This window comes from Gorilla gorilla, chromosome 21, assembly GCF_029281585.2.
Source record: "Gorilla gorilla gorilla isolate KB3781 chromosome 21, NHGRI_mGorGor1-v2.1_pri, whole genome shotgun sequence".
Taxonomy (NCBI): domain Eukaryota; kingdom Metazoa; phylum Chordata; class Mammalia; order Primates; family Hominidae; genus Gorilla; species Gorilla gorilla.
In genome coordinates this window covers 16,744,520-17,032,877 of record NC_073245.2, presented here as the reverse complement: position 1 = coordinate 17,032,877, position 288,358 = coordinate 16,744,520, and positions in this window count along the sequence as shown.

The following is a 288,358-nucleotide window of genomic DNA, read 5'->3' as shown; positions in this document are numbered from 1 at the left end:
CCACAATGGAAACTCACTGTTGATATCCAAAATTGGCAGATAGACAAATGGGACTTAATTAAACTAAAAAGCTTCTGCATAGAAAAAGGAATACAAACAGGCAAACTTCGGAATGGGAAAAAATATTTGAAAACCATTTATCCAACAAGGACTAATATCCATAATTTACAAGGGACTCAACAACTCAACAACAAAAACTAATAATCCATTAAAAAGTAGGCAAAGAATATTAATAGTCATTTTTCAAAAGAAGACATCTGATGGCCAACAGGTATATTTAAAAATGCTCAATATCACTAATCATCAAAGAAATGCAAATTAAAACCACAATGAGATATGATCTAAGACCAGTCAGAATGGTTATTATTAAAAAGACAAAAAATAACAAATGTTGGTAGAACGTGGAGGAAAGAGAATTCTTATACACTGTTAGTGGGAACATAAAACAGTATGGAGATTTCTCAAAGAACTAAAAATAGAACTACTATTCAATCCAGCAATTCCACTATCTGGTAACCACTCAAAGGAAAATAAATCATTATATCAAAAAGATAACCGTACCTATATGTTTGTGGAAGAACTATTCACAATAGCAAAGATATGGAATCAACCTAAGTGTCCATCAGTGGATAACTGGATAAAGACAATGTGGCACATGTCCATAACATGACACCATTTAGCAGTAAAAAAACAAAAAAAAAAATTTTGTCTTTTGAAGCAACTTTAATGGAACTGGAAGACATTAGCTTTAGTGAAACAAGTGAGACATAGCAAGACAAATACTGTATATTCTCACTTTATAAGTGGGAGCTGAATAATGTGTATGCATGGATGTAGAATGTGGAATAACAGATAAAGGAAACTCGGACAGGTGAAAGAGTGGAAGTGAGGGAAGTGATGATAAATCACTTAATGAGTGTAATGTACATTATTCGAGTGATGTGATGCATGCCATAAATTTATATACATACTTGAAAAGAAATTTTGGAGAATTAAAAGCAAAAAAAATGGCAGATCAGGCTACACATTAGTGGTAGCCAGGTCAACCTTAGTAAGAAGTTCCTGTTGAGCCCAGAGATAGCCTACAACCCTGTTATTATGGTCACTATGTTCGTCAGTCCATTGGGCAAGCACTGGGGTGGCTGGGGAAAGAGAATTGCTAACATACACAGAGATATTACTTTGTTTACTTATTTTTCCCCAGATTTATTGAGTTATTGACAAAGGTCTATGTACTTAAGGTTTAAAATGTGATGTTTTGACATATATATACATTGTGAAGTGATTATCACAACCAAGCTAATTAACATACTCTTCTCCTTCACATAGTAGTTTTTTAAATATTGAGAACATGTAAGATCTACTCAAATTTTAAGTATACAATACATTATTATTAACTACAGTGGATGCCTTTTCCTGAGCATCCACATGGGACAAAAATATCTTCACAGTCTGTGTCCATTCTGAGAGGTCAATCCACATACTTCTTCCCCAAACACATTTGTTACAAGTCTTCTAAGTTTACTTCTTTGAAAGTCCCTAACTCTTCAGGTAAACCATTAATTAGCCAGTGCTCATAAATTACTATAGATTTACACTCCGGCCACTTCTCACTCCAGATATAATAGACAACAAATATACTTCATGAAGGTCTGCCACTGGGGAGATTTTCCTTCATCTTTGCCAAGAACCACCCCTGACTGAGGCTGTTCATTAATTTATATCAATTAATACAGCAAAATCTAGTGTTATATTGCTTCCTTTTTGGTCTAATATCCTTAAACAATATTCTCACACATTCCCGTGGTTTCTGCCAATATATATTAGCAAGGTCTTGCTATTTCACCATGGGTTATGTTGTCTGCCACCCCAGAGCCCACTGAGATTTGACACTAGCTATGGGCCTAGTGACAATGGAGGTGGGGGTTTGTGATGGATCCCAAGAAGAATAAGCGTTACTTTCCAAGGCATCCAATCCAACTTACTGTATCAAAGGGTTTTCAGGCTGAGAAAGGCAGACTCCTGGAGTACCAGATGGCCAGCCATTTCCGTTGGTAAGAGATGCTCAGAATGAGTTGAGGGTTCAAGATTATCAGTTTTATCTGGGTTCAACCAGATGTCTTCATGCCAAATTTTAGAATCTCACCACTTTTCAATCAATAGCCTTTAACATAAGAAACTTTGAGATACTATGAATTGTCATAACACATTTTTAATACAATTGTCATTGTAATTTAACAACTCTCACAATTAAAATTTGTGTCTGATTTTCAGTGATATTGGCCCTGCACCTATCATACTAGAAAAAAAAAACATTGTCATAGGGATGTCATGGAGGGCTATTATGAAAGCTGTCTGATTTTTCAGACCGTGACCTGAAATGGAAGATAATAGACCTTAGCTTGTCATTTTCTCTTTGTAAGCACTCAAGTGCACTAAACAAACAAACAAACAAACAACTATTTCACACTGCAGCCTTTGTAGTCTTTATTACTGCCATACAGTTAAGGATAGCACCCACTTGAACTCCCAAGATATGTGTTTCAATTGGCACTTAATTATAATCAGCTGCAGATGACGGCTTGATTAATTGTAATGTCATTTCATGCCATTGGTTATTAGTGTCCCATATCTCACTGGTAAAGATCATGCTCAGACCCAAGGGCATAACCAAACCAGTCCTCACACCCCATCTGAGGTAGGCTGAAAAAAATTCCCCCTAAAAGACCACACGTCTCACACGTCTCACATGTCTCACATCCTAATCTCTGAAACCTGTGACTTTTATCTCTTGTGGTAAAAAAGAAGCTGAGGAGTGCAAATGAGATTAAATTAAGGATTTTGAGATGGAGAGAATATCCTGAATTATTCGGGTGGGCCTTAAATACAATGACACTTATCCCTAGGGGAGAGGCAGGAGAGATTTGATACATACAGAGGATAAGGTCATATAAAGATACAAGCAGATTTCAGGGTTGGAGTGAAATAGCCATTAGCCAAGGAATGCCAGAAGCCCCCAGAAGGTGGAATGGACAGGAACAGACTTTCCCCTGGATCCTCCAGATGGAGTGAGGCCCTGCCCACAGCTTAACTATGGCTCAGTGATACTGATTTTTAACTTCTAGCATCAGAACTGTGAGATCCATGAATTTCTGCTGCTTTAAGCCACCCAGTTTGGGGTAACTGTCACGGAAGCCCAGGAAACTATGTCATCTTTAGGGGGTATATTTTCTGGAACTATGCCTGATAGCAATTCTGTAGCAATCTGGATAGTCAGGAGATATATACCAGAAAGTATGTTAAAAAGGGTAAGTTAAACTGTAAAATTATTAACTATAGTAAAGGACTAATTATAAAATACAAGAGAAGTCTACATAGTAACCCAGGACTGAGAGAGAGTGCCAAGAGAAGAACAAACTTGAAAAGGAGTTCAGACCTCATAGCACAGGTGGGTTAGCCACCAGAGAGCCAAGAAGTTAAATAGTTTCACCAGTCAGGAGCTATTCTTGAGATTCTGAGCAAATAGACAACCCTCTGGATTGTAGCTGCAAAAGCTGGCAATGAGTAACCAGTGGCAGCAGGAGTCCAGGTGACAATAGGTAGGGAAGACCTCAGAGTATGCAGATCTCTTCGGAGGGAGTGGCAGCTCTGCCTGAATACCTAGGGCATAGGTAGGCTGTATGCAGACCACATAGAAACTCGTAGAACAAGTAGTGTTCTGCATGTAACCCTTTGTGCTATAGGCAGCTTTATATAAGCCATGCAGGGATATTGATTTCCATGTTAAGAAGTTTGTGGAAAGGCCATTGCCAGGCAGAGGTTGGTGGCAGAGAGATTATGTTTCGGGTCTTACGCTGGGGTAGGCTCCGTGGCACCAACACTAATCTCTCCCCCTCCAGTGGCCACCCTTTGGCATGGAAATTGCAGGAGTCTCTTGCTCCTGTAAAGTCTCTCCAGTACCCTCTACTTAGAAAGCTATGCTCACTTTTTAAAGGGGAAATGTTTAAAGAAATTTCACTGTTTATCACAGAGTGTATATTGAAGGGTTTATTACAAGCTGAGAGGCAATGAATAAATGACACCATCGTATACATACTGTACAGCTCATGATCAAATTTCCCCAATTGTTCCAAATATGTTTTTGACAGCTAGGATCGTTTGTTTTCCCCTTGATTCCAGATTTAATCAAGGCTTACACATTACATTTTGTTGTCAAATTCTCTTTATTCTTATTTAACCTAGAATATTCCTTCATATTATTTCATCTTTCATAATATTGACATTTTGAAGAGTCTAGACTATCATATGATGTGATCCACATCTGAATCATCTGATTATTTCCATGTGATATGATTCATTGTAAGCATCTGTGGCAACAGTATCACATAGCAGATATTGCCTTCTTTCTTTTGCACCCTACTAGGGGGCCTGTGATGTCAATTTGCTCCATAGTTGGCAATGCTAAGTAAAACTACTGGGTTGAGATGTTGTCTGCCAGATATCTTTACTGTAAAGGTAGATTTCCCCATTTGTATGTAAAAGTAATCTTTGGAGTGACACTTAAAAACCATGAAAATACTCTTCTTCTTCCCTCCCTCTCTCCCTCCCTCTTTCCCTTCCTTTCATTCCTTTCCTTCTTTCCTTTCCCCCTTCTCCCCTTCTCCCCTTCTCCCCTTCCATTCCCTTCCCTTCCTTTCCTTTCTTCCTCCCTCCCTCCTTCCTTCCTTCCTTGCTTGCTTGCTTCCTTCCTTCCTTCCATGCTTCCTTCCCTCCCTCCCTCTCTCTACGTTTTTATGAATATCACTATGGATTCAGATTTTTTTAATTCAGTGAATTATAATCTTTTTCTATCATTCTTTTACATATCTTTTTTTATTGAGGTGAAATTCACATAACACAATTAGACATTTCAATTTAGCGATATTTAGTACATTCACAATGTTGTTCAACCCACCTATATCAAGTTCCAAATCATTTTCATGACCCAAAAAGAAAAGCCCATATGCACTAAGCAGCCACTTGTATGGTCTTCCCCCATTAATTTCCTGGCAACTACCAATCTTCTTTGTGTCTCTATTACTTTATCTATTGTGGGGATTTCATATGAGTGGAATAATAGAGCAGTGACCATTTGTGTTTGGTTTCTTTAGCTTAACGTTTCTGAGATTCACCCTTGGGTCCACATATCAGTACCTCTTTTCTTTTTATGGCTGAATAATGGCCATTCTATGTATATATATGAGTTTTTATTTATCCATTCATTTATGGATGGATATGTGTGTAATTTCTACCCTTTGGCTATTGTGAATAGTACTGCTATGAACATTCCTGTACAAGTCTTTGTTTGAATACCTATTTTCAATACTTTTGAGTATATACAAAGGAGTGGAATTACTGGGTCAAATGGTAATTTCATATTTATTTTTTTGAGAAACTGCCAAACCTTTATACAGTGGCTAAGGCATTTCACATTTCCACTAGCAATGTATGAGGGCTCTTTTTTCTCTACATCCTTGCCAACACTTGTTATTTTCTGTGTTTTTTTTTATTGTGGCTATGTTAGTGGGCATTAGTTGATATTTCATCGTGGTTTGGATTAGCACTTTCCTGATGACTGATATTAAACTTCATTTTGTGTGCTCATTAGACATATGTATATCTACCTTGAAAGAATATCTATTCAAATTATTTTTATATTTTTCAAATTGAGTTATTTTCTCTTTATTATTGAGGGTATAATACGATGTTTTCTTATAAGAATTTTATGTTTTAGCTCTTACATTTAGGTCTTTCATCTTTTTTCAGTTAATTTGTGTTTATGTTGTGAAGTAAGTGTCCACCTTAATTCTTTTGCATGTGAAGATCTAGTTGTCGCAGCACCAATTTTTGAAGGGACTATTCTTCCCCCATTCGATGGTCTTAGAACCCTTGCCAAAAATCAGTTGTTCATAAAGTAAATCCATTAACTCAGAATGATCTTCCATTTACTTACGTTTTCCATAACTTGTTCAGAAACATTTTGAATTTTCAGTGTACAGGTCTTTCACTTTCTTGCTTAAATTTATTCCTAGGTATTTTATTATTTTGAATGTTCTCATAAATGGAATTTCTTTCTTAATTTCCTTTTTGAATCGTTCATCGCTAGTCTATAGAGATTTCAGCAAATTTGTGTGCGCTCCTTTTGTGTCTTGCAACTTTGTTGAAATGTTTATTAGCTCTGCTAGAACCCTAATGGATTCTGTAAGCTTTTTCTGCATATAAGAGTATGGCATCTGTGAATTAGGATCGTTTTGATTCTTCCTGTCCAATTTGGATATCTTTTATTTTTTTCTTGTTTCATTGATCAGAACTTGAAGCACAATATTGCACAGAAGTGGTGAAATTGGGCATATTTGTCTTGTTCCTAGTATTAGGGGGAACATTTTCTGTTTTTTACCATTGTGGATGATGTTAGCCTTGAGTTTTTCATAAGTGCCCTTTAGCAGATTGAGGAAGTTTCCTGCTATTTCTACTTTGTTAAGTGTTTTTATGGTGAAATGGGCACTCCTGCAATACTTATCTAGGCCACTTATAACTTTAGACCTTACTTCCTGCTTGCACTGAGCCTAAAGATCAGCCACAGATGAAAGTTTAGGGTTTTCTCAGTTCTCTTCTGAAGCATGCAACCTGCCCTGGCATCTATATGTCTTCCTGAATTCTGCAGTGCACATAGTGCTTTTAAATGCCTCATTTTCCCAAAGAAACTCCCAGCTTTCTTCCTAGGATTTCAGTATATCGATTGTTTTCCTTGATTTTATTATTTTGCTTCAAGCAACTGCATGTTATTTATCATTGCTTTACTATCTTTTTGAATGATTCCCTCTGTGTAGCTGCTTTTTTGCTCTAAGAGAATTTCAAGTTAGGTGAAACAAAGTCAAGCATCTTGCATGAGTCTTTAGGCAGGCAACAGACAGGTCAAATACAATTCTTTGAGAGTAAGATCTGCTATTCTTCCTCCAGAACCAAGGACCAGGGTCCCAAACTGGCAACATGGGCCACTATTATCAAATTTGCCACCAAATCAAGGAGGGGTGTAGAACAAGAACAAGTAAAAGCACTGGAAAATGTTCCTACTATTTTTGAATTACCTTTTCCTCTTTTCAGTGTTTGCTTGGTTGTTGCAAACTTTTGACCATTTTCCAGAGATCTATCAAAGTTGGCTGTGACATTTTTACTTGACCTTTTGGTGTTTTTCCACCATTTTCAGTGATAATACTCCACCAATGAACAACTATTACTATTTGTGGTATTCATATTATTCTCAATTTGCCACTTTTAGTCAATGTGTGATTTTTATCAGTATTGATTTGTTTCCTCAAGCCTCAGTTTTCCCATTTGTATTACAGAACCATTTCTCTTTCAGGGACTTTGAGGATTAGAGGTTATATTTGTAAGACAGCATAATATTAGGAATGGAGAAGTTTGGTAGCTCTCCATTATGATGGTAATCTCAGATCTCCTTCTTGATGTGTACAGTTTCTCTTCTTCCTTAGTTATTAGACACACATCTATTTGCAACCTCTCAGAAGCCAGGCACCCTGCTAGGCATGGGCGATACACCAGGGAACAATACACAACCCCTAACTCAAAGTGGTCTGTAGTCTAACGACAAAAAGTCAAGTAAATATGCAAGTACCATGTTCAGGGAAGGAAGAGCAAGTATGAGGGGAGAAGTCCAACACTAAACTTAGTGTAGTCTTGAGGGAGATTAGGGAATCCTTTCCAGAGAAAATAGCATTTGAATTTGTACAGGCCATGTTTTCTACAATGGCTAGAAAGAGTAGCATGTATTATCCATGTTAAGGTAAAGAAAGAGAACACTTCAAAAATTAAAAATTTCATGAACAAAAGCTGCTGAAGCTGTCAAAGAGCAAAAAAAATCTCTGGAAGCTTCAAGAGGCAATTTAGTTCTACAATGAAATAATTGAGAATACAGAAAGTGGAGAATATTGGAGAAAACAATCATACTTTGAATATTTGTAAGATATTTAAAAAGATCAACCATTAATTGATCCACAGAGAACACTTTTACCTAGTGCAGAATATTAGAAATTATGGAGGCAATATCTTTTGTTTACAATTCTATAAAAGTAGAAATTATCTTTAGAAGAAAGAGTGTGCTCCATTATACTACAAATTGTGAAAATGATTTGCCTTGAGTTTGCAATATATATATTCCTATATTTGAAAAGAAAAAAGAAAAAACAGGAAGGAAAGAGGAAGGGAGGGAAGAAGGAAGAAAAGAAAGGAGAGAGGAAGGAAGAAGGGAAGGAGAAAGGAAGAAGGAAAAAAGAAAGAAAGAAAAGAGGGATGGAAGGAGAAGGGGAGGGAAGATGAAAAGGGATGAAGAGGGGGACCCAGGAAGTGGGAAAGGCAGGGAGAGAAGGAGATAGGGTGGGGAGGAAGAAGAAAGGGAGAAAATAGAAATAGAGAAAACGCAGGTGGGGAAGGGGAAATGGAGGAGGAAAAGAAGGAAGGAGGGAGGAACAGAAAAAAAGAAAGAGAAAGAAGGAAGGAAAAGAAGGAAAGAAAGAAAAAACACACAGAAAAGAAAGAAAGAGAAAGAAAGGAAGAAAAAGAAAGAAAAGAAAGAAAGATTCTGATCAGTTTCTATTTGTTCACTTGATGGAATGTATTTAATCATTTTTTTCAAGATATCTCCAAGATACGAAAGGTAACAGGATGTTTATACCAGAGATAAGATTGGACTGAAATCCTAGTTCACTCTGGGAGCTAATAAAAGTAAAGATTTGAATTTAAGTATCACTTTCTCCTAGAAGCACATGAACAAGGAAATGGGGGTCAAAAGGGCAGTGGCAGTGTTGTAAGCACTTTATCTGAAACATAAACATTACTGGAGTGCATTTTGGACCAAATTACCTCTCTCAGACCTAGGATGTTAGCATTCCTACCCTACTTAAGCATGGCAATTTTACTGTGGCTTTGAGGAGGGCTGAGCTGGGGGCTTGGCTGGACACTTCAGAAAAGGATCTTACCTCAAGGCTAATATAACTCAAGCAATTAAAAGGCATCCCACCAAGGGGGATCTCATAAAACCCCAAATCCATGGAACAGAGCCCTCCCCCTATAAATATCACAGGCGACTGGTGCATATATCACTCCATTCTGAAAGATAAGGCAGCCACCTTTCCCTTGTAAACAGACACAGTTAGTAGATCTAGAAATACTGCACATGAATGAACCATATCCAATTAAGTCTTGGTTTTATCTTATTGAAAATACCATGGGAGCCTCTGTTTTATTCATCACAGACTACAGAAGAATGGACAACAGAATTGTGCTCTCTAAAACCAGAAGTAACACCCACATGGAATAGTCTATTTTAAAAAATATTTTTTAAAAAGATGATGAAGAAAAAAACATAAGATAGCCACCTGGAAAACTGGGCATTCTGCTTGATTTAAAGGTTCCCAGGAATATTTTATGACCAAAACATATATATAAATATATATTCTATGATTTCAGTAAAATGTATCTGGGTCTCAGTTCTTCAAAGGAATTTGCTATCCTGAAATCCACCGTGAAATACTGTGATAAAATAGTAGCTCATTGGGTGCAGAGACCATTTTTTAAAAATGAAGTTTATATAGCATTATTCACAATAACCAAAAGGTAGAAGGAATACAAATGTGCATAGACGAGTGAATAGATAAATAAAATGTAGTTTATATACACAATGGAACATTATTCAGCTTTAAAAAGGAAGAAAACTGATGCATGCTGAACCTTGGATGAACATGGAGGAAACTTGAAGACATTGTGCTAAGTGAAATGAGCCAGATACAAAAGGACAAACACTGTGATTCCACCAATATGAGGTTCCTAAAGTAATCAAATTCACAGAGACAGAAAGTAGAATGATTTTGCCAGTGGCTGGGGGCAGGGGAGAATAAGAAGTTGTTGTTCAATGAGTACAGAGTTGCAGTTGGAAAGAAGAAAAGAATTCCGGAGATGATGGTAAGGGTGGTAAAACATTGTGAATGTAATTAATGCCACTTAGCTTGTCACTTAAAATTGTTAATTTATGTATATTTTACCCAATAAAAATAAAGTTAATAATGAAATTACTTCTCTCCATACTATTTTGGAATACCTCTATTTGCCCTCTTTCAAAAACGTTGTTATGCTATTAACTTGAGAAATAGCCTATCACAACAGTCCCTGACCCTATATACTTCTTTTTAGTATGTCCCTTGACTAATCAGGTAGTTAGTAGCTGTTACAAATTAGGGAGAAGCAAATTAAAATATCAACAGTTGCATTTTTTATGTTGTATTGTTGGAAGCTGTCAGCACATCTCTATGTGCTTCTAATCCTGACAAGGATCACCCAGTTACCAACCTCACGGCCTTGCTAATGGATAAGGAGACAGGGATTGCTCTAAAACCCAAACTTTGCAAAGCTATAAATTGGTTGTGAGCATTGCTTCCAGCATTAATAGCCAAAACATTACTCAGCCAGTTTGAATCTTGCTCATTTTTTATGTTTCTAACTCATTCTAGAAACGCTTCTTGCTGGAACTCTCCTTCTTGGATTAGTAGCTTTGGTCAACCAGGCATTTTTCTTGCTGTAAAATATGAATGTTCTAGGACAGATGTGAGCAAACAAATAAATGAGGACTTGGCTGAAGGGGGATAAAAGTTCCCAAGAATACAAACACAAATTAAAATTTAAAATATGCTGCACTTGGCATTTATGAAAACAGGAGAGTTAACAGTTTTTCATGCAGTATAGCTTCAACTGACTCTGAATTGTCTTTAAGGTATATTCCCATTTTCAGTCTACTTACATTTTAGCCACAAGCTTTCTATAGACACTTGTGAAATAAGAGTCATTTTTATACTGCCTTAATAATGAGGGAGTTGAGATAGTAATAAACATGCAGCACATTTCCATCATGATTTGATTTTGTGTAAAGATCCATCCACATGTTAAACGGTTGAAAAATGTTGGCAGAAATACTACACTTAGACTGGTACAAAAATCTGGACCTTCGTTCTCAAACTAACATCAGTTTTTTCTCCTGTTTTTCTTAGCCTAAAACCTTCTTGCCCACAATAAAACCGTATAGTATCTCTTGTGTGGTTCCATTATCAGTCTAAGGGGAATAACAGTGTGGATTCATCTGTTGCTCTTTCTACCAGACAGTTTCAGAGATAGGAGAGCTGGAGATAGGGTACATAGGAGGATGTCATACATAGAATATTAACTTCCACAATTCATCATCCTAGTTAAAAACAACAATGGACACTCTGTCTGCCAGTCATCACACCACACAGAAGCAGCCACAACTCAACAAAGTGCTGGTTCTCTCAACCGTTGGGAGAACCAAGTCCCCTGGAATAGTTTCCAGGTTAATTGAAGAATACAGACAAACGCATATGAAAAAGACACGAGAATTTTTCCAAACAAAAATAACAAGTTTAAATCAATGTAAGTAAATGAGAGGGACTGTGGAGCTACAAGAATAACATCAGGGAGGAGAGTGAGGAGGATAATTTAAAACTCATTATGCTTTGGTCATACTTCTTCCCTTTTACGTGTCTCTTCTTTGATACAGTTTACTTATTTGCATGATTCAGTATTAGACAATGCAGATGCACTTGAGAGAATGAATGGTGAATAAGAAATATGACAGCAAAGATAGTTACTGAAAAGTTCATTATATAAAACGCATAAAAAACCCTGCTATAAAAATATATAAACTTATTCGAAAATCCATACATCTTTGATCAATTAAAAGAAATGAAAAGATTACGTTTTGATTTTTTATGATTAAAACTACTTTAATAAAGTTAAATGTCTCTAACTGAAATTCAGAGAAAACAATTACTTTCTTAAAAAACTGTTATTTGTAAAAGTATATTTTACCCCTCTCTTATGACATTTAACTAGCCAAGAACATTTTTAAGGACAATATAGCTTTTCTTAAGTAGTTCACTCCTGTTTTTGCTTAACTTTCTCTTAAACAATTTCTTTATTTCCTTTCTTTTACTGGCTTGCATACAAACCCTTTTTCTAATGATGTTCTAAAACTAAGCCATTGCATACACGTATCACCAAACAGCTATGATAGGTGATGCAAACAGCCAGGAAACTAAGAGGAATAAGCTGGTAAGGCCAACATAAAGCTTCATTATTTTGCATACACATCAATTCTTTGGCATAAGTGACCAAGCTTTATGGATCAGCCCACACATCATGCCATTTCCCAAAATTCTTTTGATGACAAGTGAATATAAGAAGACAACTGAAAGTCCCCAGACAAGCACAGCAGCTTTTAAAGCACCAGAGAACCCAAAAGAGAGTACAGTAGTAGCCTTGGGGAAAAAAATTCTGGGTTTTTTAAACTCAATAAACTCAGTAACAGGATAATTACCAGTGATGGTGTGCACACATGTATATTAAAACACACTTACATAAACAATATACACATACACACAAAGGAAATAGCCCCTTAATATAAGGTAAATACTTGAAACAATATTTTTCCAAATATTGAGAAAAAATTTATCTACCAAAAATCTATCATTTTTCTTTGACAAGTCGCCTTTTTCTGGTAAATGAAAACCCAAGGTAAATTTTAATAAATTATTATATACTATGGAAATATTAGACATTATCCAGTTATAAAATAATGTTGATGATGATGAGAAGGATGATAATGATGTTATCTCCCAATCTCTGCATTCAAAGAAATCCTGTAAATCCAGTCCAAATAAAGCAATGCTGGTAAGCACACAACTGGCATTCATCTAACAAGCATTACTGGGCTAATAAGAGGATGTATTAAAATAATCATAATATTACCTGAACATATTAAAATAATGTTCAGGTAAGATTTTCAACCTAAGTTAATCAGGAAATATTTTCAAAATATGCCATTATGGCAACAACACCATTTTTACTTTATTCAAAAGTGCTGTTTTCCCAAATAGCATTTTGAATTATCAAATGGCATTATAAAATATTAAAACTTCAAAAAAGACTATAGTTCACAAAATATTACTTCCTTATTTTATAGGAATAGAAACTTAGGGACACCTGCCCTGAGTCATACCTTTGGTAATTGACCTGTACTGAAGTAGAATAGAAACAGCTATTCAAATGTAATATTGCATGGAAATCAAACTTTGGAATGACGGAACTCTGCAGTGTATGAGGTCCCTTGGAATACTGAGCTTCTAATTTTCTTTAAGTTTATGATCCCTGACTTCAGTTTAGTACTTTTCCACAAATCACGTGTTAAGCCTTTAGTTTATGTTTATTCATTTTAGCTGCATAACAGGAAGTCATTTTACACACTTGTATGTTGAATTTTACTATAAGAAAAAATCACTAGATAGCCTCAACAGCATATTTTAGCTGGAAGAAGTAAGTATCATTAAAATTAAACATAGGTTGATTGAGATAATACAGATTGGTGAACAAATAGAAAAAAGCATTTTAAATAATGAATAGAGCCTCACAGACTTATGGGACACTATCAAGCATATCAACATATATATAGTGGGAATAGCAGAAGGACAGAAAAGAGAGAAATGAGCAGAAAGAGTATTTGAAGTATTAATGGCCAAAATGCTCCTAATTTTTTTTTTAATAAAACTGCAACCAACGCATCCAAGAAGCTCAATAAATTTCAAGTAGAGTGAACTCTTCGACAATTAACAACTAGATACACAATAGTCAAATTGTCAAAAACAAAATGAAATTAATAAAAGCAATACAAAAAAAGTTACTCATCAACTTCAAGGGATCCTCAATAAGATTAGCAGCTGATTTCCCATTGGAAACCACAGAGGTCAGGAAGCAGTGGGTTGACATATTCAGATACTGAAAGGCAGCGTCTCTACTAAGAATTCTATATCCAACAAAATTGCCATCCCAGAGAGTAAGAGGAATTTTCATTAATTGATGGTGGGAATAACAACAGCACACTCACTTTGGAAGATAGGTCGGCAGTCTCTTACAAAGTCAAATATTATCTTATCTTACAATCTGGCAATCACATTTCTAGCTGTTTACCCAACTGTCTGAAAATATATGTCCACACATGGACTTGTACTAGAATATCTTTACAATTTCTATTCATATAGCCAAACCTGGAAGCAACCAAGATGCTCTTAAATAGGTGAATGGATAAACAGAACACAAACTCTAGCATAACCACACAATGAAGTACCATTTGGTGATCAAAAGAAATGAACTGTCAAGCCACAAGAAGACATAGATTAAGCTTAAATAAGTATTGTTAAGTGAAAAAAAAACACTCTGTACTATTTGGATTCTATGACACTCTGGAAAAGGCAAAACTGTAGAGACAGTAAAAAGATGAGTGGTTGCCAGGAGTTTGAGGGAAGCAAGTTGAATAGATGAAGCATAAAGGAAATTTTAGGGCAGTGAAAATATTCTATATTATAATGTACTCATACAGACAGAACATTATGCATTTGTCAAAACCCACTGAATGTTATAGCATATAGAGTGAATATTAAAGCATGCAATAAAATAATCATTTAGGTGGTTGGGGAAATTCCAGAATAGAATGCAGAATGTAACAAATCAAAACAGTTTAACTGTATTACAAGTGTATGAAACAACTTCATTAAAAGAATTGAGAAAAAGGTGTTCACCTAAGTAACTTTAGAAATACGTGGAGTCTGTGAAACTTAAGGCAAAAACAAAAGGTGCAAGACACTATACTATCATTAATAACATTGTATTCATGGGGGTTACAGATTATTGATTATGACACTGCTAGATATATACACTAGAATTGATCAACTAAGTAAATGGACGGAAAAGTTGGAGGTAGGTTTCTCACAATTGGAATAAAAGTTTACAGCAAGGGGAGAAAGTTGGACTGTTCCACGTGTAATGGGTTAGAGTGAGTGACATCAGTTGAAGACTTTAGTATAAACTGATGCTTAGTTTAACATATATTTTGGTAGTTACATATAGAAACATTTATAGATTTTGATGGTTACATGTAGATATGTATTTATAGATATAGGTATATACATGGGTATATATACATACACTCATATATATTTCCTGGCTTTGTCAGCTGAGATCACCTAGAAGCAACAAAACCCCAGTAGCGACCAGCACATTTAGCACTTAGATCTCGATTTCTAATTTTATTCTCCAATTAAAGTTATCAAGACTCTTTGGAAAACTGGCTGATTTGAGGATTGGGGCAGAAAATATAAAAGATGAGCCTGGGATATTTGTAGTGACAATAGGTAAGGAGGTGACGAAAAACAAAAACCAAAAAACTTCACAATAATTGGAATTATTTCAAAGTGAAAAAAAGCCAATTGGAAGAGCTTCAAATGGCCAAGGCTGGAACAAGTGTAAGTAACAAAATAAATAAATTAGTAATGTATTGTATTAGTCAGGGTTCCCTAAAGGGACAGAAAACTAATAGGATATATGCATATATGTAGGGGAGTTTGTTAGGAGAATTGAGTCACGTGATAACAAGGTGAAGTCCCACAATAGCCATCTGCAAGCTAAAAAACAAGTAAGCTAGTTGGAGTCCAAAAACCTCAAAAGTAGGGAAGCCAACAGTGCCGCTATTGGCTGTGGATGAATATCAGTCTGTGGACAAAGGCCTGAGAGCCTCTGGTGAACCACTGGTGTAAGTCCAAGAGTCCAAAAGCTGAAGAACTCGGAGTCTGATGATTGAGGGCAGGGAGCATCCAGCACGGGAGAAAGATGAAGGCCAAAAGACTCAGCAAGTCTGCTTTTCAAATTCTGCCTGCTTTATTCTAGCCTCAGGCAGCTGATTAAATGGTGCCTACCCAGATTGAGGGTGAGTCTCCCTCTCCCAGTCCACTGACTCAAACATTAATCCCTTTGGTAACATCTTCACAGACACACCCAGGAACAATACTTTGCATACTTCAATCCAATCAAGTTGACACTCTGTATTAACCGTCATATGTATTATAACCCAATGTATAAAATAAATATCATTGAGTCTATCCTGATATAAATAAATGGTTGTATAAATTAATAAACGGGGGAGAATAAACAAATCTCCTGTGCAAAGAATTCCAAATAATTTACATATATATACTTCCTTTAAGGATATAGAGTAAAAGTTTCCACTCCTCAAGTGTGTGTTGTGAGTAGTGATTTTTTAAAATAAATCATACAGTATGATAAAGAAGGATAAATGGATTTACACTGGAGAAGCCTGACAAACTCTAGCTCAGTAAGGTGGTCAAGGCAGTCATCAAAACTGATGTCATGTTGACAGTATGTATTCTCAATATTATATTATAAAAATGGTAGTTTACTTCTGTAGTTTTCATCATAAAATCCATAACTGCCATCTATTTATGAGAAAAATATCAAACAAATCCCAATAGATGTAAATTCTGCAAATTATACCTGACCAGTATTACTCAAAACTATTGAACTCATCAAAAACAAGAAAATCTGAGAAATTTTCACACCTATGAGTAGTCTAAGGAGACATGTTGAGTAAATGCAATGTAATATTCTGGGTGAAAAAGAATAGAGGGTGTTAGGCACAAACTATGAAAATCTGAATAAATCACGAACTTTAAATAAAAATAATGTATCAATATGGGTACATTAAATGTAAAAAAAAGGTACCATACTAATGTAAGATGTCAATAACAGAGAAAAGTGAGTGTAGAATATATGAGAACTCCCTGCACTATCTTCTCAATATTTTTCTATATATAAAGTTCTAAAACTAAACACAATGAAGAAATAAATGCATTCTTAGATAAACAAAAACTGAGAGAATGTGTGCCTAATAGACCTGTTATACAAGAAATACTAAAGTGAATACTTTAGGCTTAAATGAAGTGATGCTCTACAATAATTCAAATCCATGTACAGTTAAAAAAAATCCAGTAAAGAAAACTACACAGGTAGATAGGTAAGACAAGACATATGTGTATATATACACACACATATCTATATGGTACTCTCTCTCTCTCTCTCTCTCTCTCTCTCTCTCTCTCTCTCTATATATATATATATATATATATATATACAGTAATCCTTTCTTTATCTAAATTTAAAAGGCAAATACATAAAACAATAATTAGGAAATTGTGTTGATGAATGTATGATATATAAAGAAGTGATTTGTATTATAATGATAGTACAATGAGGGGAAGAGAATAAAGCTATAGAAGCAAAGTTTTTGTATATTATTGAAATTAGGTTGGTATTAATCTAACAAAATCATATTAAGTCAAGACATTAAATGCAACCCATAGGGCAACAAATAAGATAGTAACTCCAAAAAAATGATTAAAATTGATGAAACAAGAGAATTAATATGGCACCCAAAGTGTATCTATTTGACTCAAAGGTGAGCAGTAATGAAGATCAAGAGGAACAAAAATGTGCAGTCACACACTGAAAACAAATGGCAAAATGGCAGAAATTCTACTTTATCAGAAATTACATTAAATATAAATGGGTTAAATGCTCCAATTAAAGAGTAAGTATTCACATAATGAATTAAAACAACACAATATAAACATATGCTATCTACAAAAGGCACACCTTGGATTCAAAGACACAGATAGGTTGAAAATAAAAGAATGGAAAAAGCCATGCTAAATAAAGAGTCACCAAAACAACTGAGTGGCTATCGCTATTGAACAAGATACGTTTTTACAAAAAATTGTCCAACAGTCATAGAGAGGCATTTTTTAATGATGAAGTATCAATTCAACAGAAAAGTTTACAAACTATAAACATATAAGCACATAGCAATAGTGTCCTAAAATATCTTAAGCATAAACTGATGGAATTTAAAGGAAAAACAGACAATTCAATATTCATAGCTAGCGATTTCAATACCTAACTTTCAGGAATGAATAAACAACTAGATAGAAAATTAAGAAGGATATAGAACACTTGAGCAACATTACAAACCAAAATAAACTAATAAATGTCTATAAAAAACTTCACAGCAACATGATACACTTTTTTTTCAAGTATAGGCTATGCGTTATGACACAAAATACTTCTTAATAATTTAAAAGGATTGAAATCATACAGAGATTGACTCTGCAATAGACTTTAAATAAATTTGGGGAATTTCACAAAAGATATTAGAAAATACTTAGAGATGAATAAAAATACAGCACATTGATTTTAGATTACTTAGATGAAATGGACAAATCACTAGAAAGGTACAAACTACTAAAACTTACTCAAGAAAAAAATAATACCAAATCTGAGTTGACATGTAAAGGGTTAAAAGGATTGAATTTGTGATATATGAACTTCACACTAAGAAAAGCCCAGGACCAAATAACTTCACTGGTGAATTTTAACAAACATTTATAGAAGAAATGCCAGGTTTTCCAAAAGTTTCCAAAGAAAGTAGAAGAAAAAGAATACTTCTTGACACATTTTATGTGTCTCCAAAATGAGACAAAGATATGACAAAAAAAGAAAGACTGATAAATATTGTTTATCAATATAGATGCAAAAATAATCATTAAAAACACTAACAAACTGTATCCAGCAAATAGAGACAGAATTGTATACCACAACAAGTGGAATTCATCTCAGGAATGCAAGGTTAGTTTAACATTCAAAAATCAATCATATGTTACATTGTTTATAGAATAAGGTACAAAAACCACAGGATCATGTTAATACATCCAGAAGAAAATATTTGACCAGTATATATAAAAACACTTAACAAATTAAGAATTAAAGGAAACTTCCTGAACCTGCAAAAGGGCAGTCACAGCTAACATTACACTTCATGGTGAAAGGCCATATGTTTACATCTAATATCAGAAAAACTGAATGTTTTACACTAAGATCAGGAATAAGACAAGGATGTTTGCTCTTGTCACTTCTATTCAACATTGTTCTGGATGTTGATGCTGGGAAAATCAGGCATGAAAATAATTAGGTATTTCATTAGGCATGCAATAAAAGTCAAACAAATTAAGGGGAAAAAGGAGTAAATTTATTTCCACTGCAGATGGCATAGTATTGCCTATAGAAAACTTAAAATTTTCCTATAAAATTAAAAGAACTAAAAAAAAAACCACTTAAGCAAGGTTGGAGGATGAAAGCATACAAAATTGCAAGTGTATTTCTTTAAATAAGCAATAAATCATATAAAAACAAAATGAAGAAAACAGTTCCTTTTACAACATCATCAAAAAGAATATACCACTTAGAAATAAATTTGACAAAATAAGTTAAATATTTGTATTAAAAAACTACAAGGTATTATTGAAAGAGATAGAAGATTTAAATAAATAGAAAGACATCCATGTTCATGGAATGGAAGGCTTAAAATTGTCAGGATGGCAGTTCTCCCCAAATTAACCTAAAGATTCAATGCAATCTTATCAAAATCCCAGCTAAAATTTTTGCAGATTTAAGAAGCTCATCCTAAAATTCAGAAGGGAATGCAAAAGTCCCAGAAGAGCTAAAATAATCATGAAGAAGATTATTTCAGAAGAGGAAGAAAATTGGAAGACTCACACTTCCCAATTTAAAAACTTAACTACAAAGCTGTGATAATCAAGACAATGTGGTCGTAGCATAAGCATATATGTATAGATCAATAGAATAGAAGTGACACTCCAGAAGCATAATTTACATTTATGGTCACTGATTTTCAATAAGTTCAAGAGGACAGTTTAGTGGAGAAAATAATATTCTTTTCAATAGATAATTTTGGAACAATTGAATATCCACCTGAAAAAAATATGAATTTGAATCCCTCCCTGACATCCCATAGAAAACTAAACCCAAAATTGATCATAGATTTAAAAGTAAGAGCTCACACTTTAAAACTCTTTTTAATTTTTTTTTTTACTTTTTTAATTAGCCAGCCATGGTGACACATGACTTTAGTCCCAGCACTTCGGAGACTGAGGTGGGAGGACTGCCTGAGCCAGGGGTTTCAAGACTACAGTGAGCCATAATTGTGCCACTGCAGAGTCTTGCCATGTTGCCCTGGCTGGTCTTGAACTCCTGGCTTCAGGCAATTGTCCCACCACAGCCTCCCAAAGTGCTGGGATTACAGGCATGAGCCACTGTGCTTGGCCCCATAACACTTTAAAACTCTTAAATGAAACAATGAATACAAATGTTTCTGACTTTGGATTAGGCAATGGTTTCTTAGGTATGACACCTAAAGCACAAGAACCAAAGAAAAAAAATAGGTTAATTGGAATTCAAAATTAAAAACTCTGATGTTTTAAATAACACTATCAAAAAGCAAAAAGACTACTCACAGAAAATTTGCAAATCAAATATCTCATAAGGGTCTACTAGACAGAATACATAATGGTCCTTTACAACTCAACAACCAAAGCAAAAACCCAATTTAAAAACGGACAAAGACTTTCAGAAGACATTTTTCAAAATATGTATACAAATGGCCAATAAGAACACGAAAAGATGCTCAACATCTTTAGTCATCAAGAACAATGCAGCTGGGCATGGTAGGTCACACCTGTAATCCCAGCACTTTGGGAGGCCAAGGTGGGCAGATCACCTGACGTTGGGAGTTTGAGACCAGCCTGACCAACACGGAGAAACCCTATCTCTACTAAAAAATAAAAAATTAGCCAGGCATGGTGTCGCCTTTCTGTAATCCCAGCTACTCGGGAGGCTGAGGCAAGAGAATCGCTTGAACTTGTGAGGCAGAGGTTGCGGTGAGCTGAGATCACGCCATTGCACCCCAGCCTGGGCAACAAGAACAAAACTCCATCTCAAGAAAAACAAAACAAAACAAAACAAAAACAAAGCAGACTTAAATCACTGAGATACCATTTCATACCCATTAGGATGGCTATAACAAAAACTAAAGACAGTAATACTATTGAAGGGAATGTGGAGAAATTGTAATCTTCATACTTTGCTGCTGTGAATGTAAAATGCTGTAGTCACTTTGGAAAACAGTTTGGCACTTCCTCAGAAAACATTAATCAGATGTATCCTATGATCCAGCAATAGCATTCCTAGGTATACACAGAAGAGAAGTGGAAACATATGACTACACAAAAAATTTAACACCAATATTTATAGCAGCATTATTCGTAATAGCCACAAAGTAGAAACAATTCAAATTTCCATAAAATGATAAGTGGATCAACTGTGTTATAGCCATTGGATGGAATATTGTTTGACAATTAAAAAAGAATCAAGTACTAATAGTTATACCTTTAAATGATGCTAAATGTAAAAATGTAGTCACAGAAGGTTACACATTTTGTCATTCTATTTATATGAAATATCTAGAGTAGGCAAATCCACAAAGACAGACAGTAGACTAGTATTTGTCAGGGATTGGGAGACAGAGAATGTGTAATTGACTGCTAATTGGTACAGGGTTTCTTTTTGTGGTGATGAAAGTGTTCTAAAATTGATTGCGGTAATAGATGCATAACCAATACACTAAATACAGTTGGCCTTTCATATGTATGGATTCCACATTCACAGATAAGACCAACTGTATATCAAAAATAGTTGAAAATAAAACAAAATAACAATATAACAATGAAAATTAAAATAGGGTATAGCAACTACTTTACATAGCATTTACATTGTAGTAGGTATTACAAATAAGGGAGAGATGATTTAAATTATATGAGAGGATATGTGTAAATTATATGCAATTACTATTCCATTTCACATAAGAAACTCAAGTATCCTGGGATTTTGGTATTTGCAAGGGTTCCTGGAACCAGTCCCCACTAGGCACCAGGGGACAACTCTAAACTAAATATCCTTGAATTATATATTGTAAATGGGTGAATTTTATGAAATGTGAACTATATCTCAATGAAGTTCTTAAAATAAAATGAAACCTATTTATTTATTTATTAAGTTGGCTGAGCTACTTGTCTTAGTCCAGTTGTGCTGCTATAACCAAATACTTGAGATAGGGTAATTTATAAGGAACAGAGTTCTATTTCATCACAGTTCTGGATGGTTGGGAAGTCCAAGATCAACATGCCAACAGGATTGGTTGTCTGGTAAAGTATGCATCCTCTAGAGGGGAGGAAGACTGTGTCCTCACATGGAAGGAGATTGAAGAAGAGAGGCAAATGCTAAGAAAAATCTCTTCGATAAGGGCCTTAATCCCATTCATGTGGGAGGAGCCCTCATAGTTTAATCACCTCTTAATACCATCTCAATACCAGAATCTTGGAGGTGACACATCAAATCACAGCACTACTGCTTACTTTTTTTAAAGTATTACTGAATATCTAAACTTGCCCATAAATTGTGAAACTGAGGGCATAAGAAAGGGAAATGGAAACCACTTAAACAAATAAGCTGGAATTTAGCAAATGTTCCCATTCTTAATGCACTAAGCTCAGACTACACTTTTTGTAACTATGAGATTCCTCTTCGTATCTCCTTCTCCAGTAACACTATTATAACTTCTAACTCAAGCTATAAGAATAAGAATCCCTAGAGATAATTTTTAAAAATTACCTCAAAGTCATAGTTAAAAATGTTTTGCTTCTCTCTGTTATACCAAGACACTGAATTAGTAGTGTCAGTTCAAGGCTTGCTACTTCCCTCTGTGGTCTGGAATTAAAAATACAAGAATGGCAGCTACAGAGAGACTCCCTGAAATTACATCATATATAGCAGAGGTTTTCAAACATGGAAACATTTCATGAAAATATAATTTACCTGTCTTAATAATGTGAGCAGGAATTAAAGAGAACATTTTAACTTATAGCCAAAGTCCCCATTACTACCATTTCAGAACATGTGGATCTGCTTTGTGGACTTACACAGTTTCCAATTCACAGAAGACGGAAGATGAGAGGGAAAATGCATTCACAAAATGCTGTAGGAAGAACACATTTTGTCAAAATGTCTGCTTTTTGATAACCTAGATGAATGCATGCAATAGAATTTATTAAAGCCACATTTTAGGCCGTAAAGCACCTTGCAATGGCAAACATTATTTAATAGTGAAACTCATTATAAACTCAGACCATTTTAATCCTAGTTAATGAATTATCAGAAAAATTCTGTGTTTCATCAAAATCCTGCAGCATAGAAGACATACAACATAAATGTCAATATCAAGTCAAATTGTCTTTAATTAGATGTGCCATAAAACCTTACAAAGGAAAATAACACAGTGGATTATTGGGTTAATACTGGAGATTTTTCCAAAAAATTTTAAAATCACATGACTATATTTTGTTCCAAAAAGCTTGTAACTCTGGTTATTCAAATTCTCTCTTTCCTTTAAGCTGAGATTTCAAGCCAACTATTTGAGGTTCCTCTATCCCTCCCTTCCTAGTCTGTTTCTTTCTCCAAAGTCAATCAACAGTTGTGTAAGTTAGTGCTTCTCAAACTTTAAAGTGCATATGGATTACCTGAATATCTTATTCAAGTGCAGATTATGATGCAGTAGGTTTAGAGCGGGTGTGAGAATTTGCATTTCTTATCAGCTTGTGATGTGGCTGATGCTGGTAGTCCACAATCGACACTTTGAATAGGAAATGTTCAAGCCACATATTTGCACATGGAATTATTTCTACTCTATTCCTTGTGCCCATCCTCAACTAGACTCAGAGTCTCTTGAATACAGGGACAATTTATTTTCCATTTTTTTTATTTTCCTCCATCTTCTAGCATAGGGATCCTTAATATTCTCAATAAAAGATAGGTATCTATCAGTTGACTCTGCTGAAAACAGGGCAACAGTTAGCCACTCATCACGGCATCCTCACCTGTTTTCAAGTTAATTTGAGACCAGCAGAGGATCACTTTTACTTATTGTCTCAGTGGCGTAATCATAGTTGCTTCAAATGTGTTCACTGACCCTCGTTAATCTCTCTGAAGTGATGCTTTTAGAAGTAAATAAATTGAGTGAAAGAAAAAGGCAAACTGATGTCTAGATACAGTTGTCCTCCTACTGTTAATACTTAGAAATTATGGATAATGTAGCCAAGCTTGAAAGAAAGAAAAGACCATTTACCTGTGCCCAGAATGAAAGGATAATTAGTGAGGTAAATACAAATGATCCTGTGGCAGTGTATTTGAGTATGAGAGCAGAAGGAGGCCCTAGTGGGTGCAGCAACATTTTTCACACAAACCTAGTGACAGCACAAGTGACCTCTGCAACACACAGAGACACACTCTCAATATCTCCCTTCAAGAAAGAGTGTATTGCCTAGCTGCAAGGCATGTCATTAGCTGATAGCCTTCCAGTGTTAACTCCATCAGGTTCCCCTCAGCTTTATATCATCATAGGGGTAGCCCTAACCTATGACTGAGTCAGCCTATAGTACAAAGGTCTGACCATATCTGTACAATGTGAGTGTTTTGTGAGCCATCATTGTCCTAGGTTATTAGCTTAGCAGAGACTTTATTAGACCTGCATTGAACTCTGATGGCACCATCTCCCAATCTGTTGCCTCCCTTTTACATTTAAAAATGTTATTCCTCAATAAATCTTTTGCACTCCTAACTTCATCTTATCATCTGCTTCCTGGAAAACCAAAATGAAGTGCCCATTGGTGCCTGTGAAGTGTGAGTTAGAACCCGCTCCTTGAAAGGAGTGTCTGCTGTTAGTCTAGGGGTGGTCACTCTTGATTGAATTACTCAAGTTGTATTACACTTTCATCCTACTTGGAGGTTTTTGAAAGAAAATCAAGACAAAATAAACATACCAAGAACAAAGATAAAATCAACTACATTTTTCAGACTTCCATGCAGCCAGGGATGTGAAGCAGAATCAGTTTTCACCAATTCTTGCACTCACCTAACATTAGAAGGTGGAAAAGAGTTGAGGTGATTTTCAAACACTTACGCAAGCAAGCCTGTGGAATTGTGGGTGTTTCTGCAGCAGCAGTCCAGTGCCTGTCCTTTAGCTTCTTGGGAGTAGACAGATGCTGGTGGCAGTGACAATGGAGGCAGAAGTGAATTCTTGGTTCCACCGTAGCACTGATGCTGGTTCCAGGGTAGTATGAGTTTGTTAACCTAGGGATAATTTCTACAATCAGTTTCTTCAATTCCTCCAACCTAATTCAATATATTAAACATTTTCTTGTAGCTTATATGAACCTTGACTTATATGCCAGAGAAACAACAAGAAAACATGCAAACAACCTAGGAACATGATGTTACCCTGTGAGAAATGGAAACCCAAGGCCAGCATTGTACTCACATGTAGGAACACCAAGTCAAATCAAACACTGCAACTCACTCAGGACAAGTTAAACTACCCAGGCATTAGCAAAACAAATAAAACATTATTTTATTGAGACCCCTCCCGTCCACAACCCGTAGCAGATAAATATTTCACCCACAGTAAAAGCAAATTGTCCTAAAGGCAATAGTGTATGAGAATTCCTGAATCACATTAGGAATCATATTCCCAAGAGAAAAGGCAGGGGAATGCATCAAGCAGGAGAAATAGCACTGCACGAAAGAAAAATTAAGGCAATATGAAATATTTGGGGCAACAGAGCAAAACTCTGTCTCAAAAAAACAAAACAATAATATGCAGAAAAAAACAGGTTCAAAAACTTAACAAACAGAATTTCTTTTTTTTCTTTCTTTCTTTCTCTTTTTTTTTTTTTTTTTTTTGGACAGGGTCTTGCTCTGTCACCCAGGCTGGAATGCAATGGCATGATCTCAGCTCACTGCAACCTCCTTCTCATGGGTTCAAGTTATTCTCCTGCCTCAGCCTCCTGAGTAGCTGGGACTAGAGGCGCATGCCGCCATACCGGGCTATTTTTTTGTATTTTGGTAGAGACGGGCTTTCATCGTGTTACCCAGGCTGGTCTTGAACTCCTGAGCTCAGGCAATCCACCCGCCTCGGCCTCCCAAAGTGCTGGGATTACAAACAAAATTTCTAAGAGTGAAAACCACTAAGTTATAACGTGCTGAAGAAAGTAAAACCATGATTCTCATACAGATATGAAGATAAATATATGCCAAAGAGTTTATTTGATTCATTAGAGAAACAAGTAATTACAACCATTTCAAAAAAGAATGCAAAGAACAGATACATTTAGAGATAGAAAATTTTGTAATAACTGCAGAAGAGCTGGGGAAAGATTTTTCACTGTAGGGGGGAAGTCAACTGAACCTCTGCAGGATAGGACAGAATTTGTGTCGGTACATAGAATCATTTGCGTTGATATCATCTACAATTCATGAAGTTGTAAAGGAACTTCCATAGAATCCGGATCAAATAACTTGGAGTGGCGTCATCTAGAAACTAGACAATGTATAGCTTTCCACTGAAGTAAATATTTTTCCCCCTACAAAGGTTAAGTCATTGAAAATAAAGCTAAACTAATAGGGAAAAGGAAAAAAAAACAGCTAATGAAAGATCTAATACAAACTTGTCTCAAAAATCCCCTAAATACAGCATTGTGAGGTGAGGGGATGAAAAATATATAAATAAGTTTGAGAGATGTAAAGTAAAGGGTCAAATAAGAAGCTCTGTGGATTAGGCCAAAATGTAAGCATTTTTCAGAATTCATAAAACTGTATACTCCAATGGGTGAATTTTAAATATGCAAAGTGTATCCCACAAAATACATACATAAAAATAAGAGACCATGTAATATCTCTCAGGTAAGCCATGATAATCTCAAGAATTGGAGAGGATGTGAGGATCAGTGAATCTCATCATCAGCTGGTGGCCACTCCGGAAAACAATACGGAAAGATCAAGTTTAATTGAAATACATGATTACCTGTGACTTGAAAACTTCCCTGCAAGGGTTTATGCTAAAGAAATTTATACATGTTAACAACGAATGTTTATTACAATCTTGTTGCGGTTTTTTGGGGGGACGAGGGGAGTTCTGGGGGAGGGATTACTTCCAGCCTGGTACCCTCCAGTATCTTATTCAGTATTGATTCATGGATATCACAAGAAAAGAATGTAGAATCTAAGAGAACAGTCTTTAGTGTCTTGCAGACATGGCTCCAAAGATTCCTAGCCGTGAGACTTTAGCAAGTCACTGAATTTCTCAGAGCCTTGGTTTATTCCTCCTTAATTTTATTTTATTTTTAAAATTAATTCATTTTTAATTTTTCCACAGGTTTTTGGGGTACAGGTGGTATTTGATTACATGAGTAAGTTCTTTAGTGGTGATTAGTGAGATTTTGGTGCACCCATCACCCGAGCAGTATACACTGCATCCTATTTGTAGTCTTTTATCCCTCTCCCTCCTCCCATTCTTCCCCCCAAGTCCCCAAAGTCCATGGTATCATTCTTACGCTTTTGAATCCTCATAGCTTAGCTCCCACATATCAGCGAGAACATATGACATTTGGTTTTCCATTCCTGAGTTACTTCACTTAGAATAATAGTCTCCAATCTCATCCAGGTCACTGCAAATGCCGTTAGTTCATTCCTTTTTATGGCTGAGTGGTACTCCATCATATATATATATCACAGTTTCTTTATCCACTCTTTGGTTGATGGGCATTTCGGTTGGTACCATGATTTTGCAATTCTGAATTGTGCTGCTATAAACATGTGTGTGCAAGTACCTTTTTTGAATAATGACTTCTTTTCCTCTGGGTAGATACCCAGTAGTGGGACTGCTGGATCAAATGGTAGTTCTACTTTTAGCTCTTTAAGGAATCTCCACATGGTTTTCCATAGTGGCTGTACTAGTTTACATTCCCACCAGCAGTGTGGAAGTGTTCCCTGATCACTGCATCCATGCCAACATCTACTGGTTTTTCATTTTTTGATTATGGCCATTCTTGCAGGAATAAGGTGGTATCACATTGTGGTTTTTATTTGCATTTCCCTGAACAACACAAATGCCCATCAAAATGGAAAAAAAAAAAAGATAAATTAAGGCACAGCTAATGGAACACTATATATATCCACATCAAATGAATTATGTGGATTCATTATCCACATCAAATGAATGGATCCACATCAAACCACCTACATCAAGCTGGTTAAATTTTGAAACATAGTTGAGTTAAAAACAATTACTGGTTAAATTTTGAAACGTTGTTGAGTTAAAAACAATCAAGTTGAAGATGATGATGTACAGGTCCATCCTTACCTCATGTACATTTAAAACTTTCCAGGATCTCACATTGATTTTAAAACCTGATTGGGAGGAACATATACATCTTGAAGACAGTGGTCAACTCATGGAAAGAGGAAAGCAAGTGGAGTTGGGGAGGGTCTCATTTTGCAGCTTCCTCTCTGTAGAACATTTTATTGATATTTAAAATATATCTAAAGCAAATTCAACTAAACATTATCATTTGTGGCATCTGTATCACAGCTACAGGTACTGGAAGTTATATATTATTTTATGCATTTTTCTTTATCTTTGGAATATTTCATGGAAGAAGGGAAGAAGAAAAAATGAAAGAAAAAAATTTAAAAAGAAGGGAATGTCATGTTTTAGAAAATAAGTCTGAAATCAGAGGTCCTAACTAATGTTCTGGTTGGTAAGTATTTCAATCCCTTTCTCAGCAAAACACATCTCAAGAAACATAATCGGTAAGTTAAAAAATGTAGAATGAAGTGGAAACTAAATTACAGAGAAATTAACAGAAATGCAATGATCAAGGAGGAAAATGTCATAGTATGTAAATCTCAGCCCTTTGGATTTCAAAGGTCTTTAGAAACTATTAGGCAATTAGTCACTTCAAGGACGCTGGAGGCAACAAAGTTGAATCTCATTTCAGAAACTAAAGAAATAAAATTAAAAGACTGCAGCATTTGTTCAGGTTTGCAAAGGAAGTCTGTCTAGTAGGCACTAGCATTAAATTTCCCTTCTTATGTTTTTGAGACTTCAGTTCAAATACCTTCGAAATGGTTTCATTTCTGCCTGTTTGGCTGTTCTTCCACATAAGAGGCTAACTCATTTGACATTATTTAAGCTGCTCCTTTATTTTATCTTTTCCCAAATTCTTTTTGGGAGTCTTCCAGCACCTTCATAAGAATACCTATTACAGCCTTCTAATCATGTAATATTTTCATGTGATGCACCATATCCCAGGGTAAATATTGTCACTTCCCAAAAAACTGGGTTACAGTTAAATATGTACTCTTCCTATCATAAAAATAACAATCCCCTATTAAGTATAATAAAATCTCAGTTTCTACTCTTATTATAGTTTTATAAAGTAAACCCATATTTGTAATTTGCAGCCCTACATTTGGGCAATAATAGTGAAATATGCTTGCTCTTAAAAGAGAAATAGGTAAAGGGAATAATTAAGGATGCTGTATGTAATTTAAAAATAAAAGACAAATCAAGAAAATACATGTAATGCACATCATATATCTGAACTACCACCTATGTGCATTTCGTTATTTGCAAGCTGGTTTCTCTATGGCATTTTATCTACCATGAAATTATAGTTGTAAGTCTTTTAGCCACAGGGAAACAGGAGGATGTGGTGAAAAAAAAATTCCTGCCAGAGAAGAGAATATGGATTGTGAAAAACATTAGAACATTTATATAAATAAATAAATTGTAAAACATTTTCTTGTACATGTGAGAGGTACTGTTCAAATATGAAACCTCATCATAGCTTCAAAAAAAGATAAATAGTATGGAATATAGAAAAAAAAAAAAAACAGGGTGCAGTGGCTCTCACCCATAATCTCAGCACTTTGGAAGACCTAGCTAGGAGGATTGCTTGGGTCAAGGAGTTCAAGGCCAGCCTGGGCAACAGAGCAAGACCCCCATAGCATTAAAAAAAGAAAGAAAAACAGACCAATTTCCAATAAATAACACTACTATTTAAAATATCAAATATAAATACATATATATTCAAAATATAGATATATTTTATAATACATAGTACATATTTATGAATATATAAATATATTTATGTATATACAAAATATATATAACATAAAATATATTTTATATATTTTAAATATAAGAAAATATAAATATATAATATAAAATATATACATATTTTTAAATATAAAAATATTATTTTAATATTGTCATGGTCATTATTTTTAATAAAAATTGTACATGATCAATTCAAGCAAAAAAGAAAAGTAATAAAAGGCAATAAGCACACCCACACAGACATACATTTACACAGGCAATTCCATCACCCAGAATTAATCATCAAGAATGTTAAAGTTGCATTATTTCAAACATTTCTTCTTATGGATCAATAGATTAAAATATTATAAAGTGGGATACTATAAATATCATTTTAATCAAATCCTTTAAATAAAGCTTTGCAGAAATTGAAGAGAATTTCCTCTCTTCCCTCTTTTTCTCTCTCTTTCCACCTCCCTTTTTTTTCTGTTGGTCTGTTTGTCTGTCTTTCAGCATTTCTGTATTTTTCATTTCTCCCTTTCTGAGCTTCCTCTTTTCAAAGTTCATAGCATTAGGTTTTATTCCATTTCCTTTATAATTTTTGATAGTTTTTATTTTGCTGGCTTTTATTATTTTTTGGTTTATTTTATCAAGTAAAGAGACTTTTTGTAATTTGTCTTATTTCTCAATGTCAACATAAAAATAGTTTCAACCTGCTTCCCTTTTATGTATTTGGTATGGTACATACTTTCTATTTTTTAAAATCAGTTTTTAAAATTCTTCAAAGACTTTTTGTTAAGAATAAACAAAGGAAGAATTGTAAAGTTTTTAAGAAAAAGGAAGGAATAGGGCAGACCTCATAAACATTATAGAAAAAAAAGAAAACTATTTTCTTTATAGATATATTTTTTAAATGCCATTTTAAAAGTACCTGGGACTTAAATTTTATTTGAAATTTTATATTTTATAGCATAAAAAGGAGGGACTGTGCAAGTCAGAGAAATGCAATTATAGTCAACTCTTCATATCTGTGGGTTCCACATCTGTCGACTCAACCAACCACAGATCAAAAATATATATTTTTTAAATGGACAGTTGGGTCCGTCTTGAACATTTACAGGATGTTTTTCTTGTCAAATTATTTCCTAAACAATAAGATACAGCTATTACTTACATTACATTTATATTGTGTTAGGTATTATGTCATCTAGAGATTATTTATTTAAAGTGTACAGAAGGATGTGCATAGGTTATATGTACGTTCTGCACCATTTAATGTAAAGGACTTGAGCATCCATGGATTTTAATATCCACAAGGCGTCTTGGCACCAGCACCCAGGAATACCAGTGATGACTATATAGATTTTTGTCTTAAGTCTCCTGGTACTGTTTGCTGAAAATCAGGTGTTCTAGGGCAGCTTCTTAGGAATCCCAGTGCCAAAGCTTCACAGTGCCCTCATGGATGGAACCCCAGAACTGTCCATCTTAGCCATTGTAAGCTAGTGTATAATCCTTATAGTGGAGAACTGATAACAAGATATAACTTGCTTTATTCTTCATTTAAGGACTATAAGCCACAGACCTTGCCAAAAGCATTTTAGTTAAAGTTTTTCAAATAAAAAAAATAATAAAATTGAGCCTACAGATATTTCACCAGAAAGTGTTAAATAATCCTCTAACAATAACAATTTTGCTCTTCATCAATTTAAGCAATGATTAAAGGTAGAGTTGGGCATTGGAAGAAACTAAACCCCCAACATGTTTAACCATAGAAAGAACCCAGTTTCATAGAGTTTATATATACATACATACGAGATTTAATAAATACATACTTTAGGTAAAAATAGATTAATATATTTTGTTATATCATTGACTCACTGCTTATATTCTATTCTATAAAATGTTTGTAGGATAGGAAAGCCATCTTTTTTAAATTAAACTTGACCCAGCAGGATGTTAGAAAGCTACATGTAAGGACAAACAGTTTAAGCAATTAAAGATCTAGGCCTTGATGGTTTGGTCTGGAAATTCAACTGCCTGTTAAATAATCATCTAATTGAGAGTGTGGAGAGGACGCTGAGAAGTCACACAGGAACAACTCTCATGCATCTGAAATTGAGATGAATTATGTGCCTGTAAAATAGGAGGTACAGATCAAGTTACCCATTATGTTACATAAAGAATCAAGGAAACAGAGTAAGCAGGGCAGTTAGTTAAGAAAATCCATAAAATTAAAGCTCATCTGTTTGAAAATCAACTTGAACTAGACAGAGAATACCTATCATTATATGTACAGTAGGTAAATCGTGATTTGAGTGGAATGTATTTGTATATAAAGTCTTAGCCAATATAACGTCTTTTCATAAATTTTCACAAATTAGACTCTCTAAACAAGGCTGATTAAGTTTATTCTCTATCATTATCTCAGTGGTACAACAACATAAGATAAATTTTTTAAATTGTGGTACAGTGGGGTGGAGTAGAGAAGGCCACTGTTGAAGAGCCATATGGCCAGACAGGGTCAATGACTCATATGCTTCTCTATTCAAGGCTCAGTTTGGAAATGTGGGATACATCGGTTATAAAGAGTCAGAAGAATAAATTTACGTCTTGCCTTTCTGTTCCAATCTAGACCCTGATGCCCTCATGACCTTATCTATTTGGAAACTCCCAGAATAAAAGAGGAAACATTCCATTAACTCCCTTTTAATACAAGCTGTGTGCTTCCTCCTCTGTTCTGATGGGCTTCTGATTCTAAGAACGAATTGGGTCTGACTTGTGCAATATCAATTGTTCTAGATATTTTACAGAAATGAATGTCAGCATTTCTCACAGGACTGGAATTTCCCACTAGCTTCTGAAGACTGGCAGAGGAAACTTAAATTTGAGAAAACATTCTCATTCAAGGGTAAACTTTCAATAGAATCTCATGCAAGCTACATTTTTACCCAGCCTTACTAAACCAACAAAAAGGCAATCTAGGAAAATATAAGAAAATGTACACTATATTTATACATTTGAAAACACAGATAACATTTTGGTTAAGAGTCATTAGAAACATATTATTTCAATAATAAAGAATTGTTTTGTTTTAAAATAATAATGAAGATGATAATGCTGATAGTAACAAAAAAAATAATTCAGTGTTCCCCTGAGATACATATAAATTTTTGAAAAAGAATCATCACCACCAACACCCCAGGTGTTGTTATCACCTAGAGCTCAGAGATGCCCGTTTGTGGAAAAACCTGGAACTATCCCTTAGAGTCCCACAGCTCCTCCCCTAAAGCTAGGCTGGAACTTCATGGGCAACTGCTCTCCCCACGAATGTAAACTCATAACATTGAAGAAGCAATCCCCCAAAGCAATGCTACTGGACAAGAAAAGCCTATTCCACAGGGGTAAAGGGAACAATAGTAGACCTAGTCCAAATGTCTAATAGAATAAGAGCTTATTTCCTTTGTAACAAATAAAGAAGGGAGTCATTTTCCGGGTTTTTCCTGATGGGGAAATGATGCAGATTAAGTGGAGAGGAATACTACTCTATATCAGTTCCTGGGAGCCAGGACATCTGCATGGCTGCAGGCATGGCTGACATCTCAATAGTCACATATACCATAAAGTCCAGTAGCCATAATTTATCTGCTTCATCCATGTAATGTCCCATTTCCATGGTAAAGCCCAAAACACTGCTAGCACTTGAATACTTATCTCTGAATATACTTCTAGGAGAACCAAAATTAAGATGCTTTTACTATTTTTCTAACCTCCTTGTCCTTGAACGTTGCTACATTATTGAGGATGTATCTAAACACCAACAGTGGTTAGAAATTCCTGTTATAAACCTCACAAAACTCTGTAATTTTCTTCGTATTTATTACAAGTTAATAGTGTAATTGTCTGTGTAATTATTTGTTTAATATATTAAGATCCATTGCCATATCTTAACAAATGGCTTAGCATAAGCTGGGCATTTGATAGGGCATAATATATCAACTGAATGAATAAATAAATAAACAAACCAGGGAGTTTCCATCTTCAACTGCTGTCAGTTCTACCTCCAAAATTTGTCTTTTCCATTTGTCTCCATTCCAACATGTTCCAAACTATCATATTTTCTGAAAAATAGATGCGTTCATCAGAGTGATCTGTCTGCTTCAGCCTTGTCGTTGACCAACCCAGACGTCTCCTACAAGTGGCCTCCATTGCATTTCAAATTAAATAAAAACTCCTTATTCTGACTAACCAGGCTCTGCATGATTTTATGCTTGACAGTTCCTTTAAGCACATCTCATGCTACTTTCTCATTTGCTCCTACTGCTCAAGATCCCTGGGTTTATACTCCTTCCTAGAACATGCCAAGCCCTTTCAAGCCTCAACACCTTGTCCTCATCTACTTTTTGTCTGGAATCCTTTTGCACAACCTTCACCTGGTATTTTAAAGAGTCCTCAATTAAAAGTGATATTGTATGGATTTGTGTCCCCTCCAAATCTCATGTTGAAATGTGATTTCCAGTGTTAGAGGTGGGACCTTCTGAGAGGTATTGGATCATGCAGGAAGATCCTCATGAGTGGTTTAGCACCATTCCCTTACTAATAAGTGATTCTGTGCTCAGTTAGATCATGCAAGATCTGGTGTTTAAAAAAGAGTCTGGGACCTCTCCCTTCTCTGTCTTGCACCTGCTCCCATCATCTAATGAGCCTAATCCCACTTTGCCTTCTGTCATGATTGCAAGCTACCTGAGGCCCTCAGCAAAGGCAATTACCCGTAGAGCCCACAGAACCATGAACCAATTAAACCTCCTTTCTTTATAAATTACCCAGCCTCAGGCATTCCCTTAGAGTAATGCAAATGGCCTAACATAGAAAACTGGTACTGAAGAGTGGGGTGTTTCTATAAAGATGCCTGAAAATGTGGAAGTGGCTTTGGAACTGGGAAATGGGCAGAAGTTAGAAGAGTTTAGAGGGCTCAGAAGAATACAGGAAGATAAGGGAAAGTCTGGAATTTATTAGAGATTGGTTAACTGGTTGTAATCAAAACACTGATAGAAATATGGACAGTGCAGGCTAGGCTGATGAGGTCTCAAACAGAAATGGGAATTACTGGGAACTGGAGTAAAGGTCACCATGTTATGTCATAGAAAAGAATCTGGCTGCATTGTGTTCATGCCCTAGAAATCTCTGGGAGTTTGAATTTAAGAGTGAGGACTCAGGGTATCTGGTGAAAGAAATTTCTAAGCAGTAAAGTTTTCAAGAAGGAAAATGTTAGACGTGGTGCTTCTAACAGCCTGCAATCAGATATGGGATCAAAGACATGACTTATAATAAAGTTATAACTTACATTTAAAAGGGAAGCAGAGCATAAATGTTTGGAAAATTTATAAGCTGTCCCTGTGGTACAGAAAGAATCCAAGCAGACTGTGAGGTAACCACTTGCTAGAGAGTTTATCACGTCTAAAAGGGAACCAAGTGCTAATATCCAAGACAATGGATAAAAAGCCACTATTCCAGAGGGCTCAAGCCATAAGCCTTGGGACCCTGCTCCATGCATCTTGGCTGCTCCAGACACAGACACAACTCAAAGGGCCCCAGGAACAGCTCAAGCCACCACTCCAGATGCCTCAAGCCATAAGCCTTGGCAGTTTTCACATGGTGTTAAGTCTGCGGGCATACAGAATGCAAGCATGAAGGTGGCTTGGCAGCTTCTCTCTAGATGTCAGAGGATGTATTAGAAAACCTATGTGCCCAAGTAGAAGCCTGCAGCAGAGGCAGAGTCCCTGCAGAGATACTCTGCTAGGGCAATGCCAAGAGAAAATGTGGGGTTGGGGCTCCCACACAGTCCCTGCTGGGGTACTGCCTAATGGAGCTGTGTAAAGGGGGAAGTCACCTTTCAGACCTGAGAATGCTAGATCCACAGGCAGCTGGCACCTTGTGTGTGGAAAAGCCATAGGCATTTAACTTCAATTTGTGACAGCAGCCACAGGATCTGCACCCTGCAAAGCCACAGGGGCAGAGGTGTTAAGTCTTGGAAGCCCACCCCTTCCTTACAACAGTGTGCCCTGGATGTGGGACACCCAGGGGTTATTTGGAAATTTAAGATTTAATTATCTCCCCGCTGGTTTTCAGACTTGTGTGGGGCTGATTTTTTCCATCCTTTTGGTGAATTCCTCCCTTTTGGAGTGGGAATACATTCCACTCCAAAGAGACGGTGTCCCAGGGCTTACGGTTTGAGCCCTCTGGAGTGTAGCCTTTTCCCCATTTTTTTTTTTTTTTTTTTTTTTTTTTTTGGATATTAACACTTGGCTCCCTTTTGATTATGCTAATCTCTCTAGGCAGCTTGTGCTACCATTGGCAGCTTCTCCCCGTATTTCAGAGGATGTGAAGCAGTGTCCCAAGGCTTATGGCTTGAGCCCTCTGAAGTTTTTTTTCCCATTGTCTTAGATATCAGCACTTGGCTCCCGTTTAGTCATGCTAATCTCTCTGGGCAGCTTATACCACCATTGTATCTTATGAGTAAACAACTTGGTTTTGATTTTATAGGTTCATAGGTGGAAGGAACTTGTCTTCAATTTCAAATGAGACCTTGTACTTGGGACTTTGGAGTTAATGCTGAAACTTGGGGGACTACTGCAATGGGATTATTGTATTTTGAAATGTGAGAAGAAGACAAGATTTAGGGGGTCTGGAGCAGAATGATATGGTTTAGATGTTTGCCCACTGTAAATGTCATGTTGAAATGTGATTCCCATGTTGGAGTCAGGGCCTAGTGGGAGGTGATTAGATCATGGGGGGTAGATCCCTCATGAATGGTTTAGCACCATCCCCTTCATGACAATTGAGTTCTCTCTCAGTTCGTTAATGCAAGATCTGGTTGTTTAAAAAGAATCTGGAAACTTTCCCTTTTGTTCTTGGCTTCCGCTCTTGCCATGTGGCATTGTCTGGTCTCCCTCTGCCTTCCATGATTGTAAGATTTTGAAGCCCTCAACAGAGTCAGATGCCAACACTATGCTTTCTGTACAGCCTACAGAAAGAACCATGAGCCAATTAAACCTTTTATCTTTATAAATCACCCAGCCTCGGGTATTTCTTTATGATAACACAAACAGCTTACCACAAAAGAAACATTAATTAGGATATGGCCAACAATCAGCAAATAAACAAAAAGATATCTGGATACCCAAGGAAATGTTACTATCCCTAGATATGAAGGGACAAAGGGAGGAATTGCTAATACCAGAGCCCACAAATATTTGAAGCTTTCTTTAAGGAAAGACACATTATCACCACAACCTCTGAGCTGAGATAGAGAATACGCAAGGGAAGGAATACCTTGACATCCTTCTATTCCTACCCTTCTATTTCCTACCAGCATCTCATTGGTTGAACAGATAGGAAGCCAGGAAACCAGAAACCCCAAGTGATGATTGCAAAAGTCAGTTTCACAGGCTACAAAGAAGGAAAAAGTAGGGTGGGGAAGAGTTGTAGGAGAGCAAACAGAAAGTAGTTAGCAACAAAAAACCACCAGACAGCGCTCAAATCTTATACTCAGGAACCTGTCTTACTTTCCAGGTGTGGAGTTTGGCAATCTTTGCTGAGGTAAAAATTCTGCATAATTTTTCTAAATTACTAAAACTTTAGTTTTAACCTAGAACAGGAATTTAAGTATAGTGTCAATGTCATTTTGTTCAATCCTAGGAAATTAAAGTCTTCAAAAAAGGCATTGAAATCAAAATGTTAAAAGTTGGATTGCATGTTCATATGGAAGCAGCGTTATCATCTAGTACAGCTTTGAAGATCAAGAGTTTGTCTGCGAGTGTGGAAGAAAAATGGTTACAGATGTGATATACTAAATGGTTTAATCAAATATAGTATACCAACAACACATGTTATGGCTTTCTAAAATATGCCCAAATCAAATGCTTACAAATAACTTGGCAGGATGCTTTACTGAGATACATAATAGGGTTTATGTTAGGGCTCTACTTATCTTTTTACAAAATTCTAAACACAATGAAGAGATATTTCAGAGGATGAACAGAGGAGGGATAATTTTGAGGATCATAAATGGTAAATACAGGAGTGAAACATTTTCTGGAGATTAGGAGGAGACAATGTCATCTATAACTCATGATTACATTATCATCTATGACACAGTCTTTGATCCTAGACACTAAACACCCAAGCAGGGAGAGAATCCAGGGACAGAGAAGCCGGAAAATAGTGGCAAAGTGACTGAGAAGCAAATCTTCCAGAGCTGTATAGAAGAATGTAGAATTCAGGACCTGCCAAGGAGAAAGAGAGTTGATGGTTCTCAGACTTTCAGGTGAGATCCCTGAAGGCTTAAAACTTAGTTATTAATCCTGGTCGAAAATTAACAAACTATTGTAAGGATTAAACCCAGGTTGACTCCACCCAGTCTTGGGCTAGATTAACTTTAACCACATCTATCCAAACTATCTGCCAAAGTCACGCATAAATCCTGTCTGGAGAATTTTCATTCACAAATTCTTGACTGCAATCAAGACTTATTTTTCGGAGCCAGGTGTGGTGGCTCATGCCTGTAATCCCAGCACTTTGGGAGGCCAAGGTGGGCGGATCACGAGGTCAGGGATCGAGACCATCCTGGCTAACACAGTGAAACCCCTTCTCTACTAAAAATACAAACAATTAGCCAGGCGTGGTGGTGGGCGCCTGTAGTCCCAGCTACTCGGAAGGCTGAGGCAGGAGAATGGCATTGACCCGGGAGGCGGAGCTTGCAGTGAGCTGAGATCCTGCCACTGCACTCCAGCCTGGGCGACAGAGCGCGACTCCGTCTCAGAAAAAAAAAAAAAAAAAGACTTATTTTTCATATCATAAGACAAGACAAAGTGATCAAAAATCAAAAGAAAAAATAGTTATTAGGAAATATCCTCAATAGTCCTAAATACTAGTTAATATTTTCAAAAAATAAAATACAAAACAGAGAATTTGCCAAAACATTTAGGATCTTTGAAACAAACTAAGTGGAAATCTTAGAACTGAATAACACATTTACTGAAGTAAGGAATTCAATTCAATAAATGCATTTAACAACAGATAAACATAGGTGAAGATAAACAGAAAATTGTGCAAGAAAAGATAAGCAGTAAAAAATACTCAAACTAAAGCATTTAAAAAATAGAATGAAATATATAAAAGAGTATAATACATATATAGAAACTTAAAAAATTATGCAACTGAAGTCCTAGAAAAAAGAGAGGGAAAAATAGTGAAGAAGTATTATGTGAACATGTATTGACTAAGAGTTTTCCCCCCAAAAATGAAAAACATCAAGCCAAAAATTCAAAAAAGTACTGTGAACACCAAGCAGGATAAGTATACAAAGAGAAACACTCCTAGGCATACAATAGTAAAATTAGTCTAAAACCAAGAACCAAGACAATGTTAAAATTAGTCAGATAAAATAATTCATTAAACATACTAGAAAACTTCAAAGTGATAATGGAAAATAATTGCTAACTTAGAATTCCAAACTATGAATCTCTCTCTGTCACCCTGGCTAGAATACAGTGGCAAAATCACAGCTCACTCCAGCTTCAACCTCCCAGGCTCAAGTGATCCTCCCACCTCAGCCTCCTAAGTAGCTAGAACTACAGGCCCATGCTACTAAGTCTGGCTAATGTTTATTTTTTTGTAGAGACATGATCTTGCTTTGTTGCCCAGGCTGGTATCCAATTCCTGGGCTCAAGTAATCCTCCTATCCCAGGCTCCCAAAGTGTTGGGATTACAGGTGTGAGCTACTGCACACAGACAAGTAATCTTAATTTTTAAAAATCAGACAATGCTAGAAATTATTTTTCATCAGCGTATCTACACAAAATGTTACATGTCAATGTTAACAGGAGTTTTTTTTAGGAAGAAAATTATCCTAGATGGAGGCATGGAGATTAACAAAGGACTGAAAAGCAATGGAAAGAGTGAATATATACATAAGCACAAATGAATATTGATAGTACAAATAAAAATAACACTGTCTTGTGGGTTTGAATTACACATATAGTTAAAATATTTGAAAAAAATTGCAAAAATCACAGAAAGAAGTAATGGAAGTTCAAGTGTTCTAAAGTCCTCAAATATCTGAGAAGTAGCAAAGGAATAAATTTTAACAGACTCTAGTAAGTCAAGAATGGATATTGTTATCTCAACAATACATAATTAACATGGTAAAATGGTGAAAATAAAAAACCTTGCTTGATTAATCCAAAAAAGGCAAAAAAGTAGTAAAAACTTACAGACTATAAGACAGGTAATACAGGGCAACAGAGCGAGACTCTGTCTCAAAAAAAAAGAAAGGTAATACAGAATAAAAAATAAGATGATAGATATAAAGCATATATATAAATAACTCCATTCAATATAATTTGAATAAATAATTAACCGAAATTATCAGAATGATTTTAAAAACAACTAGAGCATGACTTCGCTATATGTTGCTCAAAATGTTCACTTTGTAAGAATAAGAAGGTTTACAAGAAAATATAAGAAAAAATGTATATTCTAAAAACCAAAATTAAAAAAAAAGTGTCATGGCTATATACTAAGAGACAAAATAAGGTTTAAGGAGAAAGAAATGTTGAAGATAAAAAGGGATGTTTTATAATGTAAAAAGAGTTTGATCCTTCAAGAAAATAAAACAATTTTATTTTGTATCTAAGTATATAGCTTGAAAATACATAAAGCAGAAAAATGACAGAACATAAGAGAAAAAACAAGCAAACCAGAATTTATTTTGAGAGATTCTGACACAATTCTCTTAGTAGCTGGTAGAAAAGCACACAAAAATTACAAAGAATATAAAAATAGTTAAAAAATATCATTAACAAACTTAACCTAATTGTCATGTAGAGAACATTGCTATCAATGGTTGCAGAACATACTTTTTTTCTTTTTTAAAAAATGCACATAGGAATCTTGGCCCATATATAAATTCTCAACAAATGTCATGGATTAAAGTAAGACAAATATTATTCTGTGATCAAAGTGGTATTAAGTTTGAAATCAATGAAAATAAAAGCTAGAAAATACACATATCTTTGGAAATAAATTAATATACTTCTAAATACCTTCACAAATCATATCTGGAATTAAAAAGGAAACTAGAAAGTATCATAAAATACATTATACTGTAAACAGGACATTAAAATGTTACAGTTAATGCTGTTTTGAAGTAAATTTATAGACTTTTACATATATTTTAAAAAGGAAAATGGTTTAGAATCAATTATCTCAGTTTAGAGCCTAAAAACCTTAAAATGATACCAAATTAAACAAAAGAGAAAATAGAATGTAAGGTATAATAAATATAAAAGTGAAAATTAATGAAATAGAAAATGATTATACAACAAAAAATTTCTTTGAAAAGACATAAATTCAACAAGAATTATGAGAAAATACATAAATCACCAATGTCAGAAACAAAAAGGAGATATCACTATAGATTCCACATTACTGAAAGTTTTATTTTAATACATTTAAAGTTTTATGTTACTAAAACCTAGAAAAATGTAATATACAAAATTGCCTAAAGAGAAATTTAAAAATCTAAATATTTCTATATCTATTACAAATTTGAAACTGTATTTTAAAACCCTACCACAAAGAAATTTCAGGGTGAGATGTTTATACCAGGAAATTTTATAAGTATTTAAGGAAGTAAGAGGTTGAATTTTACTCAAACTCTTTAAGAGAATAAATAAAGAGAGATACTATCTTCTGAGGCCATCATAACCTTGATAACAAAACCTGCTAAGGTAAATTACAGAAAGAAAAATTTCAAAGCAATCTCTCTCATAAGTATTCAAAAATTCAAATAAAACATTAAAAATCCATATTCGGTGATATCCAAATTCAAAACATGTATAATGATCAAGTTGACTTTATTCTGGGAATGTGGGTTTTACCAGTCAAAAATCAGTCAATGAACTATGTCTTAACAAAATAAGTGTAAAACATGATCATTTCAAAAGGTACAGGATTGTTAAAAATAAAAGCCAAAATTTATCCATGATAAAACTCTTAACAAATTAGGAATACAAGGAACATGCCTAACATAATACAAAATCTCAAAGCAAACATCCACTTACACACACCTAATGATGAAATAGTGATAAGTTTCCACTAAGGTCAAAAACAACAAAAAAAGGTTGTATATTCACATTTCCATTCAACATTGAGCTAGAGGTCTTAAAGTACAGTAAACCAAACAGACAAGAATTAGGGGAAAAAAGGATAACATTGTATTTATTCAGAAACTATATGATTATTATTAAGTAAATTTATCATGACATCCAGATACAAGGTCAATGTACAAAAAATTTATTGCTTTCAATTTATCAGCAAAAAATGTTAAAATGAAGTTTATAAAATATACCTTTTATAATAGCCTTAAAAATCAAACAAATTAGAATAATACTAATGAAAACTGTTCAACAACTCTACACAGAAAAAGAAATAAGAAGATAAGAGTAAATGGAGAAATATGCCATACTTATAATATATTAGGATACTCGAATTATTCTGCAGGTTTAATTCAATTCTAATCAAAATTTCCTCATATTATTTGATTGTATGTATTTGTGTGTATATTCAGAGACTAATTCTAAAATGTATATTCAAATGTAAAAGTTCAAGGATATATAAAAAAAGGAAATTTGTAGAAGAGCAAATTTGAAACCCTTACACTACTAGATTTAAGGATATTATTAAGCTACAATACATAAAATGGTGCGGTAGCGGCACAACCATATACAAATAGGATAATATAACAGAGCACCCAGAAACAGACACACATCTACATGGACACTTGATTAAGGCAAAGGCAGTACTGCATAGTAGTGGGGAGAGGATAGTCTTTTCAATTAGTTGTGTTGGATTAACTGGATATTTACATGAAAGAAAATGAATTTTGACCTTCATACCACACTAATTAACAAATAACTGAGTGATTTTACATCCAAATGTGAACTATAAAACAGTAACACTTTTAAAAGAAAACATGAGACTATACTTGTGATCTTAAAGTACACAAACTATCCTAAACAAGATGCATTAACCATAAACGGAAAAACATAAATACATTTTAGACTACATTAAAATTTAGAAGTCCCCATAATTAAAACACACCATTAGGAGCATGAATAAGAAAGCTGTAGAGTAGGAAAAGACACATACCATATGTGTAATTGACAAAGGACTTGTATACAGAATGTATACAAGTTCCCACCAATCTATAAGAAAAAGAGACTAGCTAATACAAAATTTATGAGAGAGGTATTTCACAAAAGAGGATATCCAAATAATCAAAATGGATATATAACAATACGTTCAACTTCATTAGTTATAAGGGAAATGCAAATTAAACCATAATATATACCCATCAGAATAGTTAAAATTAAAAGCACTGACCATCTTTTGTGTGGGGAGCAAGTAGAACATACGTACATCATTGGTGGAAGTATAAACTGGTATAACCACTGCAGAAAATTAGTTGAATGTGTACATAATATAGATATAACTTATGATCCAGCGATTCCACTTGTAGGCATGTACCATAGAGAAATGCTTACCAAAATACAGGTACAAAATTGTGCAAAGTACTATTCCTAAGACACTCAAACTGGACACAACACACATGCCCACCAATAACAGAGTAGCCATAAATTGTGACATACACAGCAGAAGATATGGCAATGAGAGATAATGAAATGACTACTATGTGAAACAACTTGAAAGAATTATTAGAAATATAATGTTATATGAAGGGAGCCAGTGCAAAGGGATCCATACTGTATGGTTCTACTTGTATAAAATATACAATCAAGTGCAACTGAATTATGTTGTCAAGAAAGTAGTCATTAATAAGGAATAGTGTGGATAATTACTGGGAAAGGTCAGATAGCATTCTGATATTCTTGTGCTATGATATTTCCTAATCTGGTAGATTTACGAGGGTGTATTTACCATGTAAAAATTGTATGGACATTAATTTTATATGTGAATATTATATATGATATATAAAATACACACATATATGTGTATATATATAATTTATCACTATGTAACAAATGGCTCCAAAACTTAGCTGCTTACAACATCAAGTACTTAATATCTGGAGGGTTAAAACTCTGGTAGCAGCTTAGTTGAGCGACCATGGCAGCTCAAGATCTCTCATGAAATTTCAGGCAAGATGACAGCTGATACTGCAGTCACCTAAAGGTTTGACAGACAACGGAAAGTCTGCTTTCAAAATGGCTCACTTATATGGCAGTTGGTTAGAGGCTTCAACTCCTTGCCTATTGGTAGGAAGCCTCAGTTCCTTACTACATGGGGCTCTGCCACAGGAATGCTTGGTGTCTTAACAAAATGGCAGCTAAGTTTCACCAGAATGAATAATGCAAGAAAGTGCAGAAAGGAAACCACAGTGCATTTTGTGACCTCATCTTGAAAGTCACGCATTGTCAATTCTGCCTTACAAATTATTTAAAAGAGAATAAATTCAGCCCATACTTAAAGGGAGAGGAATTAAGTTCCACCTTTCGAAGGGACTGTGGAAAAAATGTATGGGTGTATTCAAAACCATAACTACACAAACACACACACACATACACACACAAATACATTTTATTCCAACTAAAAATTATTTTAAAAGCATTCAGCAAAAATTACACTAAAATAAACTAAAGAATGACAAGCTCATTTTATCCCACTACATTAACTATAAACTAAGAAATGCTAGAATGAAAAATACAAAGACTATATGCAAATTACATATCTGATTTTAAAAAATTGTTTCCAGAATATATAAAGAACAATTAAAACCCAATACAATTAACAACCTAATATAAAATAAGCAAAGATTTGAAGAAACACTTCATAACATAAGGTAGGTGTATGGCAAATACATATATTAGGAAGTACATCATTAGTAATTAGGTAAAATTGAAACCACAATCAGAAACCATTACTTTATCAGAATGGCTAAAATAAAATCTTCAAAAATGACAATACCAAATGCCATCAAAGACACAAAGCAACTGGAAAACACACAGTGCTGACTGGAATGCAAAATAATACAACCACTATGTAAAACAATTTAGATATATTTTATCAGAATAAATATACATTTACCATCTGCTCAGTAACTCCAGTCCTAGGTATTTGAAAAAGTAAAATTCAATCTTTTGATCACATAAAATGCTTCTACATGAATGTTTATGGCTTCATCTGGAATCACTCAAATTGTAAACAACCAAATATCCACCAGCTGGAGAGCAAATCAACAAAGTGTATATCTATACAATGAAATAATAGTAATATAAAGGATGAATGATTGATTAAAAAGAACATGACTAAATGCAGATGCATTATGCTAAGTAAAAGAAGTCAGGCTCAAAAGACTGGAAATCTATTGATTGCACACTCTGAAAAGCAGAAAACTGTAAGGATGAAATAAAGATTACTGGTTGACAGAGTTTGGGGGTAGAGGGAAGGGATGGTACCACAAAAGGTATGAATAATTTTTAGCATGATTGAGCAGTAATAAGTCTTGATTGTGCAGTTGGTTACGTGGCTATGTATATTTGCCAAAATCCAAAGAACTATACATTAATAAGAGTAAGATTTACTGTATGTAAATTATACCTTAATAAAAATTGTTGAGAATAGGAAGCTAGACAAGATTTATTAATATAATTCTATGGTTTGAATACTTGTCCCTTCCTGCATTCTATTGAAATTTAATAGCCATTGTAGCAGTATTAAAAGGTGGGGCATTTAAGAGGTGATTATATGCACGAATGATTTATGCTACTGTTACATGGGTGCATTTGTTATCACAAAGGTGGTTTCCTTATAAAAGGACAAGTTTGATCCCCTGCTGTTTCTCTCTTGCCCTTTGTCTTTCCGTCATCTGTTCCTTTGCCCTTCTACCATGCCTCTGCCCTGCTATGATACAGCAAGAAGGTCCTTGTCAGATGCCATCACCAGGATCTTGGACTTTCCAGACTCCATAGCTGTTCCACAGGAATAAATTTATGTTCATTACAAATGATCCAATCTTTGATATTCAGTTACAGCAACAGAAAAGAAACTAAAACATATTGTTCTTTATTTTTGGTAAAAAAAAATTTCCATTAATAAAACTGATGACAAAAAGTTAAAAATACATTTTATTCATTAAGTAATATAATTTTGTTCTTAATCCATATAGTAAATCTGTAAAGACTTACTTAGTTGATTTATTGCCTCTTCATTTTCATTTTGACTGAGAAAACTAAGATGTTGAGAGGTTAAGGGATATATTAGCTTTTGCCAAATAATAATCCATCCCAAAACTTAGTGGCTTAAAACAACACCCATTTCTTTAGTTTATAATTTCTGTGGGTCAACAATTTGGGCTGGGCTTAGCTGGGTGGTTCTTCTCATCTTATCTGGGCTCACGCATGTGTCTGTGATCTACAGCCAGGTTGACTGTGGGTTGGATGGTCTAGGATGGCCTGAGTTTGGATAGTTATTTTCTATTCCATATAGTCTCATTCTCCAACAGGATAGCCTATTGGAGGCAAAAATAGAAGTTTACTGGAAAGGAGAGAAACACGCAAGAACTCCTAAGGTCTAGGCTGAGAAATGGCACCGTGTCACTTCTCAGACATCCCTCTGATCAGAACAAATCACAAGGTTATCCCAGTGAATGGCTGAGAAAATAGTTCTGTGTCTTGATATAAAAGACCAGTAGCATACAACGGTGAGAAGATGTAGGAGCTGTCCACCCTGGAGCAGGCAGAGATAAATTATATTCAAAGCACTTAAAAAGCAATAATAAAACCAAATAAGAATCTTCCTGCTTTTAGGCTGGGCACGGTGGCTCACGCCTGTAATCCCAGCACTTCGGGAGGCCGAGGCGGGCGGATCACGAGGTCAGGAGATCGAGACCATCCTGGCTAACACGGTGAAACCCCGTCTCTACTAAAAATACAAAAAATTAGCCAGGCATGGTGGCAGGCGTCTGTCGTCCCAGCTACTCGGGAGGCTGAGGCAAGAGAATGGCGTGAACCCGGGAGGCGGAGCTTGCAGTGGGCGGAGATCCCGCCACTGCACTCCAGCCTGGGGGACAGAGTGAGACTCTGTCTCAAAAAAACAAAAAACAAACAAACAACAACAAAAAAGAATCTTCCTGCTTTTTATTATCACCATATACCAAGAATTCTAGAGTCAGTCATATAACACTTCTCCCTGCAGGAATGGACTTCTCTCCCAGCCTCTCTCTGTTTGGTACAGAGGTGCTGTAACAAAAGTAACATGATCAGGATTAAATGCAAGTCCTGACTTCAAACCCAGATGCGCTTGCTGGAAGTTCTTTTCCTGCTTACTTGCCCAATCTATCTCAGAAGGATCTACTAGAATGAACCTATTAATGCAATTTAAAAGACCACTTTGCTTTCCCCTAGATATCTTTATTTAGCTTGTCTTATCTAACTTTGAACAATCAATCCTCTAACTTAAAACATTCATTAAAGTCTCTAGTTACTATAAAAGTTAAACTTTATTTGACACATGTTGGAACCCCCTTAGGCCACTTTAAATTACAAATACTTTGATACAAAATAACTTACTAGACTTACTATCACACAGTGCAAGACTGAAATAATAAGATTTGATCAAGACCAATAAATCAAACTAACATAAAGGAGAAACTACAGAGAAACCAAAGTCCAGGTGCTCTTGCTAGAAAGCAACCAAGATGTGACAACAAAGTGAGAGGCTAAGTTTAACTTATATTTTGTGTAAATTACAAGTCAATCTTTCTGACTATGGGTAGATGCAGGATGATAAAACAGGTGCATTGCTCCAAGGTTTTACCTATAACAAACTAAAATATACTGTACACCTATTTCCCATCAGCATGTACCATGGGAAATTGAAAGAACACTAATCAGGAAATTTAGACTGTGCTAAAGGAGCTAATGACATGAGTCTGTGTGGACTGTTCAGAAAATACAAGTAAAATGCCTACCTTTTATAATTTCTATATCTCCATAGTAAGCTCTGTGGTCAGTGACTTCAAACTACTGTTTGCAATTATGATATTGTCTTTTACTCATCTCTATTTTAGCATATGTTATTCCTTCTGCCATGCACCCCCCGCCTCTTTCCGATTTTCACCACGTAAAATTCTGTATCTGCTTGAAGAATCAGTTGAACTGATATCTCCTAAGATTACATTTCTCTTCCCCAAGCTGAGTTTTCCTCCTTTATGTTCCCATTGTGATTTTTTCTATGTCTCTGTTATAGACTGTATAATGACTTATAGATTTCTGCCAACAGGCTTATCTCTTTGACCCAGCAGCTTCGAATTTTGAAATTCTCAAGGGCTCAAAGGCCGTAACTTTCCCATTTAATAAAAATTTTCAATATGAAATATACCATGATAAATAACTGAAGAATGAAAAGTACAGACAACAATTTGAAGAGTATCAACATCACATGAATGCAGTTCATAGTTGTTTTGTTTATATTGACCTGTTGCAGTAATATAGCAAAAGTGGAAACTGAAGTCAAAGTCACATGATTTCAGTTGCATAACAAAAGGCCAGATGAACAAGGACCAGAAAGAAGAGAATAATAAATTATCTTTTTTTTTTAACTTTCACTGTGATTAGAGACTTACAGAAATCTTTGGAACAATGTTTGCAAGTTAAAACTGATGATTAAATATATTTTCTTAAGGTAAAAGGTAAATTTAAACTCTCTTCATTTTTAACATCTGCTTAATACTTCAACAGGTCACTGAAAATAATATCTCTTACAAATTATATCTCTTACAAATTTCAAAAGTACAGTTGTGGTCTACTTTAAATAAACCCAATAATGATAGCCCAGATTTATCCACAGAGAAAATAATATACACACAAAGCACATTATAAACGGATGATTAACAAACAATTCACCATAAGATTTTTTCATACAGCAAACTCCAGTCATCACCCTAAAATGTGGTTTTATTTATGAAAATACAATTTAACCACAACTTCTCCAGAATATAGTAATTATGCAAATTTACAGATATCTTCCCAACCAACCAATCTCACCTAGAAATGAAAATATTCACTTGTGTCTAGGGTACCATTAAGCACTTAAACCTGTTCCAGCCTATTCATGTTTACCACAAGCTTGAGGAATGAAGCCACGTTATGGGGGGAAATATGCTATTTTTTTAAGAAGACTGATTGCTACATTAAAGCCTTTTGAGAAAAGTATGTGAATGTTATGTGTGGCTTGGAAAAGTTGCTCTATGGAGATATTTTATGTGATACTCAAGTAAAAACCATTTTAGGTGATTCCACTAAAGGAGTAGCAAAAACAAATTGGAAAAAAGCAGAAAGGTTAGGTGGCCAGCTTTCAAAAGTTCAAAGATTGGCCAGTGTTAATTCAAATTCACTGACATTCCACTACTGCGTTACTATCTTCTTGGTTTGCACACAAAGAGTTTACATTACTTATTATGCCCCACAAGTAGAATATCTTATGTGGATAAAGAGAGAGGGAGAGAGAGAAGCAAAACGTAGCATTAGGTTGATGCAAAATTAATTGCAGTCTTTGTAATACTAACGGAATAGATGCTAATGGAAAGAGACTGCATACTAATAGGGACTGAAACAAAAAAAGAGGTAAAGAGATGCAGAGAATGAGAGACAAAGTAAAAGAATGAGACTGAGAAAATACATAATAGTGTGTAGAAATACACACTCATATACTCATATACACACTCATGAGCCACCACTCAATAGGCCAGGCGCGGTGGCTCATGCCTGTAATCCCAGCACTTTGGGAGGCTGAGGCAGGCAGATCACCTGAGATCGGGAGTTCAAGACCAGCCTGACCAACATGGAGAAACCCGGTCTCTACTAAAAGTACAAAATTACCGGGTGTGGTGGCGCATACCTGTAATCCCAGCTATGCGGGAGGCTGAGGCATGAGAATCACTTGAACCTGGGAGACAGAGGTTGCAGTGACCCAAGATGGTGCCATTGCACTATAGTCTGGGCAACAAGAGTGAAACTCCATCTCAAAAAAAAAAAAGAAATAAATACCATAGCTCATACACATACACAGTCTTATGTATCAGTTTTCTATTGCTGTTATAAGAATTATCACAAATTTATTGGCTTAAAATAAATGTGTTATTTTTCAGTTCTGTAGGTGAGAAGTCTGGTGTGGTATCACAGGGTTGTAATCAAGGTGTTGGCAAAGCTGTGATCCTTTCTGGAGGCTCTAGGGAAGAATCTGTCTCCTTTCTCATTCAACTTGATGACAGAAGCCTGTTCCTTTTGGTTGTAGGTCTGAGGTCCCCATTTCCTGGTTGACCATCAACTGAGGGCTATCCCTAGCTTCTTAGAGGCCACCTGCTTATTTGGCTTGTGTCTGCCTTCATCTTCAAAGCCAGTAATGATGGCAAGTTGATTCATCCTCCTACCTTATCTCCCTCTGACTCTTTGGCCTCTTCCTCTTCCGCTTTTAAGGGCTGAAGTAATTGCATTTTCTCTCCTGAATAATCCAGAATAATCTCTCTTTTCTGAGATGAGCTGATTAGCAAATTTAATTCCATCTGCAAAGTCTCTATTGCCATGTAATGTTAACATGTTCCTAGGCTTAGGATATTAAGGCATAGATATCTTTGGGGTAGGGACATTATTCTACATAACAACAAGATCTATTTAAATAGAATACTAGAATATCTATATTTAACCTATTTTTCTATATATATATATCATGTATTGATCTGTTTGTCATTCAGTGAAATAACATAGCTACCCAGCATCTAATGATGACATTTTAATGCAAGTATCTGATGTCACAATGATTTCAACGATAAAATCCTCAAAGGATCTAGGAAAATTTGACCATCAAAAGAAATAATGATAGTAAAAGTCATAATCCATAGCATAAAATAAAAATCTATGAGTTCATACAAAAATAAACAAATAAACAAATAAACGGTAGGGAAGAAAGAACCCTTCCTTAGAGTAAAATTCCAAGTAAGAAATGCAGAAGATACGATAGATATAGAGGCTCAAAATGTGTCAAACAATTTAGTAAAAATTGCTTCAGAAAAATATCAACAGTGAGTGCTAAGTCTACTGGGTGTTGAATAGATATAGACCATAGATATTCCTATGATCTCAAGTCCCTCCTTTCAAGACATTTAGTAACTAAAAAGGGAAAATAGTAACTTTAGTGCAAAGAAATCTGACAGTCACTACCTTAAACAAATGATGAAAGTGATCATCACCAATAGTTGAAAAAATAATAATCCTGAGCCTGTAGTATGATATACTGAGAATAACACAGCATTCTAGCTATGGAACTACTTCCACAATTATCACACAAATTTAATTAAGAGGGCACATTAGGCAAAACCAAATTGAGAGACATTCTATCAAGCAACTGGTCCATATTCCCCAAAGATTCCAAGGTGATAGAAGAAAAATAGAAGTGTTCTATATTAAAGAAAAAGAGACAGAACCAATCACTATAATGATCTCTCCTGGATTGGATCCTGGATAAGAAAAACTCATTTACTTTGCAATAAAGGATATTGTTAAAACAGATGAAAAGATTTGAATAAGCTATGTATACTAGAGACTACTATTAAATTAATAATGATTTCTGTATTTTGATTATTATACTGTAATTGTGTTAAGGAATATCCTAGTTTTAGGAAATATATGCAAATATTTAGTGGTAAAGAGATACTATGTATTCATCTCAAATTGAGAATATCTCTCATATAAATATATTTTTTTAAATTCCTTTAGCAGTATCCTTCTTTGTTCATGGATACTACTGTCTTGAATGGAATGAGCACTGGAGACTTGTTAAATCACTATGTATGCCCATCAAAAACAAATTGACAATGCCATGTGTTGGCAAAAGTATGAAGCAGGTCACATTCTTCTAAATTATGGATTTGAGAATATAAAATAATACAATCACTTCAGAAAACTGTTTGGAAGTTTCTACTAATGTTAAGCATACACTTACCCTATGACCTGTCATTGCACCTCCAGGGATTTACCCTGGAGAAATGAGTGCATATATTTCACAAATTGACTTGTACATGAATAATTACAGCAGCACTATTTGTAAGAGCCCCCAAACCAAAAAAAAAAAAAAAAAAAAAAAACCCTCAAATGACCAATGGTAGACAAAGAGATAAACTAATTGTGGCATACTAGTTATGAATATACCATTGTGTGAAATTCATTTATACAAAAATTGTACAAACTTCCCCACAATGGGAAAATAGTAATTTTAATGCAAAGAAACGTGACAATTACCACCTTAAACAAATGATGAAAGTGATCATCACCAATATTTGAAAAAACAAGCATCCAGAGCCTCTAATATGATGTACTGAGAAGGACACAGCATTTTATCTGTGGAACTGCTTCTACTGGTCATAACATAAATTTAATTAACAGGAAATTTCATTTATACAAAAATTATATACATGAATTTTACACAATGGTATAGTCATACAGCAAAATTGTGTGAATGAAATCAGCAATAAACAAGGACAATCAAAACACATAGTGGTGTAGATAAATCTCACAAATATTATGCTGAACCAAACAACCCAGACCAAAAAAAGAAAAAAAGGTATGTAATATTTAATTCCATATGTATAAAATTCAAGAAAAATAAATAAACTAATTTATGTTAATAAAAATTCAGAGTCTCAGTTGACTTTGGAGGGAAAGGGGGCATGGATCAGAAAGGGTACAAAAGAAGTTTCTGGGGTTGTGAAATGTTTCTGGTGATCTGAGTGACAAAGATGTACATTTTTCAGCATCCATCAAGCTGTATATGTAAAATGTATGCATTTTACTCAATGTAAGTCAAATTTCAATAAAGTACTGTTAACATGAATAAAAACCTATGGCTGCCTAGCCACATGCTCTTTGCTTGTGAGATTCACTCGCCCTTTTGACAATTAGCAAGCAAGAGCCTTCACCACCTCAACCACTTGCCTAGTAAATTAAGGAAATGCTACATTTACAAAAAGTTTCTGTCCGTTGGAAAACAGTTACTATTACTTCTTAAATAATAAAAAGTCCTGGCATATGGACTAACTGAAGACTCACTGTAATGTAACCAAATCATCTCAATTATTTATTGGAAGAAAGAGTTTGAAGAGCTATGACTCTTTTCACAACTAGGAACCTATATTCCCCGAGCTGCTTTTAAGCTTCATCTGGCCTGTGTGGCAGCAGGCCGTATAGGTCACCTGAACAAGTGTCCAACAAGGTGAGTTTCTGAAGAAAGTAAAAAACACAGGAACTCCTCTCACAGAAATATTTGCCTAGAGATAGTTCTGTGCCTGAGAATGAAACGCAAATTTGTTTCCAGTAGCCTGAGGTGGGATAGTGGTTTTTATGGTTTTGCTTCAGAACCTGATGAAAATTGGGAGTGAGTTCATCTCTTTTTATAAGGTTATTTAGTGAGGTTTTCCAACATGATCTAATCTTGCCTTGGAAAATGAACTAAAAGGAGTTGACTGGTTATTAGGAATGAGTTCACTAGCCCCACTTAACAGCTATCCAAGTGGATGTCTTCATGCAAGTCTCGAGGTTGCTCCTGTCCCGGCTGGGTTCAGGGACCTCCCTTTGACTTCAGAGGGACTTCCCAGGGCAGAACAGGGAAGAATCGCATCCAAGGTCTTTCATATTTTAAGTGTGCTTTTCTTTCCATTACCTACTCCTACTTCCAGAGCTGTATAATTTAACTTCCCAAATTAAGACCAGGTTCCAAACCTATAACCTCTGCTCACTCTCAGACACAATCTGTTGTACTTGACTTCAAAACAACATCAACACATCTTTTTTTTTTATTGAAATGATATAGGTGGGCTGTACTAATATTAAACCTTTCCAAAGCATACTCGATGTGAGTGAAAAGCAACCATACTGGTCTAATAAAATTAACCAACTTCCATAGTTAAAGGGGTAAAAATGGAAAGAATCTGGTTTGACAATATTTTGCATGCTGGTTTATAAGTTCTCCCTCAGTGAGCTGAGCAAAGATCTTTTGTGGATATTTTTACACTTAACATTTGATACTTAAATAAAGATTTGCTTCACTGCCTACCTTCTTTATAAAATTAGATAAAATGAATATTTAATAGTTCCTGACCTCCAAAAAGTTAGGAGGTCAATAGGATAAATAATATTAAATAATAATATCCAGCAACAACAATAGCCTGATAAATATTTACATAAACGTAAAAAGAAGGTTAAAGATGCTAAATAGGGTATGAAAGAATAGTGAGTTTAGAGTTAGTCATAAAAGTCTTGGAGGAGAAAGTCAAGTTTTAAGCTGGCCTCTGACAGAGAAAATAAACTTTTCATCTCAGACTAGTTTCTCTAAGAAGAATATCCTTTAGGACCATGACTTTTAATGGAGGGCATTTGGCCACCCCCCATGCTAGGAATATTGACATAGTCTGAAGATATTTTTGGTTGTCAGAACTAGGAGAGGTGCTACTGGTATCTAATGGGTAGAAATCAGAAATGAGGATCAACAGCATACATTGTCCAGGAAGGGCACCCCCGCAGTCCCCGCCCCCCCCCCAACAAAAAATGCTGTCAATAGCTGAAAAACAAAAACAACTTGAGGATTATTCAGAACTGCTGTCTATCCATAATCAAAGCTGTATTGGCTTTTACATCTAAGTCACCCATGGGCCTCAAGAGGGAAGGAAAATAAAAACAGTACTTAGGACTTTTCAAGAGCAGATTGAAACACATTTTTAAAAGGAAATAAAAACCTCAAAAACTGCACTTAAATCACCATTTCTTAAATTGCATGCTGAGATATTCAAAAGAGAGCCAAACTGAGAAAAGGACTTTGTCAACACAAAAGTCATATTTTCCAAAGATTGTTGGTAGCAGTATAAAATATACTTTTTTATTCATAGAGTAAGTCAAATTAATTATTTATAATTGGTATTTAAACAATGCTAGGGTATAGACTAAAAGACACAGAGAGAAGTTTTCTTTTTTCTCCACTACCAAAACTGGAATAATTTATACACACACACACACACACACACACAAAATACCTGTACATATGAATGGGGTATATATGAGGTTTTGTTACATGCATAGAGAATGTGTAATAATCAAGCTGGAGTATTTCTGATACTCAGCACCTTGAGCATTTATCATTTCTATGTGTTGAGGATATTTCAAGACTTCTGTTTTGAAATATACAATACATTGTTGTTAACTATGGTCACCTTACTCTGCTATGGAACATTAGAACTTATTTCTTTTTTTAATCTAACTTTATGCTTGTGCCCACTGACCAATCTTTCTTCATCCTCCCAACACACACGTACCCACACCACTCCTAGCCTCTGATATTTTAAAAGAGAATTCTATATGCTTACTTAAGGGTGTGTAGTAGGAAACAAACAAATTAACGCCAAAACTTCTTAGATGACACGGATGAAGTTAGTATGAAGTTAGGATGACTTAGATGAAGTTAGTATCTTCTAAACTAACATTCCACAATTAGTATTGGTTGCATAAAGTTTTCTATACAGGTTTATTTGTAGGCTAAATAATTATTTTCTATTAAAAATGCACCATCTCCCAATAATCTTTATTTTTTCTTCTAATGATCCAAACAGAAGAGAGTGCTTTTATTTTATTTCCTCTTATTTTAAAGCTAACATTAATAGAGCATTGACTATATGCCTGATTCTGTGCTTTACATTTAGGTTCTCATTTATATACACATACAAAAAACCAAAAACAAAAGACAAAAAAAAAACCCTCTATGTATGCCATAGATACCGCTATCATTAACACCACATTACCTCTATTTACACAGAAAAGAAACATGACATTTAGAAAGATTAATTAATTATTCCATTCTTAGGAAGTGGCAGAACCTGGGCACAAATTCACAGTATTCACAGTAGTTGGGTTGCATAGTCGACAATTTTAATAACAATCATGTCAAATATCTCACGATAAGCAAAGTTGATGCAATCAAACTTATTCTTAACACTAGGGTCTTTGTCTGTGGTGAGAGCATTGCTCCCTTTAGTGAGTTACTCATCTATGAAAGTAAGCTCTGAAATGACTGGAAGGGGGCTTGTGAGAAGAAATACTGGTGTTGAGGCTGCAAATATAAACGGAAAGTAGAGTAATTTAGAACTGGGCTAAGGTGTTTGGTCTTTACTTATTACTATTTTGCTTATACTGGTGGAATTTTTCACATGCTTGAAGTGTAATGAGTTATTTTCAGTCACTCACATTGTTTTGAGCTTGGCCAAAAATTATCAGGCAATTTTTTCTTTCATGAAAAAAGCCATCGGATGCATCCAGTATTCAATGTGAAAGTCTGCTGTGTCATTTTCTGGATGTTTTGTGGTTCTCTGATTGGCTGTGTCTCACACTGACAAAACGCATTCCTGAGATCCACTGATTAACATAGTAAGACATTGATGCAGTCTCTTATTCATCACTGATTCGTTAGTTCATAAGGCAAAATACACATTCATTCAATGGTTTGTTCAAAAACTTATGCTGAGAATTTGCTGTCTGTCAGGCACTGCATCAAATTCTAGGAATAAAACAGTGAGAAGATAGGTTCCTTACCTCGAAGTAGGATACATAGGAAGGAAGGGAGAAACTGAACAAGGCTATAAATATATTCATAAAATATTACAGATTGATAGAATTTGGAATTATTTGGCAGAGAAAAGAGAAGGAATTGTTCAGCAGTCAAAGGAGGTATCTTGGGGTCACAGTTAAGTGAAATGAAAAGGATGAGCAGGATCTAGCCAAGAAAAGAATGAGAGAAGATCCTAGTCAGAAGTAACATACATGAGAGACCACAGGTGGGATTGGAGGCAGTGATCAAGGAGAAGAATGGCTCGAGATAAGGTGGGAGATGTAGGTAGGGACCAGGCTCATGGTTTGGGTTTTCTGTTGAATGTGGTTGAAAAAATATTTCACCAAGGGAAAGTTATAATCCGATTTGCCTTTTTAGAAGAACACTTTGAGTTCTGGGGGGAAAATTTTATTGGAGTAGGCAAAAGTGAAATCAGGCAGATGATAGGAAATGACCAGAATAGTCCAGAAAAGGAAGATGATGACTTGAACCAGGATAAAGAAAATGGAAATAAAGAAAAGTGGTGGAATGTTAGACATCTACTGATACGATTTGCTCACACGTTGTATGAGAAAAAGGAAGGAGTCAAGGATAATGCACAGCTCATTAACATACTAATAAAATAGAAAAACAAGGGAGGTCAAAAGGAGGACCAGATTGTTTTAGAGAGAGTGGTGAGGGAAAGGATAAGAACTTCTTGAGCTATCCAAGTGAGAATGTTTGAGGACACACTTAAGTAAAGAAAACTGTAAATTAATGGATAGTTCTGTACAGTATAAAGTTCTGAAAAGCTGGAAGTGAATATCTTTTTTTTTTTTTCAAGATGGAGTCTTTCTCTGTCGCACAGGCTGGAGTGCAGTGGCGCAATCTCGGCTCACTGCAACATCCGCCTCCAGGGTTCAAGCGATTCTCCTGCCTCAGCCTCCTGAATAGCTGGGATTACAGGCACCCACCACCATGCCCAGCTAATTTTTTGTATTTTTAGTAGAGGTGGGATTTCACCATGTTGGCCAGGCTGGTCTAGAACTTCTGACCTCGTGATCTGCCCGCCTCGGCCTCCCAAAGTGTTGGGATTACAGGCGTGAGCCACAGAGCCTGGCCCAGAAGTGAATGTCTTGATCAGCTCTGTGCAATAGAAACTTGCGTGATAATGGAAATGCCTGTATCCGTGCTCTCTAGTGTCCACTAACCACACGTGGCTATTGAGCACATGAAATGTGGCTACTGCAACTAAGAAACTGATTTTCAAATTTCAATTTAACTTTAATTAATTTAAATAACCAGTATTTTACTCAAAACCCTTTATGGGGAACTGTTTTTGGACTCTTTGTGTCCCCCCCAGAGTTTATACTTTGAAGCCCTAGTCTCCAGTGTGATGGCATTTGGAGATCAGGCCTTTGGGAGGCGTTTAGGGTTAGATGAGGCCATGGAGTCGAGACATTGACCTGACAGAATTAGTGCCCTCATATAAAGAGATACCAGACAAATTGTTCTCTTTCTCTTTGTGCCTGAATAGAGAAGTTTTATAAGCACACAGTGAAATGGTGGCTGCCCGCAAGCTAGGAAAAGAGGCATCAGAATGGAAGCTATCTTCCTGGCACCTTGATATTAGACTTCACAGTCTCCAAAACTGTAAGAAATAAATTCGTTTTTAAGCCACGAAGTCTACGGCATTTGGTTACAGCAGTCTGAGAAGAATAATCCAAGAATTCACTATTTTCCAGGCATTGCATTAGACAGTGGGACATTAATAACATTAAAGGACACAAGTCTTAGCTCTTATGGCATCTACCTATAATGTCTTTTGAAACCATGAATGTGGATGATGTTATCCACAAATAAATTTTGAGAATTTGAGAATATAGGAGAAGAGAAGAGATCAGAGGACAAAAAACAAAAAAGAGAGGAGAGAAGAATAGTAAAGGAGAAGAGAAGAGAAAAAAATAGGAAAGGAGAGAAGAGGAGAAGAGAAAAAAAGGAGAAATGTCTCAAAAAAATCTTCAAAGTTTAAAGTTCAAGCAAATAAGAAGAGCCAGCAAAGGATTTATCCATGATAGGTGTATAATGTCAGGGGATATTAAAGAGAAGAAAGATAGAAATGAACAACTAGATGAATTGCTGATGTGAGATTAAGTAATTGGAAGGCAGAAAAGGGTTATTTGATTTGGCCATTGGGGATCATCAGTAACCTTGACAAGAGCAGATCTAGTGGAGCCAGAGAATGGGCCCCAGATCAAAGTGGACGTAAGTATAAAAGGTGGTGAAGAAGTGGAGACATAGTGGCCACATTATCCTTTAGAGAACTATTGATGGAAAGGGTAGCAAGAAATGGTGGATGGGGGGATAAAGTGAGATGGAAGAGATATAGCAGAAGGGATTTAAAAAAATATTTAATTTCTTATCTATTCGTAGGATGGAATTACATTTGCACACAAATGGAAAAAAAATAGCCATTGAAGAGAGAGAATTTAATTGATCTTGATTGTGCAGAAAACAGAGGAAATAATTGAAGGACTAAGTCTTTGTATTAGTCTGTTCTCACGCTGCTAATAAAGACATATATGAGACTGGGTAATTTGTAAAGAAAAAGAGGTTTAATGGACCTTTAAGTGGGGAAACCTCACAATCATGGCAGAAAGCGAAGGAGGAGCCAAAGGCATGTCTTACATGGTGGCAGGCAAGAGAGCATGTTTAGGGAAACTCCCCTTTATAAAACCATCAGATCTCATGAGACTTATTCACTATCACGAGAACTGCATGGGAAAGACCAGCACCCATGATTCAATTACCTCTCACTGGGTCCCTTCCATGACACATAGGAATTATGAGAGCTACAATTCAAGATGATATTTGGGTGGGGACACAGCCAAAGCATATCAGTCTTCGAGTAAACAAAAGCAGAAAGATAAAACCTACCTTTGGCAGGAAGTAGGCAGCCTTCCGAATATATTTATAGAGAGGAAGCTGGTAGAGGCAGATGTAGACAAGCATATAAGTTTGATGGAGGGTTAATAAGAGTCAGTTTCTAACTAACGGCTTTTGTTTCCTTAATAAAATATAGCAATTTATTATCTATTTTCATTCTTTTTACTCCTGACTCCTTTCCATATAAACCTCTTAGTCATCCATTAGCAACCATAGTATCATAAATGTAGGATTGTCACAGCTGCAAAGAGGGTAAGTGAATACTTAATTTTTTTAATATCCAAAAATGATTCTTAAAGCCTTCATGAGAAAAAAAGCAATATATTTGAAACCCACTGATTTTGCTTTTAAAGGTACAAAACTTATTGAGATAAGAAGAGAAAAAAGGGCCGGGCATGGTGGCTCCGGTCTGTAATTCCAGCACTTTGGGAGGCCGAGGTGGGCAGATCATCTGATGTTGGGAGTTCGAGACCAGCCTGACCAACATGGTGAAATCCCATCTCTACTAAAAATATAAAATTAGCTGGGCATGGTGGTGCATGCCTGTAATCCCAGCTTCTTGGGAGGCTGAGGTAGGAGAATCACTTGAACCCGGTAGGCAGAGGTCACAGTGAGTCAAAATCGTGCCATTGCACTCCAGCCTAGGCGATAGAACAAAACTCCGTCTCAAAAAAAAAAAAAAAAAAGAAGTAGAGAAAAAAGGAACAGGAGGAGGGAAAGAAAGAAAATCAAAAAAGAAATTTCTGAAGAAAGCGGAATGAAAACTTTATAGCATTAATAATGATAGACTGAAAAGAGAGCAAAAGAAAGCATCAGTTCTCTCCCCCAGATGAGACTAAATGAGAATGCCCTGGACAATGAGAGAACAGTGAGGGGTGGAGATGTGTCCTTAGAGTGATCAGTAGAGACTGTGATCAGAGAAATAGCCCTGGCAGGTGAGAGGGGATGAGAGAGGCATGTGTAAGTAAGCACTCTCTTTGCTAGTCCTAAGGACTCTAGGAGTTCTGTGGAACACACATGCTATAGGTTCCCTTAACCAGACACTGAGTTAGATATGAGCACAGGGATATAAAAGTCTAGATCAAATGGACTTCCCAGGAAAGCTAAGAATTCCTATATTTACCGAGGAAAAGCACAAGACAGGCCGGATTTGAATCATGCTTCACAATTGTCTTAAAGGAAGGTGGGTAAAAGATTCTAACAAAGTAGTCACAGAAATGTTAAGAAACTTTTGGGGTGGCTAGTCCCTTAGCCTATTGAAGGAGTGGGCGAATAATAAGGCTGAATAACTAACCGTCTAATTGAAGCCAAAAGGAAAAGTCATAACAGCCTGGGATTGCAACTGCATACAACCTCTAAAAGTTGTATGTTGACTGAGCGAATGTCTTGATGTGAGTCCCATACTTATTCCAGTGGCTGGGCATTCTTTAGATAAGATCCTTAACAATTTAGTAGGGTACAACACACCTCCATTCCAACCCCTTATCTGGAAGGTATATGCACTTCTAGATGTGGAGTCCAGCTAAAATGTTGTTAGGAAGGAAATAGATGGCAAAGTCCTTTAAATAGTTAGAATTGCGCACTTGAATTTCTTCATTTGCACATCCTTGTAGCTACGTTTCCTTATTCAATGAAAAGAAGATAATTTTCCTTCTATTCCTGTTTACCTTTGGCGTACTTGGCATCTGACTAGACATGTCTGAATATTTAATCATAGCTTTTCAGGGATTTGATATTAACCACTAAAAGGCTAAGAAATGGTAGACTAATTACAGTTATGCTCGTTAATACTGGTATTAATGCTGTAAGTAAAGAGGAGAAAAGAAAAATATGACCTAACTCTTTAATGAATTCTTTTTGAAGACATGACACAATGTATGTATTCTGTATACACAAACCACTTGAGTAATTTTTCAAACCTCAATTATTTTCAAACTTTATTTCAATCAGAATGATGCTTGTTGAGTTGGATAAAATATTGTCTAAACAAATGCCTTCATCATTCTCTTAATTTAAACTTCGGAATAATTTGTTAATAATAACTATTGTTCTTTATGGTTGGGCAGGGTGGCTCACACCTGTAATCCCAACACTTTGGGAGGCCGAGGCAGGCAGATCACCTGAGGTCAGAAGTTTAAGACCAGCCTGGTCAAAACGGTGAAACCCCATCTCTACTAAAAATACAAAAATTAGCCAGGCATGGTGGTGCACACCTGTAGTCCGAGCTACTCTGGAGGCTGAGGCAGGAGAATGACCTGAACTTGGGAAGCAGAGGTTGCAGTGAGCCGAGATCACACTACTGCACTCCAGCCTAGGTGACAGAGTGAGACTCTGTCTAGAGAAAAAAAAAAGAAAGAAAGAAAATTAATATCTTTAATTACTGATAATGAGCTGTAAGTTAAAAAATATAGGGGAAAGAAATGAGAAGTAATAGACATAAAATTATTTTGGAAAGGAAATTAATATTAAACACAGATAACTAAAGTTTCCTGGAGATAAAAGAATTAGAGAGTATTTAAAAAAAGCATTACTTTTTTTTTTTTTTTTTTTTTTTTTTTACAATTTCCTCTTACTTGCTAACTCTTAAAAAAAATAATTAGGCTCTGTCACTTAAGGTGTTTAGAGAACCTTATGTAAGCTCCTTAGGGCAAGACCTTCAAAATCTGAGTCAAAAGCCATATATTCTCTCTCTGGATCAAGTTGATAAGAAGACCTAGAATATATTATTTTGTTTATTTACAGAGCAAAATCATCAAGTTAGAACAGTTTGTGATGAAAATCCACGGGTCCAGATATAGGCAGAGGCATAGCCAAATATCACTAACGAAAAGCAAATATTAAAAACAGAATAACAAAAACAAAAACACGGATCATTCAATGAAATATAGTGAGCTCTACAAAGCCACCTTTCCATTTGGGAGTCAGTCATCTAGTCTGGATGAAGGGTGACTGCAAGCTGTTTGTTTTAAAAAAACAAGATAGATTACACGGATGCTTCACCTTATAAAATAAGGCTATCAGTGCTTTTTGTTGTTGTGTTATTTTGCTTTGCTTTGTTTTGAGATAGAGTCTTTCTCCGTCGCTCAGGCTGGAGTGCAGTGGCTTGAGCTCAGCTCACTGCAACTTCCACCTCCTGGGTTCAAGTGATTATCATGCCTCAGCTTCCCCAGTAGCTGGTGTGCCACCACTCCCAGCTAATTTTTGTAGAGATGGGGTTTCACCACGTTGGCCATGCTAGTCTCCAACTCCTGACCTCAAGTGATCCACCCACCTCAGCCTCCCAAAGTGCTGGGATTACAGGCATGAGCCACCACACCTGGCTGGCTTTCAGTGTTTGACAGTATTCTTTTCCACTTGCTTGTCCGGATTATAAAAAGCTATTCCCTTAATATTAAGCATATTTACATTGATCTGAGCATGAATCTCTTGAGTTCCACCTGTCTGTGTTTCCTCTAATAATTCCAAAAACATTTATTGGACACCTACTGGGTGAGAAACATCATGCCAGGTTGGTGTTGTAAGGTATATCAGAGTATTTCATGAAGTATATATCACCAGGCTCTAATAAGTAAATTGAATGAAATGCAACCACTTTAAGGCTAAGGTATGTGCAAAAGTGAGAATTTCATTTTGGCTTTGCCTTCAGGAGGAGTGACCCCTGTGGGCAGACACAGGAACTAAGACTTTCAAGCAAAGGAAATGGCAAGAGCCACAGGGTGGAAAAGGTCAATGAGAATTTTACTGGGTGGCTGGAGCGGAGGGTTCACGAGGAGGATTATGGACTTTGAGGTTGAAAAACTAAAGAGGAAACAGTGAAGAGCTTTGAATGACCCAATGATGAATTTAATAATTTGTTTTATTTTTTTTAAATTTTAACTGCAGTACTTTTCAGAGCCTCTATCTAACATGCTAACATGCTTTATTGACTATCCAAGAAATAATGTAGCATGCCATAATCTCATTTTTTTTTCTCATGGAATTTTGAGTGTGAAGTACAAAGAGACCCTGCCCAACTGTGACATCTACTTTGGGAAATCCTTTTGTAGGCAATTTGAAACTACTTCATAAAGTAATAGCATTAACATATATTGACAGAATCAGACCACCCTAAAACGTATTTTGGGTTTCTATCTGTTATGAATGATCTAAAAATCGCCAAATCCTAAATTGGAAGATAATTTAGCATCTTCCTGGTATTGATAGTTGAATAGCTTCTTAAAAAAATTATGCCATTTAATTATTAGGCTCTGGTGACACGGAACTTACTGGAAGGCACCAATTCCATTTTCAAACAGCTGAATATTTTGAGGTCAAATTTGCTTTCTGGAGCTCATTAGGCTTTTCTTTTGGGACAGTCACTAAAACCCAAACTTTATTTTACCCAGCAGTCTTTTATGTAGTTTGGAACAATTATCTCATTTCTCCTGGTCTCTGTTTTCCTAGCACTTCCAATAGTTGGTCATGTGGCAGTTCCCAGCTTAGACATTCCCCTCTGGATACTCCAGTTTGTCAGTGTTTTTCCTGACATAAGACAGTAGACATTGAGAAGGTTATATAAACAAAAGTCATGTGGGTTAATCTGGACTCAATATGAAGCTGCAGTCCACTAAATTACTGAAACAATTTTCATGTAAGCTTCTACTTACACCCAACTCCTCCAACCTCTTCCTGTGTTACTAGTTTTAGGAACTTACATTAAAGTTCATGTCATTATTATTGGCATACTCTTCTTATTTTGTTATCATCTTTTTTATCTTGATTCTGCAACCCTCCCAGTTTCAAGTCATCTTCAATTTGATCCGTAATCTTTACCGTAACAAATATTAGATCAGAAAAGAATTAATACAAAACCCTACAACTGGAAACAGACATTACTGTTCAAGTTGTAATTAATCCATTGACCACTCAAATGTTACTTATATACAAAGAGTGATCCCCCCTACCCCAGCCTACTGATTTATAAGAAACCAAGTCTCACTCAAATCCACTTACACTACCTCTGCTCCACTGGGCAAAGAAAAGAAAGATAAAGATCATAACGTAAGTGCATCATGTTAGCTACTTGTTACCACTCAGCTTCCAATAGGTCTCAGAATTTTCCTTTTCCTTTTTGAAAACTGGCACATCTATCTGTAGAATTCTAACCTTTTTTCTATTATCCGAGATTTGGCAAAATTTAATGATAATATTTCTGGTCTCTTGTTTCCTTATTCTCTTAATATCCTGGATTTTTTCTCACATAGAGCAACCATGCCATTATTCCTAATAATAACTTTTTCTTTATGTTGGAGCATGAGATTTTAGTTGAGCACATCATTTAAACTAATGTAACTCATTCCAAAAAAAAGTAAAGCTTCACTCCGTCATTTTTTTTCTGCTCTGAGATAGGATTTCTTAATCTCAGCACTATTGACATTGTGGATCCATAATCCAATAATTCTTTGTTGTGAGGGGGCTGTCCTGTTCTACATAAGATGTTTAGAATATTACTGTCTATTCTACCTACTAGATACCAGTGGCAACATGTCCCCCTTCACACACACTCAGTCATGGCAATTAAAAGTGTCTCTAGACATTGTCAAATGTCCATGGTGGAGTGGATGTAGGCTGAGAATATTGCCCTGGTTGAGAACTACTGCTTTGAACAGAAATAAGAACATGAAAAAAGAATAAGCATTTTGAGTATGTTTTTTCTTCTCTTTTTATTTAATTCTATTGAAAATACTTAGTTCCATTCAGTCAATGAACAGGGCATAATTAAACTAGGGAAATGTGCCTGGAATTCTTAGTTAAATCAAAAACAAAAACCTGCTTATGGCCTTAGAGCAGAGATCCTCAACCCCTGGGCTGCGGTCCAGTACCCCTCACATTCCCTGGTGTGTGCAAACATTGTCTTTCACGAAACTGGTCCCTGGTGCCAAAAAGGCTGGGGACTGGGGCCTTAGATCGTAAAATGAGAAGGCAAGTGCTACACATCCAAATTACAGATAGTGAAACTGAAGTTCAAGAAGTATCAATCATAACAAGAATGATGACTACAAAAGAACTAAAAGGTATTTTTCTCTCATACACATTTAAGTCTCACATATAGCTTTCAAAGTTCACAGTCTACAAAATTAACTGCTTAAATTCCCAAACCCTCTCACTTGTGTGACCAACCTTTTCTATTTTCCTCCCTTTCAATCCCAAAGCCTTTTTTTATTGCTGTTTATGTCTCTTTCCAATACCATTCCATGAGAAAGGGCAACACTTCCCTGTGGATACAAAAGTTCTAAGGGTACCAAGAAAAAGAATACAAGAGACATGGCCAGCCACACATCCAATCATTTTCTTTGGGGTTGTTTCGATTAGAGTGTCTGTTGTCCCCTGGTGGAAAGATAGCCTATTTCTTTTTGCTTTTATTGTGGGTTTATACTTAGGGGCTAGGGCCTATTTTCAAGGCTGTTATATATCAACTCTGTCAAGGAGCCATCAGGAGGATGTCATGTATTTTTCCGCCACCCCCAGAAAAAAAAAAGTCGGGCCATACAGAGAGGGAGGCCTTGCTTATTTTGGCGAATAGTCACATCAATTTTCTGCAGTTAAAAGGTGGCATGCTGAACATGTTTGTGTCTCTCGAGGCAAAAATAAGATTAATCTTAAGGTCAGGTTTTGATCCAGTGTCTAGGTTCTCGTTTTGTAACTACCAAGTTAAAATTCAAATACACTCACAAGAAACAGACAGGAGTCTTACTAATGATATCTCATGTATTACCTCAGAGAGTTCAAAAATTTCCTGGGTCTCATGAGGTCAACTTTATTATCTTTCCTTTTCTAAAAAAAAAATGGAAAACAGAAAAGGCTACTGTTCTCATTGTGTAAAGCAGAGCCTATCAAATATATTAAATTCAATGAAAAAATCTTTGAGAACTTAAAGCAAGCTGACTCTTCAGTGGCTGTGCATGCAAGGGTTCTGCTCATGAAATAGAACTTGACATCTATATTGATAGGTTAATGAGGGAGGAAAAAATGCTTGCTTTGTAAGATTTTAATTGTATGGCTTCTAATTCTTTTAATATAAACTTGGCAAAAAAAAAAAGAGAAAATTGTAAATCAGAGAAAACAACCTGGTTGAGTTAAATATATTGGCCTGGGTCAATGGGAGTTTTAATGCCTGCCAAAATTGATTTTCAACAACATGTAGCATGTACAATGAAAAAAGGATGGTGTTATTGAATGTATTTAGCAATATTTTAAAGCTTATTCTAGAAAAACTAGATGACTTATAAGCATTATTTTGTTTCCTTGTGTTTTAATACAGTGATCCATAAAAGAAGTGTATTATCCTTAAACCTCTTATGTCTAAGGCTCTGTGTTAGACACAGAAAGTAACCTCAACAGCCATCCCTCCCTTTAGAGATATAACAAAAGCTCTCATAATAAATGACAAGTGCATCTCTTGAGGGAATAAGTTCTTCTTTAAAACAAGTCTATCCTATTGGGAGGCAACCTAAGAGATGAACTTTGCATTGACCTAAAAGAGTTAATTCACTATAATTCTAGATTGGCCAAGGAACACTTTGGCAACATAGAAGAAAGACAGTGGATAAATCGTAATAATGAATATGACTATGAACCAGATTAGAACCATACAAACATGCCCCTTACACAAAGGCCAAGTTTTGATGTATCAATCCACATCTCCTTCTTTGCCAGGGGATAATTCAAAGAAGACTGACACCAGAAGCCTCTGATTGCATGTGTATGAAGCCTTGGTCTCCAAATCCCTTAAATAAATGTCACACCCTCACACATGTGTTGGCTGGCTTTGAGGCACCAAGCTCTACTCAATTTCAAGGTGGAATGAATATCTTGCCCTGCAAGGTGCATTGGAACTCCCATAAACCACTTGCCTCATCCTGGCTCAGGGGTTTAGAGGAAATTCAGCAAGCGTCAAAGCAGGTACAACACTATCCTCCGAAGTCTATGGTCTGGGGTGGGGCAATCATGCTCAAGATAATTCTTTCGTATAACTTTCATGGGTCTAGGAGGACTCTTTATAAGTACCTCTTCCAGCTAAGGTAGAGGCAGGTTCACACACTAAGCAGTCGTCCTATACATTCCTCTGTCTTCCACTCTTTATCTTTTGGTATATTTAAGTTGCAGGAGAAATAGGACCAAGAGTTACTTAGATTGAAAATTATGAGATTCTAGGGTGGAGCCTTAAAGTACATGCTAAAGAAATGAATACCTGGAGACACTGAAGACCCATCTTCCTTTAAACAACAGCCTATTCAGGAAAGAGGGTATTGAGTTCAGGGGACTAATTTGACATTCGTAAGGCTATCAAGCAAGAATTGAGTCCATTTTTTGTACCACTTTTTGCAGAAACTGGTCCAAAATAAATAAGCAGCACAGCTGTGGTGCAGAAAGCCTCCTGTGTAAATTATTTTCATGTGTGTGGCTTTTTAAAAATGAATTTCCATCAATCTTTCCATGGGTTTTGGTCCACATTAGCCCTGACTATAACTGTATTTTTCCAAAAAGTTAAGGGAGGTGACTATCTATCAGGGACCATCTCTATTATAGCTTCTTTTTTTTCAGGTTGGGTTTGAGGCTGGCCACATATTTACTCGATACTCTTAATATACTGCAGAAGTTGGTTTGGTTTGAAGCAATGCAAATGATTACATTTGAGTAGCTTCCCACCTCCCTCACCCTGCTATCTCCCTCCACCTCCCCTCCTCCAACACTCAGAATTCTTGGCTTTACTATTTATAGTTCACAGGGCAGCTCTTGCTTCTCCCACCCACCATTGCTCCAATTTGAAACACATGCGGGGGGAAAGAGAGGAAGGGGAGTTTGTGGGAGGAGAGGTGGAAGAACCACACCCTTGTGAAGCCACCATCCCATCCTGTTTGCATGTGGTTAAACACCCAGAAACAGAGAGTTTGCTGGGACTCATTTCAATACATCCTCGCTCCCTGGTCCAAATACACTTTGGTTTCTTATTGTCTGACTCATTCTGACTTTGGCATAAATCAGTTTCTTGATCATGATGGAGGAAAAAGCCAATAAAAGGAAATGCCTCAAGTCACAACCTCTAATGATTGAAAATAAAGTGAAGAGGAGGGGAAGAATAAAATCTTCTCACCACTTTTTCAGGAGTTATCACATACTGAAAGTCCTGCAACTGGCCCTATTAAAACTGAATTCGTAAACACTGTAGCTCATAGTAAACACCACACACACACACACACACACACACACACACACACGAATAGGAAAGGAGGTCAAGTGGTCTGTGCTTTAAGGGCACTTAAACATGTTTCTGGAAGGTGAGAAGGTAAAGGATCTGAAAGAGAGAGAAAGGGAGAAAGCGGTAACAAGAATTTGGAAAACTCCCCATGCTATAAACTGTCTGTAGGCAACAGGTGGTGTGTGCCAATTTTATTTAACTAAAAATGACTCAGATTAAATGTTAGGAGTGAATGTTTAGTGATATTCTTTTTATCTTTTACAAAGAATCCTCCTGCATTGCCTCTGTGTAATGTTCATTCAATAGCTGCCCAAGCTCCGTTTCTATTTGTTATCTCACTGACATTTTGAGGTTTTATACCTGTGTCTACAACTGACTTTTCCTTCATGTAAATAAGTGGCTGGAGTAACAATCATTTGTAGAAAACTTATGAAAAAAAAAAGCCCCAAATAATTGGTGACATTCCTGCCATTTATGGCAGGTGAAAATGGGGGAGGATAGCTACACTTGACTTCAAAATGAGAGGCAGAAACATAGGGTCAAACAGACCTGGGTTTAAATGCTGACTCTTCTCATTTCTAGCTGTGTAACCTTGAGAAAGTTATTTAAATAATCTTTCTGAGATTCACCTGCAAAATCATATGGATAAGAGTATGTACTAAGAGTACTATAATAATTAAATCAAATACAGTTTACAAGTTTAATACAGTACAAAATACATAAATGACAGCTATTAAAGTTTTTTGTAAGACTTCCCCCAAAACCTAACATTTAGTTTTAAACTCAAAGGAAAATTCAACCATGAAACTCTAAACTGGTTGTGAACGACTTCTCTAATTCTACTTTTTTAAGTCAAGAAGATGGATCTTGAATTCAATGGAGCAATTTAGTGATGGTATAAATTTTCACATTGCGTTCCACTCATTCAAAATATGCTGTGTGAAACAAAATGTAATAGATGTTAATGACTACTGCTGTTCTTAGATTTCAGTCCACTCTTTAGGAGAGGACACAGTTATAAACATCTAGCCAATCAATAAGCCTCATCCAAGAATAATAAAGATGAAAAATACCATGTGAATTTCTGTTTGTCAGGAATTGCTATTGAAACAAAGAGCCCTCCAATGGAGATTGGATGATTTCCAAGAGGAAGACCAGGCCAGTCCTCAGAAATGCCAAACCACAAGGGAGTTTCCAAACTTGATTGATAACAGCTGATCACACATCCTACCCATCCATACTCCCTTTTCCTCCACCCACACACACAACAGAAAACAACAATAAAAAAAAAGACAAGAAAGCTCAAAATACAAAAGGTTTCACTAGACGTACCTTTTGTTCAGTCATTGTGCTATCTTCTCGAGTCCTCCAATGCCCATTTGGAATGCTAGGTTTCTTAACCTTCTAAGCACTCTCTAGAAGCTAAGTCAAGAAGCATATTACATGGAAAATCTGGAAGATTGTTTCCTCTTAGGAGAAAGCAATAATTTGAATCCTAATCTTCAATTTAGTGTTTGTCTCTGAAAAGTCTTTAACACTTGCTTGTGATTTTTTAAAGTGTGGTCAATAACGTATCATCCATATTTTTAATCTGATGAGTTAAGAAACTTGTGTTGAGAAAAATATAAATTTGTAGGAACCTGGCCACTTTCATCAGTATTGAATATTCTTAAGAAAACCTGATATTTTTAAAAAGTCATAATATTTTGGCCCTGGTTCCAGTTCAGGCAGTGACAGTAATTTGATCATATCCCCATTGTATTTCCACATTTAGCTGTTTTCTCCAATGATAAATTAAAAGAGCAAGAGGCATATTATTGAAAGTGATGGATTGACAAGAAGTCAGAGATGCTTTTTGTTTTGATTTTGTTTTTCCAGATACTCAGTATGTCTTTCTCATTTCATACATCATCAGTGCCTCTCATGATATATACCAATCTTCATCATGGCTCTTAAAAAAAATCTAGTAGAATCATTTTAAAAACCCTTCTTCCATAAAATGGATTTTCAGTGCAGCATTTTGTCCTCATGTATTTAACCACGTGTATTAGTCTGTTCTCACACTGCTAGGAAGAAATATCTGAGATTGGGTAATTTATAAAGGAAAAAGGTTTAATTGACTCACAGTACTGCAGGGCTGGGGAGGCCTCAAGAAACTTACAAAAATGGCAGAAGGGGAAGCAAACATGTCCTTCTTCACATGGTGGCAACAAGAAGAGCCAAGCAAAAGGGGGAAAAAGCCCTTATAAAGCCGTCAGATCTTGTGAGAACTCACTCTTTATCATGAGAAGAGCATGAAGGTAACCGCCCCCATGATTAAATTATCTCCTACTGGGTCCCTCCCATGACAAGTGGGGATTATGGGAACTACAATTCAAGATGAGATTTGTGTGGGGAAACAGCCAAACCATATAATTCCATCTTGACCCCTCCCAAATCTCATGTCCTCACATTTAAAAACACAATCATACCATTCCAACAGTCCCCAAAAGTCTTAACTCATTCCAGCATTAACTCAAAAGTTCAAGTGCAAAGTCTAATCTGAGACAAGGCAAGTCCCTTCTGCCTATCAGCCTGTAAAATCAAAAGTAAGTTAGTTTCTTCCTACATAAAGAAACTACATTGGGTAAACAGGCATTGGGTAAATATACCCATTCCAAATGGGAGAAATTAACCAAAATAAATGAGCCACAGGCCCCATGCAAGTATGAAATCCAACAGGGGAGTCATTAAACCTTAATATTCCAAAATGATCTCCTTTGACTCCATGTCTCACAACCAGATCATGCTAATACAAGAGGTAGGCTCCCACAGCCTTGGGCAGTTCCGCCTAAGTGGCTTTGCAGGGTACAGCCCCCCTCCCTGATGCATTCATGGGCTCGCATTGAGCATCTGTGGCTTTTCCAGGCACACAGGGCAAGATGTTGGTGGATAAATTTAACACCATTCTGAGGTCTGGAGGACAGTGACTCTCTTTCACAGCTCCACTAAGCAGTGCCCCAGTGGGCATCTATGTGGGCACTCTAATCCCACATTTCCCTTCTTCACTACCCTAGCAGAGGTCCTCCCTAAGGGCTCCACCCCTGTAGCAAACTTCTGCGTGGACATCCAGGCATTTCTATGCAACTTCTGAAATCTAGCTGGAGGCTCCCAACCCCAATTCCACCTGCAGGCTCACACCACGTGGAAGCTGGCAAATCTTGGGGCTTGCACTCTCTGAATACACAACCTGAGCTGTACCTTTGCCCCTTTTAGCCATAGCTGGAACAGCTGGGATGCAGGGCATCAAGTCCCTAAGCTGCATACAGTGGGGGAGCCCCGGGCCTGGCCCACAAAATCATTTTTCCCTCCTAGACCTTCAAAGTCTGTGATGGGTGTGGCTTCTGTGAAGGTCCTTGACATGCCCTAGAGACATTTTCCCCATTGTCTTGGTGACTAATCTTTGGTTCTTTGTTACTTATGCAAATTTCTTCAGTCAGCTTGAATTTCTCCCCAGAAATTTGGTTTTTCTTTTTTGTTTTTTTGTTTTTTTTTTTTTTGAGATGGAGTCTCGCTCTGTCACCCAGGCTGGAGTGCAGTGGCATGATCTCGGCTCACTGCAACCTCCGCCTCTGGGGTTCACGCCATTCTCCTGCCTCAGCCTCCCAAGTAGCTGGGACTACAGGTGTCCACCACCACACCCGGCTAATTTTTTATATTTTTTGTAGAGATGGGGTTTCACTGTGTTAGCCAGGATGGTCTCGATCTGCTAATCTCGTGATCCGCCCGCCTCGGCCTCCCAAAGTGCTGGGATTACAGGGTTTTTCTTTTCTATTACATTGCCAGGCTACAAGCTTTCCAAACTTTTATGCTCTGCTTCCTCTTGATTGCTTTGTTGCTTAGAAATTTTTTCCACCAGGTACCCTAAATCATGTCCCTCAAGTTCGAAGTTCCACAGATCTCTAGGACAGGGGCATAATGTTGCCAGTCTCTTTGCTAAAGCATAGCAAGAATCACCTTTATTTCATTTCCCAACAAATTCCTCATCTCCATCTGAGACCACTTCAGCCTAGGCTTCATTGTCCATAACACTATCAACATTTTGGTCAAACCCATTCAACAAGTCTCCAGGAAGTTCCAACCTTTCCCACATTTTCCTGTCTTCTGAGCCCTCCAAGTCTCTAGGAAGTTCCAAACTTTGCCACATTCTCCCGTCTTCACCTGAGCCCTCCAAATTGTTCCAACCTCTGCCTATTACCCAGTTCCAAAGTTTCTTCCACATTTTGGTGTATCTCTATAGCAGCACCCCAGTCTCTGTAGTACCAATTTACTGTTTCAGTCCATTCTCCTGCTGCTATGAAGAAATACTCAAGACTGGGTAATTTATAAAGGAAGGGGGTTTAATTTATTCACAGTTCTGCAGGGCTAGGGAGGCCTCAGGAAGCTTACAATCATGGCAGAAGGGGAAGCAAACATGTCCTTCACATAGTGGCAACAAAGAGAAGTACTGAGCAAAAGGGAGAAAAGCCCCTTATAAATCCATCAGATCTCATGAGAACCCATTCCCTATCATGAGGATTACCACCATGGTAACAGCATGAGGATTACCACCCCCCATGATTAAATTACTTTCAACCGGGTCCGTCCTATGACATGTGATGATTATGGGAACTACAATTCAGGATGAGATTTGGGTGGGGACACAGCCAAACCGTATCACCACACACATGCAAAGAGCTGACCCAGTCCTGAAATCTGAGCAAACTCAAGTGTTCATTGCCTTTCCATGTGTGTACCATTGATTTGGAGTGATGTCCATTTGATAAAATACTTTTCCACTTGCTTTTCGTGGTAAGTTACCAATGATCTTATCACACTGAATATTGGTACTGAAGACTGGACTAGCCTAAAGCAATTATGGAATTGTTTCTCTTAGTATTTACAAGTTAAAGAGTAATACCGACCAAGTACCTTTTAATTTTATTAGACTCAGTTTATGTTCTATACATTTTTGCATTATTTGAAAATTTTAAAATAAGTATGCAATCATATTATTTAACTAAAGGTATGTAAAATTATTACAAATACTATTATTACAAACCATATATATAAATATTGTAAATTTATAAAATATCAAAGAGGGATGTATGTTTCTGCTAATGGGGGGCTTGATTTCTAACAAGTTTACTTTCTGCTTATGAGATCTCTTGCAAATTCATTAAAATGAGTGCATTTTACTCTTTTCATCTGTAAAACAAGGATAGTGACGGAGAACCTTGTCATAAAAATTAGCAGAGGTCAAAGAGGGTACAGATCTAGTTTTTGCTGTGCAATCAGTAGTCGGTATTACTGCTGCTGTACAAACCCCATTGCTCCCGGTTGTCTCTTATTCCCTAATAGCAATTTGTGCAGTGATTAATTTTTAAAATCAATGTAAAACTTGCTAGTCCAACACTTGAACATTTACAATACAGACTCAATCATTTATGACCATTTCTTTGATCTCCAGTTCTCCAAAGATTGCTAACTGCTATTAAGTGATCCAGCCCACAGATCTGGTAAGCACCTTTGGATTTAATTTTCCTTGGACAGAAAAGCCTTTGTTGTTCTTTTTCTATATGGTACATACATTGAATGAAAGTTGTTCAACATTGAAGAATTGTTTGAATACATTCTTACTGTCCTTTTTTTGAGGGGCAGGGGACAGGGTCTCACTCTGTCATAAAAGCTGGAGTGCAGTGGTGTGATTATGGCTCACTGCAGGTTTCACTTCTGGGATCAAGAAATCCTCCCACCTCAACCGCCAAAGTAGCTCAGATCACAGGAGTACACCATCTAACCTGGCTATTTTTTAAACAATAGAGACAGGGGTCTCCCTATTGTTGACCAGGTTGGTCCAGAACTCCTGGGCTCAAGCAATCCTCCTGCCTTGGCCTCCCAAAGTGCTGGGATTACAAGTGTGAGCCACCAAACCCAGCTACACTCCTATCCTTATGAATTAAGTTGAAAATAAGAAATATGGGCAAAAATACCTATCAATTGAGTTCTAAATGACTAATTTCTAATGATCTTCACTAGTAAATATTATTTGACCTGTATCTTGAAATGGATTCTCCCAATTATTGTTTGTGTTAAGGTCCAGAGAGTGTAGTCAATAATACCAATCTTTTATCAATAATTGTACAATATGGTCACACTCAAAGTTTGTTCTCATCACCAGCGCTAGGCCTTTACATATACTTCAAATAAGTTAAATTTTTCTCTAAAATATATCGTTAGGCAAAAGATTTTGAGGAAACAATTAATTAAATGAAATACCTTGGCAGGTGCCTGCATTTCTCTGCTAACGGATATGCAGTAGCATGCCCAGAAAAATGAATAAGCTTCACCCAACAGGCAGGAGTTTATGCACATTTAATGCTTAATTTAAAAGACAACAATTAAATTGTGAGTTTGTCTGGAGTTTTGATATGTACTCACTTGAGGAAAAGGAGAAAAATGCTCAGAAACTTCAATAGAAAAAAGAACAATTGTAATAGTACAACAATAGTACAATAACAAGAAAATGGAGATCTCTTCAAGAAAAACAGAAAGAACAATAATGTTTCCTAACAGAAACCTCAGAGGAAAGAACCTTAGATATAAATGCCTGTAATAATTGTATAATTATAGCAATAGGCATTTTCAAAGGAGTCCAACTCTTTTTAAGGTGCCAAAGTATTTGTGTGGTATTTTTATTTCTTATTTTCAGATTAATTACCATCTAAACAGTACTGTATGTGTTTGTAGGGCAAATAGATACTTTGCATAATGCAACATATTCTCCTTTTAAAAGCTTCTTTAAATAGGAGAAGAAAATACAAACTGTGGATCAAAATTTATATTCAGAGTCTTAGGAGGAAGTGTTCACATTGGACTTTACTGGAAGTATTAGAAGAATCTGGTTTTTAAGGCTCATTGTCTAAAGTAGACATTGACCCATATTGATGATTTGGCAGGTTTTTTCAGCAGTTTTGAATTTATGCTTATAATTTGTTTCTTTTGAATTCTTTCACTTTCTTCTATACAGGTACACACACACACACACACACATATATACATATACACACATATTTATGTAGCTATAACCTTTCATTTAATGATACATTTGATATATCAATGATAATGATATACTTGTGTGGATATGTATGTATATGTAGGTGTATTTATGTGTATATATACATATACATACACATCAATATACACATATATGTTCATTTATAATATATTTAAGAGTTGTTTTGGTGCTTAAAAATGTTTTTAGATACATATTAATACATTTTTTATGTAAGCCCTCAATTTGTTCATGCATTAGCTATGAATTATAACCTCAGACATATCATTTATTTACTTTTGACAGAAGACAACATTTAATAAAGATGAAAACTATTTCAATGTTAATTATTATTTATATGACACAAAACCCAGTATATTCCATGGGTCAACTGGGTGACCTGCACACTAAAGTGGCATTTTACAAAGACTACTCTAACTTCCAGGTGCATTAAATGTTGCCCATATAGAGCTGAAAAGTAGTTGATTTTTCCTAAATGGAACTTAAAAACTGAGAAAAACCAGTGGACTGCTACCATCTCATATAACTAATAAACTATGAAATATTATTTGTCATTTCTGAGCTTATGTGGTGGCCCTTCTTTATCATTCCTCTGGGAAAATGAGGGTTATTTGATTCTCAAATTTTCACTAAGGCAAGTTCAGTCCTCATCAGATTAGTGTGAAAGCAACAGAGCCTTCTGCTCAATGAGACCAGTTCTCTTCCAAAACACAAGCATACACACACAGCCACGACCCTCTAGCACTGGAAACATTGCAAACAAAAACAATTCCAGGTAGAATAAAAATGAATAAACTGTAGTTGGCTTAAATAAGCTATTTTTTCTCACTCTCCCCATACAGATATGCAAGGGCCAGTGCTTATTTCTAGGGTGAATGTTTTTTCAAGGTATTTAGGTGGTGAGAGGCTGAAACAAGGTAAGCTAGGCCTGAGTGAAATGTTTAAAACAAGAGTTGTGGGTCGAGCCTTAGAAATCACTTGACCTTAGGACATAGAAGCATCAGTGTTGTTTATATCAAACCTAAAACCAAGACATAGAAGAGTAAAGAATCTTTAATAGAGGAGTTTCATATAAGCCTGAGAATAGTCACACATGCACTGTTTAGTGCTGTACTCTGTACTTGTTCCATCTCAAATTCACCAATTCACAGTATCTGATATAGAAAATCATTCTTAAATAATGTCAAGCTACATTATAGAGACTTTCATAAATGCAGTTTTGTTAATTTTTAAGTACTAGTAATAATTAAATTTAAATAACTAAACATTGCCTAGTAATTACCCTAATTTAGGTAAGAGTAGTTACTAATTATTCTAACATGTAAAATGGTACCTCAAAGCATGTGAGTGTGGTTGAGAACTGTTTGTTCTCTTTTCCTGGTTTATTAACTCTTGGAGTGTGTTTCATTCATTCTTTCAATTAATAAAAAGTTAATAGAAAGTCAATCTCTTACTACATATTAGAGGCAGAAAGACAAAAAAATGACCTTTCTAAGCTTTTATTTAATATTCCTCATTAGTACATGGTAATTTAACATATTTCAAAGCTCAATTGTTAGACATTTAAAATGAGAATCATTTGAATCTATGAGGTTGATGACAGCTTTCAAATGGAGCAGTAGAGTCTGAGGCATGGAGTGAAAGTAAACATATGGCGAGGGTTTCACTCTTGGCTCCTGGTCCCTAAGTCTATTCCACTTCTGTGTATCGACAATTTGAAACCAATCAACCAGTTTAGATGTATCTGAGACATCCCTACACTGTTATACATTCATGCATTCATTTATTCAACAAATATTTGTAAAGTACCTATCATGATTCTGTTACTAGTTAGACAATGAGGTTTTTAAAAAGAATCAGTATTTGTAAAGTCTGCATGGGTGTATATAGAGTGACAGGGTGTGCAGACAGGTAAGCCCTGCCCATAGTATGACATATACAGAGGCATTTAGGAGCTCACAAAGGTAGCTATAGCTCTCTGAATTAACTACAGGAACCACCTATGATCTGCGGCTGTGTATTCCCTGTGACCTGTGCTCCTTCATCTCTAGCTTACCATTCACTCAGTTGGAGAGGTTTGTGGGGATGAACGAGATAGAAACCACTTTTTTATTATTTATTTTGACTCATAAATGAGACAGGAGAACAAGGGCAATACCAGGAGGGCCCAACCCTTCTAAGTAACATATTGGGAGTTGGCTTTCCACTTGGCCTACCCTAAGAGAACTCTTCATGGGTGAATTCTGAGACCTGATCTCTCCTCAACCTTAATCTCTGAAAAGCAATCAGTCCTGTTCCTGCATGAGACATTATACTAGGGAATAAAAGACCAGCACATCCCTGGCAGGGAATCAGGAATTAGAAAATAACCCCTAAGAGTCCAAGGTCATATCATCAAGTCAACTGATAGGTCCTTCAGGGTGGAAAGCACTGCAGGTAATGGCCTGCCTGTAGGTAGGAACGGCCTTTGAGAAGGACTGAATTCTTTGCAACTGTTGGAAAATCTCTACACACCAAGCATGTGCTTATCTCTCAAGGGGAAAGCATACCACTACTGAACTAGAATACAACTTCTATTCCCTATCACTATTCATAGCTTCTACCATAAGAACTCTGTAATTCAGGAACTCTTTGACTTGGAACAGATAAAATTTACGGGAAACATTTTCAAAGCCAAAATGAGATGTGATAGATATTTTGTTGGCTAGTGAGAGGGAAAAGTCTTTTAAAAATAAATGGCCTAGGGAATATTTTTTCACAGTAATCAGTTGCATAAGTTAAATAGACTTTAATGTTATTTTTTAAACTTAAATAATAAAATGATCTGTCACACGGAGAATTTCATCAGAAGATACATTGATGCAGAGGCTTTTAGTTTGCCTTCAAATTTATTGATAAAAACATGACTTTAAAAAAATCTAAAGAAAAATGCTACCATTTATTTACATGAGAAAAGTGGCCTCATCCAATTTGTTCTCAGAAAAATTTTTCATCTGTTATATTGGAAATTTGAGTTATCTCTCTTTGCAGTGGGAAGGCACACAGACTTTCAGAGCTGGTTAAAAATAATAGATCAATGGCAATTTGTGATTTTTATGATGATAAAGAGCATGCAAATGAATACAAACAGTGAGCTGAGGGGAAAAGCAAATGTAGTTTTTACCAGACTGCAAACATATATTTCACTTAACTCATCAAGAAAGTGTGTAAGCGATGACCCAAAGCATAAAGGTTGGGAAGTGAAGGACTGAGAAAGATTAGGACGTGAAGTAGTAAAGCATGAAGGGCCTGCTTCATGTTGTTGACCTCTGGAGAGTTTGGAGTGGTGGTAATGAGTACTCTTGACTCCATGGTGTTAGTATAAATCATCCCCTGGGCTCAAGTACCAGCCATTTAAATAAATTCAGGAGTCAGCAGAAGTGATGTTTATGGGCTAGAAGCCTGGGCTCCTTTTTTAAACAATCATGGATACACAGATCACAAATGGAAATCTGACAAAATGGGAAGAAAACAAGAGAAAATGACATGGGCTAAATGAGAGAATGGGTTAGAAATCTTGGAATCTAGTTTTCAGAAAGAAAACAACTTTATTCTTTTGTTACTAAATTGACAAGTCTTACCTTTAAAAGTCTGTATGTTATTGTTTACTTGAGGTTGTCAAAAATCCATTTCTTTGTAAGACACTTTTATTTTTCAGTTATAATCAATTTTCAAGTATCTATATAAATAATTGGAAATTTTGTTTAAAACTTGTTCTACTGAAGCAAATTTATAAAACAATTTACCTTTTAAATATTAAAAATATTATGTTTATTATATTTCATTAAATGCTACAGAATAATTGATAGTGTAAGATAAGAGCATGAAAATATCCTTCATATCAAGAGTGACTAAGACAAGACTTTAACCATACTGTTGTTAATTTCCTAAGTGAATAGATTAAAAGGAGACCAATGGAAACAAATGAGAAGAAGACTTGAATGAGAGCTAATGCCTCTGAAGAAGCATGATAAATTTCCAGGAAACTATAAAAATACATTCATTTGTGCATACTAAGAAGGAGGACACAAGGTTTTTTTATCCTCATTAATCTGTATCTGTAATTTGGGGCATCATTCTTGCTATTGGTTTAATGCAAATTATAGTTATTGGCCTCTAAATTCTAATCAGAATGTTTGTGTTCTTTTCATACACAGGCTCTGAAATATATTCTGAGCCCTAGTTGAAAGGCATATTTGAACTGAGTAAGTCACCTGCACAACTTGAGGTCTGAGAGCTGAGGTAACTAATGCTCCAATTTCCATCAGATTTGGTCTCAACTCCCTTTCTATATGTCTAGTTTTCAGCATCTCTGTTTTCTATCAGTTCAAATTCAATAAAACTAGAATTTAAATCAATGTCTTCTCTTCCACCACAGAGCTTGACCCAGGGACTCTTCTGTTTCTTGCTAACCCTGCCCTCTTGTAACTAGTAGCAATACACACACACACAAACACACATGCACGTGCAAACACACAAATATTCTGTTAAATTCCATTTATGCTTCGTTTGTTATATCTTCTATATTGAACTTTGTTTCCTGTTCTCTATGCCATCACTCTATTGTTAACAGCCACATGGCTGCTTTCTTTGTCTCTTCTCTCTCCGGCTCTCTGTGAGATTCTCTTAGTAAATTATTCTTTCTACATCACTTGAGATATACCATTCTTGTGATCTGATAATTTAGTAGTTCTCCATTTACAAAGCTTCAACGCCTTTAACTCGGTTTTCCCACTAATTACTAATGAATAATAATTAATAATAGGGTTATGCCTCCTTCTTATTCAACTCTCTGCTCTAGATTGCTGATACTTTCCTTTCCAAGACTTTTGTGTGTTCCCTCCTTTATGCCATGGCTTTAGCCATAACTCTGGCTGAAGTGCCTGGGCCACCATCTCTACTGGATTGAAATCCAGGCCATCTTCCACTATTCCCTACTCTTTGGAGTTCTACTCTGGTCACCCAGCCTGGTCTGCCTTCTCAAGACTTGGTTAATATTTTATCTGTGTCTTGTCTATGGGACGAATCACATATTTCCCTATGTTATGTTTGTGAATGTTCTTTATCATCCTTTCTCTCTAACTAGATAGTAAGATTAGATCCTGCCTTACTCATTCACTTTTGAAACTCCTCCCTCCCATCACCTCATATGCAGTGTTTTGCACATAGTAGGAACACAGTAAATATTTGTTCGACAAAGAACAAGCAGCTCCACATAAAGCCTAGAGCTTGAAGACCTTTTATAAATTTCCTGTTACAGACTGGCCACCAAAAATTTGACTCCTGCTGGTAAAATTTTAAATAATCACACGATAAAGTTTCCCATTCATTCCAAATTACCTTATTGTTCACTTGAAATATAAATGAAACAAGAGTAAACACAGGTACTAATGTTTTCATGTTAAAAAATTAATAGGGCTCAGTCTAGCAGATGTGACTAAAAGCAATGTTTTAAAGTGGGAATATCAAAATTCACAGTGTGATTGAAATCTACCAAAATAAAAAATGATCTAATTTTCCTCAAAATATTAAAATGAATCTCAAATGTAAAGAAGAAATTTTATGTTTGGATAAATGCATATAATTAAATCTGCATTTAAAACTCCATTTTAAGTGGGCCATACCTGAGAAACTGTACTGAGTTAATTAAGTTTAAACTGCATATTTATTTAGTCATATAAACACTATTTTTATAAAATATAAACTTACGGACCAGTTTTTGAAATTTATGATTATAGAAAGGGTGAGTTTATAGATGTTCTTGTTTATATTCAAATAAAACATGAATCGCTTCTCTAGATTATCAACTATGCTGCCTTTAGAATACTAGAACCTTATTTGTGGTTATCAGATTGAAGCTTCTGTTCTTTTTGGGAATTAGAAGGATTTCAAAATGTGTATTTGGATAGTGCTGTAATTTATACCAGTTTTCCTTTTATTTTCAAAACCACAGTTAAATAGCAATCCAGTTTGAACCACTTTTAAAGACAAAAAAAGGCAAGATGGCCAAATAGGAACAGCTCCGGTCTACAGCTCCCAGTGTGAGCGACGCAGAAGACGGGTGATTTCTGCATTTCCATGTGAGGTACCGGGTTCATCTCACTAGGGAGTGCCAGACAATGGGCGCAGGTCAGTGGGTGCGCACACCGTGCGCGAGCCAAAGCAGGGCGAGGCATTGCCTCACCTGGGAAGCACAAGGGGTCAGGGAGTTCCCTTTCCGAGTCAAAGAAAGGGGTGATGGACGCACCTGGAAAATCGGGTCACTCCCACCCGAATATTGCGCTTTTCAGACAGGCTTAAAAAACGGCGCACCACGAGACTATATCCCACACCTGGCTCGGAGGGTCCTACGCCCACGGAATCTCGCTGATTGCTAGCACAGCAGTCTGAGATCAAACTGCAAGGCGGCAGCGAGGCTGGGGGAGGGGCGCCCGCCATTGCCCAGGCTTGCTTAGGTAAACAAAGCAGCGGGGAAGCTCCAACTGGGTGGAGCCCACCACAGCTCAAGGAGGCTTGCCTGCCTCTGTAGGCTCCACCTCTGGGGGCAGGGCACAGACAAACAAAAAGACAGCAGTAACCTCTGCAGACTTAAATGTCCCTGTCTGACAGCTTTGAAGAAAGCAGTGCTTCTCCCAGCACGCAGCTGGAGATCTGAGAACGGGCAGACTGCCTCCTCAAGTGGGTCCCTGACCCCTGACCCCCGAGCAGCCTAACTGGGAGGCACCCCCCAGCAGGGGCACACTGACACCTCACACCGCAGGGTATTCCAACAGACCTGCAGCTGAGGGTCCTGTCTGTTAGAAGGAAAACTAACAAACAGAAAGGACATCCACACCGAAAACCCATCTGTACATCACCATCATCAAAGACCAAAAGTAGATAAAACCACAAAGATGGGGAAAAAACAGAACAGAAAAACTGGAAACTCTAAAACGCAGAGCACCTCTCCTCCTCCAAAGGAACGCAGTTCCTCACCAGCAACGGAACAAAGCTGGATGGAGAATGATTTTGATGAGCTGAGAGAAGAAGGCTTCAGACGATCAAATTACTCTGAGCTACGGGAGGACATTCAAACCAAAGGCAAAGAAGTTGAAAACTTTGAAAAAAATTTAGAAGAATGTATAACTAGAATAACCAATACAGAGAAGTGCTTAAAGGAGCTGATGGAGCTGAAAACCAAGGCTCAAGAACTACGTGAAGAATACAGAAGCCTCAGGAGCCGATGCGATCAACTGGAAGAAAGGGTATCAGCAATGGAAGATGAAATGAATGAAATGAAGCAAGAAGGGAAGTCTAGAGAAAAAAGAATAAAAAGAAATGAGCAAAGCCTCCAAGAAATATGGGACTATGTGAAAAGACCAAATCTACATCTGATTGGTGTACCTGAAAGTGATGCGGAGAATGGAACCAAGTTGGAAAACACTCTGTGGGATATTATCCAGGAGAACTTCCCCAATCTAGCAAGGCAGGCCAACATTCAGATTCAGGAAATACAGAGAACGCCACAAAGATACTCCTCGAGAAGAGCAACTCCAAGACACATAATTGTCAGATTCACCAAAGTTGAAATGAAGGAAAAAATGTTAAGGGCAGCCAGAGAGAAAGGTCGGGTTACCCTCAAAGGGAAGCCCATCAGACTAACAGTGGATTTCTCGGCAGAAACCCTACAAGCCAGAAGAGAGTGGGGGCCAATATTCAACGTTCTTAAAGAAAAGAATTTTCAACCCAGAATTTCATATCCAGCCAAACTAAGCTTCATAAGTGAAGGAGGAATAAAATACTTTACAGACAAGCAAATGCTGAGAGATTTTGTCACCACCAGGCCTGCCCTAAAAGAGCTCCTGAAGGAAGCGCTAAACATGGAAAGGAACAACCGGTACCAGCCACTGCAAAATCATGCCAAAATGTAAAGACCATCGAGACTAGGAAGAAACTGCATCAACTAATGAGCAAAATCACCAGCTAACATCCTAATGACAGAATCAAATTCACACATAACAATATTAACTTTAAATGTAAATGGACTAAATTCTCCAATTAAAAGACACAGACTGGCAAGTTGGATAAAGAGTCAAGACCCATCAGTGTGCTGTATTCAGGAAACCCATCTCACGTGCAGAGACACACATAGGCTCAAAATAAAAGGATGGAGGAAGATCTACCAAGCAAATGGAAAACAAAAAAAGGCAGGGGTTGCAATCCTAGTCTCTGATAAAACAGACTTTAAACAAACAAAGATCAAAAGAGACAAAGAAGGCCATTACATAATGGTAAAGGGATCAATTCAACAAGAGGAGCTAACTATCCTAAATATATATGCACCCAACACAGGAGCACCCAGATTCATAAAGCAAGTCCTGAGTGACATACAAAGAGACTTAGACTTCCACACATTAATAATGGGAGACTTTAACACCCCACTGTCAACATTAGACAGATCAACGAGACAGAAAGTCAACGAGGATACCCAGGAATTGAACTCAGCTCTGCACCAAGCGGACCTAATAGACATCTACAGAACTCTCCACCCCAAATCAACAGAATATACATTTTTTTCAGCACCACACCACACCTATTCCAAAATTGACCACATAGTTGGAAGTAAAGCTCTCCTCAGCAAATGTAAAAGAACAGAAATTATAACAAACTATCTCCCAGACCACAGTGCAATCAAACTACAACTCAGGATTAAAAATCTCACTCAAAGCCGCTCAACTACATGGAAACTGAAGAACCTGCTCCTGAATGACTACTGGGTACATAACGAAATGAAGGCAGAAATAAAGATGTTCTTTGAAACCAATGAGAACAAAGACACAACATACCAGAATCTCTGGGATGCATTCAAAGCAGTGTGTAGAGGGAAATTTATAGCACTAAATGCCCACAAGAGAAAGCAGGAAAGATCCAAAATTGACACCCTAACATCACAATTAAAAGAACTAGAAAAGCAAGAGCAAACACATTCAAAAGCTAGCAGAAGGCAAGAAATAACTAAAATCAGAGCAGAACTGAAGGAAATAGAGACACAAAAAACCCTTCAAAAAATCGATGAATCCAGGAGCTGGTTTTTTGAAAGGATCAACAAAATTGATAGACCACTAGCAAGACTAATAAAGAAAAAAAGAGAGAAGAATCAAATAGACACAATAAAAAATGATAAAGGGGATATCACCACCAATCCCACAGAAATACAAACTACCATCAGAGAATACTACAAACACCTCTACGCAAATAAACTAGAAAATCTAGAAGAAATGGATAAATTCCTGGACACATACACTCTCCCAAGACTAAACCAGGAAGAAGTTGAATCTCTGAATAGACCAATAACAGGAGCTGAAATTGTGGCAATAATCAATAGTTTACCAACCAAAAAGAGTCCAGGACCAGATGGATTCACAGCCGAATTCTACCAGAGGTACAAGGAGGAACTGGTACCATTCCTTCTGAAACTATTCCAATCAATAGAAAAAGAGGGAATCCTCCCTAACTCATTTTATGAGGCCAGCATCATTCTGATACCAAAGCCGGGCAGAGACACAACCAAAAAAGAGAATTTTAGATCAATATCCTTGATGAACATTGATGCAAAAATCCTCAATAAAATACTGGCAAACCGAATCCAGCAGCACATCAAAAAGCTTATCCACCATGATCAAGTGGGCTTCATCCCTGGGATGCAAGGCTGGTTCAATATACGCAAATCAATAAATGTAATCCAGCATATAAACAGAGCCAAAGACAAAAACCACATGATTATCTCAATAGATGCAGAAAAAGCCTTTGACAAAATTCAACAACCCTTCATGCTAAAAACTCTCAATAAATTAGGTATTGATGGGACGTATTTCAAAATAATAAGAGCTATCTATGACAAACCTACAGCCAATATCATACTGAATGGGCAAAAACTGGAAGCATTCCCTTTGAAAACTGGCACAAGACAGGGATGCCCTCTCTCACCACTCCTATTCAACATAGTGTTGGAAGTTCTGGCCAGGGCAATCAGGCAGGAGAAGGAAATAAAGGGTATTCAATTAGGAAAAGAGGAAGTCAAATTGTCCCTGTTTGCAGACGACATGATTGTTTATCTAGAAAACCCCATTGTCTCAGCCCAAAATCTCCTTAAGCTGATAAACAACTTCAGCAAAGTCTCAGGATTCAAAATCAATGTACAAAAATCACAAGCATTCTTACACACCAACAGACAAACAGAGAGCCAAATAATGAGTGAACTCCCATTCACAATTGCTTCAAAGAGAATAAAATACCTAGGAATCCAACTTACAAGGGATGTGAAGGACCTCTTCAAGGAGAACTACAAACCACTGCTCAAGGAAATAAAAGAGGATACAAACAAATGGAAGAACATTCCATGCTCATGGGTAGGAAGAATCAATATCGTGAAAATGGCCATACTGCCCAAGGTAATTTACAGATTCAATGCCATCCCCATCAAGCTACCAATGACTTTCTTCACAAAATTTGAAAAAACTACTTTAAAGTTCATATGGAACCAAAAAAGAGCCCGCATTGCCAAGTCAATCCTAAGCCAAAAGAACAAAGCTGGAGGCATCACACTACCTGACTTCAAACTATACTACAAGGCTACAGTAACCAAAACAGCATGGTACGGGTACCAAAACAGAGATATAGATCAATGGAACAGAACAGAGCCCTCAGAAATAACGCTGCATACCTACAACTATCTGATCTTTGACAAACCTGAGAAAAACAAGCAATGGGGAAAGGATTCCCTATTTAATAAATGGTGCTGGGAAAACTGGCTAGCCATGTGTAGAAAGCTGAAACTGGATCCCTTCCTTACACCTTATACAAAAATCAATTCAAGATGGATTAAAGATTTAAACGTTAGACCTAAAACCATAAAAACCCTAGAAGAAAACCTAGGCATTACCATTCAGGACATAGGCGTGGGCAAGGACTTCATGTCCAAAACACCAAAAGCAATGGCAACAAAAGACAAAATTGACAAATGGGATCTAATTAAACTAAAGAGCTTCTGCACAGCAAAAGAAACTAGCATCAGAGTGAACAGGCAACCTACAACATGGGAGAAAATTTTCGCAACCTACTCATCTGACAAAGGGCTAATATCCAGAATCTACAATGAACTCAAACAAATTTACAAGAAAAAAACAAACAACCCCATCAAAAAGTGGGCAAAGGACATGAACAGACACTTCTCAAAAAAAGACATTTATGCAGCCAAAAAACACATGAAAAAATGTTCATCATCACTGGCCATCAGAGAAATGCAAATCAAAACCACTATGAGATATCACCTCACACCAGTTAGAATGGCAATCATTAAAAAGTCAGGAAACAACAGGTGCTGGAGAGGATGTGGAGAAATAGGAACACTTTTACACTGTTGGTGGGACTGTAAACTAGTTCAACCATTGTGGAAGTCAGTGTGGCGATTCCTCAGGGATCTGGAACTAGAAATACCATTTGACCCAGTCATCCCATTACTGGGTATATACCCAAAGGACTATAAATCATGCTGCTATAAAGACACATGCACACGTATGTTTATTGCTGCATTATTCACAATAGCAAAGACTTGGAACCAACCCAAATGTCCAACAATGATAGACTGGATTAAGAAAATGTGGCACATATACACCATGGAATACTATGCAGCCATAAAAAATGATGAGTTCATGTCCTTTGTAGGGACATGGATGAAATTGGAAACCATCATTCTCAGTAAACTATCGCAAGAACAAAAAACCAAACACCGCATATTCTCACTCATAGGTGGGAATTGAACAATGAGATCACATGGACACAGGAAGGGAAATATCACACTCTGGGGACTGTTGTGGGGTGGGGGGAGGGGGGAGGGATAGCATTGGGAGATATACCTAATGCTAGATGACGAGTTAGTGGGTGCAGCGCACCAGCATGGCACATGTATACATATGTAACTAACCTGCACAATGTGCACATGTACCCTAAAACTTAAAGTATAATAAAAAATATATATATATATAAAATAAATAAATAAATAAATAAAGACAAAAAAAGTCCAGAAAAATAAAATTGCTGTCGAAGATTTTCTGAAGACTTGATGTAGGCTCAAAGGTTAACTTAAGAGTCAAACTTCCATTAAGCTGACAGCCTAACAAATCTGTCTTCCATGTGGTGACAAGCAGCTCAGTGTAGTTTGCCAACCCCATCTCTGATTATCTCTCATCGTAGCTGCTTTCCATTTCTAATATCGTACTTTTGGATAAATGGCCCAGAAGGGAATGCTGCTTCCATCTTTAGAAAGATATTCATAACTGAGGGTTTAAATCTGCATATATTAATTGTGGTAAAAGTTGTACTAATAGGAAATGACTAATTTAGAGCTTTTTTTTTTGCCTCCAGAGAAAAATGAACACCTAGATTTCAATCTTGATGCCACCACTTATTTGCTGTGTACTATTTAGCAAGTCACCTTACATTTCTGCAGTACTATAAAATACAGATAATAATGGTTCTTCCCACATAGAATGTGGTAACAGCTATATGAAAAAAAAATATGTACCAAGCATATGGCCCAGATTTTAAACCACAGTAAGAACTCAGTCAATTTTACTTGCCATTACTGGTATATTTGTTGTAATGTTGTTGTTGTGTTATTTTCATTGTTGTTGTGTGGTCCAACTCCTTGATTTTACAAAAGATTAAACAGTCATAGAAGTGTCTAGTAGTTATAGCTTAACAGCTAATAAGATCTTTTATGGTGTAATGCTGCTTAAGTTTGAATTCCAGCCTTTCTGGCTATCAGCTGTGTGGCCTTGATTAACTTATTTAGTATTATCACTCCAGTTTCCCAATTGTTAAGACAGGCATAATAGTAGTTACCATCTATTAGCACTGTCAGGCAGATGAAATGGGTTAATATTTATAAAGCAAACAGAATAGTGTAAGTGTTCAATCACTACTGGCTATTATTAAGAAAATATCATTATATTACCACCACCACCACTGTTATTATTAACAGACCTACACTGCATATTGGAGTAGTGGTTAGCATACTAGCTAACATATAAGTTCTCAATAAGCTATCTAAAGGTGGCCAGAAAGGAAAAGGGCCATTCTTACTGTAGCACAAAGGCATAGTCACAATGATCTAAACTTTCATTTAAGTTCTTATATTTTAAAAAAACCCAGGTCTTTGTCCATGTGCTCTAGAAAGAAGGAAAACCTCAGCCTCATCCTCTACTCTATGCTGAGTCCATTGGAATCCTACGGTGTTTTGCATTTCTTCACTTGCAGGGGCTTCTATCTTGCAACAGGCTGACACTCACCCACTCAGCCAGTCCTCTCCCAGCACTCAAGGCTGTGTGTGCATCCTCACTTACGAAACAAGCTGACTTTTGGAGTTCTTCCTGATAAGAAACTGCTGTACTGAGATTAGGAGCATCAGAAAATGAAAATAAGAGATACCATAACAAAGAAAGGATCAAAATCGGATCACTGTTTATTGTTGGCCAAAGGCTTTGTCAGTGGCTGAAAGTTTGCCTTTTAGTCCACATAGACCGTGAAGAGCATCATCTGTGCATTTGAAGTCTGGAAAGGAAAAATGAAAGAAGACCATTGATGGGATTTTTTTTCTATTTCCTTCTTTTCAAAAGCGGTGTCATACCTATTACGCAAATTAAGAGATAAGTTCAATAGCCTGGATATGCATCTGATGTGTAAATTTAATTAATATTCAAAAGAAACTTCTGAAAAATTAAGAGAGAGAAAAAAACTTGAACATATCCAGAGAAACAATGCATTAACTGTAGGAAACACAAATTTGAATAATAGTATATTTCTTATATAAAATCATGGAGCCCAGAAAGAAGTGATACAATATTTTTCAAGTGCTGAAAGCGTTACCAGAAAGGTGTCGCAATCCATACCCCAAGGCAGGGTTTTCGGATCTTGCTCAAGAAAGAATTTGAGATGAATTCATAGAGTAAAGTGAAAGCAAATTTATTAAGTAACGAAATAAGGAGTGGCTACTCCATAGGCAGAGCAGCAGCTTGAGCTGCTCAACCAAGGATACTTGTTACTTCCTGATTATATGCTAAACAAGGGGTGGATTATTCATGAGATTTTTGGGAAAGGAGTGGTCAATTCCCAGAACCAAGGGTACCTCCCCTTTATAGACCATATAGAGTAACTTCCTGACGTTGCCATGGCACTTGTAAACTGTCATGCTGCTGGTGGGAGTGTCTTTTAGCATGCTAATGCATTATAATTACCATATAAAGAGCAGTGAGACAACCAGAGGTCACTCTCATCACTCTCTTGGTTTTGGTTGGTTTTAGCCGGCTTCTTTACTGCAGGCTGTTTTATCAGTAAGGTCTTTATGACTTGGATCTCATGCTGACCTCCTATCTCTTCCTGTGATTAGAATGCCTAACCTCCTGGGAATGCAGCCCAGTAGATCTCAGCTTCATTTTACTCAGACCCTACACAAAATGGAGCCACTCTGGTTTAAATGCCTCTGATAAAAGGAAAGAACTATCAGTCATGGATTCCATAATCATTGCAATCATTCTTCAGAAATTAAGGGAAATTTGTTTTAAAAACATTCTCAGGTGAAGGAAAATTTTTTTTAAAAAATTGTCACTAGAAACATATTCTTAATGACTGGTTAATAGAAGGTTTTCAAGAAGAAAGAGCAGTAGAATGAATAGGAACCTGGGCATATACAATACACTATGCTTCTGTTCATGAGTTTTACAAATCATATTTGATGACTGAATCAAAATCTGTAAAGCCCATTTGATACTCAAGACAATAATGTTTCAAATAGGGAAAGTAAAGAGAACTAAATACAAGAGAAGTTCTCACACTTTACTTGAAGTGGTAAAATGTTGGTTATCAGTAGACTGTGATAAGCCATATGTGCGTGTTGCAATTCGCAGAGTAAACTCTAAGACAGCTATACAAAGATATAAACTCAAACTGGAAAATACTATAAGTAAAAATGAAATCCTGAAAAATGTTTAACCCACAGGAAGGCAACAATTAAGAGTAGAAGAACAATTCTAAATGTGAAGCCACCAAATAACAGCTTCAAAATACATGAATCAAAAACTGGTATAGCTAAAAAATAGACAAATTAACAGTTATAACTGAGGACTTCAACCTCTTATTTTCAGCAAGTGGTAGAAATACTAGACAAAAAAAATCAGTAAGAATATAGAAGACATGAACAACAAAATCAACCAACAAGATCTAATAAAGGTATAACAAAAGCAAAATGCACATTTTCACAATGCACAATATTCACCAAGACAGTTCATATCCTGGATCATAGATTATACCTCAAAACATTAAAATAAATTGAAATCATACAATGTTTTGGTTCAACAGTAAATACCAGAAACATCACAGAAACATTTATAGACAGAAATTGAATTGCATACTTCTAAATAACCCATGGATCAGAGAGGAAGCCTCAAAAAATTAAAAATATATAGAAATAAAGTAACAGAAAAATAAAACATAAAAAATGTGGGATGCTGTTAATACAGTTCTGTGAGGCAAATTTATAGCACTAGACATTTATATTAACAAAGAGAAAAAATTTCAAATCATTAATCTATGTTTCTACATCAAGAAACTAGTGAAAGAAAAAAATTATACCCAAAGCAGCGTAAGGAAGGAAAATAATGAATATAAACACAGAAATTAAAGAAATTGAAAATAAGGAAAATAATAGAAACGTGAAATCAAAGATAGTTATTTTAAAAATTAGTAAAATTGATAAAACTCTATAAGGACTGCAAAAATAAAGTGAGAAAAGACACACACACAACTAATATTAGAAATGAAATAACAGTTATCATTGAAAGCTCTGTCAGCATCTGTAGTGATCCTGTAGCTATTAAAGCACATTAGAAGACTATAAGAAACTTTGCCCTGATAAATTTGTCAACTTAAAAGAAATTGGTGGCCGGGTGTGGTGGCTCATACCTGTAATCCTAACACTTTGGGAGGCTGAGGCTGGTGGATAACTTGAAATCAGGAGATTGAGACCAGACTGACCAACATGGCGAAACCCCATCTCTACTAAAAATACCAAAATTAGCTGGGCATGGTGGTGGGCACCTGTAATCCCAGCTACTCGGGAGGCTGAGGCAGGAGAATCACTTGAACCCAGGAGGTGGAGGTTGCAGTGAGCCAAGATTGCACCACTTCACTCCAGCCTGGGCAAAAGAGCAAAATTCCATCTAAAAAAAAAAATTGGTCAATTCTTCAAAAAACCACCAAGTATTAAAATGTAACCAAAACACAAAACAGAGTAAATCATCTTAATACTATTACAACTATTAAATCAGTTGAATTTCTTTTTTAAAATCTCCTGAACAAAATCTTCAGTGCCAGGTGGAAAGTGTTACCATTCACAGGAAAATGTTACCATTAAAAAATTATCACCAATTTTATGCAATCTCCTCTAGAAAATAAAAGAAAAACCATCTTTCAACTTTTATAAGGCCAGTATCACTCAAGTTGCTATGTCAACCAGACAAAAATTGTAGCAAAAACAAAACAAAACAAAATGAAACACTACAGACCAACATCTCCCATGAATATGGCTGTGAAAATTCTCAACAAAGAAACAGCAAATTAAACTCAACAATGTTTAAAAAGAATTACACTCCATGACCAAGTAAACTTTATTTTAGGTATTCAAGGTTGTTTCAACATCCCTTCAAAATCCAGTGTAGTTCATCATGTGAATACACTAACAAGCAAAAAGCATATGAGATTATGTCAGTTGACACAGAAAACGCATTTGGCAAGATTTAAGAGTTTTATTGTGAACACTCATTCACAATAAAAATTCTCAGGAAAATAGGAATAAGAAGGAAATGCCTCAATTTGAAAAAAAAAATCTGTAAAACAACCTGTAGCTTAATACTCAAATGTTTACTGGTGAAAGGCTAAATGCTTTCCCCATAAGATCAGGAATAAGATAAGAATGTCAGCTCTCCTCTTTTGCTCTAACCTCTCTTACTCTTACTAGTACTGGAAGTTCTAGCCAGTGCAATAAGGTAAGAAAAAGAAATGAAACCATACAGATGGAAAAGGAAGAAAGAAACCCATTCCTGTTTACAAATGACATAATTATTTACATATAAAATCAGAAAGAATCTACACTTTTCTAGAACTAATAATTGAACTTCAGCAAGATTACAGGATATAGAATAAATACCCCAAAATCAATCTTATTTCTGTATACTAACAATGAATATGTAGAAACAGAAATTTAAAACAATATTGTTTGCAATCACTACAAAGAAAATTAAATACTTAGACATAAAGTTAACAAAACATATACAGGACAAATATGCTGAAAATTATAAAATGCCAATGAAAGAAGTCAAAGACAAAAAATGCTCATGGATTTTATGACCCAATATAATAAAGAGGTCAATTCTTCCCAAATGATATATAGGTTTTATGCAATTTCCTATCAAAATTCCAGCAGCTTTTAAAAAATTGACAAATAGTAATTATATATATTTATGGGGTAGAATGTGATGTTGTGATGTATGTATGCACTGTGGAATGATAAAATCAAGCTAATTAACATATCTATCAACTCACATAATAATCATTTATTTGTGGTGAGAACATTTAAAATCTACTCTTTCAGTAATTTTGAAATATACAATATTGTTAACTATAGTCACTATGGTGTGCCATAGTTCAATACAACTTATTTCTCTTAATCGAAACTTTGTACTCTTGACCAACATCTTTCCTTTCCTCATCTACCACCTTCCCCCAACCCTGCCAACCTCTGCTAACAACCAGTCTACTCACTACTTCTATTAGTTTGACTTTTAAAAATTTAACATACGTATGAGACCATGCAGTGTTTGTCTTTATGTGCCTGGTTTATTTCACTTAGCATAGTGGCCTTCAGGTTCAGCCATGTTGTCAAAAATAACAGGATTTTTTTTTTCCTTTTAAGGCTGAATAGTATTCCATTGTGTATATCTGTTAAATAGATTTTTTTCCCCCATTGCATTGCTTTTCCATGTTTGTCAAAATTAAGTTAGACTTATTTGTTTGTGTCTATTTCTGGGTTTTTCATTTTATTTCATTGAATTATGTATCTATCCCTCTGCTGATACCATATCATCTTCATTACTGTGGCTATATGGTAAGCCTAAACACTGGGTTCAGTGATTCCTTCCACTTTACTTTCCTTTGTCAAGATTGTTTTAGCTAGTCTAGGACTGTATTTTCACATATATCTATTGGCCATTTATATGTCTTCTTTTGAGAAATATCTACTCAGGTCCTTTGCCCATTTTTAGATAGGATTATTGGTTTTCTTGCTGTTAAGTTGTTTGAGTTCCTTACATATTTTGGATGTTATTCCCTTATCAGATGTATGATTTGCAAATATGTTCTCTCAATCCATGGCTTCTGTCTTCACTCTATTGTTTCCTTTGCTGTGGAGAAGCTTTTTAGTTTGATGTAATCTCATTTGTCCATTTTTGCTTGTTGCCTATGCTTTTGGGGTCATATCAAAGAAATTATTGCTCAGACCAATGTCTTGGAGATTTTCCTCCATGTGTTCTTGTAGTTTTAGAGATTCACATCTTACATTTAAGTCTTTAATCCATTTTGAGTTAATTTTTGTATATGGTAAAAAAGGGGTCCAGTTTCATTCTTCTGCATGTGGATATCCAGTTTTTCCAACACCATTTATTGAAGAGATTTCCCTTTCCCCATTGTGTATTGTTGGCACCTTTGTCAAAAATCGATTGAGAGTAAATGTGTAAATTTATTTCTGGGCTGTCTCTCCACTTACATTTATCAATATGTCTATTTTTATGTCAGTATCATTTTTACATTAATATAGCTTTGTAATATTTTTGAGATCAGGTAATGTACTGCCCCCAACTCTGTTCTTTTGGCTAAAGATTTCTTTGGCATTTGGGTTTTTTTTGTGTGTGGTTTTATGTGAATTTTTGAGATTATTTTGTCTATTTCTATAAAAAGGACATTGGAATTGTATAGGGTTTTCATTGAAATTTTTAAATCACTTCAGGTGGTAATTTTGTTTAATCCATGAACATGAAATATCTTTCTATTTATTTGTATTGTCATCATTTATTTTCACCAATAATTTATAGTTTTCAGCATACAAATCTTTCACTTTCTTTCTTTCTTTCTTTTTTTTTTTTTTTTTGAGACACACAGTTTTACTGTGTCACCCAGGCTGGAGTGCAGTGGTGCAATCATGGCTCGCTGCAACCTCTGCCTCCCGGGTTCAAGCGATTATCATGCCTCAGCCTCCCGAGTAGCTGGGATTAGAAGCGTGTGCCACCACACCCAGCTAATTTTTGTATTATTAGTAGAGATGGGGTTTCATCATGTTGTCCAGACTGGTCTCGAATTCCTGACCTCAAACGATCCACCTGCCTCGGCCACCCAAAGTGCTGGGATTACAGGCATGAGCCACCGTGTCCAGCACACTTTCATGGTTAAGTCTACTCTTCAGTATTTTTAATGCTATTGTTAATAAGATTGTTTTCTTAATTTATTTTTCATATTGTTTGTTGTTCCAGTAACTTATTTAGAGACATGGACAAGGTTTTTCTAAAATGCATAGAGAAAAATGCAGATCATAGAACAGTTAAAAAATAATCTTGACAAAGGAGAGTAAAGTGGGAAGAATCACAGGGCCTGGTGTTTACTCTTACTCTGTAGCCACAACAAGACAATGTGGCAGAGGGATAGATACATAGTTTAACATGACAAAACAGAAAACCCAGAATAGACTCACATACATAATAAATCTAACTTAATTTTGATGAACGTACAAAAGCAATTCAATGAGAGATGGATAGCTTTTTTAACATATGGTAATGGACCAACTGAACATCTGTTGGCAACAAATGAACTTCAACTTCAACTCCAAAACTTACATAAAAATTAACTAAAGTGAATTGTGAACTTAAATGTCAAACATATAACTATAAAGCTTTGAGAAAAAGAAGAAATTTTTCAGGATTTAGGACTAAGCAGAGTACTTAGGCAGCACCAAAACCACAGTCTGTCAAAGAAAAAATTGATAAATTGGACCTCATCAAAATTAAAAACATTTGCTCTACAGAAGGCCTTATTAAAAGGATGAAAGCAACCAATAGAGCTGGAGAAAATGTTTGTAGACTACATATCCCACAAAAGGCTAGTATCTAAAAATATATAAAGTACACTCAAAACTCAACACTAAAAGCAAACAATTACCTAGAACATGAATAACAACACAAGAAATTATTTTGGAAGTGGAATTGTATGTATCTTGACTGTGGTGATGAATATACAAATTTTCACATGTGATAAAATCACATAGACTTAAATGTGCATGGATGTGTATGTATGTACACATGTACACACACTTTGCTACACATTATTACAAGTAATACTGAAAAGTCAATAAATTCAGTGGATTGCATCAATGTCAGTATCCTGGTTGTGGTATTATATTATAGTCTTGCAAGATATTACTACTGAGAGGAACTAGGTAAAGGGTACACAGTACTTTTCTGTATTATATTTTAGAATGGAATGTGAATCTACAACTAACTTGAAACAAGAAATTTAATTTAAAAAATTGTCACAGACGAAGGACCATGTTAAGAACAGCATTAATTATCTACCTGGAAATAGAACCTTTAGAAACATCTGGCTATTTGCATTAATAATTCCTTCATATCCTTTCAATACAGAAAATATTAAGTCATTGAGTTTATAACTTCTTAAACAAAACTGATACCAGAATTGTTGGCATTATTGTAGTACTGCCCATATATATTTAAAACATAGAGCCCTGTAAAGACACACTCATTATAACCACAAAATGGCCTTTCATCCTATACTCTGAGTCACATCACCTAAACATCAAGGGAGCATAACCTGTGATGTAATACACAACAGGGACAGTCATATAAGGTACCATTCACCCAGGGTAAAGGAGTCCAGGTGATGTAATCAAAGAAGCCTGAAGTGAAGGAAATGGCAAGTCAAGTCTGCAGGAAGTGCTGGGTCACAGTTGGAGTCATTCCATTTGTCTAGTATGAGTTGCGTGGTCAGAAAATGCAAGAGCTCTTCTGTTTCCTATCTAATTTTCAAGAGCAACATCTTGGGATGTTCAGAAAGAGTGTCTAATAGATCTTGGCTTAGGGCTAGAAGCAAGAACATCAGAAGTCTGAAAATTCTACATGTTGTGTAGCCTTTCCCAGCACTTTAAACATACAACTGGAAGATAAAGTAGAATCCGTGTGCTGATCTCACTCTACCCACCCAAGAATAGTGCTAAATACTGTAGTAGAGGGTAGATTTACTCTGGGATCAATGTACTTTCCAAATGTATGGTTATTTGGATCTGCTTAATAATTTAAAAGGCCCTTTTTTCTCATCTGGTTGGTAATGACCTGTTAATTTATCTGACTTCCAGTGGATCAGTTATTTCAATGTTTTGGTGGGTCCCCAAAATAATTTGAAAAGCACAATTCAAAAGTAAGTATCTATACCTGCATCTGCAAAGATGTTGGCTAGAGAGGCAAGGAATGTTGTTGGTAGGGACTCAATACTTATTTCTTCAATGAATGAATGAATTGAATTGAGATATACATAATAACACACATCTCCATGCTTATATTCCACCTCTAATGGCCGTCTGTTTACTCATTCCAAAACTCTTCATTGTTACATTGTCTAAGATCCTATGTGGATTATTAGCATAAAAAACATATTCTAGGGACTTGTAGTTTAAATAAGCCCACTGTTATGTTAGATGTATTATATTGTAAGAAAGCCACAGAGCAAATGCCTTACTAATTTAGAAGAGAAACAGACTACTTTATTCTAGGGAAGCCACAAGAGACTTTGGGAATCTTAAGGTAAAAATTGCATCTGCAAAATTTACAGTAAAAATTTATACTGCAAAGAGGGGTGACATAATTTGGGTGGATGAAGGAGTGGTGTCACAGAAAAAAATTAATAATTAAAACTAATACTGACTGTTTAAAATGTACTAGATATTGGGCTCAAGGATTTATATGCATTATCTCATTTACTCTTCACAAAACCTATAGATGATTCTATCAAAGAGTTGACGGAGCATCAGACAGGTGAAGCAATGTGCCTCAGTCACACAGCATGAGGTGTAGTTGATATTTAAATTCAGATCCACGTAGTATCAAATTCCATGTCATAACTTCTGAGGCACACTGTCTCCCAAATAAAGAAATCAGACTAGATATTTTAAGATCCATGATAGCACCAACATTCTATAATTCTAAATGCTGTATAAAAGAATCATAATCTGCAAAAAAAACTATCTTTTAAATAGAATAGATTATACACAGACACCGGACATTTCATTATCTGCCCCTTTCCCCTCCAAACCTGTCAACTTTTCCTTTCTTGTTTATGTTTTGTTTTTGTTTTTTGAGTGAGAAGGTAGAGAATCACAAGCAGAGCTATGGTGTTACTTATGGCATATTTTAGAATTAAAAAAAAAACCTCAGTGGTATTGATGCAGGGGCAGAATATCACTGGTGAATTATAGCACATCATAATATGGTGGAAGAGAATGAGAATATTTTACCTTTTTTCTTACTAAATGATATGAAAACTTGATTTTAACATAAAATGAACACATTTCTTTTTTCTTCTCTCTGCCTTTCTTCCCATAAGAAATGGAGAGGGAAAGAATAGTCTATTGCTTTATTTAGGTAGTGTATTAGTCCGTTTTCACACTGCTGATAAAGACACACTCGAGACTGGGTAATTTATAAAGAAAAAGAGATTTGGCCGGGCACGGTGGCTCACGCCTGTAATCCCAGCACTTTGGGAGGCTGAGGCAGGTGGATCACAGTGGTCCCAATGGTCACAATGATCACAATGGTCAGGAGATCGAGACCATCCTGGCTAACACGGTGAAACCCCATCTCTACTAAAAAAAATACCAAAAAAAAAAAAAAAAAAAAAAAGATTAGCCGGCCGTGGTGGCGGGCGCCTGTAGTCCCAGCTACTCGGGAGGCTGAGGCAGGAGAATGGCGTGAACCCGGGAGGCGGAGCTTGCAGTGAGCCGAGATCGCGCCACTGCACTCCAGCCTGGGGGACAGAGCGAGACTCAGTCTGAAAAAAAAAAAAAAGCGAAAGAGATTTAATGGGCTGACAGTTCTACTTGGCTAGGGAGGCCTCACAATCGTGGTGGAAGGAGAAAAGCATGCTTATAAGGCGGCAGACAAGAGAGAATGAGAGCCAAGTGAAAGGGGTTACCCTTCATAAAATCATCAGATCTTGTGAGACTTATTCATTACCACGAGAACAGTATGGGGGAAACCGCCCTGATGATTCAATTATCTCCCACCAGGTCCCTCCCACAACACGTGGGAATTATGGGAGCTGCAATTCAAGATGAGATTTGAGTGGAGACACAGCCAAACCATATCAGGTAGCTGCTCTTTCTCCTTTTCCTTTGCAACATCTTCAATATTATAATCATACCATTTTATCCACGCATCGCTGCGTATATTTTTCAAGTTTTGGTTGCCTTTTCTTTCACCTGAACCATACTTTATTTCACCTTGAAGATGTCATATTAAGTAAAGGGTATTTCAGGAGATGATTACTTTTCCTCATTATCTTCCAGAGTTGCAATAAAACACTGGAGTTTTTAAGACCGTCCATGAATGGGGAAAACAGAATTCTACATTGCTTTCAGAAAGTGCATAATTCCTTTAAAATATTTTCAGTTTATTCTTATTCTCGTTAAAGTGAACTGAAAACAAATCTACTCTTTTATTAACTCAGTTATGTATTCAAGATTTACTCATTGTTTATCCAATTCAAAAAATATTTGATGAATAAATGAGTGAAGAATTGAATAAAATAGTGTTGTATTTAACCAATTGTCCATTGACTGGAACCTTCAAGATTCAATAATAATCTCAAGAGATGTGAGTGGAATCACACAATGTAGATGCTGTTAATTTTGTTTTAAAAAAAAGAAGGATATTATTGTCCATAGACAAATAATGTAGGAGCAAACTGACATTGGTTTCAGCAGATTCCTTTATTACAAAATCAAAATTCTATAAATATGTTCATTTCATTGAAGTGATATACTGTGTTCCAGGCATTAATAAAACATTGCTAAACAAATTTAATTTCCCCATTCCAGTAGAGGAAAGACATAATTTAGCAAGATAATTTTAAAGAGTACAAGTATATCAATACATTATAATTGAGGCCAGGCTTGGTGGCTCATACCTGTAATCCCAGCACTTTGGGAGACCGAGGTGGGAGGATTATTGAAGCCCAGGAGTTTGAGACTAGCCTGGGCAACATAAAGGGACCCCATCTCCACAATAAATAAATAAATAAATAAGCTGGGCTTGGTGCCACGTGCGTGTGGTTCCAGCTACTCAGGAGGCTAAGGTGGGTGGATCACCTGAGCCCAGGAGGTTGAGGCTGCAGTAAGCTATGAATGTTCCACTGCACTCCAGCCTGAGTGACAGAGTGAGACCCCATCTCAAAAGAAATTATAATTGAGTTGTTGAATAGCCAATGACAAAGGAGCCTAATTTCACCACAGAGCGATCAGATAAGTCCTTTCTTTGTAGATGGTGTTTGAAACAAAAACTCAATAACAAGAAAGAGTAAGCTTTGTAAATCATATACTTGATAAGGATCCAAAATACACACACACACACACACACACACACACACATGCACACACATACACCTCTTAAAACTCAACAAGAAAAAGACAGACAACCCAATTTTAAAATGGGCAAGAACTTAACTATCTCTTGCCAGTTATTCCTTAATGGTTTCTAAGAAACAACAGTTAAGGTTTTGGCAGGAAGGGTGATAGATTAGCTGACTACCACACTAGCATGGCTAAGTTTATCTAAGAAATCTTTGATGAACCCATTGCCATAAACTTGGAGGAAGGGGCAATGGAGAGAAACTGCTTAATGGATAAGGGGTTTACTTCAGAGTGATGGAATATTTTGGAGTTAGATAGAGGTAGTAATTGTAACAACATTGCAAATGTACTAAATGCCATGGAATTGGTCACTTTAAAATGGAATAAATGATGAGAATTAAGAAGAAAGAAAGAATGCTAGCTTTCCATTTTTCATGAAGATTGTGAAAGCTCCTTGACAGGACGTGCTGGTAAAGCACCTCCTCCCGGGCTACGATTTGCTCACACTGGGGCTCACTCAGGGTCACCTGCAGCAGGAGGCACTCCTTTCCACTCTCAGTTCAGAACCAAATAAACAAATAGTGCACCAACTTTGGAGAGACACACGTCAGAGCTAAACATATAATTTGGAAAATTATATGAGGCTAATTGCCCAGAAAAGACCTCTTAGCTTTTCACAAAGATTCACAGGGAAGATGTTGGAAGCCTCATCAGAAAGGCTTAGAACATTAATTTTCCCAGGACAAGAGTGAGAAAAAAAATTCTGGGAAACACAGGAGAGATGAGGCACAGAGGTATTTGTGTTTACCCAAGGGAACACCACCAAAGGATAAACAAAAAATGTTGCCATAAGCCCCTAAGACTCCATGGGCAGCTCAAAAGTCAAGTCTCCCAAGGCAATGTCCTTTTCTTAATCTTAGACTTTGCATATATATATATTCACCCAGTTTTGCTACATAAATCTCTTTGAGGGGCCTTTTCAGGCATATATGTGTGTGTACATGTATATACATATATACATATATACAGATACATGTACACACACATATATATACTTTTGCATATGTATAGCAAAAGTCACTTGCCGAACTTCAGATTATTCAAGGATTTATACCTGTATATGATGAATGTGGCATTATTCTGGCTCAGGCCTTTTATTTCTATAAATATCTAATGAATTCTTATTATAAAATCAGAATATCAGAGTTATAGATTCAAGCCCTAAGGTTTGTAGTCTGTCTTACCATGAGGCATGAAAGTGTCCTGAGGTCTTCCTATTAATTCAAGGTTTATTGTCTTAGGTCTGACTTCCACACCTTCAGGTGGTAGCAGTTTCAAGCTTCAAATCAGTAATTTTTGTCTTTTTTTTTTTTCTTTCTTTTTCTGACATGCTTTGTCTAACCAAAGTAAAGGTACCTAACAAGGCCCTCAAAGAGATTTATGTAGCAAAACTGGGTGAATACTGTTCTCTTTCTAGACTGCTTTCATGAAAGTCAGGTTAAAAATAACTGAAAATTTGCAAGGGCCTCAAACCAAGTCTGAAAAGTCAGCCTCCGCCAGGCACCAGAATCTGCTGGCTACTCATCAGTCATGGTTTAAAATTCATTTGTCTTCTTTGGTTTCCAATAAAAAATATAAACAAACAAACAAATAAATAAATATTAAGTACAGCCACCTTTTCTATAACAGGCCTTGGCAAAAACAAAGCAAAACAAAACCATGCAAATAAAATTATGAAGAGAGTCCTGGAATGTCAATCAAAGTCACCTTGTGGGTGATTTCTGTGTCCTTCCTGTGCAGTAGCAAAAATGAAGAAGAAAATGAATAAAATACTGTCATCTCCTGACCCCCTTAGAATGTCTCCACATCCTAGTAGATGAGGGGTTTTCTAGAAAACATTTGTATACTCAGAGCAGGTGGAAATGGTGAGTGTTTAGGACCCCGGACCCAACCCTTTTCACGAATGGCATCTGCTGTTAGCCCTGCTGTAAAGCATCTCCTTGGTAAGCCTGATTCAGACAAAGCTTGCACTGTGAATTTTGAATCATAAGCTCAATCCCTGTGCAACAGAACTTTCTGTGATGGTGGAAATGTTCTGTAAACCTCGCTGCTCGATACGGCAGCCACTTGGACAAGTGACTATTGACCACATGGAATGTGACAGGTCTAAGGAATTCTTAATGAAATTTAATTTTTATTAATTAAAATTTAAATGGCCACACAGTAGTAACTGGGGCTACTACATGGGACATGGGCACAGAGGACACCTGCTGGCTTTCCTCACTAGTGGCAGCTCCAGAGATACCACTATCCCACAGCCCCATTTTAGCTACCTTTGGATTGGGGTGGAAGTCCTCTCTAGTAGTAGATGACAGAGAACTTAGAATTGCGAACAATTTTTTTTTTTTTTTTTTTTTTGAGACGGAGTCTCGCTTTGTCACCCAGGCTGGAGTGCAGTGGCGCAATCTCGGCTCACTGCAACCTCCGCCTCCCAGGTTCACGCCATTCTCCTGCCTCAGCCTCCCGAGTAGCTGGGACTACAGGCGCCCGCCACCACGCCCGGCTAATTTTTTGTATTTTTAGTAGAGACGGGGTTTCACCGTGTTAGCCAGGATGGTCTCGATCTCTTGACCTCGTGATCCGCCCGCCTCGGCCTCCCAAAGTGCTGGGATTACAGGCGTGAGCCACCGCGCCCGGCCTGCGAACAATTTTCTAAAACAATATAATCACTTTACTTTCAGATATGTGTGATTACTGACAAAAAGGGAACCAGCTTGCTAAAGTTGCAGTCCTGCTTGGCTTACAGAAATATCATTATTTTCAGTTAGCCTGTAAATACCTCAAACTGGACTTGGCTTGCTTACTTTGCAATTTTATTGTCTATATGTATGTAAATGGTGTTTTACTGTATGTTTTAATCTTTTCATCACCCAGTTTCTCTTAAACTAATGCACTCCCTCGAGTAAAGGCTTTGCCTACCTACTAATCATGAAAAATTCATCCAGACAGCTGCTTGCTGTGTCGACAATGCCAAACAGCCTCCTCCACCTTGGTTGATTTAGCTAAGCCCTTGGTAGTATAAAGTAATGTTGATGGCGTTTACTTTTTTATTTTTTGCATTTTGAACTTTTAACACCCTTCTGCCTCCAAACTCTTAAGCTAAATTTCTTCGCCTTTTACACCTGTTCATGATCTATGTATGCACACTTTACCAGTATTATCTAGAATGTTATTCTTAAACTTTAGGGAACAAAGGAATCATCTGAAGGGCTTGTTAAACACATATTCCTGTGCCCTACACCCAAAGTTTCTGATTCAGTAGATCTAGAGTGGGGACAGAGAATTTGCATTTTCGGTAAGTTCTGAGGTGTTGAAGATGTAGCTTATCTGGAGACTATGCCTTAAGAAACACTGACATTGTGGCACTATTCACAATAGCAAAGACTTGGAACCAACCCAAATGTCCAACAATTATAGACTGGATTAAGAAAATGTGGCACATATACACCATGGAATACTATGCAGCCATAAAAAATGATGAGTTCATGTCCTTTGTAGGGACATGGATAAAATTGGAAATCATCATTCTCAGCAAACTATCACAAGGACAAAAAAACAAACACCGCATGTTCTCACTCATAGGTGGGAATTGAACAATGAGAACATTTGGACACAGGAAGGGGGACATCACACACCGGGACCTGTTGTGGGGTGGGGGGAGCGGGGTGGGATAGCATTAGGAGATATACCTAATGTAAATGACGAGTTAATGGGTGCAGCACACCAACATGGCACATGTATACATATGTAACAAACCTGCACGCTGTGCACACGTACCCTAGAACTTAACGTAGAATAAAAATTTATATATATATATATATAAACACACACAGGAAGAGAAAAAATAAAAAGAAAGAAACACTGACGTAAGTATTCTTCTTTATTTCTGGGACTCCTCCCCACAGCTACTTAAACCCTGTGGTTGGTCATTGTATTGAAGACCTCAGCAACGCTCTTTACAAAACTGGATGTGCGTGATTCCGTTGGGACATTGTTCAAATGAAGAGTTGGTGTCAGTGAGTCCAGAGTGGAACCTGAGGTTCTGCATTTCTAACAAGCTCCTCAGTGACGCCGAGGCTGCTGGAACACCCTAAACTTCCCACTTCAACTTTTCACGTTGGGTATTTTCACCCCTGTGCCATTCTGAGAAACACAAGTTTCCCGAACCCTGCTAAGGAGCTGCGTTCTTTGACATTCATTGTTGCCTGAGAGTTCCTCCTGCTGGCTAACACTGCAGCTGCCACTCCCCAGTCTCATGCTCAGGGCAACCATCGTTGATTCATCCTGGCAATTGAGTCTGAATGCCCCCAGAAAACCCTTCTCAAAACAGTGTCCTCCAGGCCACCATGAGCAAATCCTGATAGAATAAGAGGAAACTGATTAACTGTCCTGATTCAAAATAAATCTCCTGGCTGGGAGTGCAATGCCTCACACCTGTAATCTCAGGAATTTGGGAGGCCAAGGTGGGTGGATCACTTGAGGTCAGGAGTTCGAGACCAGCCTGGCTAACGTGGTGAAACCCCATCTCTACTAAAAACACAAAAATTAGCCAGGCGTGGTGGTGGGCACCTGTAATTCCAGCCACTCGGGAGGCTGAGACAGGAGAATCGCTTGAGCCTGGGGAGGTTGAGGCTGCAGTGAGCCCAGATTGTGCCACTGCACTCCAGCGTGGGTGATAGTGAGACTCTATCTCAAAAAAACAAAACAAAACAAAATAAATCTCCCAAAATACTTCTACGAAACTTCACTAGGGGTTAAATTTTTTTCCCACTTTTTAGTGCCAAGAGACAATCATACTTTCTATGTAACTGAGAATATTTAGTTCATATGGTTATTCCGTTCCCTCTTTCAAATACTTCTATTAATTTTGATTTATGTTTCTCGCTGTTGTTTTCAGCCATCATCTCTAATTACCTTCTGCCTTGGTAGAAGTCATGATCTACTTTATTAATACTTGATTTTTTACCTTCCAAGATGATACACACTCTACTTAGTGTCTTTGATATGTTCTTCTTTTAAATTTCTCCCTTATCTAAGTTAAACTCTTATTTCTTTTGTCAGAAATGTGTACTCTTGATGCTTCTGTTAGACCAAAATGCCTGTCTTGTTTCTCTCTTTGCTTTAACTTTATTTCTTCAAAAGTGGAGTCTATTCACGGCTTCCATCTTGAAAGCAGCCCCTTATTCCTTAACCTACAGAAATGGATTCCCCCCAACACCCCACCTACCTAGCAATAGTGCATAGCTGTTTACTCAGGAAACCCAATGACTTTTTCTCAATCCTCAATGCAGTAATTTTTATTGACTAGGTGCTTTGAAACAAAAGATTTTGTTTTCCATTACATCCTGGCCCATTCTTTAACACCCCTGGCTTCACTTCTGCTTCTATCACTAAATATCTAGAAGCCAAAAAGGGGTTCTGTCTCTGTTCTGCTACAGCTCTCTAGTCTTCCTCAGAAATCTCACCGACTGAGCTCATCTCTTCCTCCCCAAGTCAGTTTACTCTTTGAGTTTTCTTATTTTGTTGTTTAAGTGGCCTGGGCTCAAAGTCCCAGAATCCGCCTGAACCTGCCCACACGTCACTCTCTACACCCAGTGAGTTCTCAGGTCCTATAAATACTTCCTTCAAAATGTTTCTCTCTTTCAAATGATTCTTTAAAACATTCCATTCCTTTTTATCACTGCCAATTCCAACCTCGTGCAGGTCTCTCATTACTCAATCCTCTAAGCATACTGGGCATTTCTCAATTCTCTCCATGTCAATTAATCTAAGAGGCTGTTGTAATGGAATTTCCCCAAACCCTTCCTTCTTATGTCACACTCATGTTCCCAAAGCCCTCATCACCCCACATTTCCTGTAGTTAAATAAAAGATCTATATCCTATCCTGGTGTTCAAGAGCCTCTGTAATGGGACCATTCAATGTATCTGCATTTCTCTCCTTCTACTTGCCTCCATGGACTTTTCATGAACTCTCCACTTTAGCCATATTGGTTCACTTTTTCTCAAAATATGTTATGTTGTGTGCACAGAGCCACCCCACCCCATCCTTAGCCCCTGCCAGTTGCCTATGTCCTCCCTTCCTCCATTATTCATCCCAAACTCCAACAGCTGGGCCCACCTCTCCTGACTTTAGTCCCAGTGTGCTTTGCATGTTGCAAGCCTGGTTTGAAAAATTCAATTAGCACCTAGCCTTTCTTTTTTTATATATCTTTTTCCTATAAATCCTAAATTCCTGCACAGATTTGAAGCTCCCTGTACAAGGAGCTCTATCTGACATTTGTGATACGTAGAATGGCAGCATGTGGATCAGCAGTACCACCAGACAGCTGAGTTTAAAAGTAAAGACTTGATTCTAATTTTGTCCACTTATAGATCAACGTTAGAATTTCTATGCAGTTTAAACTTAGCTTTGCCCTCAGGGTGATAATTTTACACAGTGTCCTGCAAAAGATATACACGCCCAAACAGATAGCATTTCTTACAATAACAAGACCTCCACACAGTCAAAAGCTGCAGTTGAACTAAATCTTGTTTCATATTCTAGTTAATAAATGCTCCTAAATATTTTCAAGTTTCTCCACCGTCGCTAAGGCTTAGAGAGGCTATTTGTCATACTTGCGAAGGCTTCAAATGAGGCATGATTTCCAGAAGAAAGCAGCTGTGTAAAATTGGCCTGCAAACAGAAAGACGGCATGGCTGTGGGACACCTAGCCTGCTGTCAACAACCAAAACTCTCACCGGCATTGGTAATGTTTTATTGGTTTAATATTAAATAACTGCCCCTGCATACGGAGTGTATTATATTTAATGGTACTCTAATACTTGGAACTGCAGTTTTCTCTCATGCACCTGTAAAATTAGTATTTCCAAATATTCCACTAAGTTAATAAAGCTTAATTTGTTTTATGTGCAGTGTCCAAAAGCCTGACATAGGCAGTGGAACTCTTGACTTGGAGAAGATCTGAGGGGTAAATGGTTATTCACCACCTAAGAGGGACTGTTTTTTCTCTCTCTCTCTATGTATCTCAATGCACACTATTTGAAACAAAGATTATAAGGTTTTTGTTTATCTTGAGTCATCGGTGAGCGATTAATGCACTTTGGTTACCCTTTGCTTTGTTCAGGGTAAGTCTGGATGGGGAGATGAGTAATTGCAGGTTTGCTAAGACCAAACCTGAGGATGATTCTTCAGCCTGCTCCTGTTTGAATGCCTTAACTATTACTAAACCTTGGGTAGGGAGTCATTTTTAGTTTTGCCCAGACATTTTAAGCCTTCAATTAGAAAGGATTATTTACCAATAGTATTCATTTGAGGGCAAAATTTCCCAATTATAAAACAGTTAAAACAAAAGCTGAAAACAATGAAATTTGGATTCTGTGCTTTTCTTACTGAAAGTTATGACCTGGCTCACTCAGAACTCACCTTTCATATTAATTCATCTTGTTTCTAGCAACCATTGTGATCTTCTGATTCTCCTTTTGGCACTGAGAACAGTCTGAACTAAGGTACAAAATAAAAACAGGTTTTAATCAATTCAATGGGCATTGTGGCCACCCAGCCTGTTCTTTATAGACTCACTTTCTAAGATTAACTGATCTACAGACTGATTTTTTTCAAAGTTGCCCATTTAAAATTGGATCTTCATTCATATGCAAGTATTTGTTTGAATACCTGTTTTCAATTATTTGGGGGTATGTATCTAGATACATCCATGGCAACAGAGAGCAAATTATCTGTTGCCAGGTGCTTGGGGCAGGGGAGAGTGCAAGTGACTGCTTAATAGGTACAGGGTTTCTTTTTGGGGGTGATGAAATGTTTTGAGCCTATAACAGATAGCATTAATAGTTGCATTGCATTATAAATGTACTGAATAAATACAATTGAATTATACATTTTACAATGGTTTATTTTATGTTAGGTGAATTTCACCTCAATTAATAAATAAAAAACTAGAACCTCAGCATGGGCTTGCCGAATGTATCGTTTGCAAGCCAGCCCCTTTCAGCACAAGCTTATAAGTGGTATTGAGCTACCCTTACAAATGAGCCCCAGAGCCTAGCTTCTGAAAGAAACACATGGCTTTCGACTATTTCTTACATATCCTCATGTGATCAAACTTGCCTACTTCTATTTAGATCTACTGTGCCTGTTGCTATTAACAGGACTATGTAGAGAGCCAACGCCGGTCCCTGCACTTTCTCGAAGATCTTTCCTCCAGTCTCTGATTGTCTTTCCACATGATACTGCTTTTCTTCATTTGTTTTTATTTTCTGATTACATCTAAGGAGCCAGCAATTTTTAGGGGCTCCGCATTAGCCTTTTCTCTTCTCTGCCCTGTGGGATATCAGATGATTGAAATCACCTGGCTGCTGAGGACGCCCAAATCTGGACCTGCTGCCCTGCTGCCTCCCCTGGTTCCAGACCTGTGTGGCATTAACCACCTGCATGTCCAAAAGATGATCACTTCCCAGATAGAGGCCATTATAAATTAGCTCATCTTCATATAATTTTTTAAAATGGTTTAGAAAGTACTTTCACAGATGTTATCTCTTTAAATCTTCACATCGTCCTTGTGAGACAAATGACATTGCAATGCCTCTACTCTCTGCCTTGCAGATAAGAAGGCTGAAGCAGAGAGAGGTGCAGTGGTCAAGGTCACTGGGCTGATAAAATACCCACTGTATTAGTCCATTTTCATACTGCTATAAAGAATTGCTGGAGACTGGGTAATTTATAAAGGAAAGAGGTTTAATTGACTCACAGTTCAACATAGCTGGGGAGGACTCAGGAAACTTACAATCATGGCAGAAGGTGAAGACGAAGCAAGGCACCTTCTTCACAAGGTGGCAGGAAGGAGAGTTGCTGAGTGAAGAGAGGAAGATCCCTTTATAAAACCATTAGGTCTCATGAGAACTCACTCACTATCACCAGAACAACATAGGGGAACCACCCCCCGCCCATGATGTTCATTTACCTGCACCTGGTCTCTCCCTTGACACGTGGGGATTATGGGGATTATGAGGATTAAAATTCAAGATGAGATTTGGGTGGGGACACAAAGCTGACCACATCACCTATCCTGCCATATAATAGGGTGTCTTTACATTCCTTCAAAAAAGGTTCCCTCTACCACATTTGCGTTCTCTTTTGTCAATGCCACTTTCTTTCCACCCAGATCTGGAACTAGACTCTTCCAAGTTATTCTCAACTTTCTTCCTCCTCAGTACCCACATATATCCAGGTCTGTCACCTTGAATCTTATTCTACAGCCATGGCCAACTGTGCATTCCCTCTTCTCCCTCTCATCAGACTATTGCAAAATTCTCTTAGCTGATCTCCTAGTTCCCACTTCTTTGGGGCTCCAGATGATTATATCTTATCATTACTTTTGTCCCAAGAGGCTTGATTAGTCATCATTGTCTATCAGATCACCACCACGTCAAAAGCTTTAGCATGCCATTCAAGGCTTCTTCACATGCTTCCACTTGCCAGGCCCAGCTCTCAAGACTTCTTGCCGTGTCTCTAATCCAGAGCCACTGAACCACCTTCTGTCCAGAAGCCATCGCATTTCACTTTCCTATGCCTTCACTTGTGCTATTTCTCCTTCTTGAATGTCCTTTTTATTTATTTTCTAACTAAGGGAACTCTTCAAAACTCAATTTTAAAATCACTCTTCTTGAGAAATATTTCCTGCGTCCTCTATACTTGGCCCATGGAGGAGTAGTCAACCCTTATTTGATGTTCAATGGAAAATATTATACATAACATGTGTGTAAGTTTCCTAGGGCCACTGTAACAAATAACCACAACTTTAGTTTCTTAAAACAATAGACATCGATTTTCTCACAGTTCTAGAGGCCGGAAGTACAAAATTAAGGTGTCAGCAGGGCCACCCTCCTTCCGGAGGCTCTGGGGAGAATACCGTCCTTGTTTCTAGCTTTTGGTGGCTGTAGTTATCCCTTGTCTTATGGCTGCATTTCTCTTTGCTCTGGCTTCAGCTTGCCTTCTCCTCCATGTGTCTACCTCCAAACTCCATATGCCTCTCTCTCTTGAAGACATATATGATTACATTGATGGCCCACCCATAAAATCCAGGATAAATGCCTCTTCTTAAGATCCTTAATCACATCTTTTGCCATCTAAGGTAATATTCACTCTTTGGCATGTAGGGCAAAATTCGCAGGTCCCAGGGATTAAGATGTAGACATGTGTTTGGAAGCTACCTTTAAACCCAATACACTGTGACTATAGTTGGTGATACACTGAGTTATAGCCCCTTAGTGTATCCCCATTATCAGCTACTGATGCATGAGGACCAGCTCTTCTATATACCCAAGAGAAACTGTTATCGTATTAACACCATTACTTCCACCCTCTCCTGAGAAAAAATAATGTTCAGAATGAAAATATTTGAAAGCCTGTTGAAAGTCTTTAACCATTATAGCCTCATATATGTGGATTTTAGAGGGAGACCTCAGTATAGTGTTTAAGAGGCAGCTAATGGAATGTTTAAGAACAGAGAGACAAGCGGGTTTCATGGATTCAATCTAGTGTGCAACCTTATGGAAGTCATTTAACCTGTGTGTGCTTCAGTTTTCTTATTCTAGAATGAGGAAAATAATAACAGTATCTGCCTTGTAGGGTAAATATGATGAATTTTATGTGAGTTTTTATGGGAAAAGCACCAGAAAACATGTATTATAATTAAGACAAAATGTGATATCCGAATATTACAGTTCTATCCACTATAATGAATTTACAACAGATGCTAGGTTTGTCAGCTATGTCCTCTGAAGAAGAGACACTGAGATAGAATCACATGTGGGTAGTATTTTAAGGGAAAGTGCTTGTGTGAAAGAAAATGAAGAGGATCCAGGTGAGGCCGGAGAGCCACTAGACTGTGAAGGAAACCTGACCCTTGACCCTGAATGAAGGAAGAGGGAAGAGATGTCAACTGAAAGCATCCTAGGCCACTGTGCAGACTTAGGATTGCTAAGGCTATTCGAGAAACTGTGAGCTAAAGTCAGTATGTATTTTTGCATTCTGGAGAACATTTTTACACTTGCTTAAGTTTAATGCTTCTCATATTCTCCAGTTGTTCTGATAATGCATCCTGGAAAACAGCCTTTCAAACAGGGCAGTCCTGTCTGATCACTTGTCAGTGTGTCTCTTGTCTTAGAGGCATTTTTCCTGGAGGCCTTCTTCATCCTGTTTCATTCTGGACTATTTGCTGTCTAGGCCAAAACACCTCTCATGCAGAAAGTTCCTTTTTCTTCATGTTGTAAATTCTATTTGCTTCTCTTACATATGATTCCTTGGATCCCCATATGCTTCTGTCTTATTTGTTTATTTTGTTGAAATGTATTTTCTGGGAGTTTCCTGAGATTGAGTGCTTGGTTGGGTGAGGGAGGATTATTTTGGGACATTGTATGTCTAAAAATGACTTTACTCTGTCCTAACACTGGAACTAAAGTTTTGCTAGGTATACAATTATGGTTTGAGGAATCATTTTCACTAACAGTTTTGAAGACCTATTCCAGTGCATTCTAGTTGCTCTCTGATACCATTCCTACACTTTATTCTTTGTTATGTTCTCATTTCTTCAGCCCCTGGAGGTTATTACAATTTTCTCTTTATCACTTGTTTCATAAAATTATCACGATAAAGTTGCTTTGGTGTGAGTCTTTTTTTATTCACTGTAGTGAATACTTGGTGGAAAAGTTCAATGCCATTAGCACTGACAAATTTTCTTTTTTTTTAATTTAATTTTATATTTTTGAGAGAAAGATTCTTGCTATTGTTGCTAGGCTGGCTTCTTGAACTCCTGGACTCAGGCGATCCTCTCACCTCAGCCTCCTGAGTAGCTGGAATTAGAGGTGTGTGCTACCGCTCATGGCTAGTACCTGACAAATTTTCTTACATTATTTTGTTGATAATGTCCTCCTCCCTATTTTTTCTGTTCTCATCTTTTAAAACACTTATTAACTGCATATTAGGTCACCTAGAATCATATGATAGTATTCTTATAACTGCTATAACACATCTCATTTTCTTTTTATTTCTATAATTTGGACATTTCTCTCAAATTTATTTTCCAAAACTTCTTTTTTAAAATTTTAATCCTATTATTAATTTACAAGATCTCATTCTATCCTTTGTTCCATTTTGACAACATTTTAATATGCAATGGCTATAATATCTCTATATATCTTTTTAACATGATTAATACGAATTTCTTTAAAGCAGTCTTTTCTTCCCTATATTACGTCTTCTTTTTCAGACTTCTTTGTTCTTGTTTGTTATGTTCCATATCTTCCCTGTAGTAGGATTTCCTCAAATGGCTGATGTTGCTTGTTCATCCATTTACTTAACAGTAAAACACCAAATAGTTGAATGGAAGCTTTATTTATGTTTGTGGGGTTTGTACATAGGGGAGGTTGACTCTCAGGTGATTAGATGAAAAGATGGCTGCATCTTTGCATAGAACCAAGCAGAGATACTAGCATCTTTGCTGCTAGCTCAAAACTATGAATCTCCTGGTATTCTTTCTGTAGATCATTTTGGTGCTCCACAAAATTAACCTCCAATGTTATGTCTGGGAAGGGGTATATCTAAAGGCAGGACTACAGGCAGGAAAGGTAGTTCTCACCTTTTGATTTAAAGACTTTTACTTACTGGTATTATAATCAACACAAAACCTCCAGCTTATCCTCTTTGGGGCTCCTCATTCCTAACCACTGAGATTTTTCTAGTTCAATTTCTCTAGAGAATAAACTTCCAAAGCTCTTGCAGGTATTAGGAGTGGGAAGTGTTTGGATCACAAGGGTGGATCCCTCATGTCTTGGTGCTATCTTTGTGATAGTGAGTTCTCATGAGATCTAGTGGTTGAAAAGTGTGTGGCACCTACCCGGCCCCCACTGCTGTTCTTGCCGTGTGATGTGTTTGCTCCTGCTTTGCCTTTTGCCATGATTGAGATCTCCCTGAGGCTTCACCAGAAGCTGAGCAGATGCCAGTACCATGCTCCCTGTAAAGCCTGCAGAACTGTGAGACAGTTAAATCTCTTTGCTTAATAAGTTACCCAGTCTCAGGTATTTTATTAAAGCAATGCAATAATGAACTAATACACAAAATTTCCCACTCTCTATTTTTTTTTTTTTACTTTTTGACAACCTGTAGAGAAGATGTCAAAAAATGCTTTATCTATTCTACCATCTAGAAATAAAAGCATTCATTTTCTGTTAATGCCCATACCGTTTTTGTTCTTATAGTTCAAGCTGTACTTTTTACTTTCCTTCTCCTAGCAAGATAGCCTTGCCCACCACCATCCCTAAATGTTTAAAGGCCCAGTTTTTTTCTTAAAATTTTATTTTTAACCTGAACTTTTTTTTTTCTTTAACTTTTGTGACTGGCTTGTTTTGTTTTTAACTTTTATTTTAGGTTCAAGTGTACATGTGCAGATCTCCTATATAGGTAAACTGCATGTCACAGGGGTTTGCTGGGCAGATTATTTCATTACCCAGGGAATAAGCATAGTGGTGGTGGTTTTTTGACCCTCACCCTCTTCCCAACCTCCACCCTCAAGTAAGCCCGAGTGTCTGTTGTTCCCATATTTGTGTCCAAGGATACTCAATGTTTAGCTCCCACTTATGAGTGAGAATATGCGGTATTTGGTTTTCTCCTCCTGTGTTAGGTTGCTTAGGATAATGGCCTCCCACTGCATCGATTTTCCTGAAAAGGTCAAGATCTTGTTGTTTTTTTATGGCTGTGTAGTATTTCGTGGTGTGTATGTACACATTTTCTTTACCCAATCCACTGTTAATGGGCACCTTGGTTGATTCCATGTCTTTGCTCTTTGCTCTTCTGAATAGTGCTGCAATGAACACACAAGTGCATGTGTCTTATTGGTAAAACAATTTATTTTCTTTTGAATATACACCCAGTAATGAAATTGATGGGTCAAATAGTAATTTTGTTTTTGCTTTTGTTTTTGTTTCTTTATTTTGAGACAGAGTTTCACTCTTGTTGCCCAGGCTGTAGCACAATGGTGCAATCTCAGCTCACCAAAACCTCTGCCTCCTGGGTTCAAGTGATTCTCCTGCCTCAGCTTCCCTAGTAGCCGGGATTACAGGCATGCACCACAATGCCTAGCTAATTTTGTATTTTTAGTAGAGATGGTGTTTCTCCATATTGGTCAGGCTGGTCTCGAACTCCTGATCTCAGGTGATCTGCCCACCTTGGCCTCCCAAAGTGCTGGAATTACAGGCATGAGCCACCGCACCCAGCCAATTGTTATAAGTTCTTTGAGAAAAGCCTCAAAACTGCTTTCCACAAGCTTTGGGGTTGGTTTTCTCTTGTTTCTCCAGTTTCTCTAGATGTGATGTTAGGTTGTTAATTTGAGATCTTTCTAATTTTTTGATGTAAGTGTTTAGCACTATAAACTTCCCTCTTGACACTGCTTTAGCATCCCAGAGATTCTGTTATGTTGTATCTTTGTTCTCATTAGTTTCTAAGAATTTTCTCTTCCTGCATTAGTTTGGTTTCTACCTTAATTTTATTGTTTACACACAAGTCATTCAGGAGCTGGTTAATTTCTATGTAATTATATTGTTTTGAGCTATTTGTTAGTATTGATTTCAGTTTTTATTGTGCTGTTGTCTGAGAGCATAGTTAATATAATTTCATTTTTTAAAAATTTGCTGAGGATTATTTTATGAACAATTGTGTGGTCAATTTTAGAGTATGTGCCATGTACAGATGAGAAGAACAAATATTCTGGAATTTGAGGGTAGAGACTTCTGTAGATGTCTGTTAGGTCCATTTGGTTAAATGTCAAATTCAGGTCCTAAATGTCTGTTAATTTTCTGCCTCAGTAATCTGTCTAATACTGTCAGTGAGATGCTGAAGTACCCCACTATTTTTGTGTGATTATCTAAGTCTCTTTATAGGTCTCTAACAACTTGTTTTATGAATCTGGGCACTCCTGTGTTGGGTAATAGGTATTTAAGATAGTTAGGTCTTGTTGAATTGAACCCTTTACCATTATGTCATGTCCTTCTTTGTCTTTTTAAATCATTGCTGGTTTAAAGTCTGTTTTGTCTGAAGTTAGAATAGCAACTCCTGCTTTTTTCTGTTTTCCATTTGCTTAGATATTTTTTCCATCCCTTTACTTTGAGCCTGTGAATGTCATTGTATGTATGATGGGTCATTTGAAGACAACATACAGTTGAGTCCTGCTTCTTTATCCAACTTGCCACTCTGTGCCTTTTAATAGGGGCATTTAGTCAGTTTACTTTCAAGATTAATATTGATATGTTCAGGTTTGATCCTTTCATTGTGTTGTTAGCTAGTTATTATGCAGACTTGATTGTATGGTTGCTTTATAGTGTGGATGGTCTATGTACTTAAGTGTGTTTCTGTGGTGGCTGGTAATGGTCTTCCTCTTCTATGTTTAGCACTCCCTTAAGGACCTCTTAGAAGGCAGGTCTGGTGGTAATGGATTTCTTTAACATTTACTTTTCTGAAAGGGATCTTATTTCTCCTTCACTTGTGAGTTAGTTTGGCTGGATATGAAACTTTTGGTTGGAATTTCTTTTCTTTAAGACTGCTGAATATAGGCCCCCTATCTTTTCTGGCTAAAGGTTCTGCTGTTAGCCTAATGGGCTTCCATTTGTATGTGACCTGTCTGCTTTCTTTCTGGCTGCCTTTAACCGTTTTTTTCTTTTTTTTCATTTCAACCTTGGCAAATCTGATCACTATGTGTCTTTGAGATCTTATATAGTATATCACAGGGGGTCTCTGCATTTCCTGAATTTGAATGTTGGCACCTCTAATGAGGTTGGGGAAACGTTCATAGACGATATCCTCAAATATGTTTCCCAAGTTGTGTACTTTCTTGCCTTCTTTTTCAGGGACACCAATGAATTGTAGATCTGGTCTCTTTACATAATCCTATATTTTTCAGAGGCTTTGTTTATTCTTATTTATTATTATTTGTCCTTATTTTTGCATGACAGTTATTTTGGAGAACTGGTCTTCAAGCCCTGAGATTTTTTTCCTCACCTTGGTCAATTCTGCTGTTAATACTTTTGATTGTATTATGAAATTCTTGAAGTGACTTTTTCAGCTCCATGAGATCAATTTGATTCTTTGTGAAAATGGTCATTTCGTCTTTCATCTCCTGTATCATTTCATTGTTTTCTTTATATTCCTTGGATTGAGTCTGAAATTTCTCCTGAATGTTGATGATCTTTGTTCCTATCCATATTCTGAATTCTATTTCTGTCATTTCAGTCATTTCAACCTGGTTAAGAACCATTGCTGGGAAAATAGTATGGCCATTAGGAGGTGAGAATACACTCTGGCTTTTTGAGTTGCCAAGTTCTTGTGCTGGTTCTTTCTCATCTATATGGGCTGATGTTCCTTCAATCTTTGAAGTTGCTGTCCCTTGGATGGGCTTTATTTTATTTTGCTTTCGTTTTCTTTAATGCCACTGGGAGTTTGAATGTGGTATAAGGTGGGTTCCATTGACTGGCTTCGTTTCCCTTCCTCAGGAGTCACTGAAGGCCAGAAATGAATCCTGGTGATCAGTAGCCCTGTGCAGGGTCCCTACTTCCTTCCTGATCAGCCCAGTGGTCTGAGTTGCACTTTTCCATCTGCTCCAAATTACCTTCTTTCCTGCAATTTTAAAAATTATGTGTATTTCTTTCCTTTGAGGATAAATAATTGTCTATATAGAATTCAAAATAGGGAGATATACAAAACACTGCCAACAACAAATTACTCAAAGAAAGGGTGGGGAGAAATTCCTGGACATCAGGTCTACCAGTTACTCATTTAAACATCAAACTGATTCTCATGTATTTTTGCCTTGGCATTTTAAGCTTCTAGAAATGCCTTGTGGAACATTATAGTATGGATGCTCAGCAAACTGCGCAGTATGAATTCTAGCAAACTGAGCAGGCCTCAATTGGTCTGAGTACAAGTCTCTGGGATAAGTTTAACAACAGCAATTATGCATTTTATTCATTGGTTTGGGAATGTTAGCAGACAAATTAAAAGTCTCACAGTGTCAGTAATAAAATAAAAGCAATTTAAATATATCTTATGTTATTAAATAGTTCTGATGGTTGCTTAAATTACTTCATAGATTTATAATTACCCCTGAGAATACCACTGTGCAATCATTTTATTTTTTTGAATGAGCAAACAGAGGCATGAGATAATAAATTAGGTTTTTTAAAAATTGCTTGCAGAAAGGACAGGGAGAATTAAGAAGCTATTAACTGGGCTTGGCCTAATGTCTTGTTTGTTAGCCACATGATCTCTCATATAGTGTACTTTTCATGACACTATTGGGCTTAAAACGTTAAGTTTTTACACTAAACTGGACACTGAAATGTATAAATCGTATGAGTTTTCTTACACCTACAACTCCCACTCAATAACATTAAATAAATTGTAATTAAAACTATTTTAATTGTAAAACTTCTAATTAAAATGTTATATATTTAAACTCATTGAAATTATAACGTTGCTGGAGAAAATGTAATTAAACTTAGTTCCTGGTCATGTACATTTTTTAAACTTGTGCCTATTTTAAAGAATCCTTACAATTCTGATGATTCAAATCCAAAGAATAATTCGGTGAGTGTGAAACTATACCATGAACTTCACAGGTGGGTAAAAACCACTGGATTCAAAATCATTCAATTGCCTGCATGAGCCAGAATTTGGATCAGGTTTTTGGAAAATGTGGTCTACTATTAAGGCTCTGAATTGGAACTTTGTGAAGGAAATGTAGAGCAGCTAAAAAAGAAAAATCAATGTAAAGAAGAGAGAAAGAACTGTATTTTCAAATTATAAAGGGATTGTGTTACAATAGATGTTAGTGTTCCTATGGCATGGATAACTCTTGATTGTACTATAAAATACTTCTCTCTAATCCTAACATTCACACAGTAATAGCTTCCCCAGCACACAGCAGAAGCTGTTATCCCTCTCTCACCACTCCTATTCAACATAGTGTTGGAAGTTCTGGCCAGGGCAATCAGGCAGGAGAAGGAAATAAAGGGTATCCAATTAGAAAAAGAGGAAGTCAAATTGTCCCTGTTTGCAGATGACATGATTGCATATCTAGAAAACCCCATCGTCTCAGCTCAAAATCTCCTTAAGCTGATAGGCAACTTCAGCAAAGTTTCAGGATACAAAATCAATGTGCAAAAATCACAAGCATTCTTATACACCAATAACAGATAAACAGAGAGCCACATCATGAGTGAACTCCCATTCACAATTGCTTCAAAGAGAATAAAATACCTAGGAATACAACTTACAAGGGACGTGAAGGACTTCTTCAAGGAGAACTACAAACCACCGCTCAATGAAATAAAAGAGGATACAAACAAATGGAAGAACATTCCATGCTCATGGGTAGGAAGAATCAATATCGTGAAAATGGCCATACTGCTCAAGGTAATTTATAGATTCAATGCCATCCCCATCAAGCTACCAATGACTTTCTTCACAAAATTTGAAAAATCTACTTTAAAGTTCATATGGAACCAAAAAAGAGACCACATTGCCAAGTCAATCCTAAGCCAAATGAACAAAGCTGGAGGCATCACACTACCTGACTTCAAACTATACTACAAGGCTACAGTAACCAAAACAGCATGGTACCGGTACCAAAACAGAGATATAGACAAATGGAACAGAACAGAGCCCTCAGAAATAATGCCACATATCTACAACTATCTGATCTTTGACAAACCCGACAAAAACAAGAAATGGGGAAAGGATTCCCTATTTAATAAACGGTGCTGGGAAAACTGGCTAGCCATATGCAGAAAGCTGAAACTGGATCCCTTCCTTACACCTTATACAAAAACTAATTCAAGATGGATTAAAGACTTACATGTTAGACCTAAAACCATAAAAACCCTAGAAGAAAACCTAGGCAATACCATTCAGGACATAGGCGTGGGCAAGGACTTCATGTCTAAAACACCAAAAGCAATGGCAACAAAAGCCAAAATTGACAAATGGGATCTAATTAAACTAAGGAGCTTCTGCACAGTAAAAGAAACTACCAGCAGAGTGAAAAGGCAACCTACAGAATGGGAGAAAATTTTTGCAACCTACTCATCTGACAAAGGGCTAATATCCAGAATCTACAAAGAACTCAAAAAATTTACAAGAAAAAAAACAAACAACCCCATCAACAAGTGGACGAAGGATATAAACAGACATTTCTCAAAAGAAGACATTTATGCAGCCAAAAGACACATGTAAAAATGCTCATCATCACTGGCCATCAGAGAAATGCAAATCAAAACCACAATGAGATATCATCTCACACCAGTTAGAATGGCGATTATTAAAAAGTCAGGAAACAACAGGTGCTGGAGAGGATGTGGAGAAATAGGAACACTTTTACACTGCTGGTGGGACTGTAAACTAGTTCAGCCATTGTGGAAGTCAGTGTGGCATTCCTCAGGGATTTAGAACTAGAAATATCTTTTGACCCAGCCATCCCATTACTGGGTATATACCCAAAGGATTATAAATCACACTGCTATAAAGACACATGCACACATATGTTTATTGAGGCACTATTCACAATAGCAAAGACTTGGAACCAATCCAAATGTCCAACAATGATAGACTGGATTAAGAAAATGTGGCAAATATACACCATGGAATACTATGCAGCCATAAAAAGGATGAGTTCATGTCCTTTGTAGGGACATGGATGAAACTGGAAACCATCATTCTCAGCAAACTGTCGCAAAGACAAAAAACCAAACACTGCATGTTCTCACTCATAGATGGGAATTGAACAATGAGAACACATGGACACAGGAAGGGGAACGTCACACACCAGGGCCCGTTTTGGGGTGTGCAGAGGGGGGATAGCATTAGAAGATATACCTAATGTTAAATGACAAGTTAATGGGTGCAGCACAGCAACATGGCACATGTATACATATGTAACAAACCTGCACGTTGTGCACATGTACCCTAAAACTTAAATTATACTAAAAAAAAGAAAAAATAAATGAATAACCTATTATGCAAATATGTAAATGTACTAAGCACCTATTATTACTAAATACTAAGTTTTTCACAAAAAGCATACTTAGATGAGTTGACTAGCATTTAAGAATGCTTTTTGTATATCTTATATTTTGATTTTCACCATAGCCCCATGAGATAAGGCTTTTATTACCTTCACTTCAGAGAGAGGAAACTAAAAATCAGACACATTAAGTGAAATGTTAAGTGTCACAGAACTACAGTGGGCAGAGGCAATATTTAAACCAATTTCTTTCCAGAAACTCATTGTCTTTCCACTGAGAAGTTCATGAGGTCTTGTCATCCAAATGATGTCGTAAGTCCCTGAGTCCAAAAGACAGAGTAGAAAAGGTGACCACTGGACTTTATGGAGCTCTTTTATAGTTGGGTAGCTCTGAAGGAAAACAGAGAGTTGTCTATAGCCATGGGAACATTTCATCGGAAAAATGACAACAATATTGCATAAACCACCCCAAAGCTCGGTAACTTAAGGCAGCAATAAACTTATAACTCACACATGATTACAGGTCACCTGAGGCTTCATCCATCTATACTGGACTCTTGGGGCAGTTTAGCCTGTGGAGTCCATGGAGGATTCTGATTCATGGGGCAGGTTGGTGAGAGAATTTAGATATAGCCTGCAGATATAGCTTGTCATGTCTTTTTCCATGTTTCCTTCTGCAGCTCAGACAAACAGGCAGCTATGGCTTGGGGAATATGCTTCTTCTGACAATGGCAAAAACATAAGGCAAATGAAAACCTATGAAACTAGGCTAGAAATGGCAAGTTGGCATTTCTACATGACAATGGACAAAGCCAGGGCTGAGTCCCAAATCAAAGGGAGGAAAGATGAAGTATGCCCTCCATGAGGCAACCACAAGGTAAAGATATAGAAGAGGATGTGGATTAATGGAGCCAGCAATCAATCTGCTTTCTAAGCAACTCCTGGCTTAAAAAACTGAGATCAGGTACACTGCCCGGACAATAAAAATAAGTTCACCTTTCTTCCTTTACTGCTACAGGAACTGGAAATGCAAAATGAATAAAAAATGTTCCTCTTCCCTTCAACTAAGACAGAAACGTAAACAATATCTCCACAGTGCATGAGAACTTTCATTCACTAAAGAGAGAGTAATCAGAATAACATTTCAAGATGTCAGTTTGGAATATAAATCAGAATGGTTAAAAAAATTCATATCATTTGATTCAGAAGCTTTCCATCTCAACATTTAGCTGAAGAAAACAACTAAATAAGTATGCTCGGGTGCACATACAAAGATATTAATCAAATATTGTTTAAAAGAGCAAATATCTGAAAAAAAAAGTCTAAACTCAAAAGAACCAGATGGATTTCTGGAAGTAAATACACTAAGTATTTATTTTATTTAGTTATCTGTGGTTGATGGGGTTATGGGTGTATTTTTCTTTTTGTTTCTGTTTAGTTTCTATTTTGTCTACAGTGAGCGGGGTTACTTACATGAAGATGAATTAAATTAACATATAACTTAGACAGAACTTGAAATCATAATCTTACTAAAACAGAGAAATTGGGATTCACACATAAAGAAATAATTAAAATATAACATAATTTGTTTCACAACAGTTTGCTATATAGCAAGTACAAAGAAGGTTAACTCTATCAGATGTGGGTGAGTCCTAGGGAAACTTTACAGAGAAGATATTATTAGCTCTAAATCCTACAAGATGTGTAGAGCTTACTAGAAGGAGGAAGAACAGTGAGACCAGTGGATGTTCCAGGTAGAGGAGAGTACTTTGTAGAGATAATTGATAATTAAGGATATTTTGTAGAAAGAAGTACCAATGACATTTCCATTAGTCAAAAACCCTCAAGGGGATTGAGAAGCCAGAGTATAATTTAATACATTTATCAAATTCTCCCTACCAAAGTCATTAATCAATACATTTTCATAATCGATAAGGCACTGATGAAAGAAAGGATGGCATGTTTATAGTGGAAGAGGAGGATCTTAGATTTGTGATATTGAGAAAATGCTTGTAAATCAAGTGATCACTTTCTCATGATCCCTAATTAAATTTTTGAGCATTCAAAAGCTTAGGTGGTTGCTGAAAAGACTGTTGATTTGGATTATGTTGTAGAATTGAAAATGATAGATCATGCATAATCAGACATTTCTTCCTGAGAAAGGCAGAATAGAGTTTTTCAAAACCATTTGGAGGATGTGGTCCATTTGCTGATTTCCATTTCTGGACTTGATTTATAACCATATGATTTCATCAAACTCAGGCTTGAAAGAAGAATTTCTGCCTGGCAGATATTTTAGACAGGACCAGATTGCCCAACATCATCAAATTTCAGGATTGTTACATTTTCCAGCAACTATTCTATTCATCCACGCTTTGCATGTGCTCACTTCTTTTTTCTTTTCTTAGAGCTTTTATGTGGTGATTATTTTCTTCTGTTACTAATAAATAAATAATAATCTTGAACTTTCTAAACTTCCAGTTTTTCATAGAGTCAACATATTTTGTTTCTTTCCTCAATCAATAACACTAATGAAAAGAGTATGAGCTCAAGGGAAAACGAGTTCACTTGTGTTGCAAATTCTGGCACAATTTTATTTCTATTCTAGACTATTTATATTTGACTTCTGTGTAATTATTTTATGTATATATCTTATCTCCCTCTTGCAAAACATTAATCATTTTTTCCAATGCAGCAACTACAGCACATACTTCTTTTATATTTTTGTCCAAATCCCTACCCCTACTAACAGACACGTATAATGTTAAGTTATGAAATTCACTGAAACTAGTGAGGTTAAATAAATTCACACTATTATTCTTGCTGTTCTAAACTGTGCATATGTACATACCTTGGATTTTAAACTATTTGAAGACATTTTAAAATTAAATTCCTACAAGTAAACAATTTTCTAGGTATATTTGCACCTACACCTTATGATATTAATATTTCTTGATAGAAAGGTGACTTCTTGGGGATAAAAAGTTAAGTATATACACAAGCATAAAAATTAAGTATGAAATTTATGTATAAGATAAAAATTAAGAATGTACACAAGCATACACACAAAATTAGTTAAAATTCTTTATTTCAATCACCTTTCAATTACATCAATATTTCAGGTGTTTCGGATTTCTTTTAGAGTAGCAATTTCTAATCTTTGCTAGACATTAGAATCATTTGAGATACTAATAAAGAATATTGATAAACAGGCCTCACCCCAAAATGATTGAATCTGAATCTCTGTGAGTGTGACTCCAGCACAAATATTACATACACGTTAAAAGACAAAACTTTTGACAAATTAAATTTAGCAGCATTTTTTTTTTTTGAGCAAAGAAAAATTCATGAATTGGGCAGCACCCTTAACCAGTAGAATTTCAGAGAGCTCCACCTAGCCGTAGAAGCAGGCAAGTATGTATGGACAAAAAAAAAAGGAAGTAAAATATGGAAACAGCTTGATTGGTTACAGTTTGGCATTAGCCTTATTTGGACATGGTGTGATGAGGCATTTGTCACCTAGGGACATAGTCTGATTAGTTGGCAGTCTGTGATTGGATGCAGTTTGGTTGCTGTGATTGTTTGAGACTCAGCTACTTGTCACAAGAATGTGCTCTTAAGTAATGTCACAGTTTGTTTACACACCAAGTTAGGTTGCAATTTGCTATGCACAGAGCCAAGATAAAGAGGAAGATTAGGCCAAATTTAATGTAATTTAACACACATCTCCTCAGACAATTCTAAAGTACAGGCCAAGTGGAACACTACTGCTCTATGGCCAAAGTCATTGATACCAACTTGAACTTCTTGAAAAGTGGAGAAGCTTTTGATTGATTCAAAGAAAGTGAACTGAGAGTCAAATTAATGTTAGAATGAAATCTATCCAACAAATATGTTGAGACTGCCAATTTGGTACAAAGTTATGAGGTGAGTCAACAGAGATTTTAAGACACAAGGGTCAAAAGTTGCCATTCCAAAGAGCCTTTCAGTTCAGCCATATTAGTTCACGTGTTTTGTTTTGTTTCTTTTCCCAACTTAAGGCCATAGGAATGCTGAGACTGCCTCGGTTGTCCATGTATCTTCTCACTCCTTTTATTTGGAACATATTTGGAACATAATGGTTGGATTCATCATATGTTCCGTTCTCTGACTAACCAGGTGATCTGGCTTCAAACTCAGCCTACACTTTGAGATGGACACTGGAAGCCTGGAAGCCTGCCACAGCATCTTCCCCAACAGAATCCTTTGCCAAAGGTTAATCTCAATGCAGAGCTGAAATGACACTGCTAACTCTAAGAACACAGGCCAGATGTAAGCCAAAGAAGGAAATTGGATTCCTCACTTCAGATCTTGACCTCTGTACCTTTCTGTTAAGTGTGAGCACTTTTTCTTTTTCTAATACTCTCTCTTATGAGATGATATGCCCTCTGGCTTCAGACTACAACGAATTGTTTTTTGAAAAACTGCGTTCCATAAAATTGTCATCTATTTCTTTAGAATACCTTAGATATTATGGTCATTTCAACTAGTAATTGTGTTTACATCATCTCTGAGAATGGCACACAATTAAGAGAAAAACAGCCAAAGCAGTTCGGTGTTTTTGGCTTATTGTTTGATGATCTGAAAACATTGCAGCTGGAAAGAATTCCATTAATTTGTGGCTACCACTGATGCATCAGCCTCAAGATCTTCCAAGTAAACAGAGGGAAATTGGCATTGCTATCTTGTGGCAAGAAGCAAAAAACAGACTGTTACAGAGTTCTCCAAGAAGGAAACATTAACCCAGATGTGAACAAGACAATGAATGAATTGTTCACTGGGGCTTTTCAACCTTTCAGCTGTGAGCAGTAATTACAATCACCAATGCATCCAAATACTCAAAGGAGGCTTAAACCTGAAAATTACCCATCCTGTCCCAGGCACAATTATGTCTCCATAGGTCCATGAAGTACAGGCATCCCAATTTAACTTAGACACTTAACAAATTAAACTTCTCTTTAGGAGAAACCCAGAAAATCATGCTGTTCTTAATGCGTACACACACACACACACACACACACACACACAGAAACACACACACCATATTAAAAAGCAATTGGCATCTATCTTCAAGAGTCAACTCTTCATACTCATTGCATAACTGTCCTTTCACTTCTAATCAGAAAGGCAATCTTTTTTCTAATATGGTAAATATAATTTATTTGCAAGTCTACCAGAAAGGATTATAGCTGGCTATTTTGGGCCTCTGACCTCAGTGAGTGGTGTACTATCATAACTTTTTTCTGTCCTGCCAGGGAGCAGAAGTGTTTGTATGTTTTTTTGCTTAGATGGTAAAGTTCTGAATCATGTTTAATAAGTAGCTTAAATAATTTTAAACTATGACTAGATATACAGAAGATCACCTGTATTTTAGAATATATGATTATCCTTTGGCTCCCTTAAGAATTTCTCCATCCTGTAAAGCCCAAATCAGATTGTTTTAATGCTCCTCTTCTTAAACTGTTGTGTTTCTGCATTGTTAATAGTTCAGCCAGAGTGTTCATTCCCATGTGCCATAAAGAAAATTTCTTTCAGTAGAAGTTAGTTTAACCAGCAAATATAAATTGAAACAATTTTAACATCATTTGTATGCATCTTCCATAGAAGTTTCTCTGATGTCACCTTGATACATAGAATGCAAAAACATCTAGACTATATTATCTACCTATCCTCTGGAAACTTTTCCGAAGTTATTAGCTGTTAAAAAAATCAAGTATAGCAAACATCTGTACTGATTTTGCCTAATTAACAGCATGTATAGATTATTTTCAGAATTTAAATTAAGAATCAAGTTAAATATGTATGAGGACATAAGTAAAATGTATGAATACATATTAATCTAGAATGTTTACTAAAAAACAAGCATTGAACTTTTGGAGAAGGAAATAAAATGACTCTTCCAAATACTATAGATTAGGAAAATCCAATGAATCTTAATTTATTTAAATGAGTACTTACTAAACTGGTTCTGATACTACTTTATATTTTAAAACAACTTTTTATACACAAGCTCCTAGTTATAAACATAGTACCATATTGGCTTTCAGCTCATATTCCTGTAATATAGCTCTTTTAAAGAGAACAGAGTGAAAATCTGAATTCCACGTGAATTTGGTACATGACTTCAAAGCTGTAGGCATAAATGATTCCCCTTTACTTTTAGGAGAAAGAACTTCCCTGTGGTAAAAGAGAATTCTCTGTGCTGTTCTCTACAAATTTTCTTTTAAAAAATTCAGAATACTTCTTGCCATTAAATGACCTCATGTGAACCTGATGGCAAGTCAAATAAGCATCTTTTCAATGCTTTTACACTCAATTAATAAAATGTTTATTTTTAGAAGAGATTTCATGCTCAAGGAGTTTTATGGAGGGGTCTTTAAATCTGGCTTTCTTCTTAGAAATTGGACATGATACTTTTGTCAGAAGAATGTCCAAATAATGAATGGCTATTGCAATTCAGGAATCATGAGCACCAGCATTTCCAAAATTCTGTTTCATACTCAAACCCCATATTTCCAAAATTAAACTAGGCACTCATGTGTCTGAGGAAACATTATGTTAATGATGAATTTATTTTTATGATCTTTGTATAAACTGTGAATATTAATTTTGGTGAAACATCACAACACATAATATTATAGATTTTCATCTGAAGATTATACTATAAAATATAACCTATAAATATTAGAAATTAAGCCTTTTTTCCCTTAACATTCAGTGAGTGAACATTTCTAATATGTCTCTCCATAAGAGTGTATTCAAAAGTATATTCTAAGGCAATGATTTCCACACTTTAGACTGGTGCCCAGTGAAATAAAACTGTGTTACATTGAGACTCGGTACATGCATACACATATATGTATAATTGGAACATTAAATTTAACAAAAACATTTCCTTGCTATAAGTCTCGCTCTTATATTTTCTATTTTATTTTACTTCATTTCTCTCTGTTCTTGGCTATTCTATTTTATTTTTCCATGTTGGTTATGGCCCACAATATTAATTTTATGTGCCATCTATGGTTTGCCATCTAGAATTTTAAAAACACGTTTCTAAGAAGAGCTTTGGTCCTGCCTACTTCTGTGCTAGAGGCCGAAAGAACTTCTGTATATACCCATGTCCCCATCAGGCTCCCTAGGTTGTTGAAGACCCTGAAAATATAATTCAGTCCAGTCCAGGCCCTTGGCCAAGAAAATTATAATTCTTCAAGATATAAGATCTTGCCTGTGAGAAGCTACATTTGTGGAGATTGTCTAAAGGATGGGCAGGTTGTCTGCACAAATGGATAATCTCTGATATCTACTTCTGGATTAAGTCACATCAACAAAACTCATAGAATGATTGTGTCAAGAATCCATCACCATATCTGGAAGATATGGTGAATGGATTGGAGAATCATGCTTCCAGAAGTGTGTCAAATCTAAGGATGTTGTGGTCCAAGGCATCTGAAACTTCAGTGTGCACAAATCCCCTGGGGAACATGTTAAACTGCTGATTCTCATTAAGTAAGGATGAGGTGAGCCCTGAGATCCTGCATTTCTAACAAGCTCTAAGGTGAGGCTGTTGGTACAAGGACCACATTTTGAGCAATAAGGGTCTATATGAGATGATAAATTGAGCATTTTAAATTTTTTGAGAGTTCTTGAGATAATTCTTGAATGTTTATTTGGAAGAGTTCTTTTTTCAATCAGTTTCCTTGCATTTGAGGAAAAAATGATATATTTTTGTTAAACTAGATCCATTCCTGGATCCGTTATATACATTGCATTGAATTTTCATTAATTTCTTTTTTATTTTGCTTTCTCAAATATTGCTAATTTGCATTCTGATTATCCTTCTCATTTTTGTGTATATTATTAAGAAATGTTTCGTATATCTTAAAATAAGACGTCAATGAGAGAACATTGTTCAAGAGTACAGGATCTATGGAAAAGCTGAGTCAGTGTCCCCAGACGCATGGCCTGTGCACCAGCACATCTGTGAGTGGTGCCTCTCACCCACATCTAGTCCTGCTGAACTTTTCATGAATGCCAAATGAGAACCTCTCTTTGGCAGCAAGCTACCTGGCCCATACTCAATATTAGATCCTTAAGCTCCTAGAATGAGAGAGGAAATATGGAAGAAAAAGCCATCCTCTTCATTCATTTGAGGACATTGGGAAATCAATGAAATTAGCTTGGGATCTCTATTTTCCAAACACCACGGTGGAAAAATGCCACTCCCTCTGTTATATTTTTTAATGAAAGCATGGTTACAATTAGGCAAAAATTATGCATGCATTTGGTTCAAAACATGAAAATAAAGAATCAATTTATTTCTGGCTATTATGGTGGTAATTGCTTTGTTTATAATTCTTTGCTGTGGTATTATCTGCACAAATAATTAGATTTAAAATGGCTTTCAATTAAGTCTAAATTGATGGTGGACATCAGAAGCTCATAAGTTTTTATTTTAACAACAAAAAAAAGATGGGTGAGGGAAAGGAACTAGTTGAAAAGAACAGAGAAATTAATTATTGCTAGACACAAACTTCAATATCGTCTTAAATTTTATCAGTCTGCCTTTTCATGGAGCTATCTTTTAGCAACAAAACTTAAAAATATTTCTATAAGTTAAGTGTATGTCAGCTACGTTTCTGCTTTTAAAAAAATGACATATTAGAATGCATATATGGGAATCATAAGACAGTCCTCCAAATGCATTTAATCAGATTATTATCAATTTTTGCTGATTCCCACTAAGATCAACATTAGAAAGATACTATCAATTGAGATAATCATGTGGTTTTTGTCTTTGGTTCTGTTTATATGCTGGATTACATTTATTGATTTGCATATACTGAACCATCCTTGCATTCCAGGGATGAAGCCCCCTTGATCATGGTGGATAAGCTTTTTGATGTGGTGCTGGATTCAGTTTGCCAGTATTTTACTGAGGATTTTTGCATCAATGTTCATCAAGGATATTGGTCTAAAATTCTCTTTTATGGTTGTGTCTCTGCCCGGCTTTGGTATCAGGATGATGCTGGCCTCATAAAATGAGTTAGGGAGGATTCCCTCTTTTTCTATTGATTGGAATAGTTTCAGAAGGAATGGTACCAGTTCCTCCTTGTACCTCTGGTAGAATTCGGCTGTGAATCCATCTGGTCCTGGACTCTTTTTGGTTGGTAAGCTATTGATTATTGCCACAATTTCAGCTCCTGTTATTGGTCTATTCAGAGATTCAACTTCTTCCTGGTTTAGTCTTGGGAGAGTGTATGTGTCCAGGAATTTATCCATTTCTTCTAGATTTTCTAGTTTATTTGCATAGAGGTGTTTGTAGTATTCTCTGATGGTAGTTTGTATTTCTGTGGGATTGGTGGTGATATCCCCTTTATCATTTTTTATTGCATCTATTTGATTCTTCTCTCTTTTTTTCTTTATTAGTCTTGCTAGTGGTCTATCAATTTTGTTGATCCTTTCAAAAAACCAGCTTCTGGATTCATCAATTTTTTGAAGGGTTTTTTGTGTCTCTATTTCCTTCAGTTCTGCTCTGATTTTAGTTATTTCTTGCCTTCTGCTAGCTTTTGAATGTGTTTGCTCTTGCTTTTCTAGTTCTTCTAATTGTGATGTTAGGGTGTCAATTTTGCATCTTTCCTGCTTTCTCTTGTGGCCATTTAGTGCTATAAATTTCCCTCTACACACTGCTTTGAATGCATCCCAGAGATTCTGGTACGTTGTGTCTTTGTTCTCGTTGGTTTCAAAGAACATCTTTATTTCTGCCTTCATTTCGTTATGTACCCAGTAGTCATTCAGGAGCAGGTTGTTCAGTTTCCATGTAGTTGAGCAGTTTTGAGTGAGTTTCTTAATCCTGAGTTCTAGTTTGATTGCACTGTGGTCTGAGAGACAGTTTGTTATAATTTCTATTCTTTTACATTTGCTGAGGAGAGCTTTACTTCCAAGTATGTGGTCAATTTTGGGATAGGTGTGGTGTGGTGCTGAAAAAAATGTATATTCTGTTGATTTGGGGTGGAGAGTTCTGTAGATGTCTATTAGGTCCGCTTGGTGCAGAGCTGAGTTCAATTCCTGGGTATCCTTGTTGATTTTCTGTCTCATTGATCTGTCTAATGTTGACAGTGGGGTGTTAAAGTCTCCCATTATTAATGTGTGGGAGTCTAAGTCTCTTTGTAGGTCACTCAGGACTTGCTTTATGAATCTGGGTGCTCCTGTATTGGGTGCATATATATTTAGGATAGTTAGCTCTTCTTGTTGAATTGATCCCTTTACCATTATGTAATGGCCTTCTTTGTCTCTTTTGATCTTTGTTTGTTTAAAGTCTGTTTTATCAGAGACTAGGATTGCAACCCCTGCCTTTTTTTGTTTTCCATTTGCTTGGTAGATCTTCCTCAGGACATAGGCACGGGCAAGGACTTCATGTCTAAAACACCAAAAGCAATGGCAACAAAAGACAAAATTGACAAATGGGATCTAATTAAACTAAAGAGCTTCTGCACAGCAAAAGAAACTACCAGCAGAGTGAACAGGCAACCCACAAAATGGGAGAAAATATTCGCAACCTACTCATCTGACAAAGGGCTAATATCCAGAATCTACAATGAACTCAATCAAATTTACAAGAAAGAAAAAAACAACCCCATGAAAAAGTGGGCGAAGGACATGAACAGACACTTCTCAAAAGAAGACATTTATGCAGCCAAAAAACACATGAAAAAATGCTCACCATCACTGGCCATCAGAGAAATGCAAATCAAAACCACAATGAGATATCATCTCACACCAGTCAGAATGGCAATCATTAAAAAGGCAGGAAACAACAGGTGCTGGAGAGGATGTGGAGAAATAGGAACACTTTTACACTGTTGGTGGGACTGTAAACTAGTTCAACCATTGTGGAAATCAGTGTGGCGATTCCTCAGGGATCTGGAACTAGAAATACCATTTGACCCAGCCATCCCATTACTGGGTATATACCCAAAGGACTATAAATCATGCTGCTATAAAGACACATGCACACGTATGTTTATCGCGGCACTATTCACAATAGCAAAGACTTGGAACCAACCTAAATGTCCAACAATGATAGACTGAATTAAGAAAATGTGGCACATATACACCATGGAATACTATGCAGCCATAAAAAATGGTGAGTTCATGTCGTTTGTAGGGACATGGATGAAATTGGAAATCATCATTCTCAGTAAACTATCGCAAGAACAAAAAACCAAACACCGCATATTCTCACTCATAGTTGGGAATTGAACAATGGGAACACATGGACACAGGAAGGGGAACATCACACTCTGGGGACTGTTGTGGGGTGGGGGGAGGGGGGAGGGATAGCATTGGGAGATATACCTAATGCTAGATGACGAGTTAGTGGGTGCAGCACACCAGCATGTCACATGTATGCATATGCAACTAACCTGCACATTGTGCACATGTACCCTAAAACTTAAAGTATAATAATAAAAAAAAATAAAATAAAAATAAACGCTAACTTCAACAGAAAAAAAAAGAAAGATACTATCAAGAATGAGACTTTAGAGAAGGGAGAATAACATGAACATCTTGTTCTTTTTAGCTTGGAGAAGAGAATAGATTAGCAAGCAGTTGATCTTGTTTCCATTGGAGGAAGAATTGGGAAACAGCATTTGAAACAAAAAATAATTTATCACAATGGAAGAGAATGGAAATTGGAACTGCTAGACTGTAGTATCTTCTGTGAACGGGTAGTACAGAGGCTGGACCAGTTTCTCGGTATCATTGTGGGGCTATACCCTTAACAACCTGAGTGCCTTGGGCACAACCTTCCGTTTCTATTTTTGCCAATGAAAGAGGTTAGACTCAGTTGCTAAGACTAGACATATTTATCACCTGATGTATCAATATTCTCAAAATACTAGGGTTTTGTTTCTATCCATTTTCATCTAGCAACATCTCATACTTCATATCACACACACACACACACACACACACATAAACACACACGCAAACACAGAGGCACAGGCATGTGCACCATCATAGCCACAATAAAACAACAGCACTTTCCATATGAATTTAAGAAAGCCTTATAAATGTTCTTCATCTATTTTCTCAACTGTAAAATGAGGGTGTTAGATTAGAATAGATTATCTTTATGATCTCTTCCAGCTCTAATGATGTATCAACTAAGTGACATCAGAACAGGAAGGGAGCATGTGGGAAAGGTGCCTGTGGCTTGTAAACATAGGACGCCATGAGCCCCATGAAATCGTCCTGACCTTATGTTGAGATCTCTAAGATTCTCTGTGGCCCATAAATCCAGTGAGTACTGCATTGTAAGCCTTTTGTAAGTGTTTTCATATATACAAAAAAAATACTCTGAAAGTTTAGCCGTATTGAAAGTGAACCACCTGTTTCCATTTGCAGTTACTTGTGGCAGACAAATCATCAGTTCAGATGCACAATAAGAAAGGCTGAAGAAGTCTAAGAAAAATATCACATTTGGCCAAGAAAATAAACTTGTTTAAGAATGTTTGAAAGACAAGGAGAATAATCAGCCAGAAATCAGGCATCTAGTATTTCTTGGTTTTTAAAATTCAGATCATTCATTTATTCAAGTATTTATTGAGAACTTCCTAAGTTCCAGGTAGTGTTTTAGGCCCTAAAGATATAGAAGTGAACAAAACAGAGCCCCTGCTAATAAGCTTACATTTCATTTTTTGTGCACATACATGAATGTCTGCATGAAACCTAGCATAAACATACAGAAAATGATGGAGATAAGAGATCCCTCTGATAAGATGACATTTGAGCAGAGGCCTGAATCCCAGTGAAGGATTCAGCCAATATTTGCAGAAGAGTATTTCAGGCAGAATACTATTTAAAAGCTTGAGGTAAGAAGGTTGTGTGCTTGACATCAGTGGGGCTGGCTTGTCCCGGATGAAACAGAATATGTTGACTTCAACAGTGTGTTGGCCCTGGGATAAAAAAATGTGTAGCCCATCTTTAAGTGTAAAAAGAATTGTTTTCTTTCATGTAATAATCTGATCTTTAGGGAAAAAACTTAGTTCTTTACTATCATATATATTTATATCTCTTTGTGGATCTATGAACACTGGCATATTCAAACTCTGAAATCCACATACTGCCACTTCCCTCTGTGAAGTCATTTTGTTATTTCCACCTCAGAAGTAATATCCTGGCTTTGTCAAATGGTCGCTGGCCTAGTAGTCCTTTAGTTTGGTATCTTGGGTCTATATCTTATTTAAAAACAAACAAAACTCTACAGTAGCACAAATGAAATCAGATGATTTAAAAATACATGTTGTAGACCAGCACTAGCAATTGTGTAAGATCAGATCTGTGAGTCAATATTAACTTATCTGATGATTCATGCATAAAAATTATCTACTTAATGATAAACAGATAATAAATCTTGTACATTGAGATAAATTATTTCACTCATGCAACCACATAGTCCTTGAACATTAGAAATTGCTTTATAATTTAAATATGAGCTGCCAATTCCTCCATTGCCCCTGTATTATTTTCCTAGGAGCACCATAACAAAGTAGCAAAAGCTAGGTGGCATAAAACAATAGAGTTTATCATCTCATACCTTTGGAGGCTAGAAACCCAAAATTAAGGTATTGGCAGGGCCATGCTTTGTCTGGTAGTTCTAGGGGAGAGCCTTTCCTTGCCTCTTTTAGCTTCTGGTGTTTAACCTGCAACCCTTGTCATTCCTTGGCTTATGGATGCATAGCTCCAGTCACATGACCATCTTCTCCCTGTGTAATTTTACATCATCTTTCCTGTGTCTCCAGTTTTGTGTTCAAATCTTGCTTGTTTATATGGCAGCCAGTCATATTGATTAGGGTCTACCTTAATGACCTCATTTTAACTTGATTACCTCTGTAAAGCCCTATTTCCAAATAAGTTTACACTCTTAGGTACTGGGGGTCAGAATTTCACCATCTCGGCATTTCATCTCATAGTACCAAATGTGATCCCCTAAGGGTGTCATTCAGCACAGAGCAGAAAAGACATTTAGCTCATCGCTTCATACCTAGTTAGTGCTCAATCAGTAAATGGTGGTTTTTATATTATTAATTCTTAGTATCTAGAATCCAGAAATCAGGTCTGATGTTAGTTCCTAAATATATGACTCATACATTGTATCAGTTAGCTATTTCTGTGTAACAAACCACCACCAGATTCAGTGTTTTAAAACCATCAGTGTTTATCATTGGGCACAAGTCTACCAGTCAGCTGCGTAGTTCTTGTCTTGACTGCTTTCACTCATTTGTCTGTGGTCAACTACTCAGTTGGTTGGAAACAGACTAGTTTAGGATGCCTTCAGCTACAAAAACTGATCTCTGCTGAATGTGGTCTCTCATCTTCCACAAGCCTAGTTTAGACTTGTTTAACAGTGGTTGGGTAGGGTTCTGCCACGTGGTATAAAAATGCACAAGGCCCTTTGAAGCCTAGGCTTGGAATTGGCACACGGTCACTTCTCCTGTATTCTTCTCTTGGCCAAACAAGTAACAAGGTCAATCCAGATTCAAGGGCTGGGGAGATAGACTTCCCTCTTGATGGGCAGAGCTAAAAGTTTACATTGCAAAGAACTCGGATATAGAGGGGGGCAAAGAATCAGGATATTTTTGTGACCAATCTAATGTATTTATTATATAACCATTACCAAAAAAGAAAAAAATCTGCATGTTACCAATAAATGTCTTCATCTTCATTAGTTGGGCTTTTAGCCTCATTTCTTAAGTCCATGAGGACTCACCTTCTATTTTAACACTGATGTATGTATGGTCGTAAATTAAGCCCATAGTCAAACTATAGACTTACTTCCTTTTATTGTCCGACATCTGTAAGCCAACCATAATATTCTCCACCCCTGAATACTCTTGACTGTTGACCAGATCTTACTGTCCAACATCGCTTTCAGCAATCTAGGAAAAAGGCCTACATCTTGACCATTTCAAGAACTTATTCCCCTGGAAAATTAATGGTGAGCTAAAGGATATGGGAAGAAGTGATAAGGGAATTGTTCTAAACCCCACTTTGATTTCTGTAAAGGGTCTTGTGCTTTCCTTAACCCCACACATTCATTGGCACCTGTACGACAAATCTTCCACTTTCTTTTTGAATTAAAAATTAAGATTCTCAGGGGAAATTATGCAATGGGAAGTTGACACCTCAATAAACTTGGCTCACACATTTTATTGATTATCATAAATTGAATTATTGCAATGAAACTTGGGAAAACCAAAAAAAATTATCCTTTCAAGCTCCAGTGGTATATGTTTCTTTCGATTAGGGTAATACCTGCTTGATTATAATGTACTTTCTGAAAAGTAATAAATAAATCAGGGAAACATTCCAAACTAAGTTTCTCTCAATTGTCTCACAAAAACTTTGATGGCTTTTTAAGCATTTTCACAAACTTATGGACACTGAATAGGATAGCAACACTTAAAGTACTCACTCAAATGAACATTAAACTTAAAACATAAGGCATAACAATTTTAAACTAAAAACAAATTCAAATGACGTACTTGCTGCCACAAAAACTGGATTCTGGACTCTTTTTCTTTTACTGACTTTTTAAAATTAAAAATACTTAGGTTGTGCCTAATGGGGATCTTTTTTTCCCCTTTTTGGCAATTGCCCTAAGCCTGATGAGCTGTAAAAAGCAGGCCCTTGGACTTAGAAAGCTTCATTTCACTTCTCTTCTTGAGACTGGCTGGCGTATGGTTTCTCTGCCTTCTGGCCTGTCTCCTTCCCTCAGCCTCTTACCTTCAGTAGGTTATGTCAAGAGGCCATGCCCCAAGGTTGGGAGTAAGGCTGACAAACAAGGTCCACTAAAGTTCAGGAGACCTCTTTCTTTCAACAGGGTTGGAGTTTCAATCCACAGCATGATCTAAGTTCTTATTTATCTTTGAAACACAAATCATTTTGTTTTTTTCCTTTCTGGAATAAAATTAAAACCACAGTGGAATTTAATTTTATTGACTTTGTGACAAATAAAAGAAATAAAGAAAACCCTTCAAACTACTCTAGATATTTAGATGTGAAATGTCAAAAATAAATTTTTGAATTTTGAAATATTTTCCAAGGAAAATAACTATGTAGTACAGGTCATCTATTCAAGATTTGGTTAAGATACATTTGTCATTACTTCTCTAATCCCTCAAACTTTCTACCCACAATATTCCTTTTGCCTGTTTCTCAATGAGGCATTTTTCAATAAGGTAAATAATGAGAAATCAGTGACAACAAACTGGAGCAGGATGCAAGGTATGAAGGGTGTTTGTATTACTTGCACGCTGCGAGGTGCAGTAGAAAGTCCAAGCATAGATAGACTCCATTCCTAGGTCTACCGCCCATTCATTGTGAATACTTAAGGAAGTTACTTAGCATTTCTAAACTTCAATTTAACTCATCCATAACAAGGGAATAACGAATGAGTATAAAATAATTTGAAAAGCATTTTGCATGTGATAAAGTGGTATGAAACTATTATTTGCTGAAACTATAAACTGTTGTGAGCTCTAAAGATGGACTCTGACAATGGAGGATCATTTACGACTGCAGAACAGAAATTATGCACATAGAAGCAAGCTTCACTCTCCAAAGTCAAGACAAAACAGAGTCCTCTTGTGCTTATCGTAAAAATACTGAAATGGGTTGGATTCTTCAAGGAAATTACAAAATCACTCAATACTTAGTTTGGTTTTGGAGATACCTTAGAGGCAAATGAATAGAACTTGATCTGTATCATTCTAATTAAAAGAAAACCAAAATTGGCAATTTAGGCTGAGGTTCTCAAATACTGGTTTCAGTTGTTTCTCCTTGGCATCTATCACCTGATATGTGAAAAGATTCTTAATAAATATTTTGGACAAATTAAGATCCAATACTAAATACTTTATATTTTAACAGTAATTTCTATTAATTCAAGTCATCTTTTGTTCCCTCTCTCCTCTACTTTCAATTTTGATATTCTTAATTGGGGGATCATATGTGAGATTCTCAAGATTCCTACAGGTTAAAAGTTTTGCAACATGTATTCCTTTCCAGGGTGCTACAAACATAAATGTGAAAAGACTGTTGTTTTCATAACTCAGAATTTCAGAATGCTTCCTGGATAAGGTAAAGTGCTAGTGAAATATTCTGCCTTTGTCAGAATAGGATGTTGGCTTTGAGGAGGAAATTGAATATTTCTCTCTGAAGTTTAAGATGAGGCAACAATCAAAAGTCAATGTCAAATAGATTTTTAAAATTTTTTATACTCCTATATAAATTTCTAAAGAAATTCCGTTAATTTCATTGGAGATTCAAATGAAAACTAAACCACAAATTTATAATAATATTTAAAATCAGAAGAAACTGTTCCAGCCTTTGTACCTATCAGTGACTCTTTCTCCTCAGTTGCCTTGCTAACCACATATACCATTAGTGCTATTTAAATTTTATATTTCTCTTCTTTTTTTTTTTTTTAGTGAAGATGCGACCTCTGCCTCCTAGGTTCAAGTGATTCTCCTGCCTCAGCTTCCTGAGTAGCTGAGATTACAGGTGTGTGCCAACATGCCTGGCTCATTTTTGTATTTTTGGTAGAGATGAGGTTTTGCTGTGTTGGCCAGGCTGGTCTCGAACACCTGACCTCAGGTGATCTACCCACCTCGCCCTCCCAAAGTGCTGGGATTACAGGCGTAAGCCACCATGCCTGGTCTGTATTTCTCTTCTTATGTCATCTTCTCCCACTACATTTGTCCTCCTTTTTGGATAACTGGTCACTGCAGCAAATCCCATGCTTCTCATTGCTTGTCCACACAGATAAAGAACCTAATCAAAAAATCTCTGCTCCCTCTCAGCAGACCAATGAGTGTTCCTATTCTTATTATCTAGAATACCAGGAATAGCAATCTAAATGTGGAGCAGCACCATCCCTTTTTTTCCCTACCTAAGACATTGTTCCACCTTACCATAAGATGCCATTAAAACTTGCCCACTGGCTTATTATGAAACATGTAACTCAGAAATGAGTAGCACACAAGACCAGACTAAAATGCATCACAACAAGTGAGCCGTGAAGACACCACTGGTCTCCTTTTCTGTGAATACTGTTGGATTCCTAGGACTTCTTGGAATGAATCAAAGTAAAATGACTTTATAAAACTTTCATGGTAGAATCAGACAAAATAATAAGCAGAGCATTTCAGCTAAATTGCCCAAATGTATTACTGTCAGGAACCCTGTTAGTCTTCAAATCCAAATTATCTGTTCAAATCCAGTTGCTCCTATTTGTGCAGAGTCCTTTTCAAAGTTTCTTGAAGGTCTGGGGTCAGAAAAAACCAGGGGGACATGGAGGAGTAGAATAATCAATCTCTAAGAAACCAGTGACATTTCTGGTATTGTTGAAATACATTATTTTGTGGTGAAGACTAGATACCATGTGATGGTGTCAATGAGATGTTTCTGTCCCATGAGCCATATAAAGGACATGCCCTGCTGGCCCTTTCTACTAGACATTGAAACTCAGGTTAACACCATTTTCATGGCGGGTCTTCTTTTGTAGCTCTATTGTTTTGCTTCCACATTAACTGTTTTTGTCTTGGAGCAAGTTGAGAAAAACAAAAACCATCACATTCCCTGTGGTGCCCTCTCTGCATGTGTGGAGCTGCTTTGAGTTAAGTGTCTCCAGTTGGTATGTTAGATTGGCCATGGGCCACTCGGTACCTCCACAGTGACTGAGGAAATGGTGATTTTTCTCATTCTCTTTGGATGAGGAAAGAGAGTCTATGACCTCCCCCATTAATTCCTTCCAAGACCTTAAAGTGATTGTTTTACTTCTAAGGCTCTTACTTTCTACCTTTAAAAAATAAAATAAACAAACAAACATGTCTCTTCTAGCTCATGTCCTGGACTATTCTGAAGTTTGATTAAGTTGTGAGAAGTGTTTTGGAAATCATAAAGATGTAAGTAAATGCAAGACATAATCATATCACCAGGTCATATTCACTTCCTGTCAGTGTTATATTATTTAGTCTTATTATATGGGATTAGCCACATTCTGTGTGTTATTAAAATCTTGTAGTGTCTATCATCATCTGTTGAAAAGAATTAAACCCTTTCAACATAATAAAATTTCAATTAGTTTTGTGTAGTTTACCTACTCGCAAACCAGTTTACCTACATCACACTTCTTTGTATATTTCCAAACTAAATATTTTAACCCTACTTTGTCTTTCTCTGCAAAGTCTGTGGACTAATTTTTATTAGTCTGAGAACCCATTTACTTCCCTTGGATTAGAACCACTTTCAACTGCTTATTCATATTCTGATGAAAGTTTAGTAGATGGTATTTCTACATCCTACCCCCTCTTTCTGTGTCTGCTCATCATCCTATTTTCTCATTTTCCTTCAAATTTTTACACATCTACAGGATTGCTCCAGAATTTTCTCACCTACATCTTGAAGCTCACTTCCTGGTAAGAGGTTCAGGGACTCATTTCAGGTCCTGAACCTCAACCTTTTAGCCACTTAACAACTCCAGCTCCCCAGCTGTCTAACTCATCTTTGTAGTTATATACAATACAGATTATTCACAACTTCATATGGAAGGTATTTCTGTCCCACATTTTTAAATTTAGGGACCTCATTTGAGTCATATTGCTCACTAATTAGTGAAATAAGGGATAAGGTCCAGATAAGGGACCGATGTGGAAGATCAGGTACAAATATTTTCCTGGATGTCAGAGTGCAGATATGTATACTTCTCCCATCATTACAACAAAAAGAAATTACACTAATGATTATTTCAGGGGTAAATTTGCCTCTCAAATTCTCCAACCCTTAAGGATATTGACACATATGCCTTGTGTTACTTACTCGAGTCACCTCCAATAAGAGGAATTTATTGGAGTATACTAACTAAACACCTAGGATCTTTTATGTGCCTTGGATAGGAAACAGACTATTGAGTCATCCAAGCTGCTTGATTTTGCAGTTATAGGCGTCAGTTACTAAAGTGCTGTGATATCAAGCACGTGCACATGGAGAGTATACTGTTGAGTATTTTTATAAGGAATTAGTCAATGTAATTGTGGGCTGTAAAGAGATTGTTACACAACCTCATTATAGGTTGTAAACACTTCATCACATGACATCTTTCCATGTCATAAATACATCATCAGCGACCATTATGTTCTCTAATGATGACTTCTTGCATACATTCGTCACACGAAAATGAGTAAATACCATAAGGAGAGCATAATCTGTGCAGTTTTTCACTGCTATGATAACTCCATCTGTAGAATTTCTTATGGCATGCTGTTTATTTACATAGTCTGTCAAACAGCATAAATATAAGGATACTTGCTCTTTGCTCTTTATTCTTAAAACCACTTTTGGCTAGAGGTAATAAAATCTGACCTGACCTGTATGGTTTAGAAAATTATATTTTTAAAAGAAGGAAGAGAAAAAGACAAAAAATAGGGGTGGTAGGGGGAGAAGGAGGAGAAAAAAATGGAAAAGAGCAAACCACTTAAAGCTATTTAAAATAATTGTGTGATATAGACCTTTTTATGTTTGTGTGTATATGAGTTAATTCTTTTAGACATGTTTGACTTTAGACATGCTTGGCAATTAGTTTACATAAAGTAGGAGAACTGACAGCTCCCTGTGCCCAGGGTTAATTTCAACTTCTTTAAAATTAAAATGCTAATATCAGTTTATTTCTCCAGGGCCACATGTTGTATATTTTCACTAATTAGCAATTTTCACCTTTGTGCACGACTCATCCCTAATACTCACGCCTTAGATTATAGGATACAGGAGGACATCTATAAAATTAGACTAAAGCAATCACTTCCAAACTTGTTTTATGAAGCCATGGGTTATGTTTGTGTCCCCAACGTCTCTAATAGAAATAGGTTGGTGGGCCAGGCAGCCTCAACAACCCATCCTACCTCAACCATGGAAGCTCCACTTTCATATGTTTTTAAAATTTGGGCATCAGAATATGAAATCCACTAGAGTAAATGATACGCATGTTTATTTGAGCCCTGATCTCCCATGGTGTCTTATTTTTGTGTGACTGCCAGCGGTTATCATGGGATAGTGGTGGTAGGCAGCAGGAGATTGGCCTAGGCCTCTCATTGATTAAAACACAAAGTTTAGACTTTTGATCTTATCACCAAGTTAAGTCATATACAGTCAATGTGTTTGTGTGTACCCACGTATATGTGCGTTAACTGTTTACTTGTTAGACACAGGCATTTAAAATATACCACATTTTAATAACCCTGAGTTGGCATTTCCTCATTTTAAAATGTACTCGGGCTCTCAAGCCATAAGAATTTCTTGTTCATTTCTTTACCTCGGAGGAACTCTGATGATTACCCTGCAATACAGTGGTAAAATCCATGCCACGGCTTCTACCTGCAGGTCTAGGAAAGCATCTCTAGGGGTTATGAACTTCCTCTGTTATTAGAGGGTTCTCTAGCACCAAGTGGGTTCTAAGGTAAGACCCGCAGAGATCACTTCACTAGGTTTCTTCATTTAATTCCCACAATAGTCCTATGTAACTACTATTATCTCAACTTTCATATGAGGAAGGTGAGGCTTAGAGAGACTAAACAAGACAGTAAGTGACAGAATGTTATTCCAACCCAGGCAGGCTACCCCCAGAAACCAAGATCTTAACTATTAAGTCCCATTTACATTAACGTTAATACAAATTACTGCTTATTTCACTTTGAAACATATTAGAAATGATCAAGAATTAAATAACTCAAGAGGAACTACTTACTTTTTGTGGTTTATATACTATTATATTAGTGTCTCTGATTGAGGATGGCTAAATAAAACAAAAAAAATTTAAACTTAATTTCCTAAAATTTATGAACACACACATGCATATACATAAGACACACACTATATACGTGAAATTATCTACTCTTATACATACACACATATATAAAATGACATAATAATATAGTAAAATAATTTATGTAAGAGAATTCATTTTGATGTAGCATGCAAACATCTGACTGAAAAGAAGTAGAAAGGTGAGAATATATTTTATAAAGAACGCATAAAATTGAATAACAACAACAAAGCCCAATTCAAAAATTGGCAAAAGAAATGAATACACATTTATCCAAGGAAAATGTACAAATAGTTGATAAGCACATGAAAAGATGCTTAACCTCACTAACTTTTATGAACATGCAAACCAAAACCCACAATGAGATGCCCTTCATATCCATGAGGGTGGGTATTATAAAAGCAGAACCAGACAATAACAAGTGTCGACAAGAATGTAGAGAAATTGGAACACTTGTGCACTGTTGATAGAAATGTAAAATAATGCTACCACTGTAAAACACAGTTTGGTAGTTCCTCAAAAATTTAAACACAAACTTACCATATAATAGACTAACTCTACTTGTGGATATGTATGCAAAACAATTGAGAGTAAAGATTCAAATGGATGCTTGCATGTCAATGCTCATAGCAGCATTATTCATAATAGTCAAAAATGATAACAACTCAACTGTCCATCAACAGATGAATATGTTTTTGAAAAAATCCAGGGGTATATTCATACAATGGAATATTATTCAGCCATGAACAGGAATGAAATTCTGACACATGGTGCAGAATGCTAGAGAATGAATGAACCTTGAAAACATTATGCTAAGTGAAATAAGCCATACATAAAAGGAGAAATATTTTGTGAATTGACTTATATGAGGAACCTAAAATAGTCAAATTCATAGAGACAGAAATTAGCGCTGTGATTGCAAAGGGCTGAAGGAAGGGAAGAATAGGACTTATTGCTTAATACATAGCAAGTCTCTGTTTGGAAATAATAAAAAGTTCTGGAAAAGAATAGTAGTGACAGCTGAACAACACTGTGAATGTGTTTTAATGCTACTGAAGTGTACACTTAAAAGTGATACAAGTGATACATTTTATGTTATATATATTTCACTACAATAAAAATTAATAAAATAATCAGTAGTTCTATTAAAGATTCCTTTTGAAATAGTAAAAATAATATCTTCCAATTCGTAAAATCTTTTTATTAAATTCTGGCCATATCAGTGGTCAGGATACTTCTAATTGGGAAGTTCAGCTCTTCACTGAATAAAGAAATCTTGATCTACCTCACATAGTCTACTTGCTTGTTCTCTGTACATTTAAATTATAGTGTTACCACGAAGAGGGAAAATTATACCCTAAGAATAGATTCATTCACTATGTACTGTCTATAACACATTTATAGCTGCATTCTTCCCCCACAGTACATGAAAAGAGAGGAAAAGAGAGAGAGAGAGAGATTGAAAAGAATCTAGAAATGAATCATATTGAAAGTTAATAGCCTTTCTCATTTTTCATGCATCCTTAAACTCGAAGAGGTAAACCTGAAGGACTGTATCATAGCTCTACACTTCCCAGTGGTGACAGACGAAAATAAAGTTTGACTCAGCCTAACAGGAAAAGTCTGACTCATTAAATTCAAAGCCCTGACTCTCTGCAGAAGGTGTTTGGAGCAAACCTTTGATGTGTTGATCCCTAAAAGAGAAGACTAGCAGGGGAATGATCTCACCCACCCACCACGCACTGAAGGAAAAGATGAATGAACCCATCACTATGTTGATATTTCGAGGATCTGAAAATATGTCTGTTGATATTTAAGGAATATGTTTTGAAATAATCCCCATTTAGAATTTATAAGATCCAAAGGTAATTCTGCCATATGTAGATTTCTTAGTTTGCTTTCTCTAAATAACATTGCCCAAATACCCCAGATATTCTTGACTGTATATGTAGACAATCATGGGAGAAAATAATTTACTAAAAATGGCCTAAGTCCTGTTCTATCTCCCCATGGCTTTTTGTGTCTACATTAAGGAGAATAAGAACTATCCATTCCTGTAGCTTCTTTCACAATAAGGGAAAGAACAGGGGGAAGTAAATAAAAAGATTTGCTCTATCTTACGTAACTTGAGGGAACTTGCCTAAGAGAAGGCTTCTCTGCTAACTCTGGTGAGTCTTGCAGTCTGAGGAATGGACAGATGTGATAAGCCAGCACAAGAAAAAGAAGTTCAACTCTCCACTCACACACACATTCTCTCTTTCCAGTTTCTCCTTTCTTTTTGCCACCTGGCTTTTCCTGTCCAAATCCACTGACTCCCAGCTTCAGTGCGTAGGGAAAATGTACCCTCTCTCACAAAACAACCTCATTCTTTCACAAGAAGAATCCTTCTTAAAATACCAGGAATTCTCACCAAAGTTTTCAGAAGTATAACAAATTAGAATTATCATGGAAACTACAGTAAAACAAAATGGACTATTTAGCTTCAGTTCCAGGCCAAGTCAAAGAGAAGAGGTTTGCAGGGCCCCAGGCTAACTACATTCTCTGCTTTCCTTTCCACGTACACCTCAAATTAGAGAGTGGCTAAAGGAGCCTCCCTCCCAGGGAAGAGGAGACAGTGGTGCTATAGGCATTGCTGGAATGTTTCAGGAGGACTGACTCGGAGTAGGGGTATTCTTTGAGCGGGAGTGGGGTTGGGGGTTTGAGCAAAAGGAACAGTGCATGTTTAATGAGTTCAAACCTCTTCCACACATTAAGTAAAATATTTTAAAAGGAAACAATATTACTCAAGTTTTATTTGTTTCAGCTACCTGGTTACAACTCCACACGGACACAATTAATGGAGGAAATAGAGTATTTTATAAGCCCAAGACTCTCCCTCAATCTGTGACCAAGAGAATTTCTTTGCCTTAATCACTAGGCATTTTTTTGGGATGGCTATATATTGCCAAAATAATTATATTCTAAGCTTCAGAAAAGATTTTGTCTAGTCACTCCCTAAAAAGTTATAATGGTTCTTCCTGTGAGAAAATCAATAATAAACTTGGGGCTCTTTTGCAATATTTGCATGTGTATTTTAGCAACTCTTAATATTGCACTATTTCATGTGTGCATGTACACACACATGCACACATACACATGGGTCATTGAAAGCAATGTTTCCTGTTAATCCAAGAATTGATGGGCAGACAGAATGACCTGAAAGCCCTGTTCCCAGGAAATGAATCCCTTTCTCCAGCCTAGATGCTGTTGCTCACCAATAAAAAACAAATGGCTTTTAATTGATTGTGCAAATAATTAAACATTCTGGATACTGGACACGTTAAAAAGTAAAAGAAAGAAAGCAAAAGCAGCAAACAAATTCACTCATTTTGCCCAAATGTTAAGGAAGAGAAAACTAACCCCAGAAGTAACTGAGTGTACAAAAGCCTGTAAAGTTTACAGGAACAGAATGCTGGAGATAATAATTCATAAAGACTTTTCTGTTGGTTCTCTTTCAATCAGATGGAGTAATGAAAGATATTTCACAAAATCCCAAAATCCGTTTCTCAGAGCTTTCACAGTTCTAATTGCTGAACATAAATTGTTTGACGATTTTTTTCCCTTCTGCCAAGGATAATCTTAAATATAATATGTGTCCTTTATTTTTCTTCTTTTACAGCCAAAGAAAACCAGAGTGCAAGAGCTCTGGTTAAAGCGTGATGAAGGTGAAGTGTCAGCAATACCCGAGCAATTAAGATACGCTAGGATCTCATTGTGAGTATTACCCTCATATATGATTCCATCCTCATGTTTTGTTCAGACACCATAAAAGGCAGCCAGTCCCAGGCCATCCGTATAGACTGTGTGAACATTCCTAATCTCTGCACAGCATGGCAAAACAAATAATCACTCCATTCACTTTGTTTCTGCTCTTCCCTTCCCTCCACCCTATAAAGATGGTTTATTGTATACATAGCTTTTAGGGTCAAGTATTAATGGTGAGAACCATTAACAGGGCAAAGGTCAGTGGCTCCTGACTTCAGTGACCCTTAAATTTAATCTAGCGTGGCAGAAATAAAATTACATATGATGAACTTACAAAGTGTGATAAAACCTGCTTTGCCCATACAATTGGGCGGCAACAGAAGAATGAAAAAATTTTAAACAGCAAAATCTTACTTGGGGATCTAGTGATAGCCCCAGAGTTAAAGGTTGACATTCATAACCAACTGCCATCCTTGAGGGCCAAATTCTGACATCTTTAAAATATCACATGGTTTCTGGGCTCCAGCAACCTTTCCGGAATTTTATCAAACACATACTCATCTTTATTTTTATTTAGCTTTAGGTTTACTTCAATAAGAGAGATAAGATTGCATTTTGGAAAATATAGAAACGAATTTATTTAGCCCAGCTGAACTTGATCTTTCAAATCAGTCACACTTACACATACTTTTTATATCTTTTCAAATTGAGTGCTTGGTATTTTAGTTTTGTCTTTCTCTTTGTCCACCTGTTTTCATTTAAGTATATCAATTATTGTCCCCTAAGATTTGAAACATCATTTCAATTTTTACATTTTTTAAAAATGCTAACTATACATTTTTTCTGACTTCCTATTATCATTTCTCTTCAGTAATTCCTTTCCCAACATTTTTCAGCTTAATCTAAGACCAACTTCCAAGAGTCTGATTGATTCAAGTATGATTTCCTTTTTATTTTGAAATAATTTTATTATTTCAAATATTTAATTTCAATAATTTAAAAGTTACAAAAATAGTACAGATAGTTCTTACATACCATTCACACAGATTTCCTAAATCTTGAACAATTTATATCTTTAGAATTTAATCATCAAAATAAGGAAATTGATATGGTTAAAAATATTAACTAATTAGAAGAATTTATTCAAATTTCCCCAGTTTTCCACTAAGGTTCTTCATGTCTCCTTCGTATTTTCAGGTTTGTGCCAGTTGCTCCATCTTTCCTTATTTTTTATGATTTTTGGTGTTTTTAAGTCAATTATTTTATAGTTTATCTTTAGGTTTGGTTTTATTTTGTTTTCCCTGTGATTAGACTGCTGTTATGCACTTTTGTCAAGAATAGCACAGATGTGATATGGTGCCCTTCTCTGTGCTTCATAGTAGAGGTAGGTGATGTCAACACATCTTATGACTAGTGATGTAAACCTGGATCATTTTGTTTTACTATGGTGTCTACTGGATTTCTCTGCTCTAAAATTACTCCTTTTATCTTTATAATTAATAAGTATCTTGTGGGCAGATACTTTGAGACTATGCAACTATCTTGTTTCTAGTCCTTTTTCCTCCATACATTTTAGCATCCATCAATGGTTCTTGCCTGAGATAATTATTATTTGTGATTGCTTGATGGTGACTTTTTAATTTTTTTCGTTCCCTCTATATTTGGTATTTGGTGGTTGAAATTCTTTTTTTTAAGACAGAGTTTCACTCTTGTCGCCCAGGCTGGAGTCCAGTGGCATGCTCTCGGCTCACTGCAACCTCCGCCTCCTGGTTCAAGGGATTCTCCTGCCTCAGCCTCCTAAGTAGCTGGGATTACAGAAGTGCGCCACCACACCCAGCTAATTTTTGTATTTTTAGTAGAGACGAAGTTTTGCCATGTTGGTCAGGCTGGTCTAGAACTCTTGACCTCACATGATCTGCCTGTCTCGGCCTCCCAAAGTGCTGGGATTACAGGTGTGAGCCACCACGCCCAGCCTAGTGATAGAAATTCTACAGTAAAAAAGAGCTGTCCTTTCTCCTTTTTTATTATTTGGCTATTTATTTGTGTTACTTCCATGGATACTTGTTTTGTTCTGTGTGTTATAACTTAATATATCATGTTTTGGGCTCATACTAGTGCCAGTTTTTGCTGAGAACTCCTACTGGGTAGATTGTGTGTCCTTTTACAAGCGGCCTTTTTTTTTTTCTTTTTTAAATAAAAAGCACTTTCTAACTTTCTGTCACCAAGAGAAGTTCCACATTCATCTGGTATTTTCTCTACCCTATCCCTGAAATCAACGAAGGAGTCTATCTTTTTTATTGGAGAATAATATTTAGAAACTAAGATCTTGATGGAAGGCATGCTGATTGCTGCTCAAGTGTCATTGCCTCTAGGCCCTTGCAGCAGTTAAAGGTAAAAAGTAATCTGTATATGTACCCGCACATACACAAACATGTATATTTATTTATCTATCCACCTGTTTGTGTGCATATGTGTATGTGTGTGAGTATATATAAACAAACATAAATTCATACTGATCCTATAACTTCAATCCAGCACCACAGCCTTCCCTTTTTCCTTGTGTGTATTTTGTTTCTCTGATAGGGAGAAACCCAGCTGTCAGTATCCACAATATATTTACTCATTTGTTCAATCCTAGTATACATATAAAGTAGTTCCAGAGCTGCTAACCTATACATATGTCAGAAACAAATTTATTAAGTAGAGAAGAATATTTGTAGATAGTGCTTTTTGTCTTTTATCTTAACTTTGCAGACTAAATATTGTCATTTTAAAGCTGCTCAGCTCATTTCTTCTCCCTTTCTTCTCTGTGATTATGCATTCATTTGTTATTGTTTGTATTCCAGAACACACAGACACACACACACACACACACACACATACACACACACACCCCATACATAACCAACCAGCCTTTTTATTTTCTGGTTTATCCTTCCTGTATCACTTTTTGACACAAATCAGCAGACACATGCATATTTTACAATATCATCTTGTTTCTTACATGAAGTGTAGCACACTACAGACATCCTTAATGCTTTGTCTTTTTCACTTAACAGTGTTTCCTGGAGGTCACCACATATCCATTTTTAGAAACCATTCTCATTCAGCAACACAGCTGCACAGCAGGACTTCACTGTGGGGCTGCACCACCATTTCTTCAACCACTGTACATGGGCATTTAGGTTGTTTGTAATTTTTTTTTTTTTTTTTTTTGAGATGAAGTTTCGCTCTTGTCGCTCAGGCTGGAGTGCAGTGGCACGGCCTTGGATCACTGCAACCTCCGCCTCTCAGAATCAAGCGATTCTCCTGCCTCAGCCTCCTGAGTACCTGGGATTACAGGTGTCCACCACCACACCCGGCTCATTTTTTTTTTTTTTTTTTTTTGTATTTTTATTAGAGACGGTGTTTCTCCATGTTGGGCAGGCTGGTCTTGAACTCCTGATCTCAGGTGATCTGCCCACATTGGCCTCCCAAAGTGCTGGGATTACAGGTGTGAGCCACCACACCCAGCCATTTCTAATATTTTTAAATCACAAACAATACAACAGTGAACAATCTTTTCTGTAATAATTTTTGTATTATTGGAAATGTATCTTCAGGATAGACTCCTAGAGGTAGGATTGCCGGGTGAAGAGATAAGGGTGCATGCAGTTTTCTTAGATATTGCCAAGTTTCCTTCCAGAAGATCCCTCTAATTTGCATTGCTACCAGCAATGTAAGGGGTGGCTATTTCCCCAGAGCCTTGCCAACAGAATGTGTTGTCCTATTTTGAAATTTTCGTCAATCCAATAGATGGGAAAAAGCATAGTTTTAAATTGTGATTTTCTAATTATGAATAGATGTGAGCTTTTTTAATATTTTAAAGGCTATTTTTATTTTCTTTATTGTGAATTACCTGTTTATATCTATTGCCATTTTTCTATCAGGTTTTTAGACCTCTGCTCCATAATTTATAATATTTCTCTGATATTGGTGATATTAACTATGTCTGTGGTATGTATCATGAATTCATGAGTATTTTCCTCCAGTTTTTACTCATCTTCTGACTTGTTTATAATTTTTTTTTTTTTTTTGAGATGGAGTTTTGCTCTGTCACCCAGGCTGGAGTACAGTGGTGTGATCTTGGCTCACTGCAGCCTCGGCCTCCCAGGTTCAAACAATTCTCCTACCTCAGCCTCCCAAGTAGCTGGGATTACAGGCACCCGCCACCATGCCCAGCTAATTTTTTTGTATTTTTACTAGAGAAGGGGTTTCACCATGTTGGCCAGGCTGGTTTTGAACTCCCGACCTCAAGTGATCCACCTTCCTCGGCCTCCCACAAAGTGCTAGGATTATAGGCGTGAGCCACAGTGCCCGGCTATAATTTTTAATGCATGTTTTATGCACTGAAATTTATCAATCTTCTCTTTCCTTACCTCTAGATTTTGAGCCATGATTAGAAAGTCTTTTCCTAGACTACCCTAGAGGTTGGAGAAATCCATTCATGTTTTCTTCTAGTCCATGTGTGGTTTCATTATTTTGTGTTTAGATATGTAAGCCATTTGAAGTTTATTCTTACAGTGTGAGGTTTGAATATAATTTTTCTTTTTACAAATGGCTAATGCATTGTCCCTGCATCATATATTTAAAAGTTGCTGCTTTTCTTCTCAGTGGTTTAAGACAGTACTTTTATCACATGCTAAATTTCCATATGTACTTGTTTCTATTTCATGCTTTCTCTTTTATTCCGTTGGTCAATTTGTCTATCTATGGTTCAATACCATACTATCATAATTGTTTTGAGCTTTCTAGTATGTTTTAATTCCTCATGGAGCTATTTTTCCCTTCTGCCCAGATTCTTCTTTTAATTCATGGGCAATAAACTTGGGATGCATGTAGAACAAATAAGGCCACACAAATAGGGTGTAACTAATTACGGACTGGTGGGGACTACGAAAAATAGGGGAGTTTTCGGCCTGCCCAAACTAAAGGAAACAGTTGCTCTTTAGTTCTAGCCGAGAGTTTCTCAGTGGGAATGCAGGTCAAATTTAAGATCTGATTTTTTCGAGGTGGGTGGGACAAAATATGCAAGTTCTATGAGAAATCTTCCAATTTTAAAATGCTAGTTTGTTAGCAAAGAATTACATTTTCTTTCTTTCCTTTTCTTTTCTTTCTTTCCTTTTCTTTTCTCTCTTTCCTTTTCTTTTCTCTCTTTCCTTTTCTTTCCTTTTCTTCTTTTCTTTTCTTTTCTTTTCTTTTCTTTTTTCTTTCTTGAGTTTCGCTCTTGTTGCCCAGGCTGGAGTGCAAAGGCATGATCTTGGCTCACTGCAACCTCCGCCTCCCAGGCTTAAGTGATTCTCCTGCCTCAGCCTCCCGAGTAGCTGGGATTATAGGCACCCATCACCATGCCTGGCTAATTTTTTGTATTTTTAGTGGAGACAGGGTTTCAGCTGGCCAGGCTGGTCTCGAACTCTTGACCTCCAGTGATCCACCCATCTTGGCCTCCCAAAGTGCTGGGATTAAAGGCGTGAGCCACGGCACCTGGCAAGAATTACATTTTCCTTTACTTTTCTTTTCAGCAGTGTTCTGAGCCAAAAAGTTGAGCCTTCAGTAAGCTACATATGGCCCAAAGATTACTAGACTGCACACTCTACTGTGTACAAGAACTTGCTAAACAGTGATGTACACAAAATTAAGTTCTGATAATTTTGTATCAAATTGTTGAATAAATGAGTTTTTCAGAAAGTAAATACAGTCATCTCAAAGATATGCAAAGGAAATAAAGATGCCCATAGACTATAGTTCAAATGTGCAAATACTTTCTATCATTGTGTTTTCAGAAGGAAAGAGAGTAAAATATCTTTAAGATGACTGTTGTCCCATTGCTGTCTCAAAATGGTATTATACTTAGTGAAAGTGGTTATTACAAAATAGATTTGAATGGAGTTTTATGACTATTTATAATTTAAGATGAAATATATGTGTATACTAAGTCATCAATACCTACAAAGAGAAAGACTAATAGAACATTTTATTTCAGATTATTTTTGAAATATATATGTAAAGTTTTTAATCATAAAACCTGAAAACAAAAATGAAACTTAACAGTATTACATGACATAAAATGAAAAGTATAAAATCTTACCCTCACCAAAAATAATCATATGGCCAAGCACGGTGGCTCACGCCTGTAATCTCAGCACGTTGGGAGGCAGAGAAGGGTGGATCACTTGAGGCCGAGAGTTCGAAACTCGCCTGGCAAACATGGTGAAACCCTGTCTCTATTAAAAATACAAAAATTAGCCAGGCTTGGTGGTGCACCCCTGTAGTTCCACCTACTCAGGAGGCTGAGGCAGGAGAACTGCATGAACCCGGGAAGTAGAGGTTGCAGTGAGCCGAGATTGAGCCACTGTACTTTATTTAGCCTGGCTAACAGAGCAAGGCTCTGTTCTCCCCCGCCAAAAAAAATAAAAACATCAGATTCTTATTAATGCTTTATATTTATATATGTACAAAATAATTAGTAAAATATATTATAATGAACTTATTATTCTGTATCTTTTTTTCCATTTTCATATCAGTTTATGGAGAGCTGCCTCATTGTCTGTATTGAGGTAAAACATCCTATTATGTGGATTGTACTTAATCCTTTAATTGATAGTTATTTCCATTGTTTTTAGTTGTGCTATTTCAAACAATGCTGAAACGAACATTGTGTGCATGTGTAAGTGTATCTATTAAGTAAATCCTTAGAGATGTACTTGCTGGGTCAAAGGATGTGTGCGATTCAAAAATGTTAAAATAAAGCAAATATGTAATGGGTATGGCAATATTAATTTCAGTATTTTTCTGGAAGTTGATTCCAAAGGTTTTAATTTATTATTTAAAAGTTAAATGTAGATTTTATGTATTACAGATATTATCCTATAAAAATTATATTCTACATTTGTTTTTAATTTTGAAAACATTATATTTATTGTCATGATATATATGTTTATTAGTGATAAAATAGAAAACATAGATAGAAGAAAAGCCTAAATATTTTACAACATCCCACAACATCCCAAAATAAATAACATCTTTTAATGCAGTTTTGTAAGCATATTAATTTACAAGTATGGTCATAGCATGTAAATTATTTTATATAAGTTATATAAGTTACTTAAAAAGTTATAAATATATTTTAAAATTTATAAAATTATTTTAAATGGCGAAATTGTTTTCTAATATATAAACACAATTATAATACACTAATCAATCCTTGTTAGGTATTTCTATGATCTTTAATTCAAATTTTTCATTGCTAGAAATACGCCATGAACTTTCAGAAGGCTGAGATTTTGAATATTTGAGACAATTCCGTGAACATAGTAGGTGCTTGATAAATATTTCATAAATGAATACAAGAATTATTGAATAAATACAGTGGTGCATTTTGTTTCTGCTAAATATTTATTATTTCCTTAGGATAAAGTCCTAGTGGAGTTGTTAGATCAAAAGGCAAATTTCCAAATGGGAATTAAGATTTTTGATATTATGTCTGACAGTGTAGACCTCACTTAAAGTGAAGGACAGCAAAGCTTTCTTAACCTAACCCTTATCAATATGTCATCCATATATGTGTGTGTGTGTGTTTGACTATGTATATGTGTGTATATATGTATATATGTGTATATACATGTATGTGTATATAGATATGCATCTATTTATGTATACATTCACAAATATACACACAGACATATACAAGCCACACTCATATATATACATGTTTACACACACCTATACTGTTAATTTGAGATGTGGTAACTGATGTCTCAATTTTGTCATAATTGCTTTTCTTTTTAAAACTAAGAACAAGTATAGAAAATTACAAAGGCTAGCATTACAAACACTGTTTATCTGCCATCCAAAAATGAACAAAATTCGTTCAAATGTGCTTTAGGTATGTTTAAAATAAAACAGAGCAGTCAAACATCGTCTTCTATATTCTTCGCCCTAACTCTCATTCTTCTCCATGTGCAAGCATTTTTACAAATTAATCTGCATTTGATACATGTTTTTAAAATTTTTACCTCATGTATATGAGTGTTAAAGCATATATTTTTTTATTTTATGTTTTTAACTTTTACATAAACGTTTTTAATGCTATCACAGACTTCGCAGATCTCAACATTGTTTTTGTCTCTTCCATAATACGTAATAGTTTCGTGATTACATTTTACTTATTTTAAGTTCTTTCATTATTTTGAAGTAATGATAAATCCATTTTCATAACTTGATTTTCTTCATTTATAAGCTATCCATTGCCCGCATGCAATTATCTTTAGAAAATGTTTGTATCAATAAGATGCCAGAGGCCACCCTGAGTTTTATGATTTTGTCTGCTAGCCTTTTACACTTCTTCCATGTCTGGATACTTGCAGAATTAAAGTCCTTTCACTTTGAAACATTTGCCCAGATGAGGCTACGTATAAGCCCTATGTGCCAGTTTTGACTATAACATGATAGTTGTTCACGAGAAGGAAAATGATGCTTTCTATAATTCTGCAAACCTCAGTCCTCAGTTAATATCTTTTTGATAAATTGCTATTGATCTGTTTTTCCCAATGGCTCATTTGGAAAGTGAGAGTTTTTCTGAAGTCATCCCTCTATTCACTAGTCTCCTTATTGATCACTTACTTTCTCATCATCTTTATTTTGTTGGCTTTTCCTCTGACTTCTGAGAGTGTTTCCCAAATTTGTTCTCTAGTTTAGAGATATTTCTTAGCACCACTTGCCCTACAGGAGCAAATATTTATTTCTAATGTTGAAGCTTGGTTAGTTGTTTGATTTTCCTTGTAATTTTATCTTATTGTACCTTCTTTTCCTTGCAACCATTGCCTTTTCATTATCAAGCTATGTCCCAGCTTTCTGGAAATCGTGTCTTCTTAAATTGTACAATGAATAAAAATTTCCTGAAATTTTCTCCAGTACATGCAGTAGATTATTTTCAGAGATTTGCACTCCTTCTGAATCTTCTAGATCCTATCCTATTGTCATTATTCTAAAATGTAGTTTGGCCTTAGTTTCATAAATAAAAAATTTAGAAATATTTAAAAATTAATTAAAACAACAATAGGAGTCAAGATATTCTGTAATACTAACTCAATTTAATTTAATAAATACTTGCCATATATTTGCAATGTGTCAGGAACTACTGTAGCCACTCATAGGGCAAATATTAATAATCAATTTTCCTGCATTTGAAGAATTTACAACCCAATGAGTAAGATAGTTGAGAAATGACTCATTATGATGCTAATCAAACTAACATAAATGCTATCTTAGAGGTAAATGACCAAATCTCAATAGGTTTGGGAAAGTTTTCATCGATAAACTTTTAATTGGGTTATAGATAACATGAACTTTAACAAGCAAAAAATAATTCTTCTGAGAATCATTTGAATAAGATGTAATGGTGTTTTGAAATATGAGAAAAATGTATGATATGTATATGTAGATTATATATATCATTATTGTGTATGTATACATACATATGTGTATATATATACATATATAAATATATTCTTGCCTATATTTCCATAGCTGAAAACATGGAACCTTATGCCTTATTATAGTTTACATTATATAAAGTATATGAAAGATCCAGCTGAAACTCAAGTCTCAGGTTCTGGAAGCACTGGAGCATCTAGCCGTAAGTATTTGATGGTCCAGCCATGTTTTTAACATGTTCACCTGTATGTTTCAACAGCCCTTTTGGAAACAAAACCATTTTTACTTTTTTGTTCTTGAGTCACATTTTGAGGGACTACACGCTATTTGGCTGCAGTTTTCATTTCTGCAACCATTTTAACGGTTTTTACAAATCAACCAAGCAGCCCCACCACGGGCTTGATGATTTGGTTGTGCAACATGAAAGAGGAGGGAGCTATGAAATTGAAATGTATGGACAGAAAGAATTCTCACCCTTTATATGCAGTATTGATCTAAGTGTTTGGTGCAACAAATTCTCAAGTGAACTTTTCTTGTTCCATATATCAAGAGTCCTATATTCACACAACCATTAAATATCGTAGTCAGAATCATTAGAAGTTATCAGTACCAATACCCTGAGACCTAGACAGGTGAAATGACTTTCTCAAGGCCGTCTAGCTGATTAGAGACAGATGGGGGAATAAAAATTACCTTTCCCAATTCTACCACTAGTAGTTTTTTTGCTATAATCAGCTATTTAATATAGTCTACTCTTTCCTCAAATGCCATAATTTTGCATCAAGGATCTGAGGACCAGCAAATATTAAATACTGTGGCCATCAGCCAATGATGACTCAAGAAGAATCAAACTTCCAGGTGCATTATAGATCATGTGGGGATCTTGGAAAATACAGATTCTCATTCAGGAGGTGGAGGGCGGGGCCTGAGACTCTGCATGTCTAACAAGCTTCCAGGAGATGATATCAATGCCACTGGTTTACAAACACACTTTGATTAGCAAGGAGCCAGTTGACCTCAAGTTTGGTTCCTAATAAGTTTTCAGTAAGAAATTCTTTGTATTGTTGGTGTTTCATACAAAGAGAACCCCACCCTGCTTCTCTCTAAGGTCATCCCTGCTACATATCTTTCCCTGCCTCCTCTCATACCCAGGGGAATCCACTCAATAAAAGGACTATTTGGGAGCAACTTCCAACCCCCTTCGACCTTGTTACTGAAATGCCTTAGGTGTAAAAGCAAGATAGAAATCAGTCAGATTCAGAGATAGAAGGTCACCACCAAAAGCTGCAAAGATAAAACCTAGAAGAATCAGAGCTGGCTTAAGATTGATTAATTATCTTTCTCCTCACCCAGCCCGCTTATCTTGGTCCATTGAGGAATTTATCTTCATTTTCTCTCTTGCATTTAACTTGTTTGAATAGGAAATGAACTGCTTGAATTTCATGGGGCTGAGTGTTTAACCTCAATGGAACCTCATGGACTAACTGCAAATACTGAAATGCCAATCAATGGGTCCTCAAAAGAGGAGATTCCCGAGTCCTGCACTTGCAGCTAAAGACAGAAACGCTATTTATACAAAGTCAGGTGGTTTAAAGATATGTAAGTTATCCACATAAATTATTTGCTTTCTTATAAATAAAATAAGAAAAATAAATCAACATTGCCCCTCAAGGAAATCAGGCAATGTGCTTAAAAGAAACTTTAATGACCCTTGCCTTCATTTATTAATGTGTTGCTTTCCTAGGAATTTGGATTTTGGAGGGAAGTTCTTCCTGGGTTATCTATGGGCACACCATGTCCCTACACACTCAAGACATATGGCAAGAGGAGAAGGGCATTTTTGGCAGAGGAGGTTCACGCCATTCTCCGGCCTCAGCTTCCCGAGTCGCTGGGACTACAGGTGCCCGCCACCATGCCCGGTTAATTTTTTGTATTTTTAGTAGAGATGGGGTTTCACTGTGTTAGCCAGGATGGTCTCGATTTCCTGACCTTGTGATCCACCCATCTTGGCCTCCCAAAGTGCTGGGATTACAGGCATGAGCCACCACACCCAGCCAAAATCAACTGTGTTTTTACCTCAAAACAAAAAATGGTTTTGCAAAGGGAGCTTGGCTTCATCTGTTTCAACAGTGTAAAGATTTGAAGGTCAAAGTTTTCCTCAATATGGCTGATCTAATGCAAAGCTCAAGAACATTCATGTTTTTCACCAAGGTAACTATAACTAAAGGGACAGATAACTTTTGTATTGAAGCCACATGGGAAGAAAAAGAAGGACACATTGTCTTCCTTACAGGAGAAAAGAGCAATTGCTCTGTGTATACAAGACAGAGAAGTCAATGGCCTAATGGATTATTCGATCATATTCCCAGAGCATGTTCAACTACATTGCCTGATTACGGTCAGACAACTAGAAACCAAAATAATTCTTGTAAAAACAAGGGGCATGTATTATTTTTGCTACTAGACACAGGCAACTGGTAGGGCTGGAAATACAAGACTTATCCCAGCTAGAAGCAGCAACCACCTGATTCATTGCCCCGTATTTCCAAAAGTATCCTCTCCTTTTCTGTAAAAAGAGAGGAAAATGGAGGAAGATACTTCCTTGTCAGAGGAGAAGGATATGTTCTTGCATCTGATAACTAAGGATGACCAGTCTCAATAATCCATTTCTAAGCCCCTATAGAAAATAACCACCTTTTCTCCTCTCCATGACCCCTAGACAAGGGAGACTAATGACCTCCCAAGCAAGTTACCACAAGTACAAGTTATGACTATCACCATTCCTTCTGTCTGCAAGGTAGGAGCCTCTTCCTCTCTCAACGGCCCTTCCCCAGAACTCTGATTCTAATAGTTAACACTTGTTGTACAATACACTTTGTTTCCAAAGTCTGGTGATGGGTCGCAAAGAACAGAGCCCACATTCAAATTTCAAAACAGAATAGTTTTTAATTATATCAGGATTCTGGCTTATAGAATCACAGAATTTCAGAATTAGGCCAGCCTCTTTGACTTGACTGATTAGGAAATTAAGGTTCAGCACAGGCTGATGATTTGCGACTAGTAAAAATAATAATGGTGAATATGCAGTACATGTTTACTATGTCTTTGGTACTGCCCTAAGACTTTTGTAAGGATCGCCTCATTCCTCAAGACAACCACTGATTACCTACTGCTATTAGATCCATTTTGCAGATGAAAACCTGCAGTACAAACTGCTTAAGTAACAAGCCCAAGGTCTTCACACCAGTGCACAATGGGGCAAGGAATGAAATCCACGCAGTCCAAAACCAGATCAGAGCCCTCATTCCAATTTGCAATGTTGCAGCAGACGCACGACTGGCATTGAGCTTCCCTTGCCCCCTGTGCAGCCTGCCTTGTGCTTCTCATATCACTTAGCTCAGCTCAAATAGGAACATTCTGTTAGGAGCCTTAGGGACCTGAGATCTCATTAACCTCTCTACTACTTCTTTCAAATAGCCTCATGGGTACCCATAAGTATTATTTTATTTCTGGCTCGTAAACTTTCCACCAGGACAGGACACCACATCAGTGAAGTCGTTAAATCTTTATAATAACAATATTATGCTAATGGAAATTATTAGTCTATTCCTCATCCCCTAAAAACCATCTGGTAGGTTTACCTGGCCAATTACTTTGAGATGTCATAGTGAATCTTAAAGCATAAAGAATATAGGGATTCATAGCTTTCTCTGAGCAGTGGAGTTTTCCATGTGGTAACAAGCTGGCATGGCTGGACTATTGGATTTAGACATAAACAGGATACTGGAAAAGCCTGGGGGAGAGCACACGGCAGCTCTCAGATTAGAATTCAGGTGGTAGGGTAGAAAGCATAGGTATTCCCAAGTCCAGGCTTTCTACTGGGAGAATGGGTTGCCAATATTTTGATTGCTTTATGAATTTCTTCATAAAATGGTTTGTTCTTTAATATCAAATAATAAAACGTAGGTATTAGGGCCCATTTAAGTAATTTAGAGTAATTAGAGTCTTAAGTAGGGAGCACATGTTCAGAGCAGAACAATCTCTCTCCAAACAACAGTGATGTCAGAGGTTTTAGGTGTGAGTCTGTTTTCTCTCTCTCCTCCCTGTGGCTCAAATGCATGGTGTGGTTTCCCTTCCTGGAGCCCAGTTACCCAGTAACTCCTGAAATGGCTGGATAAATGTTGGCTGCCATGCACATTCAACCTTGAAAGCACAACAATCTGGGATTTTAATTCAAACAAATGTGAAAATGGATTATAAATAGGATCCAGCTGCATTTCTAATAGTGAAGAGAAAAAAGGAGCTGTGACCAAAAAAGTAAGGAAAAGGAAAATGAAAGCACCTTGCCTTTCTTTCCATGGCCTCCTCTCATGCTGCAATCACTGCCCTATTGAAAGAGGCCTCAAGAAGTTCTAAAATGTTTTAATTGTGTTTAATTAAGTTGTCATTTGTTACTTGTCTTCCTGAAAGTCCTGGCTAATTAAACCAGGCTGCATTTTCAGATCTACGTGGTTACCTCCAGCCTAGCATTTAATAAAGGAAAATAAAAAGGTTAGCAGAGGCTGTCTTCCTGGAGATTTCCCATCCTGCTGCCAACAACTCCAGTTTATATATTAGCACAGATGTTGGCCAGCACAAACCAAGATTTCTGCAGGGGTGTCGACAAAGACGACCCCCACCCCAACCCTCCATGATCCTTTTCTCTTTCCCACAGCAACTTTTGTATAAGTCAATATTTGAATATGGAAAAACTGTGTGCAATTCATCTCAAATCATCAGCACCTCACAAAATGGAATAATGTTACCTACAGCCTGGATCAGTGGGGAAATCCAAACCTCTCAGTTCAAAATTCATTCTAATAGAAAGCCTTAAGGTCACTGACTATGTCTTAAGTGTCAACCTCTACCAGATGTTTTAATTATGCCTGGTAATATCCCCTAGAGGGTCACTGTGTGATCGTGCAAGTTGTACCTTGCACAACCATAGAGGGCGCCTTCCGTGGCATGATCACCAGTGATTTGTAGTTTTAGTATGAAGATTTTCCGGCAGATGGCAGTAAAGTGTCTTGAGGACAGGTCCCCAATTTCTAATCCTGTATTAGGCCGGGGACAGTACAGACCCACACGATTTATCACTGGGCTAAATTTTAAGTAAAGAACAGGTCATCACTCCTGTCCTAAGAATTACATCAACTTTTCATCAAATGAAAACACTATTAGTGAATCTCACTCTATCATCATAGCAAACATAGGTGTTTTCACATTGACATAGAACTCCTTTGTTTATTTAAAGAAGAAAAACTACCCAGAATTAAATAATTTTGAAGGAATCTGTTCCATGTATGCAGCACCCAACAGATCACAAATCTTTGTTTCTCTGACTTAGATATAAAACCCTCTACCCCTCCCAAATTTGCTCACAAGAATCAATAATACAGGTCAGACACTGAATTTGCCTACAATGGCAAATGCTTCCCAAACATTTCAGCAAACAGTCTCTAAGTTTGTCTTTTCCCTTCCAAGGATTGCTTGTTTCACCTGCAAACACTCCCAGTGTGAATATGTTTAGCCCCTTCATTGTGGAAGGCAATTATTTGTTTGACGGGAAGCTTAGGGAGATAGCAGACAATTTTGCAAACATACCTACAGGTCAATAGTAATTCTAAAACCTCCTGTTCCTCACTCCCATCTCCTTGAAATGTGTCTCTCTGGGGTTTTAGTAAATATTCTTGTGGGGTCTCTAAGATGCCTTTATATATTTTATGCACAGGCAGGATTGTCCAGTGATCTTCCAAAAATGTGTGTGTGGCTTACGAAACCATTAGCCTCTAGGGATCAGTTAAAATAGCACAATCCAAGACCATGTATGGGCCGTTGAAGACATACAACCACCAAGGTCCCCAAGATATGTGTTTTCAAAGGCACCCACACTTCATTGTCAATGGGAAATAAATCAGGAGAAATAAAAGTGGAAATAAAGAAATGTAAGAGAAAGGGTCAAGGACATCAGTAGACACATTTCATATATGTTCAATATGGGACTGGTATTTTAAAGAAGGAAACTTTAAGGATACCAGTATTGTCATGTCTGCAAAACAAAGCTAATTTCTTCCTATTATATTTATTAAATTTAATCTTCTGATTAAAACGTGAACTATTTTCATATTAAAATAATGAAAAAGATGAAATAAAGATGGAGAGGAGGAAGAGGAATCCAAAAGAGAAAAGAGGAAGGAAGGAAAAACAAGAAAGAAGGAAGAGAGGGAAAGAGGAAGGGAGCTAGGGAAGGAAGAAGGCTAAAGCTAAATCTGGATAACAGTTATGTAGGACCCTGTGTATCACAACCTTAAAAAGGGCAAACTCTGGCCCATCTATTTTACTTGAGATAATTTATTCTATAAAAATAAGAGATATGCAGAAGATACATACATAGCAGGCCAGGCACGGTGGCTCAAGCCTGTAATCCCAGCACTTTGGGAGGCCGAGGCAGGCGGATCACTTGATGTCAGGAGTTCAAGACCAGCCTGGCCAACATAGTGAAACCTGGTCTCTACTAAAACTACAAAAATTAGCTGGGCATGGTGGTGGGCACCTGTAATCCCAGCTACTTGGGAGGCTGAGGCAGGATAATCGCTTGTACCCAGGAGGCAGAGGTTGCAGTGATCCGAGACTGTGTCACTGCACCCTAGCCTGGGCGACAGAGCCAGACTCCATCTCAAAAAAATAAAACAAATGAAAAACACACACGAAATGAAAAAAAACCCACATATATATGCATATATATATGTATAACATACATATAATAATGTTCACTGCAGCATTGTTTATAGTTGTGGTTAACTAGAAACACCCTAAATATCCAACTAGAGAGGATTTGTTCATTGGCAAATTATCTAGAAATTGCATAGAAGACATGAAAAATTCTTCCCTCATCCTAGTACTCTGCACACTTACTTCTATCTAGTTAAATTCTATCCATTTAACTGACCTATTTGAGAGCCTTCACAAATCCAATTACCTCTTCCTCAAATTCTGAGCCCCATCACTTCATAGAGCTATTCATTCTTATCCTTCACGTCTGTTTTCTAGCACTCTGCCTTCCTCTTTCTTTATCCAACCTAGCATGTAGTGCACTCACTTCACAATATTTTTTGTTCATTGTAATTGCATATTTATGGTTTCATTTGACTGTTTAATGCCCAATTTCTTCCAGGAGCTAAAATCTCCAATGATGACAAGGAGCAGATTCAAGCCCTACATGCTTAGTGTCCATTCTCACCTTCCCTATGGGAAGGGCTTAGAAAATGTTTGCTGAAAGAATAAGTCTATAAAACAAGAATATTAAGCATGAAATTGCCATTGCATGACAACTAAGTTATAAGTTTTTAATAATTTCTCACAACATGTTTGTTTCTTCCTGTTTTCAACATGAATACCTAAACTAATAGGTATTAGTTTGTAATATAATTTTCTCACTTATAATTTCTCTAGTTTTCAGTAATTTCTTCAATATGTTTAAAAACATTAATAATTTCTTACAATATGTTTAAAAACAATAATTTCTCACCATATGTTTAATGTTTTTAAACATATGGTGAGAAATTATTGAAAACTAGATAAATTATAAGTGAGAAAAACACATTACAAACTAATGCCTATGATATTGTCCTAATTTAAAGTTTAAGAAAATTCCTTTGCGTACGTCCCTGAATTTTTCATGTCTTCTATGCTGAACATGTGTCATTTTTAGAATGAAAGGGAAATGTTTCACACTGCCTCTTATTTCACTATAATCTATTTATGTCTTCTCTATTTCTCAAGGTACTAAATGCTATATGCACCTACTAGAGTACTTTCTCCATCGGTCTACGCAAACCTTTGTATTGATCTCTGTATTAGTTACCATTTTGATCTCTGTATTAGTTATCTACTGCTGTGTAACAAACTATCCCAAACCTAGTAGTAGAAAACAATACCAATGCTTTTATTATTATCTCACCATTCTGGAGGTTGACTATTCTCAGTAGGCAGTTCTTGCTCAGGGTACCTCACGCAGTTGCAGTCAGATGGCGGCTGGGACTGACATCATCCCCAAGGATACCTTGCTCATATGTTTGGTGATTGATGCTAGCTGCCAGCTGGGAGATATTGGCCAGAAATCTACAAATGGCCCCTCCACATGGCCTGGAATTCCTTACTGCATGGCTGCTGGGGTCTGAGAGCAAGCACCTCGATGGCAACAGGCAGAATTCATATCACCTTTCATGACTTAGCCTTAGAAGCCACAGGTCATCGCTTCTGCCACACTCACGTGCACCCAGATTCAAGGGGAGGAAACATTGACCTCACTGCTCAATAGGAAAAGTATTGACGTTACATTATAAGAACAGTGTGTAGGCCGAGCACGGTGGCTCACTCCTGTAATCCCAGCACTTTGGGAGACCAAGCCAAGTGGATCACCTGAGGTCAGGAATTCGAGACTAGCCTGGGCAACATGATGAAACCCCATCTCTGCTAAAATACAAAAAATTAGCCAGGCTTAATATTCTTGTTTTATACAACATGGTGAAACCCCATCTCTACTAAAAATACGAAAATCAGCCAGGCATGGTGGTACATGTCTGTAATCCCCGCTACTCGGGAGGCCGAGGCAAGAGAATTGCTTGAACCTGGGAGGCGGAGGTTGCAGCGAGCCAAGGTTGTGCCACTGCACTCCAGCCTGGGCAACAGAGCAAGATCTGTTTCAAAAAAAAAAAGAAAGAAAGAAAGAAAGAAAGAAAGAAAGAAAGAAAGAAAGAAAGAAAGAAAGAAAAAAAGAATAGCATGTAGGATGGGAGATATTGTGGGGGCCATATTTAGAAAGAAAACTCACTGCAATGTCTTGAAACTTTGATTTGTAATTCCCCACTACTACCCTAAATTCTCACAATATGCAAGAAAATTTCAGTCGGCCATTTTTAAATAAGTTTATTTATGTGTATTATACACTCAATAAATATTGCTGCTAAGCATTAAGAAGCAGAGGTAGCTCCAAGCTAGCTCTCTGGAGTCCTGGGATTTCATTCAAAGACTGCCATTGTCTCACAAGTTTCTTACCCTCAGTTTTACATTTTTTTTTAAATTTAATATCAGCCTGCCCTTTCAATATCACAGAATTTTGAGAAAGAATGGAAAAAAAACCCACAGAATTTCCAAAAATGAGTTATTCTAATTGCTAGCTTTAGAGTTTCAGGGGATATTATAGGTGTTACATTGAAAAAAATTCGAAACTTTGGGTTGGTACATTGAATGTGCTGGAGATTATTGCATATCTATGAGAGAGAAGATCAGAACTCAGAAGATCAAGTAAATAATAGTGCTTTCAACGTTTCCTATGTTTTTTGAATAGGGAATCATTTTTTAAAAATATAACATTTTACAAAATCTTAGTCTCTTTTCAGTGAGAAGTGAGCAAAGTATGTGAACATAGCCATGGTATATGTCCTATTTGGGTTTTTGTTTAAACGTTAAATGAAAGAATAATAACCAGCTTGAGTATGTGATATAAAGGTAAGCAGCAATGTATTTAATGTGCCCAGAATAATATCTTCCACATAATATGTGCTTAATTAGTGATGATTATTTCTATGCAAAGAAAACAAAATTTTTGTCTCTGGCCTTGAGCTTACCACATACTAAATCAATGTTATAAAACTACAAGGTATTAATCAAAGGATCCATAAATTAGCTCCATATCTGCCCTTTTAAGCATACCATAATTAATGATATTTATTAATTATTTTTTAAGTGAAAGGAGTACTAAAAATTCTATCTGCTGGCCTAGAAAAATGGTATTTTTTTTAAAAAAATCTATCTTGATCTCTTAGTAAAAATCAAGGCTCAAAGTCACATTAGAACTAGTCTAGATAATGTGTAAGTATAAGATGTGAATTTGTATCCCAAGCAACTTAGGAAAATGCTATTCCAGGATATTGGCCCAAACCATGAAGCTATTATGACACTGGCTGATGTACAGACACATCCACAACCCAAGTCCCTATCAAAGAGGAGCTTGCTATTAAAAACTACAAATTGTAAAAGGAAACTCACCATCATTGGTAGTAACTGAGAGTATCACTAGAAGTAACCAATAGGAAAATCAGCACCCGAAAAATAAGAAATTATAAAACACTTGGCCAGGCACAGTGGCTCACACCTGTAATCCCAGCACTTTGGGAGGCCGAGGCGGGTGGATCACCTGAGGTCGGGAGTTTGAGACCAGCCTGGCCAACATGACGAAACCCCGTCTCTACTAAAAATACACATAAAAATTAGCTGGGCGTGGTGGTGGGTGCCTGTAATCCTAGCTACTTGGGAGGCTGAGGCAGGAGAATTGCTTACCTAGAAGGTGGAGGTTGCAGTGAGCCGAGATCGCACCACTGCACTCCAGCCTGCGTGACAGAGCGAGACTCTGTCTCAAAAAAAAAAAAAAAAAAAAAAAAAAAAAAAAAAATTATAAAACACTCTAGAAGTCTACAAAAGAAACATATTTTAAATGTTTAAAGAGCTAAAAGTAGAAATAAATATATTGAAAAAACGGCGATTGTATGAATAAGGAACACATACTTTTAAAAGGACTAAATTAAAACTCTAGAAATAAAAAAGAAACATGAACTCAGATAAAAAGTAATAGGGTCACGATGCAAAGTAATGTAAAAATTTTAAAAAGATTCAAAGTGGTTAATATACAGCAATGTATATAACAATTACTGTATGTTTACTAATTTGTTTCACTTGAAATCAAGGATAAACTAAAAAACAAAAGCGTGAAAGATGGAAGTTACTTGATTAGCCATTTTTATAGTTCCTCATATTGATTTGCAGGAGGATTGAGATGTTGGTCAACACTAGATTTTGTCACATAAATAAACCGTGTTTAAAATATAAAAGTAACCACAGCAAAATAAAAAAGAAACTGTATAGCATTCAAACTAAAGGAAGAAAAATGTAGAAAGTTCAGTTATCCTGATAGAATTTTTCTATAAAAATAAAAAAAGCACATTCAAGTTAAAGAGAAAACCTCACATTCCTTGTTATAAATTCATTCAAATATAACATCAATAACTAAAAATAAAGCTGGATTATATCTCTGTTAAGTGGCATTTTTCAGAATATATTCTTACATATCTATGAATTTTTATAAGAGATATCCCATACGATGTTGATGTTTTTTCTTAACTTTATTGTTATTCTAGTCATTCACTTTTCAATCTAGCACATCCAATGAATTCTAGATACTTATTTCTTAGTGAAACACTAGAACTTGAATGAACTCAATAGGCAAGCATAGGTACCTTTCTAAACCCTTGATTTTATCACAATTCTTAGGTGTATAAAGAAGGTACATTGGGGCTCAATCTGTTCATCTGTAAATAAGGACAGAAATACTTGCTCATTTTACAGGGTGGTTGATCTTAAAATAAAGGAGGAAAATAGACATAAATAATGGTGAAATTATAAATAAAAAGTTCTCAAAAGTATTTTAAAATAAGCAATCCAATTTAAAAATGGGCAGAAGACATGAAAAGACATTTTACCTAAAAGGATATACAGATAGCAAATACGCAGATGGAAAGAATGTTCAACATTAGTCATTAGGTAAATAAAAATTAAAACTCCAATAAGATATCAATAAACACCTATCAGAATGGCTAAAGTAAAAATAATGACCATACCAAATAGGGGGAATACATTCCCATGAGAATGTAAGATGGCACAGTTACTTTGAAAAATAGTTTGGCAGCTTCTAATGAAACTAAAAATTCTCTAAACATACAGTCTAGCAATTATACTCCTAGATACTTATTATAGAAAAATAAAGGAGTATGTTTATACAAAAGCTTATGCATGAATGTTTATAGCAACTTTGTTTGTAACTGCCAAAAATGGAAACAACGCAGAGATCTTTCAATGGGTGGATTGTTATACAAATGTGATGCATAGATACTATGAAATACTACTCAGCAATTTAAAAAAATACATACTACTGATACAAGCAATGACTTAGACCCCAGAAAATTATACTGACTGATGACAGCTAATCACCAAAAGGTTATATAGACTGTATGATTTCATTTATACATCACGTTTGAAATAAAATTATAGAAATGAACAAATTAGTGGTTGCCAGGTGTTTGGAATGAAGGGGAAAATGGCTATAAAGGGGTAGCTTCCGTATGTGGATTGTGGTGGTGGTTACACAAACCTACACATTATGATAAAATTGCACAGGACACATTCATGCATACACACACCCACACACACAAACCACAAACGGGTTCATGTATAACTGAAAAAATGTCTATTTTCTGGTTTTGATTATTGACTATAGTTATGCAAAATGTTAATATTGGAAAAAGAGTGCAGCAGACCCCTCTGTACATTTTCTTGCAACTCGTGGTGAATATATACTTTTTTCAAAATGAAAATTGTATTTAAAAAAAGAAAGAGTTGCTTATTCTTCTTAAGACATGGTAAGGTCGGCTGTGACATTGGGCTAACTGCCATCAGATACTAATGACAGTCCTTGTCTCTCTCTTTTTTTTCTCTGTGTCCCTCTGATAACAGACCAATAGTGCTATTTACTGAGACCCTATTCATTCAATTCCCTTTGAAGAGTTTTAAAATCCCATTTGTGTATTCTAAAGAGAAATTTACATAACGCCGTCCTTGGATAAATGTTGAAAAAAAAAGTAAATTTCAATGAGTGTGGGTGTGAGGGGGAGGGAGAATGTCACAGGCCAAAGCACTTGAAAAAGCTTTAACGAGGAAAAAATTTTTACTTTTTAGGAAAGATCTATTACAGAACTTTACCAAGAAGGTTCTCCATCTTTTATTTATCTGTGCTTTTCTCAAAACATGGTCCTTTATCTATCCTTTTCCTCAAATGTCTTTCAATTTTGTTATTTAATTCAAGTATTGATTAGATTCATGAGAATCCCCAAGGTTGCTACTAATTTTTTACTGATAGCTGATTTTTCAAAAGCTGTAATCTAGAGTCTCCAGTAATTTCTTCCCAATCATTTCCGAAACTCATTGAATTAGTAACTTTTGTTTAGCACTCAGTGTTGCTCCAGCTTCACCCTGGAGGACCAGTGGTTTGTCCCTTTCCACCCTAGCTTCTGTCTCTATCTGCTTAATGTTCCTTCTCATTAGGCTGAGAATGTGAGTGTTTGTTTAAAAAACAAAACCAGTAAAACAGAACTCAGAATGCTGCACAATCCCACTCCATGTAGAAACTGAAAGGCAAGAAATGAAAAGATAGCCAGTATAGATTCCATGTGGCATGAGGATTTGTTTTGAGATGGGATCTCACTCTGTTGCCCAGGCTAGAGTGCAGTGGTGTTATCACTGCTTACTACAGCCTCGACCTCCCAGGCTCAAGTGATCTTCCCACCTCAGTTCCCAAGTAGCTGGGACCATAGGTGCACTGGCACCACATCTGGCTAATTTTTAAACTTTTTGCAGAGATGGGATCTCACTATGTTGCCCAGACTGGTCTCAAACTTCTGGCCTCAAGTGATCCTCCTCACTCAGCCTCCCAAAGTGCTGGGATTACAGGCATGAGCCACTGAGCCTGGCAGGGATTTTTACTTGGCATCTTTAAGTCCACTTTTGACTTACGCTCGGAGAATATCAATAAGCGCTTCTTTTCAAAGCACTTTGAGGTTTCTTCTTCACCATAATATCACAGGTTAATAGACAAAAATGGTTTTTCTTATCACAGCTTAATTTTCTCACCTGCTGTGCCAATTCTGTCAGGCCTTTGGTCCTCCCCTATTAAGCCATCTTCCCTGGTGTTTTGTACTCTTCTGCCACCCAACCAACGGGCTATATACTGGCAATTCCTTACAAACAGCTTTTTTTGACCCTCAAACTTCCAGCTTAGTTGATTTTTGACTTTTGTCTCAACCAGGGATATTTAGGTAACAAGAAGCAGATACACTTCATACTATCTCAAGAAGATTGACTTTTGTCTCAACCAGGGATATTGAGATAGCAAGAAGCAGATACACTTTACACTATCTCAAGAAGAAAACCTATTTGTAATCTCACGAAACACAAATGCTAGAAAGTTACCAGGCAGTATCTCTGGCCTACTGGTTGGCTCTCTCTTTTTATGGTATGGTCTCTCATCTCTACCCTCTACTCACCTCTCCATTATCTGTTATGTAAGCTAGTTCAAGGGTTTTTAACAAATTTTATTTCCCCTCACAACTTTAACTTGAACATATGTCGCTTTGGGTTGCTATGACCCAACTGACCTTAAATCTACCTGACCTATTGTTTTGTCATAATTTTTGATTCCTTAAAAGTGGATTCTGAGACAGGAATTTGAGTACAAGCATTTTATCTGAGAGGTAATCCCAGGAAATACTGACCAGGATGTTGGGGAGTAAAACAGGAAAGAGAAGGCAATAAATACAATGTGTATGATCAAGCCAGTTACCTCTGTGGGCAAGTGGAACTTCATCTTGCCGAGAAACTCTGGAAATTGGTACAAAAACACATGCCTCAGAGTTATCCCAGGCAAGAGGCAAAGAAACTGAGGTGTTTATATCCCAACTTTTGTAAGTCATTGCTCAAGAGCTCTTCCTAGGAATATCAATTTCTGGTACTTCTGACTTGCCATGATCATGTGCAATGATGTCTTTGGTTACCAGAGAAAACACTCAGCTTTGGGAAATCCATCCATGGCGCTCCACAATGGTGAGGTCCTATGGAGCTGGATAGCACCTGACAGCATCTAACATTCACTGCCTTATTTTCTATGTATCTTAGTTCCAATTTAAAATGAGAATATGAGGGGCTCAGCTTGGATTATGGGCCCTTGCTCCAAATAACGTTAGTCATTGAAGCAAGGTCATCTGGTCTGAACATATCTGCCTAGGCCTGCCCCTTCAATAGTGGCTTTGGGGCACCTCCAGAAAAGGTGACAGAGCCTGGGAAAATGTGTCTGAGAAGACAATGCCTTTGGCCACCATAACTACCCTGCACCCTTACTTTATCTCTTTGGTTGCCAGGTTACCTCAGTGAACATTCATTCCTGCTTTCACAAACAAGGCAATATTCTCATGAAATAATCTGCCTACACTCTGCACAGCCTGTATAATTACCCACATATACGGGTAGATACTCCCTTGTGAAGTACTTATAGTCTAACTTCCCTTGGGCAGGATTTCTTCTCTCTATCATGTGCTGCAAAGATCATCTTAAAGGAAAACAGCACCATCACATAAAGAATCCTACTTTACAAAAGAATAGTAGTAGTTTGACCTCCGGCTTTGAGTTCAACACGAAATCCACTTCTGTCCAATGTGTCCATGTACCTTCCCTATGCTGTTGGATGTCTCATAGTGCCTGAGGATAATTTCATCCATTCAACAGTGTTTTAAGCATTTGATGGAAAGAAAGATTGGAATTCCCACTAGTGTAGAAATCAGATACGTCAAGTAGAGATAGTTCCCATAGTTTATTGCTGTTGTGTGGATGCAAACACAACCAGTGCTGAATGCTCACCACAGAGGACTGAAAATAATGCCATGTTGTACAACTCCTTGTGGCATCTGAGATGAGGACATGAAGGAAAGACATGCCAAAGATGTCCAAAGTTTGTATTGGAACAGAGGAATTCACTTAGCAATGCTTGCAATTATGAAAAGTGAAGTAACTTCCTGCTTGATCCTAGGTTTTGTGCTAAAATTTCCTGTTAAGAGAATCATGTTGATAATATTGAGCATTTCCTGGGCAATAATGCAAATGATTTAATTGTATTGATTCTATAAGGTTTTAATCATGTCAACTTTTTTTTAAGAGACAGGGTCTTGCTCTGCTGCCCAGGCTGGAGTGCAGTGGTGCAATCCTAGCTCACTGCTGTCTTGAACTCCTGGGTTCAAGTGATCCTCCCACCTCAGCCTCCTGAGTAGCTGGGACCACAGACATACACTACCATGTCTGACTAATTTTTAAAAATTTTTGTAGAGATGGAGTCTTGCTGTGTTGCCCAGGCAGGTCTCAAACTCCTGGCCTCAAGCAATCCTCCTATGAAAGTGTGGGAATTACAGGCATGAGCCACTGCCCCCAGCCTCAAAATTTCCTTATATAAGTGGAAGGAGGTAGTACCTTAGGATGTAAGCACCCAAATGCAAGACAATTATCTAAATCTAAAAAGAGCTCAGCTTGTAAAGTTAGATAAGTTCAAAGCTAACAACTCCAGCACAGCTTCCTAAGAGGGAAATGTCATCTTTAAGATCTTCAATCAAAACTTACTGTTGAGAAATAAACTAAAGCTTATTTATTGGAAACCATTTGTATTGCATCAGAAGTACTAAAGATGTTAACAGATTCCATAGGCTTCAAAGGGCCATTGTAGTTTTAGAAAAATGAGCAATTCAATAACATTTGAACAAATTATTTCAACACAATTTCCATTTCTTTGTCATATAGACAATTTAACACTTCTTAAAATTTCTCCTATGTTTAGAGTTTGTCCAGTTATTTTTTGAAATTATTTATAATCAATAATTTTCCCAACTGAACTTCTCAACTTTTCCACTTTTGTGTTTTTATTGTTCTTATATGCAATACATTTTTTAAGAAATGTATTGGCAATAAAAGATATCATTTTGATTCTCAGATCTTAAAGGAAAACCATGTAAGACCCTGTCACCATCATAGTCTCTCTGCCACACTACATAGAGTAGTAACCTTTAATAAAGCTCACTTTTTAAACAAACGACAAGAAAACACTGATGTTCACTATAATATTGGAAATGTGCATTGTAAACTCAGCAAAAAATTTGTATCTAACTTTGTTACCAATAAATACTCAATAATATTTTAGGATAAACCCCATATTCTTTCGTATTGTTAGATTTTAGAGTCTAAGACTTAAAAAATTGAGATTGAGAAATATTACATAAATAACTTATGTTCCTTATACATGTTTTCCTGATTTGGGGGGCCCATTGATGGGAGCATTCTAATGCTTGCCTTTCTAAATATGTTTTCTTTCTCCAAGGGTTAGACACCGGGTCCCATGTGGCACAGATACACTTTGTGTTCTGCATTTGTGCACAACATGCCTACTTTGTGCCAGACACATGACAAATATGGAACAAGACATGTAAGATACCTGCTTTTGTGATGTTTATATTTTCATGGAGGAAGACAGATCACAAATAAACATTCAAACAGCATAATTTCACGGAAGTGCAATGTAAAAAATAAATATAATTTGTAGCAAAGCAGGAGTAAAGCAGGATGTCTACTTTAAGACTGGGAGTTCAAAAGAATATTTATCAGTCAGACTAGGTTAGGTTATAGTGTAATAACAAACAAACCCTAAAACTTCAATGGCTAAGGTCAATGAACATTCCTTTCGCATTTAGGCAAAGACGTCTGTGAATCCAGGAGGCTCCGCAGTGACTTATCCACTGCGTGATGGCTCAGCATTGTTCTTCCACGTTAGCACAGACTTCTAGAGTTTCCATATCAGAAGAAGGAAACTTCATAGACCCTCCCACTGGAAAGGAAATGCTTCTGCCAGGAAGTTGCACATGTAACTTTCATTGATATTTCACTGGCCAAAGCAACCCACCTGATTAGTCTTCCCTAACATCAAAAGGCAGGCAAGGGCCGGCGCGGTGGCTCACGCCTGTAATCCCAGCACTTTGGGAGGCCGAGGTCTGCGGATCGCGAGGTCAGGAGATGGAGACCACCCTGGCTAACATGGTGAAACCCCGTCTCCACTAAAAATACAAAAAATTAGCCTGGCGTGGTGGCGGACACCTGTAATACCAGCTACTCGGGAGGCTGAGACAAGAGAATGGCGTGAACCCGGGAGGCGGAGCTTGCAGTGAGCTGACAATGAGCCACTGCACTGCAGCCTGGGCGACAGCACAAGACTCTGTCTCAAAAAAAAAAAAAAAAAAAAAAAAAAGCAGGCAAGTTCTGATCCCTCGCTTGTATCCAGAAGAAGGAAAACTGGAAATATTGAAGTGGCTACTGCATTTATTCTGACTCCAGAGTGATTAGGATAACACATCATTGAAGACCGGGGGAAAAGCATTTCAGCCAAAGGGAATGGCAAAAACAAAAGCCACAAGCTGAACATGAGAATAGATTGTTGAGGGATGAAGAGGAGAGGATAATGAGAACGGAGGAGCCGAAAAGGATGAAGCAGATGTCTGAGAAAGGCAGTAGGCCACATCATATCCACCTTCTAACTACACGAGGACTTGGATTTCATTCTGTATCCAATGGGAAAGCCCTTGGAGTATTTCAAGCAGAGGACTCACACGATCTGAATTATATTTTAAAATCGTACATCTGCTTTTTTTTTCTTTTTTTTGAGACGGAGTCTCGCTCTGTCGCCCAGGCTGGAGTGCAGTGGCACCATCTCGGCTCACTGCAAGCTCTGCCTCCCGGGTTCGCGCCATTCTCCTGCCTCAGCCTCCCTAGTAGCTGGGACTACAGACGCCCACCACCACGCCCGGCTAATTTTTTGTATTTTTAGTAGAGACGGGGTTTCACCGTGTTAGCCAGGATGGTCTCGATCTCCTGACCTCGTGATCCGCCCGCCTCGGCCTCCCAAAGTCCTGGGATTACAGGCGTGAGCCACCGCGCCCGGCCATACATCCTCTCTTAAACTGTCAAAGCCCTCCTTCTCTTTGAAGCTTCATCTCACTCTCTCAGCTGGACTAAGCAATCCACCCTCTACATTCCCTGTCTCCTTGACATTGGCCTCCCTTTAATCAATCACCTTGTTGCAGTATAATGATAGGTTTGCCTGTATTTTCCTCATTCAACCATAAAAGCCTTGAGGGCAGGGATCATCTTTTGTTCTTTATATTCCTAAGGCCTAAGGTGATACTTATAATGCTGAATTGTGTTTCTTCTGAGAATGACTAAACTCTGAACCTGGTTCTGGTGCTCAGGATCACCCAGGATGGTGGAATTAGAGAGGAGCAAGCTTTAAGGTCAAGTACGCTGACTAGTAAAAAAGGTAAGTACAGAAGTTGTCGTTCAGAGTCGTACACCCAAACCTAAACTTAGGAAAATATTCTTTTTGTTTAAACTTTAAGTTCCAGGATACAAGTGCAGAATGTGTAGGTTACATAGGTATACATGTGCCACAGTAGTTTGCTGCACTTATCAACCCATCGTCTAGGTTTTAAGTCCTGTATGCAGTGAATTGGAAGGGGAGAGAACAGAGTTCTTCCTGCTTGCCCTACTTGTCTGCCAAACCGGTGATGGACTTTAGTGGTTGTTGAGATCATCTGAGGTTTCTAAGGACTACAAGAGCTCCAAGGCTCACAATTTTAAAACCACTGATTCAACTCATCACCTTTATTTCCTCAAATTAAAAAAAAAAATTAAAGAAGAGGGCAATGAGTTGCAAGAGTCACAAAAATAACAACTTGGCTGGGTCATGCCACTCTGACTATGCAACTCAAATTAGTTCTTCTGACCCACGTTACTCTGAGCAGATCTCTCAGGAGTAAAACAGTGTTCTTTTTCTGGGTTCTTAGACTGAAACCTTCAGAAGTGGGAGGCATAATATTCTCTGGGCAAGGCCATAACTTCGAAATTCCTCTCATTTCATGTTCTGACAGATCACTTGCTTGCTACCACTCAGGGCACCCATCTATTCACTTAGAATTTTGCCAGAGGCAGGTACCTGACTCAGTTTTCTGGGCTTTTGATTATTCCCAACATTGTGTGTTTGCACAGAAACTTCCCTAGCAATGAAGCTACCCTCCCATCCTAAGAGTAGAAGAGGAGGAGGAGATTCACAAAAATATATCAAGTTTTCTTTCCCCTTCACAACCCAGGAAAAGTGGGCACTTTTCCTGGTTGCTTTAAATCTAATTGTCTCCAGGCTCAAATTAGAATTAAGAATCATGCCTCCACGTGTCTGGAATCAGCCCTCCCATGCAATTACTTTCAAGTTGTGCTTACCTTGTTTGAAAAGTGCCTTATAAACAGAATCATATTCTTATATTAACTGTGTTAAAGATATTATCACAGCCATCATCCACATTATCACTGGTAAACTGTTAGATAGTCAAACAGAGACATAACAAAACCTAAGAAGACATTTTTCACTGGTTTCATTTTCTTGGGAGGGGGTGGACTACGTTACTGCCTCCAGCTACTTTACGCTCAACCCTCAATCTGATGCTACCTTGATTCAAAGGAAAGATTTTAAAAAATTATGTTTTCCATCCAAATATTTTAACTATAAAACCTTACCTCCAGATACATTAATTCAAGTGGAATTTGAAACTTAATGTTTCTGCTTTCTCAGGAATTTTTACTGCCCAGCTGTGATCATTTAGGCAGCCTAGTACTCACTGTTGGAACTCAAACAAAACCAGGGACAGTATGACCCTTTAAAAGATATTTTCTTCAAGTGGCTAGAAAAGTCCCCAAATCAAAACAACCCGAGAAGTGAAGGGTCACAAGTGATTTCAAGAGATTACCAAATTCAGCGTCTGTTTTAGACAGGTTGGTAATAGAATCACCAGGACAGAGAGCTAGCCTGGTTTTTGTTTTTGAATTGAACTTTATAACAACTGTGCTCCCTCAGCCACATGCTATATGAAAAATCTTTTCATGCATGTTACATTAACTCCTCATAATGAATTGTCAGGACAATTGTTTTACCCATAGTGCAAGACAGAAAACTCCCAGGGGAGCCTCACAAGGCCTGTACTTTGCATCATTGTACCAGCTGATTCCTTAGTTGTATTCTTTAACCAGTCTGTCTTCACCTAGTTCAACCTCCTGCTTTAAAGCAAGACTGGAACATGGTTTTCTTTATCAATGCAGCATTTTCCAGAATTGAGAAGACATACCTGCCATTAGTAAGCTGCCAACTCATCCTTATTGTCTAACTTAAACTTCCTACAATGTAGTGAAGCCAGAGCCCAAGCTTTGACACAAGACATCCTCAGGTAGATGTCCTTTCTCTGGCTCTTACCAGAATGTGGGAATTTGACCACATTGTTTGATATCACTGAGGTTCTTTAGCACAGTGCCTGAAACGTAGGAGGCACCCAAAAGAATGACAGGCGTTATCATTATGCCTTCAGATATTCTCTTTTATTTTATTTTATTTTGTTTTATTTTTGAGACAGAGTCTTGCTCTGTCGCCCAGCCTGGAGTGCAGTGGCGCAATCTCGGCTCACTGCAAGCTCCGCCTCCCGGGTTCACGCCATTCTCTTGCCTCAGCCTCCCGAGTGGCTGGGACTACAGGCGCCCACCACCGTGCCCAGCTAATTTTTTGTATTTTTAATAGAGATGGGGTTTCACAGTGTTAGCCAGAATGGTCTCGATCTCTTGACCTTGTGATCCACCCGCCTCAGCCTCCCAAAGTGCTGGGATTACAGGCCTGAGCCACCGCGCCCGGCCTCTCCTTTATATTTTTTAAGAGACAGTCTTTCTCTGTCATCCAGGCTGGAGTGCAGTGGTGTGGTCACAGCTCATTGCAGCCTTGAACTGCTATGCTCAAGCGATCCTCTCACCTCAGCCTCCTGAGTAGCTGGAAATACAGGTGCATGCTACCATGGCCAGCTATGTTTTCTAATTTTATTTTTGTAGAGATGGGGTCTCACTATGTTGCCCAGGCTGGTCTCAAATGCCTGGGCTCATGTGATCCTCTTGCCTCCGTCTCCTGAGTAGCTGGAATTACTGGCACAAGCCACCACACTCAGCTATTCTCCTTTAATCTTACACTCCCTGTATAGTTCATGATATTTGTACAATGTTTGATATAAGATATAAGATTTTGAATTTCAAAATCAATTTACACAAATTGCTATTGAATGTCTACATCAGTTGATAACTATATCACTGAAGTAATCCCTTAGCCAGAAGGAGGCAGCCATACAATATTCTACTTATTTCAAAACTAATTTCAAGGCTGGGCGCGGTGGCTCATGCCTGTAATCCCAGCAATTTGGGAGGCTGAGGTGGGCGGATCACGAGGTCAGGAGATTGAGACCATCCTGGCTAACACGGTGAAATCCCGTCTCTACTAAAAATACAAAAAATTAGCCGGGCGGGCGTGGTGGCGGGCGCCTGTAATCGCAGCTACGCGGGAAGCTGAGGGGGGAGAATAGCATGAACCCAGGAGGCAGAGGTTGCAGCGAGCCAAGATCGCGCCACTGCACTCCAGCCTGGGCGACAGAGCGAGACTCTGTCTCAAAACAAACAAACAAACAAACAAATTTCAACATCATTAATATTTGAAACAAAACTTGAATCTTTCAGGAATACGCATATCTCAGTTCTTAAAAAATAGCCTTTTGTTACATTAACGTATTTAAAATATTTCATATTGTTTGTTACTATATTTATAGCAGATTTAGAATTCCATGATTCTATAATGCCTAGTCCTTATTTCCTTTGGTTAAGTTTAGGATGTGGTAGATTATTGTTCATCAAATATTCACTCCCTTTCCCCCATATTCGTGGAAAGAGTGCCATTCTCCACTCCCTTGATGTTGAACTTAACCAAGTTACTTGCTTTGTCCAATGGGATGTTAGTGAACATGACAGAGGAAAAGGCTTGAGCTGTGCTTGTATAATTGGGATTGCTGTCTGGCATTGCTTTCAGTCACCATGAAAATTATAACATGCCCCAAATAGCCACTTGTTCAAAAGGGATAAGAGACACATGGAGTACACTTGAACAACCTGAAGCTAGGAACCTACTCTAGCTAAACCCAACATGGACAAACCCAATCTCAACTACCTCATGAATACACTAAAAAGAAAGACTTTACCCATGTAACAAACCTGCATGTGTACCCCTTGAACCTAGAATAAAAATTGGAAAGAAAATAAATAAATAAGAAAGAAAGAAATGACTATTGTTGGATGTCCTTGAGGTTGTTTTTTTTTTAAGTATTTTGTTATGCAGCATTATCATGGCAGTAGATGACTGACACATAGGCTTTATAAAAGACCACATATTATTCAAAGCACTCTTCATTGCAAGCAACAGAAACATTACCCAAACTAATCTATGCAAAGAGAAAAGTCAATTAACTGGATCTGCGGGTTTAGGCAAAGCTGAACTTAGATCCCCTTTTAATATAACTCAATTGGTGTTATCAGGAGTATACCCCTCACCATCTCTCAATTCTATTTTCCTCTGGATTGGTGTCGTTCTTAGAGGAGATCCCTTTATGTGGTGACAAAGATGGTCTCCAGGAATGTTAGGTTTACATACTGCTGGTACATCTAATCTAGAAAGAACAGAGCACCTCTTCCCTAAAATCTCTAGCAGAAGCCCTGGGAATAAGGCTCTCTGATTGTATGGTACACCAGGAGCATACTCCAAACTAATCATTCTGGCTGGGGATACAGTGCTCTGATTGGTCAAGTATGGGCCATGTGACTATCACTGGCGGTGGTGGAAGCAAAGAGAGGCTGTAAGTCCCATTCAAACTTCAGGATCTGAAAATAGGAAAGAAATGGGTCCCCAGGGAAAAATTAAGAAACTGTTACCAAAATGGTACACAGAGGAAAAAATAGCAGAAGAGCATGACAGACACAGCTGTATAGTATTTGACATTTTTTCTGCCTTAATGTAAACAGCCACCACTTTACAGCTTCAAAAAGAAGTGCCATAAGCCCTCTTAAGAAATCTCTCGGGCATGCCCTAGCATTGGTTTTAAGCTCTGTGCCTCAGCTTGGCTGCCCTAAAGGACACTCCTCATTTCACTTGTCCTGGTATTTTCCTAGTCTCTTGGCCTATTTGGGTTGTGGTTGTTTGTTCAGAACAGAAGGCTTTAGTTCTCTCCACACTAACCAGAGGGAAATGATCAAACCTAGAAACTAAAAAAAGCTAGAAACCAACCTCTGCCAGTTTTGCATAAACTATCCTAAATGTATAGCCAAATCTTGGATTTAAAAGCTGTACATTATAATTCAGTGTTTCTGTGCTTTTCTGGTCAAGCACAAGAAACAAGTCTCCCTCAAAGCACAGTTTTCAAACCAAGCCTGGATATCAGCCACCAATTTGGTAAAGAGCTATCCCTTTGTGATTTCCCAAGGGTGACTATGCCAATAAGTTATCACGCTGACCTATTTTTAAAGCAGGCGCGACATCACTTTGAATTAGGAGTGTCAATGCAAACTAGCTTATTATTGTGAATAATAGCCATTGTTAAACTAGCCCTGGGCGAATCATTCTGCACACGTGGATACATACTTACTGCTTCCGTGTTGGACGCCAGTGCAGATACGAGGCAAATGAAAATCACGTATTTAGCAACCAGTTGGTTTCTTTTTGCTGTTTGGCAAACGGACAGTCTTTTAGAGAATGATTGATCATTTTACTCCTAAAGGCAGAACTATATCTTACCCCCTCTGTTGTCTTCATAGTGTCTAGCCCAGTCAGTTGTGTACACAATAAATATAAGACAAATTGAAACTGTCTATAAGGTTTCTGTCTCCACATTCAAAGCAGATGAATGCCCCAGTCCGTGAGGAGATGAGCTATGTTTTTTGTTGTTGTCAAACCTTTTTTCTAAACAAATAAGCAGCTAAATCTAAGCTGTAAAATAATAACTTGTATAAAATACATTTATTAGTTGCAATAAACACACAGGTAATTAGAGGCAAGGCAAGCATCATTTTTAAGTTAGTCCAGGTCAAAATGGCAGGAGGCTAGAGACCATTATGAGGGTTTATAACCACTCACTGAACTTTTTTAAAAAGGTCCTTACTAAGAACTAAATAGATTTAAAAATAGTGTTATTTTATGAATGAGATTTATGTTACCAACTACGGGAAGAAGCAAGAAATATGTAGAGGACCACCCCAAAATTTCACCTACCATATTTTCATCAACCACGTTTTAGCATCATTCTCCAAGAATGATTCTCAAGAAGGCTGAAACATAGGCCAAGCCTACAGTATTTTTATTCTACAGAAGAGGAAGATAAGATTATAAATGGAGCAGTAACTTCCCTGGTTATTTAGTGATCAACCAGGGCTAAAGCTTAGGGTTCTCCTATCCCCTTTTACTCCCCAGGGACTTGACTTCTTCCTTGATAGTTTGTAATTTTCCAGCTGTTACATGATTTTTATTTTGAGCACAACTTTAATAAGTACGAAGTTTGGCTTTTACTAATGCTTAGCTGTTTACAAAGACTTTCACGTGAATTATCTTATTTATCAGTCAAACGATTATCCCATTTAAAACATTAACTACATATGAACAAAAGCTCAAGTACAGATATGAATCTGTATATATACACTTACCTCAGTGCTCACACCCTCATTATGGGAGTAGCAGAGTCACTATCTCGACTTCAAGAAATTTGTGACTTCACAAGCACACTGATTAATCCAGCATGTGAGGCAGGTAAATGCTAACTATTATTAAGACCCTGATTTTTTAGTTAGCAAAACTGACACAGTCAGTTACTTAATTCAAAAAAAAAAAAAACAAAAAACCAAGATTATTAAGAGTAAAGGAAGGAGGACAGGCTGTTGGCATACCAATGCCAAGAACACCCCCTCCCCAGTGGGACAGGATTGCTGGTTGATCACAGAGACAAACACAGCAGACGTGTCAAAACAGCAGCTGCTCATAGTCTTGTCACTTCTGACAGCTCAGCTGACATACTCATCTGGTCACAGCAGCAGCCTTCCAGAAGCTGCCCTCTATTAAGTTCTTATTACATGGTACCATGCACTGTGACAAATGTCTTAATGCATTATATGCCATCAAATTCTGTTTTTTTTTTTTTTTTTTTTTTTTTTTGAGATGAGTCTCACTCTGTCGCCCAGGCTGGAGTGCAGTGGCACAATCTCAGCTCACTGCAACCTCCGCCTCTCAGATTCAAGTGATTCTCCTGCCTCAACCTCCCGAGTAGCTGGGATTACAGGTGTGAGCCACCATGCTCAGCTAATTTTTGTATTTTGTATTTATTTATTTATTTATTTATTTTAGTAGAGATGGGGTTTCACCAGGTTGGCCAGGCAGGTTTCGAATTCCTGACCTCAAGTGATCTGCCCACTTTGGCCTCCCAAAGTGCTGGGATTACAGGTGTGAGCCACCATGCTTAGCTTATCAAATTCTTATGATAACTCTTTAAGTGGATACCACTATTATGTTCATTTTACAAATGAAGAACTGGTAGTTCAGAGAAGTTAAGCTACATGCCAAAGATCACACAGGAAAGTGCCAGAGCTGAGATTTAAATCTAGCTATCTTTGACTAAAGTCTGTGTCTGTCCCCCAGGCCCCGTAAAGTTCACTGCCCACATTTTCTTCCCACTTTCCTCCTTGCTTTCTCCTTTCCACCACCTTGCAGAATCAAAAGATATCATAGAAGCAAAAAATAACTCTTTCTGACAGGGCCTCCTCCTCTCAATATTACTCTGATGAGACTATTTTAACAGAAACTCTGGAAAAACATGATGTCTCATTACATACACTTTACTTCAACTATTAACTCCCAAAGTCAATGTGGTTCACAGCTGGAAATTTAGCATACACAGTAGCTGTCAGTTTATACCTCTAGCCCCTACTGACAATACCACTGTATTGTAATACATGGCAGAGTACTGATATTACCATGGGTTTACTGTCCATATTTATAACTGATGGAAATGGTACATTTCAACAAAAGCTTAGGAAATATAAAGAAATATTATTTTCCCATCTAAGTTCATAGACTCTTCTATAGTCTTGCAAACAAACCAACTTCTCCCACAGATAATAGGCATCTCCATGGCAAGCTGGCCTTTTATTATGACTTTACAGTCATCAGCAAAGACTTAGGCAGGAAAAGTTGTGAGTGTGTGACAGCTTGGAAAAAGGCCTCAATCAATGGCACAGGAGCTTTGCCTACAAGTTCCTCCTATGGAAAGTAACATCGAAATGCATGAGTATCTTCTAGAATATATCTAAAACTACATTTCTAACACTGCTGAAAAAAAAAAAAAAAAAAAAGGAAAAGGAGCCTGGGTATTGGCACCAGAAAAAAAAAATTGTCCAAAAAGAGGAAAGAAAACGTGAGAAGGCTGTTGTTTTTTGTTTTTGGTTTTGCTGTGAGACTTTTTGTGGGCTCGTTGCTTTTTTTGTTTTTTCTTTTGAGACAGTTTCACTCTGCCACCCAGGCTGGAGTGCAGTGGCGTGATCTCGGCTCACTGCAAGCTCTGCCGCCCAGGTTTAAGTGATTCTTGTGCCTCAGCCTCCTGAGTAGCTGGGATTCAGGCACTCGCCAACACGCCCGGCTATATTTTGTATTTTTAGTAGAGACGGGGTTTCACCATGTTGGCCAGGCTGGTCTCAAACTCCTGACCTCAAGTGATCTGCCCGCCTCGGCCTCCCAAAGTGCTGGGATTACAGGTGTGAGCCACCGCACCCGGCCAGGATTTTGTTTTGGTGCTGCCCTAGATGCCCCTGTCTAGTGTAAACTATGTTTTTTTCTTTCTTCCTTTCTCCACATTTTTAAAGTGCTATTCAGGTGTTTAGCTCTGGACACAGAACCAACAGAAACAATCAGAAGCTCTGTTAGGCCAAAACCAATTCCAGATTCCTTTTCTCCTCTTCCTTTATACCCCTCCCCTTCTCCAAAATCAAGGACCACAAAGTATCCAGTTGGAAGAATAATTTCCTCTAAGAGCCAAGATTCTTAACCTTTACTGTTACATGGACTCATTTTACAATTCAATGGAGCCGTTGACTGCTTCTCAGAATAACAATTTTTAAATGCATTAAATAAAATATATAGAATTATTAAGAAAAACATCAATAATGAAATATTTATAGTCTTTTCTTAATTTTATTTTTCCATAAGTTATTGAAGTACAGGTGGTATTTGGTTAGATGAGTAAGTTCTTTAGTGGAGATTTGTGAGAACCTGGGGCACCCATCACCCGAGCAGTATACACTGCACCATATTTGTTGTCTTTTATCCCTCGCCCCCCTCACACTCTTCTCCCCAAGTCCCTGAAGTCCATTGTATGATTCTTATACCTCCTCATAGCTTAGCTCCCACATATCTATAATAATATTTTTTAATTGCTATAGTGAGGCATGAGCTCCCTTACTAACGCTTTAAGTAGAAAGAATTAGTGGTAGGTCTAATATTTACCATAATATCTAAGTAGTGTTGGACATAAAGCATCTGTTGAGACCAGATGTCTCTACATCAACAACTGTATTGTAATATGTTACAGAATGCTGACATTACCGTGGGTTATTTGTCCATATTTATAATTGGTAGAAAAGCTATATTTCAACAAAAGCTTAGGAAATACAAAGAAGTAATGTTTTCCCATGAAGTTCACGGACTCTGCTATAGTTTGAATGTCCCTTCCAATACACTTTTTGAAACTCAATCCCCAATATGCCAGTATTGAGAGGTGGGGCCTTAAAGAGGTGATTGGATCACAAGGGCTCAATTCAATGAGAATTGAATGAATCTATCCATTCATGGATTAATGGATTAATGAGTTATCATGAAAGGGGAACTGGTGGCTTTACAAGAAGAGGAAGAGCAACCTGAGCTAGCACATGTGCACGGTCATCCTCCTTGCCATGCAACCAGCAAGGAGGCTCTCATTAGATGCGGCCTGTCAACATTGGATTTATTAGCATCCCTAACTGTAAGAAATACATTCCTTTTCTTTATGGATTATCCAGTTTCAAGTATTCTGTTATAAGCAACAGAAAATGGACTATTACAAACTCCTTGACTTCGATCCATGGATCCCAAGATTAAAATCCTTTTCCTAGAGGCATATATACTGGTTTGAAATCACCCTTAAATTTTTACACCTCTGCACTCTCTGCCTTGTCTCCTTGACCTGCTGAGCGTCTCTCACCAAATGAAGAGCTTATGCTTGATATCTGAGTTCCCAGCACCTTTCAGAAAGATTGTTTTAAAGGCACCTTGAATATGGTAGAAATGCTAGGAAGCCTGAAACAGTAGAGATTTTGTTTGTCTTTTCTCCAGCTATTAAATTTAAGGCTTTGGAAATGGAAGTTGTCCTTCAAAGGGCTTATGGAGAAAGGATTTCATCTGTAGGCAACTGGGCTGGAATAAACCAAACTTAGGCCATGCCTATATAAAGATTTTAGTGCAATTTAAACTTTGAAAAAAAAAAGAAATATGCAGAAAAAGATTTTTTAAAAGGCCATGAAAATGGCAAAGAAAAGGAGAGAAAGAGATGGAAGAAAGATAAAAGGAAAGGAAGAGAAAACAGAAGATTTTTAACAAGATTCTCAAAAGCGTGGCAATCCAATGAATATTAGAAATAAACTAGAACCTTGTTGTCATTGTGACTTTAGTTTTGGTCATTCAAACAGCTCTGAATATCAGCATTCAGTTTTCCAAAATGACAGGCTTGGACTTCTGACTCCTTAATATCAAGACGACTGTGCAGAAAAGCAACCATCACTCAACTGAAAATTACACTCCTTATCTCAGAGGAGTCCAGAAAATTTGGGCAACTTCAAGTAAAGGGTCAGCTCTCAAACACAGTATTTTCCAAAACGACTATGACTATCTTAAACATATATATAGCTATGCAAATTCCACGTTTCCTTTCATGCTATTTTCAGATTGTTTTTCAAATTAAACATTAGACTCTGCAGCTCACAGAGGATGTTAGATTAAAGGGCCGGTTGCGTTCCACAAGGTTTGGGTTTTCCGCATTTGCCTAGAAATAGATTTTCTCTGGGTGGGCCAGGTGAAATGCAACAAAGTTATTGTTACCTCACTTCCCTTGGCTTTTTGGGTGGAGAAGCCAGATGAAAGAGAAAAAGAAAAGAAGAAAAATAAAGGAGCGGCCAGAGAGGAAGAACAAGGAGAGGGAGATGCCATTTTGGACTCAATGAGGTCAGATGGATCTACCACCAGATTTTTTGTTGTTTAAAGAACAAACAGAGAAGAGGTAAGAAAAAAAAGATGTGGCTTACAACAATGATAAAAGCAGAAATATTCGCCTCTCACATTGGACATCAGTGCTGGTTTGCCCAAGATGCTACAAAACAAGGGCAAATAGACCCCAAGCATCCAGGTCTCATTTGATTCTGTCCTGTGAAGCAGATGGGCCTTTGGCTACATTTAATTCATTTACACAACAGTGAGCCTTGGCTGAGAGCTAAAAGAGAAACGTTAGGCGTGAGTGCTTAATTTTATACCCAAAATCATACTTTTTAAAAGGCACCGTCTACAGATTCTTCATTAAATTATATAACCTGGCACAACAAGTTGGTTTTCTTTAATTTAGAGTGTACCCGCAGATTTCTTCCCAGCCAGAGGAGTATGCTAATTACGTGACCAATTCAGTAACTGAAGCACACCATGCTATTAGCAAGGGGATTGAAGAGCAGTTTTGACAAGCTCAGAGCCTGTCAGCGACATGAACTTAAGGCCTTAGGCCAACATCTGACTCTCTCCTGCCTCTAGTATCTGAATAATCCATATTTTTACTTGGGGCGGGGTGATGTTTACATATTGCACAGATCTTATTTTTAGCAAACTTAACAATAGCTGGAAAAGCAGCAAGGGCCTTGCACCTCTGCAGAAAATCAGGACTTCCAAAAAGCCATTCCCTCCGTCTCCTGTTATAATTTATGTTATGATGAAGCTATAAATCAGTCATCATGCCCGTTAATTTTTTTTCAACAGCTATTACCTCTGCTAGCTTTGCTTCAGGCTATGTAGTACAAACACAATTGTTATCAAGGAATGAATTTCGGGGATTCACAGCTTTGTCGCACTGTTTTCTACAGGAAGATGATGCCGGAAGAGAATTCTCCAGGGCTCACACCGTCTACTCCCCTCTTCCTCCTCCAGCAACAACAGTGAAAAGTCTGCATTGGCATCCTGAACATTGAGCTCCTGATTTTTTTTTATTTTTAGAGACAGGGTTCTCACTTAGTCACCCAGGCTGGATGGCAGTGGCAGGATCATAGCTCACTACAGCCTTGATCTCCCAGGATCAAGCAAACCTCCTGCTTTAGCCTCCTGACTAGCTGGAACTACAGGTGCACATCACACACCTAGCTAATTGTTTTAATGTTTTCAATTTTTTTGTGGAGACAGGGTCTTATTATATTGCCCAGGCTGGTCCCAAATTCCAGGCTGGGCTCAAATGATGCTCCTGCCTCAGCCCCTCAAAGCACTGGGATTAGAGGTATGAGCCACCACATCTAGCCCTCAATCTTTTCATAGTCAAATACAGATGCTCAATAGTGATGTTGAGCATTTTTCATATGTTTATTGGCCATTTGTATATCTTCTTTTCAGAATTGTCTATTCACATCCTTAGCCCATTTTTTTTGATGGAATTTGTTTGTTGTTTTTTTTTTCAATGCTAATTTGTTTGAGTTCCTTATAGATTCTGGATGTTAGTCCTTTGTCAGATGTATAGATTGTGAACATTGTCTCTGACTCTGTGGGTTGTCTGTTCGCTCTGCTGATTGTTTCTTTTGCTGTGCAGAAACTTCCTATTTAATTAAGTCCCACCTATTTATCACTGTTTTCGTTGCATTTGCTTTTGGGTTTTTTGGCCTTGAAGACCATCTTACTCCTTAAAGACTGGTAATAATCAAAAAATAATAAATGTTGGCAGGGATGTGGCGAAAAGGGAACATTTTTACACTGCTGGTGGGAATGTAAACTAGTACAGCCATTATGGAAAACAGTGTGAAGATTCCTTAAAAAACTAAAAGTAGAATTACCATTTGATTCAGCAATCCCACTACTGGGTATCTACCCAGAGGAAAGGAGTCATTATATGAAAAAGATACTTGCACATGCATGTTTTTGGCAGCATAATATGCAGTTGCAAAAATATGGAACCAGCCCAAATGCCCATGAATCAATGAATGGATAAAGAAATTGTGCTTTATCTACACCATGGAATACTATTCAGCCATAAAAAGGAATGAAATAATGGCATTCTCAGCAACCTGAATAGAACTGGAGACCATTAATCTAAGTGAAGTAGCTCAGGAATGGAAGACCAAACATCATATGTTCTCACTCATAAGTGGGAGTGAACCTATAAGGATGAAAAGGCGTAAGAATGATCCAATGGACTTTGGAGACTTGGGGGAAATGGTGGGAGGGGTGAGGGATAAAACACTAAAAATTGGGTACAGTGTATACTGCTCAGGTGATGGGTGCACCAAAATCTCACAAATCACCACTAAAGAATTTACTCATGCAACCAAACACCACCTGTTCCCCGAAAACCTATGGAAATAAATATATATATATAAATGCTCAAAATTAAATTTTATGAAGACCCCAAATGAGGACATTATCCTGGGTTCTCTGGGCATCACTCACTTCACCTCCATAACGTATTTTACAAACCTCAGAAGCTAGAACATAGCTCTTCACCATTCCCCCCCACCTCTCAGTGCCAGAGTTGTTTTTTCTCCCTGTCTTAACCAGCGTCCATAGTCAAGAACGGGTTTAAAGTCCCAAGCTTGGCTATACCGAACTTTGGGATCACCTGGGAAGCTTTAAACAATACTCATGCCTGGTACCACTGCCTGAGGTTCTGATTTAATTAGTGTTAGCAGTTCTCTCTGCTGAGAACTTGACAAAATAAATCATTTCAAGGCTAGTTTTGAAAATAATGGTAAAAGATTCCTGTTAATAGCATTTCTGGGAATTTGAATGGGAAAAATGAGTGTGTTCGTGGTTAGGAGGAAGTGAGGGTGTGGTTGGAGGTCACTTCCCATTAAAGTCCTTACTGTTTCAGCCACAGAAACAAGTCATATAGCTATATATTTTCTTTAGCTGTTCTCTGTGCCTGAAAAGCTCTCTCTCCTCTCATCCCATCCCCACCCCAGGCCTTCTATCTCACTTCCTCCAGGAGGACTTCCTGGTCTCTAGGACAGAGCTGGACCCCTGCTATCCCACCTCTTGTCCCTTTGGGCTTCTTCTTTAGAATACATGCTGCAGAGTTGCTTTTATCTATTTGTCCCCTAGCCTATATGTACCGCAAGTGCAAAATGCACACCTGTATTGCTCAAGGTTGTATCTGCATAGCCTCGCACTGTGCCTGTAACATAGTAAATGCTCAATAAATATTTGTTGAATGATTGAAAGTAGATCCTTATTTACTCCTTCCAATATCTAGATTTAAAATATCTTCTTCTAATGGCCATGAGACACCAGCATCTAAAAGATCCTGTATTCCAGTGGTGGCAACACATTTGCGCTTCGGTTTCAAGGGCCCAACTTTTATGCCTTCACCCTTTCTGTAAATACACTGGGTGCAGGGGGAGATCATCTCTGGGAATTTGCCTCATCTTGGGATGAAAAGAGCGCTGATTTATATCAAGTGGTGGAGCTCAAGCCCTGCCTCTCTCAAGATAGTCTATCCGGAGGGTTTCTGTGACAGGTAAATGAGAAAGCATATTGAAGTCTATTTAAACAGCAACATGTTGAGTAAACTGTGTTAGCTGTCATGCTCAGCACTAGAGTTCAGCTCTGGAGATCACCTCAGGAACTGTGACCTTCCAGCTATTAATTGCATGTCTCCTAACCTGTTAATGTCTACAAGCAGGTGCTTAGAGCTATCTGCACATGGAAGAAACTGCCAGTGTAGGCTCACAATCTGAAAGGCTTAGCTTCTCCATGAGTCTATAAATATAAAATAAATATCCTGTCTTACTTGAGATTACTTCTGGGGTGCATTTCACTTAGTATGTATTCCATCTTGTAACTATTTCTTTTACTGGCCACATCAGCCCCTGCCTTTGAAATACCTTCCTTCTGAATTAGATACATTCATTGTTTACCCCTCCCTGTATTGAGCACGTTTTTGGATTATTTTTACTCCATCTACAAGCTGGGTCTGCACAACAGCTGGCTTTGGAAGTGTTCATCAGAATTTTGTCCTTTTTTAGGTTCAAATAGAAAGAGTGTGTCTCTTAGCAAAGTCAAAGTGGTGTGACATCTCTCAGGTCAGAGTAAGGAGTCATGATACATGTGTAAATTCTGAACCTCTGAAATTTTCTACAATTCTCAGTTCACCTCATTTCTCCTCCCACTCCCCATAAAGTCTCTCACTGTAAACAGAGCTCCTGACTACCATTTTCCCTGCTCTGTGTGTGAGCCTAGCCAGAGCTCAAGCAAGGGCCACTGGAAAGCATCAGAAGGCACCTTCAGTCCCAGCTCCTCCATCACCCTCCTGGGAAGCACCTGAGAGGGTATTCCACTTCTGGGAGCTTCTGTCTCCTCATCTGCATATTAAGAGGGTGAACTCCTTCTTCTACCAGGACCTTCATTACTGACCCTATTAATATTTAATGAGAACTACAGAATACATTGAACAGGCATGGGTTTCCTTTCTTTTGTTGGGGGTGGAGGGGATTTTAGTTAATATAAATTCAAATTTAGAGAAAAGTTATAAGAATAGTACAAAAAACTTCCACACATTCTTAATCCAGATGCACAAATAGTTTACATTTTACTTGATTTCCTTTATTTCCTGTCTTTCCAAACACACACACACACACACACACACACACACACACACACACTTTTGTAGTGCTTGAGCCTTTTGAGAGTAAGTTGCAGGCATTATGTTCTGAATAATTCAGTGTTTATTTCGTAGCAACAAGGACTTTGTGCCCATACATAAGGCATACAAAGATCATTAAAACAATACAATGATGAAAACGAGGAAACTTAAATGTAATTAATTCATAGGCCATATTTTGATTTCATCAACTTTCTCAATAATGCAATGCAGCCTCTCTGAGGATTTGGATGTCTCAGTCACACATACTGTTCATCATCTCTGCAGTAGTCTTTATTCTGAGCAAAGGCTCTTTAGTTCTCTTTAATCTTGAAGCTCTTCTTTTGACTTTCAAGACCTTGATTTTTTTTTGAGAGTACAGACCTGTTATTCTATGAAATTTCCCTTTATTTATGTAGGTCTGATTGTTTATCATTAGATTTTGTTTGTGAATTTTGGGCAGAAATACAATAGCAGTGATGTTTTGTTCTTCCCGATGTATCCTATTTGAGGGTTCTCCAAATAGGATGATGTAGCATTGTCCCCATTGATAGTTGATTAAGGGATGTCTACCAACATTGGAGATTAACTTGAGATAATAAGAACACTATGTTCTTAATATATTCCCTGCTGTAAATGGTGAAACAAAACTTCTAATGTGCCTACTTTAGAAAAAAAAAGATATAAGTTTTGTGGAAGAATACATCTCTCTCTCTAGATAAATAGATAGCTAGAGAGATACAGATACACCTATATGCAGATATTTACATCTATGTATGTAAATTTACATATATATAAAGTGTATGTATAAAAATTCAATTACTTATTGATTTCCCAGTGGACACTAAATTGCTAGATATTACACAGAGAATCACTATATTACTCATATATTCTTAACTGGCCATCAAACTGCTCTATTTTACCACCCAATTCAGAGCAAGTAAATCGTCTCTGATGTGTACTAGTGGTAGGGTCTGGTTAAGCTCACTTGGCTTGGATTCAGGAAACCTGAGTTCAAGATGAAGCATACTACAGCTCACACACTCTCTCTCTTTTTCAGACCTGATTCTCCTCCAGACAAATTAATTTTGGTCTCAATTACTAAAGTGGATACCCCTTTCAGATGGCATACTAGCTCTTAAAGTATACCATCTGCAAAAGACTGCTGGGAAGGGTGTTCAGCATCATTAGCCATTGAGGAAATGCCAAGTAAAGCCACAATGAGGTATTGCTACACGCCTGTCAGAATACCTAAAATTAAAAATAGTAACAACAACAAATACTGGAGAGGATGCAGATAGACTACATTCCTTATAGATTGCTGGTGGAATGTACATGGTACAGTCACCCTGGAAAACAGCTTGGCAGTTTCTCATAAAACTAAACATGTAATTACAATACCACCGAGCAATCACACTCTTGGCATTTATTACAGAGAAGCAAAAACCTAGGTTCACATAAAAACCTGCACATAACTATTCATAACAGATTTATTCATATTATCCTAAAATTGCAAACAATCCAGATGTCCTTCATCTATATCATGGAACACTACTTAGCAGTGAAAAGGAATAAACTATTGATGCACCCACATCTGGGATGAATCTCCAGAGCATTATGCTGAATCAAAAAAGATAATGCCAAAAGGTTATACACTGTATGATGTAATTTATATTATATTTTCAAAATGGCAAAATTATAGAAATGGAAGCGATTAGTGCTTGCTTGCCAGGGATTGGGGATGGGGGAGAGGGTGAAATGGGAGGGAGATATGTTATAAAAGCTAAACAAGAGGAATTTTTGTGGTGATGAGATTGTTTTGTATCTTAACTTCCCCATAAGGGGAAACTTGGTAAAGGATGCTTAGTGCATGGCATTTCTCTATATTATTTCTTCTAACTGCAAGTGAACCTACAATTACCTCTAAATAAAAAGTTTAAGTTTTTCAAAGACTACTGCATAAGCTGATTGTGTTGTATTTCTTGGCTCCAAGATTAATGGAAATTTTGGGGAAGCCTGGGGAAAAACAGACAAGGGATTGACAAAATGACAGCAAGATTCCCGCCTGGCCTTTGAGCTCCCTTTGTGATGCCAAATGCTAGGAATGTGTGTCTGTCTTCAGCAGCTGTGTGGAAACTCCAGGACTTAGCAGAGAGACCCTCTTAAGTTATAAGATGCAGGTGGCCTCTCCAGGGAGAAAGTGTCCCTTGGAGATAATGCAAAATAGCCCCAAGCTCAATAGAACTTTTACTTCCCTGACTACTTGAAAAGCTATTTGCAGGGCTGTGCTAATGAAACTGAAGTGGTTTGTTTCTTTTGGCAGAAGCAGCCAATCTGGTCCTGATGTCTAGTCTTCTTAGAAACCCAAATACGCGGACACCAGGACTCACACTACCAAATGCGGTCATAGGGAAGCTAATACTACACCCTTTTCTGATGATAATATTGCAACAAGAAATGTAAAGGCCTTGAAGCCCAACCAAGAGAACTCATTCAAAGTCCATGGGGTGAATAACAGAACTAACAAAAATTAGTACTTAGTGAACACTCATGGTGTAATTTCGTCAATTATCTTGTTTAATCCACACAGTTATGTGAAGAATTAGGTGTAATTATTCCTATGGTTTACAAGAGGAGGAAGCTAAACTTCAGAGAGGTTAAGTGATATGCCCGAGATAATAAAGGGACAGGCCAGGATTGCACCTGAGGCAGAGAACTAAATTCTCTATCCCCATACTAAATAACATGCCTTCAAGACAAGTATACCATAGAACACAGGTATGCCTGAATGAGGACAATGTGTGTGTTCCCAGAGACATTCATCAGGGTGCATTTTAATAGGGGAAAAAAATCTGAACCTGTGTTTTTTCTTTTTTTTTAATAGCCATTCAAAAATTTAGAATAGCATATGGTATATAATCCGAATGGCCCCTTCAATCAATCTCTCGAATTTAGTAATTATTCTGTTGAGGTGTATGGCTTTAATAACTAACACCCTCCTCCCAAGTAGGTAAACCATCCAGTGTCCCCTCCCCCATACACACTGGAACAGTTCAGTTAGTTTGATTATGACTTTAGTTCAGATTTGGGTTAGCAATTGAATTTCCATTTCTCATGCACATATGAAACTTAGACCTTTGCTTTAAATGAAGTTAGGTCTTATATTTACATTTTTTCATTCTGCTAACAGAATATATGAATGGTTGTTATTATTACTATTGTTGTAATCACCTGGAAACGGTTGTTCCTCATTTCAAAAGTTTTATTTTATTTAATTCCTCAGTTGTTGCTTAATAGTAACGAAGTCTGATGATTAATAGAATTATAATAAACTACAATTTGCCTTAGGAAATGAAAAAAAGGTGTGCTTCTAGAAACAAAGGTTGAATGTTTAGTTGAAATAACTCATTAATTAAAGAAAACCAAAGTTTTCTATGGCCTAAAAAAAGATTTGTATAAATAGTTATTGATCATAGAGGAGTATAAATATTTCATGATTTTTCACCATTTTAATTACTAAATACAATAAAATTAATATACATTAATAATTTATTTGATATTTACTACATGGCTAATTTTTAAATGACATTGTGACTTGCTTTGAATATTCTCAAAAATGTGGACTTTCATATTTTTTAAATTGATTTTCTGAATCTTTAAAAGCCTCCAGTTCCTTTAAGTAATTTGTATGTAAATGGCTTTAATTTTTTAAAAAGAGATAGCTAGATAGCTAGATAGATAGAACTTGTCAACCAGGAAAGTCAATGAAGAGTATCTCACATTTAGATTAGTATAACTCCACAATTTTTCTCGTCCTCAACCTAAATGGTTTACTTTCTAGAAAAAGTTATGAAATAAAGCCATAGTGGCCTAGCAAACTATGTCATCAACTACCACAAAACATCCAGTTTCCCCAGGGGGGGAATATTAGAACACTTAAAAACATCTGCAAGCGTGAAATAAGAAAGTATCAGATCAAAGGAAGGAAGCTAGTTACAAGGTCGGTTGAGCAATTAATAGGTAAAGACAAAAAATTCATGTACAAGTCCAGAAGCACTCATGTTCCCTTCCTGCATGGAAATGGTCAAATTTGTGTTTGGAAACAATGACACAGGAAATAGAAAAGGTTCCACTTTTGAATAACATAGCTCATAGATGGTGTCATGCTAGATAAATAATGACAACTGATCCCAAAGATTATTCCTGAAGGACTGATGACTCTTTGGAAGTCAGTAACCATGGTCAATTAATGGCATTGGTGAGTCTCTGACAAGGTCTCTTGGAAGAACATTGTTCTAAAAAATAATAATTAGAGTAGTATCAATAAGTTAACTAATTTTAAAATATATTTATATCCAAGATAAACTACTCAAAATAGTAAATGAATAATTTGAAACACATTTAAAATATCACAGAACAGCTGGAAAGTTTGCACCTGCAATAACAGAAGTATAAAAGTTTACATCAAGAGTTTGTTTTGAAAACTCCACATTTCCAGTAACTTATTGTTTTATTCACAGAGAAACTCAGTTTTGAGGATTGAGATTAAATGTGAATAACAGTTACTAAATTCATTTTCCTGTCAATTTCCTAACCTACATATAAAGTGACAGTCCAGCTTACTAACCTTAGGCAGTAAGAATATACAATTAACTTCACATTAAGTACCTAAGGAATCAATTTATTGAGCACTTACTATGTGCATGTACTTACTCAAGCACCAAGAATCAAGTGATGAATAAGACAAACAGATCCTTGCCTTCATGGAAGTTATCTTTTTAACAGCAGAGACAATATTAAAGATAATTAATTATAATCGTGATAAGTGCTCAGAAGGGGAAGTACAAGGTGATAGGAAAATGTGTAACAGAGTCCAGATATGATCTGGGGAATCAAGAAAACTAACCCTAAGGAAGTGACATCTGATTTAGGGTCCGAATAAAACTTCAAGATGAACCAGGAACCAGGTGTTGAGCAGGACAGGGCAGAGGGGAGGAGGGGAGGGTTGTGAATTTGAAGTTTATTTTAGGCAACCTTAATTCTAGAGACATTATAAAGGCTCTGAGACTTGAGGGAGCATGACACATGACAAAACTCTGTTCATATAGGTCTGTGTGACTATGGACACATAGAAACTTCCAGCAGGAGATCCAGGTAAGAGATGATGGTAACTTAGATCATAGTGGCAACAGTGGAGATTAAGTGAGGTGAATGGATATGAAAGCTATTTTCCAAGTGAAAACAACTGGAGTTGGAGATGACTTTGACATGGGAATTAATGGAAGGAGATAGAGATATCAAGGATGGTTCTTAGCTTTCTGGCTTGACCATCTAGATTGGTGTTATTCAGTGATGTAAAGAACAAGATTGTGAGAGGGGCCACACATTCAGTTCTGAGCATGCTATATTTGAGAAAGCCTGAAAGAGAAGTGTGTATTAAAGATACAACTTTGGAAGTGATTGATGTAGAGACTACTGAAGCTATAGGCATGATTACGGTAAACTGGAAACCGAATACTGAGCTAGAAAGGGCAATGGTCTTTGGCTTATTCCTGAGGATCTCCAACATTAAGACTTGGCAGTATGTACCTAAAGAGATGAAAGGAGTGAAACTAAAAGCAAGAGGTTGACAGCATTATCAAAGTCAAGGGAAGACTTTGATTTAAGTCAACATTCTAGTGTATCTCACAATTTCATTAAATGTCTTGGTGGCTATTGAGGCATGTGGTTTAAACAGTGATTGTCATCATAAATAAATAGCATATTTGCTTATTTTTATTTTCCTCAGGAACTGTAACTTAGATAAAATCTGGGAAGGAAAAGATAGTTCACTGTCCGAGATGATAGGACTAGCTATCTATGGCTATTTAAATTAATTAAATTAAAATCAAATTGAAAATTCAGTTATTCAGTTACACTAACCACATTCCAGTAACTACATGTGCCTAGGGGCTAACATCTTGGACAAGGTAGACATAAAACATTTCCATCCTTGTAGAATAGTTCCATTGAACAGCGCTAGTCTAAGAGAACCGTAAGTCAATGAGAAACCAGGTTTAAGTGAAGCAAAACTTATGTTCCAGATCTTCAAATACTGCCAACATTTCAGGTCAGAAAGTCAGGATGGAATAAAGAAGATGACAAGAGTCATAAAGAAGCTATAACATGGCACTTGCCTCCATTACAGATGAGAGGACTGGGGCCGGGGACCAATGTGTTTCCGAATGTGTTCCAAGGGGAAAGGGCTGAAAGTTGGATTGCGGAACTTTCAACTAACGACCAAGCAATGCAAGGTCTTCAAGTATAAACTCTGACATGAGGTGATGAAGTCTTCCTTAAGCAGGGAAGTCAAATCTACTCTAGGTACCCTTTTGACACACTTGCCTAAGATCTGCTAAGCTTCATATTTCTGGATAAATTAGAAGTTCTGCCAATGCTACCTGCTAGCACAATTTAACATTTTTTTTTTTTTTTTTGAGATGAAGTCTCACTCTGTCACCCAGGCTGGAGTGCAGTGGCATGATCTTGGCTTACTGCAACCTCTGCCTCCCAGATGTAAGCAATTCTCTGCTTCAGCCTAAAGAGCAGCTGGGATTACAGGCATGTGCCACCATGCCCAGCTTATTTTATTTTATTTTATTATTTTTCAGGAGCGACGGGGTTTCACCATGTTGGCCAAGCTGGTCTTGAACTCCTGACTTCAAGTGATCCACCTGCCTTGGCCTCCCAAAGTGCTAGGATTAGAGGCATGAGCCACCGCACCCGGCCCACATTTTAACTTTTATATTATAAAATCCAAAAAAAGAATATTAATAACAGCGGTGAATGAAGTTCATCTTTCAGAAAACCCATGAAAATCTGTTAAACTATGGTTTTCAAATTTAAATTCCAGGCATTTTTCCCCACCCACTTCACTATAGCCAATATGCTCTCATATGAAGGAGTAAAGAAAACTGAATACCCCACAAACATAGCTTCAAATATTGAAATTAGAGTGCTTCAGGGAAAAATAATTTTTAAATCTGGTATCACTGCACATTGAATGTCATTCATGAGTCTACCAGACATGACCATTTTACCATATTTGGGTTAACATGCTTTTAAGTCATTAAATAATGAAGTCACTATTTTTTGTTCAAATATTAGTAAGTGCAACGGCCCCATCTCTTCCCTGGAAGAGATAATAAAAATAACAATCACTAACATAAAATAGGCACTTATTATTGGCCAGGCTCTTCATATTTATTAGCTGACTTAATCCTCACAATAAACTTAAGAAATTTATGAGATGGGCACTATACTCATCCCCATTTACAGAAGAAAATACCAAAGGAGGACTTTTATTTATTTATTTATTTTGACACGGAGTCTCGCTCTGTCACCCAGGCTGGAGTGCAGTGGCGTGATCTTGGCTCACTGCAACCTCCGCCTCCTGGGTTCAAGCGATTCCCCTGCCTCAGCCTCCTGAGTAGCTGGGATTACAGGCACGTGCTACCACACCCGGCTAATTTTTGTATTTTTAGTAGAGATGGAGTTTCACCATGTTGGTCAGGCTGGTGTTGAACTCCTGACCTCATGATCTGCTTGCCTCGACCCCCCAAAGTGCTGGGATTACAAGCATGAGCCACCATGCCTGGCCAGGAGTACATTTTAATAGAACCAATATAATAGAGATAGAATCCCCATGCCTAAATTAATCAACAAAATAGAAAAGCATTTCATTAAATATTTAATTATGCAATTAAAACTAGAGATGACATAGGATTTGAGTGGAGGAAAAATTTCATATTGGCCAGAGTAGTTTGGAAATGGAATTTTTAGGAGAATTTTAATAGAGAAACTTGCTCATTCATGTATTTAAAAATTATTTACTGACTCTCTAGCGTATATGAAGCACTGAGTTATAGGCTGGAGATAAAAAGCTAAATAACCCTATATGCACTCATAAGAAAGAGGCAGAGAAAGGGGAGGAAAAAACTGTTTTAGGTAAAGTGCCACAAAGGACTCTCAAAATGGATCTTTGATTTATCCTTAATCTTCCTGTTTCCCTCTCTCCCTCCCTTTTTTTTCTCTCTTTCTCTCTGTCCTTCTCTTTCACCCTGTGTGTTATTTTTACATCCACATACTTGTAGAAAGATTCGAGGTGGTCTACATTTTTAATTAGATAATCAGCATAACCATGTCTTGATTTGCTTAAGATAGTTTCAATTGATGCTTAATACTGTGGTATAATTATAACTATAATTATAACTAGTGCTCTCTTTTACTCTCAAAAGTATCCTGATTTGGATGATAAATAATATGTCCACTCTACAAATAATACTTGCCTTTGTAGAAACCAAAACAAGGAAGAGAAAGGCACATACTCTTGTCAACACAATCACAGTCAATAATATCCCAGAAAAAACAAAAAGTTGTGACTTTCTATTGCTGGAAGAAGTTTTAGACGGGAAAATTCTTTCAACTGAGTTCAGGGCAACTAGGGTGTAAGGGGCAGGTGACAGAGTCAGAATTAGGCGGGAAATAAGCCAACTTGAAAGACAGCACCTTCCACAGTTGTCCTGTTCAAAAGGTCTAAGTTTAAGTTCCCTAGACTTTCTCTGGAAAAATCTCATCAAAATCCTAGATGCCTCCAAGTAAAGGCCCCCAGCCCAACTCTCTCCATGAGTGTCTACCTCTGAACTTCCAACTGCCTGTTGGACATCTCCGTCCAGAGTCGTAGGGGTAGTTCACTCATGGTGCCCATACGTAATTCATTATGCCGTCCCACCACAGTTTGCTCTCCCTCCTGTCATCTCCAGCTCAGAGAATTGCAGATCTTTTTACCAATCACACAAGCAGAAAGAAAAACTGACATCATGCTTGATACTGCCTATTCCTGCACTTCTGCAATTGATAAACGACCAGGCCCTGTAATTCCACTTCTCTCATAGCTTTTTCCCCTACATTCTCATCTCTCCAGACCCACTAAAACTGCCTGTCGTAGTCTGGATTTCCCCCAGATCAGACCCTGAAATCAGGTTTGAGTTCAAGTGGTTTATTTGGGAGGTGATTCCAGGAAAAACTGTGAGAATGTGGAGAAACGATATGGAGAAAGGAAGACATCAAGTTACTACTGTGGGCAAGCGAAGCTCACCCTCACTGGTGTCCTCTAAGAAACAGCACTGAACATGCCTCAGCAGAGTTGGCCTAGGGGGTGAGGAAGCTGGAGTATTTATCCACCTACTCCCATCCCTCATTAATTGAGGGTTGCTCCTGGGACATTATCTCCCTTAGTGCCTTGAGGGTCTATACACAGGCCAAGCATCCTCCTTCTGCCAGAAAACGCCTTTGGAAGAGAGTCGCAGAAAGCCTTTGGTGTGTTCTGGTGCATTATTCAGTGGCTTCCAAGTGGGCCACACATGCTGGTCTCAGGCACCACCTTACTTCAGGCTCTCATGACACTGAGCCTTGATTCTGGCAACAGGGTCCTAATGTGTTTCCTTATCTCCCACCCTTGCATTCTTCTTTCATTCTCTACACAGTAGACCATGCGATGATTCTACAGTTGATATAAATGTGATCGTGTCCTTCCTAGCATGGAGTCCTTTAACAGTTCTCCAAGTTCACGGAAATACCTCAGCTTTTTCTTGGCTTCTTCTCAACTCTTTCTGTACCTGCTGTCACGTCTCTATCTTGTTGCTCCTGCATGTTTGGGTAACTTGCTTTCTCTGCAGAGACCTCTCCTTTTCCATGTTCCTCCCTCTCTAGCAGCCTCTTGCCTTTACTCCACCCTTTTGCCCACCTGGTGGACATGCACCTGTCTTCTAAAACTCAGTTTAAGTATTATTTCCTCTATGCAATCTTTTTCCATCCTTCAGGTAGATTTATCCTGCCATGCTTTGTGTCCCAGTGTGCCCTCTGCACCATTCTGTCTTCTCCACTTTGAAGAAAGCCTCTTGAAGGTAGATGCAGTGTTCCCAGTGCCCTCTATGGGAGTTTTTTACTTTTTTGGTGCTATGAAACCCTTTGGCAATCTGGTGAAGCCCTGTATCCCTTTCCCAAATAGCTTTAAATGCACAAAATAAAATACATTAGATTACAAAGGATATGAATTATATTGGCACAAGTATTAAAATATTTTCCAAAAAGTCTATTCAGTCTTACGGGTGATAATGGCTGCCTGCTGTTGTCAGACACAGAAAGCTTCACCATCCCTTGTAAGTTTCTTTTAGATCTGTCTACACTCTTGTAAATAGTTCCTTTCTCAAATACCTCCATTTAAGTGTGGTAGCTCTTCCTCCTTCCACCCTCACTTTGATGAATCTAGTGTGCAGCCCTCTTATGGGGTTTTGATTTTACCCATGGCCGCAGATCTATCCGTGCATCAGACACACTCATACACAGCTGAATCCCAGTGTAGATTCCCTGATACTCATACCTGACATTCCTACAGAAAGACCATTTTACTGTACATTTGACCACCTTCCTGTTTGCTTTGACATCTCATTTATTCATCCATTTGTTCAACAAATGGTCCACATTTTTGCATGCCTTAAGCTGCCTTTGCTATTTTTAAAATGGTGAGGCAGCATACAGATTATGGAATTTGGAGAAAGGCAGACATTTTTGCCACTTGCTAAGAGGAAGCTCGGGCAAGTTAGTTAGCCTGCCCCAATCTTGGTTTCCTTAATTCTTAAGGATGGCAGTTGTGAGTATTAAGTGGGCTAAGGTATGAAAAGTGCCCAGAGCCATGCCTGGCCCATAGCAGATGTCCTAGATCAGAGTTCTAAGGAAAATGACTTTAAGGCAGATATCCGTGTAAAGAAGTTACTGCAGGCCAGGCGCAGTGGCTCACGTCTGTAATCCCAGCACTTTGGAAGGCCAAGATGGGCAGATCATGAGGTCAAGAGATTGAGACCATCCTAGCTAACATGGTGAAACCCCGTCTCTACTAAAAATACAAAATGTAGCTGGGCATGGTGGCATGTCCCTGCAATCCCATCTACTCGGTAGGCTGAGGAAGGAGAATCACTTGAACCTGGGAGGCGGAGGTTGCAGTGAGCCGAGATTGCGCCACAGCACTCCAGCCTGACGACAGAGTAAGACTCCATCTCAAAAAAAAAAAAAAAAAAAGAAGTTACTGCAAAGTGTTCCCAGGATCAATACACATGGTTGAATGAGGATAATAGGACTAAAAAGAGGACTGGGTTACAACAAAATCCTCAACTAACCCCAAGACAGCTCTGAAGTTGGGACGGCCCTCTTAAGTTGTCCCACTTTGAGGTATGGTGTTTTCCCTTTTACCCACCAGTCTGGAGAAGACTGTTCCCAAGAAAAGAGCATAACTTTGGAGATGAGCATTCTCTCTACCTGAGAACAGTGATCAGAGAGACACAAGGCTGAGAGGTGTTAGCTGCCAACAGTCCCAGCCACTAGGGGAAAGAGTGCCTCAGTCCTAAAGGGGAGATCTGAGGGACACACTACAACATCTTCAACACTGAATATTTGTTAAATAACTGGACAGCCATCACCATCTCCTTTAACTTGCATCCCTTAATGTGTGTAAGGACACAACCACTCTGAAAAGCATCGATACAGACAGGAATAACCAGGTAAAATGGTTTTGAACAATAATTTATCAAAATCCATTTGAAGGCTAGAGTTGAAAGCCAAAAGCATTTGAAGAGGTTTCAAACCATGCTTCCTTGGGTAGGGTGAGGTGAGATGAAAAGGGAGACGCAGGATGATGTTAAAGCTGGAAGAATTCCAAGCTTGACTTTATTCTATGTATGATTTCTCTAAAGGTTTGTCTTCAAAAGCACACCCTCAGAGTACACATATGTTTCCTAGGAGGGGAGGAAAGCCCCTCACCTTTTTTCAGGCTGTGTCTATTGAGGGGGATGCTAACAGGCCTGGACAACTTGGGCTGTGTTAGCAGCAGGCTCTCTGCCCCTGTTGGTTAATCAGCACACCAGGGTGCGAGCAAGGCAGCAGGCTGCCACAAGGGCAGGGCCGGGAAAGTTGAGTGTGGCATATACAGGAGGCTTGGACAGAAGCGCTCACAATATTCATTGCTAACAGGGTCCTCTGCTTCAAATCCCTACTGCTCAGGGAGAACAAAAGAATTCACGGAGACTCAGGGCTCTTCCTGGAGTCTTGCACATAAGCAATAGCCATTCTTCATGGCTATAAGGCAGGATCGAGCCCTCAAGGCGTCTTTCCTAATTCCTGGCATCCTTGGATTACTGCAGACAAGCTTTCCATTCAGGATGGAAGGAGACCCGTGGGAAGCAGCACCTGCCCAGGGAGGGGAAGTGCCGGAGGAAGTTCCAAGCTGAGAACACAGGTTTACAGCTGGTTTATTATATGTGTACTCTCTGTTCTCTTTCCAAACAAACAGCAGGATTGGGAATGACAATTCACCTCAAGGATTTTAAAAGAAAAGTGATGGAAATAAAGGGTGGTTAATTCACCTAAAACTCCAAACACAATCCGTGTTTTGGATCCATTTTATTTTGCCTCTAGGCTTTTTGTTTTTGTTCTTTGTCATTCAGTGACACCCTCTCCCTCCTTCTTTTCATGAAAATTCTGCCCGTTTTTTCTAAGGCCTGGCTAAAATTTCACCACTAAACTTATTCCAACATTTTCCAACTTCCCCTGACTACACATGCCTTTCTTGTGTAAAATCTTTCATTATATTAGGGTCATAGAATGATGAGAATCTTCATTACTAACATAGCTGACATTTATTAAGTGCTAATTATGTGCCTACACTGTGCTAAATGCTTTACATGGATTATCTTATTTAATGCTCAAAACAGGTCTATGAGTGAAGTCACTTTGTTAGCACCATATTTCATGTAAAGAAACTCATTGCCCCAGTTCTTTTCCCTGTCTGTATCCACCCCTTGGCCATAGGGGTTCTTCCCAGTAGATGTAATGCATGCTTCTCTGTTCATTGTCTTGAGTCTCAGCTGTGTGAGTTGCTTTGGTCAATGGGATATTCATAGCCATATGTCAGACAAACCTTGACATGGATTTGCACAGGGAGTTTTTCTCTAGTGCTTCCACGATTGCCATGAGAATACACTCCAGTCAGACTGCAGATCCAATGGGGATAGCAGACATGGAAAGCAGACCTGAGCCCAGCTGCCAGCCTAGAACCCAGGCCAGCTAGATCTGCAACTTGAAGCCTAGGTGCCCAGCTGACTAGCTGCCTCTTGTGTAGTCACATGAACAAGAATAAATAATAGTCATTTTAAGTCACTGAGTTTTGAGGTGGTTTGTTACTCAGTGATAGTTTACTGATACAGGAACCCACCAAGAGGTTGTTACTTGTCCAGGGTCTTACAAGTAGTGATGATAAGAAGATTCTAGCACAGACTGGTTCCAGTTCAGCTCCCACTTTCTTAATAACCATGGCTTCCATTTTCACCACCACCACTACCGTTATCATATTCTTCCTTCTCTTCCTCCTCCTCCTGTTTCTTCTCCTCCTCCTCTTCTCCTTCTTCACCTTCATCCACATCCATTTATTGAATGCTTACTATGTGCCAGGCATCCAAAGAAGTACCATTCATGTATTATCTTATATATCAACAACTCGTTAATGTAAGTACTATTACTGACCACATTGTACAAGAAGTTCTGTGATACAGCTTGTAATGGACAGAGCATGGGTTCATTTCAGATCTGCCTCATCTCAGAGTTTTCATAACTTCCATGTTCTACTTCAATACACTGCTACCTTTTGAGAGAAATCATAGCCATCACTAGAGAAAAATATTGATCACTTATGCCTCTTTATACCCCAACTTTTTCAGGAAGCCACCTCAAACCCCCCAAGGGTTGCTTTTGAAAGTTTTTGTCTTGCTTTTGAACATTTTTAAGAATAGTAAGGTCAGGTGCGGTGGCTCATGCCTGTAATCCCAGCACTTTGGGAGTCCGAGGCGGGCAGATCATGAGGCCAGGAGATTGAGACCATCCTGGTTAACACGGTGAAACCCTGTCTCTACTAAAATACAGAAAATTAGCCAGGTGTGGTGGCAGGCACCTGTAGTCCCAGCTACCCGGGAGGCTGAGGCAGGAGAATGGTGTGAACCCGGGAGGCAGAGCTTGCAGTGAGCCGAGATGGAGCCACTGCACTCCAACCTGGGCGACAGAGTGAGACTCCTTCTCAAAAAAAAAAAAAAGAGAATATTAAATTCAGTTTTCAAGCATCTGGAAGATCTGCTTTAAACATTATTTTAGAAACAAGGACACTTGGGCTTAGAGAAATGAATTTATATGCAGCAAATAGTAGAATATCCAAGGCCATACTCTGAATGCTCAACTTCAGCCTTCTGCTGGTAGGAGACCCCAGGTGTAGAGCAGAAATGGCAATCTGATGTCTCACTACTTAAGTAGAATTTCGTTTTTAGCTTTACTTTAGCCTTCACATCCAGAGGTGTCTGAAGGCAGGCAAGCTTCATGGGTGTGCAACCTGAACAGTCACATAAGGTTCTGCACTTAGAAGGTCCCCATACTTGGTTTAATACTGTACTGCCACCATCTTTAAGTTCTTAATTATTTCAAAATAAAAGGGCTGCTCTTTTATTTTGCACTGAGCCTCACAAACTGCATAACCAGTCTTGCAGAGGTATCTGATGCTTTAATTCCATAGATTTTGGGGGATTCTTCAATATGCAGTGAGTTGCTTCTCAACTTTGCACTTTGCTAACTGTCATCTACAAGGTCACAGGCCCAAGGAGCAGAATGTTAAGAACAGGATACTAAGCACCACCATAGTCCAACAATCCAGTGGTACCTCCATGCAAATACAGATGTGGACTTCAAAATGCTGGCAGCCAGATTTCAGCCATTGGTTAAAAGTGACCCTTCTTCATTTGAATACTCCCTTCTCCCATGCTCACAGGAGGCTTTCACTACGTCTTTTTGCCATGAAGTCATTCCAAATTATCACCATCCTTGAATCATATTACCTTCATAAGAAGTCACTTTGAATGAATAACACTATTTTGACCCTGAGAATAACACAGAATGATCTTGAAGCTATTTTAATAAAAATAAATCGTGAAGTATCTCCTTCCATTTTCCCTACCTTCATAAATAGCATAGTTAATATATAGCCTTATAATAAAAGATGTCAGTGTAATGTAAAATCCATATAAAATATCAACCTTAACATCACAGTGGTACGAGTCAGCTAATTTCTCCTCCTATCCCAACCTTGTTCTTATATTTAAAACTTTTAAAAAAGATTAGATCAATAGAACTACATGTTGGCTGTGAAAAAAAGTGACTTACCCCATGAGATAGAAAAGACTAAAACCTCTGTAAAGGTGAACTAATAGGAAACTATAAATGAATTGTGTTGCCACATAGAGTCATCTGAAAAAGTTTTATTAAAAATGCCTCCAAAGTATATTAGATTTTATATTATACCAGGTGGAGCTAGGATGAGGGAGTGAGTTTATAGAGGAACTGTTGAACACAATTTTATTAGAATGGTTGTTCCCCTGATTATAATAAGGAGAGAAATAAGACTTATTAGTTTGGTTATTTGAAACATGCACACATACACTTTCTCACAGAACTCTAGTTCTGGGCAGGGTAAAAGTTCCCTTCCTCAGCTGAGAGTGAGCTTGAAAATGTTTTATTGCTATTACAGGAAACGCTGTTTAAGTATCGTCTTTTATAAAATGCTCCCATTGTAAGACACATTCTTGGTTTTATTTTCTGCTATGATGATGGTAAATTCTGATTAAACATAGGGGATTGTTTACAACACGGGGAAAGACCAGCATGCAGCCCTAAGCGATTTAAAGTCAGAAGTAGATAAGATATTTTAGAATGTCAAAGTAATTTGCCAAATACAACATGGGGAGAGGTAGAAGAAAAAAGGCATATTCTTTTATGTTTCATTCCTTAAGGGGGACATGTAAAACATGTATCGATTTAACATGGCTCGGAAATTAAAGTTATGATATCAATAACATATAGCTAACCACATGTCAGAATGAAGGAAGATTGTATCTTGGAATACAGGAGTCTTCCTTGTGCAAATCCCATTAGGACCAATAGGGAGTTATTCATGCATCCGAATCCCTCCCGTCCTTCCCCTCCCCACCCCCAGACACAGACACCCTTGTTCTGAATGATCCGTGTATTTATCTATTTCACATAAATCAAGAATTTAATTTAAAAAAATCCACAAACATGGCTATTTGAGAAATGAATCATGAGAGCTGTATGTATAAATCATATAGACCTTAAAAGCGTTTATGATATAGCCCCTTTCATATAAACCGACCAAAGGTTTGGAGAGCTAAATCATAGAGAAAAAGGAAAATGTAGTAAATAAAATAGAAAATCAATGGTTAAGCGAACTAATGAACAAAATATCTAGATGTCACTCATCTTTGAATGGCTTCCTTAGAAATTTTAACAGGAACAGGATTTGCAAGAAACTATTACTTTTGGTAAAGCAACTGAACATGTTTATAGTCAAAGATTTCTTTAAGAAATATTGCCAAAAAAACTTTTGCTAAGAAAAAAAAGGACAGTGGATTTAGAAGAATACATTAGAAATAAAAAGAGTCAGTAGATGACAAAAATATTCACTTGTCGTTACAGATCTGTTTACAGAATACTTGTTTATGATTTACTAATTCTAAATCTTCCTTTCCAAAAATGTTATTTTTCTCTAATTATTTTAATTATTTTGTTCTTTTTGCCAAAAAAATGCAACATAAAAATGTTTTCACTTATTTACCGTAAGTTTCAATCATAACTCTTAGTTTTCTAACCTTCTAAATTACTAGTGATCTGCCTACCTTGTTGGATCATCAAAGACTTTTTATTTCACTAGATGAGAATAACAGTAAATGATAGTGTTTCCCATATTTTTCTCTTCAGTAACACATGTGCATGTTTATTTTGTATTTCCTCTCTGATTCTTTTATTGCCTAAAGCATTTAGCCATTTCTGAACTCATTATGTTTCTAGGTTTATCTATTTATTTAGTATCTCTCTCACTAGACTAAGTTTCCTGAGTGCAGAGACTTCGTATTTTATTGCTTTGTGTTCAATATCATTTCCAGCATCATATATATATATATGTTATATATATATATATGATATATATATATATATGATATATATATATATGTTAGAAGACCAGTTGAATGTGTAGAATGAATTGATATTTGGGTGGCCAATAAAACTGATCAAGGTCCGTCTTTTTGGATGCACCTAGTTTAGCAAGCAGAAGACGTGTTTCCTAATGTGGCCTGGGCACAGTCTTTAGCCATTCACCTTTTTCAGGAATTGATTCAGCCTCTGCCCTTCCCAGAAGAGCCACATCCAGTGATTAATCAAGATGGAAGTAACCAACTCGGGACAATTTTGAAGGGCTATTTCAGCTTTAGAGCCTCCTGTGAGTTTGGCCAAAGCTGCCAAGGGGCCTGTATCACAACTCAACTTCTCCATTTGCCCGTAATAAACATCTTTCATGCTAAACCAGTGAGGCTAATCTCCAAAAATGAAAAAGCAAAAAAAAAAAAAAAAAAAAAAAAGCAGAAACTCAGGCACCAAAGGGACTCAGGGTACTCCTTTTAGCCATTGAATCAAGTGGTCTCAGCCAGTTATAAGGACAAAACAAGCATTAGGAGAGATGCAACACAGCTGTCAATTTCAGGAAGGAGATGGTGGATCTGGATTATAGGTAGATAGGGTGTGCTATGAGGCTCAAGGCTGCCAGGTCTGAGGAGCCTTTAGTTCTCCAAAGTTTTAGGTCAGAGAATATGGCCATTGGAGCAAATAACTAGTCTGCCTCACCCTGCCTGGTTGAGAGAACTTGTTGGAAGACCTCTGCTTGGAAACAAGCACCTACATCTGGCCTCATCAGAGAAAGAGGGGCCTCCTGTGAGGGTCTTTTCAAATGCTGCACCTGCCCTGGTATGTCCTCAGGCTCTCCTTCTAGTTCCTGGGGCCTCAGTTTACCCACCTCTACATATTTCCTACATTACTTCAAAGAGGTGCTGGGAGACTTAATTAATGTTTGTCAAGCACGTCTTATATGAAAGGAATCGTATGCAGTAAGTTCAAAGTAGTCTTGGCCCTGCTGTTTCTTTCATGTGTGCTTAGAAGATCTTTCAACCTTGATAAGAAGAAAAAAATAAATAAATCCCCACTTGCTGAAGTGCTTGGATTTGGACTGTCACATTATGATGCTGTCAGCATTTTCTTTGAATTTCACAGGAAAAATGAATAAAAATCAGTCAAACAATTGCTTCCATAATCACATCATCATTCTCTAGGTGGTCAAGCACTTAATTCTCCTGCTTCTGTTCTTTCTTCTGCTTTTGCTCTTTAAATCCTCTGACTGAAACTTCATTGAGGTCCTTATCACTGTCTCAAATATGGCAAATTTAAAGTCAGGCAAACCCCATCATGATAAGAGTGCCTTTCCTTAAACATATGGGTTTTTTATTTTGTTTCTGTCCACCCCATGCTCAAGTCCCATATGTGATTCCCATGCCTTCAGACAAAAACTCAATATTTTAGGAAGTTATTCTTAATGTGGTCCCTGTCTACATATCCAATCTCATTTCCCACCGCCATCCCTTCCAACACACACACAGCTTTGCCTTTAGTTCTCCAAAGTTTTAGGTTTTGGCTGCAGGCATAATACCTCAGTTCCCTTCATCATCTAAATCTCAGCTTTCACTTTCTTCTTCAAGACTTATCCTCCTCCTAACCCAATATATACCCCAACTTTCCTAACCTATGCATCCCTCCACCATATCTGGAGTGTGAAATAATCATTTTTGTATCTAGCTTACCATTGGTCTGCAGGTTCCCTAAGGAAAAGGGTGATATCTTTCATCTTTGTATCCAAAGTGTTCCCAGGACACTAGAGATACTCAGTACATATTTGTAGGATAAATATACATGAGTAAGCAGGGAGATGATGATGAGGCATTTTTAAAACCAATGGATTTCGGAAGCAAACTCTTTTCTAACCAAAAACAAGCAAACAAAGCAAGGGACCTGTTGGTTTTTGCATGAATGGATAATTCCACAAGAGCTGAGATAGAACAGGATGGAAAATCTGATGATCATTTTATATTTATTTATTTATTTATTTTTTGAGGCGGAGTCTTGCTCCATTGCCCAGGCTGGAGTGAAGTGGCACCACAACCTCCGCCTCCCAGTTTCAAGCAATTTTCCTGCCTCAGCCTCCTGAGTAGCTGGGACTACAGGCATGCACTGCCACGCCAGGCTAATTTTTGTACTTTTAGTAGAGATGGAGTTTCACCATGTTGGCCAGGATGGTCTTGATCTCCTGACTTCATGATCCAGCCACCTCAGCCTCCCAAAGTGCTGGGATTACAGGCATGAGCCACTGCACCCAGCCCTGATGATTATTTTAAAATTGGAAAGTTTCTAAGACATAACTTCTGGAAAAATGTCACCGTATTTCATTTGCAATTCATAAGGATGACAGGCAGGGCAATCAGCTAGTCAGATGGAGGAGGAAAAAACAACTGATTAATATCAATCTGCAACTAAATTCAGTGTGGGGCCAATAGCAGGAGAAATGAGAGACAGAACCTAAATGCTATCATTTATCATTTGTGCTGTAGGCCTAGGGTTTTGAAACCTGGCTGATCATTGGAATTGCCTGGGAAGCAGTTGAAAATACAGATCCCTGGGCTCCATTAGTGACCTAATGAATTGGAAACTCTGGGATGGAAAGGGAAGGGGTAGATGAGGGATCTGTATTATAAAAAGGGCTTCCATTTGATTCTGAAAATGAATGAATTTGAGGAACACTGACCTATGATTCATTCATTTATTCATTCAAAAATGTACTCAATCACTGGTTTTTTATCCACATATTCATTTATTCAATGAATGTTGGTGATAAAGAGAACAGAAAGAGGCTGGGCGTGGTGGCTCATATGCCTGTAATCCCAGCACTTTGGGAGGCCAAAGTGGGCAGATTGCCTGAGCTCAGGAGTTCAAGACCAGCCTGGGCAACATGGCAAAACCCTATCCCTATTAAAATACAAAAAAATAGCCAGGTGTGGCAGCATGCACCTGTAATCTCAGCTACTGGGGAGGCTGAGGCAGGAGAATTGCTAGAACCCAGGAGGCGGAGGTTGCAGTGAGCTGAGATCATGCAACTGTACTCCAACCTGGGTGACAGAGTGAGACTGCATCTCCAAATAAATAAATAAATAAATAAATAAATAAATAAATAAATACCAGAAAGAAGGAACCTAAAAGAAGAGAAGAACAGCTCCTTTGTCTTTGTTCCTGGTGTTTTGTTTCTTTCTAGGTTTTTTCCTCAAGTTGCTTCTGATTTTTGTTATTATTTTATGAAACTCTCTCTCCATTTTGTAAGGCAGAAATGCTCCAAAATCACAAAACTCCTCTTTATTTTTCCAGGATTACCTTCCTTAAAGAGTAATCTGAAGGTTAATGCACCTTTCCCCAGTGTCAAAATCCACCAAAGAAAAATATTAACAAAGCTATGGAAACCTATGGACAATTATATTCTTCTCTGTCCTTTCTGCCCTTCCTTTCTTCGCCCCAGGCTGACATTCAGATTCTGCATCCAGAATGGCCTGAAGGAGGAGGAGGGTTATTACTCCTGGCAGAGACAGCCTTAAATTATGGTGAATAAATGAATACTTAGCAGGCTGGTCCTGAGAGGGTGCCAGCTCTTGCTTTAATCATTTAGATAGAAAATGATATGGATTGTAAAATTCATGGAAGGTTCAACCTAAAGGGAGGGAACCTGGAGCAAGGAGGAAGGGGACTTTTCAAATAATTAAGAGAACCTAATAGAGTAATGTTCAGTTAACAAGACCTGTACCAGGTATGGCTTCCACTTCTGACCCTTCATGAGGGTTTTCTTCTTCCTGCCAAGAAGCCAGTGCTCGAATCCACATAGTACTCCAATACACTTTTATTATGCAGTGGAGCACCTAAAATCTTGCTATCTAGTTTAAAACCTGTCAAGGACAGTAGAGGGAAGCACTAGAAACAGGAACTATGCAATCATAAACTTGTACTATGGGAGACACCCTAGTGAACATCAACCCCCTCACCACACTTTACTGTTTAGATTCTGGCTCCCTTTCAAATAAGAAAGGTACAATATAGTGATTATTATTATTATTATTATATTTTTTGAGTTGGAGTTTCACTCTTGTTGCCCAGGCTGGAGTGCAATGGCGCCATCTTGGCTCACCGCAACCTCCGCCTCCTGGGTTCAAGCAACTCTCCTGCCTCAGCCTCCCGAGTAGCTGAGATTACAAGCATGCACCACCATGCCCACTAATTTTATATTTTTAGTGGAGATGGGGTTTCTCCATGTTGGTCAGGCTGGTCTGGAATTCCCAACCTCAGGTGATCCACCACCTCAGCCTCCCAAAGTGCTGGGATTACAGGCATGAGCCATCGCACCCAGCCCAATATAGTGATTATTTTTTAACGGGCAATAGTAATAATCCTTCTACTTAAATAGGATTTTCCACAGGAGGAAGCTTTGGGTTTAATCAACAGGATTCACTCTATTTGCCCATGGCTTAGAGGCCAGCAAAAGTTCAGCAACCTTCTTCAATTCACATGGTCAGTTGAGAATGATCCATTTGCAAAACTTAAACATCAAGATAATCCAATTCTGTGGAGGGTGCTGCCTGCTCTGCTGCCATATGAGGCATTTGTGTGAGAAAACACAAGCAGCCAAAACTCATACCTAATCCTTGGGACTTGGAGATTTCATTTACCTTAAGTCTTTTAGGGTTGAGTTATCTTGGCAACCTGTAGCGTCTAAGCATGCAGTATCTGTATCAAGGAACAGCTTATAAAATTCATCCAAAAGGACTCCCAAGATTCTGGGGGCATCAAATAGCTCACACACAACATTTTGCAAGGAAATGAGTCAGCACTAGGTAGATTCCATTTTTCAAGTAGAGTGCTAGCTTCCTGTCCTACCATCTCCAGTCCTGGGAGGAGAGCCTCAATGGGGAGAGGAAGACTGAAGATTTTCTGGGCTTGGTGAGCTTGGGTTTCCTTTGAGCCGTAAGTGTTTATGAAAACAATAAGGAATATTAGATAATATCAAAACATGTTCAAGATGACTTTGCTTTAGGCAAAAACCATGCATTTCTAAAGTTAGCCATGGGCCTCCTAAAAGTTCCTCTTTGTGGTCACTAACCCAAGTTGACTGACCCCAATACATTTAGCAACAAATGATGAGTTTACATTCATGTTCTCAGCACCAAATTCTTTAATCTTTAGCTTTGTAACTTAATAGATATACTGTGAGTCTTATAAATGAAGGAATACAAATAAGAACCAGGTCTATTTGGTATCTGTGATGCACCAGCTCTACAAGAGGGGCTTTTCCAGTAAATAAGATTCAAATTTACCAATATCCTTTAGAGTAGTTAGCTCAGTCGTTATGAGATGGGCTGTGGAATGAATCTGTCCTAATTCATTCCCGGATCCTCCACCCGTGGCTGGGTGACCTAATTTAACCCCTCTGTGCCTCAGTTTTTCGGTCTGTAAAGTGTGGATAAGAAGACCTTCTAGTTCAAATATCAAGTGTCTTAGGCCTGCAAACGAACAACTTTTTAGTAAACTTTTAGAGCAGCCTTCTAAAGCAATCAGGGAGGAGAGGGAAAGATACACAAAACAAGCCAGTTGGATTTTGCCAAAATCAGTTCCTTGTCCCTGTCAACCACCTGGCTTCATGGTCATTCCATGTCCCCTGTTTTCCCAAGGACATAATCAGGGATATAGCTACTTTGTGCCTCACTGCCCCTGGCTGTGGGCTTCCCTGGGGAGATCAAGATAGGCTTTATAAGTCGTTTGCCCCGTCATGAAACAGTACCCTGACTACACACTCAGCCTGGTCTGGTATGAGCACCCACTTCCAGTCTAGACGGCAGCCTAAGAGAGGGGCTAATGCTAGGTTGCACCAGACTGAGCCTCATATTTGTCATGGCTCTGCCCACGGTGATTCCTTTGATCTTGATCCTAGCAAACCACAGTCATCGACAAAGGTAGAATGGATTTCTGCTTCTGAAAAGCTTTGATGGAAACTCCCTTGATTTCCCATTCCCTCCCCAGCCCTTCTGCTCCTTTAGATTTACCTCCAACATTTAGCCCTAAATCCAGCTGTAAATCCAGCCTGAGAGAGCCCATCAAACCGGCATGATTCATGTGCCATCCTGTTTGGATATCTGGGGCCATAGCTGACCCATTTGGGAAAGTACACGGTCATTTTTACTTCGCCAGGCATCCTAATCACAGATTCCAGGCTCAGTATTCTTTGTTTAATTTTCTCTGAGAATTGGCTGGACTGTGATCTGATCCTCAGAGAAAGGCAATCATTTCTAAAGGGTAGATTTTTAGAAAAGTTTGCAATTACAAACAACAAAAAATATATGCAGGCTTTCTGCGGTTATGCTGAAGGAATGTGCAGGACATCCATGCCCCTGTCATCTCAAGGCTCTCTTCTAAAATCAGGACCTGTTTCCAGGGCTCTTTGCAGCAGTGTTTCCCTTTCATTTCTTGTGTGAAGAAAGGAAGTAACTTGAGAAAGCAACTTTTAAGAAACTTGAAACACGTTTACTTGTTTCCCAGGCTTCAGGTTAGGGCTGATGGCTCCACAAAGTAAGTGCAGCCAGATTCATGAAACTCGTAACGTTTTGGAGGTGATGTCTAACTGACCGTCTCATTCTACAAATGAGAGCACTAAAACCTTGGAGAAGCTAAAGCTTGCTGGAGGCCTAAGTGATTTCACAAACAGAGTTTGTCTGGAACTTAGTACTTTTAATTCCTAAGCCAGTGCCTATGCCCTAAGCCAATAGGTAATCCAGTGGGCAGTGGTCCTCAAGGCAGGCCAGGCCTGAGCTACTCATAACCATCTTTATCCCAGTCCTGTGAAACATCAATTTCAGTTAATGCCAATAGCTTCAGGGTCAGTTTTTCAAAGCCCTGTCTCCAGGACATCAGCCTACATGCAGAGCACAGAGAAATAAAATAATTTACATAGTTTACTAACTCTAAAACTCAGAACTGAGAAGAGAAAGGGCCAGTTTTTCCATATGCAGACTTCAACCTTCTCAAGACCCAAATGACAGGTAAAAACACACATTTGAATCTCTCTCCTTGCACACACACCGTCAAGACCACTTTGCCTTCCCTCTTTCCCAAAGCGAAAGAATGGATATGCTGGGAGTGTTTGGTAGCCTGCTATCAGAAGAAAATAGAGACATCATCACTTTCCCTTTTTGACATTTTTTTTTTCCTGCCAGTAAAAGAGAGAGAAACTTGCTTAGGGATCAAAATATTAGCTGGAGAAAGAATTTACAGGGGTGCTGGCAGCTGGTTGGCTGTAGAGGGAGAAAGCCTGTGGGGTGTGGACCGCCAGTCTCGGAAAAGCGCACTGCAGAGCAGGGTGCAGGAGAACCCAGCAAAGCAGGATTTGACAGGTGCCTGGCTCAGGCTCCCACTGGCCAGGCAATCGTCAGCTCTGTTCTGCTTGGCTCTCTTAAACAACAAGTTGAGAGCCAGCTGCTTTCTGCGCTTGGCTCTGAAATCAGCAGGTCTCTCTGCTCTGTTCAGCGGAGGCATCCCCAGCAGGGAGTTAGTCAGGGTACTGGCTAGAGCCTTCACGCCTCAGAGTAAAGGCTTATGAAGGAGGTAATTACGCAGCTGGAAATGGGCAGGCCCTTAGGGCAAAAGAGAAAGAAAGGAAGGTGATCTTCTCACTTACTTAATGCTTAAAAGAAAAAAAATACCCTATGCCTGTCAAACAGAAGCATCCTAGTATTAGTGGTGCTATGATCAGAGATCCCCTCTCCCTTACCCATTGTGTGGTTACTAGATCAACACAGGAAGCCTGTCCACAAGACTTCAATGTCAACATTGCCCGCCCCTACCTGACCACCAATTTTGCATTGATTAGCTTCCATGATTCCCTGTCAGGCAATTCAGTTGTTTAGTTGCTGGTTAGTTGTTTCTATTTTCCTGAGCATTCTTCTCAAAGCTGTTCCCGATGTTTATACTCTGGAGCTACTGACCACCCTTTCCTTTCCCCAACTCTTCCACTGTCATCAGTTCCTTGAGAGGTCAACGTTGCTGCGGGCAGAAGGAAAGATGGCTGACCCTGGCCCTGGACTTCCTTCCCTCTGACACACTGAATACCCTTCGTCAAAAAACCATAATCCAAACTGCAATGTTGGTGCCTATAAGAGAGCTAGTCCCGCTCCCCTCAGAGAGCCCAGCTTGGAGATTTCTGATGTTGAAGTTACCTGCCAATCAGAACGGCCACATTGCAAAATCCACGTGTATTTTACACAGAACAGCCACTTCAGATCTTCATTCACTCAAGGGCCTGCAGTTTTATCTGTTAAAGGTGTCACAATAAATGAACTCATTAAAGTACCACTCGTTTTTTTGATTTCTTGCAAGGTTAGCAATTAGAAATTTTTTTCCTTAGCTTCAGAAAACGTTCTTTAAACAAAAGCTTGCTTGGAAGAGATAAACTGGCAACTGCTCTGGTTGAGGAAGAAGTAGTGGGGTACTCTGTGCTCTGGCCCTTAGTCCCGTGAAGCATGATTTAGGAAACTAATTTGTCCTAGTGTCTCCCTTTTTTTTTTTTTTTTTTTTTTTGAGACGGAGTCTCGCTCTGTCGCCCAGGCTGGAGTGCAGTGGCGCAATCTCTGCTCACTGCAAGCTCCGCCTCCTGGGTTCACGCCATTCTCCTGCCTCAGCCTCCCTAGTAGCTGGGACTACAGGCGCCCGCCACTACGCCCAGCTAATTTTTTGTGTTTTTGGTAGCGATGGGGTTTCACCATGTTGGCCAGGATGGTCTCCATCTCCTGACCTCATGATCTGCCCGCCTCGGCCTCCCAAAGTGCTGGGATTACAGGCGTGAGCCACCGCGCCCGACCTAGTGTCTCCCATATTTGAACACTTCTTCCTTTCATGCTTGCCTCTTTGGAATATTCGTTTATTTCATAAAACTTAAGACTATTTTGACGTCTTTTAAAATTGCATCAAACAACTTTAGTTTCTCCTCAAGTTATGTTATGATTGTCTGTTGTTACTCAATGCAAAATAGTCATTTCCCATCAAGTTTCTTTTGTTTCCACTCAATGTTTTCTCTCCAACTCCCAGCATTTCCTAGCTGCCATTCTTTCTCTTCCCAATTTGACACTCTTTTCATCCAGCTTGGTCTGGCTTCCAAATCACCCTTTCTTAGTACTTTCATCCTACAACAACATTTAATTTAGTATTTTGTGGTTGAAATGATCCAGAGAGGATCAGAGAACTGGAGTGACTTGCCCAAGATCACACCACTAATATGGCAGAGTAAAGACAGAACTCAAGCTTTTCAACAGCTTGGCTCCCCTTTCTTCCTCTTTTATTCCTCTACTGGCTCTTTAGTTCTCACTCTGGTCCACATATGTATAGACCCAGTCAATAGTTTCTATGGATATCCTGACTGCCCCTATAAAATAAGTGGGTTGCATTAGCAATTTCCAATGTCATCTTTCAGCTTCATCTTTCTATGAGGAATGGGAGTGGTTAAGATCATTGACACTGATCAAACCATTCAGGCTTTATTCTAGTAGAGGTAAAACTCTTTCGACAATTCTTAAGTATACAGGTAACTTTCTATTAAACGGTTTCCTCTTGCACATACTTTAGTCTCCAGCCCTAGCCAAAACCCAGGCATGCAGAAGTGGCAAACTGCTTGGAGGAAGACCTTCCAAAGATCTCAGAAATTTCAAGAAAGGCTTTTGTGGTATTTCTGGCCCAGCCAGAATCAGGAAGTACCTGATCACTCACAAGGAAACTAGTTTTTGCACAATTTCCAACATCTCCCCCCACAACCCCCACTTCATCCTAAAGCCTTTCTTGAGCCACACATTCCTGCCCCTTCCCCAAACACAGGTTTCTGCAGAGTCAAAACTTTTGATAGTTCAGATAAGGTTCAAATGAGCTGCTGAACTCTTGGAGGCTGGAAGTGAACCTAGCATTTTGTTCCTTGCTCATCCCCGGTAATGAGTATACCAGGCTGGCTATGTCAAGGTGGTTTGGGTCACATAGTGAAAATCAACATAATTGAAAGCATTAATCAACAAACAATTACATGTAATGGTACAGAATGACTACTTATGAGGTCTTACATGATTCTGACCAAATCTGCCTATGGTAATAACAGGAGGCACACAACTGTACCAGAGTTTTTTTTGTTTTTGTTTTTTTCAAGAAATAAATGCTGAGGGCTTGCTTTGGTTCAAAAAAAAAAGAAAGATGCTTTCAAAGGTAGAGATGAGGAGAACAAGATTTGTGTTATGGAGCCAATGAACTTCAAATTATCCTCCAAATGTAAAGTATATTCTAGTTATTTTACTGGGTAGAGTGGGAAAAAAGCTTCAACACATTTCAAGTGGATGTTGCTTTGAGTTTTTCTTTAAGACACTTACTTTAGAAGACAGATTTCATTATGCTTTAGTTGCTTTCAATCATTAGAACTTTGGAGTTGATTTTGAAATACTTATTTCTTGCATGAACTTGGGGAAGTAGGGGAAGCAATTAGATCTTGTGATTTTTAAGGCTACACTGAGGATAAGGTAAGAAAATATCATAAATTTTATTTCATGCTTTCTTGCCAATTGACAGAAATGTGCAGTCCATATGAATTCATATAACAAGGGTGGAATGTTGGAAAAACCAATAAAGATTTTGTGGTCTGACCTATAATAAATGTAGTTTGATTTAGAGTCTGTTTTTCACAACATGGCAAAATGAATCATAAAATAATGGGCCCTGAAACTCCTGCACTTTTTAACAATAGCCTGGGGACAGTTTACTGTGTAATGAATTGTAATTAACCCACCTTCAAAATATTTTATGAGTATTTTGCCAATTAGCTTCGCATGCTTGCTAATGACTCATGGCTAGTGCATGTCTTTACAGAACCGGATTTTACAGAGCACATCGCCCTGTTAACTCAGCACAAGTGTGCAACGCGGGAAGGATGACACAGGTAGGTTGGAACACCCTCAACAGCATCCCTACTTTGCCAACCCAGTGGACTCAGCCATCATCCCCCAAGCCTAAGATAATCATAATGGCTTCTGGTGTCAGAGAACTTTGGTTTCTGATGGATTGCAAGGAATGCTTCTCTCCCTGCAGACACATCTGTTGTTACTTAGCACTAACATATATAATGCTACTAATTGTGGAGCCATCTTTGTTTTCTTTACTTAGCACTCTGGTTAGCATTATTTTATCTTCATGGTTCATGGATTTCTGCCACTGACAACATAAGTCCACTCTAGAGAAAATAAAACAACTACCAAGCTGTCTCCTTACATTGCTTTGCTTTGAAATTAGAGGGATCGTGTACAGCCAAGCATGCTTCCTAGGATTCTAGCTCTGATCTTGCTATGTCAAGAGCTGGCTTTTCCTTGAAAAACTAGTGCTTCCACTGGCCTGTGAACTGACTAAAGGGAGTGCAGAAAGAAGCCCAGTCTGGCTCTAAATTCCACGCACTGAGAAAGTTAATCGCAGGCAAGGTCAAACGTTCCCAACTCTTTGTTCTTCAGAGGCCAAGCCAACAAATTCCAAAGCCAATTTAAGAGATCTAACCAGAGGTGGCAAAATAGTTCCATTTTCATTTCATTCAACTATGAATAAAGAATCGATAAGGATTAATTAAGGATCTATATAATTAAGGATCTATAATGTCACCAGTGTTTTTTCTGCCAGCAAGGTCATATACCATAATAAAGATATACAGGCTAATTTTCAGTAGTATAACACAATAATGTAGTGCTTGGGGAAATCTAAACTACACAGGAATTATTTCACCCTGATGCCTAGAAAAGTAAACAGCAGCTTTTAGCCTCACACCTTAAGGCAATGGTGGTCTAAATTGCAGGGGAATCTTGTTACATAAAAAAGGCTGCTCTAAAGAAGGCCAAAGACAAACGGAAAAAAGTTTGAGTTCCTCCTGAGGGTTCTGCTTGTATCCTAGGGGATATTGCCTCAGCAGGAGAGTCAATATGGTCCCACTTCCCTCAGTGAAGAACAGGAGATGGAGTAAGAGAGGAAGAGAACTCGCTGCAATACTTCAATCTTTTGGAATAGGTATGATCCCAGCAAGACATTTCTTCTCTTGCTGGGAGGTTTAAGAGTATTCTTCTCAATTTCCCCTCATTTTCTAGGCCCAAATCCCTCACCCATTAAAGAATCAAATAGAGGCATGAGTTCTCTCTTGCTAAGATGAAATAAAAATGACTGTAGTTCCTGGAAGCATTAATTTCTACTAAGCCCCCATCATACACACATTAGTGACCTGAAGGGTTAGGTAGCTTCTTCCTTGGCTCTGGACCTCAATCAGTTTATGAAGGTGGCCCTTAAACTGCAGAGAACCAAGGCATCCAGGAGCTGACTGAAGTATGGATGCCTGCATAGGCCAGTGGCCTGAGGAGAAGGAGATGGCACTATGTCTGCAGAATCTCCATCCTTAGCCTGGTCCATGGCAGCTGTAGCTCTAGTCTATGTGCCTCTTACCCTCTCCCATTTGGGGACCAAGACTGAACATCTTAACCAGACAAGTCATTGTTTATCCAGCAGCATATGAGTGATGAGCTGAATCAACCAGGGTTATATCTCTTGAAAATCTTAATAAAGACATACACAGACTTTTGTTAACTCATGTTGGACAATGTAGAAATTTGAAAGCATAGAAAACCAACTGAAGGAAAGCAAGAAAGAAGAAAGAGCTGGAGAGAGACAGCAGATAACGAAGAAAGAGATTTTGGTTCCTAGTGGCTTTCCAGCTTCCTATTTCAGTTTTCAATAAAACCCAGCCTGACTTTCTGCCCTTATGTAGGTTGATGTATAGTCCCCTACTTGGAAATAAAGCAGCCCTTACTGGAAAACGCTCCGTGGTTCATCAGTACATAAGAAAAAGGCTTTGGGGTCAGACAGCCTGGGTCCGAATTCTATTTCTGCCACATACCACCTCTCTAGCTTTGGACCATCTATGACCTAGTTTCCTCCACAACAAAATGAAGCATCTAATATTCCTCTGCCATGGGCCTGTGAGGACTAATCCATACAAAGCACAGTATTTAGAACAAGAAAATACTGGATAAATGCTGTTCATTATTAACACTGCTTGACTGGTAATAGACTTCCCTTCCTCTCTCAAGACTTTGCTAATTATCTCCCAATACAATTCATTAAATTGAGAAATCAACCTCTCTAGTTGATAAGATGCATTTTTTTTTCTTTTTTTTTTTGTGAGACGGAATCTCGCTCGGTCGCCCAGGCTGGAGTACAGTGGCGGGATCTCGGCTCACTGCAAGCTCCGCCTCCCAGGTTCACGCCATTCTCCTGGCTCAGTCTCCCCAGCAGCTGGGACTACACGCACCCACCGCCACGCCCGGCTAATTTTTTTGTATTTTTAGTAGAGACGGGGTTTCACCGTGTTAGCCAGGATGATCTCGATCTCCTGACCTTGTGATCCGCCCACCTCGGCCTCCCAAAGTGCTGGGATTACAGGCGTGAGCCACCGCACCTGGCCTAAGATGCATTCTTAATGCAAAGGTGTTCTGTGTTCTCACATTCAAAGACCTTGTTACCACCCCAGTGAATCAGCTGACTGATAATCTGATAATAACATAAAGATATTACTTAAACAGTTAAATCTATACGAATCCTAGTTACCCATATCACAGACTTGAAGTTTTTTAAAAAAATAATGGTCATGGATCGGCACGGTGCATTGTTCCAAATTGACATTTGCAAGGTAGCAGACCGAGTTTGGGAATTTATTTCATGGTTTGGGAATAAAGTGAAATTAACTGCAACATTGTAGATGAACTATGCCCTGAGCTGTGTCTAATGAATACCATGGCAGAGAGAATAAGGAATTAAGTTTAGTTCAATATTTTTTAGTTGAGTCACAGAAGAGCAAATCTGCAAGACAGCATTTTTATTATCACTTACTTCATTCCTTGATGTTAAACATCAACTTCCCATGTTCAGAGTGTTAACTATTGTCTTGTATAGCCTATCAGTTTCACTTGAATGTATGCTCTCTGTTTTACTAGGTTATCAATCTAGTTAGCTCTCAATGGAATTTTTATAGAAATTAGTTGATTGTGAAATTTTTTTTTTTTTAATTTTTTTTTGAGATGGAGTCTCGCTCTGTTGACCAGGCTGGAGTGCAGTGGCGAGATCTTGGCTCACTGCAAGCTCTGCCTCCCAGGTTCACACCATTCTCTTGCCTCTGCTTCCCAAGTAACTGGGACTACAGGCGCCTGCCACCATGCCCGGCTAATTTTTTTTTGTATTTTTAGTAGAGACGGGGTTTCACCGTGTTAGCCAGGATGGTTTTGATCTCCTGACCCCGTGATCCGCCCGCCTCAGCCTCCCAAAGTGCTGGTATTACAGGTGTAAGCCACTGCGCCCAGCCGATTGTGAAAATTATATTGATAGAAACTACAGTAAAAAATGCATCACTGATAATATTCCACTTAAAATTCAGAGGTAGTAGCAGAGTTGAGAATTATCTAGATTGTTTCCTCTGGTTTGGATTACCATGTTAAAAATTGTGAGTACTTCAGATTTTAAGAGAATTCAACACTTTTAAATTCAGAATGCTAACATCTCTTTTGAACTGCTTAAAGCAGGCCGGGTGCAGTGGCTCACACCTGTAATCCCAGCACTTTGGGAGGCCGAGGTGGGCGGATCACGAGGTCAGGTGATCGAGACCATCCTGGCTAACACAGTGAAGCCTCATCTCTACTAAAAATACAAAAAATTAGCTGGGCGTGGTGGTGGGCGCCTGTAGTCCCAGCTACTCAGGAGGCTGAGGCAGGAGAATGGCATGAACCCGGGAGGTGGAGCTTGCAGTGAGCTGAGATTGTGCCACTGCACTCCAGCCTGGGCAACAGAGCCAGACTCTGTCAAAAAAAAAAAAAAACGACAAAAAAGAAATGCTTAAAGCATTGGAGCTTCTCACCTATCTCAATGTTCTGACAAATACAAGAAGTTTTTACTTCGTTCTAGTTAAGTTCCTTTATGTGTTTTAATTCCATTTTGTTTTCACTGCATTTTGCCTTTAGGGGAAATGGAAGAAGAGACAGGCAACACACTTTATATTACAGCCAATCTTTCTAAAATCCACTCAGAGTAATTTAGGAGAGGTCTGTTGGGCAAGGGGAGAAAAGTGATGACTAGTGCAAATCAACAGTCTTGTTGCTATGGGAGTAAAAATGAGAAAGATTAAATCAATCTCAAAAAATGCTATTTATTATTCTGAAGTATTTAAAAACTTTAATAAAAACACATAAATCTTTCCAATTTGAAATGGAAGATTCTCAAGAATGAGGTTTAAAAGTCAGCTTTTTCTAAGCATAAAAAAATTCATCTCTGAATATAATTTTTGTTTTTGTCCAGTGATAGTATACATGTGTACATATACCAGATATTTAAAAGAGGAAGAATTTGTTTATGCTTTCAAACTATTGAAGTACATTTTAATTGTCCTATGTTAGCACCCTCTGTATTTCTCTTCTTTTACACGAGGTTTGCATTAATGCAGGGGGTTTTTTGAGGGCGCATTCCTTTATATTATGTACTTCCACTTTATGTGACTTTGTTCAGTCACACTATATAATCACACCATATAAATAAAAAATAACCATATAATCACAAACCAATTCTTATGAACCAAATTGGGCTTAATGTTATGCTAGGTACATTGTAACTCAAAGGAGAGACCTTGGCACAGCCCTCTAGGAACTTATAGCAGGAAAACACTCAATGCATTAGATTTGCAAACAGGAGAGAAACTTAAAACCAGTTCAGCAAAGGTCAGTGAGTCATTCCCATCATTTACAGGTCAAGAGGGGGTATAATTAGTGGGAAGAGATAAGGCTGAGCATATAATTTGGATGGAGATGAGACAGTAGATCTCAAAGTCCTATCTAGGTAGTGATTGTTTTAGAGCAAATTTTTGTATTCCAGTGAAATATTTTATTTCTTTGATTTAATGAATTTAATTTAGCATATGCTATAGGCATAACACAGGAGGTGCCTGGAATGAGGGCAAGTATCTATCAGACTAACTTTCAATGTGCTATGGACTTCAATAGAAAACATAAGGATAACTCACACACAAAATAGTCATGTAAAGCTTTAGAGCTGAAAACATTGCGAGAGATCATGTCTTGTTGATCTAATAACATTACAAAGAATGATATAGTAAAGATCCTAAATGTAAAAGTAAGGAATACTGAAAATGAGGGCAATATATGTTTTATTTCATTATATGATTTGATGAAATCAGGAAAGGTCCCATGAAGAGATGAGACTTCCCAAAGAAGGAACTGAATGGCCAAAATCAAAGATGAGGAGTTTTCCAGGACAAACAATGATATATTCTCACCCCAGCAACATTTTAATAAAAGTTTTCAAGTGCAAACCACCTGCTGGATATTTGTTTCAGAAAGAGGGAGCATGGTCTTGTCCATTGTGTGTTTCTGACTTTTGAGAGAATGTGGATATTTCTATAACTACGAATGTGGTACTTGTCTTCCTGGTGATGGTTCCCTTCCCCCTGCCTGGCGTAGATAGTAGCCAGAAGTTTGGGAAGCGCTGCTACAGTTACAGTCTCAGGGTCTGTAATATTTTTTAAGGATTTGACAGAACAACCTATGCTTTCTTCATGGCTTAATGTTCAGAGTTTAATATGCAAATCTGTCACTATTAGGGAAATAAGCCTGAAAACAAGGTATGAACACAGGTGAGGGAAAAATCAAGAGAACCACGAAGAAAGGAAGCCACAATTAAAACTCACATGTCACTTCAAGTGTCTGCCCTCATGGAGCTCACACTCTGGAATACAATGGAGGGTGAGGAATGTTATCATGAGAGTAAGGCGACAAGGCTGCGTGGGATGACAGGAGGGAGGCTCAACCTGTACACATTGAGAAGTATCAGTGAAGGATTCAAGTGCAAATAGTTTATTTGGAAAATGATCCCAGGAAACATTAATATGAAAATGGGGGAGTGAGACAAACAGATGAAAGCCAAATAAAAGATCACTACGGAGTGAGTTATCACTGTGAGCAAGCAGAGCTTTATCTCCTAAAAATACCAGGAGTTGGTGAATACACCTCAGAGCTTTCTCACTTGTGGGAAGGGAAAGGGGAGCTGGAATTATACATCATTATGGTCAGGAATTTTTTTTTTTTTTTGAGATGGAATCTCACTCTGTCACCCAGGCTGGAGTGCAGTGGCACCATCTCGGCTCACTGAAACCTCTGCCTCCCGGGTTCAAGCAATTCTTCTGCCTCAGCCTCCCGAGTAGCTGGGATTACAGGAATGCACCACCACACCCGGCTAATTTTGTATTTTTAGTAGAGATGGGGTTTCACCATCTTGGCCAGGCTGGTCTTGAACTCTTGACCACATGATCCACCCGCCTCTGTCTCCCAAAGTGCTGGGATTACAGGCATGAGCCACCGCCCCTGGCCAGTTAGGAATTTTTGTAGGGCAACTTCCAGGGCCAGGTGGGAAAAAGGTTAATTCCTGTTCCACTTGTGAGCTGAGTGGGCACTGACAGTAAAAGAAAGCCCTCAGGCAAACAGTTGCAGGTGTTTGTAGTTGGAAGCTTTTGAGTTGGTCATGCATGAAAATGGTGAGTGCCAGGTACAGGGGGCATCGGCAACATCTGCTACAACGTCTGACAATTGAAGACCTGCACTACTGGTATGACCGTGATATGGTGCAACTGGTTTGGAAAACAGTTGAGCATTATCAAGGAAAGTTGAAGACGTGCATACACATGACCTCGTAATTCCACTTTTTAAAATATAACCAAGACAAGCTAGCTTATATGAACCAGAATAAATGTTAAAAAAAAAAAAATAGCCATCCCAGCATTACTGTAGTAGTCCCAAACTGGAAAAAAATCTTAAAAGTTCACCAATAGTAGAATGGAGAAGTAAATTGTTATATATTCATAGAACAAACTAAGCAAATCAGACTTACAAGAAAAGGATCTACCTGAGAAAGTAGAAGAGTTATCACTTCATAAAACATAGTGCAAGAAAGGGAGAAAATCTCAAACACCTTGAATCTGTAATCTAATTGTATCTCTAAGAATAATGCATCCATAAAACAAGAATTAGTGGTCATTAAAATGTATCATTTTGAAGATAGCAGGGAGTTCTTAAAGATGAAAAATCAAAGTGTCTATTCAAAAGTCACTGGAAACAGTGAAGAGCAATCTGGGGATTGCAGAAACCAAGTTTCTGAACTTAAAAACCCTGAAATAGTCCTGGTGCTGTGGCTCATGCCTATAATCCCAGCTACTTAGGAGGCTGAGGTGGGAGGATCGCTTGAGTCTGGGAGGTCAAGGCTGCAGTGAGCCATGATCCCGCCACTGCACTCCAGCCTGGGTGACATAGTGAGACCCTGTCTCTCTAAAAAATAAAAAATAAATAAACAACTCTGAAATAGAAGAGAACATAAAGAGAAGAAATACACTCAATACAGTTGACTTTTATGAACCTTTTCAAAGGCAGAATATATTGCTGAAAGACTTGCTTTTAAACGATCAAGTCTCAGAGACAGCCCAACTTGAGTTTCTAATTTGTTCAGAGCAATAGGACAGACAGCAACATCTCTCGTATTTCATGTTTTATATTTTGAGGTATTTTGAGATAGTGACATTTTATTGATTCTCATAACAACCATGCATAGTAAATAAGATGGTAATTATTAACCCTCATTTTAATATGAGAAAGCAGAGAACCAAACAGGATAAAGTAACTTGCTAAAGGTCATACATTAGCCTGGGTTTCTTTCTGGGGATTGCCCTTGGCTGAGGAAAGGCTCCAGCCCAAAACATCAACCCCTCCCCAGAGCAGCCTGCATCTAACTACTGGCCTATGCAAGGGGCGCCAAAGCCCAGCTTTATTTCCTTAAAATACATTATCATGAGTGAAATTAGCAGGTAAAAGTATAAAAGCTCTTTTAAACTATTCCATATATAACTAGGAAGGTATGTGTGTGTGTATATATATACATATATATATATTTTCTTTTTCCTCCATTTGGAGAAATTGCCATAACAATAGTCCTGAGCTTTAACTTTCTTACTTGCTGGAATTTGCTATCATCTTTATGATGTAGTAAAAGTAAAATAAGAGCAGGTAATGTAAATTAGCTATGAATATTTTTAAATTGGCAGATTTCTGCAAGCCTAAATGGTCATAGGCACAGGATTCTCCTCGTCTCATGAGTAAGATTTGCTGGACTTTTTTTTTTAGATGGAGTCTCGCTCTGTCGCCCAGGCTCCACCTCCTGGGTTCATGTCATTCTGCTGCCTCAGCCTCCAGAGTAGCTGGGACTACAGGCGCCCGCCACCACGCCCGGCTAATTTTTTTGTATTTTTAGTAGAGACGGGGTTTCACCATGTTAGCCAGGATGGTCTCGATCTCCTGACCTTGTGATCCGCCTGCCTGGGCCTCCCAAAGTGTTGGGATTACAGGCATGAGCCACCGCGCCCGGCCGAGATTTGCTGGGTTTTTAAAAATTATTTTTTTTATTCAATCATTTATTTGCACATTCCCTCAATCATTTATTTATTCATTTTTGGTTAGTTCCTTTGATAATTTCTAATTTCTGTAAATTAGAAATTTACAGAATTTCTAGTTCAATGCTTTCTAATTCAATTCAAGCATTCTGATTCAATGCTTTCCCCAACATATAATATATTGTATCCTTGAGCAAATGACTGTACTTCCTAGAGCCTTGGTTTTCTAATCCATAAAATGGGAATGACACCCATTTAACACAGGTATTATAATGAGTTAATAGATACAAAGTACACAGCACAGTTTCTAAATATAATAGTAAAAAGAAACTCCTACTTTGATTTCTTCGTTTCTTTTTAAAACTCAATCACTGAATAAGTTTTTATTTATTGCCCAGTTATTCCTTAATAATTCATCCCAATTAGTGTAGGATCATCCCAGTTTCTGCTATTCTAGATAATTATTAGTGGCTTTTCCTCTCACTCTCAAAAATGCCCTGGTTTCAATGCTAGAGTCACACCACCAATGACCCACTCACTGATGAGGAATAAGCCAGAGGACGTTCTATAAATGTCTTCCACACTTAGATTATTTTGGCTCATAGATGGGGCAGCTTGCAGGAAATTAAGACTCAAGCAGTGAAAATGCATGTTGTACGATAACCTTCCATTCCTAAAGATAACACACCAGCAGCCACTGGGAATTTCTCTCTGGCTTCTGAGAAAGGGGGACCCGCAAAACAGAGGCAGATGGGAAAGCTCAAGACATTTTAGAAAGGACATTTGTTGGAGGGGAGACATTATGAACCCTTTTAAAGTACTTTCTTTTTACACTCTATTTTTGTCTTTCCTTATGCATGTAAATGGTCTTTTCCTGAGCCATCATTAGCAATAACTGGCTCTCCCATACCTACTGATGGTTTGGTACCTTCCGGATGAGAATTTGCTAGCTCATGCTGTAGAAGGGAATGAAAACAAGGATTAATCTGCTCTTATTTTGAATTCCTTTGGCATATACTTCAATTATTCTTGGAGTTACCATCTGATAAATTGATGAGATTACCAAAGGTTATTGAAATAAGGACAGAGACAATTATATTTGGGTTTACAGAGGAGAAACTCCAAAATGGAGGCAACAATGTAGCCATGATCCCTACAAGAAGAAAAACATGTTTTGGTCAAAATCTAAAAGTTAATACAGCAAAAAGGGGCTAGAAGATCATCTATTCTCCTTGTATTATGGGAAAGAATAAAAGTCACATGACATGGAAATGCGGGAATTTATCCAGTCTATTGCCTAACAGAGAGGTGCCTTCATCAAAGTTTACCTGTCTTAGGGAAAGACTGGAGAATAGAGCCTAGATAGATAGATGGGTTTCCTTAAAATCTTAAGGCTTAGTTTTCCTTTCACTTCCCCTTCTCCTTCCCTTTCATTTAAGGTTCAAATTAAAGAACAGTGCAGTCCCCCTCAGGATCATAAAGAGAACCAGGGAATGCAGCACACTTACTGATTTATAGCTTAATTTGAAACAAATCCCTGAACCAGGAAAGCCTTATCACCCTGTGTACAATTAACTTTCAAGTGGATCTTTTAAAGCTTTTCCCAATGAGAATGACCCTAGAAAAATAACATTTTACTATTTTAAGGGGTGTGTGAAAGATGAACAGATGCCAGAGACAAGAGTCAGCTCAAACCAGGTGATGTCCGTTCATTTCCTAACTAAACCATTCCATCAGGTTAGCCAGCCTTTGTTCTCCTTTGCGATGATAAGAAGAATAAATGTTGATACAAACCAGAACAAAAGCAAAAGCAAACACACACAAAAAAAACTATCTTTAAAATCTCTAAATTGGTATACAGGGGCTTCGTGGCATATGCTTTACAAGCAGAAGCGCTCTTAACTACAAGGAAAATACCCTTGATTTCAAGGGGACGGCAGCATGTGGATACCAAACAAGTTCCACTTGGAGCACCTTAATTAGGTATATCTTGCATTAACGAAAAATTATCTACCGCATGAACAACCATTTGGATTCACAAATATGTGATTACTAAGACATTTAGGGTATTATGGGAGAAACACGTGCATGTTGCTTATGTAAGTGTAATATCACCCTGGCACTATTTCAAGAACTTTGTGTAGACTGATTCGTTTCATCCACATCCCTTGAGATGGGTGGAATTATTACCCCACTTTATAGATGAGCCAACTGGGGCTCAAACAGTTTAAATGACTTGCCTGAGGTCATACAGCTAATAAGTGGGAGAGTAGAAATTTGAGCTCAGGCTGTCCAGTTTCAAAGTATATACACCTTTCACCACAACATTATATACTGTCTATACATCTGCTCCACATAAAATCAATTGCAGACCATTTGTTGTTATGTGATTTGAGGGCTAGTTGAGGAAGCGATGACTTTCTTCTCTTGATTGTATACAGTAGATTCTGAAAGGCTGACACTTTCAAGTGTAAGGACAAGGATGCATGGTGGGTAGACAAATGAAGTGTATCTGTGTGTGTGAAGTGATAAGGACAATAGAATACAAAATTTTTTAAATCTGTTTTTTCTATTTTGCATTTTTAGTAGAAATGGGGTTTCACCATGTTGCCCAGGTTGATCTCGAACCCCTCTCCTCAAGTGATCCACCCACCTTGGCCTCCCAAAGTGCTGGGATTACAGGCGTGAGCCACAGCACCTAGCTGAACACAAAATTTTAAATAACATTTTAAACTAGATTTAATTTTGCTTCCAATGGGAAATCATAGAGTGCTCACCATATATACACACATATATTTGTGTATGTGTGTGTGCGTGTGCGTGTTTGTGTGTGTATGTGTGAGTGTGTGTATATACACGGGAGATAGTAGATTAAATAAAGTTTTTTGAGTACAGACAATTCCCATGTTAAGACAACTTGATGTAGACAGTCAGCATCTTATGGAATTAAAAAAATCATTTAGTTATATTTTGAACATACTGGTAGAGAGAATTGAAAAGATGATGTTCCGTTTGGGCATTAAATTTTGCTGCATCAGAATAAATGTCTCTAGTGTGTGTATCTGTTTTATTGACGGCTTAACTATGACTATTTAATTTGTTTTCCAACTTTTTATTCGAGTTTTGATCCAAATCTCAGGATGAAACAGATGTTTAATTAGCTTAGAAGTAAAATTCTCCGAAGATGGAGACTTTCAAAACATCGGTTTTTCATGGTTTCTATCCACAACATAACACAATTAGTGCACTTGAAAAGACTCACACTCTCAAGTTTTAATCAGCTTGGGCTGAGTTTCAAGGTCTTGGTGAAGCCTGAAGCCAAGCTCCTCCTGCCCAGTTTCAGGTCAGGTTACGAAAGTTTCACAATGTTCTGGTTTCTAGGCCCCTTCTCACCCCGATGCTAATAACTGGAGAAAAGCCTCAGCTTCTAAGAGGTGAAACTGGCATTCCCTCCTAGATGGAGAATGAGCTTCTTGGAGCTATCCTTGATTTACACGGGCAACAGGGGAGGAATTGGGTGACAAGGGTGGATTTATGCAGTCCACTTCTGATCATCATATCAACTGTATCCCTGTGATCAGATACGGAATGCAGCCAGCTCCTCCAGTCCACAACTTACAACTAAATCAAATCTTCCTTTTATGAAGACAAAAGCAAATTCAATTAGAAACTCTAAGAGCTCTGATGGATCAATCAGGTCATATACAATTAGCTCTAATGGTACCTCTCCAGAGGTACATTCCTCACCTGCAGTCAAGGGCTACTCAGAGAGGTGTAAAATTCTTTCTTGACTTTGAAAACCTCAAAGCAATTTCTTCTAATCTGAGCTTTATAGCTAGCACTGAGCTAGTGGCTAAGGCTCCAACACCAATAAAGAACTGAGGATGTGAAATGAAGAAATTCCATCTAAATTTTCTAAAAGAGCAGATGGTGATGTTGAATTTCATACACATTTAACTTGTAGAGTGTAATTCCCAACTGCTAATTGTCCCAAGAAATACCAAACTTGCATCCCAGGTTGCAAAGATGATTCTGTAGGCATTTCAAGAAAGAGACATAGGGAATAGCCAAATATGGCATTTCAATCGTCTATTAGGGAATTAATTTGTAAAGATAATTAAATACAAGCTAGTTGATGGTAACAGTTTGTCCCTTGCATCTGGAATGAAAATGTGGCTTCATAGTCCTTTTAGATAATCAGACCCATAATTAAGACTCTTTAAGAAATAATAGGAGAGGGAGAGAAAATTTTTTAAAGATACTGTACATAATCAAGAAAGAGCAAAGAAAAATTGAAGTCCTTTCAGGGGCAGAATGTCCAGTGAAGCAGTTGGTATATAACCTGGGAATGAGATTTAGTGTTTAGTCTCAAGTAAGTGTCTGGACAGAAACTGAACAATCATTAATTACTCCCAGACTGGATGTTTGCATCTGTAAATGAAGAAGTTGGATTACAGAGATCTCTAATAGCCCCTCCAGTTCAGAGACATTGATGTTAGGGTATTAGAAAGCACTGCAGGAAGCTTGCACATGGCCATATTTTCTACAGTACCTCTTCCTTGCAAAGCCAGAAACAAAATATGAAAGTGAACGTTTCTATTTTTATGCTAAAATGGAAACAGAGGTGGGAAGGATAAAAGGAATCCATCATGCAATAGAAACAGTTTTTGTTTTCAATTTCAAACCCAATAGAAATTCTAGCCCTCCAAGGATATCAGGAGGCTGTAACCTTAGCCCTCTACTTACCTGACCTTTAGCAGCAGGGAATAGGCAGCAGCAATAGGGCTTGGAAGTCTACTTCCTAAATCAGTCTTATTCCCTCCAACTTCTGCCCTTTTGGTGAATTATTACACCACCTGGCACCAGGAATATTATTGACTCTGGAGCAGGGAGCTTAATTTTGCAATAAATTTTACAGATTGCTAACTGAAAAACAAGAACAAAAATGAACTACTAGGTAGCTGAAACCGCTGACTCTCACTGCTCCTTCCTGCCCCTGGGTAATTTATGGCAGCAGAGCTGGGCTCCCACACTGCGGCTGCCACTCTGGCTTGGCTGCTCTGCTCACCGCGCGTAGGGCAGTGGGCCAAGGAAGGAAGCCATCGCCCCTTGTCTGTGGATTTCAAACCACACTGCGCATGCTGGATTTCCCACAACCACCCCTGCAGTCTTAGCTCCCAAAATCTCAGAGGTAAAAGTTAGTGGGAAACTTGGGGTATAGCTATAATGTTTAGTAGAAAGAGAGGAAAGAAAAATGCTTTGCAATAGATTGGAATTTTCATTCTATCTCTTCTAGGCTTTTCAGTTCAACAGATATTGATGGAGCACCCAGAGGATGTTAAGTACTGGGTTAATGTGCTAGAAATTAAAAAGATGTATAAGGCATGATTCCTAATTGTATCAATTATTGCTGTATAGAAAACCACTCCAAAACGTAATGCTCATGAATTCAGCTTTTGTGTCAGCTAGAGGCTGGCTAGTCCAGAATAGCTTTGGTGAGGATGACTTGGTTCTGCTTGAAGTAATCTCTCTTCTACCACCAGGTTAGCCCAGACATATCTGCCTGTGGTAGCAGCAGTCTAAGAAACTCAAAATGCACAAACACTTTCAAGCCTCTGCTGAAATCAACTTTGTATCATTCCATTGGCCAAAAGAAGACACATAGTCAAGTCCAAGTGTGGAAGGGGCACTACCAAAGGAGTGAATACAGGGACACATGAAATGTGTAATCCCTAGTGCAAATCAGTCCCCCACAATAACCCTGAAAAGTTTGCAGTACAGAGAGGGAGGCTGGCATGTAGGTACTATCCCTGCAATAACATAGGATGGCACTGGAGAAATAGGGTCAAATGGAAAAACAACTCATGTAGCTTGGCTGGGTGAGACACTGAGGCAGGAAAGCTTGCCTGCAGGGGACAATGCCTCTATGTTGAGTTTTGAAGGATGTGTGGGAGAATATGCAGGAATATAGCACAGAGAGGAGCAAATGAGAAAGAGAAGTGATCCTTAGAAGGCAGGTATTTGTCACATATAACACAATGTCTACAGGATAGTTTCAGTCCCCACTATATAGTGTATGTTTACCTCAGTGACCTTCCAGAAACTACTTCTTTTCTTGATTATTTACTTCTATTTGTTTTCCTTCTTCTCCTCCCATTTCTTCTCTGTTTCCTTAAAGAGCTCCTTTTTCTTTGGCTTATTTTACAAGTTGATGATTCTAGCTCATCACTGCCCATATACAGTGACTTGCCAGAATGAAGATTATTCTTAAATTTCTCTTTCTGCCTAGATAACTCCTCTAATCCCAACTTAAACATCTCAATGCCTTCTGGATAGTTTCCCAAGGATATATTCCAAGGGTTCATTAAGCTCATTATCTTTCTCTCAGTTTTGTTTATTCCCCAACAACAGTTCCAGTTGTAATTGTTGACAGCATTATCTGCCCAGTCCCAAGTGAGAACACTGAATTCTATTTTTTATCTTCTGCTTTACTCGCATTGTACCTCACATCCAGTCAATTTCCAAGTCCTGCTGAAGTTACCCTGAAGGATATCCCTTTCACAAGTTCATTACCATCAAGCTTTGAGTATGATTTATCTGAAATGCAAATCAGACTTGCAAACCCTCTGCCTAAATCTTTCCATGATTCCCCGAATTAGCTATAGTAGCTTAGCAAGGCCCAAGACACCTGCCTGAAATGACCCCTATAAATTTTGATGTTCTGTTCCTTGAGTGCAGTAACACTCCATATTCTGCAAATTAAACCAGTACCCAGAAAGTCAAACTATTTATTTCATGTACCCTTGCTCACACATATTTGATATCTCTTAAACTCTATGCCTTGGTGTCATTTTTTATATTACGATCCTTTTAAAAAACATTTCACCTTGGTGACTGCTAGTCTACATGTTTTAAAACCCCTCATTTGGAAACAGACAACCTACAGAATGGAAAAAAATTGCAATTATGCATCCAACAAAGGCTAATATCCAGAATCTACAAAGAACTTTAAGTCAACAAGAAAAAAACAAATAACCCCATTAAAAACTAGGAAAATGACATGAACAGATGTTTTCCAAAAGAAGACATACAAGTGGCCAAGAAGTATATGAAAATTGTTCAACATCGCTAGTCAGAGAAATGTAAATCAAAACCACAATGAGATACCATCTCACACCAGTCAGAATGGCTATTAAAAAGCCTAAAAACAACAGATGTTGGCAAGGAGTCAGAGAAAAGGGAACATTTACACTGTTGGTAGGAATGTAAGTTAGTACAACCTTTATAGAAAATAATGTGGAGATTTCTGAAAGAACTAAAAATAGAACTACCATTCAATCCAGCAATCCCACTACTGGATATAGACCCAGACAGAAGTAAATCATTATATAAAAAGGATACCTGCTCTCCTATGTTTATCACAGCACTATCCACAAAAGTAAACATATGAAAGCAACCTAAATGTCTATCAATGGAGGATTAGATAAAGAAAATGTAGCATATACATATATACACACCATGGAATACTATTCAGCAATAAAAAAGAAGGAAATCACAACTTTTGCAGCAACATGGAACTGAAGGCCATTGTCCTCAATGAAATAACTCACACAGAAAGTCAAATATCACATGTTCTTATGTATAAGTGAGAACCAAACAGTGGATATACATGCTCATACAGAGTGGAATAATAGACACTGGAGACTATGGAGCCTGGGAGGGTGAAGGTGGGTGAGATTTGAAAAACTACCTATTGGGTACAATGCACTATTTGGGTAATGGGTACACAAAAAGCCTAGACTTCACCATTATGCAATATAGCATGTGAGAAACCTGTACTTTTACCCCCCTAAATACATAAAAATAAATAAATCAGTAGACAAATACAATAAAAATCACTCATTTCGGAATAGAAAGCTTTCTTTGGGTGATATACTGTTTGGAATGATAGCAATCATCTTGGATCACACAGAAGCCAAACCTTTGCTCTCCTCAGATCTGCGAAGCAAAGCCAACTGCAGCATGTATTTATGATAGTAATTTCATGCCTTCTTCCCTACCTCTTAATGATTTAAAAGAAGATGAATGCAAAGCATGAAAACGTAGAAAAAGATATCTCCACTGAAAATCTTGTCACATAGGATTTTGAAGGAGATAGTTTAGGACAAAGATAAGAGGCCTCCAAATTAACCCTGAACCTGACAGATGAACATTAATGTATTTGAGAAGAAGAAAATCTTAAAGATCCAAGTGATTTATTTATCAAATCATGCATTTTTGTTTAAACATTTTAGAAAGTGGTATCAGAGCTTCTTTTTTGTTTGTTTTTGATAAAATCAATGATTTTCCCTGGAGCCATTAGAGTTGAAACTATGATCCTATGAAATCTTGCCTAAGCTGAATTCAGGAAAATCTAAACATCTGTTCAATTTTATTTTACCTGTGCTGTTATTTAGGAAGTGCTCGTTAGTGGTGTTTTTCTCAAGCCAATCCTCACTGAGAAAATTAAGCTCTAATCAAGGGCTGCACTGTCCAATACAGCAGCCATTAGTCATATGCATCAGTTTAAATTAAATAAAATTTAAAATGCAGTTCTTTCCTCACACTAGCCACATTTCAAGCACTCAAATAGCCACATGTTGCCAATGGCTACCATATTAGCCAAATTTAGATCATTTCCATCACCGAAGAAAGTTCTGTTGCACAGCTCTGCCCTAGGATATGTTCATAAATACGAAGGAGAAAATAAACGAAATGGATTATATTTTTTATTTTTACACCAAGTATACAAGTGCATGCTCTTCATATATCCCTTACTAAGTAAGATTCTGGGCAGCAAAGGTTATAAATCTTTTTGGAGCCACGGAGGTGTGGGAGAAGATAGCCTGTTAGCAAGAGGTTTTGACCCTATTACAGGAAATGGGAGTCGCTGCCTGCCACATCCTGAAAACAGATTGGTCTTTGGTACATCATTTTGATTCAAGTAGAAAGCCCTTTCGTTGCTCTGCTTTTTGTAAATATTATGGAAATGATGTCTAAGACATATCACCACCGTCCTCTATGATTTTCTCCATCTGTAGTTACTATTATCAGTACCACTAAATATTCTGGCACAACCTACTTCACCCTGAATACTTGCAAAGTAAGCAAACAGATTTCACAAATAAAATATTTACGTCTCCACAGTGACCAACAGAACCTGCACATAAGTTATCCTTGGATTTTCAAGACTTAAAAATGTTAAGAATTTCATTGAATCATAACATCGATTCGTTTTCTAAGTGTCCAATTTTTTCACACTACTTGGTAATAAATCTCTGATCACAGTTTGGCATAAAAGAGATTGTGTTTGGTCAAAGTCAGAAATAAAGCACTGAACTGCCAACATTGTTTCACCTGATTGCAGGCAATAAAAACAAAAGAGAAAACATACACAAATAAAAATAATGTGCACTTACAGTGCTTGGACTACGTCTCTTGTAAAATTTGTACATAAGAACTGAGAACTCTGCCCATAGGTTTTACTCTCCAAAGGAGTCATTTTAGATCAAATAATCTCCCTAAACTTTCCAGTTATTTTTCAACTGGGTATCTCTCTCAATCCTTTGGTGTTTAATTTTAACTCAAAGTTAAATATGTTTGAGTTTCTGGGCCCATCATCAATGGAAACTTCCTTAAAATATTAATTGGAAAGGCAAGAGTGCCCTAGGTATGCATATCAGGAGGTAGTACCCGGGATATTTGTGACAAGATTTTGACACTGTGTGCTACACGATGGTGAGGCTTTTCATTCCTTTCCCAGAAAAGCACCATGCAAGTTCTCATAGGACTCAGAAATCTGGACATCAGAGAAAAGAGAACCTGCAGTTCTCACCAGGGACTCAATGACCATCCACTGCCAGGCACTATTTGCCAAGGTACCCAGCAAAGCCATCAAGCTCTCAAGCTTGTGCTAGAGTCATCAGCAGCAGGAACCGCTCCAGTAGCAGAAGCCAGTTCACATCCAGCTATACTCAGCCCAGACTTCCTAACGGTATCACATCATAAAACCATCGTGCATCTGGCACATATTTAAGGCCAAGTTGGCAGTATTTGATATGAAAAAGAAACCAAAGACTGAATTAGCATCCCACACGGTTGTTTTTGCAAGTCATAGACATAGTGCAGAGGCATGTGGAGTGGAGGCCACAAGACGCCCACGAACCTTTCCTTAAATGAAAGCTGGGCTGCCTAGAGCCAATGAACCCTTGGAAAAAACAAGCCAGCAAACAAACAGAAAACTCACAAAAACAACAACCAAAACCTCATGCTTTGTTGCCTTAACTTTTGCTTGTCCCAGGGAAGATCTTGTTACCTGGAGACTCTTTTTTTGGCTTACGTGGAACAAGTATCAGGACTATCCTTCAGATGGAAACTTAAGATAGAAAAAGGATCTACCTCTTTCCTTAACCTATAATTCCAAGTCACTTTTAACTCCGGCTTCCACAGTGAGTGAGGTCTCATCTGAGCAAGTCTGGAATGTTGAGGGGAAACCCAGCTTTCAGAAAACAGTGCTTTGCACTAGAACACAAATTGATCATTTACAGGGGGCTTTCTAACTGCATTCCTTCTCTGGAGCATCACCTTCCTGAACACTGAAGGAATGATTGGAAAGTTGTTTTGAGAGCACAGAACAGGAAGGTGGGGGAATGAGTACAAACGGTTTTAAAGGATGTCTAATTAATGTAGACCATGACATAGCTATGTTGTGGTAACTAGAGTTACTGTAGCTATCTTATTTTTGAAATCAAATTCTGGTAGCATAGTCCGATAATATTGTACAAATATTACAAACATTTGTAATCAGAAATTTTCCGGAAAAGCAGGAATCTATGTGTTTCTTTGAAATTAAACAAGAAAAACCCAGATATATTAGAAACATCATTCCAAGTCAGACAGAATACAGAAGCCACAAAAAATTAATAAATCCAATAACAAAGAAAAAAATCAATGAAATCAAATTGTAAAAAAAAAAAAAGCCTGTATGTGGAATGTAGCATAGTCTCAAAATTACTATTTCCTCCTTAACTTTCCTCATACTTTCCACTCATTTGATTACTGCAAAATACTTGACAAATAGCAAATTTTTTGAACTTAAACATCACGCCCACAAATTAATGATACTGAATTAAAAGAATGATCTTTAAAAGATATGAAAAAGACAACTTTTGCAGGAAAATAAATGCAAAAAGCAAATAAGCTTATAAGATGATGTTCAAAACCATTTTTAAAATGTCAATCAAAACAACGAAATAAAAATAAAAATGTTCACCAAAAAGATTGTCAAAAATTAAAATTTCTGAGATGCCACAGTGTTCTGCATAACTGGGGCCCCTGTAAACATTAACATTTTTGGAGGTCAATTTGACAAAATTGAGATTTAAAAATATGTGTTCTCTTCCACCTAGAAATTTTTCTACTAAGAATTTAACACAAAGTCATGAAAGTATCCCAAAATATATGTAAACAGTGATCATTTTAGCATTATATATAACAGAAAAAGTTGTAAGCAAACTAAATGTCCAGCAATATGGGACTGATAGATATCTGTATATCTGTACAAGAAAAATCTACAGCATGGTCTAAAGAATGGGCTATACCCATGTCCTGAGATATTAGGTCAAACTAGCAAAACAGTAATTTCATATGGTTCAACCTAGAAGAAACATGTTCTAGACGTATTATTAAGAGGGGGAAAGTAAGATGTATCACTATTTGGAAAAAATATAAGTTACCGTAAAGTGTAAATCATTATTTGTATTTTTTTAAACTATGCATATGGGTGAAAGTGTATACTCACTTCTCCCAGGAGTATACAAGAAATATTTAACAGTGACTATGGAGTTAGGAGCGCGGGGAGTATTGCTATTTCTCATCTTGTAGCTTTCTCTACAGTTGGATTTTTTAAACTAATTGTACATAATACTTTTACCAAAAAATAAATAAATAAATAAAATTCTGCTGTCAAGTTTGCTAAAATGCTATTCTGAGAGAAGGAATTAAACCAGGCTTCAGTTTAAAAGAGCTTGTCATCTGGTGAATGGCAGGGCCACAAAAGAAGCTCATTACCATCTCCTTCAAACCCAATGAAAGGGGTAAATTTGGTCCTTGAGCATAAACAGTAATTATCCATGCATTTCCCTTGCAACTTCTTTATAAAGATTTCAAGAGAATGAATTACAGTGGATTGAGTTTCATGTAGCAGTGTTTGCCCAATACAGGTGAGAGTCTGAGCTGTCTTTGATCCAGATGGCATAAATATACAAAAACTACAACAGCCAGGGCATATTTCTCATGAATTCCTAAACCCACCAAAATATAAAATTTACCAAGGGAGGTAAAATTTCCACATGGTAAAATTCCCTTTCTTTTCCATGTGTGGCTCAGGAGAACAATGCCTTCTATCTTGAAAACAGACGTGAAATAAAATGCATAGACAAATCTTCTGGTTTTAAAATAGATTACTTGTGATCGAGCTTCTCTTTTATCATTTGGGATATTTTAAAACTTGTACTTAAAGATAAGTTTAAGCTTATAGAAAAGTTGCAAGAATAAAAATACACTCATATAATCTTTATCCAGGTTATGTATTGTCCCATTTGCTTTATCATTTGTTCTTTTATATATTTTTTTCTAAAACATGAGTGTAAGTTGCATACATCGTCCCCCTTTATTCCTAAAGATTTCAATGTGCATTTCCTAACCATAAAAATATCCCCTCACATAACCACAGGTGATTATAAACTTCGGTAAATTTAACATTAGTGCAATACTTCTTTGTCTTCTAACCCAGTGTTGCCATTTGACCTAGTAATGTTCTTTAGAGCATATGTTTCTCTTCAGTTCATGATGTAGTCTAGGATCACATATTGTGCTTAAATGTAATGTCTTCAGTGATTTGCTGGTAAATGCTTAATAACCAGTGCTTCAATGGATGAACACCCCAATTTGTAACCTTTGTCATTTCTGTAAACACTCCCAATATAACCAATTTTAAGCTATCAAAATGTGATCACCGAACCTACAGTTGAAAAGAGATGTGCAAAACTGGCTCTCGCAAACCAGTGCAAGCTGACCGCAAGTCTCCTTAGGCTCTAATCTTGATCAGTTCCTCATCTTTTTCTTTGAGGACATTGACAATTTTGAAGAATAGTTTCCTTTTTTAAAAGAATGAAATGTTCCTCATTTGGGATTTGTCTGATATTGCCTTGTGTTTAGATTCAGTTTATGCTTTTTCAGTTGGAATATTGTATATAATGTGTCTTTCTCAGGTTGTCACACTTGCAGGCATAGAGTGTCTATCTGCCTCACATTTATATTATTTTTGTTATTTTATTTTGTTGTCGAGTCTGACTTCTTCACTACTTACTATACTTTTCTTTTATTTAAAGAATATACACTTTAAAACTATGCAAATATATTCCTTCTAATTTTTTTTCTATAGTCTTTTTGCAAGAACATTTAAACAGGAAGATCTTAGATTCTTCCTATTTAAATGTTTTTATCAGAATCAAATTATTTAAAAAGTAGAAACAAGTAAAGTGCTACTCTGAAGATAATTCTATGGACATGGATTAACATCCTAATAGGAATCAGAGCTGGGAAATGTCAAAACCAAAAACAGTAGATTTTCATGATGTTTGTGTTGTCCTTTAAATTCCAAGCTATGACATTACTTTTAACTGTGATGTCAGTAATATCTATCTTGCAGAATTATTATGGAGATTAAAGATATATCATGTTCCCAGGAGTACCTGCCACATTGACAGACTCAGTAAGTGGGAGCTAAGGAAAGTATGTATTAAGATAGTTTACTTTCTCTTAGAATTGAAATAATCCATTACATAATTATAAGGAAAGACAACGGTTTGGGAAAAAATGGAGCAAAATCAGTTTAATGAAGTAAGAATAATTTTCTTTATAGGGAGACCCTGGCCCATAAATGTGGGTGTGATATTTAAAATCCTAGGTTCACCAATGATCTGACACACTTTGATTGCTCTTGAACAATTCTAGGAGCTACATGACAAAGCTTAACTTTGAAAAGCCCCAGATCTCCGGGAACAGGAGACCTAATATAAGAGATAAGTTCCCAAGCACAAAACAGGAAGCACTAATGATGAAGGAAAAAAAAAATTATAAAGTAAACTTCACACAAATTTAAACTCATCAAAAGACACCATTAAGAAAATGATGTTGAATCAAAAATTGAAAGAAAATATTAACAAAATGTATTTGATAAAGAACTTTGATAAGTTTTGTATTGTTGCAAATTACCACAAACTTAGTGACTTAAAGCAACACGAATGTATTATCTCCCAGCTCTGTTGATCGGAAGTCCAGGTGGGCTGGACTGGTTTCTCTGCTCTGTGTCTCACAAGGCCAAAATCAAGGTGTCAGCCATCCTGGGCTCTTATCTGGAGGCTCTAGGGGAGAATCCACTTCCAAGCTCATTCAGGTTATTGGCAGGATTCATTTTCTTGAGGCGGTAAGGCTGAAGTCCTCATTTCCTAGCTGGCTGCCAGCCAGGAGCCTCTTTTAGCTCCCAGGCTGTCTATATTCTTTGTCACATTGTCACATCTATCTTTAAACAAGCAATGGTATACTCAGTCCTTTCTCAGGCTTCACAACCCTCTGACTTTTCCTTCTGCTTCCAAAGACAGAGAAAGTTCTCTGCTGTTAAGGACTCAAGTGATTAGATTGGGTACACCCAAATAACCCAAAATAATCTTCCTATTTTAAGGTCCCTAACCTTCATTACATCTGGAGAATTCATTTGGCCTTATAATGTAACATATATACAGAATCCAGGAATTAGGGAATGGAGATTTTTGGGGGCCATTCTGCCTACCATCGACATATTCAAAATACATTTAAAAAGATCTCATGCTACTTAATAATAAGACACTAATATCCAGAATCTACAAATAACTTCAACAGATTTACGAGAAAAATCAAACAACCCTATCAAAATGTGGGTGATGGATATGAACAGACACTTCTCCAAAGAAGACACTTATGCAGCCAACAAACATGAAAAAAAGCCCATCATAATTGGTCATTAGAGAAATGCAAATCAAAACCACAATGAGATACCATCTCATTCCAGTTAGAATGGCGATCATTAAAAAGTCAGGAAACAACAGATGCTGGAAAGGATGTGGAGAAACAGGAACGCTTTTACACGGTTGGTGGGAGTGTAAATTAGTTCAACCATTATAGAAGACAGTGTGGAGATTCCTTAAGGATCTAGAACCAGAAATAACATTTGACCCAGCCATCCCATTACTGGGTATATACCCAAAGGATTATATATCATTCTACTATAAAGACACATGCACATGTATGTTTATTGCAGCACTGTTTACAATAGCAAAGACTTGGAACCAACCTGAATGCCCATCAATGATAGACTGAATAAAGAAAATGTGGCACATATATGCCATGGAATACTATGCAGCCATAAAAAAGGATGAGTTCATGTCCTTTGCAGGGACATGGATGGAGCTGGAAACCATCATTCTCAGCAAACTAACACAGGAACAGAAAACCAAACACCACATGTTCTCACTCATAAGTGGGAGTTGAACAATGAGAGCACGTGGACACAGGGAGGGGAATATCACATACTAGGACCTGTCGGGCGGTGGAGGACTAGGGGAGGGATAGCATTAGGAGAACTATCTAACGTAGATGAAGCAAACCACCATGGCACGTGTCTACCTAGGTAACAAACCTGCACATTTTGCACATGTATCTCAGAACTTGAAGTATAATAATAAAAAAGTAATAATAATAAGACACATAACCCAGTTGTTTGTAATGGGGCAAGGAACTTGAATCTTTTAATACAATACTTGATTGAATGAGCATGTGTAAACATGAAAATCATTTGTCATCAGGAAAATACAAATTAAAGCTACAATGAGCTACCACTTCACACGCACTATGATTAAAACAAGTATTGGCAAGAATGTAGAATAACTAGAATTTTCATATATTGCTGATCAGAATACAATAATGCGATCATTTTGAAAATCAATTTAGCAGTTTCTTATATTGTTAAACTTATTATATGATCCAGCAATTCCTCTCCTAGGTATTTAACCCAGAAAAAATAAAAGCATATGTCTACAAGGAGACTTGTATTTACAGGTTCCTAGAGAATTAATTTATAATCACCAAGACCTGGAAATAATCCCAATGTTGATCGACAGGTGAAGAGATAAACAAATTATGATAAATCCATACATATCTACTTAACTATAAAATGGAATGAACTACTAATACACACATCATCATCATTGAGTCTCAGAAACTTTATGCTTGGTGAAAAGATCCAGATTGAACAAAAGGACATACTATATGATTTCTTTTATATAAAGTTCAGAACAAGAAAAACAAATTTTTAGTAATAGGAATGAGATCAGGGTTGCCTCTGGAGTGTAAGGCTTGGGAATTGGATGGAAGTGGTCACAAGAGAGCTATCTGGTTATGAAAATGCTGTAATTTTTTCACAAGGGTAACTGTGACATGTGTGTATACCTTTATCAAAGTACAACAAATAGTACAATTAAGATTTGTGCATTTTATTCTACGTATAATTCAATAAAGTTAAGTTTTTAAAAAAAATAACAGAAGTAATAGCCAAGTTGGAAAGTAAGGTTAATATTAAGCTTTTTAATGATCCCAAATTGTATTACCGTAATAATCTTTTGTTTGCTTGTCAGTTTTGAGAGAAATGTTTAGAAATACTCCTATGATGGTACCTTTGTTCATTTTTTCTTATAGTTGCATATGTATCTGTATTGTTAAGTACAGATAGATTCATGATTATTTCATTTTTAATTATAGTATCCACTATTCCTCCTTTTACCTATTTTCTTGGACTTAAATGAAATGAGTTTTTTTCTGATAATATTGCTATGCTTGATTTTTTTTATTTTCAAACTTTTGAAAATAAGAGGTGGATATTTGTCCATCTCTTAGTTTTTCAAACTGCTTTGTTGTTTGCTTTAGGTTTTTCATAAGATATAATACTTCATTATTTTTATTTTTGTTTTATGTTTGTTTTAAATGTTCAACCAAACATATTTTTATAGGAGAGTTTAATCTTCTTGTATTTATTATGAATATTTAGTTTCTTCACCTGTCAAAAAGGAGATCATAATTTAACTTACCTCAAAATTATAGGAGGGTATTAGATAATCCTTAACACAGTGTCTTCCTAGAACATTGCAAACAATAAACCTTATTTCATGTATTTATTCAACAATATTAATTATGCACCTATTGGTGTCACGTTCTGAGTAAAACTGTTAGGTCCTGGAAGCTAAGGCTTTGTCCTCTTAGAAATGGTTTTCTAATAGAGAAAATGCACATATCAGTGAAAACACATAAATAAATGCAAAGATTATGAAGGAAACATACTCAGGGCTCAGACACAGAAAAATAGATGGGAAAATCGTTAGAAACTTTCTGGAAATAAATCAAGAGTGGCTTTTCTGTAAAAATAATTCACATATTTTTAAAGTGTGGACAGAAATACGTATATATTTCTTACCATATACTATCCATACATATTAACCTGTAGATAGTAAACATGTATGTATTTATAAACACACATATGTGTGTATATGTACATATACACATGTGTATATGCATACAAATAGTCAGCTCCCCATATCCATGGGTTTTATGTACGTGGATTCAACCAACTGATGATAGGAAATACAGTTAGGCCTATGACGGTTGTGTCTGTACTGAACATCTATAGATTTTTTCTTGTCATTATTCTCTAAACAATACAGTATAAAAACTATTTACATAATATTTACATTGTATTAGGTATTATAAGTAATCTAAAGATAATTTGGAGTATGTGGAGGATGTTGGTAGTTTACATACAAATAGTACACCATTTTATGTAAGAAACTTAAGCATCCATGGATTTTGGTATCCCCAGGAATCCTGGAACCATGGATACCAAGGGGTGACTGTGTGTATGTAACTAAAGCTAGTGCTGAAGAAAAGTTCTAAAGCTACAGAAGCACTCAGAGAATTTTAATCAAATACCTAAAATGGTTATTCTTGTTCTGGGAGTGAAAGTTGTTTAAGGACTGGGAGTTCAAAGTTAATTGAAGCTCATGCCTTATTGTTATTGACTCACAGGGAGACCTAGGAAACATCTCTCTGCTTGCACAAAGCTCAGAAACATCCTGGGGCTTCCTGCTTTCCATGCAGGCTCACCTGAGCTGTGCTGTGTCATGACCAGCGCTTTCCTGCACACCAATGGAACCTCATCTCCATGCATTGGGTTGAGACAAGAAGTTTGCAATTAGGTTGCATGTGTCAGCCTTTCCCACATTAGTGTTCTACCAAGGAGTAACTTCCACTTTGCTAATCCACTGTCTGAGATTAAAATTTGAAATAGAAGGACACTTTTAAAATAATCTGCTTCAACCACCTCATTTTACAGAGGAAGAAACTGAGATTCAGAGAGGTGAAGCAATTTGCCCACAGTCCTACAAAGAACTCAAGACTCTCCAGTGGTCTTTCTGCTCTATTCATTGGAAAATGGAAGAAATGACATACCATTTCCACAAACCTATTCTCTAAGTGATTTATGTCAATCCCATAGAGATAAAACTTCTCCTTAATATTTATAAATTTGTCAACACACATCTGAGAGCAGGGATGCAAATTAACAAATGTGATTCTGTTACCCAAGGCACATTACATTCTCTAAAACAGTACTCAACAGGGTAAGCTTGTAAGTCATAATTTATTTTCCCATGAACCAGCAGTGTGGTAAGGGGTCTGAGGCTAAATGCCCAATGCCAACAACTAAAAATATAGTATTTATATGCTCTAAGCATAATACTTTCTAAGATTCATCTAAATTGGTTAAGTGAGGCAATCTGGCTTCATGTACATAAAAATTTTGCATCCTATAATATGTTCCATAATTTTATTTTAATCTTATTTCAATAATCTTAATTTTTTTTGTTTTTGTTTTTGAGATGGAATCTCGCACTGTCGCCCAGGCTGCTGGAGTGCAGTGGTGCAATCTCGGCCACTCCCGAGTAGCTGGGACTACAGGCGCCCGCCACCACACCTGGCTAATTTTTTGTATTTTTGGTAGAGAGGGGTTTCACCATCTTAGTCAGGATAGTCTCAATCTCCTGTCCTCATGACCCGCCTGCCTCAGCCTCCCAAAGTGCTGGTATTACAGGCCTGAGCCACCATGCCTGGCCTCAATAATCTTACTATTTTAATTTTATTTATTTTTTGTATTATGTTGCTCTATTTTTAACAAAAGAAAGGATGAGGAGCATCCTTCATCAGATGCATCATATTCAAAGTGAAGTCTCCAGGGAGAGTTCCACAGATCTTTATTTTTTAAGGAAAAAAACCTAATCCTACTAAATGAGTTTGGAGGCCTTGATCCAGTAGTGCCTCCTCTGTTATTCCCTTTTTTCTGATTGTAAATAATTTGTAGTTGGTCACGTTACTGTCTTAAGATAGCCCTTATGCCTTCTGGAGCCACCATTTCATCAGCACAAGGGTGGTTTTTTTCTCCCTATCTTTTAATGATTTCATCTTGGAATTAAACTGATGTTTTGTAAATAGGGCATACCTCATTCGTTTTGTAAGTAAGGCATACCTCATTCTAAAATATTTTCTTTTTTTTTTTTTAAAAAAAGCGTGTCTTTTGATAACCCATTTTATTACATCCCAGTGTCAAAATTCCCCAAATTTCTTTTCACTGGTGACCAAATTGCAAGAAGAGCTAATGCACTTGATCATGCATCCTAAGGGCAAATCATTCCTCATGTCATCTATAACACATAAGGGGAATATATCACTTACGTGTGTATCCCTAAGATTTAGAAGGAATGATTTTCACATGAAGATGTCAGCAAACGAATGCCCAGGCATACAATGATTGCTTAATAAAATAACTGTTAGTTGATACATGTCAATGCTTAAAAGTTACAGGTAGGGGTATTAGTAAGAATTGCATGCATCTGAACATTAGTTTACTTAACTTATAAAAGTAAGTCCAAGTTTCTAATATTATCTAATCACAAACTTCTATCTCTTGTTTGACATTTAATATAGGACATACAATATTTTTAAGAGACCTATGAATTTCTAATCATGTACTTATTTGGTCAAATAATTGTATGTGCTTTTGAGACTTAAGCAAAAGCTTAAGTGTTCTGGGATGTATTAAAATGGTTGAAAGGTGAACAAGAACCCAGAAAAAATGCTTAGGAAATACTAGAGAAACAATCACATGGATTATAATGCTAAAATTAACAATTGATGATAACAAAGGCTTATAAGTAAGAGAACACTTGGAACTAAAAACAAGAATGCCATAGGAATTAATAATAGTGTCAGAGATGAATAATCCACAAGTTTGATTATGAATATGAATTTGCATATGTGACTATGGAAGGCTATGATGTGAGAAATATATTGAAGTTTTGAGTGGTACAAAACAATTCAAAACAGAAATACTCTAAATACTGCCATGTTGCACAGCTCTCATCTGACCCACTGCCTGACATCTCTAAGTTTTTAAAAGCAGCTTATAGGAATAAGATTGCTGAAGATAAGCCCTTTAGAACATAACTGAAAGTAAAAGCAGGCAAGGCATTGCCAGGGGTAGACCCCATCCCCAGAATCCAGTTATGGCCATCTGTACTTTGCTTTCCCAAAAGTTAGATCATTGTATTCACAAGACATTTAGTATCAAAAGGCAGGAAGTATACAGCACTGTAAACAAATGAACACATATGAAGAGTTAACCTTTTATTAATAACTATTGACAAGTAGTAATAGTGAATTATAACCATCACTAAAGCGCTGTTAACTTATTGTCCTTTTGCAATGACTGTGATATAGAACCACATAGTAAGAAGACAAACCTTATAAGCTACCATCATTAAATTTAAATATTTAGGGAAGCATTGTTCTTCAAATTAGCACCTTGGAAGTATATAAAATGTGAAATTAACAATAAATTATTATGCATAAATACTAACTACATGTTATGTAATATTAAATAGAATATATTGTTATTAATTCTAACATTAATTTTCTACCCACTTATTCCACATTGTTTAGAGATACTATCTTTTATATTTATCGAAACAACTCTAAAATATAGTAACTAGCACTTTGGGAGTACCCAAAATGTACTAAAAATGATAGCAATAAATTGTCATTTTGATGATTAATTCTACCATTCACTTTGTGCCTATTTTTTTTTTTTTTTTTGCCAGACATTACAGTAGGGACTTTATAAAACACTATATTTATTAATCATCAATAAAACCCTACACAACAGTAATTATTATCTTACAATTGAAAAAACTGAGACTCAGAAAAATAAACTGCCACATCCAAGAACTCACAGTCTATAGCTGAAGGCACAAACATCTTATTGTTTGATAGAACCACTTTGACTTAATTCAATTATACCACCTCAGATCCACTTTTGGTATTGCCTGAACTAGCTGCAGAATAAAATTAGACTTTTTATTGTCACACTGTCCTTTGATGCTCTCTTTTTCCATCCCACACTCATTTTTTGCAGCGGGTTCCAGGGAGATCTGTCTTGCATTCATTCCACACCTCCCTTCCCGTGGAAGTGCCTGGAAGTGCAGACTCTGGGGGTAAAGAAGATACTGTCTCTCTATTGCTCTGACCAGGATTGATGCAAGCATGAATGTGTGGCTGAAGTCAATATGGCCAGAGTGACTTCTGGGGATTCCCTGAGGATTCTGGAACGGGGACTCATTCTCTGAGTGATGCAGGGTATGGATTTGGTGCCATGAGCACAAAAGCACACAAAACAGGGCTGAACTGAGAGACTGAGAAGAGAATCCTGAACCCTGAACAAACCAAGCTTGAAGCTTATAAACCTTCCAGATGTGAAAACTGACACAACCCCATATTGTTTAAGCCAGCTTGAATTGGTCATCTCTTATTTATAAGCAAAATGCATCCTGATAAACTCCCTTGCTTTTGTGTCCAGTACATCATTCTCTCCCTACCTCTTTGTAATAAAGATGAGCTTACAAACCACATTCTAAGCATACCCCCCAAAAATTTCATGCCGAAGCTGTGGTCCCAGGTGTGTGGAAAGAAGGGAACAGATTGGCATACACCATACAAGCTGCAGGCTATCATAAGCCCTGTAAGAAACACTGACCAAAATTCAGATAGAAATTTCAGCTGCCGGGAATCCAGTGACTGCAAGTTAAGAATCACCGACACCATTTCATTTAATTGACATCTTTCTAAAAGTTCTTACTTAAAGCAACCTTTCCTTCACCTTATTCTATTCCCAAATTCTCACTAATGGAAACCAAGGCTGGAAATCAACATCCAAGTTCATATTTTATAGTTTCTCTGGAACCTATTGACCAAAGATCAGAAAGGAAAATGAGGTCAGAATCTAGGCCAGGATAGAATACTAGTTCCAGGATCATATTCTAAAACCTATGGTTTTCCACGTGAACAGGTCAGTAGTCAAGAATTAAAAATAAAAATAAGGAGATTTCCTTCAAGCATTTTAATATGTTGGAAAAAAAGCATTGCTAGAAACCCTATTGTTCCAGTCCAGGGGTATCTATGGCAACCATTTTGAGCCACTAACTTTAAAGATAGTTATTTGTGTCACCAGCTGACAGTGTTGTCCAGCCACTCCTTAATATTGTCTAGACACCTTTCTCTTGGATTTCCTTCAGAATTTCCCTGGCACACTTGCCTTGTAACTTTCCGCCTTTCACAAGGTGAACCAATTCTTCCAACTTCGATTATGGTACTTTCATTAGTTAAAGCACAGCTTTCCAGTAAGCAGATTAGCATTGCATTTGATTCCACTTCCCATGATCATTCCTAACAGCCAAAGTGCTGTTGCTATTTCGTATTGCAACCTAACTTTATTGTAACCTAATTCTTATGGCCTCAATTAGTACATTTTGTGAAAACACGTTCTTGTGCCATTATAGTGATTTTTCTGGGGCCCAAATGAGTTTGCAGATTCTACTAGAACCAGACAGTAAGCTTCGTAAGAGCAGGGAGGGTTTTGCCAATGGGTTGCCTGAGTAGGAGATTGGAAGGAAGGAGAAGAGTATTGCTGGAATAATTCCTCCCTGTAGCCTCTGGAGACATTACTGTGGACTGGTTTTGTCTTTTGCAAACTTTCAACTTCTGCCAGGTGGCCCTTTCCATACATCCCTTTCTGTCCTTGGGTCTGATGGCTATACCTTCCTCATTCCCTTCTAGATTAATAACAGGGACTCAGTGGTATGTCACAAATCTCGCTTTTTCTACACTCTGCTACCTTTTTGTAAATAGCTCTTTTACTAAACTCTCCTCGAATTATCCCAGAGTGTATCACCTGTTACCCTGTGGAGAGATGACAACTGGCTGTCTTTTTAATACAACATAATTAGAAAAAGGCAGTTCCAAATCTCAGTCATTTACATTCTGAATATAGGTATCTTTATAAAAAATGTATTATTTAAATGCTTAAAAGAAATAAAGTGCCAGCCTTGGTGGCTAATGCCTGTAATCCCAACAATTTGCAAGGCTGAGGCAGGAAGGTAGCTGGAGCCTAGGAGTTTGAGATCAGCCTAGGCAACATAGTGAGACCTCATCTTTCCAAAGGCATGGTAGTGTGTGCCTGTAGTCCTTGCTACGCCGGCGACTAAGGTGGAAGGATCTCTTGGGCCTGGGAGGTTGAGACTGCAGTGAGCCATGGTCATGCCACCGCACTCCAGCCTGGGCGACAGAACGAGAACCCATCTCAAAAAAGAAAAAAGAAAAGAAAAAATCGATATGCAGTATAATGTGTTAGGGTACCTAACAGAATGTTAATAATATCCACACTCTTAATTGATATTTCTTGATGGTCAGTTATGACAATTGTCTTGGCCTGGGTTCTAGCAGTGGTGCACTGGAGCCAGCGTGAGTTTGGAGAGCTGATGGTGTACATTTCTTCCCACTCTGAGTTCAGCAGTATCCTATTGGCAGCTGAAAATAGCCATGGTGGAAGTATTTATGCCACAGAAATCAGCCAACACTACAAATTAGGAGTTTTTCTTTGGGAGACCTGGATAACCAGGACACCATTGCCTATGTGGTTCATATGAAAGTTGCAATACTGTCTGTGCCTTTGCATATGACAGTTTTTCTTAGTTTGGTTTCTCCCAAAAGTAAAGCCTGATTAAGGACTTGGGTGCAGGCAGCTCATTTAAAAGGTGATTCCAGGAATGATGCCAGGAGAATGACATGGGAAATGAGGGAAATCCAGGTAAAAGATGAGTTGATCTATTCACACTGTACACGACTGGGTTCCATCTTGTGGGGACCCCCTGAGAAACCACATTGGATGTGCTGCAGCTGAAATCCGAGGTCCTCAGAGGGAAGGTGGCATAAGGCACAAAAATCAATGCTTACACACTGGAATCACCCTGGAACTGGGAAAGAAAAAAATAGCTTGATAAACAGACACTCTTACTCCTGGAATACGGAGCATAAGGCTAGGATCATTTCATTCAAGAAGATGATACAGAAATACTAAAACCTAAGAAACAACCTGAAGCACAAGATACTCTGCTCATTTTTATACCTTGCTCTTTGTCCTGAGAAACTGTGTATGCTTGGAATTTCACAATATGTCTGTTAGAGAAGAGAGGAAACCTATCTCTCAAGGCCTCAAATGAGAAAGTAAAAGTGGTAAGTGGATGTCACCAAGGTCAAGCATCTGCTTATTAAAAAGAGAGTCAAGTTTCCTTGCCCCCCGGGAAACTGTAACCTGGTCATGTCTATAGATCTCTCTGGTGAATTAACTTCTGTTTTTCTTTATTTAAGGGGGGTGGGTAGGTCTCCACACTTTAGACATTTTTAAAAAAGAGGAAGAAGCCTCCTCAGCAGAAGGCTAAGGATCCCAAACTAATAGTACTTGATTCTAACCTATATAACTTCAAGCAGGAAATAAAAGGGGCTTATGGTAAGGCCAGGGAGCTGGGGAAATTGACTTTTATGCCTTAGAATTCATAGTCTCTATCCCAATGCATTTGAAAGATCCAATCAATTAATTAGAGGATGGTCAAAAAAAATGTATTTTCCCCTAATATTTACAAGGATTTCTAAAGAAGAGTTTTCTTACTCTTCTACAGCCACTGATAATTTTAAAGAAAGAGGCAAGAGAGACTTTGGAAGAAGGTTACAAGGCCTGAAAACTCAGGGCCAACAGCCTGGATTTATTCCAGAGATGTGCTGGGGAAGCTGTAGGGTTTGTGTGTGGTCATTTCTTCTCTAAATATTTTTGAGTGCTTACTACATACCAGGTGTTGCCCTAATTGCCAGAGATATAATAGGGAATCAAACAGACACATACACGAATTTTTTTTTCCATTTTTTTCTTCTACATGAGGACTAAACTGCCCCACACTGTTCTCTAGGATGTTTCAGCATTTTTCTCGTGTTTACAGGACACTTCCCGAAGCCTCTTCCTACTGTAGAATTGCCACGTAATCCTCTTTGCAACTCATCTGCCTCCTGCCTGCTTCTTCACCACCACTTCTGCAAATTGGCAGAAGAATCCATTTAGCCAAGGGATGACCTCTCTAATGTTGAGAATCTATTATAAAAACGGGTCTTTGAAATTTGCAAGGGACAAATAAATTAGTAATTGAGAGCTTGTGTTAAAAACAGTAGAGCAGACCAGGCACGGTGGCTCACACCTATAATCCCAGCACTTTGGGAGGCCGAGGCAGGGAGATCGCTTGAGGTCAGGAGTTCGAGACCAGCCTGGCCAACATGGTGAAACTCTGTCTCTACCAAAAATGCAAAAATTAGCCGGGCATGGTGGCAAGTGCCTGTAATCCCAGCTACTCGGGAGGCTGAGGCAGGAGAATTGCTTCAACCTGGGAGGCGGAGGTTGCAGTGAGCCAAGATTGTGCCGCTGCACTCCAGCCTGGGTGACAGAGCGAGACTTTGTCTCAAAAAAAAAAAAGAAAAAAAAGAAAAGAAACCAGTAAAGCATTAAGAAAAATATCACAAGCAAGGCAAACATCTTAAGAAACAGTTGACTGTATTACAGACTGATAATTCTTTTCCAGTTTCCTTTTTAGACTTAAGAAATGTTCAGAATGATATGCAATAAATAGACCAACAACAACAGCACAAATTTTAGCCCCTTTCTCTCCCCTGGGAAAGCCTGTTTCAATTTCCTTACTGGCTGATGATCCAGTTCCCCTCTGAGTTGGAAGTCCTTTTCTGAACCACAGCTCAGACAGGCTGCCTGATGCTAACTAGCCTCTCTCTCTCAGAGAGGCTGGATCATAAATACCAGGTAAGACATTACCTCCACATGGATGAGCTTTGCAAGCAGTTGCCTGGCATTGAACACCACTTTTGTTCCTAAGTTTCTAACACTAGGCACACACCTAACAGGCTGAATTCCTGGGCTACTGAGGTCAGTTGAGATGGTTCTTAATGTACAATCCTTCTCTCCACTTAGTTGCCATCCAAGTTTTTTGGGGGTCAGTGCTGGAGAACTGGTAAGTCCTGTTAGTCTCAGTCTTATTTCTCACCGAAGACTCACTGCCTTATGTGTATATTCATTGCAGCACTATTCACAATAGCAAAGACATAGAATCAGCCTAGATAGATGCCTATCCTGGTGGATTGGGTAAAGATGATGTGGTACACATATACCACGGAATGCTATGCAGGTATAAAAAAGAACAAAATCATGTCCTTTGCAGCAACATGGATGTAGCTGGAGATCATTACCTAAGCAAATTAGAAAACTAAATACCATATGTTCTCATGTATAAGTGGGAGCTAAACACTAAGTACACATGGACACAAAGAAGGGAACAATAAATACTGGGGCCTACTTGAGAATGAAAGGTGGGATGAGGCGAACATTGAAAAATTACCTATCAGGTACTATGCTCACTATTTGGGTAACAAAATAATTTGTACACCAAATCCAGGAAACACACAATTTACCCATGGAAGAAACCTTTACGTGTACCCCCATACCTAAAAGAAAAGTTGGAAGGAAACAGACCCACTACCTTTTAGATCATGTCTTATTTAAGGCACTGCCTGGCCTTGAGAAAGCTAAAGCTGCCCAGATGATGGTGGTGACTGAGCTTGGAATTCACACTTGCCACTTTCATTCATGATGTGAAGCATCTCAAAGGCCTTCACTATTGTTTCTAGGAGCCTGAGATAGGTCTGAGAATAATAGCACATTATTTATACTCATGTGATAGGTTGTAGGTTGTTAGAAAATTAAGCTAATCCTGGACAGAGTTCCAAGGAGTTTGCATTTAAATTATGACCCTGGGGCAATGTAAATGCTTCAGAAAAGTGAGACAGGGTCTATTCTTTGTGGGTGGCTCCCATTTTAAAATAAGTGATTTGCAATATTTGATCTTTAATGGTTTTCAACCTCTTTGGATAAATTCAAAAATAAAATATTAATTTATATAAACTTGTATTAGATCTCTTCCTGCATGATTAATCATCCTAAAATTTGGTAGCTTAAAACAATTGTATATTTTGCACATGAATATGTAGTTTTGGTTTGTCAGGGACTGCTCATCTCTGCTCCATGTGGTTTAACGAGGGGCTGGAGGTACCAGTTTGGAGATGGCTGATGCAGGCCTGGCTCAAGATTATGCTGGATGGCAGGGAGCTTAGCTGGGGCTGTGAGCTGGGGGATATGATTCCCCTCAACGTAGCCTCACCATGGGCTGCCTGGTGAACATCCCAGATGTTCTGAAGCACATGACATTCTTATGAGCTAGCCTCAGAAGTCACACAGTGTTTGCTTTCATTTTACTTTATTCATTGATACGGTTATAAGGGCCCATCCAGTTTCAATGAAAGAAGACACATACTTCACCTCTTAATGGCAATAATGGAGTGTCAAGATTCTAGACTGTGGGATGGAAGATATTGTTGCTGCCATCTATGACATTACAATATATAATCTACTCAGTACTCAAATGATTCTTGATTGAGTTTGCTCAAACCAAAGCAAAAACTTGGACTCACAGAATGTTACTTACTGGTCACAGACAGGTGTCCCTCTCAGAGGCATTTAAACCAGAGCGACTCCATCTTGAATAGGAGCTGGGTAAAATAAAGCTGAGACATACTGGGCTGCACTCCCAGGAGGTTAAGGCACTCTTAGTCACAAGGTGAGATAGGTGGTCAGCACAAGATACGGGTCACATAGACCTTGCTGATGTAACAGTGTGCCATAAAGAAGCCAGCCAATTCCCGCCAAAACCAAGATGGCAAGGAACGTGACCTCTGTTCATCCTCACTGCTCCTGATACACTAATTATAATGCATTAGCATGCTAAAAGACATTCACACAGCACCATGACAGTTTACAAATGCCATGGCAACGTCAGGAAGATACCCTATATGATCTAAAAAGGGAAGGAACCCTCAGTTCTGGAAATTGACCACCCCTTTCCTGGAAAACTCATGAATAATCCACCCCTTGTTTAGCATATAATCAAGAAATAACCATAAAAATGGCCAACCAGAAGCCCATGCTGCTGCTCTGCCTATGGAGTAGCCATTCTTTATTCCTTTACTTTCTTAATAAACTTGCTTTCACTTTACTGTATGGACTCCCTCCAAATTCTCCCTTGTGTGAGATCCAAGAACCCTCTCTTGGGGTCAGGATCGAGGTTCCTTTCCGGTAACATCCCCATGAGTGAACTAATTGCATAGTATTTGCTCAAATGCAGTTGAATATTCAGGGCCGAGATGGGAGTTTTTGTCTTTTTAGATCCATTAACTTGCTAAAGAAAAATACTTGATTTTTTTTTTTTTTTTTTTTTTTTTGTCTAGCTCTTTCTCCCAGGCTGGAGTGCAGTGGCACAATCTCAGCTCACTGCAACCTCTGCCTTCTGGGTTCAAGCGATTCTCCTGCCTCAGTCTCCAAGTAGGTGGGATTACAGGCATGCACCACCACACCTGGCTAATTTTTGTATTTTTAGTAGAGATGGGGTTTTACTATGTTGGCCAGCCTGGTCTTGAACTCCTGACCTCAGGTGATCCATCCACCTCATCCTCCACAAGTGCTGGGATCACAGACATGTGCCACCACGCCTGGCTAAAACACTTCATTTTTTAGGCTAGAGGATATACTTAAAGAAATATAGATAATAATTCAAATTTTCTTTAAAATCAGAAAAGGGAATATAAAAGACATTTGAATATAGTCAGCAATTCAAAATATGCTTCAGTTCTCAAGGGTACATGAAGGCATGAAAGAAAATAAAGAAGAAAAAGAAAGTAGATCGAAAATGTGAAGAAAGAAAAACCATATAGCAAGCAGGAAGGAGACAAAGGTAGCGAGAGGATACGACAAGGAGTGCAACTGTATCAGCATAACAGGAGATTACCCAAAATAGTTGTTCCAGCAGCAGCCAAATTATAGGCACCACACCTCCAACACACTATTTCAGCATGCTTCCCTCCCTCCCACAATCCTGATTTCCTAGAATTCTAAGCAAGGAGGAGTAAGCAGCCAGTAGCAACCCTTTACCTTATCTAGCAAGGTAAGTTCAGTAACATCAACCCCAGTAGTTTCAAAGATTTGGGAAAATGAAAAGTAACTCCGTATTAAAATGTGATTAGGGAAATGGATATCTGGTTGATGGCCAATATCCACCCACTCCAGGAAGAATTCACATAATTCTAAGAGTGCTCATCAGCTTTAAATTCTTGGGTAGACCATATCTATGTGTAATGGATTATTTTTTATTTTACTTTCAGTAACATGGGGAGCCAACAAAAGGTGTTAAGCAGAGAGAGAGATGAGTAGTGAGTAGTAAGGTAGAAACAAGACAACAACTTAGCGGGCTCCTGCAATAATTCAGGCAAGACTTGACGAGGGCTTAGAAAAGGATGGTAAGGGCTGGGCACAGTGGCTCACACCTGTAATCCCAGCACTTTGGGACGCCAAGGCAGGCGGATTGCTTGAGCTCAGGAGTTTGCAACCAGCCTGGCCAACACCGTGAAACCCCGTCTCTATTAAAATACAAAAAATTAGCTGGGCGTGGTGGCGTACGCCTGTAGTCCCAGCTACTTGGGAGGCTGAGGCAGGAGAATTGCTTGAACCCTGGAGGCGGAGGTTGCAGTGAGCCAAGATCACGCCTCTGCACTCCAGCCTGGGTGACAGAGCAAGACTCCATCTCAAGAAAAAAAAAAAAGTATGCTAGGGTGGCCTTGGTGAGAAATGGTTGGAGTCAGGATTGTCTGATATTGTCGGAAATACAAATTATATTAGCTTTTCTTAGTATTGCTTGATTTGATCTTTCTAGGAATTTTGCTCTTTAATACTAGCAATGGGGGCAGAATTCCATATCAGCTTAAAGAACATGAGCTAATTAGTGTTTCTCAAACTTCACTTTACCTACAAATCACCTGAGGATCGGGTTGAAATGCAGATTCTGGTTAAGCCTGAGATTATGCATTTCTAAGCTCCCAGGTGATGCAAACAGTTCAGAAATCAAAATATGAAACAGAAACCTACTAAATGTCAGTTGGCCATGTCAAATTTTGAACCTCTGGAGTAGATGCTAAAGCCTCATATTCACTGTGACTTCATCCAAGGTTTCTGAGGATGAATCATGAGTGTGTTCTTCTGCTGCTCTTTACATTCTAGCCAGCAAGTTGATGTACAGATAGATTACTATGCATTTCTATTTTGTTTATCTTAAAGACTGATTCTTCAATGTACAGGTGCTTATCTATGTAAAAGTTTCTTACACAAATTAGTAGCAATAAGGTACACTAGGTGAGCATACAACAATATACAAGAAAATCATACGACATGGCAAATGTAAAGCTATGCATGCATATTTAACTCTTAAAAATCACAACAAAAATGTGAAGTCAGAGCTCATTAAATTAGAGACTGATTTAACCAAATGATTGTGCAGCCATTACACAGGTGTTCCATTTCAGAAAGTATTAGAGCATAGTGCCGGAGGGCCTCAAAGCTAATTTCTAACCTAGACTAATCATGCCAGGAATAATGACCTGCCGTTACTGCCTTGTGAATCAGACCCTATGATATTTAAAATAATTAAGATCAAAGCCTAACGAGAAGGTCACTGAATTCACCAGTCATAAAACGTTAGTACAAAACCCAAGGCTGTACTTGTTTGCTCAACAATCTTCAACGCTCAAGTTATAAAAGGGTCTTAAGAGGGACACAAACATCATCTTCAAAAAATGTCACTCCCCCCAAAGGTGCTGCCAGAGAGCAAGGGAAGTCTCTCAATGAATTGGTTATTCAAAGCAAAACTGTTACTCAAAAGTCATTATACATTTGAAAAGACCAGGTAACTCAAGAGATGGGCTGATGGGATATATCAGCTTGCTGGCTGCAATCCCAGAACACAAACTGGGATGAAGATTTGCTTCCCATTTGTAGGCGGCTGGAAAGGAGTGTGAAATGAATTGGTTTGTCCGGGCTGAGTTCCCAGGAAAAGGGTGTCTTTCATACCAAAAGCTCCCACCCAAACTGGCAGGGTGCTTCAAGCCAAAGATTTAGACAGTCAAATAAGTGCTAATTGAGTTAGAGGTTTGGTTAGGAAGTGGGTTGACAATTAAGTTCAGCGAAGGCCCTTTAATGGCCCAACTACCAGCCTTGAGAGGCTTTGGTACAGCACACCAAAGCAGAAGGCTTCCTAATCCACTACTAAGACTTTGATTGAAATTCCTAATCTTTGGCTGGAATAAGTGTGAGACATCATAGAGAGAAGTGGCCTGGGGTGATAGTGGCAGAGGAAGTTATGAGGGTGATACTGAGGATGTATTTGTTCACAAGATTTCACTGGAGATATTCGAGTCTGCAGAACCACAATGGGGAGCCCCAAGAAGAAGCATTTCATTTTTAAGAGGACAATGCTAGACCATAGCTTTATACTGCTATGGCCAAGTTCCCAGCAAGGTTTTGTTGCTTTGTTTTTAACCAAAACAAGGACCAAATACTTTTAACCAAAAGCAATGGGTGTTAACTAAAACCAATACTTTTTATAAAAGTATTTTTATTTAACAAACTATTTAATGGGGCTTTACTATTGCCATTCTTATTATTCCTTTTGCAAATACCTCACTTGTATCTCAAACAACCCTCTGAGGTAAATCACATTATTGTCATTACTTTGTAAACAAGAAAACTGAGGCACAGAGAAGCTCAAGAACTAATAAGTGTCATACTTGGAATACAGAAATGGTGGAAAGGCATCTGGGTTAAAACAAAAAGAATGTTACAAGAGAAGTAAGGAAGGAAATTTTTATTATTCCTCTTTGGAAGGAAGGATATAAAAACCCAAGAGAAAATTTAATAGGCCTCTTCACTGCCCCTTTCCCACAAGTTCCAAAATGAAAGCCCATTAATAGGGCTTAAAACTAAAATTTAGTACAGATAAAAGCAAGTCCTCATTACCCAACATATAATTAACTGGGGAATTCACAGCTGTGGGACATGATGGGGAAGGATGAGGCTTGCCGATTCAGGCTGCTGATTTTCAAACAAGGTGTTAAAACCAAGTAACCAGATCTCTTTATTTGCAGGGTGTAGCACTGGCTACTCTGCTGTAGATGATGTTGAGAAGTCGAAACTTCGAAAACAGATCCTACATTGCTTATGGATTAAAGAAACTGAATTCATGTGGTTAACAAATATATGAAAAAAAGCTCATCATCACTGGTCATCAGAGAAATGCAAATCAAAACCACAATGAGATACCATCTCACGCCAGTTAGAATGGCGATTATTAAAAAGTCAGGAAACAACAGATGCTGGAAAGGATGTGGAGAAATAGGAAGGCTTTTACATGTTGGTGGGAGTGTAAATTAGTTCAACCATTGTGGAAGACAGTGTGGGAGATTCCTCAAGAATCTAGAACCAGAAATACCATTTGACCCAGCCATCCCATTACTGGGTATATACACAAAAGATTATAAATCATTCTACTATGAAGACACATGCACACGTATGTTTATTGCAGCACTGTTTACAATAGCAAAGACTTGGAACCAACCCAAATGCCCATCAGTGATAGGCTGGATAAAGAAAATGTGGCATATATACACCATGGAATACTATGCAGCCATAAAAAACGATGAGTTCATGTCCTTTGCAGGGACATGGATGAAGCTGGAAACTATCATTCTCAGCAAACTAACACAGGAACAGAAAATCAAACACCACATGTTGTCACTCATAACAATGAGAACACATGGACACAGGGAGGGGAATATCATATACCAGGGGCCTGTCAGGGGGTGGGGGACTAGGGGAGGGATAGCATTAGGAGAAATACCTAATGTAGATGACGGGTTGATGGGTGAAGCAAACTGCCATGGCACATGTCTACCTATGTAATAAACCTGCATGTTCTGCACATGTATCCTAGAACTTAAAGTATAATTTTAAAAAAGAAAAAGAAAAAGAAACTGGAGAACTGGAGGTCAGCTGTGTTCTACACCCACCACCTCCCAACTCAAGTAAACTTGCCCTTTTCAGGTTCACTCCTTTACCCTTTCCTAAGGGCAGACTGTTCAATCTCCCACCACTCATGGACCAGTTCAGCCATACTCCTTTCTCCTCACTGCCTTACAACCTCCTGCAAAACCTCCTTTCCACAAAGCCTCATGGCACTTAACGCTATCATTCCCTGTCCCTCTGCAGGGTTGGCACCTACTGGTTCCTAGAATATTTCCCTCATTCACTGAAGACTTTGGAAATTGGATCACCATCTTCTTAGATCCCATACCTCTTACCAATTGACAACATCCAAGTAGACAACACAGTCATTATCAGGTACCTATGATTCTCTGTCTCCCTGGATCCAATGACTAAAATTTCTACTGCCTTTTGCTAATCTACTTCTGTAGCCATATCAAATTTCAGCATTGTTCCACTTCCACATTTTTATTTCCAAATACCCTTCTCTCTGAGCACATTCTTCCATCTTCCTCAGTCTTTCACTCCCTCACTCAATATTTTTTTCCACTTCCAACTTACCTATTAACTTCTTATTGCGTGTCCTTTTACTGCACCTCCAAACTCCAGATCAATCCAACCATATGCTTTTTCTCCCTTTATACTCAAGCTGAAAAAAATACCATGCCACTTTGCAAATTGGTGACACTGTTGAGAAGTACAAGCCTTTGGAAATAGATCTATAGATTTATACAGTTTCCAGGAAACATGATTTAATCCCTGGCCTCTGGCAAGAATTGACTAATTAGCTCAAGACCCCCTGCGTCAGTGCCAAAGCTCATGGGAAGTCAGGCTCAGCCCAGGTGGATAACAGTATTGGGCTTCAGATAACTTGAACACAGTCCAAATTCTCTTATACAATAGCTCTCGGGTTTATTATTTTACAGTTCTAAAATTTTATTATATGCAATGCCATGTAAAGTTAGTGATGTTTAGGAATCTCGTTTGCATTTTAGTGGCATTTGTTTGAAAATAGTTTACCTATACTGCCAAGTAATGTGCTTAATGATGGAGTGGAAGCATAGTGATGAAATTTAGTAAAAGATAGCATAGCCACAGGCAAAAATCACAGCTTCAAAGGGTAGGGAGAAGCCTCAAGTCTTATAGTTCAAAAATCCTTTTACTTAGCAACATCACTTAAAATAACAAAAAAACAAAACTCCTTCTGGACCAGTATCAACTGCTATCTCTCTCCTTCCAACAGCTTCAATTTCAATTCTAGCTTCCTTTGTGTTCCACTAAATAGATCACTGTAACAGCTCATGTATCCAACATCGTTCTGCCTTAGTAATTTGTATACATAAGTGAAGATTTCTACTTTTTAATGTCATTAAAAGGTATATCTGTTAACCATCTTTTAAAATTTATTAAATTCTTCCCTGCCATCTTAAGGATAATGTGTAAACCACATTTTGCTATTTCTTGCATTTGCAGAATCCTCTCTAAAATTTAGTCATAGGATTTGTAACGTCCAATTAGCTGCTCAATGAATTTTTGAGTCCCTCAGGTCTTTGTCTTTGTTCCCAAAGTTGAAGTGGCTAGAAAAATGTCCTATAGATACATTTGTTGCCAAATCACACACACAAAAAATATGCTACTATCTCAGAGGTATCAGGACATATAATAACAACCTCTAAATATTTCCCCAAGAGTTGTTCCTATTCAGTAAACACCAGAAGTAGTCTCTGGGATGTATGGAGAGTAACATATTCCACTCAAAAATATAAAAAATAACTCATTTGTAAGTTTTAAACCTTCTCACATTACTTTTGGTTTCAAAGTAAGGACTGTTTTGCTCAATGCCAAACTGGCTTTGGTGACTTTACATTTCTTTGTTTGCAGGGTCTGGTGGATAGGGTGGGACAAAGGTCAAATGCCTTTAACACTCTGGGTTTCAGTTAACTCAGTCCTCAGGTGAGAACTTCAGCCCTTCTGCCCCTGCAGATTCCAGTGTCAGGTGGTTCAAATACCATAGCACAGATGAAAGCAGCTTGAACAGCAGAAGGAGCTTTATCCGTGAAACGACAGAGCCAACTGAGGCCAGGGGAGCTTTTGGTGACTAGCAGGAGCATTATACACATTTTACAGTTTCTAGCCTAGTATGTGTCAGTCACTCGGTAAATATTTGATAAACAAGTGAATGAATAAACGAATAAAGGGGGACACTTTGATATTGCTACAAAGAAACTAATAATATTAAATAATTTTCCCCAAAGCCAGAAACTCCTTTTTGAAAAAATCTAATGCATATTCAAATTGCACTGGTCATCAGAAACCTCTTTGGAAAGCAGAATGGCAAACTCTAAATCAGGCCCATGGGATTTTCCTTAGAAAATTGATCAGACGGTCAGGCATGGTGGCTCATGTCTGTAATCCCAGCACTTTGGGAGGCTGAGGCGGGCCGAACACCTGAGGTCAGGAGTTTGAGACCACCCTGGCCAACATGGTGAAACCCCATCTCTACTAAAAATACAAAAATTAGCTGAGCATGGTGACGGTCACCTGTAATCCCAGCAACTTGGGTGGCTGAGGCAGGAGAATTGCTTGAACCCAAGAGGCGGAGGTTGCAGTGAGCGAGATCGCTCAATTGCACTCCAGCCTGGGTGATATAGTGACACTCTGTCTCAAAAATAAGAAAATTGATCAGACAATTGAAATTATCACCTCTGCAAGTCAACAGACTTTCAGAAAGAAACTAGTTTTTGAAAGTGCATGCTCATGTATGTGAAAGTCTAGTTTACCTATCAAGATCATCCTGGGTAGGCATAGTGGCTCACACCTGTAATTTCAGTGTTTTGGGAGGCCAAGGGGGAGGATTGCTTGAGGGCAGGAGCTTGAAACCAGCCCTGTCTGTCTCTTTTAAAAAAAGAATTATACATATATACATAAGTGTGTGTATATATATATGTGTGTGTGTATATAAATATGTGTAAATATATATTCCTTTAGTTATAATACTATACTATTTATTGATGATACGACAGTGTTCAAATATTGAAAAGAGGAAACAGTGTTGACGTTGTCTTGTGAGAAACTGTTGAAGGAATTGGGTAGGTTTAGAAGGAGGAAGAAACAACCAAGGAGAGAAATGGAAACTCCAAATTAATCTCTCTTTATGCAAAAAAAAAAAGAAATCAAATTATTCTAATGAGATCCAGCAGCAATAAGCAAATATTAGACCCAGATTTTAAGGAAGAGCTTGTTAGCAACTAGAACTGCCTAGAAATGAGACAGGCGCCTTTGCAGAAGGCATCTTCCTTCCATGGTATCAAATCACAAGAGAAGAAGAGCGGCGGGATGGGATTTCATCATACTCCAGACCTGCTGACCTTCCTTCAAAGCATCTGTAAAATCTCCTCCCCAGTTATGACCCAGAAAATGAAGAGGACCAATGTGAAGGGCTGGATAAGCAATGCTCAGACATCCAGAGTCCACAGCACAGACATTTCTTCATTATTGAAAACTTACCAGGGCTGGGTGCAGTGGCTCACATCTGTAATCCCATCACTTTAGGAGGCCAAGGTGAGCAGCTACTTGGGAGGCTGAGGTGGGAGGATAGCTTGAGCACAGGAGAGGTTGCAGTGAGCTGAGATTGCACCACTTCACTCCAACCTGGGCAACAGAGCAAGATCTTGTCTCAAAAAATTAAAAATAAAACTTGCCAGGTGAGAAGCAGGTGGCAGACATGGCAGGAGCTGAATTCTACAGAGGGCTCCAACTTTGCAGTTCATAGCACACAAAACTGGAGCCCTTCTTTGCCCTAAGCACAATAAATACTTATTGAATTAAAACATAGGCAGAAATCAAAGGCAGGCAGAGTGAAATGGTGAGAACTGCTCTTCCAGACATTTCTAAATATGCCAGAGAAACTTTCAACGGCATGTTAGAACTTTATAAATTATGTGTAAACATGACCTCTGAAAAAAAGCCAGGGTCTATGTGGCCGAGAGTGACTTCTTTAGTGAATCATCGCTGGGACAGTAATTTTTGAACTCTGCAATTTTCCACATCTTTTCCAAAATAAGTGGTGTAGTGAAAACACACGATCCAGTGTCCTTCTGCCGGCTTCCCATCCCCTATTACACTTTCTTTTCCTTGTAATAATTTTTTGCCTTGGTTCAGGATATCTCACCTTATCATCCCCATTTTTCCTTTTTTTTTTCTCTCCAATCTTTCACTACTAGAACTTCCATAAATCATCAAGGGCATTCTGGAGGGAATGGGAAAAGAGGGCAAAATCCTACTCAGTCCTTCATGCTAATTCTGATTTCTACCCCTGATGTATTGAGTCTGACAAAGGGAAGATAGACGGGCAGCCAAGTGAGAATGTTTAGGCTTTCTTTCCTGAAATATTGTCTTCACAGTATAAATAACTAAAATTTATGTCGCACAGATTATTTTAGGCAATTCTATAATCTGGGTATTAACAGGATTTCTATTTTAAAGATAAGGAAATGCTCCTAAAGTTGCACTCTTAGGAAGTGGGGGAAATGAGAGTGAAACTACATCACGCATTCTGCAGGTCAAGCATTTAATTATTATATTATTTTTCGATCGGCTCACAACAAGTTAAAGTTCAGGCTCCTCTCTGGGTCCTCCCAGTTCGTTGCCTCTTCTACATAAATGATTGGCAAGTCATTTTTCCACGGACTGTCTTAGAGATCCTCTCATCTCTGGCAATTCTACAACTACGCCTACTCAAAACATTGTATTACCTGTGGACCCCAGAATGGGAGTTCTTTTTTAAAAAAAGCTGTTGTTCACGACCTTCCATATTATAGTTCCACCACCATTCAAGAGTTACTGTGCCCACCACTTTTTTTTTTTTTTTTAATTTGGCTGAACATGTTTGTGAACCCAGATTAGAAATTCATGGCCCGACAAGGTTGTTGTTGTTTTTTTTTAATTGATTCACAAATGTGTTTAATTAAAGAGCAAGAAGGAATATTTGAAATTAAGACAGGCCCCGTAACATCTGGGGTCCAATCCAATCTATTCATGCTCTCTAGAACATTCCTCCCACTCTCAGCTACATGTCACTGCTTCTTTCTGTTATTCCTTCTTCCTCTCACACTCGCTTAGGGTCATGCTTACATGCTCAGAGCTTCATATATATTGAAATTACAGGTAAGTGTTTTCCGTTTCCCATGGCAATCGTGAAGGGAAGTTAGAGCAGGTCTTCTGACATTTTCCATTCATTCTCTATGTAGCATGGCATTCAGAGAGTGTTACTGAATAAATAATTTAAAACATCTAAGATAAATTGCTGTTTGGTATGGAGTCATAAAAATTGGTTGCAATTTATTTTTAAAATACACAACTACAGTAATTTCAAGTTTAGTGTTCATGAGCTACACTTTTGATTTTTTAAGTCAATAACAATTTTGAATACTCCTTTCCACAAATCCCATAGAAAGAGTAAAAAGGTCTTGAAATTTTCAATGTTTGGCATTACAGCAACTGCTGAAACTTCCTGTTAGACAATATTCCCTGACTCTTGGATCAGAAAGAAGGTCCAGCATAGCAGGGCATGTCTACTAGGACATCATACAGTTCGTACTCCACAGTTCCTGCTTCAGGATAGCACAAAAGCCCCCAGACAAACAAGCAAAAGTTCTCAAGATTCTTTACTGCCTTTATCTAATATAACCAGCTTTCTGTCATAACTAGATGTTGCCCAGTATGCAACAGGGAGCCATGTTGTCAGACCATTCACAATTTCCTAAACTATCACAAAATTCCCATCGGAAGGAGAGGGCATTTCACATGGTTGGAAGTGCCATCCATGCAGGGGCTCAGGGAGGATAATGATTGCATTTTTAAGGTAGAGACCAGGCACCCATCCCTCCTCCAAATCTCTCTGCCTCCAACTCTCTATTCTTCCTCTCTCTCTCCCTCCTCCTCTCTCTCTCCCTCCTCTCTCCCTCCTCCTCTCTCTCTCCCTCCTCTCTCTCTCTCTCCCTCCTCCTCCTCTCTCTCCCTCCTCCTCTCTCTCTCCCTCCTCTCTCTCTCCCTCCTCTCTCTCTCCCTCCTCTCTATCTCCCTCCTCTCTCTCTCCCTCCTCTCTCTCTCCCTCCTCTCTCTCTCCCTCCTCTCTCTCTCCCTCCTCTCTCTCTCCCTCCTCTCTCTCTCCCTCCTCTCTCTCTCCCTCCTCTCTCTCTCCCTCCTCTCTCTCTCTCCCTCCTCCTCTCTCTCTCCCTCCTCTCTCTCTCTCTCCCTCCTCCTCCTCTCTCTCCCTCCTCCTCTCTCTCTCCCTCCTCTCTCTCTCCCTCCTCTCTCTCTCCCTCCTCTCTCTCTCCCTCCTCTCTCTCTCCCTCCTCTCTCTCTCCCTCCTCTCTCTCTCTCTCCCTCCTCCTCTCTCTCTCCCTCCTCTCTCTCTCTCTCCCTCCTCTCTCTCTCTTTCTCCCTCCTCTCTCTCTCTCCCTCCCTCCTCTCTCTCCCTCCCTCCCTTCTCTCTCTCTCTCTCTCATCTGTCTTTCTCTCAAGGATGTGCTCAGCTCCTGCTAAGGAATTTAAGGAATAACTTTTGGTCCAGCCTCAGAGGTTACAGGTGAAGAACAGAAATAGCGTGATATATGGGGAAAGTTGGAGGAGACAGTCTGAGTCCTGAAGAATCAGGGAATGCTATAATGTGCCCTGAGGTACAGTCTACAGAGACTACCTTGACAAAGAATTTAAAATAAGAGCTAAAGAGAAATTGGCCACTTAATAATTTGATAGTAACAGCTTTGACTTTATTTTTAAATATAAGGAGGGAAGAAATAACACCTGAATAAATTTAGCATGCCAAGATGTTAGCTTCAACTCTGACAAAAGGTTTGTGCTTATACAAAGTGAGATTCTCTAATAACCTGAATTTTAGTTAATTATTTTTGTACATTTACAGAGGGATGATGACCAGAGGTAGCCTTCTGTTTTTGGATACTACATTCTGTGGTTTGGCATTAAGGGAATGTTTGTATCTGCTTTGATCTCACCTAATTACCTCAAAATTTAGTAGAATTCCACAATTTATCCAAGAATATTATAATGAAGCAATATTTCTGGATATTGTTCGATGGATCTCATGATCTATCCATAATATTCTAGTAATAAAAGCTATCATTAACTGAATACTTAGTCTAAGCCAGGTACAGGCTCAGCCTGTTCTATGTATTATCCTGTCTAATCACCCAATCAACCCTATGATGTAATAGGATTATTATATCCATATATTACAGATGAGGAAACTGAGGTACTGGAAGTGAAATGAATTGCCCAAGGTTGCTGGGCAGAAAGTGGCAGTGCTAGAGCTCTAGCCCAATCACAATTCAGAGCCAACATATACAACTGCTGTGTTATTCATCCTTCTCAGATAAAAATTACCAGATGTTTTCAACTGTGGGTGTATAATACCTGCTCCTGGTGAGGACTGGGGCAAAAACGTACTTTCATATCACAGGTGGAAATGTCACTTAATGCAGCTTTATTTAAAAGCAACATGGCAATACTCATTAGAAGTAATAGTGCACATAGCCGTTGATTCTGCAGCCCTCCTCCTGGGAGTCAAATTCTGTGAGTGTAAAAGCATAATCTGCACAAGGATATAATATGAATTCTAATCCACAAGGGGAAATGTTAAATCAACTATGGCATCATTGCACCATGTACTATTACACAGCTGTTAAAAGGAATGGGGTAGATCAACCCAGTCAGTTGACTTGAAGAAATTGAAAGAAAAATCAAAGTGTAATAAATATCTCATTTTTGTTAAAAAAAAAAGGGGGGGTAGAATTTTGGGGCCAGTGAGACTATTCTGTACAGTAATGTATTGGTATATACGTGTCATTATACATTCGTCAAACTCCATAAAATATGTGACACACAGAATGAACCCTAATGTAAACTGTGGACTTTAGTTAATAATAATGTATCTATACTGGCTCTACTGGCTCATTGGCCATAACAAATGTCCCATACTGATGCAAGACGTTAATAATAAGGGAAACTGGGGAGCAGGTGGTAAGAGGGATATATGGGAACTCTACTTTCCACTCTACTTCTCTGTAAACCTAAAACTGCTCCAAAAACAAAGTCTATTAATTAAACAAAATTATTAGAGACTACTATATATATTTGGATATAAATTTTAATATGACGAGTATAGAAAAATGTAATTTAAGCTTAATTGTGGGGCTAAGGGAAGAGAAGAGGGTGAAAGCAAAAAAAGTTTTTTCCTAAACTTTCCAACTCGCAAGATGAAAACAATAGAAATAGGTATTCTGTGGGCTAATTAGTGTAAACTAGTATGTGTGTTTTAGAAAAATATATAGTTAGACAAATTCTCCTGGAATTTTCCCCACGGACTTTTAGAATCTTTAATTCTAGCATTTTGTAAATGTTCTATTGAGTATCCAATTGTTGTTTTCCCCAACTCACCTTCAAACCATAACAAAAGAATAATAACTGATAAGAGGCTGTCACTAAATGAGAAGTTGGATCTCCCATACTGAGCTTTGCACTCAGCGGAATCAAGGAACTTAAAGTTCCTAGAGGTAGTAACTTCAATCATATTTTCTCCTTTTCTTCTTCATTCCAAAGCCAATGCAAAACTAATAATGATGTTCTACAAGATGGCCTGAGAATTTCTACTGGTGTTTAAGTCATCATAAACTGTAGACTACTTTGCAGCAGATTTCCTTCAAAGAAGATTTTAAGATCTCACTTGGAAAGAGTCTATATCAATCAATCAACCAACAAATCAATCAATCAATCAATCAATCAATCACACACACACACCACCAAGCCAGGAAAATAAAGATCCCCACCAAAAAGTAGTAATATAAATGTTATAATGTTGTGTTATAATATACATTTCAGATGTATAGATACGTATATAATTTAATTCACATATTTGAAGATTGAAATCCTGAAATCCTGGGAATCTGCTTAAATAATGAAACGGAAGTCCCATAATTCTTAAATGTAGCATGCTCACATAGAGTTGTTGGAGCAGGTTTCGCATACCTCAAGGGACAATTTCCAACCATATCCTTCAAGGTGTATTTTCCTCTAATTAAACCTAATCCCTCTTACCTCCTGGTGGCCTGTAAGAGCTCAATTTTCAAGCGTCACCACATCGTCTGGTTGCCTTCTGAGATGTTACAAAAGCAGTCAGTCCCACCCGGGCTCTGCTTACTGAACCCTGAAAAAAGCGTGAGCAGGAAACAGCCAGGGCCTCCACTACAGGGCTTACGTGATGAAATGCAGCTCACCATTAGTTGCCCCTGCAATTTTCACACCTGGGGCTCTTGAGCTTTGAGGGTGCAGGTGGCCTAATACAGGAGTAATTAGTTCCATGTCATTAATTATTTATATGGAGCTTATCACCCTGGGTTGGCAATTTTTGTTGACTCAAAACTGCAGGTGCACAAAGGAATAGTGGTGGAGGGAAAATGGTGCTCTGTGGGCTGAATATCTTCGAGACTGTCTCCAGGAAAGGCTATGTCATTCATAGCAACCACAGAGTTTTGAGAGTTGACAAGTAATTTTACATGGTGACTCACCATTGCTACAGTTGCAAAGGTAATTCTATTTGACTCACATGAAATTCTGTTTTTAATGTGTATTTGACAGGAAAATAGTCTTCCCATTTTGTTGTTGTCCTTAAAGAAAAGCAGGGAATGAGAATTTACTGCCGTGGTCTTATCTTTCAGACCTAACTGTTCTTAGAAAATTCCAAGTAGTTTCAATAACACTACTGGAAATTCTCCTTATTAACTCTGCTTTTAGAACCTTCTGGTGAATCTGATTTCAGTACTGCTTGTCAATATATAACTTCATTCTAACCGACTACAATCCCTAACCCAGGCTTAAACATTTGTTGCAACAAACTTTTCCCTGAACTACCTGGTGCTTTCCTTGTGATTCTAAACTCATCTGCCTCCATTTTCTTGCAGTGATGCTGGTTTTTCTTAAGCTACTATTCCAGCTACTTATTTCTCCAAATGAAAGAAAGGGGAGAAAAAAGAAGAAAATTTTGTTCTCCATACCCAGATTTCTGGTTCAGGATTTTATTAAGCATTTAGAACACAGAACGATTTCAGATCAATTCATGGTAAACTTTAATCTCACTTCTATAGTGGTTTGAAAGCAGAGAATCTCTGAACTAGTATCTCAGTGGGAAAGAATTTTTGCAGTTCAGTCTCTCTTAATGCTTCCTCCATATCAAGGTAATCCTTAAGTCTTCTCTCCAACTCAGTAACTCAGTTCCTTCCACATTCACGGCAGCAAATTAACCATGATCTACTTAAGAAATTGTCACAGAAGCCTTGTGTCTCCCATCTCGGTATTTCTAGCAATCACCAGATGATGCTGATGGCTCATATATTTTGAGTAGCAAATTTCTAGATCATCACGTAAAAGCTATTTCTTCCTTTTGGTTTTGTAGCCTCCGTTTGTTGTCCACAAAGAATGGCCCTGCACCCCCTAATAAAAAAAACCAACCCAACCCCGCATAACCCTACCTTTTTCTGTGAATTTTGTATTTCAAATTTTTCACTTCACACCTCTAGATTTTGCTGTGAGAAAATTCTGGTGCATATCAAATAAGTTATGTATTGAGAAGAAGAGGCGAACATTTACAGCTGCGGAAGGGCATGCTCTCACCTCTGCCTACCTTTACAGCATGGAAAGGTTGCCTTAACATTCTGTGACAGAGGTTCTCAAAGTGAGAGCTCCCTGTAGAAGCCACGTCAGCATCTCTGGGAGCTTGTTAGATATGCAAATTCTCAGTCCCACCCTAGATCTTCAAATTAAGAAACTCTGGGGTGGGGCCCAGGAATCTGTTTTAACAAGGCCTCCAGGTGATTCAAATGCAAGCTGAAAATTGAGAACCGCTGGTACCTACATTCTTTGGTCAAAAATCTTATGAGCTTTGCATTCATCCAATTCATCTTAAATCGTGAATGTTAATAATAAAGTAAACTCTGGTTTGGAAGTTTAGAGAGTGCAACTCTACTTCACCATAAACTAGTTTGGTCTAGTTCATACGCTTGTGCAACCCCTTCAAGGGTTGGGGTTTGGTTCTCTCATTAGTAAGATGATTATATAACCAATCCTTTAAGCTAGAAACTCTTGATAGTAATAAAAGGTGCTGTTATAATTACACATGGACAATGGGCATAAATTGGGACTATCCTAGGCAAACTGAAACATATGGAGATTTTACTCTTTAGGAAAATAAAGATTGGTTGGGACAAGACAGCGATAAGCCTTCCAGGTCTAAGATTTTTACAATGTGAACCCTAAAATTTTTAAGTAGGAACTCATAACTACTGTCTTTATTCGGAACTGCAAATCTAAAGAAGAATTTATCTATCTCTCAATTATGTTATTACATTTTTAATCACCTTGCTTAATTTAAAAGTGCATTTGAAGCTCTAGGATATCACCCTAGGGTATAGGATGATCAGGGTGTAAGAGCTGTCAGTATCAAAATAGAATCACAAATGTTAAGAAACAGACAAACAGAGCCTTTACCTCCCTGAATACACATACAGTTCACTATGACATGTGTATTCCCATTACAATGCTGTATTCCCAAATAAACGTCTTCCTTTGTAGAGACCCTCTCTCTTTGTTATTTAGGTTGACAAGGGTGAATTTTGAAAATCCAAAAGTCTCAAAGCCCTGGGTACAGAAAGAATGCCATCTCAGCAACTAAAATATCCCACTAACCATGTGTTACTTTGACGTATTCAGAAATAGCCAGGAGCACAATTTGATCTAAGAGTGTCATGTTCGTGTTCGGTTAGAGGTTTTTTGGGGTTTTGGGGTTTTTTTCCCTGTTAAATAAGCAAGAGTTATGTGATATCTTGAAAGGTGAGGATATTATGCTCAAACATTTTCAGTGTATTGAAAAGTTTCAATAGACTAAAAAACTGTGCTAATATGAACTCCCCCTTTCCTCCGTCCCCTTCAAAAAAACTTAAATCAGAGAAATGCAAATGACTGTCATCTTGTAGTGTGAACTTTGAACCTAGAAGAATCAAAAAGACAAAAAGACTATTTAGAAAATAGTATCTTTCCTTTCTAGCTATAAACTATAGTGTATGTGTGTGTTACAGATATTGGGAATATTTTCTATTTCATTTAACATCATAGTATAAAAAATTGGTCCTTAAAAATTTATCATTTTCAACTTGCCTTCAGGCCTAACATTAACTTAGGAAAATCTAAAATATATAACTTTTCTTTAGAAAGTTTCATAAATTTCAAAGTGTTTTTCTTGGTGGTTTTATTTTCCAGTAAGTCTCCCAGTCTGAAGTCCAGCTTTCAAAAATCTATTCCCAATATCTAAATGATAGTTTTAGATCACCGTTATCAGTGTGCTGGGAAATCAAGCAGTCAGGAAGTATTTCACAGACACCTAATATTTTCGTAATAGTGATCAATAATAATGAAGCTTTGCATTTTAGGTTTCACGTTTTTCCTGAAAACATCTAAAGTATGTTTTTTCTAAACAATGTTGTTATAACATAGAAAGATTTGGTAATTTGTGCTATGAGTTATCCATTGATAATATCCTGTCAGAATATGACAAAATATATTTAGAAAGAGCTCATAATATGCAAAGCTCATAATATACAAAACAATAATATGAAGTAAAAAGTCAAACACAAAATAATATAGACTCTATAATATGCAGTGGTAGACATAAGATGAGAAAGAAACATTAAAATATTAACAGTTGGCTGGCCACAGTAACTCAACCCTGTAATCCTAGCACTTTGGGAGGCTGAGGCAGGTGGAGCACTTGAGTTCAGGAGTTCAAGACCAGCCTGAGCAACATGGTGAAACACTGTCTCTGCAAAACCTACAAAAAATTAGCCAGGCATGATGGCATGTGCCTGGAGTCCCAGTTACTCAGGAGGCTGAGGTGGGAGGATCACCTGAGCCCAGGAGGTTGAGGCTGCTGTGAGCTGTGATCACACCTCTGCACTCCAGCCTGGGCAACAATGAGATTCTGTCTTAAAAGTACATAAAGTAACTAATTAATTAACTATCATTGCTAGTTTTAAGCAATAGGATCAGGCTGATTTTTTTTAATACTTTTCACAAATTAACATGTTTTCCATAATAGCAAATATATTATTTGAGAATAGGGGGAAGAAATCACATCTTATTTTAAAATTGTCTGGCACAGAGAGATGAGAGGACTTCTGAGCGATGGTGTCATGTGTATCTCATCTTCTATTTAACACGTGCCTTTGTTCAAATCATCAGAGGCCATGAAAAACTGGGAAACATTTCTTTCTTTCTTTCTTTCTTTTTTTTTTTTTTTTTTTTTCAGATGGAGTCTCACTCTGACGCCGAGGCTGGAGTGCAGTGGTACAATCTCAGCTCACTACAACCTCCGCCTCCTGGGTTTCAGCGATTCTCCTGCCTCAGCCTCCTGAGTAACTGGTATTACAGGTATGCACCACCACGCCTGGCTAATTTTTGTATTTTTGGTAGAGACAGGGTTTTGCCATGTTGGCCAGGCTGGTCTCGAACACCTGACCTCAGGTGATCCGCCCACCTCAGCCTCCCAAAGTGCTAGGATTACAGGTGTGAGCCATGCACCCAGCCGGGAAACATTTCTTAAAGAGGTCACAGTCTTCGTCATAATGTGGCACACTTTGTAACTTTAATATGCACAAATTTCTTGATTCCCAATAAGGAAAATATGAAAAAAATTAATAAATATGCAAAACAGTCATCTGCATAATGTCATAGGTTGCTATCTACTGAATTTACAAAATTATATATAAATTCACTGACAGCTTCTATTCACTCTTAATTAAGACCTTGCAAATTAAAATTTTATCCTAGGACACAATACTTGTCTGTGCTGATTAATTATAGCTAATAACATTACTTTGTAACCATATTCCACCACTGTAATTCTCTCTCTAAATTCACAAAAAAATTTATAAACTTTGAAACTAAACTCATTCATTTTCCAAATTTTGGAAATATGTTCATAAGTGGCATGAAGCAAAAGTCTGAGCTCATCAAGGAAGTCAAAATGTTCCAATTCTAGGAATTCAGGTGACAGCTATGTAAACCATTAATTTACAATCCCATTCCCTCCAGGTGTCCGTGAGAAGTTCTATAAAATAGCATGAATGTTTCCAAAAACTCAAGACCTGCTCCTCATTTGCTAGGCAAGAACTACTATAGTGGTAAAGCAGAAAATCTGGTTTTGAAATGATTATGGTAGTGACTAAACAATTCTACATGCTATAAGAATCCCGTTTGATATTAGATGTTACCAAATTTAGTTTCAAGTTAAAGATGATTTTCCTTCATGATTCTTTTTACTCTGCTCTATCCCAATATTTAATCTCCTCCCAATGATTCTGTGATCTGGGTCTGAGAAAAGATACATAATTTCGTTAATTATGATTTTTAAACTGAACATTGCTATGTGTTCAGCTATTTTTCAAAGCAAAACAACATTTAGAGATCAAATTAAGATCACCAAATTAGTGATCTTAACTTTTTGCCAAAGATGGCAAACTCTCTCCACATCTCCTTGGTTTTTTGTTTGTTCGTTTTTTTTCCCTGAGTCACTCTCTGTTCCCCAGGCTGGATTGCAGTGGCGCCATCTTGGCTCACTGTAGCCTGGACCTCCTGGGCCCAATCAATTTTAGCGCCTCAGCCACCTCAGTAGCTGGAACTACAGGCGTGTGCCACCATGCCCACGTAATTTTTGTATTTTTAGTAGAGATGATTTCACCAGGTTGGCCAGACTGGTCTCGAACTCCTGGCCTCAAGTCATCCACCTGCCTCGGCCTCCCAAAGTGCTGGGATTATAGGTGTGAGCCACCATACCTGGCCCACATCTCCTTATTTTTGATCAAGTAGAAAATGCTAAAGCATCACGATCATGGCTTCAAATTGTCATTACTTCTAGTAATGCCATTTTCATGGGTAGGTGAGTGCATTTCACTTACCCTCCTTCACAAGTGTTCATCTATGACCAAAGAGTTGGACTTGATTTTTGGCTAGATTTGTCTAATACGTGGACAGTTTGTTAGTCAATCTGTATATTGGTATTATCCTTCCTGGAATAATAGAAGTAAGGCTCAATCTCAGGGATGTTTTGAGGACAATGATGTCAGTAAGAACATCTAAATCTGGCCTGAAAGAGGTAAACAGTTATTGCCAGTGTACCCTATGTAGACTTCACCACGAAATAATTTTGTGCCTTCTTTTTCAGACAATATATGTTCCTCAGAAGTTATCCAGTCAACAGCCGCTGCAGAGCAAATTATTTTTCCTTTTACTCTCTTATCAATTAAATATTTCTTCCAAGCGGCAAAAAGCACAAGATCACATCTAGGAAAGCAGTTAACCTCTAAAAAATGGGGATATAAACGATTGTGTGTGTGTGCCTATAAATGCTCACTTTCTTAAAAAACAGTTAAGAAATAGTTTTATTAATCTGGAGAAGAAAAAGCTGAGAAGCAATGCCACTCTTAGCTTTCTTGAGAAAGGATCTTGACATGCGGCGGAAGGAAGAGGTAGATAGCCTCTTATTCCATTATTAGGCAGATCTGCAGCTAGCTACAAAGGCTGCCTCCCAAGAGTCAAATTTTAGCTATATGTGAGGAAGAACTTTCTAACATCTACAACTACACAATCATGTAATGCTCTGTTTGGGAAAATGATAAGACTCCGCTGGAGTGTTCAGTCAAAGCCAAATAGCCAACCTAAAGCTGTGGTAGAAGACATGGGGAAGAATCTAGAGCTTCTCACTCAAAACAAGGGAAGATGCAAAGTGCCTGGCAAAAGTTGGTAGGCTTCCTTCATGTAATGATAGCCCAAAAATAGGAAACGCTAAACCAAATGTGAGGTGAGTGAAATAGAACTGAAATCCATCCCTCCTCTCTACCACCAATATTCCTTTGTAAACAATACAAAACCCATATTTTTGTGACTCAAACATTTTCTGGATGCTTTATTTGGAAGGATCCTGGATAAAGAAGCACGAATATGAGTAAGCCAAAAGCAATCAAAGCACCTGATGTTTACATTGTGGAGTAACACATTTTCAAGAAAGAAATTTGTCAGTTAAGATTCCTTGTGATTTGTAATTTGAATTCAAACACAGCTTTGTCTATGTCGCTACAGTTTATTTTCCCATTATCTATGGAAAATAGATTAATAAAATTAATGTAAACAAGAATGAATGTAGCCGGTGTTTCAATTTACTTGAGAACAAATTGTTTTCAAACACATTTACAACAACCCAAATGCATACAAACAGTGTGTTAATTGTAAATGAGTCTTATCTATCCATTCAACTAGCTCTAGCAGGGGGTTTATCTGCAGTGTCTCAGTAGCCCCCTTACTATTACTTTATATTATACATCACTGAAAACAATAAAACTGCATTTTCTCTTAAAATGCCTAAGGAGGGTGTATTTCTTCTGTAATATAAACATATTTTTGATTAAAATTATTCAAAAGAAAATTAACAGACTCACCTGAAGACATATTCAAATATTTCTAATTGTGCTACTTTTGTAATAGGAGCACAGAATGGGTTATTAATCAACCTCATCAAGTTATAAAATAAATCTAAATTCTGTATACAAGTGTATGTGAGAGTGGGAGTGTGTGAATATATGTATACATGTGTGTTTTTGTATGTGTACCTAACAGGACTGCTGTGTTGTCATTCATTTGCCAAATATTAATCAAATCCCTTTGTATGTTAAGCACTTCAAGGTATTTGGATACTCCATTGAAAACAAACCAACGAAACAAAAATTCCAGTACTTAAAGAATTTATATTCTAATTGGAGGAGACAGACAGTAAACAATAATCATAATTAACAGGTAAGTGCTTTTGAATGTGGAAAATGAAGAGGTTAGGAGTCTGGTTGGGGACAGGTTCGAACTGTAAAATGTGTGGGCCAGGTAGACTTAATTAAGAAGGCAGCATTTGAACAAAGATGGAAAGATGGTGAGAAATTCTATCATCTGCATATTTGGAGAAAGAGCAGTCCAGGAAGAGCACACAGGCAATGCAAAGACCCTAGTGTATTCAAGACATAACAAGAAAGCTAGTTTCTTAGTTTGAATGAGTAAAAGGAGAACAGGAGGAAACAAGGTCAGAAGTAAAGGGGTCAGATGATATAGGGCCCTGGAGATGGTGGTAGGACATTGGCTTTTCTCTGAAATAGACGGGTGAAGAGCCTGACTATCAGGCTGGAAATCAGCACATGAATAAGCGATAATCATTTAGTTATTATTATTATTATCATCAAATATTCTATAGGGTCTCCAAGGTGGGATCATTACCCGACTTCACACATGAGTAAGTGGAAATGAAATTTTTGTGACTTGCCAGAATTTGAAATGTCAGCTATCGGCAAAACCAAAGTCATAGCCTGACTTCTTATAATGCGCTTTCTTTAGGTGGTAATATAAATAGTTTCCCACCTTCTCAATAATATGACAAGTCGTTGGTCTTAGAGTATGTGTGAAGTGAGAACAGGCCTCATGGATGGCTGGAGTGGCATCTCAGGAAACTGCAAGCAATTCAGATTCCAAGTGGGATGGGAGGCACTAGGTTTCCATAAAATGCTCATACACTTGCTTTCAGAGAAACATGAAGGGATAATTTTCACAGTTCCCCCACTAAGGCTGTGCCTGTAAGCATATCCTCCCACTTGTGGATTTATTTGCCTTGGTGCACTGTGATGTCTGAGGCCTAACTGAATTGTCTGTAAGGTAGTTCTGTACTCAGAGTAGACTACAGGGAGAGCTCATCCTACTAATTTATGGCTTGTCTCATGCACAACCTGCAAAGGATGTTCTTCTAAGGGTCTACATCCCTATGGAGCAGATGTTTCCTCAAGAACACTCACTCCCAGCTGAGCTTTCCTCAAATAACCTTGCTCCTTGGACCTGAAAGACAGCTTGAGTCCCTCATTGTATATGTGACAAGCCCAAGCATGCCTGCTCTGCCATATAGTATCTATCATGATGCTAGTCCTGAAATTACACAAAGGCAATTACAGGGGGACAATGTCTCATCTCTGAGATGGAATCTGCAAAGATATAGGACGCCTCCCCAACCAGGTAGCAGTCAATGCCAGTGAATCCGACAACAGCAGCTGCCAGCTTAAAAAAACAAACAAACAAACAAACAAAGAAAAAGAAAGAAAAAAAAAAACCAGTGATATCTCTCTTTCTTTCATATTGGCAAACAACCCCTGTCATCTCCTCCTAGCTTTCTGATATCCCACTTAATGGGCCAAATTAGTTGGCTCTTGCTAAGTCTTCTAGTAAAAAATTATTCTTTGCCACTTGTTTTCAGAGTTGCTTTAAGAGGCCCATAGGGGCAGGCAAGTCAGAAAATGAGAACTCTTTAACAAACGAGGGCAAACCTCCCTGTCCCTGATGTAGAGGAAAAGACCTACAGGCTATTAAAAGGACCTCCCTCTGATTAATAAGAGTATTGACCTCTGGTCTAAATCAATTTTTGTGGAAGAAAGAAAATGGACTCTTGGAGAGGTAGGACAGAGTGGTAAAGCACTTTAAAAAAAAATAAATAGCAGTCATTTCCCTTCTGCATACACTGTGTACACTGGCATGCTACCCTTCCTAGTGATCTGCAGAGATCCTGACCTGGGGTTTTCCATTCTATTGCACTCGCTGTTGCCACCTGCTGGTGACATATCATGATTGACATACATACATAGTTGGGGGAGGAATTTTTATGGGAAGCACAAATTGCAAACTTGAGGCCACATCAAAAGTCTTCATTCCCTGGGGACTCAGTCTTTCTGGAGATGGGAAAAGATGTGCCCAGAAAGCAAAAGGAGAGGATGCTACTTATACTTTCCCTTCAAGGAGTTCAATATGTTTCAGTCCTATTATTCCACCAACACAAGAGATTCCTTTACTATCTTTCTATGGGGCAAGTTGGGCACGTATCCTCGTGACCACTACAGATGTGCTATCTTAATCGTGTATGTTGAAGACTAAATGTTTTCAGTGTAATAGAACTTGACCTCAAATAGAAGATTGCTTTTAGTTTCCCTTAAGCAAACACGGAAGGCAAAAGAGAAACCCCCCTGCCTGTTTCAAGGTGCCTGGAGCTGAGAGGTTGCAGCACATCCCATCATCTATGAAAGAGCTCTCAGAAGTATACAGCCCTACGTTCCCAGAAAACCTCAAGGTAAGCAAGTTGTTTGAAGTAAAGCAAGTCTATTTTTTAAGGGCTCATGTCGAGCTGTAATTTGCTGAGGAATAAGAAATGAAAATACATTTCCTTAGATTTCTCCACACTCATAAATAGCCAATATCATAGTGCATGTTTCCTTGGAAATTCAGACACATTCAAAGCCACGGTGCATAGCTATACACGCTTAACTTGTAAATTTATTGTGATAGAATAGGAAGGTTTAAAATGAAAATATACCAAGTATCAGGAAGTTCAAGAGTTAAGGTCCCCACAGCAACCTTAACACACACTCTCAGTGTATAAATGTCACATCATAAAGAAGTTTAAGAAATTTTCTTCAGTAGTAATGTCTAGTATTGAATATTCCCAGTATGGACAACTTAACACCTATATGTATTCCCATTTTGTGTTCTAATTTTTAAAGGGAACTGTGTTTTAATGTAGATATTCATATTTCATTCATTCGTTTCATTCATTCATGCCCTGGGTCTTGTCTCTTCTCAATAAATTTTATTTAGGTTATCCCATCCAGTTCCACAGCTTTAAATGCTACCTATATTTTAGATATTCTCTCTCTCTCTCTTTTTTTATTTTAGAAGCAGAGTCTCACTTTGTAGCCCAGGGTAGAGTGTAGTGGTGTGATCACAGCTCACTGCAGCCCCGAACTTCCGGGCTGAAGCAATTCTTCCACCTCAGCCTCCCTAGTAATTAGGACAACAAGCAGTTGCCACCACACCTATTTATTTTTATTTTTATTTTTTGTAGAGACAGGGTGTTGCAATACTTTCCAGGCTGGCCTTGAACTCCTAGCCTCAAGCAATCTGCCTCACTTGGCTGCCAAAAGTGCTAGGATTACAGGCATGAGCCTCTACACCTGGCCCTAGTGATTATTAAATCTATTTCTCCATTCCTAATTTATCCCCATAATTTTGGAATCATAGCCAATTGCCAACTGTCATCTCTATTGAAAAAAGGGTCTACTTCTGGGGCCACTTGTGTAGCTGTTGGCAGGCCTCCATTTCTTGCTGGCTGTTGGTCCTTGCCACACGGGCCTCTCCTTAAGGTAGCTCAAAACTCAGGAGCTTGTTTCTTTCAGAGCAAGAGATCCAAGAAAGGGAGAGACCAAGATGGAAGTCATAGCCTTTATAACCTAGTCTCAGAAGCAGCAGACCATCACTTCCGCTGTACTCTATTGGTTACATTGAGACTAACCCTGGTAAAATGCAGAAGACTTCCAAAGGGTGTAAATACCAAAAGGAGTGAATCACTGAGGGCAAATATTGAAGTTAGCTATCATAGAATCATAGCTCCAGTCTTCACCCTCTATTGCCTAGATACCTGAAATTGCCTTCTATTCCATCTTTCTGCTTCTCTCCTTGCCATCTATTAACCACTCAGCAGCCAGAACTATCTTTTTTAAAACATAAATTATTCTTGTACTTAAAACCTACAATGGCTCCCCATTGTACTTAAAATAAGATCCAATCTCTTAATCTGGTTCCTGCCCAGCTGTCAACCTCATGTTCCCTCACTGCCAACACTGTGGGTATACTTCTGTTCCTCCAGCAAACCAGATTGTGTTCATTTTCCTTTGAAAGATTTAGGTCACAGCTTAAATATGAAGTCTAGAAGAACGAGCCCAAACTATCCTCTCAAAAGTATTCACTCAGTCACTACCGTACCCAGTCGTCATTTCTGCCCCATTCCCTCTACCCTTCACCACAAACACAAGTGTACTTCATACCTGCTAATAGAATCCTGATGTGTCCAAGAGCAGGTAAAGAGACCTTGATCTTGGGGAATGTGGCCTCCTCTTAGCCACGGGAGATGATTCATGATTGCTCTATAACAGGCAAGGTAATCCTTTGCTCTTTGTCAACAAAGCAAAAGGATCTAGAAATCTCCTGAGGTCCTCTACTGACCAGTGAGAGGTGAGAGGTTGTCTGTTAGGGGCTGTTCTTCCAAGGGATAAAAAAAGAGCAAGTCTAATGAGGAGAGTGTGTCTTGCCCCTCCCACTGCCTTTCTGAATGTGACTCTACTATGAAGAAGTAATGCCTGGAGCTGCAGCAGCCATCTTGTGACTATGAAATAAGCAGCATGATGATGAAAAACCAACATACTAAGAATAGTTAAACTGGAAAATATAAAGAGCTCAGGACTTTTATCTTTGAGCCACTACACCAAATCCTCTTCCACCAACCTCTAGACTCCTTGGCATGTAAAATAATTACATACATTAATCACTTAAGACCATTGGTCAGAGTCTTCTGTTACACACAGCTGAAAGTATTCCTAATTAGTACAAATACCTGATGACAAAGAACAAGCAGAATTACTGCAGCCCATAATGTTCTTGCTAAAGCAGGAATATTCAACCCATCAGCAACTCCTTTACTTCCTTTTGTTCTTGACCTGTAGAGGCAGGATCTTAGAAAGCTGCTCATCTTAGTGACCATGGCATCCATGCCTAAGGTACAACTTGCCCCTTGGTTATCTTTTGACAGCTATACCTTGCAGAGCACTCATTGAAGAAAATTTAGATGCATTTACCATTATTCACCCAGGAGGAGTATTTTTAAACCTTCTGAAACTTACTGACTACCTGGCATGACAAGAAGGGCCTGTGCCTTGAAGTTGGAATTTAATACAATGGTTATTCAGCTTTATGACAGCTTTTCCTATTCCTTACCACCAGTCTTGATCAATATTCAATTTCCATATAGCGTCTTGCACATTCAGCTGGTCTCCCTATTTGCACACTTCCTCTCCACACCCCGGACTTGTCTCCCCCTAATAGTCAGGATAAGCCCTCTACAATGTAAGTCAGATTACATCACTCCTCTGCCCTGATCTTCTCAGGATTTCACATGTCAGTGTTAAAGCTGAAGTCCTTACAATGGCTTACAAAGTTCTCTAAACTATTGCCCCCCTTTTTACTCTGATCTCATTGCTTATGACTCTTCTACCTGCTTGCTTCTCTTGGATAAATTAGCCTCCTTTCTGTTTTTCAAAGAAGTCAAGTATTCTCCTACCTCAGGCCTTTTGCACATGCTGATTCCTCTGCTTGAAAAACTTTCTCCAGCTACCTGCATGACTTGTACATCATGTTATGTCTCTACAGAAACATGATATTACAGATGAGACTTCTGTTGCACATCATATATAAAACAGCAACAGCTCCACCCCTACACACATAGCACCTCCTCTGCAGCCTTTTAATTTTGGCTTTTTTTTTTTTTCCACAAAAACACTTATTACAACTGATACAGTTTCAGTATTTGTTCCCACCAAACCTAATGTGAAAACGCGACTCCCCAAAGTTAGAGGTGGGGCCTGCTAGGAGGTGTTTGGCTTATCGGGCAAGATCCCTCATAAGTAGCTTGGTGCCCCTCCCATAGTAATCAAGGGTTACTCACTCTGTTCGTTACAATGAGATCTGATCACTAAAAAGCATCCTGGTACCTCATCCCCTCTCTTGTGCTCCCTCTCTTGCCATGAGTTGTCTGGTCCTGCTTTGCCTTCCACTACAACTGAAAGCTTGCTGAGCTCACCAGAAGCAGATGCTGGCACCATGCTTCCTGTATAACCTGCAGAACCATGAGCCAAATAAACTTCTTCTCATTATAAATCTCCCAGCCTCAGGTATTCCTTTATAGCAATGCAAAACGGACTAACACTACAACCTGATTCAGTATCAGTTATTTTTCTATCTGTTTATTGACTGTTGTCTTCCTCCCATTGTCACATAAGCTCCTTAAGAACAAGGACTTCGCTTGTTTTGTTCAATGTGTTTACAGAATTTAAGAAGCATGCACACCATGCAACAGGTACTAAATGAATATTTGTTCAATGAGTAAACAAATGAGTAACTTTATCACGGATAGTGAATTCACGTCACTGCTCTCTGACTCAGTTTCCTCATTTATAAAGCAAAAGAATAAAAGTTAAGAGATCTCCATGTTTTTTCCTTGTTCTCTTATTCCACATAAATCAGAGCAAAGGCCGGATTCTAGCTCGAGAACCAAGGGAATGAGCATCGGTCCAGAACCAAAATGGGTTGTCTAGGCCTTCCACCCGCTGAGTTTCTGGGTGGCCCCAGAACACTTAACTGTGTCCTTTAAGTTCTCCACCTATAAAACAAGGTTAACATTTACCTACCGCACAGGGAAGTAGGAAGCATTAATTAATGCCCGTAAAATACCCTGGTATTTCTCAATTAAAAGATTCAATTAGAGTAAATTGTTACTATTAGATAAATTAAAATGATAATTCATACATGAAGCCCAGCTTTAAAAAATAAGAAACCATCATGTACATTATAAAACAATCTACAAAAAGCTCTACCCAAAAGAAAAGAAAAAGAGTTTTTCTAAGTTTTCATCATTTAACAAGAAACTCAGTTTCAAAGAAGTTGCATGCCAACTTTTACTAACCTAGAATGTTCCCTGGTTGTCAAATCTAGTTCTGTATATGTGACTGAGATTACAGGACAAAAGTTAGCATTAAAGAGAAAAAGAAGTACATTTTAGCACATTGCCTGCTTTATGTATCTTACCCTTAAAGACCAAAAGAAAAATAGATATTTCATTTTTATTTATTTATTTGAGACAGGGTCTTGCTCTGTTGCTCCAGCTGAAGTGTAGTGGTGCAATCATGGCTTACTGCAGCCTCGAACTTCTGGGCTCAAACAATCCTTCTGCCTCAGCCTCCTGAGTAGCTAGGTTTACGGGTATATGCCACTGAACCCAGCTAATTTTTTATTTTTATTTTTTTTGTAGAGATGGGATCTGTCTATGTTGCTCAGCCTAATCTTGAACTCCCAGCCTCAGGCGATCCTCCCACCTTGGCCTCGCAAAGTGCTAGGATTACAGCATGAGGCACCACGCCTGACCAAAGATACATATTTTAAAGCACAAAATATTACAAAGAAAGCACTAAAATTGCCAGTATTTGTAAAGACAACCAAGATTATTCAAGAAAAAGAATACAGAGAGCTATATTTTAAAATACTAACACTATGAAATAGAACTGAAGCTTTATTAACAGAGCATCCTTCGTCAAGCTAAGACTCTTTATTTAAATAATCTTATTAAAATAAACTTTAAATCATTTTAAAATTCATTCTGCCCAAAGAAAAGGCTTGCCCGCATCTTGGCTGCATTTTCAGCAAACTTTTTCAGAACAAATTCTTTTAGTACTATCATGAAAGACAAGGTCATGGCAATGCATCTCCTTCCTTCCCTCTCTCCCTTCATACTCCCTTTCTTTTTTCTTTCAAGAAGGTCCTTGGTCATGAAGGTCCTTAAAGAGGATCTACTTGGCTTGTCTTCTAGAGGAAACCTGGGAGGCTGCTTCTTGAGGACCCAGCTGGCCTCCTGGGATGACGGGGTCGATTGGTGATGCCCAGAGAAGACTAAGTTTAGGAGTCAGAACACACAAGGGTATGCCTGCTCAACAGGTAAAGAAAGGCGATTTGAGTGGAGAGCTAAACCAATTCAGTTCTGTTTTCTTTAGACTCTACCCTCTTCCCGCCCAATCTCCAGTTAACCCACTCTTGAGTCACTAAGGATGACACATGTAAAGACTTTTCTAAGTAGCAAAAAAGCCTATGTAAACCTTCAAAATCATTATCACCTGCCAGATCTCCTTTTGGGGAGTGAATTTCATTGGTAACCAGATTCAAATTATGGTTTCTCCTCCCAGAAAACAGCACATAAAAATGGAATTTTATGTACAATTTCAGGAGATTTAAAATACCTCTAAGAATCATAGGCTGGGTGCAGTGGCTCACACCTGTAATCCCAGCACTTTGGGAGGCTGAGGTGGGAGGATCACTTGAGATCAGGAGTTCAAGACCAGCCTGGCCAACATGGTGAAATCCCATCTCTACCAAAAAATAAAAAAATAAAAATTTAGCTGGGCACGGTGGTGCACGCCTGTAATCCCAGCTACTTGGGAGGCTGAGGCACGAGAATCACTTAAACCCGGGAGGCGGAGGTTACAGTGAGTGGAGATTGTGCCACTACACTCCAGCCTGGGCGACAGAGACCCTGTCTCAAAAAAGAAAGAAATCATGAATCCCAGACACTGTGACTGGTGAGCACAAGATTAGGAAAATCTACTTGAGGAGTTCTACAAAGGATCTCCAGTGGTACCATGAATTCCTTGAAATTGTGGACTTTTTCCTAGAAAAGTTTTGTTTAGCTTTCATCATGATAGCAAGGGTGTCTGTGACCTGCTTGAGGTTGTGAATATCTGAGCTCCTTGAAACCTTAATTTTGCTCCCCTTGCCAGAGTCTGATTTTCTTGAGGAGATCGGCATGTCTTCATCATCTTTGTTTATTTATTGGCACATGAAGTGTTTAATAAAGATTTGTGGGATGAATAAGTCAGTTAACCAATCAAAAAAAAAAACTCAAGCTGCTTCAATAAAATATTTATTGTCATAAAATAGTAAAAAAAAGAAAAGTCAACCAGAAACATAGAAAGCTATATATACACAGATAGTCTCATGCATTTTATTCCTGGATACTTTCAGATATTTTCCAGAATAGGTGTGTAAGTCATGTGAAGAATATCTTAGATTTAAGCAGCAGGTTCATAATCAGAATTTCCATGTGAATGGAAGTTATATAGATGACTGACAGCTTCTTAAACTTTAATGTGCATACAGTTTACCCAAAGATATTTTGAAAATGTTGATTCTGGTTGCACAAGTCAGAGTGAGGGCCTGAGAGTTGCATTTCAAACAAGCTCCCAGGTGATGACCAGCCTGCAGACCATACTTGAAGGAGCAAAGACATAACTGAACAGAGGAAGTGGGTGTTAAGATTCTATTTTCTACTCACCGCCTCACTACCTTTGGGACCAGCGTATAAATGGCATTTATGGATGAATTTAACGTAAGGAAAAAGTTCATAACAAAGTGACTGAATGGCTGTCTTGTAGAAATGCCATTTATCTCCTCTATGATCCAGTTGAAAGCCAATCAGATTAGATACACAGTCAGACACAGCTTGATTGGATTTTTCCACTTTCCACCTAATTATATGGGTATAAAGAAAGCAGATATTCCCCCGGTATTTAGGTTTTTACTGAACAAAGCCACAATTTTTTTTTTAATCAAACTGTTCAATATGATCATATTGTCAGGGAAGGTAAAGGATCTTACTCAAAATAAGAATTTCAGGGCAGAATGTTGCATATATTATTTAACAGTGTGTTGCCCTTCTTTCTCATTTTTCTCCAGTAATATAGCCCTGGGCCCTTTATCCCCTTTTCTTTTACCCCAGAAAATTACCAGGTGAAGTTCTATTACTCTCACCTTTCTCTTTACAATTTCTCTATGCTCCTAAAATACATTTACTAAGAGAAGGTGTTCATTTTCATCTTATGTACTTATAACTCCCTACATAACTTTTTAAAGTTTTTGAAAGGGCAGATTTTAAGAGCTTCATACTCTTGCTTCAAGTATCCATGTTAATGGGCATCAGTAAAACCAGGGTTTCAGGAGTTTTCTTCCACTAGCAGGATCTTTTATTGAAAATAAATTCCAAACGTTCTCATTCCTCTTCCCCTGTGATGAATTACTCTTCCACTGTTTAAATTGACAAAAGTTTATTTCTAATGAAAGAAACATTTTAATATTCCAATTGACAGTGTTAAACAACGGCATTCATAGTTTACCCATTTTCTTCCAAAGGAGGCTTGGAATGGGCCAAGCCTTCATGTCGGAGAAGGAAAGTGGACTGACCACATAAGCACACAGGAAAGAACGGGAGACAAAGGCTCAGGGACTCTGAGCTTGAATCCTAGCCCGGCTTGCAATCCTCACACTGTAGAGCAAGCGGCTTCTCCTATGAGTCTCTGTAAATGGTGGCAACAGTTCGGAGTTAATATGAACTCTGGATGAGTCGTTGGTTCTAGTTCCTACCCTGTCCCATGAGACTGTGAGAGGATTTGTTTTTCCTTCGTGACTTCAGCTTCTTTATCTGTGAAAGAGGGAGTTGAGTAAGTTGGTCTGTATTGATGATCACAGTTCTAAAAGTTGATTCTGTGGAATCGGACTGGGACCACTGGAGAATGCAGGTCTGCAGGGCACACACAATGTTCAATGAGTGCCTACCCATAACAGGGGTGTGAGCAGCCTTATTTTTGCTTCATCTTTTTAAACTGATTCTTGGATGATAGTGCTGCTGGTAAATTTTGCAACCCATATTCCACTGCTTTTCAGACAGTTATTTAAAAACAAAATAAAACAAAGAAACAAAAGACCCTTGCATCAGGCTTAAGTTGAGTTTACATATACGTACAGTTAGCTTGGTAGATTAATGAAGAACCAGCCAATACAAAAA